Raw genomic sequence first — 229,731 nt, 5'->3', positions numbered from 1 at the left:
GCGATGGAAATCAAACCTCTTCCCGCCAGCCGGCTTCGCCATAGGGGTCTAGTCCTTCTGTTTCCCCAGCTGCCCCGAATCTCAGCTTATTGCGCAGAGTGGTTGAAACTTGCAGCTCCTAACTACGGCTTCCCCAAAGCTGCGGAGTGTCGGCGTAGGGAGTAATGAGCGGGATGACGTGCAGGCTAACCGGGCTTAGAGATCTTGTGCCCTGATTTAAGCCAGAGGCCAAGGCATTGACTCTCCTAGGTGACTCTCTGCCCGGCCCCGGAAGAGACAGTTCGGACGTATCTGACTTTCTGCGACGAGCCACACAGAAGCTGTGGTTAGTGGAGGACTGCGGGGCCTTTCCTTCTTGCTAAACTCCGTCCGGGCGCTATGGAAGGGCGAGAGGAGACAGCAATGCATTAACAGAAGGTCCTGCACTCACGGACAGGTAGGGACAGAAGACATTTCCAAAAATAACCCTTGGGAAGAAATGAATGCTCCGAAAGAAAAATCCGAACATGGTTTCCTGATGGGAAGATGGAAAGATAAGGTCAGAGTGTTAGAAAGGGGTAAGGCGAGCTGGTGGCTTCTCCCTGCTGGCTCGTAGCTGTTTTCAGAGCTGTGTCCCAGAAGCAGACTGCACCCCCTTTACTCAGACCAGCCATTTGTTCCACCTCAGCAAGTTTCTCAGTTGGAGGGGGGTATGCCAAAATGTAAGAAATGACCCTGCCCCCACTAAGCAGAGAAGAACAATACATGTGAAACAAGTGAAACCATTCCAGAGAGAAGGTGGTTGTATACTAAATTGTGGCATGCTGGCCAAGACTTCTAGAGGCATTCAGAAACGATCACCTGATGGAGAAAGAAGTATTTCGGGAAGCCTCACAGGGAAGGTGGGATTTTGTGGAGTTCAATTTGAATATAAGTGGGGTTTGGCCAGAGTAGGGAGAAGAGCATTCTAGGTAGGGGAACAGCTTGGTAAAGTTAGGAATGGGTATAAGTTATGAGAAAGAGAGAAGCAGCCCCTGGCATCTGGGATCTGGCCTGATAGATCAGCTAGACCTTGGTGTTCTGTCGAAATAAACAATTGCACAAAACAACACCAGACAAGGCCACTCTGTGACCATGATCAATCAAGACAAAAACATGATCACTCGTGTCTGAACGCAGGCAGAAGTAAGAATATTGTCCAAACCACAAAAATAACCAGACATTGCCCTATTAGTTTGGCTAACATGGAAGGAGCTTCTTTGCCAATCACAGCTCTAGCTTTCCCTTTGCGTCATTCCTCCCACCTTGTGGATAAGATTTACTTATACCCTTCATAGAATCACCCCCATTTCCTGACAACCTCCAATCCAGAGCAATGCCCCACTTCCCTTATCCAAATCATCCAACACAAGCCAAATCTATAAGTCCTTCCCAACACCTAACAGAGATGTTCCACTATATGCATTCTCTGTTGCATTGAGCAATACACCCCACGTTCAACTACAGAGGTGTTCTTGATGGTGTTTGAATTGGAGACATTGACGTTTATGAGTAGGGTAGGAGGCAGCTTGAAGAGGAGAAGTTGGTCATATCGAGGATCTGTTCCCAGACGCCAGATGGAGGGGGAGGTTGAAAGGCAGGCAGAATTCAAATTTCATTAATTCTACTGACATTTATCAAAACCTACTCTGTCCCTGGCAACTATTCCAGTGAAAGAGAATGCTGAAATGAAAAATGCTCTTTACCCCTATGGAGTGTGCTTTTTATGGTGGGAAAGACAGGTAGGTAATCCTACAGCTACAACTGGGTGTGATGAGCTTAGTGAGAGAGGAAGCTTTGGGTTTGGGCAGGGCTGGGGGTTGGTACAGAAAGAGGACACTAACTCAGCGTGGAGTGGTGGTAAAAAGGAACAGTGTCAAAAAAGTTTTCCCAGAAGCGCCTGGGTGGCTCAGTGGGTTAGGCCTCTGCCTTTGGCTCAGGTCGTGGTCTTAGGTCCTGGGATCCAGTCCCGCATCGGGCTCTCTGCTCAGCGGGGAGCCTGCTTCCCCCTTTCTCTCTCTGCCTGTCTCTCTGCCTACTTGTGATCTCTGTCTGTCAAATAAATAAATAAAATCTTTAAAATAAATAAAATAAAATTGTTTAAAAAAAATGTTTTCCCAGAGAAGGGGCCCACTTAAGCTGAATCTTGGAGAGATGGGAGGGGTGGGGGGAGATATTCCAGACAGAGGGTAGGAAATGGGAAGGCAAAGAGGCAATAATTAGCCGTGATGGATTCATGAACAGAGGAAATGTTCTGCTTAATGCCAGGATTTCCCAGAGTCTGTTTTTAGGATAGGGGAGGTTTTCCATGGTGAATTCAAAAAAACAAAAAAACAAAAACAAACAAAAAAACCCACAAAAACAATCGTGCGTGAGTAGTGGAAACCCACCTTGAACATGCCAGGAAAGCGTTTTTGTTTCAAGTTCTGCTTTGGGGCATTCCTACCCTAGGTTTTGCCGTGTTTCACCAAGAAAACAACTGTCTAGGCACTTAATGTCCTCCATTTCCATCTGATGAACCATTGGGCAGATGGACAAAAGTATTTAATACAGATTTTTTTGATGCTGCCCATCTGATACAGAGGTGAATGGTGTAGCATGACTTTGGTTTCCTCCCACAGATAAGCTGTGCTATGAAGCCCTGTTTATAGATGTTTTGGTCTCATTTGGGACACTACCTTTGACATAAGGCGTCACAAGGCAATTCATTCAAAAGCTGCTGGTGATAGCAAAGAAAGGTCTCGTGTTCACACTGGGAGCCGGGCAGACCACAAGCATGACCCCAAGTTATGGCATTTTCTTTGATCTGCAAAATGACATGGGGCTTATGTGTTTTCTGGAACAAGGAGTATGGCACAGAGGGAAGAGCACTGTTCTTAGATGATGTCTCTTGGGTTCCTCCTTTCACTTCGAAGTTTCATCATCCCGAAGTCAAGAAGAGGTACTCAGTGGCCTTTCAGATCCCTTCCAGTTTTAAAACCTGGGATCTTGTGAGCTGCTGTTAAAGCAGCAGGAACCAGTGAGGGCTTTCCAGTCTGGCCTTCCTGTGGGAAATTTCCATCCAGTAGGAATCATCTGTCTGGTGCAGGCCGGTACATGACTGATTCTGATCAAGCCGTCTATGGATCCAAACGTTCTGCTGAGTCTGCGAAACCATCCATAATCCATGAGGATGGTGTGTGCGGGCTTTCCACACACAGTTCCTGCATTCAGTGGTTTGCAAATGACAGCCTCAAGCGTTCCGCCGAGCTCGCAGGGAACTGAAGTTTAAATTCCTCCTCAAGGCTCCAAAGCCGACCGAATACGGCCTCTCGGAGTTCTTGTTCCTTGGCATCGCTGATACATAGTTCAGTGCCCAAATAGGAATTAATTCTGGAATAGTGCTAAGTGAGAAAACTGGCTCCCACCGCCTAGGGAATAGCTTCCATTTTAAAAAATACAATTGGGGCTGGCTTTGGAAGTGTCAGACAGCTGTGTAAATACAAAAAAAAAAAAAGAAAGAAAGAAAGAAAAAAAACCCCAAACCAAACCAAAAAAAAAAAAAAACAACCAAAAGCCCTCCCCACCTTCTGTCGTCGCTGTGGGGCATGAGACACCATCCACACTCTAAATCAATATCCTGTCGTGCAAAACCAGAGGTGTGGGATGCCAGGAAACTTCCCTAGGCGGCCAGCTTTGCAGGGCGCCTGCCAGAGGGCTGAGAGTCTGTGTGGAAGTGCTGCACGGACTGTAAAGTGCTCTAGAAATAGAAGCTGCTGGATCTCCTGGCGATATGTTATTGAACGATAAGATCTAAACGAGGTGGTGAAGAAGCTCTTTGCCTCCCTCAAGAGCTCGCACCAGGCAGGTGGCCATCGTGGGAAGAGCAGGGAGCAGAGAATTGGAAAGCAGGGGTTTGAGTTCTGGCAGTGAATTCTCACTGTCTTCCAAAGACTCCCCAAAACTCCCCAGTGGCAGAAATATAAATGCTTCTGTCTGTGGCAGAGCCAAGCCAGGTGCCTATGGCTGGATGAATCCCATGCTCGTGGGACTGGGGCGGCTGCATTTATATTCCCCTTACATTCCCATCCTCCCACTCCAGCCTCCAATGCCCCGCCTTGGCTCCTGTCCCTACAGGGACATCAGTGTTCCTGACATTGTCACTCCCTCCCAGAGCACGGGACAAAATGCTGGCCCAAGGAACCGCCGCTAAGTTTCTTTTCTTTCTTTCTTTCTTCCTTCCTTCCTTCCTTTCTTTCTTTCTTTCTTTCTTTTTTTTTTTTAAGATTTTATTTGTTTGTCAGAGAGAGACAGAGAACACAAGCACAGGGAAAGGCAAGCAGAGGGGGAAGCAGGCTTCCTGCTGAGCAAGGAGCCCAATGCTCAGCATCCCAGGAGGCTGGGATCATGACCTGAGCTGAAGGCAGATGCTTACCCACTGAGCCACCCAGGTGTCCCTAAGTTTCTGTCTGTAGAGGAAAGTGGTGGGCTGCTCGGGTAGCTGTGGTTCTTTGCGGTGAAGCCGATGGCTGGGAGGAGGTTCTCTTGTGACGAATCCACTCACACCCTCCCCAGAGCTTCAGACGTTCAGCAAACATCCCCACAGACACATGGCACATTCCCCACTGTGCTCGGCTTTCCCTGTGTCATAAGGCCCCGGAGTCTGAGAGTTTTGTCCTAATTCGAGGCTTCCTGCCAAGCCACATTCGTGTGGGTGGCATGGAGGCTGCTGGGCTATTCTGTGAAGAGGCATGTTAGCGAAACTGGGGGACAACATCTCTGAAAGGAAGGCTACTTTTTTTAAGTTCAGGCTCTATTTTACTAGATTTCCCAGGCGAACAGCTGTGGCCTCTCCAGGCTGGTGTGCTGGGTTGAGTCATGGTCCCTGAAAAGAGAAACCCGTATCCAAATTCCCAGAACCTGTGAATGTTATCTAGAAAAAAAAAAAGGATCTTTGTAGACGTAGTCAAGGGTCTTCAGATGAGGAGAGCCTCCTGGATGATCCGAGTAGGTCTTAAACCCAGTAGTAAACATCTTTGTATGAGCAAGGCCGAGATCATAGAACCTTGTGTGTCAACCATGCTTCAATTATAGACAATTACCACCACAAACCAGAGCATAAGGTGTTGAGTTGTGGAATCGCTGTTGTACACCTGAAACTAATGTAACATTGTGTGTCAACTAGACTTCCAAAAAAATAAATGAAAAGAGTAAAAAGAAAATAAAAACAGTGAGGCAGAGGGGGACTGAGACACAGGCAGAGAGACAGACACACAGAGACGACAATGTGAAGACAGAGGCAGAGATGGGAGTGACACAGCTATTCGCCCAGATTGCCAGACTTCCAGAATGCTGGCAGCTTCCAGAAGCTAGGAGAAGGGCAAGGGCTGATAACCCCCCAGAGCCTGGGGAGGGACAGCACGGCCCTGCCGATACTTTGATTTCTGGCCTCCAGAACTCTAAGAGGAGACATTTCTGTTGTTCTGAGACCCCTAGTCTGGGGGTACTTTGTTAGCCCCCAGAAACTTATATAGCCCCGATCTCTGCGGGGGATGTTCAGCATCACCAAGGGGAGAATGGCTCCCTGAGGCCGGGCTCAGGCAACTCTCACATTCCCACCTCCTTGCTGTGTCTTTGAGCGAATCTTAACACTTCTCTGAGCCGGTTCCCTCCTTTGGAAATGGGGAAGAAGGAAGCCGACTGGATAGGGTTGTCGCAGGGTGGGTGCCAGAGGGCCAAACACAATGCTGGCTGTGCTGCAGACACTCCATGCATGTGGCCCCCCTGGGGGGACCGCCTTGGCTGGCCACACCTCAGGCACAGAACTCCTACTTGGAGGCTGAGTCGCACAGTTTCTCTACCTTCCTTTGGCTCACGGGCGATGCCCACAGTAACGCCCGGTCCGGCTTTCTTGACGCACCCACTTGGCCATCTCAGCATCTCATGCTACTGTGTCCAAAAGAGAAGTCCTAATTTTCTGCTCTTTTGCCTTTTTCGCATTTCCGCTGCCTCCATAAATGTCATTTCTGTGCCAAAACTCAAGGTAAACACGCTCGAATCATTTTTGTTTTATGTTTAATCTTTTCACTTGGACAGAATTTCAGACTTAGAAAGAGTCAAGAAAAGGTTATAAAGAATTTCCATAGACTCGTCCCTAATTTCCTGAGTGTAACATCAGATCTAAGTACAATGCAATGGTCAAGAGGAGAGAACTATGGATTTTCTGGCTGGCTCCATCTGTGAAGCCTGGGACTCTTGATCTCAGGGGTCATGAGTTCAAGCCCCATGTTGGGCATAGAGCTTACTTAAAAAGAGAGAGAGAAAATTAGTACTAATGACACTATTATCCAACCAATAAACTTTATTCAAATTTTGCCAAGTGCCCCAGTCATGTCCTTCTCTGGTCTGGAACCCAATCCAAGATCACAGGCTGGGATTCATTTTGAGATGTATCTCTCCCTTACCATTCACACTTAACCCATCAGCAAGTTCGACTCCCTATCGATTCCTCCCTTCAGATAATTCTTCAGTTTCTGTATTGAGCAGCTGCAGACCACTGTCCTAGAATAAGCCCCTGTCCCTGGTACCTGGATGACCGAAGTGGCTCCCTTAAATGGTCTCCCTCTGTTTGTCTCCCTCTAATACACTGGCCACATGGTTTATGTGTAAGGGGGTTGACCGCAAACATTTTAGGCTTTTCTGCCCCTGTGATCCCCATTGCAACCACTCCACTCTGCCACTGGAGTGCAGAAGCAGCCATAGACTATATGTGAACGAGGGAGCATGACTCTATTCCAATAAAACTTTATGGACACTGAAATTTGTTCTTAAAATCTTCACATATCACCAAATCTTTTTCTTTTGATTTTTTTTTAAGATTTTACTTATTTATTTGACAGACAGAGATCACAGGTAGGCAGAGAGGCAGGCAGAGAGAGAGGAGGAAGCAGGCTCCCCACTGAGCAGAGAGCCTGATACAGGACTCGATCCCAGGACCCTGGAATCATGACCTGAGCCGAAGGCAGAGGCTTTAACCTACTGAGCCACCCAGGTGCCCCTTTCTTTTGGTTCTTTTCAACCATTTAAAAATGTGAAAACTGGGGCGCCTGGGTGGCTCAGTAGGTTAAAGCCTCTGCCTTCGGCTCAGGTCATGATTCCAGGGTCCTGGGATCGAGTCCTGTATCAGGCTCTCTGCTCAGTGGGGAGCCTGCTTCCTCCTCTCTCTCTGCCTGCCTCTCTGCCTACTTGTGATCTCTGTCTGTCAAATAAATAAGTAAAATCTTTAAAAAAAAATGTGAGGGGCGCCTGGGTGGCTCAGTGGGTTAAAGCCTCTGCCTTTGGCTCAGGTCATGATCTCAGGGTCCTGGGATCGAGCCCCGCATCGGGCTCTCTGCTTGGTGGGGAGCCTGCTTCCTCCTCTCTCTCTCTCTCTGCCTGCCTCTCTACCTCCTTGTGATCTCTGTCTGTCAAATAAATAAATAAAATCTTAAAAAAAAATAAAAAATAAATTTAAAAAAATGTGAAAACTGGGACACCTGGGTCATGATCCTGGGGTCCTGGAATCGAGTCCTGCATCTAGCTCTCTGCTCGGTGGGGAGTCTGCTTGCCCTCTCCCTCTCCCTCTGTGATCTCTCTCGATTTCACTCTCTATCAGATAAACGAATTAAAAAAATAAATAAGTAAAATGTGAAAACCATTCTTTGCTCCTGGGCCAGCCATCCTACTGTTTTTTTGGTGCCCTGTTCTGATCTGTCCTCATGCAACATCTAGAAAGACACTCCGTCACTCCTCTGCTTAAATTTTGCACTCAGAATAGAACAAAGCCTGCAGTGTTCGGGTGCCGTCCTCCTCTCTTACCTTACCCTCGACCTCTTACTCTCCTTCACCACACCCTACCCACTCTGCCTTCTTTCCCAGGAGGTCAAGTTCCCATTTCTGGGCCTTTGTACACGTTAGTCCTTTCGTGTAGCATGCTCTCTCCCAGGTTCCCTCTTTACCCAGCTAACTTCCATTTGTCTTTGGGGTCTGTTGGGCTGTTTTGGGGTAGAGAAGCTGAGACTTCCTGAAAGAGGTCTTCTCTGACCCTCTCCTCATTGGAATTATGCTCCCCCTATTCTCTCAGAGCACTGTATCTTAAAAGCTTTTTTCCTTTAGAAACTTAATCACGATTTGTAAATACCTATGCAGGCCTTTATTTGGTTTTAGTGGAAAACCCCACAAAGCCAAGGAGCATGTCTGCTTTGTTTACATTGTGGACCAAGCACTCAGGCTAGTGTCTAGCATCGCGGATATTCCTGAAAGTCAGCTAAATAAAGGGACCATCCACAAGAATTCCTCTCTGGCCAATCAGGAGGCCCCAGGAGACTTCAGAGGAGGGACCGAAAGAACCGGCAGGCTTCCTGGGCAGAACCCTCAGCTCACTGAGCTGACACCTGGGCTGGGCCTTGGCAGCTCAGGGCACCTTCCAAAGAATCTGCCCCGGGCAAATTCCTGACCTGGAGAAGGTTTCTTCATGGGGCCCCATGGAAGCCTGCTATGCATTTTTACTCTAATGCCTTCCGTCTGCTGTTCTTCCTGCCCAGAACATTTTCCCCCACTGAAGATGCCTCCCGTCGATAACTCCGACCAGTTTTTTCTACCTGGGGTTGCCTGAGATCTTAAGAACATAGCTGTTGGGGGCACCTGGGTGGTTCAGTGGGTTAAAGCCTCTGCCTTCAGCTCAGGTCATGATCTCAGGGTCCTGGGATCGAGCCCTGCATCAGGCTCTCTGCTCGGCGGGGAGCCTTCTTTCTCCTCTCTCTCTGCCTGCTTCTCTGTCTACTTGTGATCTCCTTCTGTCAAATAAATAAAATCTTAAAAAAAGAAAAGAACATAGCTGTTGAACCAGAATCTTTTACTCAGCTGCCCATCAGGAATGCTGGGGTAAGGTCCAGAGGCCACGAAGAGTAACACAGCTGCCTTCCAGAAAGATAAAGCCTGCCTGTAGCCTTCTGCCTGCTCTCCTCTGCCCTTCTGGGGACTGCCTGCCAGACTTCTTCGGATAAATCTCCTCTAGCCCTTCCCACGCACACTTCCCACCGCCTATAGGATAAAGTCCGAGCTCCCCAGCCCAACTTGCAAGTCACTGTTCAGTCTCTACTCATTCTCTAGCTTCATCTTCCATCTGCCTCCACCCTGTCTTGAACTCAATATTCTAGATATTCTAGATGGGAACTGCCCAATACAGTTGCCACTAGCCACGTGTGGCTGTTACATTTTAACTAACTAAAATTAAATGAACTTAAAAATCCAGTTCCTAACTACAAGTGGCTAGTGGTTGCTGTACGGGGCAGTGCAATTATACATTTCTGTCCTTGCGGAAAATTCCATTTGGACAGCCCTGTGTTAGACAATAATTTCCCAAAAACTCTTCATTATACAATTTACATATAAGTACATGCTCACTGCTCATTTCCTAATGCTCCAAAAATCTCTTTTACCAATTCTAGCCCTCTCCCTAGTGATAGCCACCAAAATCAGTTTGGTATATATTCTCCAAATATTTTTTTGTGTGTTCTGCATTTTGTTCTTTTTGTTCTACAGGATCTTGGAGCTCTTCATATAAGAACACATCTCAGGACATCTGGGTGGCTCAGGTGGTTAAGAATCCTATTCTTGTTTCGGCTCGGGTTATGATCTCAGGGTCGTGAGATCAAGCCCTGAGTTAGGCTCTGTGCTCAGCCTCTGCCCCTCCCACCGCGCGCTCTCTCTCTCTCTCAAATAATCTTAAAAAAACAAAAACAAAAACAAAAAAAAACCACACATCTCCATCTGCCTGAGCTTCAGGTGCTGCAGAGTTTAGCCATCTCATGAATGAACTCTAGGTTATTCAACTATTTTTTTTTCCCCTCCTGCACTTTGGTGTTTATCCTTATTTCCAAATCTCTGGTGTATATACAGGATTTTTTTAAGCGGCTGAGGTGGTTGATGGGCCGCTCTGAGAGTCAAGGCTTGGGCCGCACCACCGTGTCCCTGGAGGGAGTCCCTGGGCCAAGGCCTCTCTGCACTGTCTGACCTGTGCACCCTGGTGACCTGCCAGCCAGCAGTCTCTCGATGGAAATTTGCTTCCAGTTTTCCCTTACTGCAAACAACACTACATGCAAACATCCTTGTACCTTTTTCTGCACTTCTACTCATGTTTGTCTAGGGTAGATTCCAAAAAGCGAAATTGCTGGATCACGAAGTCATATGTTAACACATCTGGGGCTTGGCACATCCCGTGTTCCCATCTACAATGCCTCCTCACATGACTAATTCCTGCTCATCAAGCCCCATCAAGTGTCATCACCCCGTGAAAGGTGGTCTCTTCTGGCTCTATTTTCCCAAAGTACTTCCTAACCACACTGTATCATTAGCCTACATTTAAGACTGTGCCTTATTTATCTTGTATTCTCAATACCTAGTAGAGGGCTCAGTATAGAACAAAAATTCAAATGATTTCTTGACTGGATGACTGAATGAATAAATAAACAAATAAAGGTGCGGTGGTTAGGACATTCCAGAAACTCAAGGTGAGCGAGTCTGTGAGTGTTGTGAGCTTAGGCTTTGGACCCATCTGCCACCTGGCGCCCTGAGCCAGGCTGCCTCCCTCAGTTTCCGTCTATCCAGCCTCTGACCTTGGGCATCTCATCTTGAACTCTGTTCTAGTTCAGTATTGCTGGGATAGAGCTGTATGAGTATATAGGGGCTCTCTGGCCACAGAGCATAGAAATCTGAGTCCCTCGGATAGCCTAGCAGGGGGTTGGTTTTCCAAAGGCAGCTCTGTCTCCTTTCACCTTTATTTTTTTTTTTAGATTTTTTTTTTTTTATTTGACAGACAGATCACAAGTAGGCAGAGAGGCAGGCAGAGAGAGAGGAGGAGGAGGCAGGCTCCCTGCTGAGCAGAGAGCCCGAATGCGGGACTCCATCCCAGGACCCTGAGATCATGACCTGAGCCGAAGGCAGAGGCTTTAACCACTGAGCCACCCAGGCGCCCCTCCTTTCACCTTTAAAGCAGCTCTGTATGCTCTGGGTTTTAGTTTATTTTTTCTCCCTACGTTACCTTAGGGGCAATTAAAATCAGCTGCAATATTTCTGCTTTCTGCCTCCAGATTGGAATCTAAGAGAAGCCAGATGCTTTCCACTCCATATTGCCTTCTCCTTGTGATCTGAGGAACAGCACTGTTTTCTGAACCTCTCTCTGGCCTGGCTTTCCCAGATACCAGTCTGGCTTGCGGCCTTTACTTTTAATGGGGTTTTAATAGGCGGTTCCTGCAATTAATTTCATTCTTGTGTTTTCACACTTTCTGCCTAGGTGCCTACAGGTGCCTACAGGCCCCCAGGCACTAGGTGGGATGTTAACTGATTTAAAATAATACAGAACAGTAGGGCTGTCATTATAGATTAGCCCAGCTCCTCTCACTTGCAGCTTTTACAATCAGTAATTAGCTGGGGGCACATGGTCCATTTGGGAGGTCAGCTGGGTCACCCGTCATGTTTCATAGAGGTAGAAACAGAAATATGGAAAAAAGTGACTTTTTCATGCCCCAACAGAGACTGGGTGTTGCAACTGGTTTCAGAAGCCACATCCTGCTGTGTACACACCCCGTGAGCGCCAAGGCCAGGATCCACTACTCAGGATTTGCCAAAAGCGCTGCGCCCTGACTGCCCAGAGTCTGACCCTCCCACCAGGACGGGGGCGGGGGGGGGGGGCGGTGAGCAACTCAGTCAGCAGCTAATACCACCATCTGAAATTACCCTCATTCATTCTCTTCAGGGCCCTTTTCCATTTTGTGAGCGGATTTAGCTGCATAAAGAACACATCAGCGGTTCCTGTCGGATTCAGGAACATAGTTTTTCTATTTTTAAAGCTGCGATTTAAAAATCCGCGCACAGCACTCACACTCCTCAGGGAGTGGTGATGGGGCGGGGAGTGGGGACGAAGAGTACGTGCTGGAGAGAGAACCGCTTGGCCTTTGGCTTCCCAGAGCGCCACGCCATCTCCCCGAGGGAGCACTCTTCGGAGCCTCTGGGGCTTTCCCATCCACAGCGACTTTGCGCCACCAGGACCCTCTGAGCACCCGGGGCGTTAGACCCTGCTAACCCGCGGCCACTCTCTCCTGCCAGGCGGAGGGCTCGGTCGCTGGCTCTCCCTGCCCAGGAGGGATCGGGAGGGACGGAGAGGCCAAGCAGGTGGCGATTAGGTCAGCCTCGGAACATTCTTGGACCGCTCCAGGGGATATAAATAACAGACAGGCAGGCTGCGAAAAATCCCAGGGTGGGGGCAAAGACGGTGAGAGAGAAGGGACTTACTAAGGGTGGGGTGGCAGCGTGGCGATCTGGAAAAATCTACCAAAGCTGGTGACTGACAAAAGGGGGGAAGTGGAGGGGCGAAGGGATTTAAGAATGAATCGTGGTACAAAATCTGGGACTAAGAACACAGAGGGGGAGGAGCTCGTGCCTTTTTGCCTCACCCCCACCGCGTGTCCGACGCAGTCCTCAGATTGGCAGGCGGGGCTGTGCAGGTAAAAGGCACGGTTCTGGAATCTAGGTCTTGCCCGACTACAGATCTTTTGCAAGCTGCTGAAGGTCTCTGGGCCTCAGTTTCCGCACCCGTACAATGGGAACCCTAATGCTTAAAAGGGGGTGACTGTGAGCCTCGACGGAACTAACGTATAAGAAAGATGTGGTCAGCAAAGAAATACTAAGGCAGTGTAGCCCCCAGTCCTCCCTCCAAGGGGTACCCGGGCAGGCCCGATCCCTTCCCGCTTCCACCGGTCTGTCTCCCAGGCTCTGCGAAGGCCGGGAGGGGCAAGCCGAAATCCGACTCGCATTGCCCGCGCGGTGCCACCCTGGGAAGGGAGGCTTGGCGCTTCTCCCGTGGGAGCCGATACCTCGCGGCCCGTGCTCCGGGAGCCGCCGGTCGCCACGATGCCTGCAGCCCCCGCGCCCCAGCCTCTGGCGGGTAGGGTTGGGGCCGCGGCGGCGAGGAGAGGGCGGGGCCGGGGGCCGGGCTTCCCGGGGGAGGGCCGGGCGCGCTCCGGGAGGCGGTAGCCCCGGCCCGGGAGCTGCAGGACTCCGGCCGGAGCGTGGCCGGACCCCCACCCGCCGAGACGCCCAGGAAGGACGCGGTGAGTGCTGCCCGGGCGGGAATCGCGGGGAGGCGGCGGCGGGAGCCGCGAGTCGATCCCGCCCTCTCCTTCGGCTCCTTAAGTTTGCAGTGGGACCGACTCCCGCCCTGGGAGCTCCCGGCTACCCCACTCCGCGCGAGGACGGGACGAGTTGCCCCCGAGCCGAGGGAGTGTCTCATCTGCGGCGCCGCGCCCCCCGGGATTTCCCAGGCCGGTGGAGGAGAGGGAGGCGTCGGGGCTGGAGGGCCACACCATCTCCGAGGGCTCCTCAAAGGCCCCCAAACGCCCCGGGGACCTCTCGCTCTTTGCAAAGAGCCCTAATTTCTGGGCCGCTGGCCCGGGTCACCTTCTGGAGTCCACGGCCTGGCTGGCCCGGGCAGGGTGCGCCCCCTCCCCTCAGCGGTGACCGGCCGGCCCCACCCCCGCCGAGACCAAGTTCAACAAGTTTGGCCAAGAAGTCCTAGAGCCTCCATGGCTAGGCCTGGCCCGGTCGCTTCGCGTGGGCTCCACCGGCTACGAGTTGTGCAGCTCCGGGCCGGCAGGAGGGCCGGTCGAAGGGCGCCGTCCATAAGGGTTGATTGAGGCCAGAGACGGGCGCCACTGGGCTCCGAAGTTTGGTGTGGAGGCTCCGGGTTTGGAGTGCGTCATCAGGGAGCAGGCACCTCAGGCGGCAGGTCGGGTTTCCAAAAGTGCCCCTTTGTTATGCCCCTCCCTGGCCCTGCCTCCTCCCCTTTCCCTGCGCCACCCCTTCCCCCGCGCCACCTTCTTCCCCCACCCTCTGGGGCGGCTCTGGCTGCTGCTTCCAGGCACTCTAGCCTAGGCACCCCTCTCTGGACCAATGGGCCGCCCCCAGCTGCGCCTCCGCATCCCCGGGCTGCGGGACAGCGGGGAGGGGCTGCTGGCAGGAGCCCTTGGGCGCAGCCTGTGACTCAGGAGGACGGGCAGGGCAGGATGGCCCTGCTCCCTCCCAGGGCATGCCCCCAGCTTCTGGAAGGTGGGGGGTGGGTACCTACCTGCCTTAGATAGGGAGTGTGGGGTCTTCCCTGAGTTTCAGGACTTCTACCTTGGCCCACGCAACTCTGAGGAGACCCTGCCAAGAGCCCTGCAGACTTCCGCAGGTCCAGTAGGTCCTGGCTACCTGGGCTGGGAAGCATTCATTCTCTGCCTTCTGAGCTCTTGCCTGTGGCAGGATGCATTCTGGAGACCAGACTGGGTCTCTGCTGAAGTCAGGAGGCACAGGGTGCCCCCTCATGGCACGCAGGGCCCACCCCCATAGCTAGATCCGGCCAGGGCTGTGGGGCCTGGCTGTGCCTGGGACTCCGGCTTGTGTTTGCTCTGGGAGGCCGGAGGGAGCAGTGCCAGCCCTGCACACACAGCTTGCTCTGTTCTGGGGCCAGAGAGAGGGAATGGGTGGGGGGCAGCTCTCCCGGGAGCCTGAGCCTGGAGGCTGGAGCAGGCAGGGGGCCCAGACCCCTGGATGCCTGACTGGGACAGCTCCGAAGGCCCTGTGATTTACGGCTGTGGCTCTGTTTCCCTCCATCTGGTTGGCAAGTTCTTTCTGGGTGAATGGGGCAGACTCGAGAAGAAGCAAGGGGGAGTGCTGAGGACCCTGGTGGGCCAGCCCCTCTGTCCCTCTTCTGCTCTGTCCCTAGGCCCCTCCAAGGCAGGCCTGAGCTCTGTCTCCTATTAGCTCAGGGCCGGATCCCACCCAGGCCAAGCTTTCTCACTGTTGCTATAGCCAGCAGGTCTCCTGGTCCTTAGGGGGACGTCATGTTTCTTCCTTCAGCTACCAGCTCCAGGGCCTGAAGAAACGCAGATGGGACGCCCTCTGTCAGTGGCTGGGGACAGATCCTCTCCCGTCAGTGACGATCCAATGCAATACACAGTATCTAGCCTGACGGAGGGCTCACGAGGGGCTGTGTGAATGGCGGTGGAGGAATGGGGTCTGGGAGACTCTGGAGAAGATGCCTCAGTTTGAGTTTGGAAGGATGAATAGTGGCTTGTCAGCTTGTCAGGAGGGGAGGAGTGTGACAGAGCCCTGCTTTGGGGCAGCGGGCACACACTCTGCCCTCCTGGGTCCGGCAGTGTCCCTTGGGCTTGCTCAGAGGAGGAAGCGGTTTCCTTCTAGGGGCTTGAGTCAGTCCTAGGGTAGGGACAGCTGAGCCACTGCCAAGCGGCAGGAGGGGAGTGGCCGCGTGCCACTGTGTTCTCTGGCCTCTGGGGTGGTGGCTCGGGGGTTGGAATCCGCCTTGCCCTCCTCTACAGTTCTGGAGCACACTCTTACAATTGGCTGATGGCCCGTCGGAATCCCCCATGCTGCCCCAGATTCTGGGCCTTTTGAGGGCGGGGCTGAACTACTCATTCCCCAGGGAGGTTTGTGGGACCTCAGTGGATGCTGTGGAACAGGATGAATGTCCTTTGTGACTGTCAGGCCCCTCACATTTGTTGCTTATTGCGAGGTTTGAGTCTGAGAGCAGCCCGGGCACAGAAGACCAGGAGGCAGAATTTCCACCTCACCCGGGAGCCGAGGCTTCCTTAGGAGATGACAGTAAAAGCACTTGTTCAAGCTTCTTGGCCAAGATCGGACTCAGGCCTCCTGGCTCCCAGTCTGCTTTTGCAGGCAAAGGGAGTCACGGGAGTGTGGCCGGGCACCCTCCAATTTGGCCTGGTCTGGTAAAGGGTCGTCTTGTTGTTCGGGGAAAGGCAGAGGGGCCCAGCATGGGCAGGTATCCTCCCCTGTCATCTGCAGCAGGGAGTCGGGGGGGGGCCGTGGGGCCCTCTGCCCACCACGCACCCCCACCCCCACCCGCCGCCTGAGCCTGATCCCCAGCTGGATCGTGTGACCCGACTGGCATTCTCCTGGCTGGAGTCTGGCGCTTCTGACAGCAGTTGCTATATTGGGGGAGCTGGGCACCGCCCTGGACACTCCAAGTCTCTGCCCTCACCCCTTGTCTTGCTTTCGTCAGCTTCAAGGCAGAATCACAGTGGCAGCTTTGAGAGTTGGACATCCGGGTCCCCGAAAGTGATCTCTAGGCCCCAGGTAGGTGGAATGAGGCTGGGTGGGGGAGGGGGTGGGCAGACTTGAGGCCCAAGGAAGAGCTTTGAAGCGGCACCCTTTCCCCTATCCCAGCCCCTCCCGGGGCCTTCCAGATCCCCCACCTGTGAAGTCCTAGCTCTGACAGTTCCCTGGGTGGTGGGGATAGCCGTTAGGCGAAAGTCCAGGGATAGGAAAGGATCTTTTCCTCTTCCCAAAAGTGTACATCAGGCTTCGCCGCTTACCCCTCTGCCCTCCACAGCACCCATCCGCCACCATTCCGTGCTGCAGGGACGCCATGGCTCCAGAGGAAGACGCTGGAGGGGAGGCCCTGGAGGGCAGTTTCTGGGAGGTGAGCAGCTGGGTCCTAGGATTGGAGGTGGCACCGAAATGCCCACCCCCTCTGCCAGCCTGGGCCCAGCCACCTGTCCAGGGGAGGAGCCCAGCTGTCGGCCCCAGCCCTGGAGGGGTCTTCTCCCCAGCGACACTGCCTTTCTCCTGTCCGCCCCAGGCTGGCAACTATAGGCGGACCGTGCAGCGGGTGGAGGACGGGCATCGGCTATGCGGGGACTTGGTCAGCTGCTTCCAGGAGCGTGCTCGCATCGAGAAGGCGTATGCTCAGCAGCTGGCTGACTGGGCCCGCAAGTGGAGGGGCGCTGTGGAAAAGGGTGAGCCATCACTTGGGCCTCACCAGGGGCAGAGGGCCGCTGAGGGTGTGGGAGACCCGGCGAGGGAGCTTCTTTCTTGCACCTTTTATGGAAAATTTGAGGATTTCGTGTATGCCTTCCCGCTGAAGAGGGAAGAGCTTCCTGATTACTCTTGCAGTTGTTAAGAATAACCTAGCTGTTAAGAGTTTGCGAAGTATGGTCGTGAGTTATTTTGATACTTCTAACAGCCCAGTGGTGGAGATGATCTTGTACTACCCATTTTCTAGAGGAGAATCCAGAAGCTCAGAGAGGTTAAGTGATTTGCCTGAGGCCACACAGCTAGAAAGTGCTGAAACTTGAACCTAGGCCTTCTACTCGGGAGCTGGGGATCTTTCCATCCTAACCAAGCTCGTTCTTCCCTCTGAGGCAATCGAGTGTAGTGGTTGATGCCACAGAGTTGGGTTTGCATCTCAGCTGTAATGTTTTGGGCCATTAACTTGCAGCTGTAATGCTTTGGGTATTAGCTTCACTTTTCTGGGCTGCTTTTTGCCTGTTAAATGTTGTAACAGTTTCCATGGTGGTGGATAAGGATTCCACAAAATCTCCTATATCCACAAGTAGCCGCTGACCTCTTCCTTGTTCCTCTTCGCATCCCGCCCTCCGGGGCCTGGCCCCCACGGCAGCACCCTGGGGTGTGGGGGGCTGGCTCTTTTCTGGCTGTGCCCCTGGCCCGGTCCCAGCCCCTCCCTCCCTCCCCGCAGGCCCCCAGTACGGCACGCTGGAGAAGGCCTGGCACGCCTTCTTCACCGCGGCCGAGAGGCTGAGCGCGCTACACCTGGAGGTGCGGGAGAAGCTGCAGGGCCAGGACAGCGAGCGGGTGCGCGCGTGGCAGCGGGGGGCCTTCCACCGGCCAGTGCTGGGGGGCTTCCGCGAGAGCCGGGCTGCCGAGGACGGCTTCCGCAAGGCCCAGAAGCCCTGGCTCAAGAGGCTGAAGGAGGTGAGCCGGGGAGGGATGGGTCCCTTCCTGAATCCCACCTGGGCTGGGGGGGCCGCGGGGCTCGGGTCCACATTTGTCGCCGTGCGCGCCAGGTTGAGGCTTCCAAGAAGAGCTACCATGCAGCACGGAAGGAGGAGAAGACGGCGCAGACTCGGGAGAGCCACGCGAAGGCCGACAGTGCCGTGTCGCAGGAGCAGCTGCGCAAACTGCAGGAGCGGGTGGAACGCTGCGCCAGGGAGGCCGAGAAGGTAGCGGGAGACCTCTCTCTCCCTGGCCCCACGCCCTGCCGCCCTCATCCTCATGGGCCACCTGCTCTCCAGACCCTCATTTAAAAGAGGAGCCAGAGAAAAGCTGATGCTTTCCCCGGGAAAGAAATGGTTCCGTTTCAGGCGTTGGGAGGGTCTCAGAGTTGAGGAGACCTTCCAGCTCCGTTTCTTCCGCTGTGCCCGCCCCCAACCATAAGCTCTCACGTTGCCTGCCCTGCTAGAGCATCCTGTCCTCCCGCTCTGCCTGTCCTCTGCTCAGTTTCCACCTCCTTCATGAAACCTGTTCTGATTTCTCCCCGCTCCTCCCTCCTTGAGGTGGACCTCATCTCACCCTCCATCCTCACTCCCCAGACCCTTAAAGTGGCTGTGCCCAGGTGTCCCCTGGCCTGTTCTGCTGCTGGGGTCTTGGAGGGTCGGACCTGGATCTGCGGCCTAATGGCTGCTGGTGCCAGGCCCGGGGTCTCGCCCCCCCCCCCCCCACCCCGCGGCGCTCTGTAAATGTGAGTGGTGTCCTGAGTGGAAGCAGGTCTGGTCCTCACCAGGCCCCTCCTGCCCCACACAGATGAAGAGCCACTACGAGCAGACACTGGCGGAGCTGCATCGCTACACCCCGCGCTACATGGAGGACATGGAGCAGGCCTTTGAGAGCTGCCAGGCGGCCGAGCGCCAGCGGCTTCTCTTCTTCAAGGATATGCTGCTTGCCTTGCACCAGCACCTCGACCTCTCCAGCAGCGAGAGGTGTGGCCTGCGAGGGGGGCCTGGAGGTCTGGGGGTACAGCTGGGTCTGCTCTGTCTCCCCCCGGCTCTGGCCAGGCGGAATGAGTTTCATGGGGGTACTGGGGCCCCGGGCTCCCCAGGTTGAGGTGGTGTCTTGGGCTGCAGGTTCCATGAACTCCACCGAGACCTGCATCAGGGCATCGAGGCAGTCAGCGACGAGGAGGATTTGCACTGGTGGCGCAGCACCCACGGGCCAGGCATGGCCATGAACTGGCCGCAGTTCGAGGTCAGCGTTCCGGGCTGCCCGGGGCTGGGAGGGGCGGCGGGCTCAGCCTGGACCTCAGGAGGGAGGCTAGGGCTTGGGAGGAGGTAGGTGAAGGTCTGAATGGCTCTGGCTGCCACCACAAGCCTGCATCCCAGCCTGACCCTCAGCACTGTCCCCACAGGAGTGGTCCTTGGATACACAGAGGACAATTAGCAGGAAGGAGAAAGGTGGCCGGAGCCCTGATGAGGTTACTCTGACCAGCATCATGCCCACAAGAGATGGCGCTGCACCCCCACCCCAGTCCCCGGGGTCCCCAGGGTGAGAGCCAGGAACCTGGCTGTGGGGAGGAAAGAGCTCGGGCCCTGTCCTGCCCTCTTGCCCTCTGTCTCCTTCCCTTCATTCCCCTTACACCTGAACTGGGTCGAAAATTGGTGCCAGGAACCTGAGGACCCGCTTAGTAGTTGTCGTGATGCCAGTGATCATGGTGGCTTAGCCTCACCCGCCAGTGCCTGCATTCGTGCTCATCTAGTGCTCATGTCAACCCTGGGTGGCGGGAAGCGTGCCAGGCTCACAGGCACATGTGGCAGAGGGCAGACCAGGATCTTTAAGTTCTTTTCCACCTGCCTCTCCCAGGGTTCTTCCAGAGGGGGACCCTTTGCCCTGGGTCGTAGACTCTCTGGCTCATGGTGGTCCTTGTGCCCTGAGCCTGCCACTGTCTGTCTCCCCTCTGTAGCGGTGGGCAGGATGAGGAGTGGTCGGATGAGGAGAACCCCCGGAAGGCTGCCACCGGGGTGCGGGTGCGGGCGCTCTATGACTACGCTGGCCAGGAAGCTGATGAGCTGAGCTTCCGAGCAGGTACGCGGGGACCCCTTTCCTGTTCCTTTCCAGGCTTCAGCCACCCTCTCCCTTCCTTTACAACCTGAGCAGGGGTGTGGAAAAGGGAAGCCTGATGCCTGCTTCCCAAGTCCAGTTGTCTGATTCTGCAAGGCTGCTTTGGGTCCATACTCCAGGCGTCAGAGTGTCTGCTCTGAGCCCTCACTGCTCTCTCAAAGTCACCGGCTGGGGCCTGCTTGATGCATTCAGGGTCTGGGGTGGGGTTCTTGCTGACTTTGACCTTTCTTCGCCTCAGGCATGTCTCTTCTCCCAGTTGCCTTCTCCTACTACCCCCTCCCCCTCCTCAGTCCTTGACCCAGTTGCACGATCGGGGCTGGGCCAGGGCAATGGGCAGTGACGAAACCCCTTTCCCCAGGGGAGGAGCTGCTGAAGATGAGCGAGGAGGATGAGCAGGGCTGGTGCCAGGGCCAGCTGCAGAGTGGCCGCATTGGTCTGTACCCGGCCAATTACGTGGAGTGTGTGGGGGCCTGACCTCCCATGACAGCCCTTCTGCAGCGTTTCTCCACCCCGCATCAGGGCCCTGCTTCTCTTGGACAGCTGGACCTGAAGGCCCTGGACCATGGTGCCCCTTGCTGCCCTTCTGTCCATTGAGGAAGGAGGAAGTCCTGGGCCCAGGGTGGGGAGCGGCCTGCATCTAGAAAGGGACTGGTAGGGAAAGGCCAACTGAGTCTAGGCTGAGGGGAAGATGGGGGAGGTCAGGAGGTGACAGAAGGGCTCAGGGGTGCCCGGGCCTCTCCAGGAATGGGTGGTCTCCCCAGGAGCTGTGGACCCAGTTTCTGGTCTCAGTGTTTTGGGGTTCCTGGGGTGGTCTTGGGGTGAGCGTAGTTCTGGGCTAGCGGCACTCTCTTGTGGTTTGTTCTAGTGTGTATTAAACTTGGAGAAAAAACCCAACACCGTCAGGCTTGTGTGCATCTTTTTTGATAGTCCACCCTTGTCAGGCTGCGGAGAGCATCTGGAGAGAGGCACTCCAGAGCGGGGAGTTCTGTGGGCCTAGGGTATGTCATGGGCAAAGGTTTGCCAGCTTGGTATCTGCTCTGGCTGGTATCTGCTCTGGGGACCGTAATCTGGGGTGGGAGGTACTCAAGGTTGGGCCTGGAGTGAGCCCGCCAAGGTTGGAGGCTGGGTACTGAGTTCTGGGCTGGACGGAGGCCCAGCCTGTTTGTCTTCCCGTTCAGGCCGGTGAGATCCTGAGTGCAGGGTAGAACTGTTAATAATTACTCATGCGTCGGGAACTGGCCCCAGCCGTGGCCCCTGGCCACCTGCCCCCAGCGTTGCAGCCTTCGCCTTCTGGGAGGTCGCGCCACCTGCCGGGGGTGGCAGGGCGTCTGGTGGCGGTCGCGCGAGGTTTGGGTCCGCCGGCGAGCCGTCGCTCCGCCCTGGCTCCGGATTGGCCCCGGCGTGGCGTGGCGAGGCGTGGGTCCCGCGACCATTGTAGAGTCGGCGGCGGCCGCCGGCTCCACTCCGGTTCCGCCGCTGCTCATTGGTCCAGATCTGGACAGATCGCCCCACCCCCGGCTGGCGAGGGCGCTGTGGGCGCCCCCTCGGTGCCCCGCCTTCCCCGCTGAGGATTGGCCCGCGACAGCACCCGTCGGTCGCGCTGGTGTCTGGGAAGGAGAGAAAATGGCGGCGGAACCGAGCAAGACAGAAATCCAGACTCTTTTCAAGCGGCTTCGCGGAATTCCGACCAACAAGGTGCGCGAGCGGGAGGCGCGTGGGGTCCGGCGCTAGCGGAGAGGGATTCTCCTGTCTCCCCTGGGGCTTGAGGGAGGGAGAGGGGCGGACGTGGGCTGTTTACCTGGCGTGTCTGCGTCCGGCCTCGACTCGGGGCCCCTAACCATTGGCTCATCGCCTCCTCCACCCAGGCCTGCTTCGACTGTGGCGCCAAGAACCCGAGTTGGGCCAGCATCACGTATGGTGTTTTCTTGTGCATTGACTGTTCCGGGGTGCACCGCTCCCTGGGCGTCCATCTCAGCTTCATCAGGTGGGGTCTTCTTGCGGCTGCTGTGCTTACCTGGCCGGCCAGGGCTGTGGGCTTAGTAAGGGAGAGTCGCTGCCTCTATTGGACCGCTTGGCCAGGGAGGGGTCCAGTGGTTGCCCACGGGAGGGAGCCGCCTGGGTGGACCCCTTGCCACATAGGCGGCTTGTGTCCACGTATAGGTTAAAATTTCCTTCTTTCCTGTTGGTTAAACTTGACACTCCGAGTATTAGTTTCAGGGAAAAGTTAGCTGCATTGATCTTGTTGCTGGTCAGTTTGGTCGAGTATGTCTGGAGCAAGACCATGAACTATGAACGTCCTTACGGGGAAAGCCAAATCTAAGCTTGAGCGCTTGACAATTCGATCTCCTTTCGGATCTGGACGATAATTACTACTCTTTTGACTAGATAATTGAAGAGCAAACCTTTCATGGACCAGGTAAAGTGGAGGAAATAGGGTGGTGGCTGATTAATGTTTCCTGGGCGCCTACTGCAGCCCGAGGCCAGATGACAGGTATGTGTCTGCCAGGAAGCGTCTCCTGGTATCTCCTGGTGGGTGACATGCAGCCCTTGCACACAGGTCCACAGAGTTGGATTCCAACTGGAACTGGTTCCAGCTGAGGTGTATGCAGGTCGGCGGAAATGCCAATGCGGTAAAGCTCCTTCTTACCATCCTCCCCACCCCCATTCTTCTGCTTGGGTTCTAACTTTACAGGGTCTTCCTAGGAGGCCCTGTCATTATCTCTTTTCAGAGGATTCTCTTTTACAGCAACACTGTACACTATTCTCTAAACCTGGAAATTGGTTTTTCTCAACTGGGCTTCGGATTCAAACTAAACTGGACAGATGTTCTTGGGGAGAGGCTAAATGAGTAGTTGGGGCCTCCACAGTCATCCAGATCTCGTGAGCCTGGATGAAGGATGGGCACGGTGGGGATGGCATGCTGTCTGCAGGCAGGGCTGAGTGAGGGCTGAGGTGCAGTCAGCTCTCAGAATGGGAGGCTGTTTTTTCATAGGCATTGCTGGGGATCTTAGTCTCTGTGAAGAACTGCTGGTGTCAGTAGGGTGTATTTTATCATATGTAAATATTAACCCACTGTTACAAGGGGTGCCTCTTTTGCTCTGGGGAATCACCTGTAGCATGCTCTCCTTTCTTCCTTGCTCTTCAGACAGCTTTCTTCCGCCAACATGGATGTACAGCCAGTGACGCCAACACCAAATATAATAGCCGAGCTGCCCAGATGTACCGGGAAAAGATCCGGCAGCTGGGGAGTGCAGCCCTGGCGAGGCATGGCACTGATGTAAGTGCCTGTTCCCCAGGGCGAGGGTAGTGGGGTGAGTGGGAATATTCAGGGCCCTGTGTTTCAAGGCTGTCCTCTTCCTTCTAGCTTTGGATAGACAATATGAATAGTGCTGCCAGTCACTCCCCAGAGAAGGACTCTGATTTCTTCACGGAACACTCTCAAGTGAGTGCCCACAAGGAATCTTACACATGGTTGTTGCTGGCAGGTGGCTTACTTACCAGGCCAAGGCCTTCTGTGATCATGTGGCATGGAGTCCACTCACCTTGGTATGAGACCTCAGCTGGGAGTGTCTGCAGCCCACTGCTGGGTAGACCCAGACGTTTCCTCCTCCTATAAGTAGGTGTGCACTGTGCCCATCCTTAGGAATGGACACCTATAAACTGGGATAGTAGGGAGGAAGAGAAGCTTTTTGAAAGCTCAGGAGGTGTCAGGAGCTCCAGACAACTTTTCCTGGGTTCTGCCCCCATAAGGAAGGTACTGTGGTTGGGGACAATGAAAGGATTCCCTCCCAGCAGCCCACCTGTGGCAGGGGGTTTCCTGTCTACTGGCATTGGGTGTGAATTCAGATTCTTAGTTGAATTCCTGCTCCTCTCCTTAGCATTTCTAGGATGGTGGCTAAGTCATTTAACCCCAAAACCTGCGACTCTAAAAGAGCTCTATCTACTGCATAGGGTTTGTCCTCATCATTAAGTGTATTTATATGTGAAAGGCCTTTAGACTTGTGCTTGGCAGGTGGTAAGTGCCTAATAGTTGTTAGTTGTGAAATTAGGGCAGTGAGCTCTGGCTCTCAGTGAGTCCTAGAGGCTGGAGGTAGCTGTGAATTTCTGGTTTCTTTCTTCCATTGGCAGTAGCAGCTATGCTTTTACTCACTGGCCTCCAGGCTTCTTTTCATATGGGCTTGAGGAGAGCCTCATCCCCACAAGGTACCTATGGGTTCTTGGCACTCCTTGCCAGGAGGAGTGGCTCGTTCAAGCTTCTGTGATCTGGCTTGTTTTCCAGCCCCCTGCCTGGAAAGTACCAGCCCCAGACCCAGCAGAGATGCAGCAGCTAGCCCCTTCTGCAGAGATCAGTAGCCTGGCACGTGAGTTCAGTCCAGATTTCAACGAGGTGCCCTGGTGTTGGCAGAGGACTTGGGCCTAGGAAGGGGACATCGGACCAAGAGGGTTGGAATGTGTGTGTGTGGGGGGTTCCTGTGTTTCTCGGTGGGTTAAGATTCTTTTCAGTCTCTTGGAGGACGTAGTGGGCATTCCCTACTCATCCCCGTCACCTCCGGTAAGGGGAAGTCACCGCAAGCTTTGTGCCTTAACACCTAACTCCCGCCATTGCATCCACAGAGCCGGAACACGGCCCCAACATGGACCTGCTTGGCACCTCACCCAAAGCCTCTCTGGGTCAGTATGCCACCTGGCAGGTGCGGGGTGACTGGGAGAGGGTGGGCCTCCAGGACTCTTTTCAGGTTTGCTCTTGCCTGGTCGTGTGGACTGAGGTCATGAGATTGAGCATCTGATCTCTCTGGATTGGGGCCTGGGATTGGGTTTGTGGTTGCAGCATTAGCTACAAGGACTTTGAATTGATAAAGCGGGTAGCTGGTGGACAAGGCCTGGGGTCTGCCTCCAAATGTGGGGCTGGGTCTAGCCAAAGTGTGGGGAGGCCAGTATGAGACTGGACACCTAACCCTTGAGTCTGAGGGCAAATTGGCCTGTCTGGTCCGTTTCATGGGACGGGCATGCAGCTCTCACACCTGGAGGCAACACTGTCCTTTCTCAGCCTGTCTCTGGCGTTTCGGTTCTTTTTTTACTTTCCTTAGTGTTCTTTAGTTTTGGCTCAGCAGTAGAACAGTGTTTGCTGACCTTGTGTCTGTTGACCCCTGGGGGTTGGGGCAGGAGGCTAGCAAATGTCTAAAACTGAGCCCATGCGAAGGCTGGCGTGGTTTGGTCTGAAGTGAGGCTCTTAAGAGGCCTCTGCGGATAACTTTGGCCTCTGGGCTCAGGAGCTATATGGAGGCTCTGGGGTGGATCCCTTGTTAGTCATAAGTCTTTCTCTCTAGAGTCCATGTGTCTGTCACCTAAAGGGGCCCTTCCTGCCAGAGGTAACCAACAGCTGCTTGGGGAGCGCAGCCCCTTGCATGTCAGCTCCCTGCTGTAGGAGCTGAAGCTGGTATTGAACCAGCCTGCCTAACCCTGCCTAGTAGTCTTCGTGTTGGTTCAGGGACTGTGACAGTCTCTGGTGCTTTGGGTCTAGGTTCTTATCTCAGTCTGCTGGGAGTCGGGAGCCTCGCCTAACCTTGTCTGTCTGTCCTTGGCTTGGACTGTGCCAATGCCATCCGTTGGGACTGGTGGGTGGCAGCCTTGCCTTCCTCTGCCCGAAGCAGTTCTTTGTAGAAGCTCTTGCCAAGAAGCTGCACAGTATGGACTGAGCCGCCGCCTCTGACCTCCCTTTGTCTTCACTCATGCCCCATCTTCTTCCTCACACAGAACCGAGAACCTCCCTCATTGGCAAGAAGAAGCCAGCAGGAGCTAAGAAAGGGGTAGGTGGAGAGAGGCAGCGTGATGGTGGTTAGGAGCTAGTGCTAGATGGCCTGGATGCACCCCTGGCCCTGCCGCTCACTGGCTGTGTGACTTTGGCAGAGGTACTTTTCTGAACCCTGACTACGAAAGGGCTGTCCAGATGCTTCTCTTTAAGGGGGCCCAGGGAAGAGTCAGTGCGATTGTGCGCATCAGGGGCCTGGCACAGACCGGTCCTGGTCAGCATTACCTGCTAGTCGCAGGCCCTGAGGCCTCTGCTGTGCATGGGGAGAGCCACCTTGTGCCCAACTCCAGCAGAGCCACTGTTCTCCTTCTTGAGCATGCTGGCTGGGCTCCCTGTTTTTTTACCCTAATTGTTAAGGAATGCTTCCTTTGGTGGTATGGCTAGAGGACCCATGCTTGGGAGGGAGCAGAAGAGTTGTGGTTGTTGGCAAGGCCTCCATCCCATCATTCTCCTCCCAGCTGGGTGCCAAGAAAGGCCTGGGGGCCCAGAAGGTGAGCAGCCAGAGCTTCAGTGAGATCGAGCGGCAGGCCCAGGTGGCAGAGAAGCTCCGTGAGCAGCAGGCGGCTGATGCCAAGAAGCAGGCCGAGGAGTCCATGTGAGCACTCCCCGAGCGGCTCCAGCTCACGGGGATTGGGTGGGTGGTGGGGCGGTCAGGATGTGAGCTGGCCTCTGACACGTTTATTCCTTCCAAGGGTTGCCTCTATGCGCCTGGCCTACCAGGAGCTCCAAATTGACCGTAAGAAGGAGGAGAAGAAGCTACAAAATCTGGAAGGGAAGAAGCGAGAACAGGCAGAGAGGTTGGGCATGGGCTTGGTGTCCCGCAGGTGAGGCTTAGCTCTGGGGTGTGGCAGGGAAATGTCACGGTTCTCCTGGGAGCCACTGCGAATTCTTCCCAGCAGGCTCAGTCTTCCCCCAAGGCTGAACAGATAGATGGCTTTGCTGATTGTCTTCAAGTAACTAGTATAGTGCTTGTCACCGAGTAGGTCTGTGCTCATTGTGTTTGCCAAATGAAAGAAATAGGATTGGGTGCTTTTTCGATATTCCCAAGAGGGTAGGGTGATGTTGCTTAATGGGGTACTGACAGCACTTTGGTGGGATGTTTCCTTATTTTTTAAGAGTTTTTAAGACTTTATTTTTTAAGACTTCCCTGAGAATTGCAAGGCTCTTAGCATCCCTAATCCTTGTCCACTAAACACCCTTGCCGCCAGGCACGGTAACGCCGAGGAATGCCCTAGACAAATGCTCTTTGCGTCAACAGTATCCTTCCTGTTTCAGGACCACTGGGCTTATGTTGCTGTGGTTTTCTTAAAAACAAAACAAGGACCGCAAACCAGTTCTCTCACCCATTTTGTTTGCTCTGCACTAAGAGCTTGCATCTAGAGATTTCAGTGGCGCTAGACTTTTGATCTCTCTTAAAAGCCAGAATGTTGGATAGCACCAGGCCCTGGGGTTGCTGTCCGGTCTCCCAGTGAAGAGGCAGCATTGGGCGAGTGGTGCTAATTCTTGGTGCCTTGCTCTCCTCCTGTGTCTTCCTCCACCGAGGCATCTTAAGGATTAATTTCACTTAAACTCATTACAAAATATCTACAGCTTTCCGCTGGCAGAACCCTGAAGATGAATGTTGTACAGTGGGGTTTTAAGTAGGGTAGTCTGGATTTAAGTTAAAGATTCTATTGCATTGCAAAAAAAGAGACCTAAAGTCCTTTCTGGGCTTAAAATGTGATGTTTCCTTGATGAGCTGTGTGTTATACAAGCAGCACATGGAAGGAAATAGAGTTACTTAAATCCAGCTGGCTCGTGCTCTGAAAAGATTAAGCAGAAATAGCCAGCCTTATCTTCTTTCAGAGAAGTAGAGGACAAAGGCACAAAATACTGAATTTGGAATCAATAGTTCTGTGTTCAGCATCTAGTTGTGCCAGTTATGAGATGTGTGGGCTTTAGGCAAATTGCTGAGCTGCGTGGAGTCCATTTTTTCACCTGTAGAAAGACATAGTAATACCTTCTGCACGGCGCTGCCGCACTTCAGTAAATCAGACCACTGGCGGAGCTCACAAGCCCACTCTTGCCAGGATTGCTGTCCAGTATTCTGTTTTTAAGTGAGATCGAAAGTCTAGAATTCGCCTTTGATTCCATTAGACTCCGTTTCCTGTTTCTGGGGCATTTGTGCATCTTTTCCATGTGGACATGTCAATCTTGGCAAAGGATGTGGCCCATGGTGCAGCAAGTCTGTTGAGTTGTTTTTAAGGACTGAGAGCACTACTGTTTGGTGCACGTCATTAAAGTAAGAGGCAGACGAACAGTCCTTTGCCAGGGAAGGCCTGCTTTGAGAGAACAGCTGATGTGCAGACAGTCGAGGGTGTCCTCTGGCTGTGCGGGGCCCCGAGCGCTCCCTGCGGGGTCTGGCCCAGCCCGGGGTGCAGGACTGGGGAGAGGACTCTCCGGTGGTGACACCGCTGTTCACAGCTGCTCTTGGGCGGCTCTGCTTGTCCCCACAGCTCCGTCTCTCACTCGGTGCTGTCTGAGATGCAGGTGATCGAGCAGGAAACGCCCGTGAGTGCAAAATCCTCCCGCTCGCAGCTCGACTTGTTTGATGATGTTGGTACTTTCGCCTCTGGACCCCCGAAGTAAGGCTGTTGTTGGGGTGCAGACTTGGCCACCATGTTCCTCCTCAAGCTTTTCTAAGCCGCTCTTCTGTCTCACCAGGTACAAGGACAACCCCTTCTCCTTGGGGGAAAGTTTCAGTTCCCGGTGGGATACAGATGCCGCCTGGGGTATGGACCAGATGGAGGAGAAGGAGCCAGAAGTGACCATCTCAAGCATCCGGCCTATTTCAGAAAGGTGGAGTGGGCTAGGGCAGCACTGTCCAGCAGGATTTTCCTGGGACGGGAATGTTCTGTGTACCTGCTCTCTGCCGGGTGGTGGGGTGGGGGAGGCTCCTGAGCTCTTCACGCATGGCTGGTGCAGCTGAGGAGCTGGGTTTTTAATTTAATATTAGTAAGTTTAGCCACTTGTGGCTGGTGGCTGTCAGGTGGTGTGGGAATCAGGCTTTGGTTTGAGCTGTGCTTTGTCGTCACAGAAGGCTTAGCAGCTTCTTTAGTTCAGGGTCTGTTTCTCTGGTGTGAGGGTCCTGATTTTACGCTTTAATCCTGACCACCCAGATTTATGGGTCTCTGGTCACCATGTTACTTTTTTTTTTTTTTTCTTTTTAAGCTTATTATAATCTGGGCAAGATTCAACTGATGAATGGCCTACAAATCATTTGTAAAATAGGGACATAAGTAGTGACTTCACAGGGTCCCTGGAAGAATTAAATGTAATGAAACTTACAAAGCACCTAGGCCAGAGTCTGTGCATGTTGGTGGGAGATGGGAGTGAGCAGAAACTTACGTCCACACTGGGAGGCTTTTGAGGGTAAAAGTGCCAGGAGAGTAGGTATAAACTCAGGCGGACAGAGTCCTATGGTCACCCTAGTGTTAGGCCAGTCATCATTTGGAGGAGACTGGCAGTAGTGATGTATTGACGTCCTAGACTTTGATGACGCTCTAGAAGTTTGGGGCAGAAGACTAGTTCCCTCTAAACTGCATGTCCGTGCGGCCTGGCAGAGGCACCATAAGCTCTCTTGTGCCCTGGCTTCCGTGTGGGGAAGAGAAGGGTCTCGTCCAGGAGAGAGGGTCCATGAGTCCCAGGGCCACAGCCAGATGGGGCCACAGTGAGCAGCGCAGGAGGCCACTGGCACTGTTTGCGGTCTCTGTTAGTAATGGGATTAGTATGACTAGGCTCCGATGGTAATGGGAAGGATCAGAGGTATCCCACATCTGCCCCTCAGAGTCACAAACAGAAGGGAGGTGGAAAGCCGGAGCTCAGGCCTCGAGTCCAGCGAAGCACGCCAGAAATTTGCAGGAGCCAAAGCCATCTCATCAGACATGTTCTTCGGGCGGGAGGTGGATACTGAGGTAAGTAGAGTTGTCGGTCCTGAGCCTGGAGGCAGCAGGTGGGGTGGGAGCTCCCTCCTTGCGGTTACTTTGGGCTTCAGCACCAAGCGGTCTCAGCGGATAAGGAGTTTTTGAGTCTTTGGCCAAAACATTCCCTAGGCCTTCCTCTTTCCTCACCACAGCACGAAGCCCGGTCTCGACTCCAGCAGCTCTCAGGAAGCAGTGCCATCAGCTCTTCTGACCTCTTCGGGGACGTGGATGGGACTCATGGAGCAGGTAGGGCTGCAGGGGTAAGGTGCACACAGGGCCTGGCCCATGAGCAGGACTGGAAGGGCCTGTGGGCTGGGAAGTGCTGCCCACAGGGCTCTAAGGCCCCCTTTCCCTTGCTTTTACAGGTAGCGTATCATTGGGCAATGTGCTCCCCACTGCGGACATTGCCCAGTTTAAGCAGGGTGTCAAGTCTGTGGCTGGGAAGATGGCCGTGCTGGCCAACGGTGTGATGAATTCTTTGCAGGTGAGGCTGGGTCTGTTTCGCCTGGGGCAGGAGGGTAAAGCAGTAGAGAGTCGTCCTGGGAGGTTGGCCTTTACCACTTCCAGACACTGTTTCTGGCCAGCTCCTGAGCCCGAAAAAGAGCTTTTTCTTTTCCTGGAGGGGCAGCTTCTCTCCTTTGAGCTGGGTACCGGGCCTGGGCCGCTCCCCGAGAGGATGCTGTGCCTGCCCTGACTTCTCCGGCCTTGTCACCTTCCCCTTTCTCCTTCCTCCCCAGCTTCAAGATCAGGCAGGGCTTCCCCCTTGGGATCTGGCCACAGCCCCTTCCCTGAGTCACAGTAAAATATAAAACTATCTCTGCCATAGTGAGATTGGAGCCTGATTCCCTGGGGTACCCTAGTCCTGCCAGAGTGGTGGGGGATGCTGCTGCCAGCGAGGGGCTTGGACTTTGTTTTCTTCTTCCCCCATGTCCAGGATCGCTATGGTTCCTACTGATCCAGGCGCCACGGCTCAAGCATATGGTGGCAATACAGCAAAACCCCCATGATTCCAAGGCCAGGGGTGCTTGCCTTGTGGAAGCTGGGGAGGAATTGTTACTTTATGTGTTGTGTGTGAGTTGGGTGGCTTTTGAGTATCTCGGGTGAGGGGGGATGGGCAGTTCCAGCCTTGACCTCTGCCTGTAGACTGAGCCCTGTATTCTCCTCCCCTCACACCCCCTGGCCCATGTGCTAGACACTGTCCTTTGATCCTGCCCCCCCCCCCCCAACCAAGCTGCTGCTCCCTCGTCTGGCCACACTGGGAGGGAGGGGAGGAGTTCCCTCAGGCGAGCTTCTGCTGGGTCCATTCCTTCCCCAAGTAGGGAAAGTGAGACGTATAAGGCTTTTTTGCCAGCTCTAGGATCCTTCCAGGTTGTCTGGGGTTTGGCCCCCCCCTCCTCTGGAACCCATGGGCAGGTCTAGAAAGAGTTCTGCTGTGGACCAGCCCCCAGGGGAGGGAGGCTCTGGACTTGCTGCTCTTGCTGCTCCAGTGGCCTCTTCTGCTGCCAGGAGATGGCAGGGGAGGGGAAGGACCTTTGTCTGGGCCTTATTAAGGGCTAGAAACTTTACCCAGTACCTAAAGGTCTCACTTGGGATCAGACTGGAGGCCCGAGTGGTCATCTTCTGTCTCACCACCCCTTTTTACAGTGATCACTTGAGGGATGCTTTTCTTGAGTGTCTTGGAGTCCTTCCATACCACCCGTTGTGGAGCACAGGCCCCTCTGTCCCTTCTTCCCCTGCTTGGTGGCCATGCTGGGTCTCATCTGCCCTGTGCCCTGCTCTGGATGCTGTGAGCGTAATGCTGGCCAAGGAAGCAGAGGACATGAAGGACAGAAACAGGCTTTTGGGGCTCAGCTTTCTTCTTTATCATCCTGGTCTTAAGGGGGGCCTGGACAGCACCCCCCCAGTGAGAGCTTGAGGCACCGACAGAATTGCAGGCCTTGTCCCCTGGCTGTGCACTGTGTCATCCCTCGTGCCCTCTCCCCCTGCTGTGCTGCCTGTTTGGGCCCACCCTGCCTGCTGGGGGACGGGGGATGGGCTCCTAAGCCACACAGACCATTCTTCCCTTGCCCCCTCCCCCAAAGGGACTTGACTTTCTTTCTGGACTGTTTGTATTGAAACAGAGTGGTGTCGAATAAAGCCTTGGCAGGGCCCTGGGCTGCTCTTGGTCTGAGTGAAGTCGTGTCCTTTCTGAATCCCGCCTCCCTACCCAGTGCAGGCCCCTGGCTCACTCTCTGGGCTCCCACCAACATGGGTAGGGCGATGGTGCAGAAGCTGAGGGCATGCTCTCCGGGGCCTCCAGCTTGTCTCTTCTCTGAAAACCAAAGGCCCCTGGCTCCTCGGCCCTGTGCTGCCGCGAGGTCCAGTGCAGCCTCGACCTCACCACCCTGTTGCACGCGGAGGAAAGAGCTGATATTAGTTGGCCCTTTGACTCCTCCAGTGAGCCATACTGCTGTGGGCAGGCGAGCAGCCGAGCAGCCCCACACCTCACCCCAACAGAGGCTTGACTGGGGTGTGTGTCTCAGGGGAGTTTAAAGACAAATGAAATCTATAGCCTTAATGGAACCTTTTTAAGTCTAGGAAGAAAAGAATGTATGTGTGTGTAGAACTCCCTTGCTTGGTAATCTGTTCCCCCAGTAGAGGCCCCTGGAATATATATGCCACCTTAGGGGTCCTCAGGGTACAGGGGTAAACCATTCATCTGGGAGACAGGATTAGAAAAGAGGGGCCATGGGGCTTTAAGCCGTTGATTTCCAAAGTGTGGGTCTGGGCCTTCCAGCTCTGGAATCACCTGGAGTGTTGATAATCCAGATTTCTGTGCCTGCCCCCGCCACCCCATGCTAGAACTTGGTCACTTGTGTTGTAAACCAGCTCCCCAGGTGATTCCGATGCCCACCAGGATCTCCATACCGCTGTCGGTCAGCCGGCAGCTGGAGATGATGGTGGGCCTGGAGAGTTTCCAGGGCTTGGGGCTTCAGTGGGACTGGAGCTTCCAGTCCTGGCCTGGCTCTGCAGGCCTTGGGGAGACAGTTCCTGAAACTGTCGGGGTGGGGGTCTGGTCTGGGCAGAGAGGAGACCAGGAAAATGTGTGCCCAGTGTGGTGACCCCCATCCTAGGAGGCAGCCTGTTCTGCTTGGGTCTCTGGGTGGCTTTTACTTTCTGGACGACCCCTGGCCCATTCAAGGAAATTAAAGACCACCTGTCTTTACCTTCCTCCAGTCTTGGCTGGAAGCTTGTCTTCCTCAGGCCTGTCATTCACAGCTGCATCCCCATTGTCCCAACCCTGAGCAGGGGCTTAGCAAACATTTTAATGAAACTCTGGCTAGAAGACTCTGCAGTGCTAACTGTATGAGGCCAGGGTCTTTAGAGTTATGGGAGCCTGGCCTCGAACCCCCTGAACTTGTTTTCTGAAGGCCCATTCCAGCTGAGAGCACCTTTGAAAGGTTGCTGGCCTATGCAGGAGGGGAGTCCCTCTTGGCTCATTATCTGATGCTGGTGTCCAGGCTTGAGTGGCCCCCCGGCCCCCACCTCCCAGTCCTGCCAGAAAAGCCGGGACTCAGCACCAAAAGTGCAAACTCGCCCCTTCCCTTCACCCCCTTCCCAGTCTAGTGGCTTTAGATTCACCACTTACCAGATACAAGGGACTTTATTCATTTAACATGTTCAACTGTTAGACACAGAGGGGACTTGGAGCAGTTTTGGAAGTGGACTTGTCTTCTTGCCAACCCCTCATCCTATCATGCCAGTGGCTTTTCCTCCAGCAGAAGGCCACCATGTGTATGTCCACCCTACACTTGCACCACAGGTGTCGCCCTTGGCCATACGAGGCCCTGCACGGTTATTCATGGTCTCCCCTGCCTAATGTTGCTGTGAGAAGAGCACCCTTACGTGGTGGGGACTGTCAGCAAAAGTCACCTTCCTGATGGCGTCCGCTCAGTCTGCTGTCAGCTTGGGTCGTGACTAACGTGCAGAGGCTGACAGGGCCAAGGAGAGTAGACTGTTACTTTTCAGGGTCACTGCTTGACTTGGCTGATGATACCGGAACCCCTCTGGCTGGTCTCTGGGCTTGGGCTGTTGTTCAGGCTTTTCGCCAGCAGAGGGCAGCATGGCATGGGAGTTGGGGAGGAGGTTGGGTGGGAGTCCCAAGGGCTGGGTGGGAGCTGTGGATAGGACCCTTTAGACGCCTCAAGTCTCAGACTCGTCCGTCTCTTCAGTGGAGCCATCGCTCTCTGCTTCCACCTTGCGGGCGTGATGGAGGGGTCTCCAGGGAGAGCCAACCCGGGGAGGGGTCCGGGAAGGCAGGCAGCCGGCCTCTGGGTTGGCAGTGGCCGAGTTGACCAGGCCTGGGATCTGGGCCAACCTGAAGGAGGGAAGAAGCCCAGAGGGCAGCTGGGGGCCTCCTGTCTAAAGACCTGGACCTCCACGTTCGCTCTTGCATTTGGATGAAACCATGGGCTATATTCCCAAAGGACTCAGAGAGGCTACCTCAGGCCTCTGCTGGAGCCCAGACCCCTGACTGACGGGCGTGTTGCACATATTTCGCTGTGTGACCCAGAACAAGGCATGGCCATGTCCAAGGGACAGATGGCTTCCCCCACAAGGGGGCAGCACTTCCCCACTTAACACTTACAGCCGTTCCAGCTCCTCATCCATGGCTGGGTCGTGCATCAGGTCCCCTTTGTCAGGCAAAGCTCCTGCGAAATAATTGGGGGGCACAGAAGTAATCTGAGTGTCTTTCAGGCAGGCTCAGGTCAGACAGTTCCCAGCAGGGGCCCCTCACCTTCAGGTCACCCTGCCTTGCTGACTTTGGGAGGGCTCATCTAAAAGATCTGAGAAGTGCTCTTTCTAAAATTTTTTTTTAAATTTGAGTACAGTGGACATGGAATGTCTAGTAGTTTCTGGGGTTCACCATCTCCGTTTGTTATGCTGAGCTCACCACAAGGGCAGCTACCATCTGTCACCACACAACGTCATTACAATGTCATTGACGATAATCTTTATGCTGTACCTTTTACTCCCATGACTTGTTCAAGGGAAAGAGCTCTTAAGAGAAGTTTTCAGAGAACTGTTATGGGGGCAGGAAGTTGTGGCTACTGCTAGATAAATTTAGTGAACCCACGCCTACCCTCTTCAGGTTGGGGCAGGAACCACAGCTATGAGACGTCCCCACACCTCAAGGTCACTGCACACACAGGGCTGTCCCCTTCCAGGACTGGGTGGTGGGTTGTAGGCTGGTGCGGGTGGCTCAGTTCCTCCCTTGAGGCCCCACGTACTGGGGGCCAGAGACACAGAGTATGTCCAGCTAATCCCCCAAATCAGAAATTAGCCAGTTTTGTGTCCCCCCAGATCAGAAGGAGCCCACTTCAGAGACAGTATGGTCAACAATGCTGCCTCAGCTCCTCAGAGGCTCTGAGCAGCGAGAAGAGCAGGCTGGGTCAGAACCGGACCGAACTCTTCTGTGTGGCCAGGAGCCGCCAGGCCGGGAGCGGCCCCTGTCTGCCCGGCCACGACTCTCTCTGAACTGGTTTTCTCAGCTATAGACTAAAGGGAAAAGGCGAGAGGGGGCGGTCTGCATTCTGGCTGGAGCTGTTAACAGTGGAGGGCAGGTGGAGCTGAGGTCCGCAGGTGGTTGAGGGAGAAGCTCGCGGGCAGTCAGAGTGTTGCTCTGGTAACTAGCAGTGCTGGTCTCTAGAAAGCCTCAATCTTAAACTTACCCATGTGGCTTTAGTTCAAGTCCCTGCTTTTCCAAAGCTTTTTCAGATGATGCCTCCTGGCCCGCTTTTGCTGTTCGTGGTTTTCAAACTACGTTCCCCGAGCTGCCTCATTTTGTGTGCGTGCGTGCACGTGTGTGTGAGTGCCTTGAGGACTAAGGGAACAGGGCAACCCCTCTCCACAGCTGGCTGCGCCCCGAGTATCTCCAGATCGCTTTCCTCACACTGGAGATGCGGGAAGGGCAGATGCCCCATCTCCCACTCGACCCAGCAGCAGGAAAAGTGGTTTGACGGAGTGATCACCCTTTTTAAAACCCTAGAAAAAGTGAGGGCACGAGGCTGTCCAGGCTTGATCCTGTACTAGTTGCTTTTCCTTTTCCTTCCTGTGGGCTGACTGGTGGAAGGGAAGGGAGGGGGCTGAGTTACCCCACTGTGAAAGGAAACGTAAGCAAGTCCCACCCGTTGCCCCCTCACTCCTGTTGGCCTTTCTACTCTGGTCCAGTCAGCGCCCTGGGCCACCAGCATCACTTAGTTGAGGGGTCCCTAGAACTGTGCACACCCAGAGCATCAATTCAGCAAAAGGAGGCTGCTAGGCAGCCTTGTGCCTCAGTGGGCCTCAGTCAGTCCTGCTGGGGCTTGCACTCCTGCGTGCATCCCCAGCAGGCTTTGTATCAGGAAAGACCTAAAGCAACTTGGCCTACTGCGGTTAGCATTTAAAGAATGTTCAGTTTCCTTCCCTTGACCCCCTTCTCTCAACTGGCAGAAGGAAGGGGAAGGCTATGTGTTCTTTGGGACTCCAGAAACGGGCCTCAGGCACACCTGGATACCTCTGGAAGAGGAAGACAAATAACCCTTCCCGCTCTGCAGGGGGCTCTTCCCATGGGGCAGCAGCAGGTGTGAGAGGGAGAAGAGCAGGGTGGGTGGAGAAGGCCGACCGACCAGTAGGAAGAAATGACAGGAAAAACTGGGCCAGCGCAGGCCTCTCCCCCTATTTTTTGCTCCTTTTCAGATTAATCATTTTTTTCCCCAGCTGGGAAAAAAGCCCGCCTCAGACACACCTTTGCCCTGCTTACAAATGGGATTCAGGTTTCTTTGATATATAATCTCCAAAGCAACTGAGTAAATAGCCCTGTGTCTGTGCAACCTGCAGGCCACTCCCCAGAGCAGAGCTGGGGATTCTATGGGGAGGGGCTGGGCACACCCCTACCACCGAGAGGCTGCTTCATGTTGGGGCAGGGACTTGGGTGGGGAAGGCTGTCCCTTCCCACCGGAGTGTGAGAGGCCTAAGAGGGCACGGTCTCTGTTGTGCATGTTCTGGCTCCCCAGGCCTCCAAGGCTGACCTGAGAAGTCAGGGTGTAGATGGTGATGCCCCCTCCTGCACGGACCATGTCTGCCAATAGCAGCCAGCTCCCACGTGGCTTAGGGTGCGAGGAGAGGGGAGGCTAGCGGTGGCTGGCTCTGGCTTACCTAGGGCTTGATTGATTCCATGATGCTTTGAAAGAGCCACAAGGAATCCGTAGAAGGTCAGCCTCTGAACGTTGCTTAGTACCTCTTTGACAAGCGCTGGGGGTGGACAGCTGGAATGGAGAATGCAGAGGCTAGCTTCAAAGACCAGCAAGTCCGACTGCCATCTTTTTATCCAGCCCTTCAGGCTTAGGAGTGTGCCCAAAGCCAGGACTGAGGGACCCTGTCTGCTCTGGGGGCCCTAAACCCCTGGGGGAGCATGGCAGATGTCCAGAAGTAAGGCCTTGACTGGTGAGAGAAAGGGCTGGTGTGCTCCCGAGCCGGTGCTTTCAGACGGGGTGTGGGAGGAAAGGAATGGCGAAAAGGCAGTGAGAGGCAGCCTCTTCTTGGAGGAGGCCCAAACTTGCTCCGTCTCTAAGGAGACCTTGTGCCGCAGAGAGCAGTGTCACCCTCCCTTTCTGTCGAGGGAAGGCTTTGTACAGTGAATGTTTTCCCTTTCTCTCTAAAAAGTCAGGGCCAGTGTCTCTCCTGGCAAGGAGAAGGGGGCCAGGCTGGTCATCTACAGCTCGTCTCACCGTGTGGAAGGACCCTCCCCGAGGGAGCCCCCCGGGAAGCCGTTCCCCCAGCCACAGCCTGGTCTGGGGCAGATGGCACTGTGCCACCATCCAGGGTCCCGGCAGCCGGGGACCAGTCGGAACATCTGTTCCAGAGCCTGCAGCCCAGTCCCTGGGGCTGCGGTGGGGCCCCCACGCCCATCTCTCACCTGTACTTGTGCCGGTCGCACAAGTTCTCCAGGCACTGGGAGAACAGCGAGGCCTCCACTCCCTCCAGCAGGCTCGCCTCACCCAAAGGGGGCCGCTGACGGTGCTGCCCGCTGGATGACGTCGGCACAATCACCGTATTGGGGTTCTTGCCCGCCAGCAGGTCCTGATAGATGGCGGCCACGCTCTCCAGGAATTCTGCGTACCGCGATGGGGGAGGGGCACAGGTCAGGCAAGGATGAGCCACGGGGTCCCTTCGCTGCGTCCTCCCGTCCTCCCTTCTCTTCCTCAGTGCACCACCAGCCTCAGCGCTTCGTGCATGGTGGCGTGGGAGCAAGAGTCCTCCACCTCCTGGGACCAGCACCCTTAGGAGCGGTGACACCACTGTGTGTTTCTGGCCCAGCGTCTCCTCCTTGGGGCAGCTGCTCCTAGACCAGGCAGATGCCCTCTTCCCTACCTTCCAAGCACCCTGTACTCCTTCGTTTTTTGGGTATTTGCTCTGCCTTCTTGCTGGAGCGGAAGATCCTTGAACAAAGGCAGGGGTTGGGCTTTGTCCCCTTTGTGCCCCAGTATCTAGCACAGTGCTGGGCACACGTGAAGTGCTGGAAATATCTTTTAGAGGGTGGACGGGTGCACACTCGCTCCATCTCGCTGTGAGGCCACCTGCCTCTCTGCCCCAAGAAGGCGTGGGGGAAGGCCAGCGTGGAAGAGAAAGCCTCAAGCTGCTAACTTACTAAGCATTTAAAAGGCAGGTGGGGAAGATTCTCCCAGAGAGGGCTGCTCCTTCTCCAGGGTCCAGGAGCTCCCGAGCGCTGGGAAAATCGGTGCTGCAGCTGCTAAGAGCAGGTGGCGAGACCCCAGGCTCCAGCCCCTGCCGGACCAGGCCCTTGGGCCGCCATCAAGAAAACAGAATGTGGCGCCTGAGCGAGGCCAAGGCTGGCTGGGGCCACCAGCTGGCAGGGAGTCCAGGCTCCAAGGACAGCCTTCTGTTTACTGAAGAGCCCATTTTAAACAAGTCTGTTGACGGACACAAGCAGCAACCTCTGAACCCAGCATTGCGTGCGATGTCGCCGTGGGCGCCGTGGGAGCTGGTGTGCATTTGTATTTATTCCTCTGTTTCTGTGACACCTGATTCCAGAAGGGATGTGAGGACACAGCCGCTGTGTATGGGGAGCAGCACGGGCGGGGGAGACAGGGCTGGTGTCTGCTTATGAAAAGCTGTGCAGGTGGGGAAATGTGTGCTCACACGCGTGAGCCAGGGCCGACGGACAGCCCTTTGCTGGCAGTACCGGCGCTGAGCAGCGGGGAGCCCTGGCTTTGGAGGGAGCCCTCCATTCAGGTCCGGGCTCCCCCACTTACCAGCTCTGCGACTTCGGCTCCTCACCCCGAAGCAGGTCTCTGAGAGGACCTATCTGCTAGGGCTGTCCTAAGCACTAAAGTCAGGGCTATGCCGGGCACACAGGGAGTGTCTGACACACCGTGGACGTGGCGTGTGCTGTCAGCGCAGCGTGCACGGTTCCAGTTACTGTCGTCACTTAGGCCGCTTTGCCGCTGCCGGCTGGAAGCACCGTGCCTTTCGATGTCTCGAGAGGGCGGAGGGAGGCGGCTGTGCAGACCGAATCTTGTGACCACCAGTGGGGATGAGACATCCTGTCCGTGACCCACGGTGAAGCACGCCACCGAAGGCAGTGGGGGGATAAATGTGTGTGCCAGGCAGCAGATGGAAAGGACACCAGGGTAGGACAGGCAGACAGGGCCCTGACAGGAGCCCACATGGGGCCCTGGAAGGCTCTCACCTGAGTAGTAAAACTGGATCTGGAAGGCAAAAAGGAAATCTGAAAAAGACATCAGGCAGTCCATGGCGTCATCCATGAGCACAATCCTGAGGGGGAAAGAGGGAGAAAATGTGAGAGAATGTGTGTGGGGGGTGGGGGGATGGGGAGGAAGTGAATGAGCTATTTTCTGGGACTCCCGTCTTTTGGGGACAGCAAGACATTCGGAAAGGGATCCCAAAGGCCAGCTCCTCCCCATCACCTCACTTGTCCATCAGCAGGGCTCTGCCACCAAACTGCACCGACCACACGACCCAGGGCAGGCTCCCAGTTCCGTCTCTGTGGCACCAGCTAGTGGCTGGAGCACGAGGAGGGAGGAGGGGGGTAGCAAAGAGAGGGTGCAGCTGCCATGCAGCCAAGATTTCTTTTCATATACTTAAGCAGTAAATCCTTTCATCCTGCAGCGAGGACCATTTAGTTCAGAATAAATACAGCTGAGCAGAAAGGCAAAAAGAACAGCCAGGAAGCTTAAAGAGGTCTTGGCAAGTGGCACCGAGATTTAAAAAGCTACCAAGGGCCCAAACAACTTCAGGCACCTCTGTCCTGGGACAGGAATGGCAGACAAGGGAAGAGGGGACAGAGCTACTGGGCACTCTGCACTTGAGCGGGTCAGAGACACACCCCATCTTGTGACGCCGTGGCAGCCATGCAGCTCCTTGCTGTTTGCTCCCCCAAGCGGACCACCCTCTGGGTGTTCCTGTCCAGGCCCTCCCACCTCCTAGGAAGAAAACCATCCCATGACTAAATGATCAGACCAAGGCCATGTTCATACCCTGCTCTGGGCCGCATGCAAGAGGGCATAGGAAGGGAAGGAAATTAGCACTCACTGGGCTCTATCCAGGTGCCAGGCAGGGCGCCAAACTTATCTCCTGAAGGGGAGCGGGGCCCCCGATCTGTTTCTGACTGGCCCTCCTGGCTTCATCTTCCCTGTTTTGCAAAGCTGTTTTATTCTGCTGTCTTCGTGTATTTTTTGAAATCTCCCTTCACTGCCTTGTGTCAGAGGATCCCCAAACTGGCACCTGGATCGGCTTCAGAGAGAGCCGGCCCTGCACACCTCTGGGGGTTGGGGTGGTGGTAGAGAGGGGAGAACGTCAGGGGCCCCTGCAGCTGTGCGAGGCGGCTGGCCCTGCTTCTGGGGCTCCCCGAAGAGAGGAAGCGTTCCTCCATCTAGTCTTTAGTCATAGTAAAGACAATGATAGGAATAGGGGACCCGTACTGAGTACCTACTTCATGGCAGGCCTTGTGCGAGGTATTTAACTACATTAATTTTTATTCCACAACATTCCTATGAGGTAGGTCTTGTAATTACGTACATTTTACATGTGAAGGGACTAAGTCTCAGAGAAGTCGGCTTGGCGAGACCACATAGTTGGGGAGTTTGCTCTACTCCACAGGCCATGGTACTTTCCATTAGGTCACACTGCTTCTTCTATTTATTTATTATTTTTTTAAGAAGATTTTTATTTATTTGCAAGAGACCAAGTGCATGCCTACAAGAGCGGGGAGTGGCAGAGGCAGAGGGAGAAGCAGACTCCCCAGTGAGCCGGGAGCTGTACTGGACATGGGGCTCCATCCCAGGACTCTGGGATCATGACCTGAGCCAAAGGCAGACACTTAACGACTGAGCCACCCAGGCGCCCCTCACACTGCCTCTTTTAAAATAAAGATATAGAATAGAAAAACTAACATTTTATTTCTTAATCTATGTGGCTAACTTATTTTCTTTCTTTCCACCTATATTTTAAGGCCTTAATATTTCTCATGTAGCTCTTGGGGAAGAAAAAAATCTGCCCAACTAGGAGAGTTGAACATTAAAATTCCAGCTGGAAAAAATTCAAGGACGGAGGGCGGACAGAAGCAATGCTGCTGGTAGCCACCGGGGGGCCCCCTGGTCCCTCCATCAGTGGCTCCTGGGACCAAGTGCTGAGCCATAGCCCAGGTAGTTGTCCCCATTTCTCCTAACCTACGAGAACCCAGGCAGGCAGAAAGGAAAAGACAGAGAGAGAGAGAGGGCACAAAGCCCAGATTCTGATATCTGGATGGGGAGGGAGAGGCGACAGAGGGCAGAGATAAGGCAGGTAGGGCAGGCTGCGGTTAGCAAAGACATCCAAACTACAGAGGAGGAGCGAGCTCTCCAGGAGCGCATGGGTTGGGGGTGGGGGTGGGTAGAGCCGCCGCCGCAAAGCTTTTCCAAACCAGGCACAATCAGAAAAGAAAAAGGTCCTTGCGGAGGGAAGCCAGTGACCTTTCCTTCCTGCCCTACCCCCAGGACAGCTAAGAACCCGAATGGCCTGAAGTTAATTACTAGGGAAGAGCACTGGGCTGAGAACGTCCCCAAGCAGGAAACCGCGAAGGGGAGCCAAAGCCTTTGAAGATGTTACTTGGCTTCTCTTCTTTATCATCAACCTGGACCCAGTGCTCGTTTATAGCAACGTATTCCTTCTTTCTTTATTTCTTCATTTATATTGCGATACAATTCAAATACCATAAAACTCCCCCTTAAAAACGCACGGTGTTTTTCAGTATGTTCACGAAGTTGTGCAACCATCACCACTGTCTAATTCCAGAAGTTGTTATTCTCGCTAATCAGCATGCTCCGGAGACAGGCCCGGCCACACCAGGGCTTTGAAGCCAATTGCCATAAGCATCTTCCTCTCTCAGCCGCAGAAAGGACTAGAAGCTGCAAAAAGGGCCCGCCCTACCAGCTTCGGAATGGCCTACAGCCTTCTGTCGGGGCCATTCTTAACTGGGAACACTAGCAGCCTCTTTTCAGTTGGGCAGCTGGGGAAGGGGGCAGCTGTCAGAGGGCAGGAGACCCACCATGTGAGTGTGGCAGGCTCCGTGGGAGCAGGGCGGTGCTTTGGCGGACACTGGTCAGGAGGGATCGGCAGGCTGGTTGGGGGAAGCAGACCGTGGCGGGGCTCTCTTCCTCCTTCTGAGCGACACGTGGCTGGGTCCCAGCAGCGCGCGTGCATAGGACGGAGGGGTTTTCTCAACTGCGGGCTGTGCGACTGGCTGCCCAAACAGCCCCCTGGATCTCAGCTCTCAGGGACAGCAACACAGCTCCCTCTTCCGCTCAGCCTGAGACCTTAAGTCCTGCGGGCTTCCTGGAAGCGGCCTCCCTTGCCCGCACAGCGATCAGTCACCAGGTCCACAGCCCCCTCCAATGCCCACCTCCACGTCTTTCTTGTGCGCCACTGGATGACCTCCTGCCCGGCTTCCTGCCGCGACACTTGCCTCCTTGTAGTTGACGAGCCACACTGTGGTCACAAAAACTTTTTCTTTAAATGCGATTTTGATGGGTGCTTGGGTGGCTCAGTGGGTTAAGCCTCTGCCTTCGGCTCGGGTCATGATCTCAGGGTCCTGGGATGGAGCCCCGCATCAGGCTCTCTGCTCAGCGGGGAGCCTGCTTCCCCTTCTCTCTCTGCCTGCCTCTCTGCCTACTTATGATCTCTCTCTCTGTCAAATAAATAAAATCTTATAAAAAATGCGATTTTGACAACAACTCTGTTTAAAGCCCTTCATTGACCTTAGAACAGGATCCGACATTCTTAACCTGGCTTATGAGCCCACAAGATCCGCTCCCTGCCTCCCCTCATCCCTCTAGGTGTCCTGGAGGCCACAGGCAGCCTCTCCCACTGGATTCTGGTCATACTGACCCGTAACAGCCTTCCCAGTGCTCCCTCCTTCCTCATACCTTCCGAGCAGCCAGTGCCCCTGCCCTGCACGCCACCCTCCTCACCTACCTGAAGCCCACTCCTTCTTCGCATCGTAGCCTGCAGGCTTCCCCACTCCACACGCAGAGGTAGGCCCCTCTGCTACCAGCTTCCACCGTTCCCCGGGACCTCCTCGTCCTGTTCATGTCTCTCTTCGCCCCGGGACTCTGAGTTCCACCTGCTCACACCTGTGTCCCTCAGGCATGGCTTGTCTCCAGGGTCTGGCACGTGCAGGGCCCATAGTAGGTGCTCGGCTAGTATTTGTCGAATGAAGGAAAACATGAACACATGCGTGGGGAGGGCCACAGTGCTCTTTTCCTTTCCCCTGGCCAGCTGACATCTGGATACTCCATTCAGTCAGGAGAGTCCACTGAAGAGGAACAAGCTAGGGTCATGGGATAGGGGTGGCGACCGCGTCAGACAAATGACTGCATGTAGATCCTTCGGCTTAGGAGAAAAGACTCAGGAAGAAGTGTGGGTTGAGACCCGACTCTTCTTTTTTTGTGGGGAGGGGTGGGCAGAAGGAGGGGGAGAGAGAGAATCCCAAGCAGGCCTCCATGACCCTGAGATCGTGACCTGAGCGGAAGCCAAGAGTCAGACGCCCAGGCGACCTGAGACCTGACTCTCGAGGACCGGCCTCTGAGGAAGATGTGACAGGGACCTGAAGCCTGGCCCTAGAAGACCTTCTACCTGCTCAGCTCTGTGATTACAGCTGCTCTGTGAAGGAGTGAGCGGCCTGTGGCAGAGGCTCCTACTTCCCCAAAGCACGAAGGAGCTTCTTCCCGCTCGGACAGAGTGTGTGGTCCCAAGGGTGGGACAGAACGGGCAGCTTTTCTGTCAGTGCTGGTTCCGCAATTTGCTGTTTGAAGGGCCCGTGGCTGCAGAAACGCCTCAGAGACTTACACAAAGAAGCTTTTAGAAACATTACATGTTGCACTGTCCATCTCCAAACGAATGCTCGGACCCATGAAAACTTCTGGGTCTCTGGCAGTGGAATCTTGGCAAAACTGTGGGAAAAAGCAGGCAGGAGGTGACAGGCCTGTCTTTGTCTTTGGTGACAGGGACCGCCCCAGGTTGTAGGCCTTGCTTCCCACAGGCAGCTTCTTCAGCCTGGGCTCACACTTGTCACTGCTGCCAGAGGGCTCATGAAGGAATCGCCTGGAAACCAGGTCATCCCCATGTGCTGTTTTCCAGTTGATGGCAGTTGGCTCCGCACCCCTCGCCGCCAGAGGCCTCCTGCTAACGTGCCAGCTGCTCTGACACCTGGAGGAGCCTGGCGGCCACTACTTTGAGATGGAGCCAACAGGGAACCATTGCCAACAAGAGTGTGTACGCGGCTATTGGACTGTGGAAGGTTCCTTGCAGGCCGTGCCGCAAGTCTGGAGAGGGGGCTGTGGGAGAGACGTCAAGGCAGTGCCGTTCAGGTGTGCTCTGAGTGGAACCATGTGGAGGGTGGAGTCTGGGGCAGGCAACGTTCTGGAATGAAGAAGGGACACTTGGCAGGGTCAGGGCTAACTCTGAGAGGGCCGGCCCTTCTCTCCCTCCCTTGCCTGCTTCCAACAGCTGGGACAGGCTGGCTGCCCCGGGGTTAAGTGGGCGCCGAGGAAGCGACAGCTTTCAGTCCGAACCTACTGACTTGCCAACTTTCTGTTCACCCCATGGGTCAGTGTCCCCGGACTCATGGTGTGAGCTGTCCCGGCCTGCCTGGAGATCTGTGTTGCCAGCAGCCGGGGGAAGGGAGGCCAGCTCCACCACTCCCTGGCCCCATTATCATGTTTTTCTGAGCATCTGTGTCCTCGTCTGAAGAGAGGAGCTGATCACAGCTCCCATTTCATAGGATTCTGGTGAAAAGTCCATACGAGGCTGCACTGTGTTTTGTGTGTAATGAACACTCAAAATAAGCGTGAGCTGCTATCAATAAGTGTATTCCAGTTGGCTGAAGGTGCTGGAAGAGCTCAAAATAGCAAATAAAAATAGAGCTTGGAGGAAGCGAGTGCTACCAGTGCCCAGCCACACGGAGGCTCTCGGGCGGAAGCCAGCTATCTAGTTTCGAGCCCACTTTGCGGGGAAACCGGTCCTCAGCCAGAAAGAAAGAGCCACCATTCATGATGGCACCTCTTTTGGAAGTCAGACGCCCGGGGTCTGTCATGGGTGAAGCGGGTCCCCCAGCGTGCTGGGACTCACGGTGCATCGGCGGGCTGTGCCTTCAGATCCCCGAGTGAGGATGAAACCACGCGATGGATTCATCCTCGCCCAGGAGGATGGGCCACCTCCTGCGGCTGGGGGGAAGAAGCTGCTGCTGAGGCTTCCAGGGACACTTCCTTTAGGTCATCTCTCTTCTGGACTGTGGGGGGTGCACCCTCATACTGCACGAGTTGCCAGGGTCGTCCGGGTCACCGCTTTCCCCTGGCTCTAGCCTGCATCTCTAGGGTATCCCGAACCCCACCTGTCCGGCAGTGCCTAAGCAGCTTGATCCAGAGAGCGCAGACAATCGAACAACAATGGTTAATATTCATTAGGGCCTTACTGTGTCCGTTAGCGACACCCTTAACAGTAAGGAACATACACCCGTCATTTCTTCTCATATTAATCCTAGGAGGTGAGCTCAAGGAGTATCCTCGTATCCTCACTGAGAACACACAGGTTCAGAAAGATTCAGAAACTTGGCCAAGGTCACAGGTCAAAATGTAAGAGCTGCAATTCCAACACAGGTCTCTGACCCTAATTGCAGCTGCGCCTGGAAAGAACACGGAGGCTCTGTGCTCTCTAGTGGCAGTCACACCTTCCTGGGGGCACGGTCCCTTCTGCCACTCCCGGAGGAGTTTGTTCGCAGTGTAGAGCACTTGCCTGCTGTTGGGCGGGGAAACTGAGGCCCCGTGCTGTTTCTCCCTGGCAGAGCTTGAAAGCCCAGGCTCAGCCATTTCAACCCCATTATCCCCGCCCCTCCCAAGGAGCCCGGCGGCTGGGGGCCAACTGTTTCACGCTCTTAGGAAGAATGCCAAATCCAATGCATGGCCTCATAGGACCCTCATTTCCTCTTCTGGTCCCCAAACTCCTCAAACTCCAGAACCACTGGCTTCTCGAAGCTCTGCTAGGTCATCACTGGTGAGAGCCTGGCATCTCCCTCCCACTGTTCTTCCTGTCCCCATCACTCCCGGCCTCATCCTACCCATCCCTTTTGTTTTACTTTATTTATTTTAAGATTTTATTTATTTATTTGACACAGAGAGAGAGAGAGCACAAGCAGGGGGAGTGGGAGAAGGAGAAGCAGACTTTCTGCTGAGCAGGCAGCCTGATGTAGGGCTCCATCCCAGGACCCTGGGATCGTGACCTGAGCCAATGGCAGATGCTAAACTGACTGAGCCACCCAGGCACCCACCACAACAACAAAAAAAGTTGTGAACTTTTTTAGATTTGCTTAAATTGCCTCCACGTGATGGGACCAATTTGTACCCCACCAGCACTTTCTGAGCGTTCCCCATCCTCCCCAGTGCCTGTGCTACCAGACTTTGGAATTTAAAACTTCGGTCATTTGATGTGAGATGGCATCTTGATTTAATTGGCATTTCCCTGATTCCTAGTGAGTCTGGGCACAAAAATGTGCGCATATGCTTAGGAGCTGTTAGGGTTTTCTGCGCCTGCTCAGATAGGCCTTGCATAATGGCTTGGATTATTTTTCTACTTCTTTGTCTTTTCCTTATTGATTGTAGGAGTTCTTCATAAGAACTTTTTTAGACTAACAATTCTGCATACCAATCTATTGTTAATTATACACCAAAATATCCTTTTTTAGTCTCTGGCTTATCTTTCAACTTTGTTTATGCTTTCGTTGAGCAGAAAATTTTAAATCTTTTTTTTTTTTTTTTTTTTAAAGATTCGTTTGCTTATTTCAGAGAGAGACAGGGCAGGGGGGAGGATAGAGGGAGAGAAAATCCAAGCAGACTCCCCACTGAGCACAGATTCCCACGTGGGGGTCAATCTCAAGAGCCATGAGACCACGATCTGAGCCCAAACCAAGAGTAGGATGCTTAACTGACCGAGCCACCCAGGTGCACCTTGACTTTCTGGATTTTAAGAATTCTTTTACCTGCTAGCCATACATATATTTCCCTCTCTTTTGTAAGTATTATAGTTTTGCCCTCCACACATAGGTCTGTCATTTATGTGAAAGTGGCTTCTGAATATGATATGAAATGGGAAGCTAACTTTATTTTTTTCTATATGAGTAACCAATTGCCCCATCAATGCTTATTGAATCATCTTTTCCCCTACTCCTCTGCAATAATACCTTTTTATATATCAAGTTTTTATAAATGTGTGGGTTTGCTCTGGTCTGCTATGATGCCTTTGTCTGTCCTTACTCTAGGACCATACTATCTTAGCTATGAAGGCCTCGTAACTAAGCCTTGATAGCTGTTAGGATGTGTCTGTCTCTTACTAATCCATTAGGCCACAAACTCAACATCTCTTCCTCCCGGAAAAGCCTTTCATGATTCCCCAGGTTAGGTCTTGTCTCCTGTTTGTATGTTCCTACAGCACTTGGCACTTCATTTACGTAATGTCTGTGGCTCTGTCAGTTTGTAAGTTCCTTGAGGCGTAGAATGACATCGAATTTGCCTGCCCTTAGCCTCTCCACAAGCATAATGACCAGCACATAAGAGGCACTTGATAAATATTTGGTGAATGAAAGAACGGAGGCGGAAAAGATGACCTGTTTTGGCAAAAGACCTTTTGGTGGCAAGCTGGGGAAGATATCTAGGCAGAAAGATATTGCCAGGCAGAGGCATAAAGACAGACACCAAGAAAGCATAAAGCTGTCTCCTCCGTGCATGGCGTTAAGTCTGGAAGATAGCAGATGCTCAGGAAACATTTGAACAATGAATTTGGCTATCACTCCCTATGCACTCATTAAAATTTTTTTAAAATAGGTGATATTTTTTGAGGGCCGTGTGACAGGCATTTTTACATGCATTATTTCATTAAGTCCTAAAAACTATTTTATGGGGCAGGTGTTATCATTATTTCCATTTTACAGATGAAGAAACTGAGGCTTAGAGAAATTGCTCAGTGTCGTAGGCCAGTAAGTGAAGGAACTGGGATTTGAGTTCAGAGCTGTCTGGCTCCAGCATCCGAGTCCCTCACTGTTAGGTATCCAGCTTCTGTGACACAGCAGTCAGCTGAAAATGACCCTCTTAAACGGGGGTGAGTTGCTATGTCTAGAACCAGATTCTTTAGGAGCTGTGTGTTTTCGGGTCACTGTGTGTATTTAGCACATAACCATGATAAAAGAGGTTCCTGGTTAAGCATGTATTACTCACCAGGGAATCTGGCCTTCAGTAAGAAGTGAGTTAAATCGTGTTTTAGATGACAAGAGAGAGAAGGAACTGTAATTCCTTTGGGTGCAATCAGTTCTAAAATGCCAGGATGAGGGGCGCCTGGGTAGCTCCATCGGTTAAGCGGCTGCCTTCAGTTCAGATCATGATCCCAGGGTCCTGGGATTGAGTCCCGCATCGGGCTCCTTGCTCAGTGAAGAGCCTGCTTCTCCCTCTCCCTCTGCCTGCTGCTTCCCCTCTCTTAATCTGTCAAATAAATAAATAAAATCTTAAAAAAAAAAAAATGCCAGGATGAGACTGGCCTGTGATGCCCTGAGTCTGTACTCTTCCCAGTGTCATCCCAGAAGGTCGGCATCACCTGGGAAACTTCTGGATTATGAATTTTAGAGCCGCACCTCAGATCCGCCAAACTCCAGGGATGGAGTGCGCCATCTGGGGTTTCATAAGCCCTGCAGGGGACCCCGTGTCACTTGCACCTTGAATGGGTTCCAGGGGTGATGATCCTCTTGGCACAGGAGGGAGGAGGCCAGAGCCTGCACGCTAATCACCAGCAGTTTTCTCTTTACAGACTTTCTCTCATATGCATATTATTTTCTGACTGTTCCGAAATGAAAAAAGGCCAGAAAAATTGCCTTAGGGAGCTGAGGAAATTCTCGTTTATTTTATAAAAATCTGGTAATAATAATGCCAACATTACTTTAACAGCAAGAAACTATTATATATTGAATGTCTATAATGTGCTAAGCAATATATGTAACAAAATTATATATGTGTATATATATAATACACATAATATATATAATCTTATATAACTATATATAATATAAACACACATACATACAATTTTGTTGTTGTTAAAACTTACACCACCCTATGAATTAGTTACTATTATTCCCCATTTTACAGATACGGAAACAAGGCTTAGAGAAGTTATGAGAAATCCTCAGGCTCATCCAGTTAAAAGTGCTCCGGTGGCATGGACCCCCCAGGTCTTTCCAAGGCCATGATGCCTGTGCTCTTATAGGTCAGGGTTAGTACTACTACGTCCAACACTGAAAGTTTACTCTGTGCCAGGCATTCCCTTAAGTGCATGACATACTTCTTCAATTGTTACAACTATTATTCTTTCCATTTGACAAATGAGAAGACAGAGGCTCAAAAAAATTAAATAACTTTCCCAAGGACACAAGCTGGTAAACTGTGAAACCAGGATTTGAACTCAAGAAGTCTGGCTCCAACTGCATGCTCCTTGCCTTGGGGAAAGCCTCCCAGCGCGTGGAGGATGGAGGCAGAGGTTAATGCCGCCGCTGCAGGGATGAGTGAGGCGGAGGGCATCTGTGGCTAGGCCCGTCCTGCATCCCATTTGCTGTCTTTCCTTTCCTGTGCTTCCTGCTCGAACCTGCTGCCCCCCCGCCCGGCCCCAGTGCTTGTGGCCTATAAGTCAGGCACATGTGGAGACACCGTGCCCCCGAACAGGCTGTGGTGCCCAGCTGTTGTGGATGACATTCTCATCACAGACTGGAGCCTCCTTCTGTGGCCTGTCCCCAGACCTCAGGGCCCTGAATCAAGGCAGCCCAGCCATGAGATGGGAGAGTGCAAGGCCTCTTCTAGCAATAGGAATTGCCTTGGAGGCCCAACTACCCCCCACTGTGATTTTGATCAGAAGCCTGGCCTTGTGTGTGTGAGGAAGTTGGGATCTTGACCTTCAGGACAAAATAAAAATAGCTTAAACAATTAGAGAACACTTTCTGGGATACATACAACTTTTTCTATACACACACCAGCTGGAGCGAAGTGGGTAAAAAATGGCATTGGGGAGGCGGGGTTGACACAGAAACCTGAGACACAGGGAGCCAACAAACTTCCCCCAGGTCTGAATTCACCTCTAATTTCATAGCCAGGACCCTGAGGATGGCCCTAGGCCCTTCTGTTGTCTAACTCTGCACCCCCAGAATCCCCTCACACTGCTACTGATGAGGACTGGCTACAGTGCTTCCTCCTCAGATGGAAAGTCTGAATTTCCTATCACACAACAGGCGTCTTGGTGAGGAGGGGATGAGCTTTACTTCTGGCCACAGCCAGGGCAACACTACTCCAGAGGTCGGTTAGTAGGAGTAATTATAAGAATCTGTGATTTGGAGATGGCTGTGTTACTTCTACTGTAAACTCGAGGGCTTCCACGTATCAAATTGTTGGGAGGGAATGGGAGTGGGCGGGGCAAGTGCAATGCTATGGCCACTGGGGGTCGAAGACCGTTCGGAAGGTCACCCTCATTAACTTGCCTCCCACCTGTCAGAAAAGGAAGACAGAAGCCAAGGGGAGAGGTCACAGCGTGGTGGCAGGCAGTGATGGAGCCCAAGTGATCTTCTTCTAAGCCCAGCGCTAAGTCCTCGAGGACCAAGAACTGTATCTGCCGGTCACCGCACCCCAGTGTGCGTGAGAGCTCCTAGCACGAAACCGGCCCTTAAGAAACATTGGACGGGGGCGCCTGGGTGGCTCAGTGGGTTAAGCCGCTGCCTTCGGCTCGGGTCATGATCCCAGGTCCTGGGTTCGAGCCCCACATCGGGCTCTCTGCTCAGCAGGGAGCCTGCTTCCTCCTCTCTCTCTGCCTGCCTCTCTGCCTACTTGTGATTTCTCTCTGTCAAATAAATAGATAAAATCTTTAAAAAAAAAAAAAAAAGAAACATTGGACGGAATGAATTACTGACCCCTGCTGCGACAGGGATGAACCCCAAACACATGACGCCAACTGAAAGAAACTAGTCGCAAAGGACTGCATGTTGGATGAACTTATTTTAAAGATCTAGAACAGGCACATTTATAGAGACAGGAAGCAGATTAGTGGTTGCCCAGGGCTAGGGACGTGGGAGGGACTGAGGAGTGATGGCTAAGGGATGCAGGATCTCTTCTGGGGATGATTAAAATGTTCTAAAATTGACTGTGGTGATGAATCCAAATATCCTCTGCGAACATACTAAGAGCCATCGAATTTTATACTCTAAGTGGGTGAATGACATGGTATGTGAATTGTATCCCCAGAAGCTGTGAAAAAGTTGTGATGAACTGGGTGCCTGGGTGGCTCAGCGGGTTAAGCCTCTGCCTTCGGCTCAGGTCATGGTCTCAGGTCCTGGGATCGAGCCCCGCATCGGGCTCTCTGCTCGGTGGGGAGCCTGCTTCCTCCTCTATCTCTGCTGCCTCTCTGCCTGCTTGTGATCTCTGTCTGTCAAATAAATAAATAAGATCTTTTTAAAAAAATTGTGATGACTATATAAATAAATGGACAAATGAATATAGGATACAGTTGCTGACTTTTGTTCTTAGAGTTACTTACAACTACGGACTACTAGAACCATGTAAAATTCCTGATAAGGGAGATCACTCCTATGTGCATTTGGTCGGGAGACACGTATGGAATGTGTAGCGTGTGTCTGGGTATTAGGTGCTCTGCTGAGCGACAGGGGTCCCGCAGCAGCCAAGACTGGCAGAGACCCCGCCTGCCCCCATGGAGTGCACACAAATGAACTCTTCCTTTTCTCCTTTTGTCTAGGAATTTTTTAGTTAGAGATCATGGTTGATTTTTATCATTCAGTGATGTGGAAATCATAGTACAATCTTTAAGAGTACTGAGTCCCCCCCCCCAAAATTTTGGGGCTGAATCTTCTTTAAAATGATCTGACCCCCAATCATTTCCTATCATTGGAAATCGGAAGGTAACTCTACTTGGCTGTTTTTACTTACTTATTTATTTTTAATAAAAGACTTTATTTATTTATTTGACAGAGAGAGAGAGAGAGAGAGAGATCACAAGCCGGGGGGAGGAGCAGGAAGGGGGAGAAGCAGACTCCCCGCTGAGCAAGGAGCCTAATGTGGGACTCCATCCCCGGACCCTGAGATCATGACCTGGCTGCCTTTAAATTGCAAGAGATAATCTCCCACATTTTATATTCAACTATGGGGAAAAAAATCTAAATCTCCTTTGGCTGGCAGGCAAGTTAAAATGATAAAAGCTGAACTGCAGATTTGGCAGTGGCCGACTGGCCCCGGAAGAATAAGTACCCACGGAACAATGAGGAGAAGATTTGGGGGCACATGATCACAAAACATGTTTTGCACGTGACCAGCAAAATCAGCCCATGAGCCGAACATGAGCAGAACAGCCTGCCCCAATGGGAGGCTGGTGCCCGTTGCTGGTGGCAGAGGACTAGCTGGCGGAGGAGCCGGTTGGCTCATTTTAGAAGGACTAGGATGGTTCTTGGGGTAGAGCAGCCAATGCAGTTGTGGTTTCGCTGGGTCGAACTACCACACAGAAATGATTTTGCCATATGAGCAGGTATGAGCATGAGGAGGTTAAGAGCAAAGTCTCTGGATGCAGGCAGCCTTGGGTTCAAGTCATGCCTCTGCTACTTCCAAGCTTTCAGTAAATTCAGGCCACCTCTTCAAGCCTCTGCTTCCTATTTTTTTTTTTTTAATTGAGTTACATCAGTTTCCTCTTCAGTAAAAAAGGAAGGTAACAGTTCTTGTAAGGATTGAGTGAGATAACTAAAATAAATGAATTTAAATGAGACAATGAAGGTAAATGCATATATTATGATTTAGGTAAGATGGGCATTTCAGAAACTATTATGAAGGCTTTACTTTTTTAGAGCAGTTTTCGGTTCATGGCAACGTGGAGGGGAAGGTGCAGAGATTTCCCGTAGGCTCGCCGCTCCCACCACAGCCTCCTCCGCTGTCAACATCCCGCACTGCGCCCGAGTGCGACGTTGCACAACTGAAGAGGCTACACAGACACGTCATTATCACCCGAAGTCCATACTTTACATTACCCTTTGCTCCTGCTGTTGTATGTTCTATAGCTTTGGACAAATGTATAGTAGGGACAGGTATCCATTACGTATAGTACAATATCGAGTGTTTTCCTAAACATCCTCTTTTATGGCAATTTTAGACAACACAATTTTTGAAATCCTTCCATCTGTCACCTTAGCTCAAATTCCGTGTTGAGGAAAAGTTAACGAAGGCAAAGTCCAAAGACTTCACTTGGTTAAAAAAATGAATGACTGTGAAGCCAAACGCAGAAATTAGGGGCTTCTAAACTATTTCTGCCAAGTCTTCCTGGTTCTGGACAAATCTTAAAAATCTTTTAGCAGAAATAATACAATTTACCTTTCCCTCACATGGGCTTTATCACCTTCGTGCCTTTCCAGTCTCCAACCTCAAGCCTCTCCACTGGTCGCTGCCAACTCTTGCCCCTTCTCTTCTCAGAATATCCTCTAGAGGTTTCTCTCTCTCTCCCTCTGTGTGTGTGTGTGTGTGTCTCTCTCTCTCTGTGTGTGTGTGTCTGTGTCTGTGTTTGCGTCTTCATCTCGCCACCCCTCAACTCTATCTGCAGACCCGAAGTCTCCCCACAGAAACCACAAAGGATCATTTGGTTTCCCTTTGGCAACTGCAGAAAGGGAGTATTACGTTTTGGGGCAAATCCCAAATAGACCCCTGACAAATGCCAGTTTCTCCCTAATGGTTTTTTAGTCTACCTAATGGTTTTTTTGGTTGTTTGTATACATTTCAGGTTTCTCTATGAAGCCCTGGTGCACAGAGGGCTGAGTTGGCTTCTAGAGCCCAGGGACGTACCTGGCCGCTTTCTGAGTGAGCTCCAGGGGGAAATCCGGGCACAGCAGTTGCAGCAAACAGTGATACTCTCTCATGGTCAGCAAATCTGAAGTTGAAATGGAGAGGAACATGTTAGGTGTCTGTGTGGGAAGGCATTGGTCTCTCTTTGGCCCATTCCCGGTTTCAGACCTCATTGAGGTAGAGCTCCTCTTACAAAGGTGAGTCAGTGTTGTGGGTGCACTAGCCACCAACCTCCAGCAGTGAGATTTTTAAGTTCACTGTTTCTACAAAGGCCTTCCTGGGTGGAAAGTACCCAGCTACAACACTTTGGCTAAAGAAGTTTCACTGGTTTGAAAAATGGTGGGGCTTGAAAAGGGAACAAGAGGAGTACCTTGATTAGCCTTCTTAGTTTGGTTTTCCTTGTGTATGAAAACCCACAAGAATGAGCCGTTTCAAAGCTGGTTAAATCTGCTGAAAGTCTCTGGCATAGTAACGTTCACCACAACATGCCCAAAGACCATCCACAGAATATCTGGAAGCACTAGTAAGGCAAACTCAGTCTTGGAATATATGGAGAAGAATACATCATAGCAACCCACAGGCCTTATTACTCTGTCATCCAGGATTGCACACAATCTGGTCATCCTGTTATAAGAAGCCAAGACAAATGCTCAAGATACACGATCAAGGAAACCAAATGGTTCCTGATATACAGAAGCAGTGCTCTGGGGGAGATGAGCCAGGATGAGGCTCTGTTAGCCCATCAGAAAACCCAGAGAGGTAAATCTCGGGATCCCAAGGGAGAGGACATACACCAATGTGTAAAGGTTGTTTTGCTACTGCATGGACCAAAGCCAAAGGTTTTAGATCAGTCAGGCGGCGGCAATCCACCAGTACTCTGTACACCAAAGCATTTCACATATGGGAGGACAAGCTAATGGTAAAGCAGGAGCAAGCAACCTGGAAGCCATCCTAACTGGGAGAGTGAGAAAAGGGAATCCAGAGGCCATGGCCACATTTGGGGAATGAAGATGATGATCATAGGCACTTGGTTTCTTTGGACCTAAGTTAGCCCAAGCCACAGGAATCCAGATCTCCTGCCCTGCTAGTTTGGTTGATGCTTTTCCAAGATAAAAACCCCAAGTCTCCAGGGAGAGGCCTGGGCTCCTACTACTTTTTCATCAAAGCTCAATTCAAGGTGGGGGCAGAGAGTTAGACTAACCACACTGCCAGAGTCAGGGACACCAAAGCAACAGACTCAGCGCCAATGTAGGTCAAAGGATCAAGATGGCTTTTGTGGCCTTCGTCTTGGCCACAATGGGGTGTGCACTTTCCTCTCCTAACTCGTCTGACCTCGGGCACAGCCTAGTTGGAGGTTTTGTTCTTCAAGGGATGGAGGAAGAGCCCCTCGTGGTCTTAGAGATTTGAGGTAAGGTGCAGGAAAGGTGAAGGCAGGGGAGAAAAGCTATTGAGTCTAATGGGTTCCCATGTTATTCTCACTCCAGAACTCCCCGTATAAAAAGGAGGGATTTCTTGCAGGAAGTAAATCCAGGAATACCTTGGAGACACTGTGGGTTTGGTTCAGATCCCCTCAATAAAGCAAATATCTCAATAAAGTGAATCAAATGAATTTTTTAGTTTTCCAGTGTATGTAAAAGTTACGGTTACACTAATCTAGTTACGGTTACACTATAATCTATTGAGTGTGCAATAGCATTATGTATAAAAATAGTACACACCTTAACTTAGAAATATTTTATTGCTAAAAAACGCTAATCATCGGGGCGCCTGGGTGGCTCAGTAGGTTAAAGCCTCTGCCTTCAGCTCAGGTCATGATCCCAGGGTCCTGAGATCGAGCCCCACATTGACGGTTCTTTGCGCAGCGGGGAGCCTGCTTCCCCCTCTCTCTCTGCCTGCCTCTCTGCTTACTTGTGATCTCTCTCTGACAAATAAATAAATAAAATCTTAAAAAAATGCTAATCATCATCTGAGCTTCCAGCAAGTTGTAATCACTGATCACAGATCAGCATAACGTTAATGAAAAGGTTTGAAATATTTCAAGAATTACCAAAACATGGCCCAGAGACTCGAAGTGAGCAATTGGTGTTGGAAAAATGGCACTGATCAACTTGCTCAATGCAGGATTGCCATCAACCTTCAATGTGTAAAAAATGCAATGTTGGCAAAGCACAAAGCTGCCTGCAAAGGAAGGTTCTATCTTTGAATCATCATTGCTTTCCTAGGCTAAGCTTTGGTGGACGTATCTAATATCATTTTTGGGGGTCCAAGTGTTTCACAGAAATCCACATTTGTCCCCCCAAATTACCTACAGGATATCCTTGGGAAGATAAACCAGGTAAAGGAAAATGAGAAGTCCAGAGAACTGTGTAACTCTCATATTAGTCAAGAAAAGACAAGGCTGGGCATCAGTTTCAGCCTCCTGGTTTCCAGACCCTCAGCTTTCTTTAGGATTTTTTTTTTTAAGTTTTTTAATTTATTTGACAGACAGAGATCACAAGCAGGCAGAGAGGCAGGCAGAGAGAGGAGGAAGCAGGCTCCCCACTGAGCAGAGAGCCCCATGAGGGGCTTGATCCCAGCATCCTGGGATCATGACCTGAGCTGAAGGCAGAGGCTTTAACCCACTGAGCCACCCAGGCGCCCCAAGGATCTTGATGATATAACTCATGTAGTTCAAATACTTGCTTCCAAGGACAGAAGAAAAACATAAAAATCATTCTGTATTTCTCTAGGGCAACAACACATCTTAGAAATACTAAATACATCAGAATAACAGAACATACCACGTTCACCACTTCTAGAACTTGACTTTCCTAAATGTAAAATGAGGAAGATAGTCAGATAAAGAAATGAATGAAAGTTCAGGCAAATGGAGAACTTCTGTCACCTTGATTGTGAAAAAGTTTTTTTTTTTTTTAAGATTTTATTTATTCATTTGACAGATAGAGATCACAAGTAGGCAGAGAGAGAGGAGGAAGCAGGCTCCCTGCTGAGCAGAGAGCCCAACATGGGGCTTGATCCCAGGACCCTGAGATCATGACCTGAGCCAAAGGCATCCACTTAAGTGACTGAGCCACCCAGGTGTCCCAAAGACAGCAGTTCTACTTCTATTAATGTAATGGCTGGATAATATCAAGGCCACTTGATTTTAAGGGAGAGACATCTGCTACTTGGAGACACTCCTCAGTTGTGTAGTGGGTAATGGGGGGCATGGTGAGTGGTAAGTCTTGTTCTAAAATCAGAACATTGATGAGCAAATAGAAGTTGTCCCCATCTTGTCCCGCAGGCTAGGGTTCAAATCTCAGCTCTGCAATTTACTGGTTATGCAACCTTGGGTAAATTGCTCAATCTCTCTAAATCTCAGTTTCTCATCTGTAAAATGGGAATGATGATGCTTACCTTTCAGGTTTGAAATCAAGATTAAAAGATGATGTCTATAAAGTAGTCAGCAGATTGTCTAGAACATAGTAACATGAAACAATGGGAGATATTTTAGTTTTGTTTTTAAATCCCGGGGGCAAAGATAGGAGAGAAGATGAGGAAGGTGCTCCTTTCTGAGTTTAAATGCTTAAACACCCAGGAGTGGTTTGCCTTGAGAATTCTGTTAGGTCGCTTGAACCAAATCTGTTTTTATCAAATTTTTATTTTTTTTTTTAAAGATTTTTTAACTTATTCATTTGAGAGAGAGAGAGAGCGCGCACCAGAAGGGGAAGGGTCAGAGGGAGAGGGCAGACTCCCCACGGAGCAGGGAGCCCGGTGCAGAGCTCCATCCCAGGATCCCAGGACCATGACCCAAGCCAAAGGCTGATGTCCAACGGACTGAGCCACCCAGGCGCCCCTGAACCAAATCTGTTTTTAATACTCTTTTGCAGTAGTCATTTGTTTACTATCACCATGGGCCTCCTCGGCTCCAGCCACTGTGTCATAGCAATGAACAAGCCAGCAGTCTCCCCACCTCCTGAGCTTACACTCAGACCCTAGTTAACCCTAAATGCTCACTTTGGGCCCTCTAAGAGCTCTTCAAGATCTCAAAGGCCCTTTCAGGCAAGGCTTTGTGCCTCAGGAAAAACGGTAATGAGACTGAATAGTCACTGAATTAGCTCACTTAACCTTCACAACAACCTTAGGAAGGAGACTCCATTATTCCCAGTCCCACTTCACAGATAAGGACATGGAGGCTTAGAGAGATGAAATGCAGTTGGCCCTTGAACAATGGGCCAATGAACAATGAGCACTACCCCTAACAATGAGTTAGGGGCACCAAACCCCTGTGCAGTCAAAAATCCCTATATAACTTTTGACTCCCCCCAAAACTTAACTACTCATAGCCTGCTGTTGATGAGAAGCCTTACTGATAACATAGTCAATTAACTTATATTTTGTATGTGTATTTTCCTATACTGCGTTCTTACAATAAAGTGAGCTAGAGAAAAGAAAATATTAAGAAAATCATAAGGGGAGGGTTGCAGGGGGAAGGGGGGTAGGGAGAGGGTGGTGGGGTTATGGACATTGGGGAGGGTATGTGCTATGGTGAGTGCTGTGAAGTGTGTAAACCTGGCGATTCACAGATCTGTACCCCGGGAGCTAATAATACATTATATGTTTATAAAAAAAATTTAAAAAATTATATATAAAAAAGAAAATCATAAGGGGAAAATACATTTACAGTACTGTACTAAAAAAAAAAAAATCCACGTACAAAGGGACCCGTGCAGTTCAAATTCGTGTTGTTCAAGGGTCAGTTGTCTTCTATCTGGTGAGTGAGAAAAGAAGGGTCCAGAGCCTGGGGGACAGGAAGGGAACATGGCTTCTCAGAGTGGAATCCTAGGCTGGGAGGGAAAGATGGGGGGTGTGAGGGCTGGGGGGGCCTTAATACCGACAGCCAGCATTTTCCGAGCACTTACCATGGGCAGACACTGTTCTTGCAAGGGTTTTCCTGTGTCGTCTCATTTAATCTTCACTATGGTTATCCCCATTTTACAGAGACAAAAACCTCAGGTCATGGATGCTTACGAGGCAGAAGTGGAATTCAAACTCAGGCAATTGGGCTCCAACGTTTACCCAACCAACTTTTTCAGCACCTTGATCTTATCAACCTTAATGTGGGAAGGCTTAAGAGCTTGTTTTTCCCTCCAAACAAACAGCAGGAACTAAATAGCTCCAGGTGAACTGGATCAAGGAGACAATTCAAGTGAATTGGGATTTTTTTTTCGTGTAAGGAGTTTAGTCTGAAAGGTTCTAATTACTGTCAACAGGAAAGACTGTAGCCCCAGCAGCAGAGCCAGTGCCCGGCCAGAGGCTACGGGAGGGTGGGGGATGGTTACACCTGCGCTCCCGGCCACGCCCGCCATTTCCCAGCCCCGCCCACCTGCCAGCCGCTCCTCCTCCTGGCAGGTGCAGGAAAGCTAAGCGGTTTGTACCAAGTGGTATGTACCGACAGATGCCTTCTCCAAAGGAACCCTACATCCCCAACCTGGAAAGCTTCAACCAGCAGGTCCTGAACGTTCAAAGGCAAAGGCATAAGAAGGCTTTGGTATAGGATAAAAATTAGAACACTCTCCACAAACTGGTGCGTTTCTTTCTGTGGGTGGTCAGAGCTGTTAAACATTCTTATTCTCCATCTTGTAATAATCCCAATGACTGTGTGCCTGGCTCTGGACCAGAGGTTTCTATGTCCTTGATCCTGTCCTTTCCAGAGACAGTATGGTGTTGCACTGGGCTCGTAGCATGGACTTCAGATTTATCCGGTGGGTCCAAATCCCACCTTTGCCACTAACTTCAAATTACTTGACCTGAAAGCTCTCTGTGCCTCAGTTTCCCCACCTATAAAATGAGGATAATGATGCACGACCATCATACAGGTTTTTTTTTTTTTAAAATAAAGGTTTTGTCAGAGAGAGAGGGAGAGAGAGAGCGAGTGCACAAGCAGGGGAAGCAGCAGGCAGAAGGACAAGCAGACTCCCCACTAAGCAAGGAGCCTGATGTGAGGCTCCATCCCAGGACACTGGGATCGTGACCTAAGCCGAAGGCAGATGCTTATCAACTGATCCACCCAGGCGCCCCCATTATACACTTGTTGTGAGTTAATATAAAGTACTTAGAACACTGTCTGGTCCATCAAAAGCGCTGTATTTGCTAATATTATTTTAAGAAATAAACTAGGGTTTCTTTAACTAAGGTTAACTGCCTTCTCAAGTAAACAGAGCGAGTCGGAGGAGGCTGAATGGTGATTCAGACCAAAGTTTGTGTAGCTCCAAAGGTCCTAAGAGCTCTACTCCTGCAGGTGGGAGCCAGCTGGTTTTCGGAGAACTTGACTTCTGATGGTAGGACCGTTCATGCCAGGTGACTGACAGACTTCCTGTCGAAGTTAAATATACAGATACCCTCCTGTCGGGCCACATATAATTGCGCAGGGCAACTGTATTAGTACAGTGCCCGGACTTTGTAATCAGACGACCTGGCTTCAAAGCCCGGCTTCACTACTTAGCCGCCAGTGTGATTTGGACAAGTTACACAACTTCTTGAACTTTGGTTTCCTCTTCTTTGAAATGTGAATAAGCACAGTACCTACCTAATGCGATTGTTGTAAAAAATCGAATAAGGCAATTTATTATTTTTAAACATTTTTTTAAAGTAACCTCTACCCCCAACGTGAGGCTCGAATGCACAACCCCGAGTTCAAGAGTCACATGTGCTTCCGGCAGAGCCAGCCGGGCGCCCAGAGGCAATTTAAATATAAAGAGCTTTTCTGAAAAAATTATTGAAGTGCTCAACAAATGGTAGGATTATTTTATAATTATTAACTGATGAAAACGTGGAGTCCTGAATTTAAGGAATCTTTAGACTTAACTTAAAGCCTTTAGCACAAGGCCTGGCACATAGTAGTAAATATTTGTTGGAGGAACGAATGAGCAAAAACAGGCATGATATAGTGACCCAGAGGAAAATTCAGAGGGACCAATTTCTGGTTATCATGTGAACACAGAGTTGGGGACTCTCCATGCACAGGAAACACATCTACAAATTTAGGGGGACATGAGGAGATGCTAGGAGCTCTAAGTGCTGAAAGTGGGGAATGTCTTGTTGGGTAGGTACCACAGCTCTCGGTAAACACACCACATCCTGGCAGGCGGACAACATTCCACGTGCTTGCTGACCCCAAACACCTTCTTACCAAGTGCTCCATCCAGTCAGCCTGCATATTTGATTTCATAGGAATATATCACCAACTGTATCATGAAAATCAGAGGAAGCCTAGGGTTTACTTCCCATTAATTCACTTTACCACTGTTACAACTCTAGCACGAATCCTGTAGTTTTCAGGATAACCAGGCCTCACGCAGAATATTCTTTTGTTGGTTGTTACCTCCACTGTAATCATACAGGGTGGTAGGTGAGGTTGTTTTGGCAAAGAAAAGAAGTCTAATCAGAAATGAACTGGTGCCCAAGAAACAGGCCTAACTTGTTCGTACCTCCTTCTTTCTCGGAAAAGAAGGATGAAGATCTTCTCTTGTCTTTTCTACATCTGGTCTGCCTTCTTGCTGTGGAAATTCCTGTCTCTGAAGCTCTGTGGGGGCAGCTTAGTCATCTCTACATCCTCCTGGAAGACCACCATGTGTGCCCACACATTTGCTCAGAAGAACTGTGGTCGGAGACTCAGACGCCTCTGCCCTTCCTGGGAAATGGTGCCTTTTCCAGGGTCAGAGTGGTGTCATTAAAGGAGACCAGTGGAGGAGTGCCCGACAGAAGGAACTGGGGCCATATCTTTGTCCCTTTCTCAGAGAAAGCCTTTCCCAAAGCTGAATCAAGTGGGGTCCAAGGGATGGGGGATGAAGTGGGGTTTGGTCTGAATTGATTTGTGTGGGTGCCTACATGTTGACGGCTGGGTGAGCTTGGGCCAGGACAAGAGCTAAAGATAATGAAATGCTACCAAGCCGTGGGGAATCCCAGTGGACTGAACAACCCCTAGTTGGTTGGCTGGATAATCTCAGTGGGAGGCCACAGAGGCCAGAGAACACCACAGCCCATGAGCGGACTCTCCAATTTTCAGTTGTAATTGTTTTTATGTTCTTTTCTGCCGGGCTTATGCTCATTCTAAATGGCACTCACCCTCAGCCAGCCTACTCTGCCAAGAGATGCTCGGAAGGACATGGGTAGTTAGGGGCATGACCACAACGCCCCTTCCTACCCCCAGGGCCCTGAGGCTTTGGTACCAGTTCGCAGCTGAGTAAATACTTCTCAGTGCTACTCGGCAAGGCGGGGGAAAGGAGTGAGGGAGAGTGGGGAGGAGAGGAGAGGAAGGAGGCAAGACTGTCTGACAGCTTCACTCTCCATGTAGCATGTGGTCCCACCAGTCACAGGAAGATTGCTAACGCCTAGAGCCATGTTCCTGCCAAGCAAAGCCCCAGAAGAAGAGCAGGCCGTGTTCTTAAGTTTTGTCTTTTTTGACAGCACTGTTGTTTTATATTATAAATGGAGGGCAGTGATCATTAGTTCACTGAAAGGGAAGCGATTTTATGAAAGGAATGAGAAGCCCTGACTTCCATTGACACCTGTGGAGTAGAGGAGTTGGGCCATTATGAACACTATCCTTTGCCAACCCATTACTCCCCAGAGCATGTTTAATGCGTTGAATCAGGGGCAGAGAGCCAGATTCTTTCTTTCTTTATTATGACTAAGCCCAAGATCAAGGGACTCTTTCTGTTTGACCAGTATGTGCATTCTAGGCAAAGTCTTAAATCAAACAGTAACAATTACGTGGCAATTTTTAGAAAGAACAAAACAGACTCCCCAGGAATTGTTTATATTATCAAGGATTTAAAGAAATGTGAGCATTTCTAGTCAGGGTCTGAAAATTCTTCCACGGGGACTGTGTATGGCACAGCCTGGCCATCTGCTCTGGTTGTGAGGCTAAACCTGGGCTGTCCCTAGCTCCCACTGTGGAACTGAACCACAGGTCTGATCTGATCTAATCTGATAAGGATCCCCCATACCACGTTAGACCCTCTCTTCTGCTCATCATGGTGGAGCTGTTGGGAGTTTGAGGACCAAGGCAAGGCTTGGCTCTGGGGAGGACGCCGTCTTGGGCAGCTTTGGTGACATGAACCACAGCAGGCCACACATGGCCGGGGCGGGCAGCCCCATGGCATTGTGGAAGGAGGCATCAGTGCCAGGAGAAATGAAAGCACCTCTCCAGTAGCAACAGGGCTGGCCACTCTGGCACGAGCACAGTCTCCTGACAATTTATTGAGGAAACGGGAGGCAGCTTTGGACACCAAAATGCACAGCCGGATCTTGGCACCGTAAGCTGTCGGAAGGTCCAGCAGCTTACCAGAGAAGCTATCTCAAGCCTCATATCTGCACCCATTCACATCTTGGTTAGAGACCAGCAAGCCCAGCTCTGCCAGGTGTTGCTACTTGACGTTTTTGTTGGAAATAGGAAGACAGGAAGTGCCCCATGCCACAGAGACTTCAGAACGAAGGTTGAATTCTTATCCGGGGAGAAGCGAGTGCTGTCTCGAAGTCCTGTGACCCAAACCTGTTCTGAACCGAACAGAAATGGTCCAAGAGACACAAGAGGTGGGGCGGAGATGGAACCTCAGTCCTCCTCCTGGTAACTGGGGGTGAGAGGAAACGTCCTGCCCTCTCAGTGGTGGTGTGTCTGGAAAACCTCACTCAACCTTTGAGAAAGAGGCAGTATTTTAAATTTCCTTACATGAGTTTTTATGACCAGAATGAGGGTTTTCATGTTGTTTTGAAGGGGGGAAAGGCCTGTTCTCCCACAGACACAGACACAGCCTGAGCTCTGCAAAGAACTAACCACATTATTCTGGGTACAACTCTTCTGGGCCTCTGTTTTCTCACCTTTAAATAAGAAAGATGTGCTATGTGACGGTTGAAAAAATATTTTAAAACTGATCACCTTTTCCCCAATGGAAATCTTATAATGAAACTCAATGTATAATGCAGGTAGAAACAAAACCTTTATTTAAAAAAGGATTTTATTTATTTGAGAGAGAGAGAACATGAGCGGGGGGTGGGGTGGGAGGCAGAGGGAGAGGGAGAAACAGACTTTCCACTGAGTGGGAAGCCTAATTTGGGGCTCAATCCCACAACCCCCGGATCATGACCTGAGCCGAAGGTAGACGCTTAACCCACTAAATCACCCGGGCATCCCAAACAAAGTCTTTCTTACCCAACCCTCGCCTCACCTAGCCTAGCGGTGCAAGGGATAAAGTGGCTGGGAGAGAAGGCCTGAGACACTGCTTTAAAAATCCAGAGCTGCGGCGCCTGGGTGGCTCAGTGGGTTAAGCCCCTGCCTTCGGCTCAGGTCATGATCTCAGGGTCCTGGGATCGAGCCCCGCATCAGGCTCTCTGCTCAGCAGGGAGTCTGCTTCCCCCCTACCCCTGCCTGCCTCTCTGCCTATTTGTGATCTCTCTCTGTCAAAAAAAAAAAAAAAAATCTTTAAAAATCTAGAGCTGTCTGGAGGATGGTTAAAAAAGCTGTGACTCGGGACGCCTGGGTGGCTCAGTTGGTTGGACGACTGCCTTCGGCTCAGGTCATGATCCTGGAGTCCCGGGATCGAGTCCCGCATCGGGCTCCCAGCTCCACGGGGAGTCTGCTTCTCTCTCTGACCTTCTCCTCGCTCATGCTCTCTCTCATTGTCTCTCTCTCAAATAAATAAATAAAATCTTTAAAAAAAAAAAAAAGCTGTGACTCTGACTCTGAAGTGGGACTTACCCACTGACTGCTAAGTGCCTGCGCCAGCCGGGATCCAGATCCTGGTTCTTTGGCTAACCAGCCACGTGACACTGAGCAAGCCACTTAGAAATAGGAGTGAATGTTAATACTAACACCAGTGATAATAGTCTGCACAATACTGATACGCATCATAAGGAGTTTTTGAGGAGATTAAAATAGATGATTTAAAAAAAGAGACCCTGGGGCGCCTGGGTGGCTCAGTCCATTAAGCGGCTGCCTTTGGCTCAGGTCATGATCCGGGGTCCTGGGATCAAGTCCTGCATCGGGCTCTCTGCTCAGAGGGGAGCCTGCTTCTCCCTCTGCCTGTCACTCTTCCTGCTTGTGCTCGCTCTCTCTCCGGCAAATAAATAAATAAAATCTTAAAAAGAGATAGAGTGAGAGAGCGAGCCTGGGGACGCCTGGGTGGCTCAGTTGGTTAAGCGGCTGCCTTTGGCTCAGGTCATGATCTCGCAGTCCTGGGATTGAGTCTCACATCAGGCTCCTTGGCTCTTAAAAAAAAAAAAAAAAGAGAGAGAGAGAGAGAGAGAGCGAGCCTGGCAGCTATGCTGGTGGTAAGCATAACATAATATACAGAAATGTCAAATCACTACATTGTACACCTGCAACCAATGTCACATTATGTGTCAACTACATGCAAATAAAAATAAATTAAAAAGAGAGATAGTAAATTTAAAGCACTAGTATATGGCCCAGGGTAAGTATTCAATAAACAGTGCCTGCTCCTGTTATCAAGCGCCTGCTTTTGCACACAGGTGGGACGGCACCTGCGTCACAAAAGGCACAATTCATCCAAGTCCTCCAGCTCCAGCCAGTGGGTGGCTAAAACAATCTTATTCCTTATCTCGTGTTTATTTTATCTTGCCTTTGTTCTTACTGATGAGAGAATAACAGACTTCCTGCCTGAAGGCAGGTGCACACCACTTTCCTGGAGAGTCGACGCACTGCCAGCCCTCTATCATCTCAGACTGAAAAGTACTGATGAGTCACATTTATAGAGAGACTGGATAATCATGAAAACCATTTTCATACACATTATCACTTTTGATCCCCCTACGAACCTTGAGAGGCGGGGGAGGGAAATAGTATCGTTCCCATTTTTATAAACAAGGGAAATGAGCCTCAGTAAGGGACAAAATCACCAAGTAACTGGCAGAGCCAGGACCTAAGCAAGGCTTCTCTTTCTGGGTCAAGGCCTCTTTCCACTACCTGGGCTGGTTCCCTATGATGCCCTTTCCTTCTTGCTATATGGACCTCAGCCTGCCCTTACGTCTTCTATGGGTGAAAAACAGCCAGCATAGTGAACTCCATAATGAGAATGCAGGGAATGGCGGCTGCTACTGCTGTTACTGTTAGTATTACCGTCAATATTTAAATCTGCTCCCAGCTAGTTCATCTCTTTTTCTCATCCTTCTCCCAGGCTGGCTCCTAGGGTCAGATGGGGTCTCCCTGGCTCCCAGCTTCCTTGCTGCCCCCAAAACAAAAGGACAGACCCTTTCTAATTTAGGTGACTCGCTGCTAATCTCTATAAGAAAATAGAGAAGGGAACAACAAAACAACAAAACAACAAAAACAATACACATTTGAAGCCATTATAGGCCTATGTCTGCAACAGGACTGAACACAGATTAGCAAGAGAATAGCATACTTCGTGTACACACAAAAATGCTTCCAACTACCTTTCTACTTTCCAATTTAAAATCAGGCTGATGGGATGCTTGGGTGGCTCAGTTGGTTAAGATCTGCTTTCAGCTCGGGTGTTGATCCCAGGGTCTTGGGTTCTGGCTCCTTGCTTGGCGGGGAGTCTGCTTCTCCCTCTCCCTCTTGCCCCTCGCCCCCAGCTCATGCTCTCTCTGCTCTCTCTCTCTCTCTCTCTCTCCTATAAATAAATAAATAAATGGATGAATGAATAAATAAATAAAATCTTTTAAAAAATCAGGCCGATGGTTTGGATGGAATTTTATTAATATTAATTAACATTACTTTTTTTTTTTTAGATAATCTCTATGTCCAAGGTGGATCCTGAACTCATGAGCCTGAGATCAGGAGTCACACGCTCTACTGGCTGAGCCAGCCAGGTGCCCCTGGGATGGAATTTTAAAAAGCTATCAGCAAAACTGATGACTTGTCTGAGAAAGAAAGCCACAGAAAACAAAACACCAACAAAAGTACTTCTCTGGGCTTTCCACTGTCCAAAGTAGCCATAGAATAAATAGGAAGTAGAAGAGATTATGCATTTGATTTGCTTAAAACGCATTTTCCTTCTCTTCTAAATAAATATGAAAAGAAGCAGTGGCTAACAGTTACTCAGTAAGAGAGAGTTGAACCAAGACACACTAAAAATAAAAAAAAAAACAATCTAAGTCCCTGGTTCTCGATGATTGTGTGAGTAGAGGAAGACTGCTGCCAGCATGTAGGCGTATTTATAAAGACCACAGCCTGTTCTCTCGTCAGAATCCACTAACTTCCACCAATGATGACGGATTTATGGCTACTCATCAACTAAAAAAATAGACTTAAGAAACAAAAACAGAAGGAACCAGAAAGAGGGTTGGATATAGAAAAACACATACATCTCTTCAGATGAATCCACCTTTGTCTTTCCTGCTGTTTTCTGTCTTTTGTGGGCACATATAATGTACCCTATCTATAATTATATGTATATGTGTGGCTAAGCGAAAGAGGCAACTAGAGACAGAAGAGGCCTGACTTTTTTTTTGGGACTGGAAATGGCACTGGGATGGGAAAGGAAATTGACGTTAGCAGTTACTGTTCCTTAAAGCCATGAGGTTTGTTTTTCAAAGTATGGCTTTCCTGGTAAAAGATTCTTTGCCTGTAATGTGAGTGAATCACTCATCTTATTTTAATAAAAATGTGAATCAAATGATAGAGGCTCTGCATCCTGGGAAAGGACACAATGGTTAGGCTTTCTGAACCCTGATCCTTATCTTTCAGTCGGACTGGCAGGCATACAAAAAGAAAGGAAAAAGTTCAAAAATATTCCGGTGGCATCAAAGGATGGACCCACCCAATTTCTTTCATGCACGAGTATTCTAAAAGACAAAGTCTGGTCTTGCGCACTGGGGTCTGGACAAGGTGCCTGGTCTCCTCATGGGTGGGTGGCCTCTAACTGGCCACCAGCTCCTTAAGTCTCAGTTCCCTCTTCTGCCTCACATGTAAATGATCAGGGTCGATTGGACTAAGTTAAATAGACCTTAAAGTATTTAAGGTTGTATGTCCTTTTCACCTTTTAAATTTTGTCACCTTCACGTCGCCTGGGTGACTCAGTCGTTAAGTGGCCGGCTCTTGATTTTGGCTCAGGTCATAATCTGACCTGAGCCAAAGGGATGGAGCCCCTTGTTGGGCTCTGTGGTTAGCCAGGGAGCCCGCTTGTGGATTCTCTCTCTCCTCTCCCTCTCCCCCTACTTGGCTCATGAATGTGCGCGCACAGGCGCGCACATACACACACTCTCTCTCTCTCTTAAATACATAAATAAATAGGGGAGCCTGGGTGGCTCTGATGGTTAAGCGTCTACCTTTGGCTCAGGTCATGATCGCCAGGTCCTGGGATCAGGCCCCACATGAGGCTTCTGACTCAGCAGGGTGTCTGCTTTTCCCTCTCCTTCTGCCTCTCCCCCTCCCTGTGGTCTAACTCAAATGAATAAACAAAATCTTAAAAATAAATAAATCTTTGAATTTTGTCACCTTCATGTATAATCCACTTGAAAAATGAAGAGAACAAAAGTATCAACACTAGGATGACATCAAAGAGTCTTAAAAAAAAAAAAGCATAACCATTCAGAATTATTATTATTATTTTTAAAGATTTTATTTATTTATTTGACAGACAGAAATCACAAGTAGGCAGAGAGGCAGGCAGAGAGAGAAGGGGAAGCAGGCTCCCTGCTGAGCAGAGCCCCAGGACCCTGAGATCATGACCTGAGCCGAAAGGCAGAGGCTTTAACCCACTGAGCCACCCAGGCGCCCCCAGAATTATTTTTTTAAAAGTACAAACTTGGGGAGCCTGGGTGGCTCAGTGGGTTAAACTCAGGTCATGATCCCAGGGTCCTGGGATCGAGCCCCACATTGGGCTCTCTGCTCAGCAGGGAGCCTGCTTCACCCTCTCTCTCTCTCTGCCTGCCTCTCTGCCTACTTGTGATCTCTCTCTGTCAAATAAATGAATAAAAATCTTTAAAAAAAAAGTACAAACTTTTTATCTCAATAATCCTCAAACTTTTTGTCTCAATAATAATCCTCAATAATCCTTTTTGTCTCTATTTGAATCCAAGATTCTAGGATTCTTTCACTGTAATTCTCTGTGGTTGAGGCAGGAGCACAAAGAACAGGTAGAGAATGATGTGATTACAGGTAGCATGGAATTTGCTAGAATAGTGGGAATGCTATGAATCTGTGTTCTTGCATTCTGGTGTAGCACGCGTGGTAGCTAAGAATGTGAGATTGGGAATTAAGACGGACCTGGCTCAAAACGCCTCTGTTACTTACTTCCTAGCTGTGTGGCATGGGGAAAACTCTCTGAGCTCCAGTGTTCTTATCTATAAAATTGGATAATGCTTCTTGTTTCTCAGGCTCTATACAACGGGGACCCCTGCTATTGCTCTAACTGCATCTCCTTAGACTCATTTGTTGCTCAGGCCATTCCAGTCACACTGGCTTTGTATTCCTTGAATATGTCAAGCATGCCCTTGTCTTAGGTTTTGGTATCCGCTCTCCCTTCTGCTGCAAATTCCTGCATGGCTCTCCCCTCCTTCAGGTCTCTGCTCCAATGCCATTACACAGCAAGGCCACCTCTGGCCACAGTATTTAAAAGAGCGGAGCTCCCCCTATTCATTTTCCAGCTTGATTTTTCTCCCTAGTACTTAATGCTGTATGAGCTACTGAACATTTTTAGACGAGATCACCTATCTCCCTGCTAGAATGCAAGCTCCCGGTGGGAAAAGAATTTGCCTCCTTTATTCGCTGTTGGTTCTCAATATATAACTGTTGGAGGAGCAAGACTGCTCTGATAATTAAGGGAACTACTGCTTAGGAAATTCTTCACACTCACTGGCTGAGACAGAAATTGGCTGGCAGAGTTTTGTTTGGCTTGAACTGTATTTTTTTTTATTTGTTTTTGGTTCTATTGTTTATTTATTTATTTTAGAGACACAGAGAGAGTGGTGGGGGTGGGAGAGGAGGAACAGAAGGAAAGGAGGGAGAGGGACAAGCAGACTCTTCGCTGAGCATGTAGCCCGACCTGGGGCTGGAACTCACGACCCTGAGATCATGACCTGAGCTGAAATCCAGGCATGACCTGAGCCATCCAGGCACCCCTCCACTGTATTTTTTTAATTTGGAGCTAAAACATTAGAAAACTCAAGACATTTCCTACAATACAATCTAGATTCCAGATCTCTCTTTTCTAAAAAATCAGAGGACCTGCAATAGCAGACCAGCATTCCTACATGGCCACGAAGGGCTAGGGCTGAGGCAGAGGCTAGCTGTCCTTGTAAGCCTGCCACGGACCCCCTGCAGTGCTTCTTCCGTGACCTGTCTGGTTACTGCCCGCACCTGACTTTTCAATCCCAGATGTAGAATTTCTCTGGAGAAGCATTTACAATAAAGACTTAATTCATGTGACTAAATGAGTTTAAAATGAAAATACATAAACTTAGATGACCTCGTAACGTTAAGGGGAAAGAGTGAAATAAAAATGGTTGCATACAGTCTGATCACATCTTTGCTTTAAAAGAAAACAAAAGGAAATAAATTTGCATAGGAAAAAGAATGGAATATACCAAAGTATTAATAATGATGGTCGACCCTGTACTTGGGGATTACAGGTGCTTTGTGTTTTCTTACAATTGGAAGACTAAACAAATAGTCCCCCAGATTTAGGGTATGAAAATTTTATCTCAATAAGGTGGCAGAAGGAAGGAAGGAAGGATGGAAGGAAGGAAGGAAAGAAGGAAGGAGGGAGGGAGGGAGCATAGAAGGGAGGAAGGAAAGGAGTCACCTAGAGAAATTGGTACCTTCCTTCAGAAATTGATTTCCATGTTCCCATTCTCAGTGGTTCTGTGTTCCCCCCTCTAAATCACCTTGTTTTGTTTGCAATGAAAAGGAGGGTACAAAGCTGATCATCACAATCCTTTATATGCTTCTGGATCTTATTATACTGCCCTTGGTCCTTCCTTATATATGCTCACAGTTCAGGCTCACTGGGGCACAGTAAAGTTATACATCCCTTCAAATGAGAAAAGGGGAGAGAGGAGAAGAAAAGCACTTATCAAAGTCAAGGCTAAAACTGATTAGTTACAATACTAATGACATCTTATTTTTCTAATTTCTAGTGATATTGATCGATGTTTTTCCTTTCTTTCCACAGCCCAAGACGATTCTGTTTCTTTCTGGGAACAGTGTGGCCGAGCAGAAGGGAAGGCTCGGGATACTTGGAACACTGTGCTGGCTCTGCCGGATTGCCTCACAGGAGCAAACTACCTACTCTTTAGGCCTTAGTTTCTTCATCTGTAGAATGGAGATAACCATCAATTGTCTACTTGAGAGCAAAAAGGCCAGATGTAGGATCCTGTGCTTTTCCCAAGGCTCTTTTAAGTTGTGGAGCCACAGAAAGGACGAACTTCCAATGCTAAGAAAAACAAAGATGGTTTCTCCAGGTGTCTGTAACCTGCAGAATAATATCTAATGTATCTAAAACTTAATAGGAGATCTCAAATATCTAAATGCCAGTAAGTCTTTAAGTATGCAAAAACAGATGTCACAAAGTTCACACACATAGAGCTCATGTGGTTAACCTACTGGCTTCCGAGGTAAGCTCTGATTAGACTCAGAGTTTTAATACACTTGGCCATTTATTTTCTTTTGTTTTCTTTCTAAAAGATTTTATTTATTTATTTATTTGAGAGAGAGAGGGAGAGAGAGAGAGATAATGGGAGAGAATGAGCCTGAGAGAGGGATGGTCAGAGGGAGAAGCAGACCCCCTGCTAAGCAGGGAGCCCAAGATAGGACTCAATCCCAGGACTCCAGGGTCATGACCTGAGCTGAAGGCAGTCGTTCAACCAACTGAGCCACCCTGGTGCCCAGCTGTCTATTTTCTAAGCTCAACACGGACCAGACACAGTAAACTGGGGGAAGAAAAGGAACTATATATAATAGGCAGGTGCAAGGACAGCAGTGAGTAAGCAGGTGTCAACAGCATGATCAGAACACAGAAGTAGGAAAAAAAATATTTTAAATGCAATCTGGATACATTTAGAATATACTTCAGCAAACCGGAAAGGCAATGGTGTTTCCCAGCATAATACATTACTTTATGTTTGTTAGGATGATACTTAGATGCCAAGATAAATTATATTTAAGAATGCAGGGAAGGGTGTTATATGCATATTTAAATATATTTTGAAAAGATTTCAATGTAATTTTTACTCAAAACAAAAAATTGGTACCCAAACTTTAATTATGAAACAGTAGGTTGTAAAACGGTAAAACTCTTCTAAGATTTTTTATACTTACTGTCTCTAAGCCATTTATTTATCATTTCTTATACACTGTGCCCTGCCTCCGGGTGTTGGTTATATGTTTTTAAGCTACCTTCCTGAGTGCTGTATACTCTTCATCTCATCTAAGTCCTCATTACAGTCCTATTGGATAAATATTGTTGTTCTCTTTTTACTTGCAGACCACAGGGAGATTAAGTCACTTTCCCAGTTACATAACTAGTGGGAGCATGTTCAGGCTTTGAACCACGGGTATGCCTGAAACCAAAGCATGTGATGTTAAGCATCTCACAATTTATCAATGGTCTGATTATGATTTATGTGTCTGCTTGTCCCATTGCCACCAGCACACCGAATCTTGAGAGTAAGGACTTGGGACGCCTGGGTGGCTCAGTCAGTTAAGCGTCAGTCTTCAGCTCAGGTCATTGTCCCAGAGTCTTGGGATTGAGCCCAGCATTGGGCTCCCTGCTCAGTGGGGAGTCTGCTTCTCCCTCTCCCTCTGACTGCCGCTCCCCCCTGCTCTTGACTTCTCTCTCTGTCAAATGGATAAATGAAATCTTAAAAAAAAAGGCAGGGGGAGAGCGAGTAATGACTTGATTTTATCTGCTTTTCTATGCCAGAGAGACTGCTACATAGTGGCACTCCAAAAATGTTCAACAGATTCTATCTGTAGGTCTTCCTATGTAGGTTCCAAACCTTAAAGGCAATGTAGTATGTCCCAGTGTTTCTCTGAGTGTGAGCCGTGGATCATCTGTTCCCAGGTCTACAGAATCAGAATCAGAATCCTCAGGATCAGGGTATGTGAACCTACCTTTAAACAAACAGCTTGGGTGACTCTTCAAGTTTGAGAACCATTGACCTAGTGGTTGAAAATACATTCTTTGGAGTTAGTCAATCCCAACTCCACTACTTCTAGCTGAATGATCTGGGGCAAGTTAGTTATTTCTTCGAGCTTCAATTCCATCATCTTTAAAATGGGGCTAACATAGACAATTATCATGTGGTTTCACTCATATGTGGAACATAAGGAATAGTGGGGAGGACCACAGGGGAAGGGAGGGAAAACTGAAGGGAAGAAATCAGAGAGGGAGACAAGCCATGAGAGACTCTGGACTCCAGGAAACAAACTGAGGGTTACAGAGGGTAGGGGGGTGAGAGGTGGTATAACCCCGGGTGATGGGTATAAAGGAGAGCATGTGTAATAAGCATCGGCTGTTATACGCAACTAATGCATCGTTGAACACTACATCAAAAACTAATGATGTATTATATGCTGGCTAACTGGACATCAAAATAAAAAAAATAAAATGGGGGTAACATAAACACCTACCTCACAGGGTTTTTGAAGGGATAAAGTTCATTCATTCTCCAGGAATTATGGAGCATCTACTATGTTCCAGAGATTATTTTTTAGGTGCTTAGGATACACAAGGAACAAAGAGACAAGCTCCTTGCCTCATGAAGCCTACCTCATATTGGAGAAGACAGATAATAAATGATAAACACAAACAAATATACTCTATATTAAGTTAGTGATACCTATAATGGAAAAAAGTAGAGTAGAGCAGATCAAATAGGGAGTGTGAGGTGGCAGCAGTGGTACAATTTTATCCAAGTTTTTTTTTTTTTTTTTTAAAGAGAGCGATAGATTTTATTTATTTTTTATTTTTTATTTTTTTTAAAGATTTTATTTATTTATTTGACAGAGAGAGAGATTACAAGTAAGCAGAGAGGCAGGCAGAGAGAGAGGAGGAAGCAGGCTCCCCGCCGAGCAGAGAGCCTGATGCGGGGCTCGATCCCAGAACCCTGAGATCATGACCTGAGCCGAAGGCAGAGGCTTTAACCCACTGAGCCACCCAGGCGCCCCAATCCAAGTTTGTTTTTTAAAATAATCTCTATGTCCAACGTAGGGCTTGAACTCACAACTTCAAGATCAAGAGTCACATGCTCTATTGACTGAGCCAGCCAGGCGTCCCTTCTATTTTACAGAGAGTAATCTAGGTAGGTTTCATGTAGAAGGTAAGACCTAAACAGATTTGAAGGAGGATTTTTTGTTTGTTTGTTTTAAAGATTTTATTTATTTATTTGACAGAGAGAGAGAGAGCACAAGCAGGGGGAGTGGCTGGCAAAGGAAGAAACATGTTCCCCACAGAGCAGGGAGCCCGATGTAGGACTTGATCCCAGGACCCCAGGATCATGACCTGAGCCAAAGGCAGTCGCTTAACAAACTGAACCACCCAGGTGCCCCTTGAAGAGGTTAAGAAGTAGTCTAGGCAGACATCTAAGGGAAGAAGGGAAGAACATTCCGAGCAGAGGAAACAGCCACTCCAGAGGCCTCTTAAGGAGGGTGCATGTCTACTGCGGAAGAGGAACAGCAAAGAAGCCAGTGTAGCTTCAGCCAGGAGAAGGAGGGAAAGAAGAATAAAGAGATGAGGTTAGGCAAATATCTGGGCCAGGGCACTTATTGGCCTTTGAGGCTACAAGTAAGGATTAAACAAGACTGTCATGTTCAACATTTAGAACAATATACAACACATAATAAACATTTATTTTTTAAAAGATTTATTTATTTTAGAGAGAAAGAGCACACACACACACACACACACATAGATGCATGGGTGGGGGGAGGGACGGAGGGAGAGAACTTCCAAGCAGACTCCCTGCTGAGCAGGAAGACAGACCCAGGACTCGATCTCATGACCCAGGAGGCGAAACAACTGACCCACCTAGGCGCCCCTACCACACAGTAAACATTTAACGGATGGCAACACATCTGTATTTACATCGGCATCGTCTGGTCCCTAAGCAGAGCTAGTCTGGAAGGTCGGGCTACCGAGACTATAGCACTTTTTATGTACTTTGGTGGGGTTAAAGGGTACTTCCCCAATTTCCAAAGCACAGAAATCAACTAGATCAAAGGTGATCCCCAGCAGCAAGGAGAGGTGGTTAAGTCTCTGCAGGTGCGCAGAAAACTGAACTAACAGAGACACGCAAAGTCAACACAGCGTCAATAAAAGATGGAAAGAACGGGGTGTGGATGGGGTGGACTTGGCTAAAGTCTGAAACCAACAGAAGAGTCATTAGCAAAGTAAGAGAAAAAGTAGTGGAGCGTGGAAGCGTCCCCTACAGCGGTTGAAACACAGGCTCATATCAATGAGACCACAAAGTCAGGAGAATAATGACTACAAACTGCTGGGGAGTAAGCCAGCGAGCCCAGCAACATGAATGCACTTGTGTGTGGCGGGGACACACGAAGAGATTCAGGCAGAACTATCCCCATTCCTGGTGGAGGTTCTTTAATCTTTAATCTCCCTCTCTTGACACGAGGCACTGATCTTGCCCCAACAAGACAAAGGATAACTTCTGAGGAGCTAATGCTTCTTGTTTGGGCGAAGGACCTCTGAGGAGATGAGCGCCACGTGTCTGTCAGGCTAAAAGGACGAGTTCTCTCAGTCATCTTGTCTCATAACCGGGCAGGTCAGAGCTAAGACATGCCTGCCCACCCTCCCTGGCTCTCTTAACAAAAAGAGCTAAGGGCTTTGGAGCCGTGCAGAGGAGTGTGGTCTCTTTGGGACCTGGAGGCAGGCAAGAATGTTAGGAAGGCTGGTTGGGGATACCCAGATGGGGCTTTAAATTATTTTAAATTGTTGTGCCAGGGACACCTGGGTGGCTCAGTCGCTTGAGCAAGCTTGGCAAGGAAGGGTGTAGTACTTGGTCTCTGTGACTCTGACTTAACTGACTCAATAGGGAACAGTTTCCTCTGAGTCAGAAGAAATGAAGAGCAGCTCAATTTATGTGATCTTTGACTCCATACATTCAATTTATAATTTAAAACATTATCAAAACCAGTATGAGAAACCTTGTATTTTTATTCCATTCCTCAAACCTTTTGTCTGTCTGCCTCTACCATCTCCTGAAAGCAACCACATATTTGGGGAGTTGGGGAGTTCTTATTTTTTTTTTATTGTTTTTAAAAGATTTTATTTATTTATTTGACAGAGAGGCAGAGAGGCAGGCAGAGAGAGAGAGAAGCAGACTCTCTGTGGAGCAGAGAGCCTGATGGTGGGGCTCGAGCCCAGGAACCTGGGATCATGACCTGAGCAGAAGGCAGAGGCTTTAACCCACTGAGCCACCCAGGTGCCCCCCCCTTTTAAAAGATTTTATTTATTCATTAAACAGAGAGCACGCAAGCAAGGGCAATGGCAGGCAGAGGGAGAGGGAGAAGCAGACTCCCCGCTGAGCAGAGAGCCCAATGAGGGGCTCCATCCCAGGACCCTGGGATCATGACCTGAGCTGAAGGCAGATGCTTAACTGACTGAGCCGCCCAGGGGCCCAAGTTGGGGAGTTCTTAATGTCTCCATTCTTATCTGTTTATTCAGTTAATAAATGTTAAGTGCCAGCTGTATTCCAAGGGCTATGCTAGGTTCTGTGGGAAGAGCAATCGACGAGACAGACAAAAATCCCTATTTTCAAGAAACTTACATTCTAGTACGTGTGTGTGGGTGGAGAGGAAGACAGTGAACACGGGGATGAATAAAACACTTGCAGAAAGTGATCAGGGCAATGACGTGCGCAACACAGGTGGTGTGACATGGAGTGACTGAGGGTGGGATGTAGATGGAGTGGTCGAGGATAACCTCTTTCAGAAGCTACCAGTTGAGCTGAGAGCTCACTGGAGGAGAAGGGGCCAGGCATGCGTGCAATCCAGCAAATGCGGACCAGGAGGTGGGACCCAGAGAGCGTTTTGCTTGCCACTTGCCTATTCTGCACACAAATGCTGTTTCTCTGTCACCGGCATGTTACAATCTGCTAAAGAAATTGTTCTCTGAGGTTGGGGAAAGGAATAATAAATATTGAATGAAATGGAATCTCAAGGCGCGCCGATGACGGGACACACATCCTGGCATGGGGGGAGGAGGGAGCAGATGCAGGGACGCTGATCCCAGAGTCAAGATAAGGCAGGGGCTGCAGAAACTGCTTGCCCCCTGCCCCCCGCGCCCCCTCCCCCGTGTGGCTGAGTCCCACTACTACCATTAATCGGCAGAGCGGTCTGTGTGAATGAGTGCGGGATGTCCAAATCGCAGGGCTGTTTCACACAACAGCATTTTAAGTCACCAACTGACAGGATTTAGCACTCTGTGTCTGGCAGCAACCAGCAGTGAAGCAGACAGAATTCCACTGGATTATCCAAAGCATCTGACCCGCAAATGAGGAGTGAGGAGAACATTTTTAAAAAACAACTCCTGAATGGTGCAGGGAGTCGACGTTGAACAGACACACACACATATCCAGCCGCCTCTGAGGCAAAAGGTCAATTTCTTGAACTTGTCCCTGTTCTTCAGAATCCAAGTTCTTGATCTATGCTCAGTTCCTCATTTTCCTAGCCAAGGGGGTAGATAGATGTAGGGATGGGCTGGATGGGCTGCTCTACGTTCCGTGCCTGACTCCGTAGCTGGAGTGGGGGACAGAAGGGTTGGGGCAGGGAGGAAGGGCATGCCATCAGAAAAGCCGGCCACGTCTTCTGTAGATAAAGTTCTCATGGGCTGGTTTTCAGCTGAAGAAGCTGATACTTGGAGCCACAGCGACAAAGCCCACCCCAGACCCCAGGTTTGCCATCAGAGGGGAGAATGCAGGAAAGAAGCGTATTTCCACGGAACGAGGAGGGCACATGACTCAACTGCCCACGCCATATGGATTTCCGAACTTCCTAATTCTCCTGGCCGAGTCCTGAGACCCCCCCACGCCTCATCCTTCTCTCTTCCAAGCCCTTCTCACACAGATGTTAGGTAAGATTTACTAGATGGAATGTGTTTGCAAAATCTGTTTTGTTCATTGGAACATGTTTATCTAGAAAGAAAGAAAAAAACCTGTCCCTTCCCACTATTTACTTTTTGGTGACTGCCTTCTGGGATTTGGAACTGGATAAACAGATGGACTTCATGGAAGGATGCAGGCGGAACGCCAGGGGGTGTGCATAGATCTTGGTCTCAGTGTATATATGGCAAACAGGCCTCACCACACAGCTGTGCTGGTTGTGGAGGGAAGTAAGGGGACAGTATTTTCTGGATGAGAGGACTCCCATTGCTCCAAGGTGTACCTCCTTGGGGAAACTTTGGGCTGAGGAATGCCAGATGGTTTCTAGAGTTCTAACCCCAGATATATGACCCCAATTTCATTTTCTGGCCTCTGGCTGTGGTAATTAAGAGGTTTGCCAGATTCAAAGCTATTGCTTATGATGTGTACTGGATTTGTATGATACATACATATGGGTGCCCACAACGTGCGGGGTGTCGCACTGTCTACAGTGATCGTTGAGTTTCAAGCACTTTGCAATATGCTGGCTGCCTCTGTGTTAAAGACATGCCCACAAGGGGTGTGGTTGTGTTGTGTGTGTGTGTGTGTGTGTGTCTGTATCTGCCCACAGAAGTTGTGGAAGGCCTGAAGTACAATATTTTCCAGGCCACAGGAACAGTATAACTGCCAGAGGGAACAGAGGACAGAGATCACTCACGTGACAGCATGCTGCTGCTGAAAGGGGGTCGGGAGGGGTGGTAGAGAAGCAGTTTCCCTTCCTAATTTTTTTACCTACTCCAATATAAATCTCTACTGCAGGGAGTAATAGTGGAGGAAGTCTGCTTTTCATAATTCAATAAATTTCAATTCCAAGGTTTGAGGAGACTTCATTATATTTCAGAGGAATCTTCTGGAAGGGCCAAAAAAACCTTCCTTTGCTTCACAGAATAGTGTTCAGGTGGATGTTTTCTTCCTTCCTGGCAAAATTCCTTTAAACAGCCATGGGAAAAAAAAAAAAAAAAGATGACAGTGCTGCCCAAACAGAGAATGGGTGCCAAACAAAGCCAATGAAAACAAAAACAAAACCCCCAAAATCCTCCAAACAAAAACCACCCTGGGACACAGTGGCCTGTGTTCATTAGGTTCAGGGAGCTCAAAGACGAGAACATTCAATAATTCGACTCCACCAGACCAAGGTGCTGTAGGTAACGGGACCTCAAAAAGACAGAACAAAAGATCCTGTTTCTAACAAACAAAGGTTCTGTGGACCTTTATACCACAGTGAGCAGTGAGCGTGAGGGATGCTGCCCAGGAAATGAAAGGACTCAATCGTTCCTCTTCAGTGAGCAGGCCCAGAAGGAGAGTTCCAGGGCGCTCTCACAAACACTCTTTAATAATACCATCCAGAGCCTTTGATTCAAGGAACACGCTGAAGAATAAACAGCCTATTAATCTGAGTTTTCTGGTGTGCCTGGGTATACAAAGCAGCAATGAACTAGCCCCTTGGCGCTCGCAAACACCCCATTGCACGCCATCCACTGTTCCGCCACACAGCTCGGCTCCTCCTCTCCACCGCTGCATGCAGTCTGTCCCTGCAAAAGCTTTGGGGTCTGGGGGCCCTGATGGGTCCAACGAAGGGTGCCCAGGCCAAACCCAGGGTGCAAGGAACTGGAAACAGCGCATCCTTGTTTGGCCGCAGGAGCCCACCCATGTGACTTCAGGCTCAAATGAGAACTGTGTGGTGGTGTGACTGGGTGAGGAGGCAAAGTCATCAGTCTGCCTCTTTCTGAGCCAAGTTGACAGCCACAGGCCTGGGAAAGGAAGGCCCAGTTTCAATTGCTTCCCAGTCTTGGTTACCTTGGTGGCAGGAAGAGCTCCTGCATGGGTGGGCTTTGGGTGCCATTCTGTGGAAACATTCCTGGGCGTTTTGCCTAAGTAAAAATTACCAAGTAAGGTCCCTGAGTTTTCAAGGAGGAAAGGAGAAGAAAGATAGTGGCTGTTTCATGCTCAGATCCTTTCGCTATGCGTTGTTCTTTAAGTAAACACTCAAGTGTAACTGGTGTGTTGACAACCACTTGGTGAGGCATCAGGTTCTCCTTCCGCCCCAGTGAAATCATAGATAAAGAAGTGAATAGTATGAACCCTAAGTAGGAAGCCAGAGTTCAGTGGCTGCAACTGTGTGATGGAGGCTAGGATCGCAGGCTCAAATCAGCCACAAGAGCCAGGCAGCTTCCTGTGCTGCAGTTACTGACCTCAAGCAACGTGTGAGGAACGGGCCTGACGAGGTGGATAATTGGTATCACTGCAACCCAACACACACACTCTCTCTCTCTCTCTCTCTCTCTCTCACACACACACACACACACACACACACACACACATAACCTCAAAGCACACATCCCACTGACCCCAAATTTATGTACAAAGGAACATAATCTAGCAAAAGTTTCCTTTCAAAAAATAATTTCAAAGAGGTCCTCTGGTTTTTGAACAATTAATTCTAACGTCCTCTGATTCTACTTTCAGAGAACGACTTTGTGTTCAGTCTCTTGAACTGGAGAAGAAAGGGCACGCACCTTACAAAAGAGGAGGAATAGCACAAAAGCTCACACACTTTGCGGGAGTGAGTTGGAGACGGCCCAGGGCGCAGTGGCTAAGAGCGTGGGCCCTGCACTCAGACGGATCGAGGCCTGTCACTTGCTACCTGTGACATCTTAGGGTACAGAAAATCAAGGAGCTTCAGCTTCCTCCCCGATGAAATGGATTCACCCTCACGGGATTAGAGTGAGGATTATGTAACGGGTCACAAATGTTTAGTGCAGCCTGGGACACAGGGAGTGCTCAGTGGATGACAGCCGCGATTACTACTCTTTGAATCTTCTGAAAATAGGCACCGGAATCAAACACGGCTCTGTGGAGGGACCTGATGGGCAGCTGGCAGCTACACAAAACAGGCATTTTTCATCTCCTTATGAGGCTGGGCTTAGAAGGTCTCCGGATCTTTGCTCAGTGCCCCTGGCAACAAGAGTTTGAGTTTCGTGGGGATACTGATGAAAGGGCGAGGAGAGATCAAATCTTAGGACTCTGGGGACCTTAGTTTTGATTTGGGAGCGGCAGATTGACCTGGAGCTTTCCCACTAGGGCGTGGCTTTGCAGATCCAGCCTCCTTCCTCCAGGCTTCCACCTGTTGAGACAAACAGATGCAATCCGAACACAAGAGGGGCCTTGCAAGCCCAGATCTGGTATCAGACAGCCTTTCTCTGCGGCATTCCTGGGGTTATAAAATGACAAACATTCCAACAGGCTGAATCTAACCCTTCTTGCCCTGCAACTGGGGGCCTTAGGAAACCCCTTCCTGTGATTAGAGCCATCAGTAGCTCCCTCCAAGGCTGTGAGGTGGACTTCATTAATATTGATGAGCTGCAGCTCGTTAACCTCATTTGATGTTTATTTACAACCATTCTTCTCATATGCTAATGAGTGACACTGGGCTCTTCAGATAGAAAGGAGAGAACGGGACCCTCTCTGCCAGCATCTCCTTGGCAAACTCCTGTCCCTTGAAGCAGAAGTTTGCACAGAGGGAATGATGCCAAATGGAGGGAATGCAGCAGAGAGGACAAAATGATGTGAAAAGAATGTCTGCAATGCGATGGGGGAGAGGGGAGCCCAGCTGCTGGGACCACGGTGTGACTGAGGTTTGGTTACACCCACCCAGGGGGTAACAAAGAGAAGTTGAAGGGCAGAGATGGGAGGAACTATGAAAGGAGCAATATGTTAGATTTTGGAATTGGGGTCATGGTGGGGGTGGAGGGCTTGAAGGTCCCTCTCTAACTCATTTGATTTTCTTCCACGATCTTAAGAAATCAATAAACAGAGGGTTGGGGTAGATTTCTGTAAAGCAGTTAAATGCCACAGCAGCTAATGCTTAGCAATGCTTGGTGGACAAAGAGTACTTGCTCACTGTCCAGAGCATCACTGCGAAATGGGTTAAGTAGGGAGGGATAATCACTATTTCTTTTCCCCATAAGTCATGGTTGAGTCTCTTAAAGAATAGGATGACTAAGCAAAGAAGAGTCAGAGGCTGGGGGAAGATATGTATTTTTTAAAATATGGCCATTCTATGGTTCAGGCTGTTGAGCCTAATGGGAAGCAGGACCTCTTCCCAAACTCACAGTACATAGCAAGTCAATTTTGGGTTGTCCCAGCCATTCAAAAGGTATGAAAGGACTATATGACATACGAGGGGATGGAGGAAAAATATTTCAGATATATAAATGCTTATTAATATCAGCAACAACATCAAACTTCGAATTTGTATATACTGAAATGCCAATTCCCATTGTATTGTTTATCTTCATGGTTTTGCACTTTACATTAGTGTTTAGACAATTATTTCCTTCCTGCCTGTGGGGTCCACACCCTTCTCCTTTCTCCCGATCTGGTTCTTTCAGTGAAATACTTTGAAGATCATCCCTACCCTTGATGTGCCTTTCTGGAAGGCTAAAGAAGCCGGAGAAAAAAGGAATCTCTTACCCTAAAGATTTAACCACATTTATTTAAGTACAAAGTATTGGTTCTAACAGGTAGATTTTATGTTTGAGTTGTTTGTCTGAGATCATTATCCCTTAGGGTATAAGTTTCATCTCTTTCAAGTTTTGTATGAACTCAGTTGCTGTGGGACTGAAGGAATCAGTAGCAATCTGCAGCTCACCTATGTTTAGGGACAAACACGTCTTGATGAGTAATTGACTACAGCAGTGTTTCTCAACCCTCTTTTACTCCATTTTGCGCCCCTCCCCGACCTTCATAGATATTTTTTCCAACTGTCCACCCCTCATGAAATTTCCTCTCAAAGAACAAATATTTGCCGCCTTGGGGGCAATACTGCTACCCTCGAGAATGCATGTTCTAGACACTTTTTAAAAGTGTATCATCTGACTTCATGTCTGGCTTTGAACCCGACATGCTCCCAAAGTGAACCTTCAAACACAATTACACCTCTGTTCTGATTTTGAAAAAGAGAAAAGAAAGAGAAAAGGACATTTTTGTGCCTATCTGGTGATAATTCTTTCAAAAAAGAGATCAAAATCCTTTTTTATTTTTTTTTTCCACACCAGACCTGATCTATCCACAGAATAAATGACTTACTTTCTGGTGGCAGATTAGCTTTTTACAATAGTTCTATTGGAGTGCTGGAAGAGGTAATAGATTGTCAGGTCCCCTAGGGACCCCCAAATAGTTCCCTCTCCTAAAAGTCAACAATATATTCCCTTGTAAGAGTAGACTTAAGTTCATTATCTCATTAAATGTCTCCCAAACTCCAGAGGAAGATAGTGACTGGCATCACTATTCCCCTTTTACAAGCAGAGAAATGATGACATGAGCAATTAAGTAGTTTAATTTAGGTCACAGGGACTGAAGTTTCTTCATATAAATATCTTAGTTGTCATGCAAGGTCACTCTGAGTATTTCTAGACCCCATGTCTTCTAGTTTCTACTTCCTAAGATCATGGCGCTCTGCTAAAGAAATGATTATTAAGGTGGTTTCGCCTCTACCAGCCACTTTTCTCCATCTGACAGCAGAAAAGCAAAAGAAGGTGCAAACAGATAAGAACTGGGAGAAATGAAGTGACCTCAGCCTATTGTCTTAAAGATTACTGTTTCACAAGTAAATGGATTACACAGCATAGAACACCGCATGGGGAGGTACACAAGGTTTTTCTTTTCTAAGATGAATACCACCATCTTTGCAGGGTTCAAATGAGATGTATTAAACCGTGATGCACTCCTCAGAAGATGCAAAGATCCAAATCAAGACCTCCCATAAGCAGTCTTCAAGTAACATGAGAAATTCACATTTTATTTAGCAGTCATGGAAACTGACCACGTCTTAGAACTATCTATACTTAAAACACACTGTAAGTGAGTGGGAATTAGTAGCTGGCAAACCAGATAAAAATACTATCTACAGAGCTTTCCTCTGTAAACTGGCTTCAGGATCATTTAATTCTCTCAATTAAGTCAGTGTTAAAATTCCCTCAGAACAAAGTAAACTTATTTTCTAAAGAGTAAGAGAATTCAAGAGATGACTTGTTTATCTCATGCCTTCAAGTACATCTGTACATAATCCATTCCTCATAAACAGTCTACTCTACTAAAAACGAAACAAAGAACTTCCGAGAAGGGTATTCTCCAATAGTGTTTAGGAACCCAGTGTGACATTAAATAACATAATCTCTAATAAATTTACCCCTATGTGTGACCTCAGTCCTTCACACTGTGATAGAAGTTAGTTTCCTTTTTGTTTGAAGAGATAGAGATGAGCTAATTAAGGGTTAAAGGCTTTAAACTTTAATTCAGAGTGCTCAGAGCCAAAAGATACACCCTAGATCAACACGAACACATTAAGACAAAGATCAAAGTATACGCATTTAGTTCAACTAGCTTCTGATACAGAAATGTTATCCTAGTGCTTCTGCTGCTATAAGCCAGAACAAATTTACTTGAGAAGGGGCAAAAACAAACAAACAAACACTTCACAGTTTGTCTCAAAGAAAATGAAACTTGGATGAAAATAGAAACTAGAAGATACAGGTATGAAATCAAAAGATTGACTCTTGTGTTACAGAAGAGGCATTTAAGTGAAAAGCAATTTCCTACTGGATGCCATAAATCAGGAACAAAGGGGGCGGTTGGGCAAGTCTTTTAGAGTCTTGGACATCACAGCAAGGAAACTAAACTGAGAATCCTCCAGCCTGGACTAGGTGAGCAGAGAAAGAGAGCCCCACCCAAGCCGCCGTTCACCTTGGTTGCAGCAGCTGTCAATGAACTGGAAAGGGCAGTGAGCAGAAATGAACAAGACCGTGGTCCAATCTTGATTTGTTAATGTCAGCAGCATTTGTCTATCTTGTTCTACCAACATAACTAGTTAAAGAAATAATCCTAGATTCAGGAAAAGGCTAATCTTTTTCACTGGCAGGTGACCAAAGAAAACACATTCTCCAATGAGCAGCATAAAGCAATAAAAACAAGACTGTACTTATCAAACATTTTTATCTGAAGTGCTCAAAACATTTGCCAATATTATACCCAGTTCCCACTTCCCCTTCACCGCTTTCCCCTCAGCTGTGGGAGGAAAAACAAGCTTTTTGTAGGAAGGATGTCTCCTCTGCACATTGATGTAAGTCTGAATACAACTCTAGGAAAAGAGCCTCCCAAAGAGGGTGTGGGTGGGGATTCTCCAGGGATCCAGATCCTCCAAGCACCCCGGGAAAAGCTTTGCTTCACCACTTCAAAGGCATTGCGGTAAAGGTCCTGTTGGCAGCTATAGAAGCTGCTAGGGAGAGCAATTCTTCCTTTGGGCCAGAGTCCAAAAGGGAGAATTCAGAACGAAGAGTAAGAAGGCATTTTCCCATCCAGACAGAAGTAAGGAAACAGACCCACTGACTCAATAATCCTTTTTTCTAGAGGTGGTATTATTATCCTGGTTTTATGCTTAATGAATAGTAAGTAGTGTGGAAAGTTGTTCAGGATAATTTGCTCAAAGTTACAAAGTAGGTCTGTGACAAAGAGCAGCATAGATTCCGGGGGTCAGCTTTAAATGGTGATAGATGTAGGTTATCAGAAGAGCCCTTAGAGGTTTGAAAATTAGAAGGGAGAATAATTTTTTCTTTTACTGGAGAACAGGAATGGGTAGGAAGATCTATTAGACCAATCCACCCAGTACAGTAGTCCAACCTCGGGGGAATGGATATAAAAAGCAATATTAAGGGGCGCCTGGGTGGCTCAGTGGGTTAAAGCCTCTGCCTTCGGCTCAGGTCATGATCCCAGGGTCCTGGGATCGAGCCCCACATCGGGGCTCTCTGCTCAGCGGGGAGCCTGCTTCCTCCTCTCTCTCTCTGCCTGCTTCTCTGCCCACTTGTGACCTCTGTCTGTCAAATAAATAAATAAAAATCTTTAAAAAAAAAAGCAATATTAAATGCAATGTTTAAGTAAGTAACAGGTAGTACTATTTGTTCTGTAGTTTTGCACAAAACATATATTTTGCTGGTGCCAGACTCTATTACTGATGGGTCAGACATACTGTTAGTCAGTGAAAGTGGTCAGTATGTTACAGATAGTTGGCTTTCAAAGTTTGAGAAATATGGTTAAAATAAACAAAACAATCATTTCCTTTGCTCCATATTCCAAGTGGTGGGTCTTTCCCAGACACAGATATCTGAAGTCCTACTCTAGAAAAGATGCAGATACATTTTCCCCAGAGTAATATTCTGGGCACTGAAGAAGTTCCTTGCTTCACTGGGAACTCTAGAAGCAGCCAAAAAGGGCCTCATTCAAGTATTAAATCTTGTGGATAAGATGATTTGAAATGTCAAAATTGTAGTGGTTGGAAGTAGATGCCATTACAGTAGATGCCATTTCTAGTGAATAAAAATTCACTAGAAAGTCCTAATTCCTCTTTAACTTTGGAATCATTTTAATAGTAATCTTATTTTTTTCTGCTGGGTCTTGATATTGCAGAAAAAGCTTAGAGCGATATGACTGAGAAGGGATTTTCAAAAAGATGCTTATTAATTTTTATGAGAAAATCAGATGAATATCAACTAATCAGTAGCCATTTTGAATGAATAGACCTTATAATGAACACATAGGTCATGATAAAAATAATTAGGATTAAAGGAAGCTCTGATTCCATGAAACCAGTTTATAAATTGCTTGAGATAAATCTAGTAACTCTGAATGTGACCTTGTCATAGCAAAGCACCCAATTAATGTTTTCTTCCCTTCACCCAGATCCATGCCTCCAGGCAAGAAAGCTATGAAACTTTTGTTAAAAATCCATTATCTGTCCAATTTTATGAGGCACCTAGAATAGGCAAATTCATAGAAACAGAGAGTAGAATATAAAGTTACCAGGGCCTAGGGGTGGGTAGGGAGAAATGAGGAGTTACTATTTAATAGGTACGGAGTTTCAGTTTAGGATGATGAAGACCTTCTAGAAATGGATAGTGGTGATGGTTGCACAATATTATAAATGCATTTAATGCCACTGAATTGTACATTTATCAGTGATTAAAATGGTAAATTTATTTTGCATATTTTACCACATTTTAAAAAAAGATCTGTCCTGTTTTAAAAAATATCCAAATAGGGGCACCTGGGTGGCTCAGTGGGTTAAAGCCTCTGCCTTCGGCTCAGGTCATGATCTCAGGGTCCTGGGATCAAGCCCCGCCTCGGGCTCTCTGCCCGGCAGGGAGCCTGCTTCCTCCTCTCTCTCTCTCTCGGCCTGCCTCTCTGCCTACTTGTGATCTCTCTCTGTCAAATAAATAAATATAATCTTTAAAAAATATATCCAAATAAAAGGCCCTCCAATCATTCCTTTATAATAATGTGATCTAGAAAGTTCCTCAAATTTAGCTGTTCATCAGCATCACTTGAGGTGCTCCTTAAAGTTACAGATTCTCTGCCCATACCCCAGACTGGTTATTTGGGAACTAGTGGGTCCTAAAGTTAGGCTCATGAAGACATGGTTGGATGTTGTCTATACTGGGATACAGTGTTGTCAATTCAAGAAGCTTACTAACGCTTAGACTTCGTTCCTTGTCTGTGTTTTCTTTTGTTTTTTCTCAAAATTTTTATTGTGGTAAATACATAAAACAAAAAGTTTACCATCTTAACCATTTTTTAAATTATTTTTAAAGTATTTTATCTATTTATTTGACGGAAAGACAGGGAGAGAGAGAACATAAGCAGGGTGAGTGGGAGAGGGAGAAGCAGGCTTCCAGCTGAGCAGGGAGACCAATGGGGCTCGATCCCAAAGCCAGTTGCTTAATGACTGAGCCGTCCAGGGGCCCCAACCATTTTTTTTTAAAGATTTTATTTACTTATTTGAGAGAGAGAGAGAGAGAGAAGAGCATGTGCAGGGGGAGGGGCAGAGGGAGAGGGACAGGCAGACTCTCCACTGAACAGGAATCCTGATGTAGGACTCAATACCAGGACCTGGAGATTATGACCTGAGCCAAAGGCAGACGCTTAACTGACTGAGCCACCCCGGTGTCACCATCTTAACCATTTTAAAGTATACATTTCAGTGGTATTAAGTACATTCACATTATATTGCAAACTTTACCACCATCCATCTCCAGAGCTCTTTTCATCTTGCCAAACTGAAACTCTATACCCGTTAAACAATAACCTCCCATTTCCAAGTTGGCCCTGGCAACCACCATTCTACTTTCTGTCTTTATGATTATGACTACTTCAAATCCTCATGTAAGTGGAATTATATAGTATTTGTCTTTTTGCAACTGGCTTATTTCACTGAGCATGATGTCCTCAGGGTTCATCCCTGTTGTAGCATATGTCAGAATTTCCTTTGTTTTTAAGGCTGAATAAAATCCCATTGTATGTAGATACCACAATTTGCTTATTCACTGATCTGCTGATAGACACTTGGGTTGCTTCCACATTTTAGTTACTGTGAATAATGTTGCTATGAACATGGGTGTGCAGATATCTCTTTGAGACCCTGATCTCAGTTCTTTTGAATATATACCCAGAGGTGGAACTGCTGGCTTATTACTTGCTAATTCTAATTCTAATCTTCTGAGGAACCACCATACTCTTTCCCATAGTATCTGTAGGATTTTACAATCCCATCCACAGTGCCCAGGGTTCCAGTTTATCCACATCCTTGTCAACACTTGTTATTTTCTGTTGTTGTCGTTAATAGTAGCCATCCTAATGGGCTTGCGGTGGTATCTCATTATAGTTTGGGTTTGCATTTGCCTAATGATTAGTGATGGTGAGCATCTCTTCATTGCATCCTTTCATTCCATTCATGTCTGACTGGTGATTTGTAGATCTTCTTAGGAGAAATGTCTGTTTTTGAGAAAAGTCCTTTGCCCATTTTTTAAACTGGGTTGTTTGTTTTTGTGTGTGTGCGGTTGAGGTCCTTCCATTTTAGTAGTTGTCAGATTTAATTTGCCTAGAAAAGGGTCTCGTTTGAACCTCCAATACAGAAGTCATTTTTGAGAGAGAGAGCATGTTACTGTTCAATTATAGTTCAACAATTATTAAGAGTCTTCTCTGTACCAGACACTGGGCTAGACATTAGGATTACAGAATTCAATAAGGCACAGTCTCTGTGCCCAAAGAACTTAAAGTCTAATGGAGAAGACAAACAACTGATTTCTAAACATGTTGATAATGTAATGACAGGGAGCTTAGAACATACAGGACAAGGGTTAGTCTACTTGGTAGGCTGAAGTAGAGGGATGCCGAGGGAAGGGGTTCTGGAGAAGGTGCTACCTTCAATGAGCACTGGAATGGGGGGTTTATCCAGGTGAAAGGTCGGGGTGGTCGTGCTAGAGACAAAGCCTACACAATGGCATCCTGATGGGAAACAACACGTGAGATGAGGGAACTACAAGTACTTGAGTTCAGTAAAACTGAAGAGTAGGTTCCAAGGCAAGGAGATTCTGGAAATGAGGTTGAAGAAGGAGGCAGAGATCAGGTCACAGAAAGCCTTATGTGCTTCCTCCTGTAGATGGTTTTGAGTAAAAGGAGAATAGGAGCACAGTTAGATTTTCTTCGTATATAGATCACTTGGCTCCAAAAGGAGCAAAACTGATGGGAGAAGCTGGAAAGACTGAAGTGAGACCTGGGGTAATGATAATGGGAATCAAAGGAAAAGGTCAGGGATCCAAGAACTGTTGTAAAGTAGGATCAGTGGGACTTTTTAGCTGACTACATGTGAAGGGGTAGAGGAAAGGAGTCTAGAATGATAAGAGTATAACTCTGGGAACTGACATGGGGAACCCAAGAGAAGAGGCAGATCCAAGGTGACGGTGAGGAGTTCTGTTTCTGACGTGTTGAAACGAGGTAACTGTCAGACAGACAAATAGAGATGTATGAGACTAACAGGATCCTGGATGTGAGGGACTGGTGCTCAGGAGGCATTTAGGGCTAGAAATATAGACTTTGGAGTCATTTGCCTAAGGTAGTGGGAAAAGTCAAAAGAGACAAGACTGCCCAATAACTGTGTCATGAGAAAAGCAATGAGCCAAGTATGGAACCTTGGGAAATTCCAACATTTAAGCTGAGGAACAAGGGACAATGGGAAGGACTGGTCAGAGAAGGAAGAAGGAAGAGGTAGTGGCAAGGGTACAACTTTGAGGCCAAACACAATCAGTTTTAGAATTTCTTCTCCACTACTTCTTGTATGTCCTTGAACAAATTATTTGTGAGCCTCAGGTTTCCTGTCTATTATGTAGGGATAATACAGTAATCCCCCCTTTTTAAAAAATTTTTTTTTACATTCCAGGATCCCCAGTGGATGTCTGAAACGAGGGATACTACTGAACTCTATAGATGGTTCTTCCTATACATACACATCGGTGGTATAAAGTTTCATTTATCAATTAGGACAGTAAGAGATTGAAAATAATTAATAATAAAATGGAACAATTATGACAATAAACTGTAACAGTTTGTGAAAAGTTACGTGACTGTGGTTTTTCTCTTTCTCTCAAAATATCTTATTGTACTGTATTCACGCTTCTTTTTGTCACGATGTGAGATGAAAAAATGCCTGCATGGTAAGACAAAACAGTGATACAGTGTCAGGCTACCACTACCCTTCTGACTACCTGTAGAAGGAGCCTCTGTTTCCGGATCCCTGTTGATCGTGGTAAAGAAACTGCGGAAAGCAAAACTGCACCTAAGGGGGCACCACCATCGCACCTTGCAGACTTTGGTGAGGATTAAGGGTGCTACTGTATGAACCATAACTTAATTAAAGTGCCTTTCACAATGACTACCTCACTGTAGGCACGCAACAGATGTTATTTCCTCTTTTTGTTAGTCTGGCCCTTTCATGTTTCTTTCCCTGTAAGTAACAGGAAGTAGGGTATCCTTAGTTGTTATGTAGTTTTTAGCCAAACCAGGGGTCAAATTGGAGACAGCCTCATCTCTGCCAAACTACAGTTACTCTAAACTGAAGCCACGAAGATGCAAAAGATTCAGGTTTGCAATAGTACTCTTGATGTCCTCATAACTACCACTCTTCCTCTGTGTTGTTTCTGTTTTTCCAGGACACTAGTCCTTGGGAGCTGCTCTGCAATGAAAAAAGTGAGCAAATAATAACATATTTGAAATGAGCCAGAAGAAATTCATAGTTGTGAGAGGTGACACCAGGTTCACTCCTGGCTCAAGGAAGATACGGGAGTTTTATATATGGTAGGTGGTGAAAAGGTGCTGAAATGTCCCCAAATACTAAAATTAGAAAAGAAAAAATTCTTCTTGACTCAAAGATTAGTTTAGTAGAGGTTTTCTTTTTTTTTTTTTTTTTTTTGGAAGCTGAAACTTGTATTACATCACCCTGGCAGGCCTGTTTTTAATGATCTGTAAGCTTCAATGAAGCAAGTATCATTTAAGGCTTTGAAGGCAGAGGAAAAAAGGGTGTTTCAAGTCCCTCAAACAATTTACTGCTCCAGTATTTCTAATAATCATGTGAGTATTTTTCCTTTTGACTGGAGAGCAAAGGAAAACAGAAACTTGTGGAAACTGGAGTTGGACAAGAGAACAAAGTTCATAGATGAAATCCTGTCTAACACTGGCAGCTGAAACAAGACTCACCCCTTATGGCCTTTAAAAACCTGATCCAGCACAGTCCCTTCTGTTCCCCTAACTGGTTTTTAAGTGTCATAAAAGGCTCTTCAGGCTGATCTAAACCATCATGGGAAAGTTCTTTCGGGAAGAAGATGCAATGATTGCTGCATTCGGTCATGGTCATGCCGTTGGTAGGCCATTTCCCCTCAGAGATGTGTTTCTCTAATTAGAGTGATGAGCTGAAAACAAGCCATTTTTAAGTCAATCAATACAATTAAAATATCTCCAAATAACATGACAGTTTTAGTCCTATGATGATTACCTTCTTTATTCGAAAATGAATCTTTCTACTATTAGTGTCTGGTTAAAAAAAAGGTGACCCGGGGCGCCAGGGTGGCTCAGTGGTTTAAGACTCTGCCTTCAGCTCAGGTCATGATCTGAGAGTCCTGAGATCGAGCCCCACATCGAGCTCTTTGCCCAGCAGGGAGCCTGCTTTTCCCCCATCTCTGCCTGCCTCTCTGCCTACTTGTGATCTCTCTCTCTGTGTCAAATAAATAAATAAAATCTTTTAAAAAAAGAAAAAAAAGGTGACCCCCAGGAACCTATGACACAGTGCCTGATATACAGCAGGCACTCAATGAATACTTGCTGAATGAAAGAATGGATACATAGAGCAAAACAAACATCTTCTCTTTATGGCCTCTGTTCTTTTTGTATTAACCTGAGGCTAATTTAGCTTCTCGAGAAACACATCTTCTTTTTGCTCAAGATTCAATGCAAGTCTCTCATAGCTTCATTGTTAAGGTGCATGTTATCATGCCTCTTTTTCTTGACCAATTTTTGGGGTGCTTTAATTTTTTTTTAGTATTTATTATTTTATATTTTCCCATTTTAGTTGTAAAATGAGTCTGTTTCCCCAGCCCAGAACCCTTCTACCTGGAACACAGAGGTAAGAGTTATACACAAACAACAGATTAGCTTCTCAGTCCCCTTGGCATCCTCTAAATCACCTTTCATGACACTCTTTCTACTCGTGGTACTTATCCATTCACTCATTTATTTATTCGACAAATATTTACTAAGTCTTAATGTGTGCCAGGCACTGCTGTCAATGCAGAGGATAGAGTAATGAACAAAAGGGCCGAAATCCCTGCCCCTGTGGTGTTTACATGTGGGTGCAGGGAAGGTCAGGCAAAACAAGGAAAACATGTCATGAAAAACAAAACAGTAGAAGATTTATTGCAGATTATAAGGAACTAAAGAGATGTTACCAAGTACAATGTGTAAACCTTGATTCTATCCTGGGTCAGAAAACAAACAGCTAAATATATTTGAGAACAATTGGGGGAAATTATAATTTGCACTGGATGTTAGATGATATTATGGAATTGTTCTTTTTTGTTTTTTTTTAGAGGTGGGGAGGGGCAGAGGGAGAGAGAGAAAGAGAATCTTAAGCAGGCTCTATGTTGATCTCGTGACCCCGAGATCATGACCTGAGCCAAAATCATGAGTCAGATGCTTAACTGAGCCACCCAGGCACCCCTGGTGTTCATTTCCTAAACATGATAATAATATCAGTGTTATGTAGGATAATAGGAGAATGTCCTTAACTCCTAGAACGATGTCAGGGTAAGGTATCAGGATTCCTGTAACTTAGTTTCAAATGATCGATCTATCTATCTATCAACCATCTATCGTGCACAAACATAAAAAAATGTTAGCGTTTGGTGAATCCAAGTAGAGGGCATACAGAAGCCTTTATAATACTCTCATAACTTTCTTGTAGGTTTGAAAATTTTTATAATAAAGAGCGGTAGGAGTGGGAGAAACCGATTGCAATTCTAGTCAGAGATGTGAGTCATGATTAATTAGTTTGACTCTTGTTCTTTAACATTTCTCTCTAAGTGTATTGATCCTTCATCTGGAAAGATCCCTTTCATTATATACCTAGCAACACTTACCTTTTTCCACTGCAGCCACAGGAAAGGCTGGGATATGGGATAGCCTCAGGTTATTCTCTCAAAATATCTCTTTGTTATGACTTTGTTAAATTAACATTTAACAGGCAGAGCACAGGGTGCTAGATGGTGAGTCTTGGTTCACCAGCAGACCACAAGAAAAACTGAAATTGATATGTTTATTTCCAGCAGGTCCTGGAAGAAGCCGAAAGCGCACCTTGAGGGGCCACACAGGAAGGTCAAGGTGGGGTGCAGAGAGAGAGAGTGACAACATGCCTGGGACCTGGGACAACATGCCTTTATTAGGGTCTGCGAGTGGAGTGCTTTGGGGTTTCCAGGCTAAGGCTGGATTGGTCCATTCAAACCAAAAGAGTGCGGCTTTAGTGAGCTCCACGGGGGTCTTTTTTAAGGGGTGCGCAAGGGAAAGGCCCTGGGAGCCAGGGCAGACTATTGATCACAAGGGTTGTTAGGGAAGTCATATCAGGAACTCAACTGCTTGTGACTCTGCCAGCTGCTATCTAGAGCATTTGCTGGCATGAGGGGACTAGTGTCAGTTTAAGGTCCCCGCAGGCCGAACAAAATGGAGGCTGAGGCACCAATAGCCTATAGAAGCTTAGCTCAATTCCCTAAACTCGTCCTTCAACTTGATCTGAAATAGTGCTTTTACATGTATGTTATTCACACACTTTACAGCTGCATTCAGGAAAGTAATAAAATAATTACAAAGCACAGGAAAAACACGAGGACAGAGTATGAAGCAAATTAGCCATGAAGCCAGTAATACGGGGTGTATATTAGACTCCTCTGGCTGCTGTAACAAATTACCACAAACTGAGTGGCTTGAAACAACTTAAATTTATTCTCGTAACAGTTCTAGAGGCCATAAATCCAACACCTGTCTTACAGGGCTAACCAAGGTGCCAGGAGGGCTGCTTCTTCCTGGAGGTTCTAGGGGAGATTATTTCCTTGGCTCTTCTACCTTCTATATGGTTTTTTTTTTTTTTTAAGATTTTATTTATTTATTTGATAGACAGAGATTACAAGTAGGCAGAGTGGCAGGAAGAGAGAGAGAGAGGAGGAAGCAGGCTTCCCGCTGAGCAGAGAGCCTGATGCGGGGCTCCATCCCAGGACCCTGGGATCCTGACCTGAGCCAAAGGCAGAGGCTTTAACCCACTGAGCCACCCAGGCGCCCCAGCTCTTCCACCTTCTAGAGACTGTCCTCATTCCTTGGCTTGTGGCCCTTTCCTCTCCCTCTGTTTGGCTTTCCCACTGCTTTTTTCCTCTTCCTTTAATCAAACCTGGTCTGCCTCTTAAAAGGACTCTTGTGATTATGTTATCCAGGATAATCTTCCCCATCTCCAGATCCTTAATTTAATCCTATCTGCAAAGTTCTTCTCACCATATAAAATGGCATGCACAGGTTCCAGGGCTTAGGAACTGGATTATCTCTGGGTGCCCTGTCATTATTCAGTTTACCACAGGGTGAGAGAAAAACAAAGGGTCATATAAATAAGAAATAAAGGAGAGGATCCTCACTTATTCTTTGAAAATAAACTGGAAGTTACAATACCATTCCTCCTTAGAAAGGGTATTCCTTGTCACCATAAACACTTATACTAAGATAGTAAACCTGGATGGAGGCTCTCAGATCTCACTTTCCTTGTGGCTCTACCACTTACTATTTAAACAATGTTGGACAATTTATCTGCTATGCTTCAATTTCCTTGTTTTTAACCAGAGATGATAATTTTTACTCAAATGTTGATTGAGAAGATTCAATCCCATAATGCGTGAAAATATTTAACACAGTTCCTGACCCGTTTAAATGATGGTCATTATTATAATTATTTTATTATTCACAGAATAGGATGCGCAACCTTCATGACGCTAAATCAGTATGCAGTATTTCCAGAGGCCTCTAGTGACCCCTTCTATGTGCATTCTGTATAATAAGTAAAGCTTACTCAAATGTCAAAATTTTTTTTCCAATTTTAAGCATATTTGACAGAAGTATCTCTAAACTATATCACATACTTCCTTGTTTTACCAAAAAGGTAATAGTGAACATGGTTACCTTTTGCTTAATCATCCTGGTTTAACATTATGAATATGGCTTATTGTCCTGGAGCATAACAGAAAGATATCCTCAAAGAGCAAAAAGATGAATAAAATCATTTATTTGTCCCCTACATGGTAAATGACCTTAAAATACTGCTTTTAATATGGATTTTTCTCTTCACTGTTTGGATCCCTAGTGACTCCCTTTCTGATAACATTTATCATGATTGTTGGTGTGTGGCTGTGACATATGATTTATAAAAAATATATTTTGGTCACTGGGATGACCAAAAATATATTTCTCATATATATTTGGTCTTAGGGCACAATTCCTGTCTCACAGCTCCCAAAACCCTTGGGATTTCCTGAATGTTGAGAGGGATAAACATGTTTTTTGTTTGTGAGTGAGGTGACTTTCTTTCTTTTTTTTTTTTTAAGAATATTCATTTATTTATAATTATTGTTCAGAGGTGACTTTTGAAAGCACATAAGGACGTGATTGCCAGAACCAACCTTGTGATTAGAGGGTTGGAACTTTCAGTCCCATCCCCTTACTGCTGGGGAGGGGAGAGGGCCTGGAGGTAAGAGTTCAATTACCAAAAGCCAATGATTTAATTAACCATGCCTATGTAATGAAGCCTTCATAGAAATCCAAAAGGATGGGGTTCTGAGAGTTTCTGGGTTGGCAAACGTGGAGATTTGGGGAGAGTGGTGCATTGGGAGAGAGCATGGAAGCCCCATGCCCCTTCCCCAAAGCTTGTCTTATGTTTCTCTTCCATTGGGCTGTACTGGAGTGATATCCTCCTATAATAAACTTGTAGTCTATTAAGTAAAATCCTTCTCTGAGTTCCGCGAGCTGCCCTAGCAAATCACTCAGACCTGAGGAGGAGGTCCTGGGAACCTCGGATTTAGAGTTAATTGGTCAGAAGTACAGATAACAACTGAAGTAAGGCAGTGGGGGGCAGGCTTGTAGGCCAGAACACTTATCCTCTGGAATCGGATGCTATCTCCAGGTTGATAGTATCGGAATTGAGGTGAATTCAGCTGAATTCTTGGACACCCTGCTGGTGTCTAAGAATTCCTTGGTATTGTGTGGGAAGCCACTGCACTATGTTGCAATTGGGTCCAGTAACCTAGTTTAGTGGTTAGTCTAGCAATACTTTAGACCCCTCTCACTACCTTTTTTTTTTTTTTTTTAAGATTTTATTTATTATTTATTTGACAGAGATCACAAGTAGGCAGAGAGGCAAGCAGAGAGAGAGGAAGGGAAGCAGGCTCTCCGCTGAGCAGCGAGCCCGACTCGGGGCTCGATCCCAGGACCCTGGGATCATGATCAGAGCCGAAGGCAGAGGCTTTAAACCACTGAGCCACCCAGGCGCCCCTCTCACTACTTTTTTTAAATCTGCAATTGGTGACCTGATCAGTATTTGAAGATTATGCATTTATAAGACGCTCCCTGTGAAACTCTTAGGAGACTTCCTGCCTCGTCTAGGAAGACACATATAAACTCTGTAAACACTGGCTCTTCAGGGACCATTTTTACGCACTTTCAAATTAGTGACTATGTTTTGAACACCCTAGAAGTTAGACTGCTATGTTGGTAAGATATTAAAGAGAGTTCAACCATGTCAGACATTAGCCTGAGGATCTAATGTTTAATGCAAATCAAAACACTAGACAAAAAAACCTCTAGAAAATTAATCAGTTTAAGATGTGACAATATCTTCTATTTAATGATCTTATCTTCTCAAAGTGACCCATTAAATTACTCTGTCCACCTGGAGTGGAAGAGTTCTTATGTTTTTGTTTACGATGAACATCAGACAACCCTTGAGGCTAATGATGGCTATTCTATACCCATATGTATACAATGTATACATAAACAGAAGAAATCTAGATTACCCAGCGATTTAGCCATATTAATTCTTGCTTTAACATTTTTACTCTCAACATTAATTCTCCTGCTTAATTGAGCCCTTTGTTGATAAAATACTTTTTTGTTTGTTGGTTTATTTCTCTCCCAAACCATTCCTTGCCCTCAGGGAAGGCATGTGAACAGCAAGTCTTATCTTGCTGTAGACTGGGCCCTCTCTGTCAGTTGTAGCTGTTGCCCATTCTTAAATGGAAAGGAGAGCAGGACACGCAAAAAGACAAGCTGGTACATTGCACAATTAAAACTCGATGAATACTCAGATGAGCCATACCTACATTTAAGTATAAGTATAAAACCAAACAAAATCAATTTTTGGATTAACTGTCATTCAGATTATCCATGTCATGATACTATGCGTTTTAGGTACACCCATTAAGTATCACTAAATTGTATTTTTATTAGTACTATTCTTAATGCAATATAGCCCATTCATTTTAATTTACAAAACAGATGTAATGAATTATAGTGATATATGATGCTTCTTTCTCTATATTTTCCAGGAATCTGAAGAATCATGAGATTTTTTTTTTGTCCTGCCCACAATGGCTTTATAGTAAAGAGCACATGTATTAGGTATATACTAATTACAGTATAATAATAAGTGCCATTTACAGTGTACCAATTAAGTATTAAACACTGTATGGATACTTTTTATATTGTGGTGGTTTTAAGATATGTCCACAAAAATCTCCTGATTCTCTTCAAAAGGCAGTTCCTAATTCTCTTCCCTTCGGTATGGGCTAAACTTAGGGACTCACTTCTAAGGACAGAATAAAAGAAAAGTGACAGTATGTGACTTCATAGACTAGGTCATAAAAGGCACTGTGGCTTCCAGCTTGCTCTCTCTTCTTCTGAGATCACTTTTTGCGGGGGGAAGCCACTGCCATAATCATGAGGAACATGTGAAGTACCAAGGCCTCCTGCCGACAGCAATACAAGTGAGCTTAGGAACCCTATTCAAGCAAGCCTCAGATGACTGCAGCCCCAACCTAAGCCTTGACTTCAAGTTTTTGAGGGACCTTGAGCCAGGACCATTCAAGTAAATTGCTCCTGCATTCCTGATGCTTAGAAATTGTGTGAAATAATGTTTACTGAGTTAAGTCTCTAAGGTTTAGGGTAATTTATTGCAAAGCAATAGATAACTAACACACACACACACACACACACACACACACACACACACACACACATTTTTATTCTCACAACCACCATGGGATAAGTGGTATTCTGAGGAAACAAAGGCGTAGGTGGTTACTTAACTTACTCAAGGCCACACAGCTGTTGGTTGCAGATGCATGATACCACGCCCATATTACTCCACTATATTAACTATCTCTTTTCAAGTCTTGTTTCTTTCAGGTAGCTTTTTAACTATCTCTCCCAACTTGATCAGCTTGCCATCAATGCCCTCATTCAAACAATGGATTAGGGGAAAAAAAAAAAGAATGGCTAAGGACGTCATCCAGAATTACACTTCTGGAGATGTCTCTTTAGGATCATATGAGCCGGGCACCTGGGTGGCTCAGTGGGTTAAAGCCTCTGCCTTCGGCTCATGTCATGATCCCAGGGTCCTGGGATCGAGCACCGCATCGGGCTCTCTGCGAAACAGGGAGCCTGCTTCCCTTCCTCTCTCTTGCCTGCCTCTCTGCCTGCTTGTGATCTCTGTCTGTCAAATAAATAAATAAAATCTTTAAAAAAAAAAAAAGGATCATATGAGCCTATCTGGTATGATCGTTCAACAAATTATTTATCATCCATGCTATATTCCTTCTGCTTATTCACAAGGTTATTGTGGAGATGTTGTCAACGTCCTGCTGAAATTCAAATAAACTAAACAAATATAATGAATATAGCCATACTAATTACAGCTTTCTCCTAATTTACCAATCTAGTTATCCCTTCAAAAAGGGAATATATTTTCATTGACTGTTTCATTTCTTCCTCCTTCAGTATTACGGCCATCACCATCATGCATTACCACTCCCATCACTTCACAGTTATCACTGGTTTTGATAAATAAATAACCATTTAAAAAAATTTTTTTTAAGATTTTATTTATTTACTTGACAGAGAGAGAGATCACAAGTAGGCAGAGAGGCAGGCAGAGGGAGAGGGGGAAGCAGGCTCCTCGCTATGCAGAGAACCCAATGCGGGGCCCGATCCCAGGACCCTGAGATCATGACCTGGGCCGAAGGCAGAGGCTTAACCCACTGAGCCACCCAGGCTCAATAAATAAATAACCATTTTAGACAATATTTGTTTTAAACCTCAGGACTACCCTATGAAGTAGGCTGTTCTCTTAGTATTTCTACTTTACTAATAGGAAAATTTGGCTTATAGAAGTTAAATAACTTGCCTAATGTCATTTCATTAAGAGGCGAAAGAGCTGGGATTGAAAGCAGGCCTTCCTTACTCTACAAGTGTGGGATCTCTTTCTTTCTCTTTCCCCTTTTCTTCCATCTCCTCCCCTAGTCCTCCCCTTCCCCACTTCTTCAATAAACTCTGATAGGTTTACCATTACCACAGGTTCCTTTCCTGAATATCTACAGGTATTTATTCATTTTAATAGTTGAAGAATATCACCCAAGATATATACCAAGGTCACCAACCTTCAGTCTGCTGAAATGACCTTCTGAATATGGGTTCCCTGACTTCAATCTTTGGAGCTTCTCTCCCCACTGCCAACCCCTCCCCATAATGGGCATAATTTCCATTTTCTAAAGATTGCCAGCAGTGGTTCAGCCAGCTTATCTACTAGGTCTTTGTACCCTGAAATGTACGTTAGATCCAGGAACTTGAATTCATTTAAAGCAGTTAGGTGATCTCTTACAATACCAGTCATGTTTGGTTTCATTCCCTGAAACTACCATTCATTTTATCTCTTTCAGTCCAAACAGCATCCTCTTTAACTGAGAAGATTAAATCAAAATAGGAGGTGAATGCTCTTTTTTTTCTTTCATTCATTAATAGTATACCATCCACCTAGGCCTCATTGTTCTTTTTGCCACAGTGTAATTTTTTAAAGCTTTATTTATTTAAGTAATCTCTACACCCAATGTGGGGCTCAAGCTCAAGACCCTGAGATCAAGAGTCACATGCTCCTCTGACTGAGCCAGCCTAGCACCCTGTTGCAATGTAATTTTTTAATAAGGAAGACTTTTATATATGCACCCCTATGTTTATTACAACATTATTTTTTATTTAAATTCAATTAATTAACATATAATGGATTATTGGTTTCAGAGGTAGAGGTCAGTGATTCATATATAATCCTATATAATACCCAGTGCTCCTTACATCACATGCCTTCATTAATGTCCATTACCCAGCTGCTCCATCCCCCCCAGCCACCCTCCCCTACTGCAACATTATTTACAACAGCCAAGATGTGGAAGCAAGTTAAGTGTCTATTGATAAATGTATGGATAAAGAAGATGTGGTATATGTGTGTATGTATATGTGTCTCATATATGTATATAATGGAATATTACACAGCCATAAAAAGGATGGACGCTTGCCATTTACAACAAGATGGAAGGACCTGGATAGTATTATGCTAAGTAAAATAAGTCAGACTGAGAAAGACAAATGTCATATAATTTTGCTTATGTGTGGAGTTTAAAAAACAAAACAAATTAATAAACACACAAAAGACAGAATCAGATTTATAAATACAGAGAACAAACTGATGGTTGCCAGAGGGGAGGGAGGTAGGGAAATGGGAAAAATGGGTGAAGGGAAGTGGGAGATAAAGGCCTCCAGTTGAGGAATGAATAAGTCATGGGAATAAAAGGTATATTGTAGAATATAGTCAATTATATTATAATAGTTGTATGGTGACAGATTATAACTACACTTGTGGTGAGCCTAGCAAAATATACAGAGATACTGAATCACTCTGTTTGTACCTGAAACTAATGTAACATGGATGTCTACTACACTCAAATAAAAAGCAAACTAAAAAAATTAAAAGGATATTTTTTATTTTTATTTCTTTTTAAAAAGGATTTTATTTATTTATTTATTTATTTACTTATTTATTTATTTATATGAGAGAGAGCACAAGTACTCAAGGCTTGATCCCAGGACCCTGAGATCATGACCTGAGCCAAAGTCAGATGTTTAACTCACTGAATCACCCAGGCGCCCCAAAGGAAGATTTCTTATATTGTCTTCAGTATTTTGCCACAATTCTGTTTTCCTTGTCTCTTATTTTCCCTTTAATTTAATACAATTCAGTAAATATTCATTTATATGTGCCTTGATCCAGGCACTTGGTCAGATGCTAGGAACATAGGAACAGGTATATGCTCTCATGGAGATTACAGCCCAATAAGAAAGGCAGAATTTAAGCTAACAATTGTATGTATGAGAAGTGTTGCGAAAAGAGCATATAAGAAGCATATTAAACCTAATTTAAAGGTTCAAGTCTTCTTAGAAAAAGAGGCACTTAAAAAAAATATTGCCGGGGCGCCTGGGTGGCTCAGCGGGTTAGAGCCTCTGCCTTCGGCTCAGGTCTTGATCCCAGAGTCCTGGGATCGAGCCCAGCGTCGGGCTCTCTGCTCCGCAGGGAGCCTGCTTCCTCCCCTCTCTCTCTGCCTGCCTCTCTGCCTACTTGTGATCTCTCTCTCTGTCAAATAAATAAATAAAATCTTTAAAAAAAAATATTGCCAATCGTATATAAACGCTTTCAGAAAAGACAAGAAGAAGTACTTCCAAACTCATCTTATGAGGTCAGAATAATCCTGACTCCCAATACCCTAAAATACCTCATGCAGATAGACACAAAAATCACTAACAAAATGTTAGTTAAAGGAATCCAATGACATATGAAATGATAATAAATCATGACTAAGGTGGATTTATCCACATGAACAGCACAAAAGAGGAAAATCATATGTCACTCAATAGATTCAGAAAAATAATATAAAAATGAATATCAATTCATAATAAACATTCTCACCAACTAAGAATAAAAGTAAACTTCCTCAACCTAATAAAGGGCATCCATGAAAAACCTCCTACTTAATTCTAAAGACTAAAAATTTTCCAGCCAAAGCAAGGTTATCTGCTCTTACAGAATTTATTTAATATTGTAATGAGGTCCTACTCTGTGCAATAAATAAAGAAAAAAGACCCCACAGAGATTGGAAAGGAAGAAGTAAAACTGCCTCTATTTGCATATGACACGTTTTGCATGTAGAAAATTCTAAGGAATCTACAAAGAAACTATGAGAACTAATAAGTGAATTTAACAAAGTCACACGATACAAGAGGAATATACAAAAGGCAATTATATTTCTATAATGTTGCAGTGAAAAATTGGTAAAGAAAATAGTTTTAACAATAATACTGTTTATACTATTAGCATAAAACATGAAATATTTAGGGATAAATTCAATAAAATGTGTAAGATCTATCTATTAAATACTATAATACATTGCTGAGAGAAATATAAGACGATCCAAGGAAAAATGTACTATGTCCATGGATTAGAAGATTCAATATTATGAAGTTAACAATTCTCCCCAGATTGATCTACAGAGTCTTCAAATCTCAATCAAATTATTCTCAGGATTGCTTTGCTTTGCTTTCTTTCCTTTCTTCCTTTTCTTTCTCTCTGTCTGTCTGTCTTGTTGTAGAAATTGACAAGTTTATTCTCAAAGTTGTATGGAAATGCAAGAGACCTCAAATGACCTAAACAATACTGGAAAAGTAAAAGCTGAAGTGCATACACTACCTTAATATAAAGCTAAAGTAATAAAGACTAAAGTTTTACAAATAGATCAGTAGAACAGAACAGAAAATCTAGAAATGCACCCACTCATATAAAGTCAATTGACTTTTTTTTTTTTTTAAACGAAGGAACAAAAGCAAGTAAGTGGGAAAAGTAAAGTCTTTTCAACAAATGGTGCTGGAACAAACAACTGGCTATCCAGATGGTACAAAAAGAACCTTGACCTCAACCTCAAGCCACCCACAAAAATTGATTCAAGATGGATTATAGACCTAAACATAAAAGCTAGATTTCTATTCCTTTCAGAAGAAAATGTAGGGTAATACTGTCACAAACTTAGGGTAGGCAAAGATTTTTAAAAACTGGACCCAGGGGGCACCTGGGTGGCTCAGTGGTTAAGCCTCTGCCTTCGGCTCAGATCATGATCTCAGGGTCCTGGGATCGAGCCCCGCATCAGGCTCTCTGCTCAGCGGGGAGCCTGCTTCCCCCCCTCTCTCTCTGCCTGCCTTTCTGCCTGCTTGTGATCTCTGTCTGTCAAATTAAAACAAACAAACAAACAAACAAAAAAAAACTGGACCCAGAAGGCACTAACCATAAAAGAAAAAATTGATCAAATGGACTTTAAAAACTTCTGCTCAGTGAAAGACACCATTAAGGGAAAAAAAACAACCCAAAGAATGGTAGAAATATTTGCAATATGCGTATCTGACTTGCAACCAGAATACATAAAGAACCCCTACCGCTCAATAATTAAAACAACCCACCCAAAACTGAGCAGAAGATTTCAAAAGGAACTTCACAAAGAAAATGGCCAATAAACAATTAAAAACTGTTCAGCATCATTAATCATCAGGGAAATGAAAATTAAAACCATAACGAGATAGCACTCAATACTCACAAGAAAAGCTAAAATTAAAAAGTCTGGGCTCACTTCAGCAACACATATATTAAAATTGTTACGATAGAGATTAGCATGGCCCCTGTGCAAGGATGATAGGCAAGTTTGTGAAGTGCTCCATATTTTTTAAAATAACCTTATAGTGATAATCATTTCACAATACATACATAAATCAAATCATCACATTGTATATCTTAAATTTAAACAATGTTACATGTCAATTATATCTCAATAAAGCTAAGGGGGAAAAGAAGACTGAAAACACCAAATGTTACCAAGGATGTGTTAACAATAGGCATTTTTCAGACATTGTTGGTGGGCATGTAAAACAGTACAACCACTCCAGAAAAAGTCTGCCAGCAATTCCACCCTTAGATATTTACCCAAGAGAAATAAAAAACATGTGCCCATGAAGTTCAGCATCCTTTCATGAAAAAACTCAGAACAAATTGGGTATAGAAGGGAATGTACTTCAACAAAATAAAGGCCATTTATGGCCCACAACTAACATACTCAATGGTGAAAGACTGAAGCCTCTCCCTCTAAGATCAGGAATGAGACCATGCCTTTTCGACATAGTACTGGAAGTCTTTGCCAGAGAAATTAGGCAAGAAAAAGAAATGGAAGCCATCCAAATTGGAAAGGAAGAAATAAAACTCTGTAGAGAATATCACCGTATATAGAACGAATTTTTTAAAAAATCCATCAAGGGGCACTGGATGGCTCAGTCGGTTAAGTGTCTCTGCCTTTGGCTCAGCTCATGATCTCAGAGTCCTGGGATCAAACCCATGTCAGGCTCCCTGCTCAGCAGGGAGTCTGCTTCTTCTTCTCCCTCGCCCCTGCTCATGTGTTCTCTCTCTCTTGCTCACTCTTTCTCTCAAATAAATAAAATCTTTAAAAAATTAAAAATTAAAACAATTAAAAATCCATCAAAAACCTCTTAGAACTAATAAATGAATTCAGTTAAGTTACAGGACACAAAATCAATGTACAAAAACCAGTTGCATTTTTATACACTAACAACAAACTAACTGAAAAAGAAATAAAGAAAACAATGCCATTTACAATAGTATCAAACACTATAAAATACTTAGGAATAATTTTAATGAAAGAGGTGAAAAATCTGTACACTGAAAACTGTAAGACAGAAGACAGAAACAAATGGAAAGATATCTGTGTTCATGAATTGGGGGAATCAATATTGTTAAAGTGTTCCTATTCCTCAAAGCTATCTACAGATTCAATGTAATCCCTAGCAATGTTCCAATGGAATTTTTCACAGCAGTTAAAAAAAAAAAAATCCTAAAATTCATATGAAACCACAAAAGACCCTGAATAGCTAAATCAATCCTAAGAAAGAACAGAGCAGGAGATACCACACTTCCTGATTTCAAACTATATTACAAAGCTATAACATAATCAAAACAGTATGGTACTGGCATAAAAACATTTGCACAGACCAATGGAACAGAATCAAGAGCCTAGAAATAAACCTATGCATATACAGTGAATGAATATTTGGCAAGAGAGCCAAAAATACTCAATGGAGAGAGGTTAGTCTCTCCAACAAATGGTGCTGGGAAAACAGATATTCAGGCAAAATAATGAAATTGGACCCCTATCTTACCCACTTACAAAAGTTAACTTGAAATGGATTAAGGACTTAAATGTAAGACCTAAAACTTTTAAACTCCTACAAGAAAACATAGGGGAAAATCTTCTTGACTTTGGTCTTGGCAATGATTTTTTGTATATGATACCAAAAACACAAACAACAAAAGCTAAAATAAATAACGGGGACTACATCAAACTCAAAAGCTTCTGCACAGCAAAAGAAACAGTCAACAAAATGAAAAGGTTACCTACAGAATGAGAGAAAATATTTGCAAACCATATATCTGATAAATTATCAATATCCAAAATATATAAGGAACTCACACAACTCAGTAGCAAAAAAATCCAAATAATCCAATTTAAAAACGGGCAGAGGACCTGAATAAATACTTTCCCAAAGAAGAGATATTACTGGCCAACAGATACATGAAAAGATAGTCAACATCACTAATTATCAGGGAAATGCAAATCAAAACCACAATGAGCTATCACCTCACATCTATAAAAATTATTATTAAAAAAGAGGTAACAAGTGTTAGCAGAATGTAGAGCAAAGGAAACCCTTGTGTTGGGGATAATGTAAATTGGTACAGTCATTCTGGAAAATAGTATGAAGTTTTTCAAAAATATAAAAATAGAACTACCATACAATCCAGCAATTCCATATTTGGGCATATATCCATAGGAAGTGAAATTCCTATCTCAAAGACCTATCTCCACTCCCATGTTCATTACAGCATTATTCACAATAGTCAAGTCAGGAACAATATAAATGCTGATGTATGAATGGATAAAGAAAATACGGTATATGTATACAGTGGAATACAATTCAGCTATAAAAGAGAAGGAAATCTTGCCTTCTACAACAATATGGATGGAACTTGAAGGCATTATACTAAGTGAAATAAGTTTGACAGAGAAAGACAAATGCTATATGGAAAGACAAATATATATGGCATCTAAAAAAGTCAAACTCATTGAAATTGAGAGTAGAATGGTGGTTACCAAGAATGAGGGTGGTAGAAATGGGGAGATGTTGGTCAGAGGGTATAAACTTCTAGTTATAAGATGAATAAGTTCTGAGGACATAATGTGCAGCATGGTGACTATACTTAGCAATACTGTATTATATACTTGAGAGTTGCTAAGGGGGTAAATCTTAAGTGTTTTCACCACCACCACCATCACCACCACCAACAATAAATACCCCCCCTCCAAAACAGGTAATTATGTGAGGTAATAGACGTGTTAACCTTATTGTGGTAATCATTTTACAATATACATATGTATCAAATCATCACATCATACACCATAAATTTATATAATGTTACATGTCGATTATATCACAATAAGGCTGGGAAAAAATATGTGCACAAAAAGACTTATAGACAAGTGTTCTCAGAAACTTTATTCATAGTAGCCAAAACCCACATAATTCACATGTTGATTAACAGGTGAACAAAAAACAAATTGTGTTATATTCATATAGTGGAATACTACTCAGCAATTAAAAGGAACAAACGGGCTGGTACATACCACGATGTAGATGAACATTTCTCCAAAGAAGATACACAAATGACCAATATGCAAATGAAAAGATGCCTGACATCATTAGTCTTCAGATAAATATAAATGAAAAACATAATGAGATACTACTTCATACTCACTAGGATGCCTCTAATAAAAAGGACAGATGATAACAAGTGTTGGTAAGAATGTGGAGAAGCTATAACCCATGCATTGCTGGTGGGAATGTAAAATGATGCAGCTACTTTGGAAAATAGGCAGTTCCTCACAAAGTTACACACAGAATTACTATATGACCACTGGGTGTGGTGCAAAAACAATGAATACTGTTACGCTGAAAATAAATTTTAAAAATTTTAAAAATAAATAAATAAATAAAAAAAAAAGAATTACCATATGACCCAGCATCCACTCCTAGGTATATGCCCAAGAGAAATGAAAACGTATGTTCACACAAACACTTGAATGCAGATATTCATTGTAGAACTATTCATAATAGCCAAAAAGAAGAAACAACCCAGATGTCTGTCTACGGCGGAGTGGATAAACAGACGTGGTACGCCTGCATGATGGAATATTACTTGGCCATAGAGAAGGAAAGAGGTATGCATGAAACACACTATGCATGGATGAACCTTGAAATCATTATTTTAAGTGAAGGAAACCAGACACAGAAGCCCACATATTGTAGGATTCTATCTATATGAAATGTCCAGAATAGGCAAATCCAAAGAGACAGAAAGTAAATTAGGGGCTACGAGTGGGTGGGTGGGGGAAAAGTATTAGGTAATTAGTAATTAGAGTTACTGCTAATAAGTATGGGGTATTTTGGAGGGCGGGGGAGTTGGTGATGAAAATGTTCTAAAATTGATTGTGGTGATGGTTGCACAACTGTGTATGAATACACTAAAAACCACTGAATTGTACATTTCAAATAGGTGAATTTTGGGGCATCTGGTTGGCTCAGTCTGTAGAGCATGCAACTCTCAATCTCAAGGTTGTGAGTTCAAACCCCATGTTGGGTATGGAGCCTACTTTAAAATAATTTAAAAGTAGGGGTGCCTGGGTAGCACAGTTGGTTAAGTGTCTGACTCTTGGTTTTGGCTCATGTTGTAATCTCAGGGTCATGAGATGGAGCCCAGCATTAGGCTCGCACTCAGCATGAAGTCTGCTTCAGATTCTCTCCCCCTCTGCCCCTCCCACTTGTGCTCTCTTGCCCTCTCTAAAATAAATTTTTAAAAAATAGGTGAATTTTATGGGATTCAATTTTATCTCAAGCTGTTATTTAATTTTTTTTTAAGATTTTATTCTTATTTATTTGACACAGAGAGAGAGAGAGAGCGCGCTCACATGTGCGATTATAAGCAGGAGGAGAAACAGAGGGAAAGGGAGAAGCAGGCTCCCTGCTGAGCAGGGAGCCCAATGTGGGACTGGATCCCAGGATTCTGGGATCATGACCTGAGCCAAAGGCAGACGCTTGACTGAGCCACCCAGGTGCCCCTAAAAAATTTTTTTTTAAAGAACCATGTATACAATCCTTTTCTGTGAGTTTTCTGTTCATTTCCTTCATTAAATTTTCTACAGAATTTTTAGTATTTTTCTTTCATTCATTTATTTGAAAGAGAGAAAGCAAGAGAAAGAAAGAGAGAGAGAGAGAGAGAGGGCATGAGTAGGGAAGAGGGGCAGAGGAAGAGGGAGAAGCAGACTCCATACTGAGCAGGGAGCCAGACTCAGGACTCAATCCCACATGACCTGAGCGGAAAGCATTTGCTTAACCTACTGAGCCAAATAGGCACCTGAATTTTTAGTATTTCTATAACTGATTTTTAGGAACTCTGTATGCAAGGAAATTAGTCTTTCACCTGTAATATAAGCTGCAAATACCTCTCCCTGTTTGTTGTTAATCTTTGGTTCTTACATATAGGGTTTGTTGTATTTTTTTTTTTTGTCATACAGATTTTTCATCCTTTTTTATCTAATGAAATACATCAATAGTTTCTTTTATGACTTCCAGGTTTTTTTGGTCATTCATATTTAGAAAGGCTTTTCTCTCTGTGAGATTATAAAAACATTTTCCTGTGGTTTCTTTGAGTGTATTTATGGTTTCAATTTTTACATTGAATTTTTTGATCCATCTGGAATTTATTTTCATATAAGGTGTGAGGAAGGAATCCAACTTTTTAAAAGATGGCTACTACTTGTGCTCATTGAGTTAAAACACCCTCCCTCCTCCAACACAAGTTAGTACCATTTCACATTTGGGTCAATTTTGGGGCTTCTCCATTCTGGTCCATTGATCTTTACTTAGCTCTTCATGCGCCAGTAATGAATGTTTGTACAGAATAGTGATGAAGAACATGTATATTGGAGCCAGCTTTCTGAGTTTAAATTCAACCTCTGAGACTTGCTGGCTCTGTGAGTTTGAGCAAGCTCATCCTAATGGGCTGTTGTGAGGATTAAATGAATTATTTTATCTAAAGTGCTTAGAACAGTACCTGGGACACAGTGTTTTGTGTTAGCTATTTTATTAATAAAATTTTATGGCCTTATAATAGATTCTAAATCTGGCACAGCTAGTGCTCCATTATTTCTTTTTTTTCTCAGTATATTCCTGGTTATTCTAGTCTACTTGGTTTTTCTGTATAATCTTTACAATCAGCTTGTCTTTTTTTTTTTAAATCTTTTTTTTTTTTAAGATTTTATTTATTTATCTGACAGAGAGAGATCACAAGCAGGCAGAGAGGCAGGCAGAGAGAGAGGAGGAAGCAGGCTCCCCGCTGAGCAGAGAGCCCGATGCGGGGCTCGATCCCAGGACCCTGAGACCATGACCTGAGCCGAAGGCAGCGGCTTAACCCACTGAGCCACCCAGGCGCCCCTACAATCAGCTTGTCTTAACAAAATAAGCAAACAAGCAAAATAAAATCCTGTTTTTACTGAGATCATGCTAATTATAGATTAAATTAGGAGCACTGACAGCTTTATGATTTTTAAGTCTTCCTTTCCAAGAACACAGTATGCCTTTCCATATGCCCAAGTCTTCTTTCAGGTTCTACAGTACTGTTTTAAAGCCTTCATATAGTCGTGGATATTCTTGTTGGGTTTATTGTTAGGTATTCTATCTTCTCTTGCTGTTGTAAAAAGGGTATTTTCTTCTTATCTGAATCAATACAGACTATTGTTTTTAATTTTTTATAAGGATTTTCATTTATTTATTTGTCAGAGAGAGAGAGAAAATGAGCATACAAGCAGGGGGAGAGTTAGGCAGATGGAGAAGCAGGCTCCCCGCTGAGCAAGGAGCCCATCTCAGGACTCAATCCCAAGACCCTGGGATCATGACAAAAGTGGAAGGCAGATGTTTAATCAATTGAGCCACCCAGGGGGTCCCAAGGCTATTATTTTTTTTTTAAGATTTTATTTATTTATTTGTTAGAGAGAGAGAGAGAGCACGAGCACAGGCAGAGCGGCAGGCAGAGGCAGAGGGAGAAGCAGGCTCCCTGCTGAGCAAGGAGCCAGATGTGGGACTCAATTCCAGGACACTGGGATCATGACCTGAGCCAAAGGCAGCTGCTTAACCCAATGAGCCACCCAGGCGTCGTCCTGTAAGGCTATTATTTTTAAATAAATCACTGGGAGCACCTGGGCAGCTCAGATGGTTAAGTATCTGCCTTCGGCTCAGGTCTTGATCTCAGGGTCCTGGGATAGAGTCCCCATCAGTTCCCCTGCTCAGTGGAGAGCCTGCTTCTCCCTCTCCCTCTGCTGCTCCCCCTGCTTGTACTCTCTCACTCTCTGTCAAATGAATAAATAAAATCTTTAAAAATAAATAAATAAATAAATAAATAAATGGTGTTAGTATATTTTGTCTAATTGCCTTGCTGAAGTTTCATACTCTTTATAATAGATTCAACTTATCTGGGGCTTTCCAGGTTAAGTACTCATGTCACCTGCAAATGATGTAATTTACCTTTTCCTTTAAAATTTTTATGTCTCTTATGTCTTTTTCCTGCCTAATAGTATTGATTGAAATCTACAGAAAAATGTAAATAACAGTAGGAAACAGTAAAGAGTAAAACTATTTTTATAATTATATCTAGAACTCATAGCTCATATTTCCTCCTTCTGAAATGAAGATAACATGAGGGTAAATAAAAGATTTAAAATTTTAAGGAAGAAAAAAATAAAATGAGATTTAAAATGAATTTTAAATGTAAGAATTTTAGAAAAAGCCCCTATGTTTTTTAAAAAAAAGGGTTATACAAATATAATTCAGCATAATCTATATTGTGTAAAAACACCCATGAATAAAAAAAAAAAAATTAGACCAAGGAGAGAGAGGCCTCAGGAGAAACCAAACTTGCTGACACCTTGAGTTAGACTTCTAGCCTGGAGACTGTGAGAAAATAAATTTCTGTTGTTTAAGCTAACCCCCCCCCAAAAACAAAAACCAAAACCCCAAAACAAACAAACAAAAAACCCCACTAGGAATAACAGCAAGTATATAAATGGTGAGTGTTGTCAGTAGTGGGTTTGGAGGTGATTATTTTTCTGCTTCATTACACCTTTCCATACTACTAAATTTCTACAATAAGCAAGTATTTCTTTAATGATCAGAAAAACATAAACAGAAAAAAAAAGAATTAATCAGGTGTGCTGCTTTTTGGCTGAATGTGACTTTGAGCTTACGTCTTGACATTTGAAATCCCTATCACCATGTTCTTCTAACTCAGTCCAGTTTTGTGATCTACATCAAAAGTGCTTTATCTGTATCTTCCATCTGGCTAAGGTAGTCTGTGGCCTAATCCCACGATGATGTCACTTCTCTTCTCCTCTTCTTTTATCTGAATCCAGATGTCCTCCAACACGCTCCCACCCTCAGATTTGTGACCAGATATACACACAGCCATAGGTCTTTTTGATACCAAACTGCTTTGCTTCTCAAGTCTCTTAAATATATTTCTTTCTCTTTGCCCATGATTCTTCCCACAAGACCTCTGAATGACCCACAGATGGAAGTATCCCACAGGCAAATCTGCTCTTTGGTACTCCTAAGCACTAACTCTCCTTGAGCAAGCATTGTTCTCAAGTTTTTGAACCCTGGGATGTCCCCTAAGACACTCCAAGGAACCCCTCTCCAGCCAAGATGATGACTAACACAACTTTTGGAGATACAGAATTCTTGGAGGATGTCCAGGAACCATCTTGATTGGCTTTATTACAAATCCATACTCTCTAACCTCAACTGGATGCTCATGGCTACTGGGTAATCCTTTTAGTCATCTCCTTCTGACTTTGTATTGCATTCCTTACAACAGCTGCCCCAGACATTTTCCATTCTCACATTTCCAAACTAACCCTTAGCCCCAACTCCCAACTCTAAGTCGATAAATGATTTTTACTGAGATCAGAGTCATCTGATTTTTTTAGTCCTTCAATTTCCTTCCCCCATGCCTTAATATTTCTTTTTGTCTTCAGTTAATCCTCACCTCCTCCTTTCCTCTCTGAAAGAATCTTTCCTATTTCTTAGTAAGATTAATCTCTCCACCTGCGCTCCTGAATCCGTGTTCTTTCAGTTTCTTTGCGACCTTGCTCTATCAATTATCCCCTTACATTTGCATCTTTAATCTTGCCTTTTCCATTAACTCCTTGCTATCTACCTGCACATGTTTAAGTGATCCCTTAATCTAAAAAATCTTTCAGAGACTGCTCGCTAAAGCTTTCTTCTCCTTTCATTTTTTCAAAGCCACATTTCTCGGAAGGGTGTGCTATAGTCAGTATCCCCCTCTTTCTCATCACACCTATCCATTCACTCAATAATCCTTTCAGTGTTGCTTCCATCATTCAGCTGAACTATTCTCTTGGAATTTATGGATGATCACTCAATAACCATAGTAGATTCGAAGGATCTTTTCTTCTCTACCTGTGACAACTGATACTATTGCCCATCTTTTCCTCGGAACTCTCCTCCTTGGTTTCTGTAAGGTCATATTTTCCATTTCTTTTCATACATTCTGATGTTTATTCCCTGATTCTTCTTCCCTCACCTTTTTTTTTTTTTTTTAAGATTTCATCTATTTATTTGACAGAGAGAGAGAGAGAGAACACAAGCAGGGGGAGTAGCAGGCAGAGGGAGAGGGAGAAGCAGGCTCTCCACTGAGCAGAGAGTCTGATGGGGAGCTTGATCCCAGGACCTTGGGATCATGACCTGAGCTAAAGGCAGACATTTAGCCAACTGAACCACTCAGGCGCCCCAAAATAAATTCTGGAGGTCACTTTAGATAGCTTTTCAGTTTACTGAGCAATGCCAATTTAGTTAGAAATTAATTTTCAGCATTTTATGTTTCTTTTTTTTTTAAAGATTTTAAAAATTTCTTTATTTGAGAGAGAGTGAGCAAGCGTATGAGTGGGGGGTGAGAGGGGTGGTGGGGAATGGCAGAAGCAGACTCCCCACTGAACAGGGAGCCTGATGCAGGGCTCAATCCAGGAACCCTGAGATCATGGCCTGAACCAAAGGCAGATGCTTAACCAACTAAGCCATCCACGTGCCCCTCTCACCCTTTAAATAAAAGGATCTCCCAAAGTTCTACCCTTATCCCCCTCTCACCACACATTCATTCCTCAGTGATCCCATCCATTCACATGATTTAACTATGGACCATATTTCCTCTTCCAGTCTCTGTATCTTGAATCCCTGCTGACAAATGCATTTGAAAGGTGTGTTGTCTTTTCAAACTCCAAAGTTGACTCTAAATCAAACTACAGCCATAACACTTTTAACTAACTCCATTTAAAAAATTCAGCTAGCCTTCTGTTTTTCACTTTTCATTTTTAAATAACATGTTTATGCTGCTCTTTCTTGATTTTTAAGTTTTAGACATTATCTTTGGACACTTAATTGAAGATGACAAATTACCTTTTTTACCACCTACACATACTTCCCATCTTCCAATCTCTCTACTATATAGCACCAACTTTAGTTTAAAATATTCAGTACTTCTATTTTTATGCTATATAAATATTATTCATAACCAAGCTGCAAGGTATATTATTAGTACAATTATCCCTTCTTAACTTTTCATTTTTCTTGGAATAATTGTCACTTTCTTGGTTTGGTTTGCTTAGAGTTTCTAAGTATTAAACTTGATTTCTTTTTTTAATTAAAGATTTTATTTTTCAAGTAATCTCTACACCCAACGCAGGACTCACATTCATAACCTTGAGATCAAGAGTTGCACGCTCCACTGACTGAGCCAGCAGGCGCCCCTAATCATTATTTCTTTAACTGAAGCATTCATATCTAACTCTCCAACTGAATATAATCTAACACAACTGGTTTTTAAGAAATATTTATTTATTTATTTGAGAGAGGGAGAGCAACAGGAAGGGGTGGAGAGAGAAGAGAATCTTATGCAGACTCTAGGCTTACTACAGAGCCCTACTTGGGGCTCAGTCTCATGACCCTGAGATCATGACCTGAGCTAAAACCAAGAGTCAGATGTTTAACTGCCTGGGATACCCAGATGCCCCTGACACGGTAGTTTTAGCAGTTCTATTTTTATATTTTTATATACATTCCTCTAGAAGTCTTCTGCTGCTCCAGTTTGAATTGGTTGTTTTCTAGCTCTTCTGAACAAATGGTGGTCTGGGTCTATCCTTCATTATCATCTTAAGACTTCTCTTAGACTTTCTCCTGTGTTGTTGGATCCCTTGTTTCTAGATCCTATAATTTCCCACCTTTTTAGATTTATTCCCATTTTTTGAGAAAACACAACCTCTAGTAGTTTCATGAGAAAAGCTGTATGGGAGTTAATATTTATAAGCTCTTGCCTATCTAAAAATCTACATTATGTCTCATAGTTGATTTATAATTTGGCTTGGCACAGAATTTGAGGTCAGAAATAATCTTCCCCTAGAATTCTGAAAGTGTTTTTCTATTGTTTTTTTAGCTTCCAGAATTGCTGTTGGGAAGCCTGATGGCATTCTAATTCTTCTGTTTTCTTTCTTCAATGTTATACTCCAGGCCTGGGCCTCTACATTTTTTGCATTATTTCTCTTACTTTCCAGTTTTTGGCCTGTTTTGGGCAATATCATCAACTTAACTTTTCAGCCCTTCTATTGGATTTTTTTCTCTCTCTTTTCTTTTTAGAGGTGGGGAGGGGCAGAGGGAGAGAGAGAATCCCAAGCAGGCTCCACACCCAGCACAGAACCCCACACGAGGCTCCATCTCACAACCCCCAGATCATGACCTGAGCCAAAGGCAAGAGTCAGACGTTTAACTGACTGAGCCACCCAGGTGCCCCTGAATTTTTATTTCTGGTATTCTAATTTCTAAGAACCCTTTCCTGTTCTTTTTTTTTTTTTTTTTTTTTAATAGCAGGGTAATCTTTTTTTTTTTCTTTTTTTTAAATTAACATATAATGTATTATTTGTTTCAGGGGTACGGGTCTGTGATTCATCACTCTTACACAATTCACAGCGCTCACCATAGCACATACCCTGCCCAATGTCCATCATCCATCACCCCATCCCTCCCACCCACTTCCACTCCAGCAATCCTCAGTTTGTTTCCTGAGATTAAGAGTCTCTTATGGTTTGTCTCCCTCCCTGGTTTTGTCCCATTTCACTTTTTCCTCTCTTTCCCCATGAACCTCTGCCTTGTTTCTCAAATTCCACATATCAGTGAGATCATACGATAATTGTCTTTCTCGAATTGACTTATTTAACTTAGCATAATACCCTCTAGTCCCATCCACGTCATTGCAAGTGGAGAGATTTCATTTTTTGAAGGCTGCATAATATTCCATTGTGTGTGTGTGTGTGTGTGTGTGTGTACCACATCTTCTTATCCATTCATCTGCTGATGGACATCTAGGCTCTTTCCCCAGTTTGGCTACTGTGGACATTGCTTATAGCAGGCTGGTCTTATTTAACGGGTCCAGTATCTTCTCTTTTGTTCTCCTGAGGTTATTAATAACAGCTTTCTTGAAGTTTTCTTTTCCTTGTATTGTCACTACTTCTGAGTTTCCTCCTCCTCTGCCCTGTCAGTTTTGTCTTGGCTTCTGACTATCATGTTTGAGACTTCCTCCACATGACTGGCGATCCTTGCGTATGTCCATCCATATTTAGAGTGAGATATTAAAAAGCTCATTAACTGAATGGATGGAGCTTGTTAACATTGATCTTTGTACAGTGAATATGAGATCTGGTCATTTCACAGTGGAACTCCTAAACATCATATTTGTAGGGACTTTTTCTGGGGTTACTTTAGTTTCTCCAGAAAATATTCCAGACTTATGTCTGGAGGGGATCCACTTGGCAGCCAGCATTCTGAGAGCTAAGCAAAGGAAGGGAACAGGATATCAATATTTGGCGTACAGACACTGTCTTAATCTTCTTGTTTTCAACCTCCTCACCCCTGCTCTGAGTATCTCATTCCTGAGTTGAGAGTTCCTCCAGTTTAGTTTCTCCAAACTTCTACTGGATTCAGAAGGGCACTGACCCTGATGCTTGATAAAGGGGAGAGGATCTAGGGATCTAACTGCTTCTTATAGACTTTCAACAGATCTTCCTGTTTTTAGCTTTCCTCACACCCCCAATTTCAGAGTAACTGTCGCTTCCAGTTCCTGACCCCTGGACCTCTGTGACACAAACAGACATCTTTCCCATTGCTTCTCGGCCTTTTGGCTAAGATCAAGTGCAGACACCTTTCCTTTTTGTAGGTAGTCATCAGCTTTCTCTGCTAAATCTGTTCCTACTTAACCATCTGCTATTCAGCTTCTAAAATTTAGTTGACACCTGTCTGTTAATGTAATCTCTTCTCTTGTTCTGTTTTTCCTTTTGGCTTACTATCCTTTCCCCCCATATTATAATTTTAGTGTGTTGTACAGAGAGAGCAAATAAACATGCGTATTTGGCCTGACACTTTCTACTAGTGATCTATAACTGTTTATTTACATGTCCATTTCCTCTCCAACTAGACTATGAACTCCTTAATAAGAGAACTATATCTCCTTATCCTTTTAGTTCCAGCACCTAGAGTAATAACCTAGCACAGAGGGCACATTCAACAAATACTGCTGAGTGAATGAAAAAAAATGAATGGGGACGCCTGGGTGGCTCAGTTGGTTGAGCAGCTGCCTTCGGCTCAGGTCATGATCCCAGCGTCCTGGGATCGAGTCCCACATCGGGCTCCTTGCTTGACGGGGAGCCTGCTTCTCCCTCTGCCTCTGCCTGCCATTCTGTCCGCCTGTGCTCACTCTCTCTCCCTCTCTCTCTGACAAATAAATAAAAAATCTTAAAAAAAAAAAGACTTCTTTAAAAAAAAATGAATGAATGAGTTCTCTGCATACCTTTCATCACCTAGCACAGTACACTAAAAACATTTAATAAATACATGAATTCAAAAAGGAAAGCCTTATGATTAACATTTTGTTTTTAGAATTTCAAATATATGGTTCTCAGAAAAACTTGTTTGTGTGATAAATACAGTTTAAACAGCTACAGTATTTAGGGTATATACTACAAATTCAATGTAATCATGCTAACCAAGTAACTGCTGAAGTGAATCCTAACTTCATGGTTTGGAAGTCTCAATCTTAATGTACTTTTCAAAAATAAACTTTTGGTTTTGCTTAGGCCCCACCCTTCATGTCCTACTTTTTAATTTTTTTAATAGAAGAAGAAAGGGATAGGAATATATTAATCACAAATTAAAAGACCATACAAAAGCCACTGGCTGAATTGAGAACAAGCTTCTGGACAGAGATGAGAGAATTACAGAGCACTCGTACTGAAGTCTTCAATCTTCAATACACTAACATAATGAAATGCATCCATATTTTTAAGTCACTTTAGGTCAATATTCAGAATAATTATATTTACTTTTCTAGGATCTGCTTCTTAAAATGATCAAGTATAGGGCACCTGGGTGGCTTAGTCCGTTGGGCATCTGACTTTGATTTCAGCTCAGATCATGGTCTCAGGGTCGTGAGATGGAGCCCTGTGTTCTGAGCTCAGTGGGGCGTCTGCTGGGGATTCTCCCTCTCCCTTAGTCCTTTCCCCTGTTTGTGTGTGTGCTCTCTCTCTCAAATAAATACATAAATCTTTAAAAATAAAATAAAATGCTCAAGTATACTAAAGTATAGTTTGCATTAGATCCCCTAAGACAGCTTAGGGGATAAGATTGGTAAGAGAGCAAATTTCTCTACCACAAGTCATATTTGCTTATTACTCTAGATAAGCTGGTTTCCTCACTGTCCTTTCAAATTACCATCATTGCTTCCATACTTACGCTGCCTAAAATGCCCTCTTCCCTCCTCCTAGTCAAATCCGGTCATCTTTTAAGGTCCAACCTGAGCCTCCTCTTTTCAATAAAAGCTTCCATGTGACCTCCTCTTCCTGGTGACCTGTGGCACTTCTTTGAACCACATGTCCTGACACCTGGTTACACTCTATACTGCTCTTGAGTCATCTTCCGAACTAGATTGTATGCATCTTGACAGCAAGGCCACAGCCTTCTTTTCTAGACAACTCCTAGTACTACTCATAACTCCTAGTACTACTCTGGGCACACAGCAGATACTCAAACAAAATTTCTTTTCTTTTTTAAGATTTTATTTTTTTATTCGATAGAGAGAGAGAGAGCATGAATGAGTAAGAGAGCATGAGCAGGAGGAGGGGCAGAGAGAGAGGGAGAAGTAGAGAGTCCGACATGGGGCTGGATCCCAGGACCTCGGATCATGACCTGAGATGAAGTGAGATGCTTAACCAACTGAGCTACCCAGGTGCCCCCAAATTTTCTTTTTTTTCCAAAATAAAATAGCTTCATTTTTATTGTGATTGTGAAAATGCTGCATGATCATTATTAAAAAAACAAAAAAAAAAAACCCTCGAACAATAGAGAAAAGTGTGAAGAAAAAAGTAACATGCCAGTACTGACAGAAAACCACTAAAAACATTTTGGTAAACCTCTTCACAAACATTTTGGTATGCATATAAACATACACAGACATAAGATATATATAATCATATATAAATGGTCATTACATCATTCTGCTGTTCTGCAACTTAAAACAATAAATGTCAATTTTTCAGTGTTACTTCCTTATCTATCATTGCCTCCTGAATTTAATTTTATTTTAAAAGTAGAAATGTGGGGGTGCCTGGGTGGCTCAAGTCGGTTGAGCATCTGCCATGACCCAGGTCATGATCCTAGGTCCTGGGATGGAGCCCCACATCAGGCTTTCCGCTCAGCAGGAATCCTGCTTCTCCCTCTCCCTCTGCCTGCTGCTCTGCCTGCCTGTGCTCTCTCTGTCAAAATAAATAAAATCTTAAAAAAAAAAATAAGCCACATATGCACACACATATATACATACTTTAAAAAAATAAATTTAAAAAAGGCAGAAATGTGTTTCTAAGGAATTATCAGCCAATTAGCATGACGAATAAGGTTGTGAGCACCAGAATTCTATCTTTTTCAGGCTACTAATTCTTTTGTCATCAGCTCCACTGTGATCATAATGTGACTAAATGCATCTATTTGTTCCTATTTGAAGATTTATCGGTCACCTGGTAAATGTCTTCGGGGACTACCTATTAATCTTTGTATGTTTTGTTACACATCTTTCCTGAGGTCTCCGTTGGCTAGGACAGTCTTACATTCCTCCCGCAAGTGATGGCAGTCGTGATAAATACTTTCCGGTATCAGTTTCGTCCCACTTGCCTGGCCTCTTAGTACTGAAAGACTTTTAAATGCCAGGGGTGATGGCAGAAGTTACTTTATAATTTGCTCATGTAAAATCCATTAATACTGGGTTTTTGAGAGAGGATAACTTAAAACTCTGAAGGTCCTTAATGGTTCCTGCGTATCTAGAAAAACAGCGCGCAACCCATGTAGTTCCTTCTCATCCATGCCAGATGAGAATTTCCAGAACTGTTTTTTAAATCGGGGCAAGGAGTAGAGAACAGGGCAGGGAATCCTTGGCTGCAAGAGCTGGCTTCAAAGAATTCAGCGCACAACGAGCAGCGGCCAAGTGGGCGCGACTAACTGCACCCTTGCACTAAAGCCAGAGAACAGAGATGAAGGGTGAGGAAAGGAAGGAGATTTCTTGAAGTGACTTCCCAGGAGGAATCTCCGAGGGGCCACACCCAGTCCCTTCATCTCGGTAAATAAGTCAGCAAAACTGCACACGGGCTGAGCGGCGCCCCTGCAGGAACCTCTCCCACAGAGTGGGGATTTCTTCCTCACTGCTGCTACTTGCAACTTCCCAGCCCCACGCTTGCCCGCAGGGGAAATGTGTGCTCTCCCCAAGTCGTGGCGTGTTTATCAGATGAACAAACAAACAGCAAATAGCTTTTGGAGGGTTTTCCCTGTTTCCTGGCAGCCGAAGGACCGCAGCTGTCGTTCGGTTAAACTGGGGATTTGGCCTTTTTAATATAGTTTTAAGAAGTTTGTAGTAGAAACCTCCTTTCTGTCGCTATCTGATGGTTAAATTGGAATTTGAACTGTTCCTTCCAAGACACACAGATCTTATTGGAAATGGGCTGTAAATAAGCATGGCCCATGCAATCATCCGGGAGGCATTCACGAATTTTTCACCCAGCATTTAGAATACCAAAACAAGCTAAGGCACTGAATGAGGATTCAGAGATAAAATATGCTGTCTCTGCCATCAAGGGAGTTAACGATGATACTTATCACAATAACACAAGCAGCTGGCATCGATGGAGTGGTTACTATGTGCCAAGATCACTAACTGCTTTCATCTGTTATCTCACTGCGTTTTCACAACTTTGAAGTCGTATACTCCCCATTTTACAGATGAGAAGACTGAGGCCTGGAATATGTAATTTTATTAGATACAACACAGCTCTAATAAAAAGTCCACCTGAACCTAGGGCCCCTTAAGTCTTTTTTTTTTTTTAAGATTTTATTTATTTATTTGACAGATAAAGATCACAAGCAGGCAGAGAGGCAGGCAGAGAGAGAGGAGGAAGCAGGCTCCCAGCTGAGCAGAGAGCCCGATGCGGGGCTCGATCCCAGGACACTGGGACCATGACCCGAGCCGAAGGCAGAGGCTTTAACCCACTGAGCCACCCAGGCGCCCACTAGGGCCCCTCAAGTCTTAAAAAGCCTTTCTCTTCACTGCTTCACATGAAGCTTGAAACTCCAAATTTATAACCTAGATACGGATGTAAGAAAGAAAAAGCCCCTTTTTCTTAACTCCATGTGACATCTTAGGACAGCCTACGTTTGCCAATAGCCACATGTAAGATATGATAGAATAAGTGCCATAAGAGTGGATAGAGTAAGTGCCACTTTTGAATGGAGGTAGGGGAGGGCAAGGAGGAGAGAATGTGATAATTACAAGGACTTTTAGACGTGTTACTTGAGCCAGGTCTACCTGAGAACGGGCAGACGTGCAAGAAAGTTCTACACAGAAAAGCAAAACAAAGGTGTGCAAGGGGAAAAGCATAGGAGCGTTTGGGGGAATGGAATGTCTTTGTGTGGTTAGGCTACGAGTAGGAGAGTAGTGGTTGGAAAGGCCGAGGTTAGATCATGAGTGGCCTACAATGTAAGGTAATGGAGTTCCTATTTCCTTAGTAGGCAATACAGAGCCATGGACGTTCTAAGCGGGAGTGGACAAGCCCAGAGCTGTGCTTTAGAGAATTACATTTATAAAAGATTTTGCAGGAAGTAGTTCTCAAGCTTCAATGATTATCAGGATCAACTGCAGAGCTTTTAAAATACGTGTGCCCCACAAAAAGTTCCAGAACCACAAGAATGCTCATAAACTGCACTTAAATGTGGAGAATGATACAATCACTTTGGGAACCTGGGAAGGAACATGTGCTAATGCTGAACACACACATTCCCAGCAATTTCACTCCTAAGTACACACCTAACAGAGATCTATGCACCAAGAAACAAAGAAAAGTATGCTTATAGCAACAGTTTGTACCAGCCCCAAATTGAAAACGATCCAAATGCCACCCACTGTAGGGTGGATAAACTGTGGTTTATATATAAAATGGAATTCTGTATAACAACAGAAAGGAACTGTAGCTAAGCCCAATAACAAATGAGAACTATAATATTGAGCAAAAGAAGCCAGACACAGAAGAGTACACAAGCTCTATGATTCCAGCAATGGAAAGTTCAAAATCAGGCACATAAAGGTTATGGTGATAAAAGTGAGACTAATGATACCCTCGAGGGGATTAATGACTAGAAGGGGGCCTGGGAGAGGCGTCTGCCGTGCTGGAGATATTCTCTATCTTTATCTGGATGAATATTATAGGAGTATGTTTATTTTGTAGAAATCCATTGTACTGTATGTTTATTGCCTTGCACGTCTCTCTACATATGTTATACTGCAAAACATTTTTTTACTTAAAACTTAAAAAAAAAAAAATAGCATAGGCCCCAACCCAAAAGATTCTGATTAAATCAGTCTGGGACGGGGCCTCGGCATCGCTGTTTTTTTTTAAAGTTCCCTAAGTGAACTTGATATGCAACTAGGGTTGAAAACCACTGACGTAGAGCAAGGACTGGAGCAAAGAAAAAAAAGTTCAAAAGTTATCCAATGTTTCCCACACTTGAGAGATAATAAGAATCACCTGAAATGCTTGCAAAAAAGAAAAGAAAAGAAAAGAAAAAAGAAAAGAAAAGAAAAGAAAATCCCAAGCCCCTCCCCTGCTGACTGATTTAGTAGATTGGGAGATGGACTCAAGGAATCTGTCTTTTTGACAATCTCTCCGGTGCTGGGTTAATTAGGACAACCTCTCCGATAAACTAGGATTTGAAATTAGGGTCAGGTGGTGGCAGTGGGAATGAAGAGCAGGTTACGCTAAGCAACATAAAACTGGAAAAGATGAAATTTTCAACACTACTTAGACTTTTTTTTTATATATTGGCAGCTTAAAATCCACCAAAACAACCAAATTTGAGTACGGTTTATTACACTGACATCTTTAACCTAAGGTCGTTTTATTTTGATTCATACTGTGTAAGTTTAAATTTGTCATTTACTTTTGTTTCTAACAGAACCACGGAATCAGGAGATTTCAGAAGCCTAAGACAGAGCATTCTGTTTTCTGTTACATCTACTTTAGAGAATGGGTATAAAAACATCTCATACTAAGGATCTCCTTTCAGCCTAACGTTTAAAAAAATCCTTGGTTATATTTCAAAGAACTTCCAAATTCTGTTCATTATGCCCTTCAAAGCATGAACTACGTAGTAAAGCAAGTACTATACTTCCCCCAATGATAAGAATCATGATTTTTAAATTTTAAATAAAAGATGGAATAACTATGCATTTTTTTCTCTTAAAGACAGGTAAATGGAACTTAAAATTAAATAATTTGTCACTACCTTTCCTCTGTCTATAAAGCAATGAAAGAAGATCACAGACAAACACGATAAATTCTTATGCCTTAACTCCTCTGATCACATTTTAGGCTTTCAGGAAATCACTCAATATCATATTTATGTTCATTTAGCATCAGAGCAGGAGCACTTGATCCTAATGCCAACGGCACTTGACTGAGAGAATGCCTGAATTTATCAACTGGCTGGGAGATATTGGGCCCCAATTTTTTGGTGGGGGGCCCCCTGATTTTTTATCAGTATGATGGGGGAAGGGTTGAAGTACATCCATAGTTTTCAAACCAGAAGACTAGAATTCTTCAGAGGCATTTACAAGGTTCTACAAATGTTTAATTTTAATATTTTTCTTGTTAAAAACATACCTTTATTTAAAATCTATGAGAAAAACAAAATGTACACTAAATCTTTCCCACAGGGAATTTTATTATACAGACACAACTGACCTGTGCTTTCACATTAACTCACTGTGGAGCTTCTCTGGCTCCACAACTGTATATATGTAAATGTGCCACTGATTAGAAAGGTTTTTATCTGCCCTGCTCATTTTCTCTTCTTTTTAATCCAGGATTATATTAACATAAAGACTGAGATTACATAAAATCTTTAAATTCTACTGGGTGAGAGTACAGATGTTAACAAGCCCTCCTCTTACTTGCCTCTATAAGATGTGGTTATGGAACCAAAGTAGGTTTTCTACTTTATAAAATGTTTGATAGTTATAAAATAAAAGTCTTCAAGTGTTAAGATACTAAAGTGGTAAAAAAAAAATGTAGGCATGTTTGAACTGGAACTGAAAAAGCAATGGCAGAAAAAATTTACAGAGTAGAGGACCATATAAAGGCAAGGCACAAAAATGTCCTGAGATGTTGCGTAGATAAGCACTAGCAGTTAAAATTAGGGAAGCCTTATTTCAAAACACCATAGGTTAAGTGTTATACACATTGATATGGACTGTCAATCTTATTAGGATAAGACTTTTAGATTGCAGGGGTGCCTGGGTGGCTCAGTCAGTTAAGCATCTGCCTTTGGCTCAGGTCATGATCCCAGGGTCCTGGGATGGAGCCCCACACCAGGCTGCCAGGCTCAGCAGGGAGCCAGCTTCTCCCTCTCCCTCTGCCTGTTGCTTCCTCTACTTGTGCTCAATCTCTGTCAAATAAATAAATAAAGTCTTAAAAAAAAAAAAAAACCAAGAAACCTTTTAGATCACTAACCTTTCAGAGTTACTTGCTGAGATATCAGTAGTGATACCAGAATTTATTCTTTCACGCTAAAGTCTTCTGACACAAGGCAGTTGTCAGAACAACAGTCAGTGAAAACACTTGTTATTATTTCTACCTTAAATAAATTCATTAAACGTAGGTTTATGAACTTGGAAATCTTGCTGATATTTTAGATAAATCAAATAGCTCAATTAAGGCTTATAACACTGCCATACTTATAGCCTCCGATAAAATGTTAGTGATGAATCAAAACAGGATTTGGACTCAGCATGCAAGACAGAATTTTTCTGTGCTGAACCTGTGCGTAAAAAGATGGCCTTGGTATTAGTCTGCTTGAACTGCCATAACAATACCATAGACTGAGTTGCTTAAACAACAGAAATTTATATTCTTCCAGTTCTGGAGACTGGAAGTCCAAGATCAAGGAGCTAGCAAGGTCGGTGTCTGGGAGTATCTCTCTTTGGTTGCAGAAGGCCACCTTCTCATTGTGCCACCACATGGCAAAGAGAGCGCATAGGTTCTCTGGTGTTTCTTCTTGTAAGGACACTAATCCTTTTGGATCAGGACCCTATTCTTATGACCTCACATCACCTAATTTACATTTTTGTAGAACCTACTTCCAAATACAGTCACCTTGGGGTTAGGGCTCCAAAATATGAATTCTGGGGCACACAACTCAATTGATAGAAGCCTCTGAGGTATCTGATTTTCTTAAGAAATAACACCATTAATAAACTCATATGTAACGTTATAAGACACATTTATTTTTCTCCAAACAATAAAGTTTTCAAACTGGCTGAGAAAATTAATTGGTTTCTCCAAAGTGATTATTCATCAATTAGGAATGTGGCCAATTGTTAGGTACATTAGTTACTCAGCTTCGACACAATAATTTACTATCACTGCATTTTGAATATTTAGACATATAACTAAACTAATTCAGTTTTTTTAAAAAAGATTTTATTTATTTATTTGACAGACAGAGATTACAAGTAGGCAGAGAGGCAGGCAGAGAGAGAGAGAGGAGGAAGCAGGCTCTCTGCTGAGCAGAGAGACCAATGCGGGGCTCAATCCCAGAACCCTGGGATAATGACCTGAGCCGAAGGCAGAGGCTTTAACCCACTGAGCCACCCAGGTGCCCCTAAACTAATTCAGTTTAACAAAAAAAAAAAAAATTTTTTTTTGACTGGATGTCAAGATGTGAAAAACAAAGCTATAAGTATCTGAAGTGAATTATCTGCGTGAATCACAATTTTCTTGACAAGCTTTTATCTCAAAACCAAATACTGGAAAGTTTTCCCCCAACATCGGGAACAAGACAAGGATGCCTGCTTTTGCCCTTCCACTCAACACAGTACAGGAAGTTCTAACCAGAGCAATTAGGTAAGAAAAAGAAATAAAAGGCATCCAAGTTGGAAAGGAAATGGTAAAACTTTCTCTGTATGAAGATGACATCATCTTCTGTGTAGAAAACCTTAAAAATCTCTCTCTCTCTCTTTCTCTCATACACACACACACATTTTTACAACTAATAAATGAATTCTGCAAAGATGGAGGATACACAATCAACACACAAAAACCAACTACAGTTCCATAAAGTAGCAGTGAAAAATGTGAAAAGGAAACGAAGAAAAATAGTTCCATTTACAATTGTATGAAAAGACTAAAATACTTAGGAATAAATCTGACCAGGGAGGTGAAAGACTTGCATATTGAAAACCATAAAACACTGCTGAATGAAATTAAAAAAGAATTAAAAAAGAAAAATCATAGGCCTAAAATGGTGTCACTTAGATTAAGGTCCTGTGTCAGTAAACCAAGACTTAGTACCTAACCTAACTGCAGTTTCAACCCCCCAGGAATGTAACTTTTAACCAGTCAATATGGGAGTCACCTGGCAAAGAGGAGGAAATTTACTGATATATCTCTTCCAATCCCGTTAGGAGGGTGACCCTTGCTTTAAACAGTGGATTCTTCAATAATAATTTCCTTCTTTCTGCTCCCTGTTTATCTTTTTTTTTTTTTTAAGATTTTATTTATTTGTCATAGAGAGAGAAGCGAGAGTGAGCACAGGCAGAGCAGAGTGGCAGGCAGAGGCAGAGGGAGAAGCAGGCTCGCTGCCAAGCAAGGAGTCCGATGTGGGACTCGATCCCAGGACGCTGGGATCATGACCTGAGCCGAAGGCAGCTGCCTAACCAACTGAGCCACCCAGGCGTCCCTGCTCCCTGTTTATCTTTAAAAGCCTTTCTTTTTCAGCAGCTCAGTGAAACTCCCCTCTACATGCTAGATGGGATGCTGCCCGATTCATAGATCTATTATTTTTTTAAAGATTTTATTTATTCATTTTAGAGAGAGAAAGTACACAAGAATGAGGGGAGAGAGGCAGATGGGAAGGGCCAAAGGGGGAGAGACAGGGACAGGCAGACTCCTGCACTGAGCACATAGCCAGACTCGAGACTCAATCCCACAATCCCGAGATCATGACCTGAGCCAAAACCAAGAGTAGGAAGCTCAACCAACTGAGCCACCCAGGTGCCCCTATGAATCTGTTAATAAAGTCAATTAGTTCTTTAAAATCTACTTGGTTGAATTTTTGTTATTTAACAGAAGAATTAACATTGTTAAGATGTCAATACTATCCAAAGACATCTACAGATTCAACACAATCCTTATCAAAATCCCAACAAACTTTTTCACAGAAATGGTATAGCTGATCCTTGAGTTTATATGGAATTACAAGGGGCCCAGAATAGCAAGGACAACCTTGAAAAAGAAGAATGAAGTTGGAGGACTCAAACTACCTAACTTTGAAACTTCATACAAAGCTACAGAACTTAAAACAGTATGATACTGGCATATTCGAGACCACTCGAATAGAATATAGAGCCCAGAAACAAATCTTCAAAGGTATGGTCAATTGATTTTCAACAAGGGTACCATTCATTGGGGAAAGAACTATTCAATAAGTCTTTCCAGCAAGTGGTGCTGGGGAAAACAGATACCTGCATGTAAAAGAAGGAAGCTGGTCCACACCTTATACCTTATACAAAAATTAACTCAAAATGGATCAAACACCTTAACTTTAGAGCTAAAACCATAAAACTCTTAGAAGGAAACAACCCAATGTCCTCATGGCACCGAATTTGACAATGATTTCATAGATAGAACATCAAAAGCATGGGGAACAAAAGAAAAAATAGATAAACCGGGCTTCATCAAAATTAAGACCTTTTGTGCACCAAAGGATACCATCAAGAGGGCAAAAAGATGGGGGCACCTGGGTGGCTCAGTCATTAAGTACCTGCCTTCAGCTCCGGTCATGATCCCAGGGTCCTGGGATCGAATCTGGTATCAGGCTCTCTGCTCAGGAACCCTTGTGCACTGTTGGTAGGAATGCAAACTGGTGTAGACACCACCAGTTTGGAAGTTCCTCAAAAAATTAAACAGTAATTTTATGACAGTATGGATGTTCCTCAAAAAATTAAAAATAGAACTGCCCTATGATCCAGTAATCACACTACTGGGTACAAAAACACTAATTCAAAGGGATATATAAGCTCCTAAATTTACTGCAACATTATTTACAATAGTCAAACTACGGAAGCAATCCAAGTGTCCATCCATAGATGAATGGATAAAAAAGATGTGGCATATATCTACAAACACACACACACACACACACACACACACACACACACACACAGAGGAATATTATTCAGCTATAAAAAAGAATGAAATCTTGCCATTTTCAATGGCATGGATGGAGCTAGAAAGTATTATGCTAAAGAAAATAAGTCAGTCAGAGAAAGACAAATACCATATGATTTCACTTATATGTAGAATTTAAGAAACAAAACAAATGAGCAAAGAGGGGGGAAAAAAGAGAGACAAACCAGGACACAGACTCTTAACTATAGAGAACAACAGATGGCTACCAGAGAGGAAATGGTTGGAAGGATGGGGGAAACAGGTGAAGCTGATTAAGAATACACTTATCTTAATGAGCACTAAGTAATATATAGAACTGTTGAATCACCACATCGTACACCTGAAACTAAAATAACACTGTATATTAACTACACTGGAATTAAAATAAATTTTTTAAAATGCAACTGGTAAAAAAAAAAATAAAAATCCAATAGCCAATAAGTACATGAAAAGATGTTCAACATCGTTACTCATTGGGGTCATGCAAATCAAAACATGGAAAATCAATACATGGAAAATCAAATCAAAACATGAGATATGATTTCATACCCATTTGGATGCCTTTTATCAAAACAACAGGAAATAGCAAGTGTTGTTGAAGATCTGGAAAAACTGGAATCCTTGTGAATTTCTTGTAAGAATGTAAAATGGAAGAGAGTATGGCAATTCCTTAAAAAGTTAAACATAGAATTGTCATATGACCCAGCAATTCTACTCCTAAGAATATAGTCACGAATCAAAGATAGGAACTAACACAGATACTTGCACACCTATGTTCAAAGCCGTGTTATTCACAATAGCCAAAAGGTAGAAGCATCCCAAGTGTCTGTTGACAGATGAACTGACAAACAAAATATGATATATATACACAATGGATGGAAAGGAATGAAATTCTGACACATACTACAACATGGATGAACTGTGAGAACATCATGCTTTGTGAAATAAGCCAGATACAATGGGACAAATATCATGTAATTCCATCTCTATGAATACCTAGAATAGTCAAAGACATAGAGACAGAAAATAAAATACTGGTTATTTGGGGCTAGAGGATGGGGAAATGGGGAGTAATTTTTTAATGGGTAAATGTTTCAGTTTGGGAAGGTGAAAAAATTAGGGAGATGAATGGTGGTGATGGTTGCCCAACAATGTGAATGTAGTTAATACCACTGAACTGTATGTACATTCAAAAGTGGTTCAAATGGGTGCTGGGTCGGTTAAGCATCTGACTTCAGCTCAGGTCATGATCTCAGCATCCTGGGATTGAGCCCCACATTGGGCTCCACGCTCAGCAGGGAACCTGCTTCTCCTTCTCCACCTGCCCCCTGGCCCCCAGCTCATGCTCTCCCTCTCTCTCAAATAAATAAATCAAATCTTTAAAAAAATGGCTAAAAGCAGAGTCGCGCAGCGGAAGCGTGCTGGGCCCATTAAAAAAATGGCTAAAATGTTAAATTTTATGTTATTTATATTTTATCACCAAGAAAGATTTCTCTATTTTTTTTAAATTAAAAAAAAAGATTTTATTTATTTCTTGGACAGAGAGAGACACCGTGAGAGAGGGAACACAAGTAGGGGGAGTGGGGGAGGGAGAAGCAAGCTCCCTGATGAAGGGAGCCCAATGTGGGGCCTGATCCCAGGACCCTGAGATCATGACCTGAACCGAAGGCAGACACTTAACGACTGAGCCAACCAGGTGCCCCGAGATTTCTCTATTTAAAAAGTGTCTAGAATGTAAATTTTATGTTATGTATATTTTACCACAATCAAGGGGTAAATATATTTTAAAACCCTTATTCCTAATTTCAACACAAAATGACTTCTAAGGTCCCTTTAAATTCTAAAATTTTTTGAGACTTCAAGATAACAAGGAGAAAAGAGAAAGAGAATCTAGTCAAAGAATAAGTTCCTGACTCCTCATTCAGAATTAAGAGTGTAACTCTACCTTTCAAGTGATTATAAATGGACCAAGAAGTCCTAGCAATGGTAGCAAACTCGAATGCCTACAGAGGCCAGGCAGGAAACATAAGCAGATGAAGCAAGGCAGCTGGGGACGGTGGCAAATCTTAGGCCACCCTACGCCCTGTCTAAAGGGAGCAGCTGTAACTCTCCCCTGGCAAACTGCCTCTCTGTTGGAATGTGGGCATGGTATTGGGATGATTTTCCATTCTTCAAGTGAAATTGAATAGAGATTTTTACGTTAAATGTTGGCATCTAATTTTAAAAAATTATTTTTAAAAATTTTTTATTACTTTTTTAAAGTAGGCTCCACACCTAGTGCAGAGCCCAGCACAGGGCTTGAACTCACCACCACGAGATCAAGACCTGAGCTGCAATCAAGAGTCAGAGGGTTAACCGACTGAGCCACCTAGGTGCCCCCTAAAAAAATTCTTTTTAATACTGCTAGCCAAAGAAAACATAACTTCAGGCCAAGGCACGTGTTGTCAGCTGACCACTACCAGTTTGTGATTTCTTTCAGAGCATAAAGGCACGACCCAGAATACAAAAGAAGAGGAGGCAGTACTAGTTACATCCTTGTCAATGTTTGAATCTTGCATTCAGATCATGGGGCACACAGGAGGTTCAGTTGGTTAAGTGTCCAACTTGATTTCAGCTCAGGCCATGATCTCAGGTCGTGAGACTGGTCTCAGTGCTGGGGACGGAGCCTGCTTGAGATTCTCTCTCTCCCTCTTCCTCATCTCCTCCCTTCAATCCTCTCTTTCTCTCTCTCAGAATAAATAAATAAAGTTTGCATACAGACCATGATCTAAATCTTTTTAATCCTTGTTTGGAAGCACCAGAGGGGACTGAACATTATTTTACTTAGATGTTGACTGATACTGTATAGCTTTGAATGGGCCATTTTTCAGTGGGGCATTTTGAATGTGAGGTTTATGCCTTACCTACAGTTGGTGACCAATAAGGAGTAGCTATTATCATTTTAAATCAAAGCCCCAACCCAAAATTGAAGAGTATAAAGCTCCTCGGAAACAAACCTACCCTCCAATATAAGAGATAATAACATAATCCATTCAATAATCACAGATTATTGAACAGTGATTGGGAAGTGGTGAACCTTCATATTAAATAACAAAAAAGAAATAATTTACATTTACATAATATTTACATAATATTTACAAATAATAATTTACAATAATTTAGGAGCTAGGAATGTAGTTATTGGCAAAACAAACAAGGTTCTTGCCTTCAACAAGCTTACAGTTTAATAAGGGAGGTGGACATAAAGGAGAATCATCCAGAAAACACTTAGCCAGCAACTGTAATAAGCAGTCCGATTAAAATGATGGATGATTTGCAGAAGAATAATGAAGGGATCTAATTCAGATGAGGAAGGGCGGGGCAAAGAAGGTCTTTTAACGAGCTGACCTTTAAACTAAGACTGAAAAGGATAAAGAGAGGTTAGCAACCTAAGGGTATTATGCGTGGAGGGCGAGGAGAGTTGGGTGGGAAAGGATGTGGTGACAAAAGCATTCCAGGAATGCTTGTGTGACATGTGTGATAGCCCCAAATAACCGAAATAGGAAAAAAAAAAAAAAAAGGAACATTAAATAGAGGGAAAGATTAAAGTTTACTGGAGGTAGCGAGGTAAAAGATTCGAGGGGACATCACGAGTTAATGTTCTCCCTGGAGGAAAGGTTTTGAAGAAGGAAGTAAAGATGGAAAAATAAAAGAAAATTAGAATTGAGAAGAAATACGTAGAACAGAAGACAGGAACCAGGAACTGAAGGTTGAAGAAATTGTTTATTGGCCACAACAGGTTTCTGGGACAAACGGGGAGCCGTGGAGCTCTGGTGGTAGCTGGCACAGAGGAGTGGCTGGAGGAAACCACAGGACTGAAGAGATTACGTGGAAAGATTTTTGTTTGTTTGTTTTAAAAGTGACAAAAGTAACAAATGCTCTTTAATATTTCAAACAAGACAGCCCCCCATTCCTGCAGCGAGCACTGTTAATCCTCACAGAATGGTTTTTAGTGGTGAGGATGAGGATTAGTGACAAGCAAAATCAGGTGGAAGTCTGAGGCAGTTACACAGAGAAGCCAGACCAAAACCTTTATTTCAGCCTAAACTGTCTGCATTTTCCCTTGAGATCACTTTAACCACCATAACTTTAGCTATTTTAGGAAAAGCAGTTTTTATCAGATGATTATATAGACCGATTACAAGTCTCTGATTCATAGACTGTGATCTTTCATAAATAAGGGATTTTTTTTTCCAAATCTCTGATTATCAGACAACAAACTCCACGAGAGCAAGAATTTCTTCTTTCACTCACTGCTTTATCACTAGCAACGAATGCATGTGTTTGTTGAATGAATGGGTATACCTACACTATGAAGACAAATCACAGTGAATTCAGAGTAAAACATAAAAAATGAAAAAACCGAAGAAAAAAAAAAGAAGGAAAGAGAAAAAGAAGAGAGGGATGAAACTGGCAATACTTGAGATTCTGGCATTCATTCTTGACCCTTCTCTCCTACACTTGCACTCAGTCAATCAGCAAGTCCTGTCAAACCAACCTTAAAGAGCTATTCATCTCCCTGCCACTTCTACTGGCTCCGAACTGGTCTTACTACCTGTCTTCCCTCCCATTTTCCATATTTTTGCCAGTTTCCTATGTGAAAATACCAACAAATCGGTACGGTTCAACTGAGTGGGATGATGTTTCCTTCTTATGTGCTACACACCGGCCACAATGAACTTCTTACAGTTTCTCACTAGGAACCATAGTGTTTCATGTCATCATCATACTTTCAAAAATCTTGTTTTTTCTTTTTATTTCTTGTTAGAATGTACTCCTTATTTGCTTAATAGCTTTCCACTACTCCAAGATCCCTCCCAACTGCCTATTCCTTTATAGCCTTTCCCAGCTTCTGCTGAAGAACTATTTCCTCCCTTGTACTATCATTGAATCTTATATATGGCTTTAATGATCACTTACACTCCAGGGAAACTATTCGAGACTACTCTACTGAAATATGAGCTCCTTGAGGGCTAGTATTGTCATTTATTCATTTGTATTTCAAGCACCTCGCACAGTATCTGATGGAGAACACATTAAAAAATAATACTCCCTCTCGTCAACTTTCTGGCTTCTTTAGCATTGGTGTTTTCACTTACTAGGTCTGTGATCTAGAACAAGTTCTTTAACTTTCTGAATCTCAGTTTCATTTTCTGTGGAAAAGTGATAAGAATATTATCTACCTAACACATAGGATTGTTGTAAAGAAAAATTAGATATTCTACATATGAAGCAACTTCATAAATGTTAATTGCTGTCATCATTTTCATTTTTTATATTATATTTTTTAATCTAGAAATTTCTTTTGCATCTTTTTTTTTTTTTAAGATTTTATTTATTTGTCAGAGAGAGAGAGCGAGCACAGGCAGACAGAATGGCAGGCAGAGGCAGAGGGAGAAGCAGGCTCTCCGCCGAGCAAGGAGTCCAATGCGGGACTCGATCCCAGGACACTGGGATCATGACCCGAGCCGAAGGCAACTGCTTAACCAACTGAGCCACCCAGGCGTCCCACTTTTGCATCTTTTAATAACTTCCATTTATCTCCTAATCATAGTCATGTTTCCCTTTACATACTTGAGCATATTTATATAATCAAAAATAACTGTTTGAATATCCTTGTTAGCTAATTCTATTATCTGTCTTTTTTGGGTCTGTGTTTCTACTGACTAATTTTTCTCCTGGTTATGGGTCATAAGTTCTTGCTTCTTCTAATGTCTGAAAATTTTTAACTGGATGCCAGACATTGTTGATTTTATGTTATTGAATGCTAGATTTTACTGAGTTCTTTTAAAGAGTACTGAATTTTGTTTTGGTATACAGTTAAATTACTTGCAGATAGACCCATCCAATCCTTTTTGTTTTTAAGCTGCTGAGGGCCCTATCCAGTGTCCATGCCCTATGTACTTTGAGGTTTCTCCACTTTGGCTGGTAGCAACGTGAACTATTCCTGGCCCTGAGTATACTCCAGGAATTGTTGGGCCTACTGTTTTCTGGTGGTTCTTTTTCCAACCCACACATGTGCAGAGTTTGTAGCCAGAGACTCAAATACCCGCTCGCAGCTCTCTGGAGCTTACTAAGCAACTCCCTCCTCTTTGGTACTCTGCCCTGCAAATTCTGGCCACTGTGGCCTCTCCTAACCCCAATCTCTGCCTCCTCAACTAAGTAAGACTGCTGTGCTCTTTGGATCTCCTCTCCTATACTGTTGCTTGGCATCTGCCCCTCAGAGACCACAGCCCCAGATTAACTGTTGTTCAATGTCTGGAAGAATTGTTTCAGATACATTGTCTGATTTTCTAGTTGTTTATGGCATGAGGACAATTCCCTAAGTAAGTACTACTTCATGGGCAGAAGAGGAAGTAGCTCTTGTTCTTTTATTAAATGAAATACACAAACATATGGGTGCATGTGTTTGTTCATTTGTAAAAGCATAAAGCTCAAAATTAAATTCTAACAAACTATAAAAATAAACTGTGGACAATAGCTCTTTTGAGCCAATATTCCTAAACAGAAGTGAAGATTTACTTCAGGGAATTTTAATCTTTGCCAGACTTGGAAAATTCAGATTAATCTTTCACACTGAAAGAAATACCAAAGTGAGAAGTTGAATTTTAAAGGCTTATTACATATGAATAGATCTTTTTGCTTCCAAGACTCTAAAGTTGCCTAGATAGCAAGACATTCACTATAATCTTCATGAGGTTATTTGAATTTCAGACATGGGAAAATTAGCATCATTCAGTACTCAGTCTTGCAGAAATGACACTGCATCCCTATACATGCTAAAAACTGGGATAAATGTTTTTTTGCCAGAAAGCATCAGGTCCTTAGTTTTCAACAGGTGGCTTCGTTTTTAGATATGTTATGTTGGAACTCTGCTCTTCTTGTGCTGTCTCCCAGAAGACCTAGTTTCTTCCTGATAATGCTAAAATAGGTACAAGATGTTCTAAGGAAGTCATCTGCGGAAGAACAATATAGATCATCTCCTCTGAGTAGGAGTCAGGTACGTGGCATTCAATTGAAAAAATGGGGCTTAATAAGTACTTTATTTTGGAACTTTGCCTCTGAGTGTTTTTGCTCATTCTGGATTAAAATTGGGAACACTCTGGGACTGAAAGATGTTCTAAAGTTTCCTGGAAGAAACTGAGAATATATTAAAATGACTTAACCAAAGATTTTAGGATCACCTAGCTGCAAATGTTGCATTTGGTCTTTAAGAAATCGGAGGCTGTCTGATTAAGAAGCCTAACAATAAATATCCAGCCTAAAATCCAGGTCTTGTTTATGGCACAGGAAAAACAGGGAGAACTTGGAGCAGCTTCCTCTTAGCAGCTGGATGAATCACTGGCAGCTGCTGTAAAAAAGGTAAAGAAACCTACATCTGTTCAGAGTCCAAATGCTATATGGATCCCTTGTGATAGTAAATAAATTCTGGAAGAGGCCCCACTTCTAAATCAGGAAAAGAATTAAGGAGATCTAAAAACTGCTTTTCCATAGTTATCTCCATGTGCCTATTCCACAAAAACCAGCTCTAGCTGTATGCACCATTCTTCAAAATAGTGAGTATTCAATCAAATATTTATGGACTGACTAAGGGACTGGGAAAGGATTGGGAAAAACAGGTTCAGATGCAATACTACAAACTTTACCTGTACACTCACGGCTCCCAGTTTTTTGTATGTAGAGGCTGATGGGTTGTTTCTCTGAGGTAGTTCACTTAAAATTGAGTCCGCTTTGATTTTTGTCCACTAGTGCATGTAGTCTATAGAGGAGATGATCTGATTCTCAGTACACTAGATATTTATGCTCAATAGTGTAATTGAGATGGATAATCTCTTGAGTAACATGTCATAGAAGCTGTGATTAGAGTAATAAAAAGAATTGGGGCGCCTGGGTGGCTCAGTGGGTTAAAGCCTCTGCCTTCGGCTCAGCTCATGATCTCAGGGTCCTGGGATCAAGCCCTGCATTGGGCTCTCTGCTCAGTGGGGAGCCTGCTTCCTCTTCTCTCTCTCTGTCTGCCTCTCTGCCTGCTTGTGATCTCTGTCTGTCAAATAAATAAATAAAATCTTTAAAAAAAAAAAAAAGAATAGAAACAGCATATTAGCATATTAGTAAATCTGGGTTTGGCTCTCATTATCTCTCACCACTCCAAGTCTCCTAACTATACTCTCTGCCTTCAGACTCATCCTCTAAGTCATTTCTTTTCTTTTTTTCTTTCAAATATTTTATTTATTTATTTGTCAGCAAGTGAGAGAACACAAGCTGGAGGAGCCACAAAGGGAGAGGGAGAAGCAGGCTCCCCGCTGAGCAGGGAGCCCAACACACGGGGCTCAATCCCAAGACTCTGAGATCATGAACTGAGTCGAAGGCAGACACGTAACCAACTGAGCCACCCAGGCGCCCCACCTGCTAAAGCCATTTCTATACTGTCTTCCAAATGATCTTTCTAGAACTCAGATATCATCACATCATACTTCTGAATAAATTCCTACAGAATAAAATCCAACTTCTTTTTTTATGGCAAAAATGGTCTTTCAGGACCTAACTCTTCTATTCCTTCACAGGTTCATCTCCCCTGACCCCCTTCACAAACTCTAGCCATTCTGATCTTCTTGATGTCTTAAGTATTCCAGGTTCTTTTATGCTTCTACACCACAGCATACGCTCTGCCTAGAATGTCCTTCTTTTCTTTATCCATGTAGATAACTTCTACTCTTCCTTCCCAAATTAGACCAAACAACCAGTTCTCAGGAGAACATTCTCTAATCTGCTTGGTCCCCTTTCTCTAACAACAGTGTCCCCAACCTACCCCCACCCTCCACTCTGGGGTTTCCTTCTTTGTATTCATATCATTTCTTCAGTTTGCTGCATGTATTTCAATATTTGCCAAGAGCAAAAGCTCTGGAATCAGACTGCCTGGGTATGAATCTCACCCCAGCATTTGTTGTATAACCTTGTCAAGTTATTTAATCCCTCTGGTCCCCAGTTTCATTAGTTATAGGATGGGGATGATAGTATCTACCACAGAGAGCTGTTATGAAGAGTAAATGAGTCATGACACATAAAGTGCTTAGAACTGCACTTGGCTCCTAATAGATATCATTAGTGATGGTGTTGGTGCCAGTAACGGTGGTAGTATCTGTGACACAAGATGATAGTTCCTCAAAAGTAAGGTGTTCGGAGAGTGTCCTATAGCATGTGCTCAAACAGTATTTATAGGAACAAAACAAAGGCAGAAGTTTGGAAAGAAGAAAGGAAGGCAAGAAAAGGATTTGGGAACACTTACCGCCATTTTTGCCCACAGTTCGGAAGCATTTCCAGAAGGCCCGTAAGAATGATGCCCTATTGTGCGGGGTGGCCTGGATGAAGCTGAATTCCCGAAAGAGAATGTGAGTTCCCTGACATACACTGTTAAAACTGCAAAGAGAAAAATCAAGGAATCATCATTAGAGAAAGAGATATGGAAGGCTGGAATCAGAATAAAAAATCAAGACCACATAGAACCATTGCCAAAAAGGAAGAAAATCCTTTTTCTCCAATAAAACTCTGAACTATAGATTACACCAAGTCTTTCGGTGAAGAAATCCCTTCATATAACCATATCCTTCTGAAAACTCTTGGAGTCCACTTCCTCTGAGTGTTTCCTACCTCCCACATATATGCACTGAGAGAGTTTTAATCAGCCACGGGAGCATCTCAGATAGAGTCTTTAACTGGATGACATTGGCACTTGTATCTTTTTGGAGAATACTTCTTCTACCACATTTGGAATTATGTTTCCTTAAAGATATGATTTCTGTACTCTCTCTGACCTATAACAGCTCCCATAAGAACATAGCTCATGGGGACAGAACTGGATTGTCTGTTCAAGACAATTTGGGGGGTGATGGATACCTTTTTGACAATAACCTCAGAGGCAAAGCCATGTGCCAAAGGATATGAAAGGTTTCAAATAGAACATGAAGACAAATAAGAGGAACAAGGGTAAAAAGTGGCCTCTGAATGAGAGTATGAAGCAAAGCCCCAGAGCCCAAGTGAGTCATTGTTTAAGCTGGGCCGGAGAAGGGGAAAAAATATACTCCATTGCCTTTGGGTTCTTCTGCCAAAGAAATAAAGGCTGTAGAGCCTGGCGTAATCTAAAAATGGAAATTCCACCAAAGAATAGGCAATTATCCAGTAATCATCACGACTAAAGGCAGATTTCAGGTTCCAGAAAACTCCTAAATTCTCTGACAAGTAAATCATGAGTGGAAAATATGTTAATCTTTGTAGAGAAGCAGTCATTACACTGAAGATGGCAAAACAAGAGATACAGTGGAAATTCCAAGTGCCACTTTTCATTTGCTGACAATTTAAAGTGGGGACAAAACTGAATCTCTGAACAGAACATGAAAAAATTTAAGGAGTCATCTGTTCCATTTTCCTTCTCCCTGACCAAGTTCTGAGGGAAACATCTAACCTGTCTTTAACATAGAGTATGTTATCACTTAAGATAAAATTAGCCTCTTCCTGTTAATATTAACAACTGTATGAAAAGGCAAATTACATGCTCCTCTCCCTGTGGAAAACTAGTGTAGAAATCTACTTCTGAGACACTATGAGGACGCATGAGGAAAACATCTGGTAAAGAATTAGGTTAGAAGAGAAATTTTTAAAAAGTAACTAAAGTGTTAACTATGCAGTTTGCAATGTTGTCTTGAGCAAAGGAAAATGAAAAATAAAGCAAATGAGCTGTTACAGGTAAATGGAGTAGGTCACATTTCTAGCAAATGAAGTCTAAAATGATAACAATCTAGTTTAAATTTATGAAGCTATCCAGCAAAGAATTAGTCCCAAAGTATGCTTCATACCCCCATGGGAAAAAAGCTGGTGTCTAGGTCATAATCTGGGCTATAAAGAAACTAATACTAGTGAAATTATATCCTTAGTGTAGCTTTTAAAAAATATATTTTTTAGGGGCACCTGGGTGGTTCAGTGGGTTGAGCGTCTGATTCTTGGTTTCAGCTCAGGTCATGATCTCAGGGTTGTGAAATTGAGTCTAGAGTTGGGCTCCACGCTCAGCGGGGAGTCTGCTTGAGATGCTCTCTCTCCCTCTCCTGCCCCTCCCCCCCACTTGCTTCCTCAAGCGCTTTCCTCTCTCTCTGTCTAAAAATAAACCTTTAAGATAGATAGGTAGATATGTATATCTTTTTTAAAAAGAGGGAATAATTTATGCACAGAAGAATCTGGCTGAGACTCATTGTATGGATAAGCATTTACATAAGGAGTTATAAAATAAGAATTTTAAAACACACACTGATAGGCCAAGGACATATAATATTGACTACAAAAAGATTTATATTTCCACTACTGTCTTTTTTTTTTTTAAGATTTTATTAATTTGTCAGAGACACAATGAGAGAGGGATCACAAGCAGAGGGAGTCAGAGAGGGAGAAGCAGGCTTCCCGCCAAGCAGGGAGCCTGATGCAGGGCTCGAACCCAGGACCCTGGGATCACAACCTGAGCCGAAGGTAGACACTTAACCACTGAGCGACCCAGGCACCCCGCCACTACTGTCTTAAGATCATCCCTACCAGTGAAATTTAACTGGTCAGTATAGAGATCATAATCACTTTACTTAAAGAGTTAATAGGCAATATAATCAGGGAAAATTCTTTTAGATAAGACCGCTCAAACAAAAAAGCAGAAAATACAATATATTGCTCCAAGCTTTACTGTTTCTCCTCAACCTGAAATAACTTTTCCTTACCTCCATCCGTTAAAATTCTATCCAGTTTTTCAGGACCATTTCAAATGCCACATTTTGCATGAAGTTTTTTCCTGATTCTATACTCATGCCTAGTTCCCATCATGCCTCACTTAACTCTTAACTCTCTACTGGCACTCAGAATCTGCTGCCTTTGAAAAAACTTACTGGACTTATATTCCCTACAAGACTGTAAGATCTATGGAGTAGTAATTAGGTTGTATTCATCTTGGTCTCCATCACATTATCTAACACATAGTACATACTACTCCATAAATGCTTTTGGTAGCTGATTTAGAAAGCTTAGAAAGAATAGATAAGTAACACCAGGTTGAAAGTATCAGATTTATATTTGTAGTCAGCCACACTGGAAATATTGAAGTCAGTGTTTTTAAACTTTTTAAAAGTCTGGGCTTTGTCCTGATATTATCATTATAATATTGCAATACCAACTTTGTTTTGGTTAGTATTAGCCTGGCATAACTTTTCCTATGTTTTTAATTTTAATGCTTCTTGGTCATTTTGTTTTAGATATTTCTCTTGTGAGTAGTATATAGTTGGATTTTGCTTTTTACCCAAACTTATAGTCTCTGTATTTTAATAAGTGAGTTTTAAAAATATATATATCTGATTAATTTTTTGCCATCTTATTATGTCTTTTCCATGAATTATTTTTGTTTGGCTTGTTTTTCTTTTCCTGCTTTCTATTTCGTTAGGGAAGTTTTTTCTTTTCTTTCTTTTTTTTTTTAAGATTTTATTTATTTTGAAAGAGAGAGAGAGAGAACAGGGGGAAGGGCAGAGGCAGAGGGAGAGAATCTCAAGAAGACTTCACAAAGAGAGCAGAGACCGAGGCGGGGCTTGAACTCAAGACCCTGAGATCATGACCTGAGCTGAAATCAAGAGTCAGATATCAGCCAACTGAGCTACCCAGGTGCCCCAGTTATTTTCCTTTTTAATTATCCCCCCGACTGTTAGATTGGAAGCTATGACAGAATCTATAACTTCTTAGAATTCCTCTTACAATTTCAACATACATATTTAGCTACACAGTTTTCCTTAATTGAAGTATAGTTGACATACAACGTTATATTAGTTTCCGACGTACAGCACAGTGATTTCAACAATTCTCTACTTAACGCATTGCTCATCACGGTAAGTGTAGTCCCTATCTGTCACCACACAAAGTTATTACAGTATTATTGACCATATTCCTTACCGGGTACTTTTTATCCCTGTGACTTACTTTATAACTGGAAGATAGCACCTCTTAATCCCCTTCACCTATTTTGCCCATCCCCACCCCCTCCTCTCTGGCAACCATCAGTTTGTTCTCTGTATTTATGAGTCTGTTTCTGGTCTGTGTATGTCATGAGCACACTGTGAAGATGCACACATGAGTTATGTCTTTCCACATTGCCAGCTTTATTCAGTCATTAAAGCAAGGCTAGCATGATTATAAAGCAGGTTCAGGATTCCAAACTCAATGACATTTCACCACATGATTAACTTGGCTTCGTACATGGCACCCAGAGCAAAACACAAGACCTAAGTCACACAAAGAACAAGATAACATGGCGGATAGGAAGAGAACGAAGTCAGTCTGTGGGTGCGCAGTTGAGATAAGGCCTCGGTCCAGCCGGGGTCAGCTCTTGGCACTTACTGCTTATTCTGTTCAAACAATGGAGGATCTCAGTTCTGTTCAGAGATCAATCAGGTAGAGCCTTTAGCAGTGGCTGCCTTTTTTAAGTGCTCAGACATTGAGAGGTCAGTGTCTGGAGAGTCTACAGTTGGCTGCAAACTCCCTTTTTAAAGGGATTTAATCAGTCTTGAGACCCTTCAGACCTCCTGTGCTTCTCCTAGTTACCAGCTCTGGGGTGTTGTCAGCTAGGCTGGTCTCAGTGATATCTGATAGCTTCAGAATCCTTAAATGCTTGCATCATTGCTTGACATGAGTGACTCCATCTTACTCTCAACAGTGCATGTGTGTTTGTTCATTTGTTTTATTTTTTAGATTCCACATTTAATTGAAACCATATGGTATTTGTTTTTCTCTGTGTTATTTCACTTAGCATAATACCCTATAGGTTCATCCCTGTTGTCAGAAATTTCTGACAAGATTTCCTTCTTTTTTATGGCTGAGTAATATTCCATTGTATATGTATACCATACCTTCTTTACCCATTCATCTATTGTTGGACACTTAGGTTGCTTCCATATCTTGGTTACTGTAAATAATGCTATGATAAACATGGATGCATACATCCTTTCAAACTAGTAGCTACACATTTTTTAGAATGTCAAGTCATTCGTTATTTTTATTACTCTCAAAAGCAAGACAAGAACCAAAGCACACTCTAAATAATCTATGAGCACTTTTCTCTTCTGATATTATTTTCTAGATTTTGCCTTCTATCTTTTAAATTAAGAATTTAAAAAATATGGTAAAATGCTTATAATACTATTTTAGCCATCATATTTATCATTTTAAGTACTGGCAGTATGCAATTCAGTGGCTTAAATACATTCACAAAACAGTTAACCCTTACCATTATCTATTCACAGAACTTTATCATTATCCCCAACAAAAACCGCATATATGTTAAAAAGTAATGTCCTCTTCCACCTTCCTCCCAGACTTCGGTAACTTCTATTCTACCCTCTGTTTCTATGCATTTGTCTATTCTAGGTACCTCTTGTAAGTGGGGCTGCACAAAATTTGCCCTTGTGTGTCTGGCTTCTTCCTTTCTTTCTTTCTTTTTTTTTTTTTTTTTTTTGAAGATTTTATTTATTTATTTGAGAGAGAGAGAGCACAAGTTGGGGGGAGAAACAGAGACAGAGAAAGAAGCAGGTTCCCTGCCGAGCAGGTAGCCTGATGTGGGGCGCAATCCCAGGACCCTGAGATCATGACCTGAGCCGAAGGCAGAGGCTTTAACCCACTGAGCCACCCAGGCGCCCCACCTTTTTTCTTTTTTAAAAAAGATTTCACTTACTTATTTATTTTAGGGAGAAAGAGAGAGAGAGCATGCACCCTCAAGCAGAGGAATGGCCAGGGAGGGAGGAAGAGGGAGAAAATCTCAAGCAAACTCCACACTAAGTACAGAGCCCCACATGGGGCTTGATCCTACAACCCTGAGACCATGAACTGAGCTGAAACTAAGAGTGGAAACCCAACCACCTGGGCCACCCAGCGCCCCTGGCTTATTTCACTAAGTTTTTAAGGTCTATCCATTTTGGGCTTATATCAAATTTCATTCCTTTTTAAGGATGAATAATATGTCATTGTACGTATATGCCACATTTGTTTATTCATTCATCTGATGAACACATGGGTTGTTTCTACCTTTTGGCTATTATGAATAATGCTTCTATGAACATTGGTGCACAAATATCTCTTCTTCAAACATCCTGCTTTCAATTCTTCTGGGTATATATCCAGAAGTGGAACTGCTGTGTCATATAGTAATTGTATATTTAAACTTTTGAGAAAACACCAAGCTGTATTCCCCAGTGGCTGCCTATTTTATCTTCTCGTAGCAGTGCACAAAAGATCTAATCCTCACCAGTGTTTTTTCTATTTTCTTATTTTTTTTAAATAGCCATGTTAGTAGGTGTGAAGTGGTATCTCATTGCGGTTTTGATTTGTATGTCCCCAATGAATAATGATGTGCTGATCATCTTTTCATATACTTATTGGACATGTGTATATTTTCTTTGGAGAAATGTCTATTTAAGGCTCTTGCCCATTTACTAATAACTTTTTTGTTGTTGAGTTGTAGCAGTTCATTATATATTCTGGCTGTGAATCCCTTATCAGATATATAATTTTTTTTTTTTTTTTTAGATTTTATTTATTTGTCAGAGAGAGAGGAGAGCAAGCGAGCACAGGCAGACAGAATGGCAGGCAGAGGCAGAGGGAGAAGCAGGCTCCCCGCCGAGCAAGGAGCCCGATGCGGGACTCGATCCCAGGACGCTGGGATCATGACCTGAGCCGAAGGCAGCTGCCCAACCAACCGAGCCACCCAGGCGTCCCTCGGATATATAATTTGAAAATATCTTCTCTCATTCTGCAGGTTGTCTTCTTGCCTTGATAATACAGTCTGATGCACAAAAAGGTCTTAATTTTGATGAAGTCCATTTTATCGATTTTTTTTCTTTTGTCCCTGTGCTTTTGCTTTGATAACCATAAAATCACTGTCAATTATAATGCTATAAAGACATTTAGTTTGTTTCTTCTCAGAGTTTTATACTTTTGGCTCTTACATGTAGATCTTTGATCCATTTTGAGTTCATTTTAATTTTTAATTTTTTAAGATTTATTTATTTATTTTAGAGCAAGCGAACAGGGTAAGGAGCAGAGAGAGGGGGAGAGATAAAATTCCTCAAGCATACTCCTTGCTGAGTGTGGAGCCTGACGCAGGGCTTGATCCCAGGACCCTGAGATCCTGACCTGAGCCCAAATCAAGAGCTGACCGCTTAACCAACTGAGTCACCCAGGCGCTCTGAGGTAACTTTTATATAAGGTAAAAGATAAGGGTTAACTCCCTTCTTCTGCATGTGAATAACTAGTTTCCCCAGCGCCACTTGCTGGAAAGACTTGTTGAATAGTAGTCCTTTCCCCAGTGAAGAGCACCCGTGTTGAAAATCAATTGACTATACATACAAGGGTTTGTTTCCGGGTTCTCTAATCTATTCCAATAGTCTGTATGTCTGCCTTTATGCCAATATATCCTGTTTTCAGTACTGTAGTTTCATATTAAGTTTCAAAGTTAGGAAGTTTGAGGGACGCCTGGGTGGCTCCGTCGATTAAACATCTGTCTTGGGCTCAGGTTATGATCCCAGGGTCCTGGGATCGAGTCCTGCATCTGGCTCCTTGCTCAGAGGGGAGCCTGCTTCTCCCTCAGCCTGCTGCTCTCCCTGCTCACTCTCTGACAAATAAATAAATAAAATCTTAAAACAAAACAAACCCCAAAGTAAAGCATCTTAAAATTTCCACAGTGAAACATATATTTACATTAAGAAGATTAAAAAAAAAAAAAGATTAAATAAAGACCAAATACAGCCTTATAAACTAGTCCAGGTCAAGTTTGCTCCCAAATGAGTTTTCAGAAAGCTCAGCAAAAACAACTTCAGGTTTTCTATGCTTTTTGTGATTTCAAATTGTGAATTTCTGAATATTCACAGACCTGCTGTTTTCACAAAAGCCTGTGGGTGGTAAATGCTCTCAGTTTCCATTTTCTTGAAAATATCTTTATTTACCCTCTGGAGTAATGGTTTAACCAGGTGGGGAATTCTGGGTTGTCATTTATCTTCTCTCAGCACTTCGAAGATACTATTCCATTGTCATCTGGCATCTATCACTGCTGTCGAGAGGCCATCAGTCAAACTCCTGCCATCCCTCGTGGAGTTAATCATTCTTACCATTCATATAAGCTATTTTCTTTATCATTAATGTTCTGTGGATTTTACAATGTGTCTATCATGTAGGTATATTTTTAGTTAGCTTGCTCAATACTTTAATCTGACTTATGCCTTTCGTCTCAGAGAGTATCTTTTAAAATATTCCTTCACTGCCATCCTCTGTATCCTTTTCTTCTCCATTAGATGTACATTTTAGCCTCTCAGTATATTTTCTGTGTCCTTTCATAATTTTCATCTTTTATCTTTGTGTGGTACTTAGTATTATCTTCCAAATTATGAATTCTTTATTCTTTTATGTCTAGTCTAAAGTTTATTCTGTCGAATTTTTAAGAAAAGATTTTATTTATTTACTTGACAAAGAGAGAGAGCACAAGTAGGGGAAGCAACAGGCAGAGGCAGAGGGAGAAGCAGGCTCCCTGCTGAGCCTGGGAGTCTGATGCAGGGCTCAATCCCAGGACCCTGGGATCATGACCTGAGTCGAAGGCAGCTGTTTAACTGACTGAGCCACCCAGGCACTCCTCTGTTGAATTTTTTAATTTATTTTAATTTATTTTTTAATGGCCATGTTTTAATGTTCTTTTTAAAAGATTTATTTATTTATTTTAAAGAGAGAGAGAGCAAGAGCACAAGTGGGAGGGGTAGAAGGAGAGGGAGAGAGGATCTCAAGCAGACTCTGCGCTGAGTTTGGAGCCAGACACGGGGCTTAATGTCATGACCCTGAGATCATGACCTGGGCCCAAACCAAGAGTTGGACACTTAACCAACCACACCAACAAGAAGTCCCTGCTCAATTTTTTAAAACATCAGTAACTTTTTAATTTCTAGAATGTTTAATTGGTGTTTTAAAGAATTTACATGGTTCTGTTTCTGCTTCCCAATTTTTGTTCTCTATTTTTTCCCCTTAAGTTTTTATTTCAATTCCAGTTAGTTACCATACAGTGTAATATTAGTTTCAGGTTTAGAATTCAGTGATTCAAAACTTACATGCAACAGCTGGTGCTCATCACAAGTGCCATCCTTAATCCCCATCACCCATCTAGCCCGTCCCCCCACCCGCCTCCCCTCTGGTACCAGCAGTTTGTTCTCTATAGCTAAGGGTCTGTTTTATCACTTGCTTCTGTCTCTCTTTTTCCCCCATGTTCATTTGTTTTGTTTCTTAAATTCCACATATGAGTGAAATCACATGGCATTTCTTTCATTGACTGACTTATTTCACTTAGCATAGTGAGCTCTAGCTCCATCCACATCATTGCAAATGACAAGATTTCATTATTTTTTATGGCTGAGTAATGTTCCTGTGTGTGTGTGTGTGTGTGTGTGTGTGTGTGTGTGTATAGATCAATGAAACCAGGAGCTGGGATTTTGAAAAAATTAATAAAATTGATAAACTCCTAGCCAGACTTATCAAAAAGAAAAGAGAAAGGATCCAAATAAATAAAATCACAAATGAGAGAGGGGAAATCACAATCACCACTACAGAAATACAAACAATTATAAGAGGATATTATGAAAAAGTATATGCCAACAAATTAGACAATGTGGAAGAAATGGATAAATTCCTAGAAACATATAAATTACCAAAACTGAAACAGGAAGAAATAGAAAACTTGAACATACTGATAACCAGCAAATAAACTGAATCAGTCATCAAAAATCTCCCAAGAAATAAAAGTCCAGGGCCAGATGGCTTCACAGGTGAATTCTACCAAACATTTAAAGATGAATTAGTATCTATTCTTCTCAAACTACTCCAAAAAATAGAAATGTAAGTAAAACTTCCAAAATCTTTCTATGAAGTCAGCATTACCCTAATAACAAAACCACTAAAAAAGAGAACTACAGGGGTACCTTGGTAGCTCAGTTGGTTAAGCATCTGACTCTTGATTTTGGCTCTAGTTATGATCTCAGGGTCCTGGAATCAGGCCCCGCATTGGGCTCAGCACTCAGTGGGAAGTCTGCTTGAGGATTCTTTCCCTCTCTGCCCCTGCCCCCTGCATATTCTCTCTGTCTCTCTCAAATGAATAAATAAATCTTTAAAAAAAAAAGAGAGAACTATAGGTCAATATCTCTGATGAACATGGATCCAAAAACTCTCAATAAAATACTAGCAAATCAAATCCAACAGTAGATTAAAAGAATCATTCATCACGGGCGCCTGGTGGCTCAGTGGGTTAAAGCCTCTGCCTTCTCTCTCTGCCTGCCTCTCTGCCTACTTGTGATCTCCGTTTGTCAAATAAATAAATAAAATCTTAAAAAAAAAAAGAATCATTCATCACGATCAAGTGGGATTTATTCCTGGGCTTCAAGGATAGTTCAATATTTGCAAATCAGTTGATGTGATACACCACATTAATAAAAGAAAGGGTAAGAACCATATGATACTTTCAATAGATGCAGAAAAAGCATTTGACAAAGTACAACATCCATTCATGATTAAAAAAAAAAAACCACAAAGTAGGGTTAGAGGGAACATACCTCAACATAATAAAGGCCATATACAAAAAACCCACAGCTATTATCATCCTCAATGGGGAAAAACTGAGAGGTTTTCCTCTACAGTCAGGAAAAAGAGAGGGTGTCCACTCTCAGCACTATTATTTAACACAGTAATGGAGAACACATAGTAATAGAGAATCAGAGAACACAACGAAATAAAAGGCATCTAAATTGGCAAAGAAGTCAAACTTCCACTATTTGCAGATGACATGATACTCTATATAGAAAATCCAAAAGATCCCACCAAAAAATTGCTGGAATTGATACGTGAATTTGCTGAAGTGACAGGATACAAAATCAACATACAGAAATCTGTTGCATTTCTACATATAAGTAATAAAGCAGCAGAAAGAGAAATCAAGGAATCAATCCTATTTACAACTGCACCAAAACCCATAAGATACCTAGGAATAAGCCTAACCGAAGAAGTAAAAGATCTGTACTCTGAAAAGTATAAAGCATGGATGAAAGAAATTGAAGAGGACATAAAGAAGTGGAAAAACATTCTATGTTCATGGATTAGAAGAACAAATATTGGGTTTATAAAAAGATTTTACCTATTTATTAGAGAAAGAGCAGGGGAAGGAGCAGAGGGGAAGGAGAAAGAAGGGAAAAGAATTGCAAGCAGATCTGTGCTGAGTGCGGAGCCCAGTGTAGGAGCAGAACCCACTACCCTGAGATCATGACCTGAGTCCAAACCAAGAGTCAGACTCTTAACTGACTGAGCCACCCAGGCGCCCCTGGAAGAACAAATATTGTTAAAATGTCTATAGTACCCAAAGCAATCTATACATTTAATGTAATCCATATCAAAATACCAATAGCATTTTTCACAGAGCTAAAACAAACAAATCCTAAAATTTGTATGGAACCACAAAAGATCCTGTATAACCAAAGCAATCTTGAAAAAGAAAAGCAGGGGCGCCTGGGATGCTCAGTGGTTAAGCATCTGCCTTTGGCTCAGGTCATGATCCCGGCTTTCTGGGATGGAGTCCCATGTCTGGCTCCCTGCACAGTGGGGAACCTGCTTATCCCTCTCCATCTCCCCCTGCTTGAGTTCCTTCTCTTGCTCCCATTCTCTGTCAAATAAACAAATAAATAAAATCTGTAAGAAAAAAAGAAAAGAAAAGAATAAAGAAAGCAAAGCTGGAGGCATTACAATTCTGGACTTCAAGTTATATGACAAAGCTGTAGAGATCAATTCAGTATGGTACTGGCACAAAAAGAGATAGCTCAGTGGAGCAGAATAGAAAACCCAGAAATGAACCCACAACTCTGGTCAATTACTCTTCGACAAAGCAGGGAAGATTAACCAATGGAAAAAAGGCAGCCTCTTCAACAAATGGTGTTGGGAAACTGGACAGCAACATGCAGAAGAATGAAATTGGACCACTTTCTTACACCACACACAAAAATAAATTCAAAGTGGATTAAAGACCTAAATGTGAGACAGGAAACATTAAAATCCCAGAGGAGAACACAGGTAGCAACCTCTGACGTCAGCCGTAACAATTTCTTACTAGATATGGTACCTGAGGCAAGGGAAACAAAAGCAAAAATAAACAACTGGGACTTCATCAAAATAAAAGGCTTCTGCACAGCAAGGGAAACAATCAACCAAACTAAAGGCAACCTACAGAATGGGAGGAGATATTTGCAAATGATGTATCTGATAAAGGATTAGTGTCCAAAATATATAAAGAACTTACACAACTCAACACCCAAAACACAAATAATCCAGTTGTTCTCTTTTTTAAATAATGACCATTCCTTTTATTATGTCCCTGAGGATCTTAAACTTTATTTCAAATTCAACTAAAATAATTAGTCTTATTTTCTCTGGAGAAAATTTCTATTTCAATTGTTGGCTCTTTCTTAGCATTAGTTGTTCTCACATATTTTGGAATTTCAGCGTGTAGACTCCCCTAAAGCGGGAGGTTATCACTGTCTCCAGTTACTCACTCCCTCACTCTCTACTGGGGACAGATCCTAGTCTAGGACCATATTGGATATTGGGTGAGTTAATGCTCCATTCCTAATGATATTGGGGATATCACAGAGACTGTCACTGAACCCTTGAGTAGCTCAGACTACTCATCCTGGGTTGTAGGGTTGCTTCTTTTTAGAGACCCAGGTTTTATATAAGCCATTTTCCAGGTAGCAATCATAATTTTAAAAAAAAATCTTCTGCCTTTTACTATTCCATAAGAAATGAACTCTCAAGTTTCCTGTGCTTGCTTCTGAACCCAGAACACAAGAGGCCTGTGGTTTTAGTCCCATTAGCATTGTGGTTTGTTTGGTTTCTCGCCCATGGATGAATTTACACTGATTTTATAAAATGGCTATGTCGTTTACATTTTCTCTTCAGAAAATTTTATGTATTACCATGTGTCTGTAATGGATAAGAAAGCCAAATCATAAACACTGCTAGCCATTATGACCAGAAATCCAAAACAAATTTTCTACCTGCATAAAAATGCATGTTCTTGCTTTTTCATTGTATTTAACTGAACTAAAAAGTTTCTTAATAGGTATCAATCTTACCTCTAAAATCAAACAAAAATGTTCCTAAAACATTTTAAAGGTCAAACAGATGTATACTATGAACTTTACCTCAAACAGATTTCTCTAAGACCAGTATTCAAATTTCATTGAGTAAATTCTTCCATTCTTTAAGTTGTTTGGTTTTTTCTTCTTGAGATTTCAGTTGTTTTGTATTTCTACATTACTTCAAATTTACAGAAAACTTCAAGAATAGCACAAAGGATTCCTGAATACCCTTCACCTAGATTATTCAAATGTGAGTATTTTGTTACATTTGATCTCACTCAAACTTCTCTAATCTCTCTCTCACCACACATGTATTTACTATTTTTCAGAACTGTTAAAGAGTAAGTTGTAGACATGATACTCCTTTACCCCTAAATACAGCATATATTTACTAAAAAATAAGGAATTCTCTTATATGACCATAGCATAATGATCAAAATCAGAAAATTAAAATTGATACAATATTGTTATCTAATTTACAGGCCTTATTTTTTTAATTTTTTTTTTTTTTTTTGAGAGAGAGAGCACATGCAGATGGGGGAAGGGTGGGGGCAGAGGGGAACTAGCAGACATGTGCAGAGAGCACATGCAGATGGGAGAGGGGTGGGGGGGCGGTGCACGCAGCCAATCCTAGGACACTGAGATCATAAGATCATGACTTGAACCAAAACAAGAGTCCGTTACTTAATTGAATGAGCCACATAAACGTCCCTAATCTTTAGGCCTTATGAAGAGTATTTCTAACCTTGTTCAAGTATTTATTTAAAACTATGAGAGAAATTGGCCTGATTTTTCTTGAAAAACAAGAACAAAAAGAAGATGCCTCCTAGAACCACTGATACTTATTTGCTTAGTAGGTAAGTATATAGGCTCTATGCCCAACGTGAAGCTTGAGCTCATAGCCCTGAAATCCAGAGTCCCAGGCTCTACCAACTGAGCCAGCCAGGTGCCCCAAACTGATTTCTATGTCGTTTTGACATGTCCACACAATTCTTTGATCACTTCCTTACTTTTTGATTGAAAAATATGTTCCAGGCTCATCTTGTTCTTTCCCTACCCCATCCTACAGCCAGCCATTTCTCCAAGAAGACCAAGTTGCTTTTATTAGAGGACTGTTGTTTTATTTTTTTAAGATTTTATTTATTTATTTGACACAGAGAGAGAGACAGCAAGAGCAGGAACACAAGACGGGGGAGTGGGAGAAGGGAAAACAGACTTCCTGCCGAGCAGGGAACCCAATGCAGGGCTTGATCCAATGACCCTGGGATCGGGACCCAAGCCAAAGGCAGAGGCCTAATGACTGAGTCACCCAGGCACCCCAGTTAGAGGACTGTTTAAAAGCCTAGGTGGGGGGTGCCTGGGTGGCTCAGTCATTAAGTGTCTGCCTTCGGCTCAGGTCATGATCCCAGGGTCCTGGGATCAAGCCCCCCACATCGGGCTCCCTGCACAGTGGGAAGCCTGCTTCTCCCTTTCCCACTTTCCCTTGCTTGTGTTCCCTCTCTCACTGTGTCTCTCTGTCAAATAAATAAATAAAATCTTAAAAAAAAAAAAAAAAAACCTAGGTGGAGGCTAGATGTGCTCCAAATGTGTCATTGCTTCTAGGCTTTCCCAGAGTCAGGGTAAAGACAAAGGAAGATTTATGTATATACACTATGCATGTGTGCATACACACACCTAGATTCATTTCTATACATCTAGATATCTACATATATTAAAATCCATGAGTACATTGGTTCAATTCCAGTGTTACACAGCGTACCTTCTAGTCTTTCCCCTTTTCACATCTGAAATTTCCTAATTCTCTAGCTGGTACGCTTGGGGAGTCAGTGTTTAACGAGTACAGTTTCAGTTTGAGAAGATGAAGAAGTTCTGGATAGATGATGGTGATAGCTGCAGAAAAGTGTTAGTGTACTTGATGCCACAGAACTGTACACTTAAAAAATAATTGAAATGGTTATTTTGTTATGTATATTTTGTTGTGTATATTTTACCATAATAAATTTACCAGAAATAAATGAAGATATTGGTGTCAAACACCTCGTATGTATATTTATAGGATTGTCTGAAGAATGCGTGATTGGAAAGTATAACTAAAATATTTTTTTAGAATGATTCTGAAGTAAGAATGACTACGACTTTGCTACTGGAAGAATGGACCAAAGACAGCAGCAGTGGCATCACTTAGAAGCCTGTTAGAAACCAGAATCTCGGCCCCATCTCAGACCTACTAAATCTGATTCGGCATTTGAACAAGACTGCAGGTGGTTCACACGCACGTTAAAGTTCAAGCAGCACTCCTCTGGGACAGATTCTGCCACTTCCTACTTTTGTGACTTTGGGCCAGGTACTTAACCATTATGTGCCTCAGTTATTTTATCTACAAGATTGTGATAACTGGAATGAAAGTTGCCAAAGATGATTAAATGTGATGATAATGCATGTTGTATAATGCCTGGCACATTCAAGGACTATCAACTATTATTATTACTTTGCCCAGTAGAAATCTGTGATGGTTGGTTTCAGGGGCTTTTCTAAAAATAGGAGACATAGGAAGTCGGTATTTTCTAGAGATGGTGCTTGGCTTTAGGAGATTATGGGGAAAAGGATACATGGGAGATAATACTTTGGGCCAAGTATGAAGAAGACCCAATAGGGTAGAGTGAAGGTGTCACATTCAGTCACAACGGGGTAATGTTCTTCTTGTTAAGGTATGGTAGGACCAGACAAAGGTTATTTACAAAATATAAATGGAATGGAAGCAGCTTTTGATGAGACAATGCCCTATTTTTAAGATATTTTGAAACCCAAGTGGTCTGTTTTTCACATGTCTGAAATCCTGTATGAGACAGAACCTTTCAGCTGAAATATCACTTATATTTGACTTACATGGTCAAGGACCAGACAGGCTGGGGGAGGGAGGTGGCCGAGTGTGAAGTACCGACGAGGTGGGGAGATGAAAGGATGGCTACACAGGCCCCGAGAATTGCTAGCACTTGGGCCACGGCTCTCTGAAGATGTTGCTGAGTTCCTAACCTAATTTCTCTGGCAGGAGATCTTTCCTTGTCCCGGAAAAGACTTTTGGAGACAGAGAGGATTAAAAAAAATAATATTGTTAAGAAGTGAGGTTGCTGGGCTTGCACTTTACTAGCCGGAATCCCTTTATCTTTCTTGAGAGCCCCCCAGATCTCTTTTATTCTAGGTCAGTAATTTAACACTCTCAACTCTTAATTCAAAGCCTGTAATGACCTTGCTGTGCTGAATTATTAGCCCAGGATATAGAAAGAGAGAGAGAGGGAGGGAAAAAAAAAAAAAAAAAAAAAACACCTAAAAACAACAGAGGCCTTTTGATCAGAGCACCAAACTGCAGTTCCCTGTAACTCAAGCTGCCCATTCTTATATGGCAAGAATTAAGGACTCCCCCTGCCAGGCAGGACCCTATTAAAAGACAATAGCTGTTTGAAAAGGGTAAGCAAGTTGATATGGATATAATAGGCCACATATGGGGGCCCCTTTCTACTCTGAAATAAAGCTCCTTCTTAAGAGTTGTGAGCTGGGAAATCCAGCATTCAGTAAGGCAGGAGGAGGAGGTACAATAGAAGAGCGTGAGTGGTTAGCCATGCAGAAATGCTTGAAGGTGCTTCAGGAAAAAGGGAGGAGGGCTTTGGGGAGCCTGCAGAGATGAGCATCAATCACGGAGGAGAGGCTTTCAGAATGGCCAGGTGCTCTTTGGTCCCCAAGAGGTTTTTACGCCAGTGATGACAAAGATTTGGCTGGAACCAAAATAGTGGTTAGTTTCTCTAATGGGTTAACAACAATGACAGCAAAACAAGCAGGAACATAGTAAGCTCTTGCCAGAAATGATGCAGCTGGCAAAAAGTAATCCTTTCTGCCTTGTTTTATACAATTTAACATGTCAACATCCTAAACTGATGAATACCATCTAGGCCACTACATGTTCTTATTACCTTTAGGATGGGATTTAAAAAAAAAAAAAAAGGCTCTGTAGAACAGAGACAGTGGACCCCAAAGAAACTGCCTCTTGCCTACGATTGATACCCCTTCTCAGATACTGAGAGGTAACCACAGGACACAGGACTTCTTACTCTATTAGCTAATCTATGTTTGCTTATCTATCACCTAAACAATCTGCTCATTAGCAGATGATGCTTTTGGAGGATCCTAATCCATAAAAGAATTTCCCAAACACTGTTTTAACTACTTCTAAGATCTTGTTAGTATGTTACAAAACAAGGAATGATTTAAAGTGACTCAAAGTATTTAAACACATTAATCTACTTATCTATAACTAAATTCTGAATTCCCAAATCCCTAAGCAAAAATATCAGAGAGATATTTTTCCTTCCTCTACCACCCTTTGCTAACTGCCAAATGAACAGCTCTCCAGTTCCCATCCACTGCAATTAATGGGCTAGCTTGATGGAATTTACAACTAAAGAAAAAACACAAGGGATCTCTCTCTAACACTCTTGTTCCACTGAATGGTCAACAGGGCACTAAACTGATCTTTAGCAAATTAAAGGGGTTTGCTGATTAAAGAGAAGGTCTGGATTCCTAGGAAAAAAAATCTTGCATCACCACTCAGCCTCAGACCCCCAAAGAAACATATTATTTTTACAAAAGTCATTAGAGATAATTGTTTCCATAAAATATTGCAATTTTAAATGACTGTACAGAATGTAGACTCCTTCACTTAAGAAGGAGTCATCATATAGGAAAGGAAGTATGAGCAGTGGAGAGCACCAAACACTAAGCTGATTCCCCAATTCATGTCTTAGCATATGGTAACCATATTTTCGGAAGTCCACACTGGGGCACACAGTCTAAAAAGTTTTTATCTGATGTGTGGGCCACTTACAGGTGTAAGGAAGAGCTTAAAGATTCTCTATATATCAGTGTAATGATTGGGTAAGTATGTTTAGATGCCATATCAATTGATAAATATTAAAAGTCAATTATGTTATAGATCTTAAAGGATATACAGCCGATGTAATCTGAAAAATAAAAATTATGCAGAACAGCATGTGTGGTATGATACAATTTATATAAAACTACATATCTATGGGTATATATGTAAGTAGACAAGAGGTTTGAAAGAACAGAGAAAATGGAGGAAAAAATATTGGAGAAAATTTCTCGGAATGGAAAGGCATGAGTTCCCAGATTAAAAGCCTAGCACAATGAATGAACATATGTGCACACCAAGGCACACACTATAAGAAATCAGACTCTGTCTTTCATTGGGGGCATGGCAAGGTCATTTTGTAGAAGATCATGTAGGATAGGAGATATTGGTACAGCTATCTTTGGGAAATAGAATCACCCACAGTTGCCCTCCGGCCACAACAATTTATATTCCTTACAAATGCAAAATACACCCCTCACCGAAACCCCCAAAGTCTAATTCCATTTTAGCATCAACATAAACTCTAAATCTTGACATAAATCAATTCCAGGTAGAGATGAAGTGCCTCCATTGCAGTTTCTTGGGTACAGCTCCTGTATAATTCCTCATTCTAAACGCCTGTAAACTAAAGAGACAAGTTATATGCTCCCACACACCCAGTATGTACAAGGGTAATACAGTGATAGGATAACCACAATAAAATTCCAACCAAAAAGAGGGAGAATGAGAGGCAATATAGCAACTGTTGGTCCGTTGCAATTCTGAAATCCACCCACCCACATGTCTCATTTCCATGATTTGAGCCTAGTATCTCTCCCTGATAATGACTTCCCATGACTTTTGACTCTGTACTCTGGGCTTTTGATTTCATTCTTCTGAATCATACTTACATTTCCATAAATCATAGTCTCAGTTTGCAGCTGAATAGCTTTCTTAGCTTGCTTCCTGCCCATAGAAGTCTAGGGGCCACTTTTCATTTTACATTATTTATGTCTTCTTTAGCCCAAGTTAGTGGGGCTTCCATAAATATAATTCTCTTAAAAATGATGTTGAGGGAGAGGGTGGTTGGGTTACGGACATTGGGGAGGGTATGTGCTACGGTGAGTGCTGTGAAGTGTGTAAGCCTGACGATTCACAGACCTGTACCCCTGGAGCTAATAATACATTATATGTTTACCAAAAAACCCACCAAAAACCAAAACAAAAAACTGGGGGGAAGGGATGCTGAGGTTTTTCTATTAACTTTATTGGGGTTTACTCCATTGGACAAAAGCTTTACCCACAAACCTCTTTGAGACTGGCGCTTCCCTATCTGGGTTCCCTATGAGCCTGCTGCTCTTAGATCCTTAGGCCTCTAGTCCATCTGAAAGAATTTATGGGGGGGGGGAAGAAGAAGAAGAAGTCCATAAGGCTCCACCCAGAAATCTTGCTGAGATTTTTAACAAAGGGTTCATCTTTACCCTTGGACCACATTTCTTTGCCAGCACTCTGGATTTGATCTGTATCCTGAAGCACTTTCTTACTTTGAATACTTTCTGCTGGTTGGAAAGACTGTCCTGAGCTCTCTGTATTACCTCTAAATTCCACCTGAAAACAAAATAGTTCATTCTTTAGTTCATCTCTCTCACATTTTACTGTCGGTAACTAGAAAAAGATAACCAGCCCAGAAATCTCCACAGGTAGGATCGTCATACTCACTATGTAGATTTCCTATTTTTCACATTACCAAAAATGATAGTATTGCCAAACTTTCTGTCATTACATAATAAGGGTCCTCTTACCTCCCACTAACATTTTCCTCACTCTCTTTTAAGCCTTCACTGATGGTCTCCTTGAAGTCCATCAGACTTCCACTGTCAGGCTTTTCAAAGTTCTTCTGGTTTCCACCTATTGACTGGTCTCAAAGCTAATGACATGTTTTAGGTTTTTTGTTACTGCACCCCTTCACTCCCAGTAACAAATTTTGTTCCAATCATCTGTTGCTGCATAACAAATCATACTAAACTTAATGGCATAAAAAATAACAATTTGATTATGCTCAAGGATTGAGTATGTCAGGAATTATACAGAGCACAATATAGATGGCTTGTTTCTACTCCATGATGTCTGGACCTGAATTGAGAAGACTTGACTGGTGGGGGCTGACTCAAATAGCTGGGGACAGAATTATCTGGAAGCTTCTTCCCTCACATGTTACACTTAGGCTTGAAAACCAAATTTGTGGTTGGGCTTCTTACAGCTTGGCAACTGGTTAGTAAGAAAGAGTCTCCTGAGAAGCAATGTCTGAAAAGTAAGTTCCCAGAGACCAAGACACAGTGTTGGGAACTGTAGGTGGCTCAGTTGGCCAAGCATCCAACTCTTGATTTTGGCTCAGGTCGTGATCTCAGGATTGTGAAATTGAGCCCACACTGGGCTCTGCGCTGGGTGTGGAGCCTGCTTGAGATTCTCTCTCTCCTTTTGCCCCTCCCCCTCCTCACATTTCTCCCGTCCCCTCTCACTCTCCCTTTTGGAAAAAAAAAAAAAAAGAAAGAAAGAAAGAAAAAAGTTCACATAGTATTACTTCTATTAGATTCATATTCAAGGGGAAAGGACATAGACTTTACTTCTCAAAGGAAAGAGTGTCAAAGAGTATGAGGTCCTGTTTTTAAATGAGTACATCAAAAACAAGGATGAGAGAAAGTCCAGAGAATGCTACTATAAAGCAGGCATAGGGATAAAATAATACAGATAAAGCAGGTCAGAAAATTCTAGGAGGGACTTCTTTAAGAAGAAGTCCTGAGAGAATTAATCCGTACAAAAAAATATCATTGTATTCACTTCAGAGTCCTGGCAGTTCACTGATAATATATTTAAGAAGGGTAGCTGAGGAAAACTGTAAAAAGAGAATATTTACAAAGATGTGGAAAAGGTTAAGAGAAAGTGGGTTACCCAGAAACTAACAACAGTTAAGATCTGGTGTGATCCCAAGCTTTAAGACACAAGTGGAAGGAGTGGCTTCTTGAATATAGAAGAGTAGAGACCATCTAACATAAGCTGTGAACTTCAGTAGAGGAACAGAGCCAACTTCAACCCACAGCAAACTGGTAGGGAGAGACTATATACCCCAAGCTCACCCGGTCTCCTCCTGCCCTTCAGTCTCCCACTTTAACCCAATTGGGAAGCCACAGGGCAAGAGAATCTATGGATTAAAGTCTGTACAGATCAGCCCTCCAGCATAATGTGGAGAGTGGACGTGCAGGGGCAAATGGAAAATAAATCGCAAGTACCAGAAAGGCAATTTATTCAGTTGGGTGGAGTTTGGAGATAAATTTGTGATAAGTTTATAAAAATTAACCAAACAAGAAGAAAAGAGGCAGTCTCAGGGGTGAGAAGATTGTGCAACTTAGTTCAAGTGTCAATAGTGTTTATATAGTTATAAATAGTAAATATTGATATAACCAAATAGAATATTGATACAGCCAAAATCTTAATATATATATAATATTAAGATTATATATGTATATATATAAAATTATATTTCATATATACAATTAAGATTTTATATATATATGTATATATATCTATCATGAGGTTGGAGAGTAAATAGAATTACATATGCATGATAAATTGTGTGAAAGAGAAATAGATTCACACTTCACATAGTGGGAAGTCAAGAGATAATGCCTGATTTTGAAAAAAAATGAAGTAGCAACGTACGTAATTTAGAGATACAGAAATAAATGTCAAACAAGTTACTCAAAGAAGTTGAAAGTGATTACCTCTAAGGAATGGGAAACTAAATTAGGAGTTGGGGTAATGCCTTTTTCTTTCTTTCTTTTTTTTAACAATACTTACAGAACTATTTTATTCTTTACACTGTATGCATGTATAACCTTAACTTAAATAAATAAATGTTAGATAAAGAATATCCAGCTTAGAGGGCCATCTGTTCTGTGACACCCTTCCTCATCCCTCAAGCTTAATTAAGCTATTCTTCCTCCCGACATTCTTAACACCTTGCACCTCTAGTTAGCGCATATCACAAGTTGTTTAATTATTGACTTACTTGACTGTGAGTACACTCAAGGTAGAGACCATGCTTTCTTAATCACTGTTTCCCCAGCAGCTGTCATAAACCCTGGCATAGATGGCTATGTAAGAAATATTTCCTTAATTAAATAATCTTAGTCAATGGCACCAATACCATACATACCAGGTGTATAGAGTAGAAAACTTCCATGACCAAACTCTCCTTGTAACCCCTCACTTACATATCGCCCTGAGCTCTATTACCTCACGGCTACAGACTGAATGGTTGTGTCTCTTTCAAGTCCCATACTGACACCTAATCCTCAATGGGATGGTATTTGGGGTGGGGCCTCTGGGAGGTGATTAAGTCATAAGATTGGAGCCCTCATGAATGGGATTCTTGCCTATGAAAGAGGCCCAGGAAAGGTCTCTTGGCCCTTCTGCTGTGTGAGTATACAGAGAAAGGAAGGCCTCTATGAACCAGAAAGTGGGCTCTTCACAGACAAGGAGTCTGCCAAAGCCTTGATCTTGGACTTCCAGCCTCCAGAACTGTGAGAAATAAGTTTCTGTTATTTATAAGTCACTTAGTCCATGACGGTTTGTTACAGGAGGTCTAATGGACTAAAGCATGGACCATAGACCTTTTGTCATTCTCTGAAGACACAAAACCTCTGTGCCCTTGCTCATGCTGTTCCCTTGGCTAAAAATGCCCTACCTGTTCAGTTCCCGTTCTATATTATTCATCTTCTAAGGACTACTTGAAATACTATTTCTTTCATGAAGTTTTACTTAAAATTCATAGAGTAAATCCCTCCTTTCGCTTATCCTAAAACATGTTGCCTGAAATTCTACTTGGCATGTATTCAGTAGAATCCTAGTAGTTATGCTTATGTCTGGTTTTCCCCTTGAGTTCAACTGGTTTACTCATCTTGCACCCATCACTAGCATGGTATCCAACATATAGCAGGTTCACACTAAAGAACAACAGTGTTTTTCTGGTATGAAACTGCCATTATTTTTGCCTCCCATGAGAATGATAGTGAATTCCTCGAGGATCATATCTGGCACACAGACTGGCACATAGTAGGTACTTAATAAGCAGTTCACAAATTTTAAAAATTAAAAGAAGACCAGGCAATGAGTTTATTAATTCTTAGCATTTACAAGGTGCTGTCTTTCATTTTGTCTTTCTTCTTATTTCAACATAATTGAGCCTTCCACAAACTGGCCCTATCTTAATCATACATTTCTTATTTGTTGCTTTTCAACATGTACTAGTCCTCCACAAGTCAAGTTAGACCCCTTCGTGACCTCTTCCTGTGTATGATATTTTCTACTCATGCTAATATAATTACATTCCTCCAAAACAAAAGTTCCAAAATACTTCCTCTTACAATAAAGGTAGAGTAGGTAATTTAGACTAAACTTTCTGGCTTGAGAAAAAGTAGATGAATTATTAAAAGCATCTGTTTGAAGTATCAGAGAGCCACTGAGGCAAATGAAGAATGACAAGGGCAAGTTTTGAAAGGAGAATAAAACCCAAAGAGGTCAGCCTAGCATTTGGTGCCACTTTTCCCCATAAAAAGGAATTCTAAATGGAAGAGTCCATGGACTGAATTCAAAGGATCCACAAATTTGTATAGGGAAAAAATTTACATCTTTAGCCATTAACTGGAATTTATCATTTCCTTCAGTTATGAATATAAACATAGTAGAATTAGCAGTACATGTGATTTTTGTCAGTAATAGAAACCTCAGATATTTTCATATAACCCTAAAGTTGTCCCAAATATCTCACAGTATCATTTATACTCATCACCATTTCAAAAATAAGATATTGTTACACTCACTAGTCGTTTCAGGGGCTTCTGCCAGTCCTGAAAGAGACAGTTGATAGACTGAACAGGTAATAGTTTTGAATTAATGTTAAGTTCCTGAATTTTCAAACGACTCTTGATGCTTGGTGGTCAAAAAACTGGAGCTCAGGACCCACCCAAGCTGGGTAGAAGGACTGTGGTGTATCCTTAAGGCTCCGCTTGGCACCCTAAAAGACTATACCTAGAAACAGATCAGCCCTCCCTGATACTTACACCTAGCTTCAAATTATTTCAAGCCCTAATTGAATTGAAGTAATCCAGGATTGCTAGTGCTCAGGCCATCTGCCAGAAGCAAACGTAAATCCTCTCTGAAGAAAGATAATAGCATTCTAGGCTTTATACTATCTCTATAATTTTTCATATACAATGTACAACACTCAGAACTAAGGAGAAAAAAGGATACTATAATTTAAGACAATGGAATAAAGAGCCAAGAGACAGAATAGAAAATAGACAGACACAGACACATACCCATAAGGAATCCAGATTTTGAATTATGGACTTTTAAATAATCTTGTTTTACTATGTTCAAGAAAACGAAGAATGAGAATCAGTAAAGAAACCATTAAAAAAAAAACCCTGAACGGTAATTCTTGAACTAAAAAATGCAATAATTGTGGGACACCTGGTTAGCCAGTCAGTATAACATGTAACTCTTAATCTCAGGGTTGTGAGTTTGAGCCCCACACTGGGTGCAAAGATTACTTAAAAATAAAATCTTTTGGGGCGCCTGGGTGGCTCAGTGGGTTAAGCCGCTGCCTTCGGCTCAGGTCATGATCTCAGGGTCCTGGGATCGAGTCCCGCATCGGGCTCTCTGCTCAGCAGGGAGCCTGCTTCCCTCTCTCTCTCTCTCTGCCTGCCTCTCTGTCTACTTGTGATCTCTCTCTGTCAAATAAATAAAATCTTTAAAAAAAAAATAAAATAAAATCTTTTGATTAAAAAAATGAATGGGGTGCCTGGGTGGCACAGATGGTTAAGTGTCCGATTCTTGGTTTTATCTCGGGTTGTGATCTCAGCGTCATGAGATCAAGCCCCATGTTAGGCTCCATGCTCATTGTGGAGTCTGCTTGAGGCTCTCTCTCTCTCTCCCTCTCCTGCTTCTGCTCTCTCTCTCTCAAATAAGTAAATCTTTAAAAAAGTAAAATAATTGGAAAAGCTATATATAATTCCAACTATATAAAAGCTATCTATGATTCCAACTATATAACATCTAGAAAAGGCAAAACTAAGAAGACAGTAAAAAGAACAGTGGTTTCTAGGAATTGGTTGGGAAGAAGGGATAAACAGGAAGAAGAACACAGATAATTTTTAGAGCAATGAAAATACTCCATATGATAGCAAAATGATGGTTATGTCATTAGATATCTGTCTAAACCCATAGAATATAAAATACCAAGTGAATACTAAGGTAAACTATGAACTTTGGGTGATGATGATATGTCAATGTAGGTTCATCAGTTGTAACCAAATATACCAAATATAGGGAATGCTGGTAATGATAATAAAAATAAATGTTGCCTTTGCATTCTGGCAGCACGAGATACCTAGAAAATCTCTACCTTCTTCTTAATTTTGCTGTCAACCTAAACCTACTCTTAAAACAAAAGTCTTTAAAAAACAAACCAAAAGGCATATTTAAGCTATATAAAATTTTCATAATAAACTATAGAAGAAAGCAAAGTTAATTAAAATCTTCTTTGCTACTGGAAATAAAAAAGAAAAATAAAGGTACACTATGGGAGGCAAGACTAAGAGAAGCATGAGACACACTAGTAAACAAATCTTAAGGTTTTTCAAACTCACTTTCAACATTCATGGTTTCCCCAGCTTGCAACTTCTTTTTTTTTTTTTCTCCTTTGTATTTAAAACAGAGAGACTGGGGTGACTGGGTGGCTCAGTTGTTAAGTGTCTGCCTTTGACTCAGGTTATGATCCCAGGGACATGGGATCAAGCCCTGCATTGGGCCCCCTGCTCAGTGGGAAGCCTGTTTCTCTCTCTCCTACTCTCCCTGCTTGTGTTCCCTCTCTTTCTGTCCCTCTCTCTGTAAAATAAATAAAACCTTTTAAAAATAAATAAAATAAAAAGTAAAACAGATTAAAGTGTCATGGTAAGATATAAAAAAGCACAAAAACAAAAATAAGACAATAATTGGAATTAAGAACTCAGTACATGGGCTTAACAGCAAATTACACAAAATGAAAGAGAACTAATGCACTGCAAATAGGTCAGAAAAAAATATCTAGAAGAAAGCACATAAGATAAAAATGATGAAAAATGCAGAAAAGTACATAAGAGAGGATACCATGAAAAAATCTAAAGTTTGTGTAACTGGAATCCCAGGAGTAAAGACAGAAGCAAATCTGAAAAGCTGAAGATTAAGAACTTTCAAAAGTGATAAAAGACATCAAGTTACAGGTTCAAGAAGCACCAAGAAGACGAAGGGGTTTAAATATAAAGAAAAACAAACCTAGATACATTATAGTAAAACTACCAAAAACCAAAGACCAAGGAAAAATATCCAAAAAGTAGCCAGAGACAAGAACAGATTATTTTTCAAAGGTGTAAGAATGACAGATAGCGGGGCGCCTGGGTGGCTCAGTGGGTTAAAGCCTCTGCCTTCGGCCCAGGTCATGATCCCAGAGTCCTGGGATCGAGCCCCACATCGGGCTCTCTGCTCAGCGGGGAGCCTGTTTCCTCCTCTCTCTCTGCCTGCCTCTCTGCCTACTTGTGATCTCTGTCTGTCAAATAAATAAATAAAATCTTTAAAAAAAAAAAAAAAGAATGACAGATAGCTGACTTCTCAACAGAAACTGTGGAAACCAGAAGAAAATGGAACAGTGTCTTCAAAGCTCTAAAAGACCGTAGCTGCCGACCTAGAACTTATACCAGAAAAAACTACCCTTCAAAAATGAAGGTGAAAATTCCGATAATGTCTCTAGGTAGATATTAGTTTTCAATTAACTGATTTTCATAATTATACTATGGTTTTAGAAGATGCTAACATTAGTAGAAGTTGGGTGAAAGACATACGGAGACTATGTGGTTTTGTTGTTCTTGTTCTTGCTCTTGTTTTTTTTTTAAAGTAGGCTCCACGCCCAGCATTGGACTCCAACTCACAACCCTGATATCAAGATGTGAGCTGAGATCAAGAGTCAGACACTTAACTGACTGAGCCACACAGGCACCCTTATGCTATTTTTACCACCTTTTTGGTAAGTCTAAAATTATTACAAGAGGGGAAAAAAGGTAAAATACTGTTTCAGAATGAAAGCTAATGTCAGAACAGAAACTCCACAAAAGTTGGGATTTCTTGTCTGTTTTGTCATTGCTATCTACCCCCTAGTGTCTAGAATACTGACTAACACAAAGACATTCGGTAAATATTTTTTCGAATGTACCAACAGCAGTCGTAGTAGCTATCACTTATTCAACACTTAGTATATCTCAGGTAGAATATCAAGCACTTTACATTCATTATCCTTCCGACAATCATGGCACATGGAATTTTACATTTTATATGTGAGTCTCCCTATTTTATAGATGAGGCTAAGTAACCTGCTTAAGATCACATATAGTAAGTGGCAGCCCTCAAACATAGATTTGACTCCAGAGTCTGTGTCGTTAACCACTGTGCTGCAGTACTTTTGTGTCACATAAAAAGATTTTTTCTCATTCACTTATTCAAATTCTCTTCGTCTTTCCAGGTTGTATTTGTCAGTATTTTCCAGAAAAACAGAAGCAATAGTATATGCACACAGGTAGTTGACCCTTGAACACCAGAGGTATGAACTGCTTAAGTCCACTTATACACAGATTTTTTATAGTACAGTCCTATAAATGTACGTTCTCTTCCTTATGCTTTTCTTGAAACATTTTTGTTTCTTGAGCTTACTTTACTATAAGAACATAGTAGATATAACATACAAAATACATGTTAATCAACTGTTTATGTTATCGACTAAGCTTCCGGTCAACAGTAGGCTATCAGCAATTAAGTTTTTGGAGGAGTCAAGAGCTATACATAGATTTTTGACTGTGCTGGGGATCAATGTCCCTAACCACTTGTTGTTCAGGGGTAAACTGTATATACAAGAGGAGATTAAGCTTATGTGATTATGGAATTGGCTCATGTGATTATGGAGGCCAAGAAATTCAATGATCTGCCATTTGCAATCTGGAGAACTAGGAGAGTTGGTAGTGTAATTCAGTTCAAGTCTGTAAGCTCAAGACCCAGGTCAGTCAGTGGTGTAAGTCCCAGTCTGAGATCAAAGGCCCAAAACAAACACCCTCCCCCCAAAAAAACCACCCCAATTCACTCTTCTTCCACCTCTTTGTTTTAGTCAGGTCCTCAAGGAATTGGATAAGGCCCACCCAGATTAGTGAGGGTGGATCTTCTTCTTCTTCATTTTTTTTTTTAAAGATTTTATTTATTTATTGGACAGAGAGAGAGAGAGACAGAAAGAGAGGGAACACAAGAAGAGTGAGTAGAAGAGGGAGAATCAGGCTTCCCTCTGAGCAGGGAGCCCAATGCGGGGCTTGATCCCCGGACTCTGGGATCATGACTTGAGCCAAAGGCAGACCCCCAATGACTGAGCCACCCACGTGCCCCAGGGTAGATCTTCTTTAAAGTCTACCAATTCAAATGCTAATCTCTTCTGAAAACACCCTCACGGATGTACTCATAAGTAATGTTTTACAAGCCATCTCAGCATACTCTCATCTGGTCAAGATTACACATAAAACTAACCATCACGTTAAGTCAAGACACACTCCTCTATGATGCCTTATTTAACTTCTCTAGTACCCATGATTTCTCCTTATTCTCAGATCTCTGAGCACAACTTAATGCCATTATATAAGGTCCTGAATTATTAACAAACAATTAACAATATTCTGTCTGTTAATCAGTAAACATTATCTCCTCAACCAAATTATATCCCCTCATAGGCAAGTAACCATATCTTACAGCCACATTTGAAACTCTGTAAGGATACTTGATATTTTGGTAAAGAGTTAAGAAAAATATGTAGTTGGAAAAACCATGCGAAGAAAAATACTTTGGGATGGTTTAGAGAGCAGGCTGTATGGCTTAAGATTCTAAACATCTAAACATTGACTCAGGAAAAAAGCTACCTTATAAAGGTAGGTTTGGGGGCGCTTAGGTGGCTCAGTCGTTAAGCATCTGCCTTCGGCTGAGGTCACGGTCCCAGGATCCTGGGATCAAGCCCTGTGTTGGGCTGCCTGCTCAGCGGGAAGCCTGCTTCTCCCTCTCCCACTGCCCCTATTTGTGTTCCCTCTCTCACTGTGTGTCTCTCAGTGTCAAACAAATAAATAAAATCTTAAAAAAAAAAGGTAGGTTTTTTTTTTTTTTTTAAAGAATTTTACTTATCTATTTATTTGAGAGAAGAGGAGAAAGGGAGAGAGAAAGAGAAAGGAGAGGGGAGAGGGAGAGAGAGAATGAATCCCAAGCAGACTCCACACTGACCGTGGAGCCCGATGTGGGAATTGAGCCCAGGACCCTGAGATCATGACCTGAGCCCAAATCAGGAGTCTGATGCTTAAGTGACTGAGCCACGCAGGCTCCCCAAAAGGTGGTTTTTACATCAATTTTTCTATAATAACTCTTTTCCTTATGTCAGGTTAGTAAGTGTTCACGGCATGTTGAACATAGCAGTACCATTCTCTTGGTTAAGCCCCCTTGAGAGGGCATATATATTGCATAGAAGGTGAAGTTGGAGAGTATGCAGATGAACAGTTACCCCCCACACACGTAAACTGCAGCTTGTGTGGTGTAAATATACTGTCCCTGCCTGGAACTGCCTGTGGAACATGGTCTCTTCGGGCCCTGTGGTTTCTCAGTACATTCCAACTGCTGGGAGGCTGGAGCTTGGCTCAGCAAAGCGCAGATAAACAGCTTCCTGCAGCAGGCTGCCCGTGTGAGGAGCAATGACCTCAGCAGAGAGCGTCTGCTTTTCATTACCCTGAGCACATCGCTGCACCGCTAGAGCTCAGAGTAGGAACAATACAAGTTGGATAGGTTTGGCTAGCTCAGGTCTCCCATTACACCTTGAATTTTTTAAATCTTGGCTGCCAGGGAAAAGAGGGTATAGCCAGGAAGTGAGGAAATGGCTTATGGGTGAGAAAGGAAAGACAAAAACATTTTCTGAGGCTGTTCTCTGAACCAACGAGACGGTGAGTCTAGCGGCTAACGCTAAGTCACTGACAGTCTGGCAGGAAGTCCCCCAATGTCTTTCATCTCCAAAAAGGTACATAAAGTGCAGGGTAACCAAAAAGTGTTACAGAAAACAAGAGAGACTGAAAGGTCCTCAAACTCTTCAACTCTAATACCATTTAAAGAGAAAGAAGAGCAAAACTATCCCTTTCTGGGAGATCCACGAAGTAGGAGAGAAGCGAAAAGCTCAGACACCAGGAGCTAACAGGGAATGAGAATGAATTCCACAGAGCCACCCATTTTACTCATGTCATTTTACCTCATCTGTCCAACAACACCTGTGAGATAGGTATTAGCATCCCTAGCAATGATCTTGACCTGGAAAATATGACACAAGGACATTAACAAAGACATTTGCTGTTGATGTTATTTAGTGACAAAGGGATGAATTCAAGGCTGCTTCTCTGGCCACCCTGGAAACAGCACTGCTGACTGCTGCAGCTTCAGAACTCGGCAACCCTGGGCCAACGTGTCCTAAAATAAATTTACATGCTCATGACATTTTCTAGTAAGATAGTTTCCACTGTGCTGGACAGAATTGCATCTGATAGTTGAAGAAAGGAATCACAGTTATGGCCTCAGACAGGAAATTGGTTGGACATGACCCCTCTTGAGGGATCCTGAGAAACAATTTGTCTTGTGGGGAAGTCATTGACTGGAAAGATGCACCTGCCATGGGGCTGGAAGCTAAGAGACAGACAAACATCTTAGCAAATCATAATAACAGAGAGAAGCTTCATTTGACTTTCATTTCACTTTTCTCAGGGATGAAGAATCTTTATGTGGCTGCCAAAACCCTAACTGTCCCTCCTCCTTCCCCTCTCTCCCTTCCACCCCCATCCCAGTTCATTAAAGACCTTCTGGTTAAAGGTGCCAGAATGTGTCATTCTTTCCTGCTTTTGTGCCAGGCCTGTGCTGCCAGCACCACAGATCTTCTAGAGTACTGAGCAAATTATCGAAGAAATTAAAGACACTGATGAATTTAAACTGTTCTGGTGTTGATGAAGTTTCTTAACTTCTGATGAGCTATTTCACATTACTAATAGCACTACTGATCGGTTAATTCAGATTTGTGTGCGTCTACCTGATTGCGAGAGGGGTACTCAGAGAATTATCAGAGCAGGAGAATGAGAAGAAATATCAGTGCTTGGATGGGACCAAATAAAGATTCTTTATGTTATTCATCAATTAAAATAAATTAAGTAATATCTCTAAGGGGAAATATTTTCGTGTAGAAAATTATACCTAAATTTTTTACTAGCTAGCTATAAAAGCTGCTCCCAGGAAAAAGGAAATAGTATCACTGGCTCTTGAGAATGCTTCAGCCACAGATGGAGTTCCTTCATTTCCTCTTATCCAATGGTTTCACAACAGCTAAGTTTCTCTTAACGTGTAGAAGGGGGTGGTGGGGGGAGTGAGGACTCTCCTGACAGGGAGAATCTGGGTCCAATTATTATTTCCACAACCTTTGACTCTGACTTCTAAATGAGTCAGGAGACCAGTGGGCTGTGAAATGGCTTCCTCAGTTACCAGGTCAAGTGCTGCTGGATGGTTTCCTGTAATCAAAACATGAAGGGACTGAAGAAGAGAGATGGATTCTGAGCAAGGAAGCAGCCTCTTCTATCCTTGATGAAACTGGATTTTTAAGTTTCAAAATAGATCGTGGTGACTCTCAACTCACCACTATGTCTCCCTGCAGTGCTTTTGCTTTGGATACCCCTAGTGACATAGAAAAGGACCAGAATCCTCTACAGATTTTTACAGATGACAGAAGTGCTGGGCCAGTAACAGTGAGGACAGGATTGCTTTAGCTGAAGGCAAAATCTATTCCTGGCAATTATCTGAGTCTGTGAGATTCCAGATGCTGACAATGAGAAATGGGTAATTTTCTGTTACAATGTGTCAACTCCAGCTAAGAACTGAACTATGGAAAAAAGATGGGGGGCGGGGCAGGGAGAAGCATTACCCTTTTGAAGAAGTCTATAATAGGATTAGTCACCATTACTTCACCAGAGCACATTTTGGCTCAATTTAACAACAATAAGTAGGGAAAACACGAAGCAGAAATGGCCCAGAGAAGTCTCAAGTCCATTCCTCATTTGAAGCTGTGAGCCTGGGAATCAGTGAAGTCCTGGTTTGTTCTGATGTGTTTCTTGTTGCTCCAAAACTGCTCCTCTGTTACCATGGGCACGAGAAGGACCCAAAACAACATTACTTAAATGCTGGATGATAGATAATCCTAAAAAAGTCTGCCCACTTTAGAACTGAAAGTTTACACCCTGAATGTTCTAGATTATTCAGGAGAGAAGTGGGTCATCATTCATAGGGTTTAGAGCACCTGTTTAAAAAAATAAGAAATCATACATATTTTATAATGATAGTTTGTTTTCTTTCAAGTTACATTTTAAGTGATTTAGGAATATGCACCATGGGAACTTCCTTTTCGTCTCCAGCAATGAATTAATGAAGGTCACGTTTTATGGATGTATTCTAAGCAAAACAATAAAAAAAAAAAAAAGGGATTTGATGCTGGTATCTTTTACTACAAGAGTATATTAAAAAAGGCATGCAAATTCCCAATTGAATTCTGATGATTAATATATATCAAGATATAATAATTAATGTTCTTTTTCTGAAAACTAAGATTTCAATCTTCATATTAATATTATACATAACACAAGTAATTTTATGTCTAATTATTTTATTACTTTCACTTATTATATATGAGCAATGCATGGTGGTGGCTTTCCCTGATCACTGCCTATTAAGGTTATTCCATTCTGGGTAGCAACAAATAAAATCAATCTTATTATCTTTTTTGGACACAGAAAGCTTAGGTAACAAAGGTGGACAAAAAGGTGAGTCACCTGAACAGAGATAACTTATCCGCTCTTTGATGGGATGAGTCAGTTGTCCCATGGGATAAGCCCTCAAATGCCATCTCCAAGAGGCCTTCCTGACGATCCTGTATATCATGTTACCCTAGTTATTTCCTTGTTATTTATCTTGTTATGGTTATCAGCTGTGTAACCTTGGTAGTATTACTTTGTGGGCCTGAATTTCCTAATGCATAAAATGAAGAGAATATTAAAACCCCACCTCATGGTATTGTGAGAATTAACGATTTTTATTTATTTACTTAATTTGTCTTTTTTAGAGAGAAAGAGAAAAAGAAAGAACATGTGCACATAAGGGGGGGGCGGTGGCAGAGGGAGAGAAAGAATCACAAGAAGGCTCCATGTCGGGGCGCCTGGGTGGCTCAGTGGGTTAAGCCGCTGCCTTCGGCTCAGGTCATGATCTCAGGGTCCTGGGATTGAGCCCCGCATTGGGCTCTCTGCTCGGCAAGGAGCCTGCTTCCTCCTCTCTCTCTGCCTGCCTCTCTGCCTGCTTGTGATCTCTCTCTGTCAAATAAATAAATAAAATCTTTAAAAAAAAAAAAAAAAAAGAAGGCTCCATGTCCAGTGCAGAGCTTGACATGGGACTTGATCTCACAACCCTGAGATCAGGACCTGAGCCGAAATCAAGAGTCAGACACTTAACCGACTACGCCACCCATTTGTCCCAGTATTATGAGAATTAAATGAGAGAATGTATGTTACATGCTTAGAACAGTGCTTAGCACGCAGCAAGTATTTATTAACTATTAGCTATTGTCTTCATCATCAGTGTACTTGTTTATTGACTATCTCCCTCACTAAACCCTTATATCCATGAGAATAATTACTTTGTCTTGTTAACTACTCTGTCTCCACTACCTATTACACATACATAGTAAGTGCTCAAAAATAGTTGCTGAATGAACTCATTCGTGAATGCCGTCTTATATCCTCACATATCCTTAAAATAAACCTCTATTGGGGCACCTGGGTGGCTTAGATGGTTGGCCATCTGCCTTCGGCTCAGGTCATGATCTCCAGATCCTGGGATGGAGCCCCGTGTCGGGCTCCTGGCTCAGCAGGGAGTCTGCTTCTCCCTCTCCCTCTGCCTCTCCTCCTGCTCAAGCTCTTTCCCTGTATCTCTCTGTATCAAATGAATAAATAAAATCTTAAAAAAATAGAAAATAAAATAAAATAAAATAAACCTCTACCAATGAAGGTATCTGTGTACTTGCAACCAAAACAGACATCACGTAAGTATCCCCAAGAAGCTAAAACCATCATTGAAAAAAAAAAAAAACAAAAACAAGACACTTGATCATAAGAAAGAGCCCTCCTGGGCCCACCAACCAAGACCACAGAGTATCATTCATTTCTATATTAGTATGTGGAGGTCAAGCTCCCTGATGCCACAGTGTTGTAACTATCAATTTAGCCTGTGAAGAATGGTTCCCAATCCTGATAGGAATTCTCAGATTTCAGCCTGTTTTTCTCTCATCATTATTTTCCAATGTCTTAAAAAAACCACATTTCTCATTTTATCTTTACCACAAGAACCTGGTCACACTCTGCTGTGGTTTCTAAGCTACAGCTACTCTAGCCTCATTTTCTTGGATGTACTTCTTCAAAGGTCCTGACCCCATGCTGACACTTGGTCTATTCTTAGAGTGGCACCTCTAAATATTAATTCCTTTTACCTTCCTCTGGTTGAAAGACAACATTCAGAGGTAGAGGTTGCATACAACATAAAAGAAAATCCTCTGGGATTTGGTATCCTTCTTTCAAGAGTGTCCAGCGGAACATGATCTAAAGAGCTCACCGTCTTGCAGACATACACACACAGTACAGCTTAGCTACTCATGTTTTACAGCTTACCCAGATTTACTGGAACAATCAAGGATTTGTTGGAAAACACCAACAACCATGGAGTGACAGCACAGGTGAGGGGCCAAGCAGACCCAGAGAAGAAAATCAGCAGGAAAGCCTTCCTTCCCAAAGCAAGATTATAGTGAGGACTTTTAAGAATAAGGAACTCTTCTTCCTAGGGCAGCGTCATTATGCTTCTATGAATCAACACAAAACTGAAGCCTGATAAGGAAGGATTTTCACTAGATAAACAAAATTGATAATCAAAGAAAATCAGGAGCTTCTACCACTCAGGTCTCTACCAAATACCAGTTTTAATTTCATCATATGTCCATTCCATTCAAGTCTTTTTTGCTTGTTTGTTTGTTTTAAGATTTGGAGCTTTGATGCTAGTTCATTTCTCAAAATAACTTGCCTTGAGCCAATAGGGTTTCCGAAAACTGTCAGGTATGTGCCACTCACATACATTATGTAATTTTTAGTTTCCCGAGGACAAGAAACAGCTCACTTGGCAACTAGAGTTCTAACAGCACTATGGAAAATCTTACGACTTTTCAACAGTGTATTGGTGGATAAAAGCTACAGTTGATAGCATTCAATAGCATTTGAAATAGTCATAAGGTTTACTATTGGCTCTATAGAGTTCAGGATCAGTTATTAGACTAGTTGGGTTCACTTCTGGAGTACTACCTACATGGCATACAGCTGCTTATATGGCAGAACATAGAGCTTAATCAAAAAAAATCAATAGGGGCGCCTGGGTGGCTCAGAGGGCTAAGCCTCTGCCTTCAGCTCAGGTCATGATCTCAGGGTCCTGGGATCAAGCCCCACATCGGGCTCTCTGTTCAGCAGGGAGCCTGCTTCTCCCTCTCTCTGCCTGCCTCTCTGCCTACTTGTGATCTCTGTGGAATAAATAAACAAAATCTTAAAAAAAAAGAATCAATAATAATGAGAGAAAAATCAAGAGAAAGTCCTTATTACTAACAAGAACAAGAGCAAATAGTGTGTAGTAACTTAAAATATAGATACAGCTGTATATTCAACAGTCACCTAACATCTATTATGTGCTAAACCACTGTGCCAGCCACTAGGAACACAAAAATGGAGAGACAATGATGTCTGTCCTCAAGGAACCAGTGTGATAGGAAAGACTTATAAAGGATTTGGAGGGTGGGGGGGGGTAGAGTAAAATGAAAAAAAAAAAACAGGAAGAAGCATTGCCCCCAGAAGAATCATATTTCACTTGGCAAGGAGCCTCAAGAGTGCTGGTACAGATTAAATGGCCTAGAAACCTGACCCCCAGGCTTGTCAGTTCTTTAAGAGCAAGTGAGGCTGGCTATTCATTCTCAGTCTTTATTCCCTGCCCACCTCATTTGCTTCAGCCTACACCATGAGAACACGATTCCTTCCCTGATCCTCCTTTAGAGAACTGGGAAAACCGACAGGCTCTGCTCTTGGAGAGCCTGTTTTTCCCAGGGACTTGAAATTCCAATCCGTAAGAAATCTAGACTTTATTTGTATATATTGCCATATGTATATACATTGCCATGTATATATTATTGCTATAGCTTGGCAAAAAAACTAGGGAGAGTCAAGAATCCCCCAACAGCAACCCAAGTTTAGGCCATTAGAACAACTGTCTGATATTTAAGGAAGCTGTAGAGAATAGAAAGGAAAAAATATATTTTCAAGGAGGATAGAGTTGGATTCATGATTCATCTTAAATACAAGCCTGTTAGGATGCTGGATGGCTCAGCTGGTTAAGCTTTTGCCTTAGGGGCTCATTGCTCAGGTGGAAGCCTGTTTCTTCCTCCCAACCTCACTCGTGTTCACTCTCTGTCTCATTCTCTGTTTCTTTCTCTCAAAAGAATAAATAAAACCTTAAAAAAAAAAAAAGCCTGTTAAAGACTATTCTTCCTTAGAATGTTCCCAATAAACCATAAAAAAATGGAAGGAGAATCCAAATGATTATACAAATATGTGACGGCATTTTGGAGATAAAAATAACATTGTGTATTTCTCTAGCACACCCTTTCATGAAGACCAAGGAGTTCAAAACAGATTCTCTTTCAGCCTAAAAACAGTTCTGTGACATTAAAAAGTAGAAATCACCTTGATTTTTACACACCCCAAGCATGCTTTACAAAGAAGCACAATATGAAAGTTATTCTGCCCCTATGAATGCTCTAAAATCATTAGCTGATTGACACAGCGTCCTGTAGATGTAGAAAGAAAACTGCAGAAGCAAATCATCCTAAGCACTTCCATGAGGAAAAACCAGCTATGAAAAACATAGGCTAAGGGAACCCTGATGAAAGGCAATCACAGTAAGCATTCTGAATAATGGAGAAAGTTAAAAATTATAGGAGGGACCTAAAGAAACAGAGCTAACAGATCAAACAATTAGTTCTTGGGCTACTATCATCATAACTACTCAGGAGACTTATCACTGGACAAAACTAACTGCACCAAAGTATGTTCCAAAACATATTTGGGCAGCCCTCACCAACCTACCAAAACGAATCATTCACTGCCACTACATCAGCAGATATAATCTGCTCTATTCTTCATGCACCTTGCCTGCTTCCTAGTTCCTCTTCTGGGCTCACCCGACGAGCAAAACAGATACTTACTATTCAGTGAAGAACCTGGCAACGCCGTACTGGCTAATATCTTCCTTATTTTCTAACAGCTGGCACACTGCATCCTCCATATACGTGAGGACATGTCGCTGGGCTAAAAAAAAAAAAAAAAAAAAAAAAATCAAGACAGAAAGAGAAAGTGAGAGACAAAGAAAGTAAGTCTTCCCAGTCCTAGTAGTAAGACATGAAAGTCAATCAAGATGTTGGTTCTGCCCTAAGGAGTGGACTGGAATAGGCAAAGCAAACTTGCTGGTCCTAACTGAGCTCTGGTCTCAAAGGGTAGAATGGGAGACAATGTAGAACATGACCCATCGCCATCGGATTGGCTATTATTATTAATATTAACTCTCCACTCCTCATTTCAGTGGAGGGTGATGTTAATGAGGGTGAGGAGCGTTAGCACCCGCTTAGCTACACCTGGGAATTCTTTTCTTTCTACCTCCTTCCACCCTCTTCCACTTCTGCATGTCTCAGGAGCTTAATGCAGGAGTAGTGATGCCACGCCTGAAGTATGCATGACCTGCTGGCCAAGAAGACGCGATTCCTTAACAACAACCAAAAAAGTCATGGAAAAGTTTAAGGAAATTTAATGAAAATGTCAGTAATGATGCTACTAATGATGCTAAAATTCAGTCCTAAGTTATTAGCCTTAGGATGGTGAAATCTGTGTGGCTCAATTTACCAAAAATCACATTTTCTGCATTTGTTGTATTGGGAAAATGTGTGAATTAATCATGGGCTTGTAATAAAGGGTGTATTAGAATTAGAAAGACCTTGGTTTGAATCATGGCTCTGTCTTTGGTAGCTTTATTTTAGATAGTTATTTAATCTACACCTGTTTTCTGCTTTATCAGGTGTGGAAAGAAACATAATTTAGCTCTTTCTCAAAATATGGTTAATCTACTTCTTGATCTGAATCACCCAAGATACCTTGTTAAAATACAGATTTGTAATCTGACACCATCCCAGACTCAGTGATCTTAAATTTCTAAATTTCTACCTGGAGCCCAATAATTCTAAAAAAAAAAAAAAAAAAAATTTAAAGATTTTATTTATTTATTTGACAGACAGAGATCACAAGTAGGCAGAGAGGCAGGCAGAGAGAGAGGTTTGGGAAGCAGTCTCCCTGCTGAGCAGAGAGCCGGATGTGGGGCTCGATCCTAGGACCCTGAGATCATGACCAGAGCCGAAGGCAGAGGCTTAACCCACTGAGCCACCCAGGCGCCCCAAAAATAGTTGTTTTGTCTTTTTTTTTAAGAAACTTTTAAATATAACATTGTATGCCATGTTTCAAATGTACAACACAGTGCTTTGACAATTCTACATATTACTCAATGTTCACCACACTTACCATACAATGTTACTGCAATATTATTGACTATATTTCCTATGCTGTACTTTTCATGGAGCCCAGTAATTTTTTAACAAGTACCATTCATGCTTCTATGTACCTGGAAGTTTAAGAATCACTGATTTAGACCTTGAGCTTTGGAGTTCAGAGAGAACCATAGTTCCATTGTCAGCCCTACCAATTCCTAGCTGCGTGACTTTGAGCAAATGACTCTCCATGTCTATTTCCTCACTGTGAAATGTGGATAATAATACTATTACTATTCGGGGCACCTAGGTGGCTCAGTGGGTTAAAGCCTCTGCCTTCAGCTCAGGTCATGATCCCGGGTCCAGGGATCGAGCTCCACATGGGGCTCTCTGTTCAGCAGAGAGCCTCCTTTCCTTCCTCTCTCTCTGCCTGCCTCTCTGCCTTCTTGTGATCTCTGTCTGTCAAATAAATAAATAAAAATCTTTTTAAAAAATAATACTATTACTATTTATAATAATAATATTAGTAGTTCCTACATCATAGGGTTATGCGAGTTGAATAAGATAATGCATGTAAAATACTATAGTCCCTTGTAAGAGTCTATCTCAAAGGTCTATCGGGGTGTTTAGTTCAGTAAACGACATAGGCTAGCACTTCCATTACAACATGTGCTCAACAAATGTTGTTCCTTTCTCTAAATTTTATCTTGAGGAACAACAATGATAACCTGGCACACTTCACTGAATTTCCAATTCAGTATTTCCATTTTCCATCCAAAAATTTAAAAACAAACAAAACAAACAAACAAAGAAAACCTTTCTTCTGGAGCAGCAAGAACCAAAAAAACCCCATAAGTAATGAACATCTTGTCAAAAAGCAATTCCACAAAGTTTTCACCAAGATGGGCTCTGGCTCTTTCATAGTTTTGTCCCTTAGGAAAATGTGGGGGAATTACCTAAAATTTATAAAAAACAGGTACTTCAAGGGGCACCCAGGTGGCTCAGTCGGTTAAGCATCCAACACTTGATTTTGGCTCAGGTCATGATCTTAGGGTTGTGAGATCAAGCCCTTGTGTTGGGCTCTGCACTGAGCATGGAGTCTGCTTGGGATTCTCTCTCCCTCTCCCTCTGCCCCTCCACCACCCCTAAAAAAATAGGTACTTCAAAAAAACCATTCTTGAAGTCCTGGCAGTCTAGTGAAACTTAAAAAGCAAGTAAATTTATCTAAACGAGCTATACTCAGGAGAGTCTTCATTTGACAATGGTGACATAAGGTTTCACCACGTTTGCATGGGCCTAAAGTACAGATGAATGACAGGTTTACATTCTGTGATTTACTCCAACACAAGTGCTTCCCAAAGCTAAGAAGTATCAATACACTGCAAACATTCTCTAGCACCCCACCCCAAAAGAGGTGAAAATAAAATCAATGCTTCAGAAACAGGTTATCCAACTGGAAAACTCTCTCCAAGAAATGGCCAAAACTGAGAGTGAAGAGATAACACATGCCAATTTCTGGCATTCATTGTTTAATACTTTAATATATACTAAATTGGGAAGAAAATGGTCAAAGTCACATTAAAATCAGCAATACTGTCACCGCTGTATTCTCCTTTCCTTTTTCCACCCACTTATCCTGGTCTTTTAAAAGATTCCTTCTGGGGCACCTGGGTGGCTCAGTGGGTTAAGTGTTAGCCTTCCACTCAGGTCATGAACCTGGGGTCCTGGAATAAAGCCCTGTATTGGACTCCCTGCTCAGCAGAAAGTCTACTTCTCCCTCCCCCTCTACTCCCTAACCCCACTCGTGTGCTCTCTCTCTCTCTCTCTCTCAAATAAATAAAAATCTTTAAAAAAAAAAATGTTTCCTTCCTTGCACTAGATGGACTTTCTTTGACTTAGATCTAACTAAAGCTAATACAGGATTAGAGTGTTTTGGATTTTGTTTTTGATTTGATGGTAGAAATGAAAAGAGCTCTACTTAGTTGCAAATCCTGCTGCTTCTCCTCCCTGACTTCAGGGACTAAATGTCAGTGTGAAGGCCCTTTAAGGGAGAAATATTTTCAGAGCAATTAGAATCAAAGTACTTTTGTCCTCCTGGGGGTGGGAAAGAGGAGAAATTTTCTGGAAAATGACTTTGCACCAAAAAAAAAAAAAAAAAAAAAGGTCGGGGCATGGGGAAAGAAAGGAAGGAAGGAAGAAAGAAAAAGGACTATGTCTGTTTAACATTCATCTACCGATCTGATATTTATGGAGTTTAATAATATTATGCATAATAATGATAACAATAATGATACCAACTTGGAGCACCTGTACAACTTAGTGAACAGTATGCAAGATATTGTGCTCATTGTCTTAACATGCATCATAGTATTTAGTCTTTGCCACAATCCTATGATACATATGTATTTTGCATACCTCCATTTTACAAATGGGAGAACGAGATTTATAGAAGTAGCTTGCTCAAGATCACACAGCCAAGCTAGTGAGAAAAGCCAAGACTCAAACCAAGAACCCATGCTCCAAACACTATAGCATATTGCCTCATCATTAACACTTTGTGTAATCAATTTTCCAGTAAATATGATCTTTATTTCACACAAAGCACAGGGCAGGGGCATATGTTGATAGTAAAATCATCTAAGAAATATGGTCCATTTGTGTCTGTGTGAATGTGTGTGCGTGTGTGTGTGTGTGTGTGTGTGTGTACGCACACGTGCAGACCTGTCTTGTCCCTGTCTGCATAGGTGTGCATGCCAATCAGCATTTTGTGTGAAGTTAGAATTTGTCATTTAATTTCAAAGTTTCTTATAAAGAACCACTCCACCATGAAGTAGTCACCCCCCCATTCCTTGTTCACAATGTGGAAACAGAAAGCCCTAGTGCCCTTTTTATTTGTGGGTGAAGGGAAGCCACTAAGAAGAGCCAGAAAAAGCAGGGAAAAGTTCCTCCCTGCAGAGAATTTCCCACAAGCCAAGTGCGAGGAGCTCTAAGCGATACTCTCTGGTGCTTTCCTTCACCTGCAGCTCTTATCAGTCCAATGTTCCCACTGTGGGCACCACCCAACCCTGGAAAATCCTTGCAGTTTATCAAACTTCAATGAGACAGAAGTTCAAAGCTCTTGCCTGGCAATAAAACATGGAGAGTATCGTTTTATATTATTTTTTAAATGCAAAGGAATAGGCTTTAATTTATGTGAATGATTAAAGAATAAAAACAGCACACCTGCAGCCCCGAGGGCAAAGATACCTGGGCACCTTAGTTGCCCTCTTTGGAAAAGAAAAAACGTTTCAGATTGACTTTTCTTCTACTGCTTTGCTCTGATTCCTACAACAAACCCAGGATTAACTTTTCTAACATGTACCAATAAGGATCTATTGTTTTGAAATCCACATGAAGCCCCAAGGTCCCTGTCTTGCTCAGATAGCATCGCTCTCTGAGATAAGCACTTATAACTTCAACATGCTGCACTGAAAGATTTAAATGAAATATAAGTAACTCTGTATGATTGATCATTATATGAACCTCTCAAATAAAGGCCATGTGGATCAGAAACTTCTTGGTTCTGTGTAATGGCCTCCTGCTGATCATTTAATTTCTTTATACCATAGTCACTCCTGCTATAAAATGGGTATGATACCAGGAATGATATGACTAATAATAAACTATTTCTTTGGAAAATATTTGGTATATACAAAAAGTAACACATTAGTGATTATATTATTACGGCTACATACTGATTCTACAGTAATGACACAGCAATTTTTTGCAATGGTTAAGAACATGGGCTCTGGGACGCCTGGGTGGCTGAGTCATTAAGCGTCTGCCTTCAGCTCAGGCCATGATCCCAGGGTCCTGGGATCGAGCCCCGCATCGGGCTCCCTGCTTGGCAGGAAGTCTGCTTCTCCTTTCTCCCACTCCTCCTGCTAGTGTTCCTGCTCTCCTTGCTGTCTCTCTCTCTGTCAAATAAATAAATGAAATCTTAAAAACAAAACAAACAAAAATGGAACATGGGCTCCGAAGTCAGGTTGATCTGGACTTGATTTCTAGATCTGGCACTAACGGTGTGACTTTAAGGAAGCTATTTAATCTCTTTGCCCTTTTCTATAAAATTGGGGGATAGTACCTACCACCTAAGCTTGTAGTGAGAATTAAAGAAAATAATGTATGTCATAATCCTGGCATAGGGCTTGGCACATAATTAAGTATGCGCTAAATATTAGCGATTATTTTTATTGTTGTTATTACTACAGTTGTTACTATGTACCACTCCCAGACATTGCAAAACTCAGAAGACAGTAGATTTTCAACGCTAATAATAACCACCAAGCAACCAATTTCCTATAGCCCCCCACTCACTTATTTAAATTTCTGCTCATGCAACCAAGGAGGTTTACAAATTATCTTCAGGGATTCCTAGGCTATATAAACTTTATACATACAGTAATATACCTAAGCATATGCCCATTTTGGTTATAACCTTTAAACTTGCAGGAAGCGTTCACTTATTAACTGCTAATTACTTAGGAGGCTCTAATTTACATGGGGAAAGTCCAGAACTATTTCTTTTTAACTCTCTTCCCAAGCATAAATACCATCAAAGTATTAACTTGTTTGTTTTGCAATCAAATAAAGGGTCCCATTTGGAAATTATTGCTTAAGGGGCCTAGAATTTCTACCTACATTAATTAGACCACTCATTTTGTTATTATTATTTAATACAGAGTCCCTATACTAGAATAAACAAGTCTCACCAGAAAAATATTCATATGAATTACTACGTGTGATATTAATAGACACATACAAGAGCACAGCAGTGTAAGCGAAAAGCATAGCATATACATATATTCAACTTGAAATCTGGCTTTTTCCTCCCTTGCCAGAGTCTTTCTGGGACACATTTTAGTCTTTGAAGCCTCTTGAAATTCAGATGCTGGCTGGCACAAATGTTGAATTAAATTAAGACTGTTCTCTGAGATAAGAAAAGTAACCCTGTTCACCAAACAACTTGTCATATAAAAACTGTTTAGAAGCTTCAAGATAATTTATAAGTCACTACCATGAATTGATTTGATTTGATCTTGTGAAGTACAAATAGATAGCTTACTGGTTTAAAAAGTTAATACATCTCCTCCATCTTTACACGTATGTCCTGATCCAGGGATATAGCATGTTCTGGTGAAATACTTTATTACCCACAGAAGACCATCTTTGATCTTAGACCACAGTAGACCAATTTCCTCTGACCAAAGGAGATGGGAAATGAGGAAAACCAGCACATGTAATCCTTACACAACTCAATGAGGTAAGTAATAGATTTTCTTGAAGCTCAGAGAGGTTAAAGAACCTGCTAAAATCTTAATAGATGGCTGATCCAGGATTTAAACATAGATTTTACTCCAAAGCCTATGTCCTTCCCCTATAACACACCACCTCTCAAAACAAAAACAAAAGCAAAACATAATAAGAAAAACCCAAAACCTTATAATGTGTCCCATTTTGTACTGTATTATCTAGAAATTGCTGGCTATCCATGTAAATACTAGAAAAGAAGCTTAAATTGGTAAACCAGACAGTTAAAAGTACTTAAATGATCTTTAAATTATAAAAAAAGTTTATTTCTAGTTAATCATGTAATTTTTTTTTTACACATGTAATTATTTTTAAAGATTCAAACAGTACAGAAAAAGTTAAAAACCAACCCCAGTTCCCATTGGTAACAGTTGTCAGTTTGGTAGGCATACTTTAAAAAAATATAGAAATACATAATGTGTGAGCTGCTTTTAGTTTTGTTTTAAAATAAATGACATATACTTTTTTCTGAGCCTTGCTTTTTTCGCTCAACCGTGCCGGGAAATCTTTTCTAAAATATGAAAACAAATTACCCTTGCAGTATTTCTCAATGGCAAATATTTCTCTACTGATAAATATTTAGGCTGTTTCCTTATTTTCATTATAGTAAACCTTGTTGTGTTGAATATTCTTATACGTTTCCTGTGCATATGTGAAAGAGTTTTGCTATGGAATTGGCATGCCACAGGATCCACATTATCTTTGTGGACTTTTTTCCAGTTTTATTAAGAAATAATTGTCAGGGCACCTGGGTGGCTCAGTGGGTTAGGCCACTGCCTTCGGCTCGGGTCATGGTCTCGGGGTCCTGCGATCGAGTCCCGAGTCAGGCTCTCTGCTCAGCGGGGAGCCTGCTTCTCTCTCTCTCTCTCTCTCTCTGCCTGCTTCTCTGTCTACTTGTGATCTCTGTCTGTCAAATAAATAAATAAAATCTTTAAAAAAAAAAAAAAGAAAGAAAGAATTGACAAACATCATCATATAAGCTCAAGACATATAGCATGATGGTTTGATTTACATATATTGTGAAATGATCGTCATAATAGGTTCTGCTAACATTCACCATACATATAAAGTAAAAAAAAAAAAAAGGAAGAAGAAAAAACATTTTTCTCCTTATGATGAGAACTCTTAGGATTTACTCTCTTAACCACTTTCCCATGTACCATACAGCAGTGGTAACTACAGTCCTTATGCTGTAGGTTACCTCCCCAGTACTCATTTATCTTATAACTGGAAATCCGCACCCTGCCTCCCTACCACCTTCCTCTAATTCCCTCTCCTCCTCTGCCTCTGACAATCACGTGTCTGATCTCTTCTTTAATGAGTTTTGGTTTTTGTTTGTTTGTTGTTTGTTTTTAGATTTCATATATAAGTGAAATCATACAGTATGTGTCTTTCTCTGACTTATTTCACTTAGCATAATGCCTTCAAGATCCATTCATGTAGGATTTCCTCATTTTTTGTGGCTGGATAATATTCCATTATATATATATACATATAACATATGTATTAATATGTACATATTAACATATAATGTATTTTTGCCCTAGGGGTACAGGTCTGTGAATCATCAGGCTTACACATTTCACAGCATTCACCATAGCACATACCCTCCCCAAAGTCCATAATCCAGCCACCCTATCCCTATCCCCCCACCCCCCAGCAACCCTCAGTTTGTTTCATGGGATTGAGAGTCTTTTATGGTTTGTCTCCCTCCCTATCCCATCTTGTTTCATTTTTTCCTTCCCTACCCCCTATGATCTGCCCCACGCCACCCTGCCTCTCAAATTCCTCATATCAGAGAGATCATATGATAATTGTCGTTCTCTGATTGACTTATTTCACTCAGCATAATACCCTTTAGTTCCAGTCACATTGTCGCAAATGACAAGATTCTGTTTCTTTTGATGGCTGCATAGTACTCCACTGTATATATATATATATACCACATCTTCTTTATCCATTCATCTGTTGATGGACATCTAGGCTCTTTCCATAGTTTGGCTATTGTGGACATTGCTGCTATAAACGTTTGGGTGCACGTGCCCCTTCAGATCACTACATTTTGTATCTTTAGGGTAAATACCCAGTAGTGTGATTGCTGGGTAATCACATTACTGGGTATTAGGGTAAATACCCAGTAGTGTGATTGCTGGGTAATCACATTACTGGGTATTAGTACCCAGTAGCTCTATTTTCAACGTTTTAAGGAATCTCCACACTGTTTTCCAGAATGGCTGCACCAGCTTGCATTCCCACCAACAGTGTAGGAGGGTTCCCCTTTCTCCACATCCTCACCAACACCTATTGTTTCCTGATTTGTTAATTTTAGCCATTCTGACTGGTGTGGCTGGTATCTCGTTATGGTTTTGATCTGCATTTCCCTGATACCCAGTGATGTTAACACACCACAACTTCTTTATCCATTCATCCATCGATGGACACTTAGGTTGTTTCCATGTCTTGACTATTGTAAATGATGCTGCACTGAACATTGAGGTGCAGATAGCTTTTCAATTTAGTGTTTTCATTTCCTTTGGATATATTCCCATAACTGGAATTGCTGGATCATATGGTTGTTCTATTTTTAATTTTTTAAATATCCTCCATACTGTTTTCCATAGTGGCTATACCAGTTCATAATCCCACCAGCAGTGCCCAAGGGTTCCCTTTTCTCCACATCTCCATGTTTACTTAGACACACACAATTGCTTTACAAAGGGTTGTTTCAATTTACATTCTTCCCAGCCGTAAGAATATCTGTTTTCACTCTCCTTGGTCTAAAACTTTGTAATTTTGCCAATTTAACATCTATAAAATAGCTTTTCACTGTTGTTTTAATTTTAGTCTTCTTACGTAGAAATAAAGTTAAGCATATTTTCGTGTTTCTTTGTAGCTCTTCCGTGAATAATCTGCTGGTATCTTTTGCCCCTTTTCCTCTCTGGTTGTTTTTTCTTCACTGATTTGTAGGGCTTTCTTCCTAATTTTATATATTTTGCAAATATATACAACTACCTTATGGCTCTTCTTCTAATTTGTTTGTGGCATTTTCATTGTATAGACATTTTAACTGTTGATACAGCTAGAAGTATTTTATTGTGACTTTTATGCTTTATGTATTGTTCAGACAGGCCCTCTCTACTCCAAGTATATAAACCGACTATCTTATATTTTTTTCTAATATGATCTTTAAGTAACTGTGTCCCTTACCAAATCACGAATTCACAGTTAACATAGAGAGCATAATAAAAAAAATTTAAAAAAAAATTTAAAACTTAGAGTAGAGAAAAATAAAGTTAAAGTGTTAACCCCGAATCAGGCCCCTTTAAACATTAACTAGCTCCAAATATGAAACAGCTGTATGTCAAGTTTAACTTTGGGCACTCAGAAAAAATTATAAGTGAATCACACATTGCATATGAATATCCTGATAAATATCCTTGATTTAAACACAGAAGTCTTCCCTCCTTTAATAGCTCTTGATCATTATGGGGTCTGCTTAATGGTAGTTAGACCTATAAATGTAATAATAACAACAGCTAACATTTATTAAGCTCTCTGTGCAAGGCAGTCTTCTAAGCATTTTTTAAAAGATTTTATTTATTTATTTGACAGACAGATCACAAGTAGGCAGAGAGGCAGGCAGAGAGAGAGGAGGGGAAGCAGGCTCCCTGCTGAGCAGAGAGCCCCATGCGGGGCTCGATTCCAGGACCCTGAGATCATGACCTGAGCCGAAGGCAGAGGCTTTAACCCACTGAGCCACCCAGGCACCCCAGTCTTCTAAGCATTTTATGGGCATTAATTCATTTAATTCTCACAACAGACTTATGAGATGGGTACTTTTATCTTCATTTTATAGATGAAAAAAGGAAGACTCAGATATGTAATTTACCTAAATGTTAATGGTCTGGTGAGTAGCAGAGACAGGATTTGAATCCAGGTCTATGGACAGAACTGCACTCTACTGCAGCCCTTAAAGAGCTATGCCATGAGGCACCCGGGTGGCTCAGTCAGTTAAACATCTGCCTTCGGCTCAGGTCATGATCCCGAAATCCTGGGATCGAGCCTAGCATCGGTTCCCTGCTCAGTGGGGAGTCTCCCTCTCCCTCTGCTCCTTCCCCTGCTTGGGCACTGTCTCTCTCAAATAAATAAATTATATATATATATATATATATATATATAAAGAGCTATGCCACACGACATATATCAAGTGGAATTTTCTAAGGACAGAGTTACAAATTAAGGAAAGATCGTTTACATTAATAGTTAATTATAAAACAGACAAAACTAATACAATGCATTTGGGCATCCAAACCACCACATTTCTGCTATCCAGCTAGTCAAACTTAAATGCTAAAAGACACACTGAGGGCAAACAAAGCATTACACATGTTAACATCACCTGTGACAACCAGAAAATAAGAAGTCACTAAAGATCTTTATGTAAAGTGGAGGACGAAAAACTGAAGTCCACTTCCCTCAACCAATAGAGGTATTATACAAGTTAACAGCTGTGCAAAGCTAGGTGCTTTGACATTCAAACAGTCTCCAGTCAGCCATTAATTCTTCCTTCTTCCTTTCTTCCTAAAACTGGTGATTTTTGATATTTTGGGGATGTCAATTAAGGCTCATTACTTAAATCCTATTTCTTCAGTATTTCTAGTCTAAGTCTCATAATATAGAATTAGTAGGTTGGAGTCTTGTAATTACAAGTGCCAGAAGCTACAGAAAAAAAAAAATTTTTTTAAAGGAGGATTTACAGAGATCCAAGCTCAAAGCACTCAGCTAGCTGACCATAACAAAATGTACTCCCTGAATGTCAGAGAAATCCCAAATGGCACTGAAGTGCCCCACAGCTACAATCTAGGGACACATGAAGACCCCAAGTAATAACCGTCATAATAATAGCTTTGCAAAAATAGTTATTCATAGAGCAGCATTGTGATCAAATCAACTCCATAAACAGTCATAAAACTATTTTCCAGAAGGCACCCCAGGTTAAATAAAACCCTATAAATTGACAAACATGGAATAAATCAAATGCCACTCCTAATGTCGTATCAGGTGGGGAAGTACTAATGTTACAAGGCAAGGGGCGCCTGTGAGGCACAGTCAGTTAAGTGTCTGACTCTTGATTTCACCTCAGGTTGTGATCTCAGGGTTGAGAGATCAAGCCCCATGTCAGGCTCCGAGCTCAGCGTGATGCGTGCTTGAGGTTCTCTCTCCTTCTCCCTCTGCCCCTCCTGCTCGTGCTCTCTCTCTCTAAAATAAATATATAAATCTTTTAAAAAAATTTTTTGTCTACAAGGCGAAAATTAATTGTGCTATGTGGTCAACAAAAGTTGTAGCCTTTGGGGAAAACCATGCCTTTACAAATTATTAACAATTATATTTGGTAACATACAATTAACCATGAATATACAGATTAGCGGTACTAATGCAACAGGGTACTAATGCAGTACCTTATCAATTACTTGTCATTTTATATTCAAACCATCTCACAAAAATTAGTAACTCTTATAACACTAACAGGACCTCATTTAGTCTAATAGTAGAAAGATACAGAAATGAGTTCTAATTTAAGATAGGTGAAAACTCACGGGCTTAGAATTCCTGATCTCTCCTTTCTGTTTGATACTGCCTCTGTATGAAGGTGGGGATTCTCTTTCAACCATGAGTCTCACGTGTCAAATCCCCACTCAGAACTATGTCTGCACCCTGCTTATGGGATATGGCTGTAATAATGCCCAATAATCCCTTTGAGTTTCTATTTTTGTTATGAAAGTAAAGATGCTACTGTAGGTATGTATAGAAGCTCCAGAGGCCTAGGCCAAAGTGCAAAAAAATCATGGGGTGAATGATTGGAACAGCAAAGGCTGGTCCAGCCCTAATTTAGTTCACATAGAAAACACATGCCAACACTCACCATAGCATCTAAATCACTAGTGTCAAACACCAAAATACCCTATAAAAATATACTTTGGGATCTATTTTACCAGACCAACATAATTTTTGACTCCTCATTCACGGCTACATTGCAATGTCCAAGACTACTTTTCCCGCCAGGCTCAAGTCAAATGCCACCTTCTCCGTGAAGCTTTCCCTGATTCTCTCTGACCCAGAAGCAATCTTCCTTTTCCTGAATTCCCTAACACCTATTTTAAATATCTCCAATGGCACTTTCTACCTTGATACAGAGTTATTTCTGTTATACATGTGTTATCTTCTTTGTTAGACTTCCGACTCCTCAGAGACTGAGAGTTGCCATGACTCATTTATCTTTTACCCCCTTTAACACTCAGGACCATTCAGTGTCTTCACATACCAGTCATTCAAATATTTACTGGATGAATACGTAAACCGTATCACTATTTATACACTGTGGTCCTATTCTTTATTCAACTCAACCGCTTCAGAACTGTGCCTCCCAGGTGGGAAACACTAAGTACCAAAACACATTCTGCTACAATATTAGGGTTCTGACAGGAAGCCACTTTTGTCCTGTTCTCAACCCCTCTTTCTGTTGCCTTTTTACTGTTCCTTCCCTCTATTCCAATGAGAAAGCACTTGCTCTGTCCATTGTTACTAAGGGCCTCATTATGTTCAAGGTAAAGTGAAAAAATGCATTTGGTGCAATTACCAGTTCCTCACAAATTTGGGGCTACTTGTCATTTCAACATCCAAGACTTGAATAAAAGAAAGTCCAAATTCTTTTCACTCCTAAGAACTATTTTCTTTTTTTCTTTTGAGACAAAATGGAAGCACACAGCACAGGAAGCAGTCCTCAGTAAGCCACCGTTCATAAACAGCTTTGCTGAAAGCGTAACAAAGGTTCTGTTGTGCTCTCGCATGGCAGGGCCAGTAAGCAGCAGGGGCAGATGAACTCTCTACGAAACAAAGGTTCTGTCTTCATGCAAATGTTTGCATTAATAAAAAATGAAGAAAAAGATATAGAAAATGCAGGCTAGCTGGACATAATAGGTCTCTAAACGGGAGGTTTTTCACATTTTTCAGGCGGAGTCAGCAGGTCTTTTAAAAACTCTGTCATTCTGAACATTTCACAGACATCACAAGAAAGACATGCAAATAACAGAAGCAAATCAAAGGACATCCCGCTGCTCTGCTGGCGCCTCCCTCATCCATGCCTGGTTTGTCATTTTCTGTTAACCCTAGTGCGGGCTGCTGTTTTGTTGGGGACGGAGTTCCTAGCCCGTGCGGCAGGACACGCTCAGCCAGCTGGCCCTGCACTGATGACATTACAATGCAAGCCATGTACCGCCACTCAGGGCCACGTGCTGCCAGGCAACACGTCCAATGTGGGTTTTTTACACACCCGGCTGGCAAGTCTGCATGGGAAAGAACCTCTACACTGACCACTTAATAAGAAAGGATATTCTTGAGTGTGACCATCACTGAGCCGTTCTCTGAAGATGGACTTACTGAGGACCAGATACACAAAACCAAAACCCTGTGAGGGGAGAGGTTTACCAAATACCTACGAAGGGCCAAGCTCTGTCTTATGTGCTCAACCTGTGTTGTCTCGTTTTGCATTCACAACCACCATTTAAGGTAGATACTTACTAGCCCCATTTTACACATGAGGAAACTGAGCCTTACAGGGGTTATAAAATTGCCCACGGTCACACAGCTAATAATGGCCAGCCAAGACTCAAAACTGCCTTATGGCAAATTCTGGTTCTTTCTACACATTTTCTCACCCTTCACTTCTAGGTCTCGTGACTGAAATCTAGTTGACGCTGAAAATATCACAATGACCATATTCACCCACTGCAAGGCCACTGAGGTGCCCCTCTTTCTCCATTTTCATCATTAAGAGTCTTTACCATTCATTTTTAAGAGTGAATGGTTTTTGTTTTCCTCAGGTTATGATAAGAATCTACATGAAGCTGAAAATACTTTCTCACAGAAAAATGGATATAATTTAATATGTTGTGCATAATTTAGAGGATTTGAGAACCTCCTACGGTTCATCTATAGCTCCCTGAAGAGTTTATGACCTACATGTCAAAAAAACAAAACAAAACCCAGAACCCACATCTTTCTTCCCAGGAGCACATGGTGGGCTTTCTTTCACGACAGCCCATCAAATCCCCTGACCCGAAAATTCCATTTCCTCCTTCATTTCCATTGAACACACTGTTCCTCTTCAACAGGACTTGAAATCGTTTAGGTCCTCCCACAGATTGTTCCATGGGCCTCTCTTGGTTGTACTAAACTTGGAACCAGTAGCCAATCACTTCATTACTATTCTCACCACTGTTCCTGAATTGCACAAGCTTAAGGAGTGGAAGGATTTTAAGATCATATCGTTTAACTACCATCATTTTATAGATAAAGAAATTGAAGGGGCGCCTTGCTGTCTCACTGGGGCGTCTGGCTGGCTCAGTTGGAAAAGCATGTGACTGGATCTTGGGGTTGTGAGTTTGAGCCCCACATGGGGTTGTAGAGATTACGTAAATAAATAAAACTTAAAAAAAAAAAAAGAAATTGAAGTCTTTCCTCATTCTTTTCATTCTTGATTCAATGACGGAAAGTACCTGGGCTTGCTCAAATGCAGTTCCGAAGTTCTCTCCATATTTCCATCTGTAACCATGTTGCCAAAGTTTTTCTTTGTACAAAGCAAGCAAAATAAGTCATGGCAAAACCAAATTATTCTCAAATACATTTTCATATTCCCTAAATGGACCTAACCTTCTAAATGGAATAGTCAAATTTTATCATTCAGGCTTCTTTTATTCTACTGATAGTCTATTCAAATCTCTGGTGCCAATCATAATCCAGGAAAAATTATAATTTTTTTCTTGAGCTATGATAAGTGATAATAGGTATTACAAAGAAAGTGTTACCCTTATTTATTATAATGGTTGGCTAGAAAATAATCCAAGTACTGAAAATCAGACTAGTGAATTATGCTGAAACCTTAATTTGGAGACAACCAAATGAGGCAATTACATGCCTTTATGATAAAGGCAGAAAAAGAATTTATTTTAGAAAAAGTAAAGAAAAAGTTCATTTCAGGAAAAAAAAAATGGCAAGCTTCAGCAGTACTGGAAACTTGGGAGAACCAAAACATAATCCTATCCTACAGATTTAAAAGAGCTGGTGGAGGGACACCTGGCTAGCTCAGTCAGAAGAGTGTGTGACTCTTGATCTCAGGGTTGTGAGTTCAAGCCCTACATTGGGTGTACAGATTACTTAAAAATAAAGTCTTAAAAAAAAAAAAAGCTGGTTGAATAAAAGCAGTTGTCTGTAGCACACAGGAGAGGAAGAAATGGGTAAATTGGGACAGGGTGGAAACAATTCCTCTCAACGTTTGCCTTGTTATGTATTTTTTGAACTAGTCAACACATATGCAATATGTACATGATGTATATTGCATATCAAGTATGTATGTATAAGCATATATTAATACTGTGTATGTGCACAGTTAAAAAGATTGCAGGTTGAGAAAATGTGGATCCTTTTCATTTTTTCTTTCTTTCATTTTTTTCTTTATTAAATAAACTCTATCCCCAACATGGGACTTGAACTCATGACCCTGAGATCAAGAGTTGCGTGCACCACTGACTGAGCCAGTCAGGTATCCCAGAGGATTCTTTTCTTTTAGTAGTAGTTTTATTGAGATTTAATTCACTTAACACAAAATTTTTAACATATACAATTCAACAGTTTTTAGTATGCTCAGAGAGTTGTGCGGGACACCTGGGTGGCTCAGGTGGTGAACTGTCTGCCTTCAGCTCAGGTCAAGATACCCAGGTCCTGGGATCAAGCCCCATGTTGGGCTCCCTGCTCAGCGTGGAGTCTGCTTCTCCCTCTCCCTCTGCCTCTCCCCCAATTTGTACTCTTGCTCTCTCTCAAATAAATATTTTAAGTGTCATGCAACCACCCCCACTACCTAATTTCTTCATTTCTTCAACCCTTCAAAACAAGTACCCATTTGCAGTCAGTTCCTATTCCCTCTTCTCCCAGCCCCTGGAAACTACTCACCTTTTTGTCTCTACTCATCTGTCTAGTCCGGACATTTTCTATAAATGAAATCACGTAATATGGCCTTTTGTAACTGGCTTCTTTCACTTAGCATTATGTTTTTGAGGTTCATTTCTATTGTGGTTTGGGTCAATACTTCATTCTTTTTCTTACTGAATACATTGCATTCTATGAGTTTACCAACTTTTGATTATCCATCCACCAGTTATATTCACCGTTTGGCTACTATGAACAATGTCGCTATGAATATTTATGTATAGATTCTTGTGTGGATGTTTTTCATTCTCATGGGCATATATTTAAGAGTGGAAGTGCCGATCATATGGTAACTGTATGTTTTATTGCCAAACTCTTTTTAAAAGTGGCTGCATTATTCTATAATCCTACCAGACATGTATGAAGGTGTAATTTCTCTACATCCTTGCCAATACTTGTTATCGCCCATCTTTTTTATTTTAGCCATCTTAGTGAGTTTGAATTAGTATCTCATGACTTCAAAGCATTTCTTTGGTGATTAATAATATTGAGCACATTTTCGTGTATTAGCCACGTGTATGTCTTCTACTGAGAAAGGCCTATTCAAATTCTTTGCCTACTGTTTCTTTTCTTTTTAAGTAATTTTTAAAAATAACTTCAGTATAGTGAACAGTGTTACATTAGCTTTACGTGTACAATATGGTGATTCAACACTTCCATATATCATCCTGTGCCCGTTCAAAGTGTCCTCCTTAATTCCATCACCCATTTAACCCATTCTTGCAGCCCCCTCCCCTCTGCTAACCATTGGTTTGTTCTCTATAGTTAAGAGTCTGTTTCTTGGGACGCCTGGGTGGCTCAGTTGGTTAAGCAGCTGCCTTCGGCTCAGGTCATGATCCCAGAGTCCTGGGATCGAGTCCTACATCGGGCTCCTTGTTCTGTGGGGAGCCTGCTTCTCCCTCTGCCTCTGCCTGCCACTCTGCCTGCCTGTGCTCGCTCTCTCTCTCTCTCTCTCTGACAAATAAATAAATAAAATCTTTAAAAAAAAAAAAGAGTCTGTTTCTTGATTTATCTCTCTTTTTTTCCCTTTGTTTTGTTTCTTAAATTCCACATATGAGTCAAATCATATGGTATTTGCCTTTCTCTCACTGACTTATTTTGGTTAGCATTATACTCTCTAGCTCTACCCATGCTGTTGCAAATGGCAAGATTTTATTCCCCTTCATGGCTGAATAATATTTCAGGGACAATGCAGATTGTTATAAGTGATACGTAATATTAATAAAGCATTTATACAATGGGACTTTGATTTCCTCAGAAATGAAAAAAACTAAAGTAAAAGGAACTAAAGACATTTGTAGATAAGAGACTTCCAAATTAAACCAGTATATCCCTTGTATTTTTGAGAGCTTTGTCTTTCCTCATTTTTCTTTTCTTTTTGGTTTACCCCTATTATTATTTTTTCAAAATTTAATGTAGTACTTTGTTTTGACATTATAAATTTATGTATGTATGTGTGTATGTATGTATGTATTTACTAAAGTAGCCTCCACACCCAAAGTGGGGCCTGAACTCACAATCCTAAGAGTCTCGTGCTCTATCAACTGAGCCAGCCAGGCACCCCTATAAATATTTCTTTATACAAACACTGCTGAACATAAAAATATGTCCCTAGAATTTTTCGTTTTCCTGGCCCAAATCACTGTGCTATCTCCTTACTAAAGATATATTCTCTTTGATTCCTTCCCTAATTCTCCCAATTTCCAGTGATCTCCTCTTTTTCCTGAACTCCTAATATTTATCATGTATTTATCATGTATCATCCATATATTTAGCACTTGACTGCATACTGACTCAGTGTGTCACACTTACTCATCTGTTATTGTCCTCAACTGCATTACAATACAATTGAGGATATTCCTTTATTTTTTTAATAATTATTTAATACCCAAGCATGGTCTTTGTCCTTGAGGAGCTTACCATCTATTTGGAGAAGCAGACATACAAATTAACAATTATAATACAGTATAATAATTGTTATGAAGGAGATATGTAAAAAGTATAAAGAGTAAGAGTGGCTTTGTTGCTTTGGATTAAGAGTTTAAAAGAAGGAGGAACACTGAAGCTGAGAAAGGATGCGGAAGAATTTACCATGTGAACAAGCTGAGGGAGGATATTCAGTAGAGACATAGCAGCACAGGCAGAAGGATGAAGATATTTTTCATATTTGCATGCTAGATCTGAAAAGCTAAAAATAGTTCAGTTTTGCTAAAAGATAAGTCTAGACAGCATCGTCATTATAAAGGGTCTTCTAAGAAGCACAGATTTGGGAGCACCTGGGTGGCTCAGTGGGTTAAGCCTCTGCCCTTTAGCTCAGGTCATGATCTCAGGGTTCTGGGATCAAGCCCTGCATTGGGCTCTCTACTCAGCAGGGAGCCTGCTTCCCCCACCTCTCTCTCTCTGCCTGCCTTTCTGCCTCCTTGTGATCTCTCTCTCTGTGTCCAAAAAAATAAATAAATAAAAGCACAGATTTGGGGAAACCACTGAAGGATTTTGAGCAAGAAAGTAACTACTACTTCTGAAAGATTACTGTGGCAGCACTGTAGAACTGGAGGGAGAAATGCACAGATACAAGTACAGAGGTATAGATACAAAACAAGCCACTGTTGAAAAAGTCCAGGCCAGAAATAACAAAGACCTGAATTAGGGAAGTAACAATGAGAATGACAGATCAAAACAAAAGAGGGATAGAATTTGGTCATTGATTGGGTATGAGAAAAGATGAGAGGGAGTTTAGGATGGTTTCTGGGTTCCTTTCTTGGGCATTTGGGAATACGATGACCCCATTTATTAAGATTAGATATAAGAGGAAGCCTCTGTCTTATATCCCTATGGGTCTTTTGCAGTATCAACCATAGTCCTGAGCACACACAGTCAATTTATTCTGTTGACTAACTGGCTGTATTGAAAAAAGACCACAGAGCCTTCTGCTTAATGATCTCAGTTGGTCACTCTCCTAAAGTTGGTATCAATCACCATGCATTGACACCAGAAAAGAAACTCTGGGCACAGGATCACTGGGGTGGGCTAATTTATCCAGGAAATAAAATTTAATAGGCAGTGCCTATGTGAATGTAAAGGGTGTATGTGTGTGCATGCCTGTGTTGGGGAGGAAAGGGGGGACAATTCATAATAGAAGACATCCATATATTTATATAATGTTGTGACAAAGACTACTAGCTGTTAACCCCAGTAACCTCTCACAAGAAGTGAACTGACCTCAGAAACATATTCCAGTTTTTACCTGGCCTCATGACCACTGGCATAAAGATCATATTTTCTCATTTTCTTATGTAACAAGACTTTAGTCATGTGACTAAGCTATAAAATATAAGCACAGTATTGTGTGGGTCTTCTAGAAAGTTTTTTTTTTTAAGATATTATTTATTTATTTGACAGAGAGATCACAAGTAGTCAGAGAGGCAGGCAGAGAGAGAGGGGGAAGCAGGCTCCCCACCGAGCAGAGAGCCCAATGCGGGGCTCAATCCCAGGGCCCTGAGATCATGACCTGAGCTGAAGGCAGAGTCTTAATGCACTGAGCCACCCAGGCGCCCATTCTAGAAAGTTTTTAAATGGGACTGATTCAGCTGAAAGATGTCCTTCATTTACCCCAGAGGACAACAGAGAGCTCCTTTAGTCCCCATGGATCATGAGGTAAAAGATGGAAACTCTGGATAAGATGTTGGAACAAAAAGATGGAAGCCTGAATTGCTGATTATACTTTGGAGCATACCATACCAACCATGGACTGCCTATCTTCAGACTTCTTTTCCATAAAAAGAGAAATAATCTTCTAACTTATTCAAACCATGTTAGTTTAGGTTTTATCTACTGTATCCAGACAAACCTACTATTAACATAAAACATCCATATATTTTCCCAAAAGTATAAATGAAGAGATCAAACTAACATACCAATCAGAATGCTCATTGGCCTATCTGTGGATCTAGGTTAGTGCACACTAAAATGGCACAGTGTTTCAGACACTAGCCTAGCATTTGAAGAGACGTAACCCTGTATCAACGCTTATTATCATTGTTGTGAACAGGGAAGGTCTTAATGACTTTCAAAACTTGAACAGTAACATTTGTAACACCCCTGAATGTTTACTAAATATTTTCGCACATTATCTCACTGAACCTTCCAACCAGCCTAGGAGTCAGATAACGCTGGGATTATTATCACCACTTTACAAATGAGGAAATTGCCCAAGGTCACAGAGCTTGTAAGTGGTAGGGCAAAAATTTGAACTTTAATCTCATGAGTGTAAATATTTTCCACTTAATCAGAGAATTAGGATAATTCTTAGAGAAATTTAGGAAGCTTAAAATGACCACAGTTATCTCAAAAATAACTAATATAAACATGATTGCAAAATAGGCCACAAATCAATGTCTTGGTATTTCACAGAATTACATAAAGACTTCATAAAATTAATTTTTCCACTTATTAACTGAGGAAACATTCTGTTCAATTTTAGAACTGATGACAGCATCATTTCCTTCTGAAATCCTATATTTTACACTCAAGAGAAGAGTGAACAATGAGGGGTAGTGCATGAAATAAGAGGTAGCAAGGGCGAAGCAGAACTTCTTTCTAATGACCACTTCTCTTTGAACAATGTAAGTTAGATCCTATCCACTTCCACCTGGTGGTGGTACAAGATGCTTCTACAATTGCTTCCAGAAATCTCTCTTCAGAAAATTTATACAGTGCAAATAATCAGACTCATGAACAAGAAGTGAACTGACTTTCAGTCCAGCTCTTAAACTATGAATTGATCCCAGCCCTGCATTGCCATGCTACAGAAAGGCATCCAGGATCAAAAGCCTAAGTAAGTCGGTCTCAATATATAAGACCTAGTTTCTTTCTTTTTTTTTAAAAGATTTATTTATTTATTTATTTGAGAGAGAGAGAGAGAGAGAGAGAGAGAGAGAGAGAGCACATGAGTGGGGGGAGAGGCAGAGGGAGAGAATATTCAAGCAGACTCCCAGCTGAGTGCAGGGCCTGATGCAACCTTGATCTTACTACCCATGAGATCCTGACCTGAGCCAAAACCAAGAGTTGGAAGCTTAACCAACTGAGCCACCCAGGTGCCCCAAGACCTAGTTTCTTTTTTTTTTTTTAAGATTTTTATTTATTTATTTTAGAGACAGAGATCACAAGCAGGCAGAGAGGTAAGCAGAAGGGACGGGGGGAAACAGGCTCCCTGCCAAGCAGAGAGCCCAATGAGGGGCTCCATCCCAGGACCCTGGGATCATGACCTGAGCAAAAGGCAGAGGCTTTAACCCACTGAGCCACCCAGGCGCCCCCCCATGACCTAGTTTCTAATTCTTGTCCTACAGATGACTACTTGGGGCATTATGCAAGGTATTTAACCCTTCAATTTCATGTATTCATTAGATTATGGGGAAGAAGGATCCTTTACTCCCCAGAACTACCTAGAAGCCTGATTAAGCATAAATAAAGACTCTTTATATAATGTTTAAATAAATGGATTTGGAGAATGAAATTACTGCTTCTCTTCTACTATTCTAAATTTTTACTCTGTCTTTCCAAAACAAAATGACCTAATAGAAAGCCTCACTAATGGATCTAGTTTAAGGAAATGTTCAGCTGAGGAGAAGAATCTAAATGATACTAGAGGGAGAAGGAAAGAAGTAAAAGAAACTTTACTTTCAATTTCATTTTCTTGAAATTATAAAAGCATGGAGATGATAGCAATCTTTTTAGGTCATCTAGCTTAATCCTTTTCTACATTAGAAGATCAATATGTTTTTGAATTTTAAAACAGCACTTGAATACATAATTCCTTTATCTTAAAATAGCAAGGATTTACATATCTCTGTGGTTCCTTCTTATCAGTGGATACACAGGTTTGTACTGGGGTTCCACTTTACCAAAATATTTCATTTCATATGCTTTTTCACATATATATGAAGTCTTCTTGAGAATTATTTAGTAATATAATAGTCTATTCATCTACTTCAATTTGCTTCTGGATTATTGCCAGTTTTTTCTTAAAGATCATGTGGCTATAAACATTTTTATACAAACAATTTCTTTTCTTTTTGAGTTACTTCCTTAGGATATATGGATATATTCCCAGAAGTAAGGCTTTAGGATCAAAAGATATTCTCAGTTTTTTTTGTAAAGATTTTATTTATTTATTTGACACAGAGAGATCACAAGTAGATGGACAGGCAGGCAGAGAGAGAGAGAGGGAAGCAGGATCTCTGCTGAGCAGAGAGCCCGATGCGGGACTCGATCCCAGGACCCTGAGATCATGACCTGAGCCGAAGGCAGCGGCTTAACCCACTGAGCCACCCAGGCGCCCAAGATATTCTCAGTTTTATAAATCTTGTTATTCATTGCCAAATTGCTCTCCAGAAAGACGGTACCACCTTCAAAAAATAAAGACTGATTCCTTCACTGACATCTCAATATAACGCCTTAATTTTAAACTAACTCAAAAGGGGGGGCGCCTGGGTGGCTCAGTGGGTTAAGCCTCTGCCTTTGGCTCAGGTCATGATCCCAGGGTCCTGGGATCGAGCCCCGCATCGGGCTCTCTGCTCAGCGGGGAGCCTACTTCTCCCCCTTCTCTGCCTGCCTCTCTGCCTACCTGTGATCTCTCTGTCAAATAAATAAAATCTTTTAAAAAAAAAAAAAACTAACTCAAAAGGGTCTTAATTTGCAAAGTTTAAATTATTGGTGAACCTGAATATTTAGTTAGGTTATCTTTCCTCTTATACAACTTTTTAAAATTTAATTGTAAAAGCAACACATGAATGTAATAGAATACAGAAGGGTATGAACCTCACAAACTTAATATCAAATGGAAGAAGCCAGGCGCGAAAGACTGCATACTGTATGATTTATATACATCTCAAAAATAGATGCCAATCGGGCGCCTGGGTGGCTCAGTGGGTTAAGCCGCTGCCTTTGGCTCAGGTCATGATCTCAGAGTCCTGGGATCGAGTCCCGCATCGGGCTCTCTGCTCAGCAGGGAGCCTGCTTCCCTCTCTCTCTCTCTCTGCCTGCTTCTCCGTCTACTTGTGATCTCTCTCTGTCAAATAAATAAATAAAATCTTTAAAAAAAAAAATAGATGCCAAAACGTATATCCACGTAATTTCTTACAAACTATGTAGCTAACAATGTGAAAAGTTTATTAGTTGATATTGGGAGGACTGTGGAAGGAATAAATTTAGATTCACACCTCCTACCTATGGGTACAATGAATTCTAGTTGAATTAAGATGTTAAAATACTTTGATATCCAGGAGAAAATCAAGTGTACTTGTCCCTGAGATAATTTTATGACATAAACCAATAGCAGTATTTGAGAGCAGATGGATGTGTAGATAGAATTTGTTTTTTAAGTTTTCGTAGGATAAATAGCAAAGATAAAAGAGGAGAGACAAGATAGAGAAAAATCATGATGAATATAACAAAATGTTAATATATGACATGTAAAGGAAATAAATGGTACAAATTTGTACTAAGTCCCTTCAGGATAAGTGACCAAAGGAAATTATTTAAGAGCTTCTTTATGTGCACTATTCTTTTTAAAATTGAAAAACTAGGGACGCCTGGGTGGCTCAGTTGGTTAAGCGGCTGCCTTCGGCTTGGGTCATGATCCCAGGGTCCTGGGATCGAGTCCCACATCAGGCTCCTTGCTCGGCAGGGAGCCTGCTTCTCCCTCTGCCTCTGCCTGCCTCTCTGTCTGCCTTTGCTTGCTCGCTCTCCCTCCCTCTGTCTCTGACAAATAAATAAATAAAATCTTTAAAAAATATAAAATAAAATAAAATTGAAAAATTAGAGACAATCAGCATGCCTATCAATAAGGCAATGGTTAATGAATTAATAGATAAAATAAATATTCTATAACAGACATTCCTATGCAGCCATTAAAAAATGAGTTACATTCATTAACAGGAAAAGATGTACATAGTTTTAAAAGTGAAAAAACAAGTTAGAATACAGTGTGATTATATTTCTGTAACGTATTATGAACATTTGCGGGTATACGTATGATCACACACAGAAAAAGTTCTGGAAGGATGTATAACAATCTGTTAACAGTGAATACTCTGGGAAATTGAATTAAGAGAGTGCTTACAAGTAAGGAAGCCTTACTGTTTCCTTCATACACTTCTGTATCCTATATGTGTTGCTTTTACAATAGAGCTGTGAGTAGTTGTTCATTAATTCTCATTTGTAGCATAAGAGCCCACTGTTGCATATACCATGACTTACTTATCAATTCTCTTATTGACTGCATTTTTTAAGTTTCCAGTTTGGGCCTAATATGAATGGTGTCACTCTGAGTGTTCTGGTATGAGTATTTATTAAACATATGTCTGCATTCAGTTGGTTCTGTGCCTGCGAGTAAATGACTGAGTCATAGGGTATGAATATGTTCAGTTTTAGTATAGACTGCCAAACAGTTTTCCAAAATATATCCATTTACACTCCCACAAGCATAAGTAAAAACTTTAACCATTTATAATTTGCTGTCCTATAGTCATCTTAAAAAAATACATTCAGGTCTTAACATCCAATACTATAAAAAGTAACAGTGCTTTGGTGTGCCTGGCTAGCTCAGTCAGGACAGCATGTAATTCTTGATCTTGGGGTTGTAAGCTCAAGCCTCACATTAGGCAGAGAGCTAAAAATTTAAATAAATAAATAAATAAATAAATAACAGTGGTCCTAGGAGGCATCTTTGTTTTGTTCTTGTCTTCAAGAAACATAAACCTAATTTTTCTCATAGTTTTAAATAAATACTTTGACAGAGGTTAGTAATACTCTATTTTTAGTTGTTTGGGAGTTTATCAAGGTTAGAAACTTCAAAAAAAGCACATAATTAATTTTGAGTCTTAATATCTATTAATATGCTCTTAAGAATCATATACAGTAATTATATTTAATAAATATTTTAGAAATTAAATTAGTATTGCATTTCTGGGTTAGTCATATGTCACACTATTTGCTAGAAATTTACAGACCATTCACACTTTTGTTCATATCTTAAAATAGTTTACAGTATCCTCTTTCAGGATTATTTTTGCCAAGTTTGAGGATCAATCAACACACTATTGCCCCTTTAATTGAACCGAAAAAAATAATGTTAGCTAATATTTATGGAGCTCTATGTGCCAGGAATGGTTCTATGAGTTTTATTCATTTAATATTCATAATAGTCTTGGGGCACCTGGGTGGCTCAGGTGCTTAAAGCATCCAACTCTAGATTTTGGCTCAGGTGATGATCTCAGGGTCATGAGACTGAGCCCCGAGTTGGCTCTGCACTGGGCGTGGAGCCTGTTTAAGATTCTCTCTCTCTCTCTCTCTCTCTCCCTCTATCCCTCCACTGCCTTTCTCTCGCTCCCTCTCTAAAAAACAAAACAAAACAAAAAAAACCCTTCAGAAGTCTTACTACTATTCAATTTGCAAACTGGGAAACTAATAAAAAATAAAAATATAACAAAACAAAAACAAATTAGAAAACTGAGCATAGAGAGGACAAATAATTTGCCCATGTTGACATAACTATTAAGAAATATCAAATCATTAAAACAATTTTGAACAAGAACAACAAAATTGGAGGACTTCTTCTACCTGATTTCTCAAGACTTGTGATAAAGACAGTAATTAAGACTGTGGTATTCGCATAAAGATAAGTATATATACTGAAGAAATAGAAAAGCAAATCTAGAAATATGTACACACAAATATGGCCAATTCAGTTTCAACAAAGAAGACAAGGTAATTCAATAGAAAAAAAGATAAATAATCTTTTAAATAAATAGTAATGGAACAAGTGGATATTTATAGGCAAAAAATAAATAAATAAAAAAGAAGGGGAAAAAAAATATCCTTAACCCATATCTCATATCATTTAAAAAAAAAAAATCAACTCAAGGGCCATAGACCTAAATGTAAGAATTAGAACTAACTTGTAAGAGACAACACAGGAGATAATCTTTAATCTTAGTGATCGTGGCTTAGGCAAAAAATGTCCTAAATAAGGCATAAAATGTATAAAGTTATTAAAGAAAAAAATTATAAATTTGACTTTATCAAAATTAAAAATGTGTCCTTTCAAAAGACACAAATGCAAGGTACAGCCTGGGAGAAAATAACTGGAAATCATATATATAACAAAAAACATATCCAGGGGCACCTGGGTGGCTCAGTGGGTTAAGCTTCTGCCTTCAGCTCAGGTCATGGTCCCAGGGACATGGGATCGAGCCCCGCATCGGGCTCTCTGCTCAGCAGGGAGCCTGCTTCCGCCTCTCTCTCTCTGCCTGCCTCTCTGCCTACTTGTGATCTCTCTCTCTGTCAAATACATAAATAAAATCTTTAAAAAAATATATATCCAGAATATATAATGAAATCTTACATTTCAATATCAACAAGAAAACTACTAATAAATAAATGGGTTGGGGCAGTACCTAAGTGGCTGAGTTGGTTAAGCAGCAGCCATCAGCTCAGGTCATGATCCCAGGGTCCTGGGATCAAGCCCCACATCAGGCTCCCTGCTCAAAAGGGAGACTGCTTCTCCCTCTCCTATTCCCCCTGCTCATGCTCTCTCTCTATGTCAAATAAATTTTAAAAATCTTTTTTTAAAAAAATGAGTAAAAGATTTGAACAGATACATCATCATACACCTGACCAAAAAAAAAAAAAAACATGAAAAGACACTCAACATCATTAATCATTAGGGAAATTCTTTTTTTTTTTTAATTTTTATTTTTACTTGAAGGGCTTTTTAAAAGTTTTTATTTTAATTGCACATAGTTAAGTACAGTATTATTTTAGTTTCAGGTGTACAATATAGTAATTCAACACTCCCATATTTCACCCTGTGCTCATTACAACAAGTGAAACCTTAATCTCATCATCTGTTTAACCCAACTGCCTATCCATCTCTTCTCAGGTTAACAGTTTGTTCTCTATAGTTAAGAGTCTGTTTCTTGATTTGTTTCTCTCTCTCTCTTATTTTTTCCTTCTGTTGTTTTGATTCTTGAATTCCCCATAGGAGTGAAATCTTATGGTATTTTTCTTTCTTTGACTGACTTGTTTTGGTTAATGTTATACTCTCTAGCCCCATCCATGTCATCACAAATGTCAAGATTTCATTTTTCTTTATGGCTGAATAATATTCCGTGTGTGTGTGTGTGTGTGTGTATACATACCACATCTTTTTTTTTTTTTTTTTTTTTACGTAGGCTCCACATACAGCGTAGGGCTTGAACACATGACCCTGAGATCTAGAGTCACATGCTCTACTGACTAAGCCGGCCAGGTGTCCCAATAACATGTCTTTTTTATTCATTCATCAATCAATGGACAGTTGGGCTGCTTCCGTATCTTGGCTATTGTAAATAATGCTGCTATAAATGTGGCAGAGGATGTGGAATTCTATTTTTAAAAGTGGGGTATCCACTATACACCAACTAGGATGGTTAAGATATAGAGCAATTATAATTCTCACCCATTGATGGGACATAAAAGTGGTTCAGTTACTATGAAAAACACTTTGGCAGTTTCTTATAAATTTAAGGATACATTTACTACACAACCCAGTCATTCTACTCCTTTGGTATTTATCCAAGAAAAATGAAAACTTAAGTCCATACAAAGATTTGTATGCAAATGTTTATAACAGATTTATTCATAATAGCCCAAAACTGGAAACAATCCAAATGTCTCTCAACTGGTAAATGAATAAATAAATTGTGGAACATTCATATAATATAATAATATCCAATAATAGAAACAAATTATTCCAGAAATATGCATATGCAACAATATGGATAAATCTTGAAAGTATTATGATAAGTGAAAGAAGCTAAACACTAAAGACTTCATAATGTATGATTTCATTTAGCACATCAGTAGCTGCCAGGGAGTTAGGGGACAGGTTTGGCTGCATAGGAATATATATTAGTCAGAGTTCACCAGAGAAACAGAACAAATAAGATATATGTATGTATGTATGTATATATATATATATATATATATGGGGAGGGGAAGAGATTTGAGAGGAAGAGATTTCGAAAGACAGAGATTTATTATGAGAAGATCCAGGAAAGCCAGTGGTATGGTTTCAGTCCAAGCCTGAAAGGTTGAGAACCAGGAGCACTGATGGTGCTAGTCCAAGGGCAGCAGAAGACTGATGTGCTAGCTTATCAGTCAGGCTGAAAAGTTCCCAGATCTTTAAGTTCTGCTTCTGTTTTCTTAACAATTCTGTCTTCAATCCATTTCTCTCCTCTCCCATTTTAAGCATTCAGGAAGAATCAGGCCACTGCTTCAACACTTTGCTTAGAACTGTCTTCAGCCAAATAGCCAATCATCACTCACAAGTGCTACCTTCTACAAAACACTAGAACATGAACACACAATTCGGCCAAAGTCTTGGCCATTTTTCTTTTTAAAGTAGATTCCACACCCAGTGTGGAGCCCAATGCAGGGCTTGAACTCACAACCCTGAGATCAAGACCTGAGCTGAGATCAAGAGCCAGACACTTGGGAAGCCTGGGTGGCTCAGTCAGTTAAGTGTCTGCCTTCAGCTCAGGTCATGATCCCAAGGTCCTGGAATGGAGCCCCGCATTGGGCTCCCTGCTCAGTGGGGAGTCTGCTGCTCTCTCTCCTCTACTCCTCTGCATGTGCAAGCGAGCTTGCATGCACTCTCGCTCTCTCTCTCTCTCAAAAACAAAAAATAAAAACTTAAAAAAAAAAAAAGCCAGATACTTAACCAACTGAGCCACTCAGGCACCCCAATTCTTGGCCACTTTTAACATGGATCACCTTGCCTCCAGTTTCCAATAATATATTTCTCATTTTCATCTGAGACTTTATCAGAATTGCCTTTTACCACTCATATTTCTGTCAATATTTCCTATTTTCTATCCAACATTCTCCACATGACCATGCATTCTCTAAGAAGATGGAGGCTTTCTCTCCATGTCTCTTTTCTTTCTGGATACTCACCACAACTGCCTTTACCAGTTCCTTCAGAGCGATACTGGTTTTCCCTAGCACGTATCTCAAAACTCTTCCAGTCTATACCCACTACCCAGTTGCAAACTTGCTTCCACATCATTAGGTGTTTGTTATAGCAGCACCTGACTCCTTGGTACCAATTCTGTCTTAATCAGCTTAAGCTACTTTAAAAAACATCATAGAGGGACACCTGGGTGGCTCAGCTGGTTAAACGTCTGCATTCAGCTCTAGTCATGATCCCAGGGTCCTAGGATCAAGTCTTGCATTGAGCTCCTTGCTCAGTGGGGAGACTGCTTCTCCCTTTGTCTGCTGCTCTAATTTTATTGCCTAATATAGTTAAATAGTTTCTTCCTTTTATTTACTAAAAAATTCTTTGTATCTTGCCTATGATAAATATTTGCAAACTATATTTTTAATTCCCAAATGTTCCCATTTAGTCCTTTTCCTAAACATTATTCCTAAACATTTATCAAAAAGAGATACTAATCATTCTTTCTTCATAGGTTAGTTAATTTAATTAAGACAAATAAGATAATATACATGAATGTACTTTACAAACAATAAAGTACTACACAAGTATCAGCTGTTTATGTTTTGGTGATAGTCTGATCCATTTTCTTAGAAGATTTGTTTATTTATTTGAGGGAGAGAGAGAGCCTGCACAAGTAGGGGGTGGGGCAGAGCAAGAGAATCACAAGCAGACTCCCTCCCAAGCATGGAGCAGTACATAGGGCTTGACCTCATGACCCATGAGATCATGACCTGAGCAGAAACCAAGAGACAGTCACTTAACCAACTGAGACCCAGATGTCCCTAGTCAAATCCATTTAAATGTAACATAAGACCTCTTTAGTTTAGGCCCATGCTTCATTTACTTATTCACTCATTCAAACTTTTTTTTTTTAGATTTTATTTATTTTTCAGAGAGAGCGAGAGAGTGCACAAGCAGGGGGAGAAGCAGGCTCCCCGCTGAGCAAGCAGCCCAATGTGGGGCTCGATCCCAGGACCCTGGGATTATGACCTGAGCTGAAGGCAGACCCTTAATCAGCTGAGCCTCCCAAGCGCCCCTACTACAAAGTTACAGCAATCAAAACTGTGTGGTACTGGCACAGAGACAGAGGGGAAAAGAAAAAAAAAAAAAAAAAAAAAACCAATGGAATAGAATACAGAGCCAGAAATAAGCCACCAAGCATATGGTCAAATGATTTTTGACAAGGTTGCCAACACTAAGACTAGGAAAAAGGACAGTCTTTTCAACAAATGGTGCTAGGAAAACTGGAAATCCACATGTAAAAGAATGAATCTGGACCCTTGCTTCAAACCATATACAAAAATTTTAACTCAAAATGGATCAAAGACCTAAATATAAAAGCTAAAACTATAAAATTCTTAGGATTAATTTTAAAAAAGGTATAAATCTTTGTAACCTTGGTTTAGGTAACAATTTCATGTAACACCTAAAGCATAAGCAATGAAAGGGAAAAAATAGATAAACTAGACTTTATAAAAATTCTAAATTTTTGTGTTCCAAAAGACACTATCAAGAAAGTAAAAAGACAACCCACAAAATGGGAGAAAATATTTGTAAATCATATATATGATAAGAGTCTAGTACCCAGAATATATAAAGAACTGTTACAATTCAGTAGTAAAATGACAACCCAATTAAAAATAGGCAATTCAGGGGCATCTGGGTGGCTTAGTCAGGTAAGCTTCTTCCTTTGCCTCAGGTCATGAACCTGGGGTCTTAGGATCAAGCCCCATATCAGACTCCCTGCTCAACAGAGAATCTGTTTCTCCCTCTCCCTCCCCCTGCTCATTGTCTGCCTCTCTCTTTCTCTCTCTCTCAAATAAATAAATAAAATTTTTTAAAAGGCAATTCATACAGACATTTCCCCAAAGAAGGTAAAGCAATGGCCAACAAACACATGCACAGATGCTAAATGTTGTTAGTAATCAGAGAAATCCAAACCAAAACCTCAGTGAAATTCTACTTCACAGGGGTGCCTGTGTGGCTCAGTCAGTTGAGCATCCAACTCTTGGTTTTGGCTCAGGTCACACTCTTGGAATCACGGGATCAAGCCCCGTGTAGGGCTCTGCACTCAGCTCAGAGTCCGCTTGAGATTCTTTCCCTCTTCTTCTGCCCCTTCCCTTGCACACATGTGTGCACACACTCTCTCTCTCTCTCTCAAATAAATAAATAAAATCTAAAAAAAAAAAAAAGAAAGAAGGAAATACCACTCCAATCTGGTAGGATGACGATAATCAAAAAAGAAATGATATAGAGAAAATGGAATCTTCATACGTTACTGGTGGGTAAAATGGAGCAGAAGCTTTGGAAAACAGTTTGGCAGTTCTTCAAAAAGTTAAACACAAAGACCCAGCAATTCACTCCTATTATTCACCTTATAAAAGGGTGTTCATACAAATACTTCTACACAGCTGTTCATAGTGGTATCAGTCCCAATAGCCAAAAAGTAGAAATAATGCAAATGTCCATTAAGTGATGAATGAATAAACAAAATGGGGTTTCTACATACAATCAAATATTATTCAGCCATGAAAAGGAATCAAGTAGTGATACATATGACAGCATGGACAAACCACGAAAACATGCAAAGTGAAAGAAGCCAGACACGAAAGACTACTTACTGTATAATTCTCTTTATATGAAGTGTTCAGAATAGACAAATCAATAGACATAGACAGTAGATCAGGGCTTACCAGAGGATGGGGGAAATGGGGAAACAGGGAAATAAAGAGTGACTGCTAATTGCTATGGGGTTTCTTTTTTGAGATAATGAAAATGTTCTGCAATTAGACCGTGGTGGTAGTTGCACAATCTTGTGAACAGACTGAAAAACATTAAATTTGTATACTTTAAAAGTGTGAATTTTATGGTATGGCAATTATGTCTCAATAAAAGAAGACATGGCTTCGTAAAAACAATGAGTTGAAGACAAGAGCAGATAAGAAATGTTAAGAAAACTTTAGAAGATGAAAACTAGGGAAACAAGTAATAACTATTGTAAGAGACTAAATGAAGCTAAAAATTAACTGGCTGTGTTAAGGAAAGGTGACAAGAAGCAGGCCTACCCTCTCAGAGAATACCAGAAAAGTTTAGGAACTGTAGGTACAAGTACCTATGAAGGCATGCATGTAAATATAGGTAAAAACTGAAGGTTAGTGTGATAGATTGAATGTCTGTATCCCCAAATACATTTGTTGAAATTCTGATCCACAGCTGTGGGTGTAGTTGGAGTAAGGAAGTAATTAAGGTAAAAGGAGGTGGGAAAGGGAGGACCCTGATCCAATAAGATTATGAAGAAGCAACAGTAAATGGCTCCCCTCCACACGCATGTATACACTGTAGTACACAGCAACAAGTACATAGCAAAAAGAGTCATCACTAGAAACTAAACCCTGCTGGACCTTAATCTTAGATTTTGCAGCCTGCATGACCATGAGAAAATAAATTTCTATTATTTAAGTCATGTAGCTCGTGATCTTTTGTTGTGCCATCCCAAGCTAACTAATATAGTTGGGTGAAAATTGTACATAAGAACCAGTTATATCCCGCTCAGCGGGAGGCCTGCTTCTCCCTCTCCCTCTCCCACTTCCCCTGCTTTTGTTCCTTCTCTGTCAAATAAATAAGTAAAATCTTAAAAAAAAAAAAAAGAACCAGTTGTATTTCTACATCCTATCTCCAACCTTGTGTAGCAAAGTTGCTACCGTTCTTCCACCCAGATATAACATTAAAGGTTTATTCTCTGTTAAGAGGCTGAATCATTAGGACTTTGAACATAGAAACACCAAGAACAGTTGAAAGTAGAGGGGCCCTGCTAAAAACAGAATGATTATATTAAAGTCTACATCCTGATCTGTAAGACCCTCCCCTCCTTAGCACCTGAATAGAAATCCAAAAAGCTCAAAATCTCAAGGAAGTTTTCTTACATGAAAAACACATTAAAAATAACAAATAAGGGGTGCCTGGGTGGCGCAGTCCGGTTAGGCATCTGACTCTTTGTTTTGCCTCAGATGGTGACGTCAGGATCATGCGATCAAGCCCTACAGTCAGGCTCTGTGCTTGCCTTGGGATTTTTCTCTCCCTTTCCCTCCAACCCTCTTGCTCATGCTCTCTCTCTAAAATAAATAGATACATCTTTAAAAAAAAATCACAAATAAAAAAAGAAACTCAAGAGAAGAAAAATGCAGGAGACACAGACACAAGCAAAACAAAATAAAAAATAAATAAATGCCACAATAGAAAGACAAGATAAAATCTTGTATTCGTGAATTCAGAAAATAAAAAGTAAGTAAAGAAATTTAAAATATAATAATAGACATTTTTGGAATTCAACAAGATTAGAAAGGTCGAAAATATTCACAGAAAGTGCAAACAAGGAAAAAATGGAAAAGAAGAGAGAATGACAGGAAAATTAGAGCATGAATCCATAAGGTCCAATGCCTGAGTAACAACAGTTCCAGAGACAGACATGAGAAAATATCAAACACATAATTCAACAAAACTTCTCAGCCCCTGGGGCTAATAGTACATTATATGTTAATAAAAAAAATTTTTTTAAACAAAACAAAAAACTTCTCAGAACTGAAAGATACGAATTTCCACACTGAAAAGGTCTCAAGACAGTGAATAAGGAAAGATCTGCACCAGTAGACATCTTTATGAAATATCACAAATCAAAATATCATTAAATTTCTCAACAATAATATAAAAAGCTAGAAAGAGAGAAATGCTTTAAAAATTCTAAGGAGGGGCACCTGGGTGGCTCAGTGGGTTAAGCCTCTGCCATCGGCTCAGGTAATAACCCTGAGATCGAGCCCCCGCATCAGGCTCTCTGCTCCGCGGGGAGCCTGCTTCCTCCTCTCTCTCTCTGCCTGCCTCTCTACCTACTTGTGATCTCTCTGTCAAATAAATAAATTAAATCTTTTTTTAAAATTCTAAGGAAAAATTATCTCCAACATAGAATTTTATACTCACACAAACTATCCATCAAATATAAGGGTAGTATAAAAACAGTTTCAGATCCCCCAAATGTTATTTTGCCTGCACCCTTTCTCAGAAAACTACCGGAGGATGTCACCTAACAAAATGAAGGAGCATTTAAGGAAAAGGAAAACAAAGGCTTCAGGAAATATGGAACATAACTTGAGAGGGACAAATAATATATATAATATGGATAAAGGATTTAGAGAGCAACCAGGCCAGATTGGAGTAAGAGGACTCCTACTTAGGTGAAGGAGTGCTCCAGGAGAGTTCTCTTGAAGAAAATAAACTGAAAGTTAGAGAATACCTGATGTGTCTGCATAAACTGAGAGAAGACTGACATTTTGGTTGGACTTTAGGGATAAATTAAAGACAAATTTATAGAAAACCAACCAAAAAAAAAAAAAGGCAATTATTAACTCCAGGAAAAGGGGAAAAAAAAACTATGTAAAAAGGGGAAATGTAATCATAGTATACACTAAATGACCGATATATATATATGTATATATTGCTATATATATATATATATATATATGCCATTTCCATAGTCATAATAAGTGCTGAATATTGACCAAAAATCATAATTTTATTAGAAGGCTAGGAGAAAGGGGAGTTTTAGGGGATATAAAAGCACTGAACCCATTACAGGAAGTTATTAGATCATATCTAAAACTGAAAAATCAAAAAGAGGAGCTTAAGCATGCTATTTAAAAATATACAGGAGGGGCACCTGGGTGGCTCAGTGGGTTAAAGCCTCTACCTTCGGCTCAGGTCATGATCCCAGGGTCCTGGGATTGAGCCCCGCACCAGGCTTTCTGCTCAACGGGGAGCCTGCTTCTCCTTCTCCCTCTGCCTGCCTCTCTGCCTACTTGTGATCTCTGTCTGTCAAATAAGTAAATAAAATCTTAAAAAAAAAAAATATATATATATATATATATATATACACGTACACACACGGGGAAAAAAGCAAAAGAAACAGTGAAAAAAACTAAAAGTATTCTCTTCTGAGGAATGGGGCTCAGAGGTGAGAAGTTTGTGAGGTATGGTACTGCTGTGCTTTGTTAAAACTCTTTAGATCTATTTTACCAATAAAATTTTGTAGCTAATTAAAAAAAAACCATTAAGTTAAAAAAAAAATGTGCTCCTTAGATCTGTCCTCTCCTTGCCCATTATTTGTAACACACTGTTTTCCTAACATTTTTATCCTAGTTTTTTCATCTGTTTCATCTAGTTATTACTTTCCAATGCATTTTTATTTTTTCTTTCACCAATTTCCATAGCCAACTTTGTTCCTGTTAATGTGTTGTGTTGCTTCTTTTTTTCTCCAATAGATTATGTGCCCTTACTTCAAATGTCTTAATGCTGCCAGATTTCTTGTATTTGTACCTTCCTTCTTTCCCACTGCAACAAACTTTCTTTGCTCTCCGAAGTCTTTTACTTCTGTTTCTCTAAGGACAAAACGCTGAAAACCTAACTTCAAAGGCAAAGAAGAGGTGGTCAGGTAAAGAATATCAACTATATTTCTAAGCTTAATTCTTCACCTTCCTTACTTTCCAAATCTGTTGTTTAAATACATTTATTCATTGTGGAGTCAGATTTTTTTTTCCCTTTTCTTTTTATTGAGATATAAGTGACATGTAACATAATAGTTTTAGGTATACAGCATAATGATTTGGTGTTTGTATATATTACGAAATAATCACTACAATAATTTTAGTTAACATACATCACTACACATAATTACAAATTTTTTTTCTTGTGATGACAACTTTTAAGCTCTTTCAGCAACTTTTAAATATACAATACAGTATTATTAACTACAGTCACCATGTTGTACATTACATCCCCAGGACTGACTTATTGTGTAACTGGAAGCATGTACCTTTTTCCCACCCTCACCATTTCATTCCCGTTCTTCCCCCTCAGTTAAAAATAAGCGGAACCCAGTTTATTTTTAGATTCCACATATCAGGGGTGCCTGGGTGGCTCAGTTGTTAAGTGTCTGCCTTCGGTCTAGGTATAATCCCAGGGTCCTGGGATTGAGCTCTGCATCGGCCTCCCTGCTTAGCAGAAAGCCTGCTTCTCCCTCTCCCACTCCCCCTGCTTGTATTCCCTCTCCAGTGGTGTCTCTCTCTGTCAAAAAAAAAAAAAAATCTTAAAAAAAAAAGAGATTCCACATATTAGTGAGTTCATATAGTATTTGTCTTTCTCTGCCTTATTTTAGCATAATGTCCTCAAGGTCCATCCATGCTGTTGCAAATGACAGAATTTCCTTCCTTTTTATTGCTGAATAATCCTTGGAAAGTCATTTTAAGACCATCTTAATGATCTCAAGACCACTCCCACCCTGACTGGGAATTTCTGTAATTGTGAAAAATGTTACCTATAAATTGCCTTCAAATACACTAAAATGTTTGCCTATACTAATTAAAATAATGAGATTTTATTATATTTTATAAATATATAATTAAATATTTATCCATAGTTGAAGATCAATAAATTTTTTTTACGACTCAAGTATTTTCAAAGATCTCAGAACAGTTTATTGATTAGGTATAATACCAATAATGCCTGATGGATATATGTGGCTCCGTTTCCCACCTCCAAAATAACCTTGCATCTCTGCCCTTGATCCCCGCTTCTGAAAACAGATGCAGTAAATCATCCTTTCCTTCTCCTGGATCTTCCCTCTCTCCTTCTTTAATGGCTCCCTTTCCTTCAACCTATACACATATTCAAGTCTCTCCATCTAAAAAATTTAAAACAACAAACTCTACTCTTGCTATCAACCCCTCTCCTTTCCCTTTCCCAGTCAACCAGACTTCGGGGGGAGGGGGGGAATGCTGAGGCTACCCATTGTCTCAACTCCTTCACCCTTCCCATTTACTCCACCATCCAGGAAAATCTGGCATCCTGTCACACTACTCCAGTGAAACTTCTCACCTAATGCCACTAACAACCTCCTTTGCAGCTCTTATCTTGTTTGACCTCTCGGAGGCCACTGATACCACTGAACACTCCCTCCATATTGAAACTCTCTCCACCCCCAGTTTCTGCAGCACCTTGTTCTCCCAAATCTTTTACCAATCACTCCCAGTCTCAGAAGATCAATATCTTTATTTATTGTAAAACTAGCTCTCTGGAGACAAGATTCAGGTTCCTACAATGGGTCTCTAAGTCCCAATAAAAAAAAAAAAAAATTGGCAGCGAAGTTACCACCAACACCCAGCAACCAACACAATTATAAAGAACTAAAACCCTATCGTTATATGAGTTCACTAAAGTGTAGAAATGGACTATTCTGATTAGTTGGAAATGTTTACAAAGAGGGAGGTTATATAAGATAAATGACAAGAGACATGGAGCTAAGAGAAAAAAAAAAAGAATGAGTAGAGAACAGGGATGGGAATGAAATACCTCTGCACTCTAATTTGGAAAGGTAGAGATAGGGGAGAAAAAGTTAAAACTTTTTCTCCAGGACATCCATGATTCTCCTATGAATAAGGGTAATTAGCTACCAAAAATACACCTCACTCTCAGCGGGAGAGACTTCTCCACTGTAAATACTAAGTATGCCAGAGTATTGTTTGCATCCCCCAAAATCTGCTCCTATTCTTCTTGCACATGATTGTCTGGCTGAACTTTAATTCCTAAGCTCCTTTGCAATTAGCAGGGGCCTTATATTAATTTCTCATCTAGGAAATGTGAGCACAAGGTGTGTTTCTAACTTCTGCCTTACTTGCTTAAGGGGCGTTTATCCTGGAGCCCCTCCTCCCCTTAGCCTTTCTGTTGGCTGGAAATGGCTATAACTAAGGCATCCTAGGAAATCTTGTGTCTCCAATCTTATGAAAATACCAACAACAGAAGAAGAGATGTCAGTGATAACTTTGTTGTTAAAAAGTATAAATTCTTGGGGCGCCTGGGTGGCTCAGTGGTTGAGTGACTGCCTTCAGCTCAGGTCATGATCCTGGAGTCCCAGGATCAAGTCCCACATCTGGCTCCCTGCTCAACAGGGAGTCTGCTTCTCCCTCTGACCCTCACACCCTCCTCATGCTCTCTCTCTCTCTCGCAAATAAATAAAATCTTAAATATATATATGTGTGTGCTTGTGTATATATGTACACATATATTCACATATATATATAAATTCCTGGGGTGCCTGGGTGGCATAGTTGTTTAAGCACCTGACTCTTAGTTTTGGCTCAGGTCTGATCTCAGAGTCATGGGATCAAACCCCACATCAGGATCTGCTCTCAGCACAGAGTCTGCTTTCTCTCTCCCTCTCCCTCTGCCCCTCCCCCCATCTCCACTTTCCCTCTGCTTCTCTCTCTCAAATAAGTAAATAAATAAATACTTTAAAAAGATATAAATTCCTTTTTGGTGTCCCTTTTCTAAACATAACAATCAAAGCTGTTTTTATTACTCAGCTGAGTTTAAGAACTTTCCACTTAGAGAACCTGATGTCAGGTCCTTCAACAATAATTATTTTCTCTTAATTACTAGGAAATGTGATAAGAAAAAGTTCACAAGGTGAGAAAAATCAACCACTTCTTTTCCTTGTAAGTGTATGTCTCCTTTAGAAATATGAAATCACAAGCAAATATTTGCTGGAAAGGCAAAGGTCAAAACAGTCTGTATGTCCAGACACAGCAACAAAGATTAGCAAGACTCCATAGGCTATTCATAGGCATAACCTTGATGAGAAAAAAGGCAGGACCATTGTCCCTGAAGACCTAACCTATTTTCTTCTACTTAGAGATTGACAGTGCTGTACCAAGCCAACCTTTGAAGACAAGGCAGAAGACCTACTATACATGTAGGACTTTGTAAGTCAATCATGCATCTAAATATCAGCTTTGGTGGCCTATAGACTATCAAAAAAAGACCACTTTAGATCTCATTAACTATTTTAGGATACTTGATATATATTAATTAATTCATCCTCTCAGCCCCCTGTGAGGTAGGTTTTATCAACTCCATTTGTTGGGGAAATTTGATCAAGGAGAATAATAATAGTATTTTTCTATTTACAAAATACCTTCCTTATAAAGAGCTCCACATGTTTATCTTCTCAATCTTCTAACATTCCTGTGAGGTAGGTGGTAATATTACTTTTTCCTTTCTCATAGGGAAAATGCTATGGCCCAAGGAGCTTGATGACTTACTCACGTGGTAGCCTGTATTTTATCCACTAACTAGAACATACTGCTTGGGATTGACACTAGACCATGGATTCAAGTTTGAACTGCACATAATTCAAAAGTGTCAAGCTTCTAGTTTTCTCTATAGCCATCTTTCAACACATCACATTCCAAAAAGGATTCGGGTCATGCTTGTTGTTTAAGCTCATGTGTATGCTGTTTATAAAGCTTATTATCATTTCTCTAAATTGAATTATTTCAGGTTTGTCTAAATGCCCGAAAGCTAAATTATTTTTTGTTTACTGTCTGTGCACTAGCATTATAAATGATGTCATCAGGAATGTACAAAACTCTTAGACAAAGCTGCAGGGCCAATAAAAGCAACCTACTTTGGGAAAAGTGCATTTCTTCTTCTTCCTTTTTTTTTTTTTTTTTTTTTTTTGAAGTAGGCATCACACAAAAAAGATGACTCATTAAGCCCAAAAGAGTTGACTCCACCATGTGAGGGCTTCTTATGCAGCCCTCTACAAAGAGACCTGAGTGGCAGCATGAGGCCTCCTCTTCTGTGCATTTTCCTCCAGGCAGAATGTGCATTTGTGTGGCTACATACACAATTATAATCTCCCCTGAAAGGCAATTCCTTCCATATGACAGGCTGAACAGTGGCCTGAGTGCTAGCCTCATGTTGCCTGTGCAGTTAACATGCTGAAATTCCAGACACATTTAATCTCTCCTTTCTGAGAAACTAAGATGGGACAGAAGAAGGGAAGCTGGAAAAAACTCCACACAGAGAGAAAGGAGGCCAGCCCAAGCGCCCAAACTCACTTTCTCATGGGCTGAGCTTCTTTGTGTGTTGTCTACTTACGTGTCAATTTGCAGGACTTTGGGGCATGAGAACCATGGAGCCGAGTGGTTCTGGCAGTCTCTCCATTTGACAAGCAAAGCCAAAGACATGTGGCCTTTGGTACATTTCACATTCAAAAGTGTTATTGTTTCAAACATGCCTATTTTAAAATACGTAATTTTCCCATTTAGCACGCGTTGTGTGTAAGTTGGTCACAGGAAGAGTTCTGCCACCCGATTAAAAAAAAAAAGGCAATAGCCTCAGTGCAGCCCTGTCCCTGCCAGATACCTCTGTTTACTGGGGGCCAGTGGGGCTATCCCAGGTGAGAGAAGTCTGAATTTAACAAACACCTGATATGAAGACCTGGGCACAAACAGATTTCTGTCTGAGATTACAGAAACTGAAGCTTGCGTTTTATCACAATTACCTGTAATCTCAGGGCCAGATAATAGTATTAACAAGACCTTGAGCTACACAATAGGACAGCTGGAAAAAGGCTCTTACTCTCCAAAGAATAGTGCTTTTAAAAAGCTAATTCAAAGAAGAAAAAGAAAGGGCTCTGAAAGTGCCTTCTCAAACAATATTTACTTTTACTGGGTTCCTGCTAATCAAACAAAACTTAGTCAAAAGCTTTTATGAAAAATACATTTGATGATTTCAGCAGTAATTGCTTTGTTCAAAGAAAGGTGCTTAAGAGAAAACATAGCTAATGGGATCAGTAATTTGGTAAGTTCAGATGTGTTTGGGAAAACCCCTCCTCTCTTTGATAAATCATTAAAATTCTGCTCAGATAAATGTGTTTTGACTTGAAATTCCAATCATAGAATGAGCTATTTCCTAAGGCCCCTGGGGAAGTGGTGCAAGGGCAATCCCAACTCAGAGAACCCAGAGATTAGTTTGCAAGGGTAATTCCAGTCTTAATCAAAGCATATTACCCTGTCCAACTATAGGACGGGATCTCCTGGAGATGTCCCAAAAGTGTACAAAATGTCCTTCCTTCTTAAAACACCACTTTTTAAAAATGGGTTAAATCTTACTGTTATGTAACCAAAAAAATTGAAACTATGGCATCAAGCAGGAAACTATCCTTAGGTATAATTAGAGTTTAAAATCAGAAGAATCCAGGGCAGATTTTAATCAGTGTTCCTCTTTTTTTTTTCCCCATCCATGGAAGGAGGGGGGAAAAAAAGTCTATCGTCTCTCCATAGCAGGAATTCAGTAATTATTTGTTGAAGTGGATTTTTCTCTCCCTTTCTAAGAAAAAAAATTATTCTGCTACTTAAAGCAGACCATTCATTTAACAACTGAGCACTTAATTTGAGCCAAACAGTGTACTGGATTTTGGAAATACTGAGAGAATAGACCTGCCTTTGTGGCTTACTTTCTAGTAAGAAACAGACAATAACGAAGGGTACGAATAGATAAACAAGATAACTGTGATAAGTGCTAAGAAGGATATGAACAGGAAGACGACTAGCGATAAGCTAATGGATCATTAGTCTCTTCTGATCTACTATTATTATTTTTTAAAACTTTACCGACTCAGCCTCCTAACATTACTCACTTAGCAAACATGGTATTTGTGTGGATAAAAGTGAAGTCCAACTTTTGGACAGCAGTTGGAGGAAAAATTCTAATATTGCTTAAATACATAAAGGATGAAGTCATAAATCTACAGAACCATTTTAAAACTCTAGAATAATACAGAATTCACCTACAACTTAGTTACCTTGAAGAAATGGGAGTGGGTGAGGGTCCAGAACAACATGCCGTAGAATTCACTTGCCCTCTTTTTTTCCCCAGTGAAAATATCACTTGCTCTTTCCCCTCCCCAATGAAAGTATATTTATTACATCTATTAAGTAGCTTACAGAATCTTTGGAAAGGTAGAGGAAACAGAGCCTAGGCTGAACTTCCGGGAACAACGCCCAAAGGCACATCCCAGAACTGGGCTGCCTAGGAAACTGCTGCCCTGCCATGCTGAGAAGCTGCCAGCCAAGCAGGAAAGCATCCGGTTCACCTGCTCTATAATGACACTGCCTACACGGTCACTTTGTGTTACTGTCATTTGTGAATATATCCCATCTCCTCTGCGTGGCTTTAAGTTTCCCAGGGGAAACACTTTATATTCATGTCTGGCTATATAGAGGGTATTTAGGAAAGAAAGAACAATTCAGAAGAAAGGAAAAGAACGAGAAGTGGTGGAAGAAGAAATGATCTTATAAATATGCTCATTACTATTTTAAAGTGACCAGTTTTATATATTATAAACCTAGTTTCCAAAGATTCAGGAAGTCAGTGTAACATCTATAATGTTTTATTTCATTTCATTTCTGCAACAAACCAAGCACTTTAAAGTCCTAAGGGTATTTCTGCTAACTTATGGTAAATAGCAATGTTTCCTAGCATACGGTTGGGTTTGGAAGTTTCACTAATTATATTCAAACAAAAATAAGTTTGCTCATCAGGATTCATCCAAAAACAAATAAAATAAATAGATAAATGATTTTTAAAGTATCTGGCAGTAAGAGAAGTAAATATCATATGGTTTGATATCAGCAAATACAAAAAATAAGATTAGTAACACTTAAAAGTCGTCTTCATAGAAAAAGTCCTATGTCAGAAACTCTGCCAAGGCTTGAAGAAATGATATTAACCTCAAGGCTGGAAGGGACTTTATCAGTGATTGTTGGATGTTGTTTTAGTCCAGTGACTCTGAGAAGCAGACACCAAGACAGGATCAGACATGCAAGAGATATATTTGGGGGGAATCCCACGGGGCAACGGTTGGGGTAGGGGGAGCGGCAGGAGGCTGCGATTGCTGATAGACCACAATGCAGGGTTGACCCTTTAGAGAGAGAGAGAAAGAGAAAGAGAGAGAATTTAGACAGCAATGCAATGGGAGTCCTCAAGCCAAAGTCACCATCACAAGAATCAGTCATGTATCTTATAGAAGGGGGTCTGTCCTACCCAGCCATTGGCTGGAAGCAGGCTGTGGGAAGTGTGACCTCCGTGTGAACAAGGTGTTAGATTCAGAGCTGGAGTTGAAGTTAATTACCCTCCCTCCCATCCCCACAGCAGGACATCTGAGGGACACATTTTGATGGCTGCCACAGATGCATTATATACTTTTTTAAAAAGTTCTCCCTCTCCTTCTGTGCTCTTTCTCAAATAAATAAGTATCTTTAAGAAATGGGGAGGGGAAGGGAGCCTGGGGGGCTCAGTCATTAAGCCTTTGTTCGGCTCAGGTCATGATCTGTTCAGGGTCCAGGGATCGATCCATCGGCCCTGGCATCAGGCTCTCTGCTCAACAGGAGTCTGCTTCTCCCTCTCACTCTCCCTCTGTGTTCTCTCTCTCTCTCAAATAAAACAAACAAAATCTTTTTAAAAAATTAAAAAGTATAGTTATAAGATTAATATTTATTGAGCACCTACCCCAGGTGCTCTAAAAGATACCTAACTCATCTTTGTACTCTCCTTTCACAATGTAGACACAATGCAGCTGTCAAACATTGCTCTAAAAGTTTACATGTAGAATAAGTACTATTATTATCCACATTTTGTCCATAAGGAAACTAAAGCACAGAGAGGTTAAGTAACTTCTTCAAAATCACACAGCTACCCAAACTACATAGAGTACTGTCAATAAAACTCTCCCAAATGGTTTATTTTTGTAAGTTATGTTCTTCATTGCCTGCCACTGCAAGAGGAGTCCAGTGGCAAGAGGGAACTGGAATTTTACTATTCTCTGATCCATCCATCTTAGGATGCCCCCTCCTGGCAGGAATGTTAAATTAAGCCTTTGGACTCACTTGAACTTTCTCCTGGATCCATGCATAGGTCTATGCGATAGGGAGCCTCAATTTTGGAGTTGCTCAAGGTATTGACAGCATGGAGTTTTACAGTGTGGACTCTGTGGCGTCAGATCGCTGCATTAGAATTCTGCCTTCCTGATTACTAACTACTTTTTAAATATCTTTATGCTGCTGTTTCCTCATCTGTCAAATGGAGGTAGCAGTTAAAATGGTTGGGGCGCCTTGGTGGCTCAGAAGGTTTAGCGTCTAACTCTTGGTTTTGGCTCTAGTCATCATCTTGGTGTCATGGGATTGAGCCCAGCATCAGGCTTCCTGCTCAGCGGGAAGCCTGCTTCTCCCTCTCTCACTCCCCCTTCTTGTGTTCCCTCTCTTGCTGTCTCTCTCTGTCAAATAAATAAATAAAAATCTAAAAAAAAATGTTACCATCATGTGCATTAATATATGTAAAACACTTAAAATGTTACCTGGTGAGGCGCCTGGGTGGCTCAGTGGGTTGAGCCTCTGCCTTCGGCTCAGGTCATGATTTCAGGTCCTGGGATCGAGCCCCGCATCAGGCTCTCTGCTCAGCAGTGAGCCTGCTTCCCCCTCTCTCTGCCTGCCTCTCTGCCTACTTGTGATCTATCTCTCTCTCTCTCTCTCTCTCTGTCAAATAAATAAATAAAATCTTTTAAAAAAAAAATGTTACCTGGTACATAGTAAGAGCTTAATTCTTTTTTTTTTTTTTTTTAGTGCCTAAATAAGTCTTAATTGTTACTGTTAGCTGCTCACATTTGGGGTACCTGTACCCTAAAATTAGATTATTCACATTTGATTTAACATATCTTCCTGTATTAAGTGTGTCATTGTAAAAGGAAGGTATACAATGATAAGTAAAATACAATTCCTGTTCTCAGGAAACTTACTTGCAACTAATGAACTGTGTAAGAGCTCCATTTCTAACAAGGAAGCAAGGATCACTGCCCTTTGTGGGCAAATAAGCATTCCGGTCTATTTGTATCTTCTTGGTAGGAGGGCAAAACAGGCTATGGTTTTGAATCCTGGCGTTGCTACACATCATCACCTATGTGACTTCGTACAAATTATTAGCCTTTCTAAGCTTAACTTCCTTATTTGTAAAATGAGATGATATTAATAACTACCAAATGAGACTAACGATACCTACTTTGTGTAGCAGTTGTGAAGAACAAATCAGATAAGGCACAGTGCTAAGCATATATAAAATGCTTAAAAATTACAGCTTAAAAAAACTATCCAATTTACTGTAATTCCTCAAAGAGTGTAGCCTCCAAAGGAAAAAGACCATCTCTGATTTCCTAAAGTTATCTATTATGTCAACCTAATACCAAACTTAGTGAGAATAAGCAGTTTCCATGGAAACAGAAGAGGTAACTTGGAGCCTGAGTGAAAGCATGCACCTCACCAAATTAGGTGGAGTCAAAAATAAACCTCACACCCTCTTGCTTATACTCAGGTCAGCACGTAGGTGGTGTGTTTTGCAAACCTGGGACCAGAACAGGCTGCCCTTCGGCTCTAGAGAGCTTTCCACACCCAACCAGATACACAAACACACCTCAGCCTCTGGCAGAAGCTTCCAATAAGTAGATTTCATAAGGCTGGAAATCTTTCAAGGGTTCAATACTTATTTCATCTCCTTACCAGACTCTCCTCTCCCTATTCAGCCCTCGGCATTGACACAATTTCTATCATTACATTCTGATGACTGCAGGCATGAACATCACTGAGCTGACTCTGTAATGATGATCTGAAGATCCTAAGCCATTTCAGAGTATGATTACAGGTTCCTAATCCACAAAGTTGGGGGGGGGGTGGATCCGTTTACCCAATTGACAAAAGATTGTTTTCTTTACTAATAGTCAAAAAGTCAAATATAAGGCCTGGCTAGCAGACAGAAAGGGAAATCTATAGATATTCATCGAATAGATATTCCTATAATTTCTACCATAATACTAAAAAGAGGTCTTCTGACACACATACTAAGGGGGTACTTAGCTTTGGCTTTTCTGTTTCTGTTCCTGCAATTTTCTTTCCTCTATATGTATTTTCTTCTCTAGGCCTACACATGCAAGTGACTTTGTAATTTATAAAAGAAAAAAAAAGAAAAGATAAATCCTCTGGGGTGTTTAAATTTTGAAAACCAGGAAATATTTTCTTAAATTAATCTATAAAGAGTGGTTTTCAATGGTCCTTAGATTGAGGGTGAATACTTCAAAACAGCATCCCTGTAAAAGGGACCAAAATGTAATGGATAGGGGTTGTTCTCAGCCAAAGACAAATGCATTTCAGCAGAGTTGTATGAGTTGATGAACCATGAGGAAGCCAGTGAGTAGTATGACCCTGTTAAGGGTACCATGACTGTCCAGATGCTGAATGGGACAAGGGGTTAAGAGACTTAAATGTGCAACAGAGCCTGAAGAAGCACTTGCCCAGAGCTCAGATGTTAGGTGGATAGGTGGACATTGAAGCTTTTTGAATCAACTTGAGACTCCGATTTTCTTTGTAGATTCATTATCAGCATTGCCACTGAATTAGTCTTCCTTAAAAAGCCACTACGGAGGGACCACCAACTTCTATTTACCAAAGCAGTAGTGTATTAAACATGCCAGACTCTGAGGTACATTACTTAAACAACAAACACCCAAGAGACTGAACAATGGACTAGAATTTTCAAATATTTTATAGATTCACTGAGTAATGGAGTAAATAAAATCTTTTGCAAAGGTTGTTTGCTAGACATTGCTATTATTCATCTGATACGAAGTTATCTGTGATATAACTATGCCCTTTTGACTAATTAATAGATGTAGTCAATTAATCTCTCTCTACATATACATATGAGCACATATATATACCCACATACATATATATGCATATATGTGTGTATATATATATATATATCCACATATAGATCTCCACATATGTGTGTGTGTATATGTGGGTGTGTGTGTATATATATATATATATCTTACCACATATATGGCTTTATTACTACATATATATACCTCTTTCCATAGATATAGATTTAGAAAACCAAATAGCCCTTAAACTTGGTAAAAAGATGCTCAGTTGCACAAAAGAAATGTACTTTAAATCTAGCATGGGACTAATTGCCACTTAATAGGTTGAAATCACTCAAAAATTTGACATATTTTGTTGAAAAGACTATGGGGAGACACATTGTTACATTGCTGGTGGCAATGTAAAATGGTACAACCTCTACAGAGGGCAATTTGGTAATATCCAACAATATTTAAAAATGCATATTCCCCTGACCTACCAATTCTACTTTCTCAAATTTGTCTTTGCAGATATACTAGTAAAGGAATGAAATTGCACGTTATTCAGTGGGGTATTTTTAGTGATAGCAAAAGGCTAAAAATAACTTGTCTACCAATAGAGAATTGGTTAAATTATTTAAATACTATGTAGCTAAAAAAATTTTTTTTAAAGAAGGAAGCTTTCTAAGACTGACATCTCACTCTAAGATCTATTAAATGAGAAAAGTGTGCACTATACTCTCCCTTATGTACATAATAAATGAATCTGGAAGGATACACAGGAAACCAGTAATAGTGGTTACTACTGTAGTGCTAAGGGTGGAGAAAAACTGGCAGATGAGGAAAGGGCGGGGGAGGAGATTTCACCATAAACTTCTTTATATTTTTAATCCAATTTCCGTAGTACCAATTAAAAAATTTAAACTAGAATTGTTTTTCATTTTAAAAAAATGTTATAGTGGATCCAAACTATTAAATGTCATTCAGTGATAAAAAGAAATGGGCTATCAAGCCAGGAAAAGACATGGAGGGCCTGAAATGCATACTGCTAAGTAAACAAGCCAGTCTGAAAAGGTTACATCCTATATGACTCGAACTGTATGACATTCTGGAAAAGTAAAACTTCACAGACAGTAAAAAGGATCAGTGGATGCCAAGGGTTAGGGGGCAGGAGGAAGGATGAATGGGTAGAGCGCAGAGGATTTTTAGGGCAGTGAAGCTACTCTGCGTGATACTATAATGGCAGGTACATGACATGGAGAATTCAAAACCCATAGAATTGTACAACACAAAGAGTGATCCCTAATGTAAATCATGGACTTTGTTAATAACAATGTATCAATATTGATTCATCAGTTGTAAGAAATGTACTACCTTAATGGAAGGAGTTAATCAAAGGGGAAACTGAGTGAGCGGTAGAGAGTAGATGGGAACAGCTCTACAATAGCTGCTCGATCTTATGTAAACTTAAAATTCCTCTAAAAAAATAAAGTCTGTGATTGTTCTTAAGTGTATGTGCATAGTTGTACGTATATATATACACACACACACATACATCCTCTTTTCACCCAGCAAAGGCCTTACACATCGAAGGTGCTCAATAAAGTACTACAGCTACTGCCTCAGTGGTCAAGAACTCAAGCTCTGGAATGGGCCGGTTAGCTCCTGATTCCAGCTCTACCATTTTCTAGCTGTGTGGCCTTATTCATCCAAGTCACCTCTTCAGCCTCGGCTTCTCCGTCTTCAAAATGGACGAAAAACACAGTATTTCCTCCTAGGGCTGTTGTGACGATCAATTTTTAAAGTGCACATAAAATGCTTGGCATTGTGCCTAATGTAAAAGAAATGCTCAAACATGTTAGTGGCCGCTGTAACGGGAAAATGATGGTTCACAGAATGACTGATTTGGCACTTCGGGTTCCAAGGTTACTCCACCACCAGCATGATCTATAATATTCCAAAAGGGCCCCCAAATTCTCAGCTCCAACCTATCCCACTTCGAACACAATCCACATTGCCTGAGCCCGTACACCTCAGACGCCCTTTGACCCCCAACACTGCTTTCCCCAGGCTCGGCCTTGCACTTCTAGGCCCCCGGAATGCCCGCCCCGCCTACCCCGCCCTTCCTGGCCCCTCCCTATTCCCCCCCCAACCCCCGTTCCCACTCAGCCCCCTCCCCTCCTCCTCCCCAGACCCGGGCCTAATCGTCGGCACTTCTTTCCTTCTGCGAAGCTGAAGGAACTCCTACCCAAATACTCGTAGTCCGGTAGGGCTAGGCGCTCGGGACTCAGCATCCTTGGACCAGGGTAAGCTTCCAAGCTCTAGCACTCGGGCTTCCGGAACCCAGGTCGCCGGCTCTCTTCCGTTGCCACGGCAACCACGCGGCGGGAGGAGGCGGGAGGTGGAGGGGGGTGTCACGCAAACAGTCTCCGTATCGCAACCCCAAGCTGGCCACACCGGTTCCGGCAGCCGTCGCTTCACGGGGGTTGAGGTTTCTGAGGACTGCCATTCTTGAGGAGTTGGTTTTAGAGGAATTTGAGGTGGAGCATTCTTTGGAATCTCTCACATTTCCCGGTGTCGAAAAATTACTGCGAGCCCTCCGCAGGCGCAATTTCTGAATTTCATAACTACGATTCCTACTTTGTACAGCTGTTACCCTAACTCACAATAATAGCTCCCACCCCTAAATTCCCATAAACACTTAATGTCCCATGACCTATTTTTATCTCTTTATTATTTACTGTCTGAAATTGCTACCAAGTGCTTTTCACAGGCGTGTGTTTTGGCTGCTCTGTGAGGTCAGGGATGCGTCCTTTCTGCCCATGTCCAGGCTGGACATGCAGAAGGTGGTTATTAAATCCTCTATGAGTTCACTGACATTTCCTCTCAAATTCCTCTTTATCTTTAGTCCCTCCTTCTACCCCTATCCCTTACTATTTGATACCCTTCCCAAGTGTCTTTCTTTTTTCCCAACAAGGGGATGGGGAACACAAGCGAGGGCACTATTGGATTTTTTTTTTTTCTTCATATGCCTCATTGCTCACTTCTCTTTTAAGAAGGCAGGGTATTAATTGGTTTTTAACTTCCCAGATCTCCAGATTATTCTTTTTGTTTCTCCTCACTCCCCACAACAGGTTAGTGATCTGTAGTTCCTGTTACAGTTGAAACCTACTAGAAAAAGCCACTCTATCCTCACTTGTTAAGTTAGTTCCCACAAAGTGAGATTTTTGTGAAAAGAACAAGAAAGAAGGAGGAAAAACAGGAAGGAAAAAAAGAAAGAAATGAAGGAAGGAAGAAAAGGAAAATCATGCTATCAGAGGAATGACTGTGAAACCAGTGGACCACCTTCACTGGGAAGAAAGGGAAAGAGGAGCTTCTTGGCTTTGTGTCCATGATCTATTCTTAGTCTTCCCCGGTAGGAGCTTCTAACCTCCTAATTCTCCCTTTGCCTTAAAATTGTATATGTCTTATTTCTAGGCTCCCATGAGTCACTCTGAGTTTGGATGTGGTAAGGATAAAGGGACAGAGCCAAACTAGAAGCAGCATTTATCTCGAGGTAATGAATTTACTAATTTGATATTTAATGTCAAGTCCTGTAAATTGGATAAAAATATTTGCTTTCTCCCCCCCGTTCTTCCTCCACTCTTGCCTCCCGCACCATCCCATTGCTGCCCTTGCCCCCGCCCCAGTGCCGCTTGAGGGTGTGGAAGTTTCATAACTTTCATACCCGTGGCTTATTACTATATTATTAATAAAATAATGGGATAGTAATTATTAAGGACTACAATTTCATTTTATTTCCAAGCAACCTGAAGCTATTTGCAGATCATTATATTTGTCCTCATAAAAACTTTCTAAGGCACTTCCTTTTTTTAAGCAGGGAAACTGAGGAACAGGTCATGAAAATGACTTGTCTAGCATCATCCAGCCAATTGGTGGGTGAGCTAGAACTGGATCTCAACTATCCCAGCCTCCAGGCTAGTGGTCTGACCACTAAACCACACAGCCTCTTTTTTTAGGGTTAGTTGGCTTGGTTTTTATTTATTTATTTTTACTTTTGTTCCGCCCTGACAGCAACTAGAAGCTCCCAGATAAAAGAAGAGAATTTCAAGTCCAGGCTGGACATTTGACATCCTCTTATTTGTGGGGCATTATCCTGGGATTTGGAGGGTGCTGCTGCTGGGATCTGTGTGGTGGAGCTGGGAACCAGCCCCAAGAATATAGCTTTGTTTGGGCATTAACCCATTTGCGGTTATAATAATGATAAGTTTCAGCACCAGTGGCGCCCGACTGTTAATGACTCAAAGAAAGCTAAATAAGAACAAGATGTCATCTCTGGAGCAATTTGTAGCTTTTTCCTACAGCTCCATCCCTTCCATAAAAATCCTAAGGACCCATATATTTAAAGTCAGTCTTCCACTCTTCATGTCTTCAACAGTCTATTGAAGAAGAAAAGGGTAGGAAGTTGCTAGACTAAGGCTTCAAGAAAATTTGAGGTTGCACAGAAATAACAGGTAGCCTTACTGGGGTTAGAATTACTGACTGCTTGCATTTTTCTTCTTTATACTTTTACATATTCTCAAAATTTTCTATAATAAGTATGTATTAAAACTTGAAAACAAACAATAAATGACATGAAAGTCTTTATTTTTTTTAAGATTTTTTGTTTGTTTGTTTATTCATTTGAGAGAGATACAGAGACAGAGAGAGCACAAGTAGTGGGAGAGGAAGAGGGAGAGGGAAAAACAGACTCTCCGCTGAGCTGGGAGCCCGACGTGGGGCTCAATCCCAGGACCTGGAGATCATGACCCGAGCCAAAGGCAGATGCTCAACCACCTGAGCCACCCAGGCGCCCCTTGAAAGTCTTTAAAAAATACATATTTTTAAGTAGGCTCCATGGGCCCAGCCAGTATAGATACCAACACAGGGTTTAAATTTATAATCCTGTGCTCAAGATCTGAGCTGAGATCAAGAGTTGGATGCTGTGGTGCCCGGGTGGCTCAGTTGGCTAAGCAGCTTCCTGCAGCTCAGGTCATGGCCCCAGGGTCCTGGGATAGAGTCCCATGTCCGGCTTGCTGGTCAGCGGGGAGCCTACTTCTCCTTCTCCCCTCCTTGTGCTCTCTCTCTATGAAGAAGTAAAATCTTTAAAAAAAAAAAAAAAAAGAGTTGGATGCTTAACTGACAGAGTCACCCAGGGACTCCTCTTTAAAATATTTTTAAAGCAGAAGTGATGACCTTCCAGATAGTATTTGTTTTTCCCAAGAAGGAACAGCTACTTTTAGATTTCTCTTCTGCCACAGAGTACATGATAACAGATTTTTGCCACACCTCAGTGGCAGAGGAAACCTCTTTAGTGAAACATAGGTCTTAAGAAGAGTGGAAACAGGGGCGCCTAGGTGGCTCAGTGGGCTAAAGCCTCTGCCTTCGGCTCAGGTCATGATCGCAGGGTTCTGGGATCGAGCCCCGCATCCAGCCCCGAATCAGGCTTTCTGCTAGGCAGGGAGCCCGCTTCCCTTCCTCTCTCTCTACTTGTGATCTCTGTCAGTCAAATAAGCAAATAAAATCTTTAAAAAAAAAAAAAAAGTAGAAATACACGAGCGATGTTAGAGACAGGTGTAATTGTGACCCCCTTGAATGTTAAGGAAAGAAAAAAATGTCAGCTTTCAATTTAGATAGGTTTTCAGATTCTCAAATTACTATAACATATTTCTGAAAATATTTTCTAAGCAAATAATCATCCAGGTAAACAACTAAGTCGGAAGACAGCGCCACAATCCTGAATATAAACAATCCTGATATAAAATTGGTCAAAGCGTAGTGAAGGCGTGACATGTGAAAGTCATTACTACAACACAAGGAACAGAAACATCAAGCTCAAAGCAATCAGAAAAACACTCACAAGAGAGGATATGTGGAGACAGCAGTTTATCAGATTATAATTTCTAATTATAAGGAGAAAGTTAATAGACATTTCTAGCTTTGGAGAGGACCTATGAAGAGATTTTTAGGGAAGAAATTTCTCCCTGGAATTGAAAACTCCAGAAAAGCAAACATAAAGATACGAAATAGTTTTAAACTTCAAGGAAACAATAAGGAAAGAAAAAAATGCAGGCTGAATTATTGCTACAAAATAGGTTCAAGAAACTAGGACAAGCTTTTATCGACACATCAAGCAGAAAAGATCCTAAGGGCAAAGTAGCTACTAAGAAATGCAGGTCATGAAATTCATGCTGAGCTCCTGGGCTCTTCTTAAAAGACTTATCTTCCATGAAAGCAAAGTAGAAACTAAGTATGATGCCAGTGTATGGGATTAACATGTTTAAAGTAAAAAATGCTATTTACAGACAAGTCATTTTGAACTGCTACAAGCCAAAAATCCAGAGATCTGGGAGAATTTGCAAAGAAAAAAGAAAATGTTCACAAACTCTTAGACAGTTAAAAATAACTAAAGCATTACAAGAAAGTGGTTAGGAGGACATGGCTTAAATTGAACCAGAGCTCAAAGGTGATTATAGACTTGTACGTTCTTGTTATACTATATTTTCTAATGCTGTAGAAAGAGTTGGGAATTATACTTTCATATAGTTTGAAAAGGAAAAAGATTTTCTGATTCTTCTTGGTAGCCCACAAAAATTAGCTCTGCCTTCCTCTGTCCTCAAGTATGCACCTTGATAAACATTTATGTCATTAAAAAAAATTCTTTGGGGGCGCCTGGGTGGCTCAGTGGGTTAGGCCGCTGCCTTCGGCTCAGGTCATGATCCCAGGTCCTGGGTTCGAGCCCCGCATCGGGCTTTCTGCTCAGCGGGGAGCCTGCTTCCTCCTCTCTCTGCCTGCTTCTCTGCCTACTTGTGATTTCT

General features: G+C 43.0%; 4 protein-coding genes, 1 long non-coding RNA gene and 1 other non-coding gene across 11 annotated transcripts; 4 read left to right on the top strand and 2 right to left on the bottom strand.

Annotated features, from left to right (window-relative positions):
* Window positions 1-9,818: 9,818 nt before the first annotated feature.
* Window positions 9,819-13,462, bottom strand: LOC125078140 (translation initiation factor IF-2-like). The gene is made up of 2 exons (XM_047690264.1): window positions 11,022-13,462; window positions 9,819-10,811 (listed from the first exon to the last, which is right to left on the bottom strand). The coding sequence occupies exon 1, from the start codon at window positions 13,322-13,324 to the stop codon at window positions 12,719-12,721; it is 606 nt and encodes a 201-aa protein (XP_047546220.1). The 5' UTR covers window positions 13,325-13,462; the 3' UTR covers window positions 9,819-10,811; window positions 11,022-12,718.
* Window positions 13,015-20,856, top strand: PACSIN3 (protein kinase C and casein kinase substrate in neurons 3). 2 transcript variants are annotated; one of them, XM_047690258.1, is made up of 11 exons: window positions 13,015-13,145; window positions 16,112-16,185; window positions 16,442-16,531; window positions 16,691-16,847; window positions 17,588-17,823; window positions 17,916-18,071; window positions 18,652-18,827; window positions 18,972-19,092; window positions 19,253-19,389; window positions 19,805-19,926; window positions 20,321-20,856. In XM_047690258.1, the coding sequence occupies exons 3-11, from the start codon at window positions 16,478-16,480 to the stop codon at window positions 20,434-20,436; spliced, it is 1,275 nt and encodes a 424-aa protein (XP_047546214.1). In that variant the 5' UTR covers window positions 13,015-13,145; window positions 16,112-16,185; window positions 16,442-16,477; the 3' UTR covers window positions 20,437-20,856. The 2 variants fall into 2 exon arrangements, with proteins under 2 accessions (XP_047546214.1, XP_047546215.1); XM_047690259.1 differs by lacking the exon at window positions 13,015-13,145 and adding an exon at window positions 13,460-13,819.
* A 549-nt stretch (window positions 20,857-21,405) lies between these two features.
* Window positions 21,406-31,904, top strand: ARFGAP2 (ADP ribosylation factor GTPase activating protein 2). 3 transcript variants are annotated; one of them, XM_047690256.1, is made up of 17 exons: window positions 21,406-21,657; window positions 21,828-21,946; window positions 22,520-22,592; window positions 23,108-23,239; window positions 23,327-23,404; window positions 24,242-24,323; window positions 24,577-24,633; window positions 25,290-25,331; window positions 25,717-25,769; window positions 26,230-26,366; window positions 26,464-26,595; window positions 28,267-28,395; window positions 28,475-28,609; window positions 29,598-29,724; window positions 29,863-29,979; window positions 30,099-30,217; window positions 30,668-31,904. In XM_047690256.1, exons 1-16 carry the CDS (start codon window positions 21,586-21,588, stop codon window positions 30,201-30,203), a joined length of 1,590 nt encoding a protein of 529 aa, XP_047546212.1. In that variant the 5' UTR covers window positions 21,406-21,585; the 3' UTR covers window positions 30,204-30,217; window positions 30,668-31,904. The 3 variants fall into 3 exon arrangements, with proteins under 3 accessions (XP_047546212.1, XP_047546211.1, XP_047546213.1); XM_047690255.1 differs by having other exon boundaries at window positions 21,408-21,657; window positions 29,886-29,979; XM_047690257.1 differs by lacking the exon at window positions 25,290-25,331 and having other exon boundaries at window positions 21,412-21,657; window positions 29,886-29,979.
* On the bottom strand, window positions 30,725-225,296 carry CSTPP1 (centriolar satellite-associated tubulin polyglutamylase complex regulator 1). 3 transcript variants are annotated; one of them, XM_047690263.1, is made up of 10 exons: window positions 225,123-225,176; window positions 179,866-179,995; window positions 175,548-175,651; window positions 138,207-138,337; window positions 54,177-54,261; window positions 39,464-39,549; window positions 37,670-37,865; window positions 36,910-37,019; window positions 34,361-34,424; window positions 33,358-34,090 (listed from the first exon to the last, which is right to left on the bottom strand). In XM_047690263.1, the coding sequence occupies exons 3-10, from the start codon at window positions 175,625-175,627 to the stop codon at window positions 33,916-33,918; spliced, it is 927 nt and encodes a 308-aa protein (XP_047546219.1). In that variant the 5' UTR covers window positions 175,628-175,651; window positions 179,866-179,995; window positions 225,123-225,176; the 3' UTR covers window positions 33,358-33,915. The 3 variants fall into 3 exon arrangements, with proteins under 3 accessions (XP_047546218.1, XP_047546219.1, XP_047546217.1); XM_047690262.1 differs by lacking the exons at window positions 33,358-34,090; window positions 179,866-179,995 and adding an exon at window positions 30,725-32,117 and having other exon boundaries at window positions 175,548-175,650; window positions 225,123-225,296; XM_047690261.1 differs by lacking the exon at window positions 179,866-179,995 and having other exon boundaries at window positions 175,548-175,650; window positions 225,123-225,289.
* LOC125080237 (U6 spliceosomal RNA) lies at window positions 104,457-104,558 on the top strand. The gene has a single exon (XR_007121266.1). It is a non-coding gene; the product is annotated as a U6 spliceosomal RNA (small nuclear RNA).
* On the top strand, window positions 196,887-215,547 carry LOC125078141 (uncharacterized). The gene is made up of 3 exons (XR_007120798.1): window positions 196,887-197,097; window positions 215,038-215,239; window positions 215,409-215,547. It is a non-coding gene; the product is annotated as an uncharacterized LOC125078141 (long non-coding RNA).
* Window positions 225,297-229,731: the final 4,435 nt, after the last annotated feature.

This window comes from Lutra lutra, chromosome 10 (assembly GCF_902655055.1).
Source record: "Lutra lutra chromosome 10, mLutLut1.2, whole genome shotgun sequence".
NCBI lineage: Eukaryota > Metazoa > Chordata > Mammalia > Carnivora > Mustelidae > Lutra > Lutra lutra.
This window is presented reverse-complemented; position numbering and strand designations above follow the sequence as displayed.

Coding starts and splice junctions, on each gene's coding strand:
- LOC125078140 (XM_047690264.1), bottom strand. CDS start 13,324: ATGAGACACTCCCTCGGCTCGGGGGCAACTCGTCCCGTCCTCGCGCGG.
- PACSIN3 (XM_047690258.1), top strand. CDS start 16,478: ATGGCTCCAGAGGAAGACGCTGGAGGGGAGGCCCTGGAGGGCAGTTTC. Junction 17,824..17,915: donor GGCTCAAGAGGCTGAAGGAG/GTGAGCCGGGGA, acceptor CGTGCGCGCCAG/GTTGAGGCTTCCAAGAAGAG. Junction 18,072..18,651: donor GCGCCAGGGAGGCCGAGAAG/GTAGCGGGAGAC, acceptor TGCCCCACACAG/ATGAAGAGCCACTACGAGCA.
- ARFGAP2 (XM_047690255.1), top strand. CDS start 21,586: ATGGCGGCGGAACCGAGCAAGACAGAAATCCAGACTCTTTTCAAGCGG. Junction 26,596..28,266: donor ATGGGCTTGGTGTCCCGCAG/GTGAGGCTTAGC, acceptor TTGTCCCCACAG/CTCCGTCTCTCACTCGGTGC. Junction 28,396..28,474: donor TTCGCCTCTGGACCCCCGAA/GTAAGGCTGTTG, acceptor CTGTCTCACCAG/GTACAAGGACAACCCCTTCT.
- CSTPP1 (XM_047690261.1), bottom strand. CDS start 225,168: ATGCTGAGTCCCGAGCGCCTAGCCCTACCGGACTACGAGTATTTGG. Junction 54,262..138,206: donor AACTGTGGGCAAAAATGGCG/GTAAGTGTTCCC, acceptor TTTCAACTTCAG/ATTTGCTGACCATGAGAGAG. Junction 37,020..37,669: donor TGCGACCGGCACAAGTACAG/GTGAGAGATGGG, acceptor TCTCCATTCCAG/CTGTCCACCCCCAGCGCTTG.